General features: G+C 39.9%; 10 protein-coding genes and 2 long non-coding RNA genes across 15 annotated transcripts; 5 read left to right on the top strand and 7 right to left on the bottom strand.

Moving 5' to 3' along the window:
• Positions 1 to 214: 214 nt before the first annotated feature.
• ezrb (ezrin b) lies at positions 215 to 36293 on the bottom strand. Its single transcript, XM_031322508.2, is given in 15 exon segments — positions 215 to 1729; positions 3745 to 3996; positions 4420 to 4512; positions 6532 to 6692; positions 7885 to 8015; positions 9165 to 9328; positions 9910 to 10006; positions 13352 to 13498; positions 13591 to 13674; positions 14647 to 14921; positions 17687 to 17782; positions 25731 to 25814; positions 34195 to 34257; positions 34260 to 34294; positions 36101 to 36293. Coding segments are annotated over 15 exon segments (2025 nt in total). The 5' UTR covers positions 36279 to 36293; the 3' UTR covers positions 215 to 1564.
• LOC116066473 lies at positions 18020 to 21725 on the top strand. Its single transcript, XR_004108955.2, has 3 exons — positions 18020 to 18218; positions 21546 to 21549; positions 21715 to 21725. It is a non-coding gene; the product is annotated as an uncharacterized LOC116066473 (long non-coding RNA).
• On the bottom strand, positions 27069 to 27550 carry LOC116066475. The gene is made up of 2 exons (XR_004108957.2): positions 27451 to 27550; positions 27069 to 27099 (listed from the first exon to the last, which is right to left on the bottom strand). It is a non-coding gene; the product is annotated as an uncharacterized LOC116066475 (long non-coding RNA).
• Positions 36294 to 38411: 2118 nt separating the features above from the next.
• Positions 38412 to 42304, bottom strand: rsph3 (radial spoke head 3). Its single transcript, XM_031322560.2, has 8 exons — positions 42017 to 42304; positions 41704 to 41785; positions 41459 to 41600; positions 41194 to 41339; positions 40585 to 40788; positions 39873 to 40035; positions 39555 to 39641; positions 38412 to 38964 (listed from the first exon to the last, which is right to left on the bottom strand). Exons 1-8 carry the CDS (start codon positions 42124 to 42126, stop codon positions 38903 to 38905), a joined length of 996 nt encoding a protein of 331 aa, XP_031178420.1. The 5' UTR covers positions 42127 to 42304; the 3' UTR covers positions 38412 to 38902.
• Positions 40490 to 76006, bottom strand: tagapb (T cell activation RhoGTPase activating protein b). Of its 3 annotated transcripts, XR_004108950.2 has the most exons (16): positions 75728 to 76004; positions 69932 to 70011; positions 58724 to 58894; positions 56470 to 56634; positions 54895 to 54936; positions 54330 to 54414; positions 54164 to 54217; positions 53659 to 53722; positions 53225 to 53367; positions 52645 to 52806; positions 51906 to 52015; positions 51480 to 51666; positions 51117 to 51198; positions 48532 to 50490; positions 48334 to 48335; positions 40490 to 40502 (listed from the first exon to the last, which is right to left on the bottom strand). XR_004108950.2 is itself a non-coding variant. In XM_035995512.1 (15 exons), the coding sequence occupies exons 1-15, from the start codon at positions 75878 to 75880 to the stop codon at positions 49334 to 49336; spliced, it is 2622 nt and encodes an 873-aa protein (XP_035851405.1). In that variant the 5' UTR covers positions 75881 to 76006; the 3' UTR covers positions 48483 to 49333. The 3 variants fall into 3 exon arrangements, 2 of the variants coding, with proteins under 2 accessions (XP_035851405.1, XP_031178345.1); XM_035995512.1 differs by lacking the exons at positions 40490 to 40502; positions 48334 to 48335 and having other exon boundaries at positions 48483 to 49473; positions 49507 to 50490; positions 75728 to 76006; XM_031322485.2 differs by lacking the exons at positions 40490 to 40502; positions 48334 to 48335 and having other exon boundaries at positions 48483 to 50490.
• An 8543-nt stretch (positions 76007 to 84549) lies between these two features.
• On the bottom strand, positions 84550 to 90404 carry opn8c (opsin 8, group member c). Its single transcript, XM_035995544.1, is given in 5 exon segments — positions 84550 to 84958; positions 84960 to 85331; positions 86866 to 87197; positions 88388 to 88681; positions 89843 to 90404. Coding segments are annotated over 5 exon segments (1218 nt in total). The 5' UTR covers positions 89946 to 90404; the 3' UTR covers positions 84550 to 84841.
• Positions 90405 to 91069: 665 nt separating this feature from the next.
• ppp2r5a (protein phosphatase 2, regulatory subunit B', alpha isoform) lies at positions 91070 to 134365 on the bottom strand. 2 transcript variants are annotated; one of them, XM_031322526.2, is made up of 13 exons: positions 133259 to 134365; positions 118952 to 119148; positions 107609 to 107710; positions 107400 to 107492; positions 104884 to 105014; positions 104018 to 104077; positions 101691 to 101799; positions 101206 to 101256; positions 100972 to 101022; positions 100752 to 100871; positions 95951 to 96078; positions 94674 to 94775; positions 91070 to 93840 (listed from the first exon to the last, which is right to left on the bottom strand). In XM_031322526.2, the coding sequence occupies exons 1-13, from the start codon at positions 133404 to 133406 to the stop codon at positions 93570 to 93572; spliced, it is 1563 nt and encodes a 520-aa protein (XP_031178386.1). In that variant the 5' UTR covers positions 133407 to 134365; the 3' UTR covers positions 91070 to 93569. The 2 variants fall into 2 exon arrangements, with proteins under 2 accessions (XP_031178386.1, XP_031178384.1); XM_031322524.2 differs by having other exon boundaries at positions 101206 to 101259.
• Positions 134366 to 135326: 961 nt separating this feature from the next.
• On the bottom strand, positions 135327 to 142798 carry dtl (denticleless E3 ubiquitin protein ligase homolog (Drosophila)). The gene is made up of 15 exons (XM_031322509.2): positions 142528 to 142798; positions 141566 to 141703; positions 141380 to 141472; positions 141193 to 141254; positions 140786 to 140906; positions 140366 to 140431; positions 140079 to 140194; positions 139923 to 139996; positions 139160 to 139266; positions 138967 to 139071; positions 138402 to 138514; positions 138196 to 138285; positions 137925 to 138048; positions 137065 to 137717; positions 135327 to 135940 (listed from the first exon to the last, which is right to left on the bottom strand). Exons 1-15 carry the CDS (start codon positions 142577 to 142579, stop codon positions 135872 to 135874), a joined length of 1983 nt encoding a protein of 660 aa, XP_031178369.1. The 5' UTR covers positions 142580 to 142798; the 3' UTR covers positions 135327 to 135871.
• Positions 142799 to 144029: 1231 nt separating this feature from the next.
• On the top strand, positions 144030 to 158408 carry ints7 (integrator complex subunit 7). Its single transcript, XM_031322482.2, has 20 exons — positions 144030 to 144248; positions 144392 to 144521; positions 146195 to 146341; positions 146534 to 146671; positions 146762 to 146808; positions 148905 to 149104; positions 150833 to 150955; positions 151045 to 151162; positions 151795 to 151929; positions 152043 to 152140; positions 153422 to 153661; positions 153950 to 154087; positions 154292 to 154498; positions 154753 to 154947; positions 155210 to 155313; positions 155411 to 155479; positions 156024 to 156156; positions 156891 to 156989; positions 157505 to 157690; positions 158003 to 158408. Exons 1-20 carry the CDS (start codon positions 144155 to 144157, stop codon positions 158282 to 158284), a joined length of 2883 nt encoding a protein of 960 aa, XP_031178342.1. The 5' UTR covers positions 144030 to 144154; the 3' UTR covers positions 158285 to 158408.
• A 1590-nt stretch (positions 158409 to 159998) lies between these two features.
• Positions 159999 to 204980, top strand: lpgat1 (lysophosphatidylglycerol acyltransferase 1). Its single transcript, XM_031322555.2, has 8 exons — positions 159999 to 160623; positions 161287 to 161539; positions 178994 to 179112; positions 182022 to 182117; positions 186260 to 186539; positions 192837 to 192963; positions 202296 to 202402; positions 203468 to 204980. Exons 2-8 carry the CDS (start codon positions 161302 to 161304, stop codon positions 203617 to 203619), a joined length of 1119 nt encoding a protein of 372 aa, XP_031178415.1. The 5' UTR covers positions 159999 to 160623; positions 161287 to 161301; the 3' UTR covers positions 203620 to 204980.
• Positions 204981 to 216010: 11030 nt separating this feature from the next.
• Positions 216011 to 222001, top strand: nek2 (NIMA-related kinase 2). The gene is made up of 9 exons (XM_031322539.2): positions 216011 to 216377; positions 217330 to 217547; positions 217660 to 217900; positions 219368 to 219450; positions 219545 to 219671; positions 219772 to 220006; positions 220480 to 220534; positions 220648 to 220724; positions 221007 to 222001. The coding sequence occupies exons 1-9, from the start codon at positions 216282 to 216284 to the stop codon at positions 221216 to 221218; spliced, it is 1344 nt and encodes a 447-aa protein (XP_031178399.1). The 5' UTR covers positions 216011 to 216281; the 3' UTR covers positions 221219 to 222001.
• Positions 222002 to 222477: 476 nt separating this feature from the next.
• Positions 222478 to 227805, top strand: slc30a1a (solute carrier family 30 member 1a). The gene is made up of 2 exons (XM_031322537.2): positions 222478 to 223444; positions 225102 to 227805. Exons 1-2 carry the CDS (start codon positions 222871 to 222873, stop codon positions 226007 to 226009), a joined length of 1482 nt encoding a protein of 493 aa, XP_031178397.1. The 5' UTR covers positions 222478 to 222870; the 3' UTR covers positions 226010 to 227805.
• The last annotated feature ends 26607 nt before the right edge of the window (positions 227806 to 254412 follow it).

A 254412-nucleotide genomic window follows, 5' to 3' on the forward strand; every position in this document is an offset into this window, starting at 1 on the left:
GCTTGCACAATCAACCTATATGCTCGTTTTCTGGGTGATGTAGGCCTATGTAAAAAAATCAAGGCAATCCATCCAATAGTTGTTGAGATATTTCAGTGGTGGACCGACCTATAAAGACCTACATATTGCCATCCCTAAAGCCACATCACATCTACCCCAGCCCTCATGCACTTTCAGTCATACAGTGAGTGTACAAAGTAAAAACACGCTGATGTGTGATCATAGATTTTTCTTTATTGCCAATATGTCGAACACCTCATTATAAAATCCTGTTCATATACAAAGGCCAACAGAGCTGAGTGTATCGATGCTACTCTAGTCCATGTCCAGAGAGAAGAGAGTGTTGTTGTACTGTCTGGGTGAGTCCATTGTGACCAAGCTGCAAAATAAAAACTATTTGTAACGTTCATTAGGTGTAACATTAAAACAACTAAAGGCTTCCATATTTTTTCGTGACTATGCACCTTGGCTATGATGTAAAGACCAACTGTCTGGCACTGATCCCTGCAGAGGGACAGCCAGAGAGAAAGGCCACTTAGGAAGGTAAAAGCACACAACACATGCTCATCTCTCACTCAACAGCGGCATGACACAGAACAGAGATGAAATAAAATAAAATATATTAAACCGAAGTGTCCCAGTCAACACAGTGCTCTGAGATTGAAGACCTTCCTCAGCATGCTGTGAACTGCACAGCAAAAAAACAACTAATCAAAAGTAGCTAGATAGATAGCAATCTCCTTAACTGATTTAATGGCATGCAGCTGGATGTTTCCTACAATATAAAATAATAATAATTTACAGTTAAATCTCTTTAATTTAGTGATCTAAAGGAAAATGTATGGAACGTAAGACTGCTATTATTTTGGTCGATATTATATAAAACCTTTGAAACATTACTTTTTTCATTATCATTAGTAGATAGCAAAAATATACAAACCAAGATGAAATACCCTTTTTAATGTCCCATATACAGTATAAATACCAAACTAGGGATGATTTTAAACTACCGTATATCAATATTAAACATTTGGAAATGTTCAAATATAATGGAAAACAAAAACAACCGTACATTTTCCTGCTTATACTGTTTTGCCCCTTTCTGAGTGGTCGCTATTAACGACAAACTGTACTTTTTCTTTCCACACGTCAAACGGCAGACATAAAAAACAAGCGAGGCTTTGATTACATATTATATGTGCACATCATGAAATAATGATAGAATTTAGCCCGTCCCACTACTTCACCACACCGCTGGATAAAACAATAATGATTTGGTCTGAATTCGATCAAACTACAGACAATCATATACACGAAAAGGATCTGAAACACTAAGAAGAGAAAGGTTTTGGCACTAAGTTTTCTCCGAAGGATTGCAAAGCTCTGCACACCCACAACAGAAGTGTGTCTCTCTGTAAGTGCTGCTTATACTGCTCCAGTTAAGACTGCAACTGATGCAACTGGGTATACATGAGTTTGAGCGTGTTTGTGTGTGTCCATCTGTGTTGGCCGAGATGTAGTGACCATTCAGAAAGGGTGAGTGGCCGAGGGGCCGAAGGCTTTTTTATAAGGCCTCGAACTCGTCGATCCTCTGCTTGGTGTTGCCTGATCTGATCTGTCGCAGGGTCTTGTATTTGTCGCGGCCGGCCCGAACATTCTCACTGTGAAGAAGGTCGTTCTGGGTGTTCTTGGAGTCATCACGTGCCTGAGCCAGCTCTGAGGTCAGGGCCTGAGGGGGCAGGAGAAGGAGAGGAGCCATGAGATGAAACCTCGAAAACAAACACCGCAACTAATAAAATTCTAGCATAAAATCCTACCATAGTACTACCACTCTGACTTCCCTCCATTGTGTCCAAAATCCCTGCCTCGTTCACTCATTCACTACTCCCTATGTAACAGACACTCATTACTCTATAGTGAGCAGTTAATTTTGAAACCATTATCATTTTGCGTCATCGATTAGTTGGCAGAAAGTAGTGCACATTGCCACGCAAATACAATACACATTCGCAGAGCGCTGGATGCATTCATAATCGTAACCATAATATTTTCAACTGTATAAAATTGAAGTTGTGTCAAAGTCAGAAATTGTGGTCTGTGGCAGCTAATTTGCCAATATGTCGAAGCACCAGGTGAGAAAACATCATCAAACTCAGGAACACAAAGAACCTGGTCCCAGTATGGATACAGGTGAGAGCAATTTCAAACTGGGTGTGCAGCAGTAACACAGGGACAAATCCAGGTGCATTCTCACCTTACCTGTTCTAATTGGTTTGAACAAACTGCCACGTTTGCCCATTTAAATTTGGTTTGTTTGGGCTGGTCTGGGTCTCCAGACTCCACATTTGTGGTGTGAAAGCGAAGCAGACAGACAATGGGATTTTGTGACCATAAGATATTTGATTTCAGCATGGATTCAAAAGCTAAGCTACTGTTCAATCCATTTGCTGTTTGTGAACTGCTATAAAAGCAATCTCTGATCTCATGCAAAATTATTTGGTAAGCGTGTCAGCACTAGTACAGGGCATTATCCCTGATACATCAGTAAGTGAAAGGAAGTTAAAAGGAGGTGGGTTGAACTTGTGTCCTATTCCATCTTTTTTAGAATATCACCTATAAAAAGGAAACAATACGTAGGGATTACACAACTTTCCTCGAGTAGTATTACAAAATTCTCTGTTTCTTTTCTTGTTTGTACTTATTGGTCACTATTAGGGCATTTTCACACCTGTAGTTTGTTTGCTTTGGTCCGAATCAGTTGGTGAGTTTGTAAACTTGGTTCGGTTCGGTTTGGCTTGGTTTGGTTTCACACCTGGAAAAATCCAAGCGTACCAAAATGTGCCATTACAAATCACGCAAGAACGTCCACTCCTCTTATTGGTCGGATGTGTCTGGGGGCGGCAGCAAGAAAGTAAATACAGGAAGAAGGTCCTATGTTCTGGACTAGTGCATATTTCTTGCATCTCCATGGTCAAACCAGCTCATTTCGTTAAAATGACCAGACATTGTTTCGTGAGAGACGTTACTACGTCTGCTCTGGTTACAGAGACTTCGATCTGCTGTGCGGTGTCTCCAGCTGCCGCTAAACGCAGCTGGTTTGACCACGGAGATGCGAGTGACGGACGGCAAGCTTGACTGCAGTCTATTTCTGTGATAGAAACACTGCAATCTGCTGCATCGCAGATTGCTAAACACCTGACTACAGGAGACATTAGCTCAGACTTGCGGAGTATTTATAGTTGGTGCAGTTTGAGGTCCGATCACATTCTCACCACAAACGAACCTCTCCAGAGTTCGATTGAAAGCGTACCGAGACCACCTCTTCAAGCAGGTCTTCGGTACGCTTGCTTGGTCTGCTTTTGGTGCACACCCGAGTTCGAATGCCGCGTTCTCCCCTGCCCTGACGAACCGCAACAGCGGGACAAACGAACTCTAGTGCGTTTTAACCGAACTAAATGAGGCAGGTGTGAAAGCGCACTTAATACACAACAAGGCCAATTGCAGGCTTGAGTAAAGTTCCTCATAATCAGTTATTTCTTTGTGGCTGCTTTGTGACACCAGAGAAGATAAACACATACAGTAAAGCTCAGTAATATGTGAAAAGGACTTGAATTACTCTACAGTATATAGTGAGAGATATCTGTCATATCACACAAAATAAATTAAATAATGTATCTGCATCTTAAGGGATGATTGAATGTGTGAGGTGTTAATTTAATTTGGTGGTTCAGATCGTCTCCTCACCTTCAGCTGTTTCTGGACGCGCTCGTTCTTCTCAGCCTCAGTCAGGCGATCCTCCTCGTGGCGGTGGTCGTTGATGCCTTCACTCTGCAGGTCGGCGCTGTGTGTGCTGTTGTTCTCTTCGCTGGCGTTCTCCTCGCTGTCGCTGTTTTCATCCATGGGCTCGTACATGGGAGGAGGTGGAGGCGGCGGGGGCGCCGTCATCACGCGCAGCTCCTCCTTGGTCTTTATCAGATCCTCCTGGGCCTCCTGAGCCTGGAGAGAACAATCAGTTACACACAGGGACAGTCAGTTTACTCTCCTTCGTCTCTGAACTCTGGTAGAAAATCTGATTTGTTTTTTTTTAATTTTCAAGTTGTAAATTTAACAAAAATATATATTTTAAGTATTATTTTAAGTAAAAACACATATTCCCACCCTGTCCCACATTTGTTTTCTTTTCGGTATTTGATTTGTATGAGGTTTATGACAAGCACTATGGACTCACAACTACCTTATTTATTGGACAGTTTTGGCAGGTTAGAGAATGTGTAATAGCAGTGAAAGAGTCTAAACAAATCTAATTTAGTCCTTGCAGCCACTGTATAACATGTACTTGTATGCTGTAAATTGACAGAAATACCTGAATGAGCCTCAGTATACTGTACACTGTAGGTTACCCTCAGTTAAAGCTCTTACCCTGAGCTGCCATGTGTCGGCCTCCTCCTCCTTGCGTTTCTTAGCCTCCTCCAGCAGGCTGATCTTGGCTGTGTGCTCTGCCAGCTCTGCAGCCTGATACAAAACAACAGGAGAAACACTTATTTAAGGGTCCAGATTTAATAATATCATTTATACTCTTTATTGTATTTATTTAATACATGTAGATAAAGACATATAACCTTTATTTAATCAGGTAGTCTCATTGAGATCAAGATCTCTTTTGCAAGAGAGACCTGAATTCAGCGAAAAGAAAGAAAACCAAACATAGCCAGATAAAACAAAATCACATAGAGCATCATTTTTGTAAATGGTCAAACTGCACAAAGAGCGAGTCCTGATGTTCATGTATTATGTAATGCTACAAATGTAAATGAATGTGCATTTCCATGCATTTACGTGCATTTCCATCCACTACTGTGGATATAGATATATAGATATATATATATATATATATATATATATATATATATATATATATATATATATATATATATTAGGAGTTGGTCAATCGAGAATTAGTTGGGCACTAATTCTTCAGTCAGCTGCCATTAACCATTGCAGAAGACTAGGGCGCTACGAGACGATGTAATTACAGTAAAAGAGTGCCAGTCAGAGCTCAAACGAATGAAAACGGAAGTAAATGTAGCATTTATGTTTGTTTCATGTATTAATTTGAGGTTACAGTCCAATCAGATTTGATTGAAAACTTGAATAAAACATGGGACTAAAGGTTTGAATAGATGTATATTTGATTTTTGAGCAATCATCTTAGCTTTAAAAGCATTTAGAGATCTCAGTACTATCAGAAAAATGGAAATCAATAGTATAAAAAAGGGCCAACATTTTGAGTAGAGCCTTCTGATGAAACACAACCAGAATCTGCAGGTGCTGTGGTACATTCCTTCTGACCCCCACAATAATGGGAACAGCTTGTCTTTCTACTAACCGGAACTAACCGGAGGCTCAGTATTAAACGGTACACCTTTCAGCGTCAAGACACTGAACAGACTCCTTATTGTTATTTTACAGGTGTTTAGCTGGAAAACTTGTCCCTCAGTGAAAACACAGAAACACGGTGTACTTTTATGAATAAGTTACATGCTTTTAAACATTTAAAACATCTTGATAACACAACTCCCACACACTGTTCTCAGTCACTGTCAGTGGAAATTGCAGGGTGACTTAATCCATTGCACAAGCGCCTTAATAGGGTTTGAGTATAAAGGGTGTTGAGCAAGTGACTGTGCGATAAAACTGTGAATGTGGAGAGGGAACCACAGCTTTCCTATCCAGGCTGTTAAAGGGGAACAGGGAGCAGCACACAGTCCTGTGGGTGGTCCACAGACGAGTGGCTCAGGGTGAGGGGGCGGTTGGTCTGATGTAACGGGGTGTGGTTCAGCTGGACGCTACAAAGTGGATTTGTCTGGAGCTACAGTAGCCAGGCACTGTTGAATACACCACCCTGAAATGCTCCTGGTACAGACCTGGACAAAGTGCTAGCTGAATGTAGTGAGAAAAGGTTTTCATTTATTTTTTCTTGCATACAAAGTAACTTTTTCAGTCCCGATACCAATGCCAGGGCTTTGTATATCTGTCGATACCGATCCGATACTGTTGTTGAATTAATAATACACTGTATACCTTCCACCTTATACCTTCCTTCCATCATGTGGAAGAGACTAAAGGCACCAATGTTTAGTTTCCTAACTAAACATTACTTTCCTAACTAAGACAAAATAACATAGATGTAATGTATTGAATTGTTATTTATTTGTACACTCAACTCTTCCATCATGGACACACGTGCGACAGAGGGAAAAAAACTAACAAAACTGGATCAGCCCGTGGATCTGTTAATTTTCCCGATCCCCGATCCAGCTATTTTGTTCATATCGGGACCGATATCCGATCTTAATATCGGATCGGTGCACCCCTAATACAAAGTGCCAACTTTTGAGATTTTTGAGATGAGCTTTTCTTACAATATCAAAAAGAAGCAAACAGACAGCCTTTTTCTATATCAGTTGTGCTACAAGCTATACGCACAGCCATAAACCTGGTTTAAAGTCCCTAAACAATTAAAATACTGACCAGCTGCTCCTGACTCTTCTTCTGGTCCTCAGCATGGCGGGCAAGCTCCTCTTTAGCCAGTAAGGCAGCCTGGCGCTCAGCCTCAAGACGAGCTGCCTCCTCCTCGGCTCTCCTCCGCTCCTGCTCCAGCACCATGGCTCTCTTCTGCTGGTCCTGCAGATCTGCAATAAAGAAATATAAGAGATATGAGAAAGGAAAGAGACTGATGTCCCAGCCATAGCTCTGGGATTTTGCTCTTTCCATTTTACAGGATAAAACTGGTATTATTCTATATTTTTCTTTTGTTAACAAAGACCAAGAACAATGCATCTCCCAACAACCTGTCAACACCTTTCAACAAAAAGTTCCTAGCACATTGGTTCCTACTGTAGACGTAAATCTTAACAGAACACACATTGCTTAGTTTTTTAAAAATAGGCGTGATAAGTGATTTCCTAAAACATCTAAGCATTGTGGATTTTTTAGATATTTCCTAACCAGGAGTAAATAGTGTACTTGTTGGGGACTATTTTCAGTCATTGATTAATACATATTTGGTGATTCAATTCACTATAATCATTATAATCTTTGAGCATGATGGCATATCATTGTTCTTAGTATATCAAGAATGGCATAACAGTAATTGGCAGAAGACCAAACACAGATTAAAAAAAATTACAATGTGCAAAAAGTAAATGCGTCCCATTTCCTGTGCCTACTGAGGGGTATTGCCAGTGTATATATAGAGATACTGTAGTGAGACAGAAGATAGAGACAATGGTCTAATTTGATGAAAGTATCAAAAAAGTACTGGGAAAGCAACCTCTTTCCCAATAAGGTGGAATTTAAAGCACTTAAAAACAAACAATGCAAATCATCTGGAACAAAACTGTGAGCTGAAAACTTCATCATTACTAAAGAGGAAGCCCCAGAGTCACTTAATGATCTTATTACTTTATGTAATTTTGTCAACAATAAAATGCTTCCTAAGGTCACATTTTTAAAGAAACACAGCTGGTTTCTGCTTAACTGTTGATGAGACTGCCACAAGTAGAAACAGGTAAAAATAAAGAGTCAAAAAAATCACAAATACTCTTTCTGGTTTGGACACTGAACAAAATATAATCAAAATACAAAATTAAGATTACTAACCATCAGGCTTTGTACACACACAGATTACATCACTGCTATAGTAAATAACAGATGCTCACTGTTTCGGCAACAAACAAGTAACCTGCTTTCATAACCTGTTAGCCTCACGTTCACCTATCCGCATGTACACACGTTCTAACTATTTTCACACACACACACACACACACACACACACACACACTTTGTATTTTCAGAGTTAAGTGATGAATGAGACCCTCTCACCTCTCTCTGCCTTCTTGGTCTTCTCCTCAAACTGGTAGAGCCTCATCATCAGATCCTGCTTCTCTTGCTCCATCTGCTCCTTCTCTTTCTCGATGGCCTCTCTCTTCTTCTTCTCGTTCTCCAGCTGGGCCCTGCAGATAAGACAGAGCCGTCGTGAGCTGACATAGTCGATGCATAGTTAGAGCTGACAAACGACAGTCGGTGAGCGCACACGCACACGCACACACACACACACACACACAAAATTGCACAAGCTGCTCTATTACTGCTGTTCAAAAAAATTAAAAACACCTCATGCATCTGTCATGTACACTAAACTGGTGTAAAAAAAAAAAAAAACTTGGTGGAAGGGTGTAGCATGGGCCAAGGAAGAACCCATTACATTTTGGAGCGGATCCAAATCACGGGGATGGATACACATTATTTTTCACTTTCAATAACATTGTAACATAGGGCATTTGTGCTGCATTCATGTGGTGTCGGAATAATCAGAAAAATTTGTTCCGGACTTGAAAAATTCATGTGAACGCCCTCTCATGTCAGAGCATTAATTAGCCTTGTATTTACATTGGTATCTACAGTAGATTTATAAAATGTAAATGTTTTAATTTAACTACTAAAAAGGAAAAACCTTTGTCATCATGGGCCAAATATTTCTGTTGGAGGACCAGATTTGCCACACTGTGCTATTTGTACTCCAGATTCATTATTAATTATTCTATAACTTTTGCTGCAGCAACAACCTAATGTCTCCCTCAGGGTTTAATTATGTTTAATTTAGCCATCTTAAGGGACTTGTCACAAACCATCTAGTAACTGTGTTTGGACACCAGCCCAGAGCCTCTGTCACAGACCACTGTGACTACTGTGTGTGTGAACCCTAACTCTGTCTGCTGGTTCTCCTACTGGTATTTACTGTGTTGTCTGCTCAGCGATACATCACCGTGTTTGAACAGCTGTAAGGACAGACAGTGGTCCGACAGCTGTAGCTAAGACGGGTCAACATCTATTCACTTTCAGTTCAGCCAATTCAGGAAGCACATTTCCCACACTTAAACAGGAATGCGGTGTTATTGCCCAATGAATGGAGGTTTCACTTTACATGTTGAACTGCATGAATTAAAAGTGGCTGCAAATAGTATCTGCCATTGGTAAAGCTGGTTCAGACAGCAGAGAACGAGGTCATACTACTCATAAGTGCTCTGCTGGTCTTAATCTATTTTATGGAGCACTGTCTCATGGTAACAACAACATATACACGTTTCCAGGAATTTGCGTACTTCTCCATCTGTTTCTGTTGCTTCTCCTCTCGTGCCTGGGCCTTCATCTGCTGCACCTCGATCGTGTCTGGCTTGCGGCGACGCATGTACAGCTCGTGGTTGCCCATGCACAGCTGCAGGATGCGCTTGTTTATGCGCAGCCTCGGTGCATAAAACACAAAGTCCTTAAATTTAGAAAAGAAGAAACAGACATGAGGAATAAGAAAGAGGAAAAGTGCACAATCACCAGTCTGAATACAAGGTTTAACTGCCTGTTCATTGTGCTTTGCTGATAAAAGGACAAAGACTTCAGCAGTGGCTCTGAGCGGGTGCAGGGACATTTTTAATACAGATTACTGTGACAACCCGAACTAAAGCGACTGCTCCACTTATTGAGAAAGGTAAAATAGCCTGAGCTACACAGATAAGTATAGAGCACTTTTAAGAGTTTGGGGCCATCACTAATAGCATTGCCTGGAAAGTGGCCCTGGCTATTCTGTATGCTAGATCAGACTGAGGACATGTCTAATGCTTTTTCTCTTCACTACAGAGAAACATGATGCCACAGGAAAAACGGAAGCAGAGAGCCCAGGTATAGATGCACACTGAAACTTAATAATAGGCTTTGAAAGCTTGATTTTATCTAAAGAGAAACAAGAACTCTTAAACTGGAAAAGAGAGACTTTTAAGAGAAGTATTTGAGGGTTTAGAAATGTCAGTGTGAGTAAACCTAAACGCTGGCTGATGCTGCTGAAGTATTACTCACCGGAGATTTTTTGTCAATGGGCTTGATGATGAATTTCTTATCGTTGAAGGAAATGTTTCTGATCTCACTCCAGGGAAAGCCAATCTTTGGGGTCAATCTGAGGAAGTGACCATATGAACACAAACGTTATACTGCGATACTAAACTGCTGTATGTGGACCACAATGTTAACTGGCACAACTTAACTATTTGACCAAAAAAATATAATTTAAGAATACACATTATAAACAGCCATTTTCCACTGTGCTGCGTTCCGGTTTCGTTCCGTCCTCTGACCGCCAAACGCTATACCACACAGGGAGCGCCTCGGAAGCGGAGTGTCTTGCAGATTTGATTGTTTCTACAAGTACTTTACAGAACAATCACGTGTTTAATAAACTAGTATCTACCTTTCACTCCAAGCACTCCTACAGTTAATCTCCATGCCTTCTCTTTTCTGGTGTTGTCCTGATAAAAAGAATCTGTGATGTGGTATTATGTTTTTCCACCTCCAAGATGAATCTCTCGTCGTCCATGGTGTTGTAGAGGAGACGTATACGATATTGGGGGATGTGTTTTGCTAAACTGACTGGATTCTCTCTCTCTCGCCAAAAATGCTTAATATGTGGTTTCAGTCATATATTTTGGCAAATTAAGTATATAGTTTATAGTGTTTAATAGTTTGTGTTATGTAGACATATTCAAACACAAAACGATTTCAGACAAGTCATTCATTTCGATCAATCCACTGCTACATACCGTTGTGTTGGAATAAAGGCAGGATTTCTGTATCCACTGTTAGAGTATGAGGTATGAATCTGGGGTGTGGCTTGCAATTGTGCCAGACAAACGGAACGGATGCCAATCTCATTCAGCACAATACAAAGTAGTACTGTAAACATTGACAAGCTGATAGTGTTGTAATCTAGAAAGGCAGCCATCCACCTTGCAGCGAAACTCTGCTGTGAAACTGTACTGCCTAAACTGGAATTTCACTCAATTACTGACCCTGACACATGCCTGTGGAATTGAGAAAACAATGTAGAAGTTATCTCAGTGATTGAATATTTCTGTCAGAGTCTCGCGGTTCATGAAGCCGTGCTTTATCAATGGATTCATGTTTGTAGAAAAAATTGTTGTGGTGATGCGGTTTATAAAATCTTGCTGCCTGCTTGCAGTGATTTAGAAAAGGAAAGACACTGTGGTTGGTGAAAATGTAGCTGGATTTCATTGGTAAGTCTCTGACCTTCTGTGGCATGTATAATGTGTAGTGTCTGAGAATAAACCTGTTGGGAATATTAGTATTTGACAGCAATGGCTTGTGGAACAAGTACGTCAAAAAACACGAGTAATAAAATGTATTTTTCTGGTTCAGGTACTGTTTAAGTCTGGGTAGATTGAACTTTTTGAATTATAAATTACAAAAAGTAAAACTAACAATTATTTCCAATATCGATTAATACACTGATTATTTTCTCAATTAATCCATTAATTGGTTGGACTATGAAATGTCAAAAATAGTGGAAAATGTCTGAAAAAATGTCCTAAAACCCAAAGTGTGTCAAAAATCCAAATCTATTCAGCTAACTATCACACAAGACAAATAAAAGCTGCCAAACCTCACATTGGAGAAGCTGAAACCTATGTATGTTTGCCATTTTTGCTAGAAAGAAATGACGATTAATTGATAATCAAAATAGTTGCAGATGCCGATAGTAGCCAGTGTGTCAAAGAAACACGAATAAAACATGTTTGAGAATAAGCAAATCTGATTTCTGACTGGTTTTACTGGGTGTTTGAGTAGATCGTTGCTAAGACGAAACCTTGGATCAAGAGAACTTCTAAAACTCAGTCCTATTAAATGAGCAGTGCTCTGGTTAGCAGAACAGGAGAGCCTAAGGAGTTAAACCAGCCCCAGACTGTGGCTCAGCGAAGCCTTAGCTGCACTGCTGCATTGTGGGCCAAATGCCCTCATTGGAGAGACAGTGTTGTAGGTTAGCCTCACATTCTTAAGTGCGGCACAGCTTGAAAAACCAGTCTGCGTAGCCATGGTAACAGCAGAGGGCACCGTGGAGGAGAGGCATTTCTTTGCTGATCCCAGGGATCACATAAAGAGACAGACTCACAAGGACACAAGGACCCAGCATGTTCTTAAACAATATGCTTCTCGCTCTTGTTGGAGGTTTTGTACCACAGTTAAGAAACAATAAGGCTAAATGAGCAACTGAATGAACTTTAACACAATTGGAGTTACAGTAATTGAATCATTTAGACTCCTTGAGCTGACATAAGACAACGACTTAACCGGTAAAGTAATGGCCTGATGTGCTAAACTCTGTCATTACCCCATCCCCAACTTTCTCTATTCAGACAAAGAAGACCACAGTGATTTCAATAGACGCTGGCATTAAGGCTCTCACATAGTGCAACCAGTTCAATATGGGAAGAGCAACAATTTGGAAGTGAAGAACAAAACATAGTCAGAGCAGAGTGTGACTGGAAAGATTTCCAGCACAGGGTCAGTGGCTGAAAGGCACCATGGATGAAGTGCTCCTTTAACACACTTCACTCCAGTAACCCCACAGACAAGGAACCAGCCACAGGAGATCTCACAAGTCATTTCACCAAATAGAGGGTGATTACCTCCCAAACTGCCCTATAAACAAAGTGACAATCACAACCAAAACCAGGCTGGATTCTGTTAACACCCTTCCACATGTCCCAAAAAAGTAAGTTTCTTTTGATGCACAATGCCAAACGAAGAATAACTGAAACAAACAAATACAAAAGAGCAATTTACTTTTTCCTATCATACTGTCTGTGGGTAAAAAGGAGAACTGTGTAGTGAATAACTACAGACATGGACCTGGAAGTCTGAGGTTAGAGCCAGCACTAAGTGAGGGGAAAATAAAACTGCTCCCAAGGCAAAAATGAACAAATAAGGTCTGCAAATGTATAGCAGGGATTTTATGTGAATCATCTTTAGTATAAATGCCAAACAAACATGTACGGTGTGCTTCAGTCAGTTGTTTTTGTAATTCAGCAGGCCGTAGAGTAGTAATTGTACCTCTACATAAGTAGAGACCAAAGACGTCATATTTATCTTATAGGGACTATGATGCATGCACAATTATATGCCGCAAAGCCATAAGATCTAAAAAATAGATCATTTCAGCACAAATCTGCAAATGTGACTCCCAAAAAAAGCTGATTTAATATAATAAAGAGACATAAAACCAAACTGCTGAGTTTGAGATACTCATCCCAAAGTCTGTATTCACTTTTCCTTCATTATTATTCCTGCCATACTGTCTGCAGAGAAACAGGAACAGTGATTAAGTACAGACATGGACCTGGCCCAGCCAGTTTAGCTCTGTTTCACAGGGCTGCAGCTAGTGTAGCAGCATGCAGAAACAGACAGAACAGACACTAACAGCAGGCTGGTTGAAAAATACAGTGCTTACTTGTCATCCTTCTCATAAATGTTGAGTCCCAGGGCGTCCACTCCCAGCCACAGCTCTGTTCCCTTCTTGTTCTTGATGTCAAAGTAGTTGACTCCGTACATTTCCAGGTCCTGGGCGATCTTCAGGTACTCCAGCATAGCATCCTCCCTGCAAGAATGGACAGAGGACAACATTAAGTTATTATTTAAATGTATTCTTAATAACTCAATGAGTGAGATTATATGAAAACACACACTCACTTTAACATTCCACGGTGCTCCTCATGCCACACCTGAATCCTCTCCTCCCACTGCTCTCTGGATAACTTGTGCTGCTCCATAACTCTAGAAAGAGAAAAGAAAGCAACAAAGATCAGCTACATAAAAAAAAAGAAAAAAAAAAAAAAAAGAATCAGCTACATCTCCTCACAGAGACCACTAACAGGCAAGACAATCTGATATCTTTGGTTTGATAAATAACATTGTGGGCTCTTTTGTCATGCAAGCTTTGCACTGTGCAAAGTCTGACTTAGTGTGTGTGTTTTTACTTGTCTGCATTAGGTTGGTACTGCTAACTTTGCTCTCACTGTGACTTGCTGTGCGCCAGATTGAGAGGAAAGGCATAATAGGGTGTGTGCTGCTGGCATTCCAGTAGCGCACTGCTACTTCCAAGTCAAAATGGGTGCATTCTGTGCACCATCAGACACCCATATAAGCCTAAATGAAGACAATCCTTTGAAAAAGAATCCACTTTTATCTGCCTTGGACTCAAACTTGCAGCAAAACATTGTAGTTGTTTCATCGATATCTTCTACTGCCACCCAGCAGGTATCCAGGCTGGTCAACAGCAATGCCACTGTGACAACCTCAGGATACATAGGAAAGACACAAATGGCTAAACACAAGGACCTCCAGGCTTTCAATATGTCCAGACAGGAATTAAAAAGAGACATCATTATGTACTTGACAGCATATTTGAGCTCCTGTTTTTCACACATCAAAATCATTGCATGTTCCTAACTTCTACAGACGATGACAGGAGCCCATACGATTTAACATGTTTGTCACCAGTCACCCACCAAAATCATTACCTGCTTCAACCATGAAAATACCACAAGAATGCAGCCACTGTCTTGGCCCACTGTTCATGGTGCACTTGACTCTGCTTTGTGGTCTGTGTCATGACTAATGATGTATTAAAGCTTTGATCTTCCTCTTGTGGCAGGTATTACTTCGTAACATCTTGCCTTTTGATCTAGGTATTAATACAAGAGAGCTTGATTCGCTGCTCTTTTTGAATCTACTGGCACATCTCACCTGTTTGGCAGTAGGCGTTCAGACAGCAGGTATCCAGGCTGGTGGACTTCTTTGTTGTAGTCTCCAAACTTGGCCTGAACAGAGTAGGAGGCAAGCAGCACGGCTGTCTCGGGTGGACAGTAAACCTCGTCGCTCAGGATGCCCTCCTTCACCTGCAGAAAGAAAAGCTTCTGGGTGATGTCCTGGATCAGCTCCTCAGAGACATCCTCCGGGAAGAACTTGGCCCGAAACCTGAACTGCAGCGGGTTTTCCTTCTTCACATCCTGGGACGACACCTGTAGAGGAATTACACGCCATACTGTTGTTAAGGAACATACAGTATAAAAGAAATACAAAAAACTAGTGGTGTCAACAATAATCGATTCGGCAATGCATCGCAATGCGGGGCATGCACGATTCAGCATCGATGCGGCAAAGTGCCATAATCGATTATGTCACTAAAACCTGCCACACTAAAATCAAGCACGTTGGCAATACAACTAACTTCACGAACCATGTTGATCGTTGGCATCCTGAGTTGGCTTCAACAACAACAACAAATCATCACTCATTCAAAGCACTGAAAGCAGTGATTTATGTTTTCTTTTTCAGGTTTGAAAATGCCATATCCAATACCCTGTACCATTCAATTTTATTTTATTTAATGGCATTTATGTCAAAGATACAGGAGAGTGAAAATACACACATAGCAGCCAATAAAATCTGTTGTTCAATATCTGACTGCTTGTATTGCCTCATGACTGATGAAAAATTTGCCTTGTTGTGTGCAGTAGAATTTTGATGCATCGCAATGCATCGTAGAATCGAATTGAATCGAATCGTTACCTGGTGAATCGTAATCGAATCGAATTGTGAGGGCAGTGCCAATGCACACCCCTACAAAAACGGACTATTTGTTTGTCTTTAGCAGTGACTTTCCTGGTGGTTCTGCTGGTTGCTTGGCCCTGTTGGACAGAGCCAGGCTAGCTGTTTCCCCCTGTATTGACTCTCTTTATGCTAAGCTAACCAGCTGCTGTGCCCAGCATTATATTTACCAAACAGACTTGATAGAGTCATCTTCTCATCTCGCCCTTGGCAAGAAAACAAAAGTGTATTTTCGCACTTTTTGTAGAATTTCAACCATCTGGAAAAGCTGGATTGTACTAAATTCAGTATTATCGGTTGTACGGTATCTATCAAGATATTGTTTTTCTTAAATTTGAGAGCCAGGATATGATCATCTGGGAATCATGATGGTTTATGATGGTTTTTCATTTTACTCTTATAAAACAAGTATAAATCATGACTCTTTCCAACCTGTAAACTGTTATTTGCTACAAAAGAATCAAATTCAGCAACATAAATAAATACTCTGTGTCAATGTTTAATACATTAGGAAATGGCTTACAGTTCCGCAGTTATATGGGAGCACTGCCCTCACTAACATGGGATCTACCATCCTTATTTAGTGGAAATACACTTTAATAACTCTCAACTACAGTACGTGTTTACACAATGTGCCTCTTCCTCTAATTTCAAAACAGGAACCAAACAGTTTTGATGGAGAGAATGGGGCTGTGAATATTCCAGTTTGAGCGAAGCATTGTGCTGATGAGCTGCAGCGCAGCGTCAGCACACAGTGTACAGTTTACTGCTGCTGACTGAGGTTAGCATATCCCTTTCTCTCTCAGTGACCCTTGCAAATAAGTGAAAATTTGCTTTTGCAGTTTCTCTAGACAGATTAACATGGTTTCCTACATTTGTTTCTCAATCTATTCACTATATATTTTACAGTATGTAGTTAATGCTGCACTACAAAGCACAAGAGCCAGTAGAGTCTAATGTATATTTGAGAGGGTACTCCACTGATTTAGCATGGCACTCCTTTCACATTGTCAAACTCACGATGGAAAGTTTAAAAAATTTTTTTAAAAAAGGATCAAAATTGATGTAGCAAAACCCAGAGATCCCATCTTTTTTTAATCATTGTGTCTTCTTTTTCAAAACCTGGTGCCTACATTATCCACAATGCAACTTGACTGCAGACAGTTTTGTCAGAGACTCAGGTGTGATAGCTACAAATGTAGCCTCAAGCTGCTAGCATCTAGCAAAGATGAGGACCGGGCTGGTCTGTTGAGCTCACTTCTTTTTCCACTAACTCTAAACGTCTTCTTCAAACTTATAGTCTTCAGACCCAACAGACGTTGACTTGAGTGACATTACTTTAGTAATTATTTTAGTTTATCTGATTCCATGCAGCTCTCTCTGGAGCCACAAAAGGTTTTATAAAAAATGTTTCACATATGAAGTAGTACTTTCTAAGACCTGTAAACAGACGTTGAATGATTAATTCAGAACTTGTCTAAAAGGCTGCTGGGGTTGGTAGATCATTCAGAAACTGTAATACCAAAACCATCTTAAACATCTGAAATTCTATTTATTTGTAAACATGACTTCATTCCTCTGGTTGATTTGCTTTTTGCATAACAGATTACACTAGTTTGATTATGAGCAGCTTTAGGAGTAACAGTTAGTAAAGGTACAGTAACTTGTGTTTACTCAGGGACAACAGAGAAGAACCAAAGCAGTTCTGGTTCACAAAGAGTTCATTCTCTTGTCAAATAATCCACCTCCAGCTGATTACATGTGGTGCTCCGACCACCCGGCAGACAGAAACCGGCAAAAATTAGCTGCCATGTCTTAAGTAGAACCACAAAACAGCATGTGAATATATACATACTGTATTACGGTGGCTACTGATTGACTAAAAAGCAAACACTGGAGCTCAGAGAAAGAATGCATCCTTTCTCTATTGTTTATATATTTGACTCCACAGGAAAAGGAAGAGACACTGGGTGAAATGACCATGTACAGTAGGTAGCTTATAACTTACAGTATTTACAATTATGATTCATGACTAAATGATGAACTATTGACACACACTGGAAACATTTTTCCCCCAATCCAAAAGATCTATTAATCTTAATAATTTGAGCATTTAAAATATAGGAGGATTATTATGAGACAACATCAAACAACATTTTTTCAAGATGGATCTTACCTTTTTGTCCAGTTTTAGCCAAGTGTAGTAACCTTTGCCATCCATATACTGAAGTCCGAAGTACCAGACCTCACGTAAGCCAATGGTTTTCACCACCTGCACAGAGAAAAGCAATAAGCAATCGTTTGGTCTATGACATGTAAAAAAGCTTTAAATGTCTTGTTTTATCTCAACAAAAGTCCAAAACCCTAAAGGTGATCAGTTTGATATATGACAGAGAGTATCAGTAAATCCTCATATTTGAGAAGCTGCAACCTGAGAAACTGAAGCATTTTTTTCACAATGCCTGCTTGATAAATGACAAGATTACACAATTATAGAGACGATCCGATACCATTTTTTTCTTCCCGATACCGATTCCAATACCTGAACTTCAGTATCAACCGATACTGAGTGCAGATCCCATACCAGTGCGTTACTATTATTTTTTAACATATGTATACTACTAACCCTGTATGGATGTGATATGATTGCTATCATTGTTGTATGGTCTGGCTCCAGTTAAACCTTTTGTGAAACATAAACTAATACAGTCATACATCTAGAGTTTCATAAGTGAAAAGGTATCTGAGACTTTTTGGTATCGGAACAACTCCGCTCGATTATCAAAATAGTTGCTAATTTTTTTTCTGTCAATCGACTTAGTGTCAGTTTTCCACATCACCTATACAAAAATCAATCAACATACACCAGATAATATTATTTTCCAGGAACATCTTCATAGATTAACAGGCAGGAACCTTGTAATGGGAAAATAGTTCTAATTTGTCATGGCAGACACATGTTAACGTGATACAATATCAACTAAGAAAGGAGATGCAGGTATTTCACCTAATTTGACCAGACTTAACACAGTCTTACTCTACTCTAAGAATTCACAACCGGCTCGTCCAGGAAAATGGACTATGAGATCATGATGTAACCGTAGTCGCCAACACAAAGAGATCACACCTCAATAATAAATGAAGTCCTTTTGCCAATAAACGTGAATGAATCACTGATGGTTTTCTTCCAGCAGAACAAGGAATTGTGAAAAGGACTTTGAAGGCTTTACAGACACTGGCAAGGCCTCAAGAATCTAACCTTAAGGTGACATACTTAGGTAGGTTAATCTGGTGAACCACCCTCATAGTATTACACATTCCCAGGCCTGAGTATGGTCTTGGCTACGGTAGTGATACAAACAGTCAACTACTGTCAGGGCAAGTAAAAGTACACTCAAAAACACTGAATGTTTATTGTCTGAAGCAAAGTGGCAAACCCTGTAGTAGTGATCTTTTTTTTTTTTTTTAGAGTAGTCTTCAAATTGGCACTAAGCCTGCAACTAACAAATTATTTCATTATCAATCAATCGGTCGATTATTTTCTTGATTCATCTATTAAATGTTTGGTCTGTCAGAAAAAAGGGTGAGAAATGTTTTTCTAAATCCCAAAGTGTCATTGCCAAATTGCTTGTTTAGCCCAGAATTCAATACTTTTCGGTTTTCTATCATGTAATATGAAGAAAAAAAAGTAAATCCTCACAACTGACAAGCTGGAACTTACATAGACAATCATCAAAAACAGTTGCAGATTAATTTTTTGTCAATCGGCATTTCGATTACACAATTCAGCTCTAACTGGCACCTTACCAATAATGAGTCTTGCAGTTATGTGAGACTGGAGGCTTTGATTGAAGATCAAAAGCTGCATTCGGCTAATCTAGTGAGCCAAGTGAAGTCAGCAAACATAATTACATATTAAAGCAATATCAGCGCGTTTCATTTGGGTAATACCTAGTAATGGTAAGTTTTTACACTTTGCTAAATTAAGAGTGTTTTCTCTACTTGAAGTAAAACTTAGCTCACATCTCTGTCTGTTGCAATATGCCACGGCACACAAGAGCACGACGAGGCCTGGTCTCTAACAAAGTGGTGCCATTGTGTGACCAGTGAGGAGAAGTGATACTGTATAACTGCATTACCAGCATCCTGTCTCTGACTCAAGGAACAGACTGAGAAGGCTGGAGTGAGACGGGGGGAGTCTGCTGTTACTTATTGGCAAAACTGCAACAGCTAAAACTCCTCATTATTAACATCTAAAAAGGCAGATTATGAGCCAGTTTTAATTTCAATCGCACTGGAAATGCTTAAAAGATCAGTAATTTGAAGATTTTTTTTCCACCCATTTCTGACTGTGCAGCTGAGGCATAAAGTGAAAATCCAGTTATAGATCTGGAATAATCACTTGTGCTGCAGGAGGAGTTACCATTTTCCACTGTGCTTCGAGGAAAAACCTCAACGACCAGAAGCTCTTCATGGCCTTCAGAGAAGCAGAGACATTTTCCAGCAGCACTGTGTAGGTATTCATGTTTTTGTGTGTATGCTGTTAAGTGGGGCAATGTCTGTGCCGGGCCCTTTTTGAATGCATCACTGCCAAATTCCCCACCCAGTCACCAGGTGAGGTGTTAAGTTGCCTGTGTGAAGTTTGAATCAACACGTTGGCACTCCGGCCAAGCTCCCCCCTTTTAATGGACAACACAAAATACAGGGCAGGCTGACCTGTGGGAGTAAAAATGGATGGCTTTGATTCAGGGAGCTTTTTCAGATTGTATTTAATGCAGCAACAACAACAACAAGCACTACAAGGGGGCCTGAAATGAGCGAGGATGCATCTCACCTGAAATGAAACTCATAAGGCCTCAGAAAACAATCAGCCCTTTCATGCTGGTTTTGCTTCGGGGTCTACGGAGTGAGAGGAAGAGAAACAGAGTGGGCTACCGTTCGGATACCTAAATGAACCTAAATGATTTTCTCAGGGGATGAGCTACTGTAGAGAGGCTTGGTACAACCTTGGCATTAACAAGGAGGTAATCATTTTAATCTTTAAAAACGTTGTACTTTACTTGATAAATAGATAAACTATATTATTGTAAAACTTATTATATATTATTATTATTATTATTATTATTATTATTATTATTATTATTATTATTATTATTATATAACTTTAATAACATGTTGTACCTGTTATGAGCACCTGCTGGCAACGGATACTGAAAATAATACAGTTCATTAGAGGAGGATTAAATCTGAATCTGGGGATTCAGTTTCAGTAAACTGACATCGCAGCAGGTTGCTTTGGCTGGCTGCCTCAACTTTATTGGGTTGTTAGGTCGCTCCAATGTACACCGAGAGCTCCTAACACCTCAGATATTCGTTCGAAGTCAGAGTAATGAAAACAGAACACTCCACTTCAACCGGACAAACAGCAGGAATGGATGAATGCATTAACCAATTGAAAATGATTAATTAATTTAAGTTAATTAAAGTTTTTGTTATAATCGACACTCGCCCATTCTGAGTCGATGAGCTTCCTAGCGACTGTAGCTAGCAGTAGAGACAGTGTTTAATGGTGGTGACTGAAACTCCACAAAAGAGGATTAAACAGCCTCCTGCACGCACAATTCAACAATCCTACTTTTAGTTCATTGGTCTATAACGTCTCCTGACAGCCACTAACCACATACAAACATTTTTTTATGACTAACATTACTGTCTCCAGCAAGCGAAAGGAAAAAATATTTAAGACTTTTGTCAATCAAATGCAAGACTTTTTAATACCTTCTAATGTCTTTTTTGATGAGGAAACTGAATGAAATGCTTTTTTACCCTGCAAAACTATAAATTGCCTTTGCAATTGTATCCAGCCTTGGAAAAAAATCTAGATCTATAATCTAGAGAATATAGATATATAAAATCTCATTTTGCAAGCTCTTAAGCAGAAGCACAAGTAAACTGGCAATGATTAAAAAACCAGGAACTCAGTGAAACATTTGCAGTCAGGTCAAAGTAGTTAAACCTTTTAACAAACTCTTAAGAACAGTGTCACCACCCACTTCAGACTCATTTTAGTTTGAATGAACAAAAGTTGCAGTGCCACATAGAAATGGTTAGCATGACTTGAGTCTGCAGCCTCGTCTCACAGCGATCTGAGAGTGAAACTTTCTCCGCCTGGTTTATGGGAGCTTGGGCCCTGTGGTGAGAGAGAGGAATGCCACTGGGCTGCAACAGCTTTGCTCACTACATCCTCTGGGCTGAATACCGTGGAGTTCTCCAGCAACTGAGAATGAGAAGGGAGGGGTTCACCCAGTCGGGCCCCAAACAGGGACCAGCACAAAGATGAAGAAGTGTGTTTCGTGGTTGTGACGGGGCAGTGGGTACTGGCCCTAAAGGAAATGGGTCTATTGTTGTCCAGACCACACATTAATTGTGACTGAACAGTAAAGGGAATGTTACAAAGAGTTGAATATCTAAGAATAGTTCTGCTGCAATACTACAGCACAGAATAATAGCCATCATGCAATATGTTCCCTCTTTGACTTGGAACAGCTTTTCAGCAATTTTTGAATGTGGCTTTGACATGTGGGTTGGGTGCATAAGTGAACTAGTTTCATATTTTGCTCCTGGCAGTGGCACTCGTCAGCCAGATTATTCAGACTTGGATTCAGTTTAAGACATCGTTGAACTTTTTAAAATGCTGTGTTTTCATCTGTCTAACATCAACCCTGTGTTCCGAAACTGAAATTGAAAGCCTTTTGACACTGCATTATCACAGAAGAAAGCATTTTAAGATTGGGTCTGATCACAGCAGACAGACTAACTAGTACATCTACTGTAAACCGTGACCCTGTGATTTTTCTAATTGAGGCTCAAGTCAAAATGAAACAAGCAGCAGTGAACAGTCGCATGGAAGTGGAACTGTGCGAGGGTGTGGAGGGGAGTGGCAGAAGTTTCTCTTTAAGAGCAGCATGACAGGGACTAAGGTTATGATCAGCGCAGACCACACGGGCCACACCAGGCCTTACACTCGTTCTGAAAATGAGCTCACTGCTGTCACTCAGCATTTCCACAGAACCTGTTAAACACTGTGTTGAGTGTCCTTGTGCCTTTGCAGCTTATTAGTACCAAAGCACCCATTTGAAACTAAAAATCAGGCTTCTGACAGTCTTTAGGGAAACGGCCACTAAATGTCAGCCAAATTAAACGGTAGACACTGGGAACGGCTGCTCAGACTTAAGACAAGGTGTGAAGCCTCATGGACGGTTTCCCATGCTCATATAGTAAATTGTATCTTTGCACTAAAATAGAGCACTGAACTCTGACACTATCACAGGGAGTGAGTGATTATCTGTGACACACCCCACTGAGAGCCATTCTAACAAGTGGGCGGGGGAATTCCCCAACACCTATAAATAGGGAGACGTCAAAGGCGAATATCTGGGTCCTCAGCTATTCCTTCCTATAACAAAACCACACTGAGAGCTTTAGAGCAGAAGCCCCACTGTGTCATAAGTGCTGACTTGGTCAAACGACATCTAAACATAAGCAATGACATCAATATCACACAAAACATCTGAATATTATAGGGTAACACTTTACTTGAAAGTATCTACATAAGAGTGACATGACACTGTCATGAACACAGTCATGACACATTAACCCTAACCCTTACTAAAGCGTTAGGTCATAAACGTTTATGACTTGTTTATGTTTATGACACATTCATGACAGTGTCATGTCACTCTTATGTAAATACCTTCAAGTAAAGTGTAACCTATTATAGTTGATGTGTATGGATATTATGCGTAACATGGTTGTATTCATTTGTTTTTTTCAATAAAATGTTCTCGACATGAAGGTTGAATCCCCTGACATGCAGCCAGAAATACACACAGTCGCTACACTTGCTATTGAAAAACGAGTTGTACAGGAAGTGGCTAAAACAATGCCTTTCCTCCCCCGGTGCTGTCATACAGCCTCGGAGGAGCTCGCGCTAATGACATATCATCTACATTTGGATTTTAGGTACTGAGATTTACAATAAAAGTTTACAACATAAGGAAATGCAAGTGACTAGTAACAAGAGGGTAACACAAGGGTCATGAACAAAACACCATGCCACACACTACCACTTGTACTGGACAAACATTTATACCCTAACTAACCTTTACATTTATTACACACCTGATGAAAAAAAAATAGATTTCCTAAAAAGGTGCCAGACACATAGGGATTCATTTTTATGTTCCCATTAATGCCATTAATCATTAGTTTAATAAATGTCTCAAGCTATCTTTGTTCACTGATGTTAAGCTGCATTTTTTCATCACAGGAAACCATTCATAAGAATCCCTGAACCTCAGGGGGAAGACAGAGACTGATAAGGACACTTGAAGCCAAAAGCTCCTGTAATCTCATCTGTAGGAGATAGGCTACCTTTTCTGACCTGGATGTAATGAATGGAAAGAGCTTTGGAGGGATGATAATGAGGGCAGACACTTTCTCCTTTCCTAACACCTAACGTCCTAACGTCAATCCAGTTAGTAAGATTATGAAGGTTGTAGCAGTTTGGAAAAGAATTATAGAAGCAGCGGTAGTAGAAATATGCAACAGCAGAGTATAGCTGGACTTGAAAACACAGATGTCAACAAAATCAGTTTAATTTCATTTGTAAAACACTTTTAAGAGATAAAAATACGTCCAACATTTGGGAAATTTCATTCCTTGCTGAAAAGATAGATACCACTCTGGTGTCTTTGCATTAAAGCAGCCATATTATGCTCATTTTCAGGTTCATACTTGTATTTTAAGGTTGTACCAGAATAGGTTTACATGGTTTAATTTTCAAAAAAACACCATATTTTTGTTGTACTGCACCGCTCTCTCTCACTGCTGCAGATCCTCTTTTCAGCTGGTCTCGGTTTTAGCTACAGAGTGAGACCTCTTTTCTTCTTCTTCTTCTTCTTCTTCTGTACTATCTTTGATTGCACTGCACATGCCCAGTAGCTCAGATGTAGATCATGTCAGCTAGCTAGCTCCATAGACAGTAAAAGAAAGGCTGTTTCTACAACTTCGGTCAGTTACAAGGCAGGATTAGCTGGGAGACTTCTAAATGAGGGCGCACATGTAAGTAGTTCTTTTCTAGATTATGGTGAACTTGTGTGTGTTGTAGCAGTGCTTTGCTACTGAGAACGAGGTAGCATGCTAGCGTTAGCATTAGCGTTAGCATGCTAACGCTACGAGCTAATGGTTGCGGTTAGCCTGCTCGTTTCGTGCCGATTTTGAACAGCTCACCTAGAGACTGAAGGCAGGACACATTCAGAAACTGTATCTCACTCTAAACAGCATGGATGGATTTTTTTCAAAGTTTGTATGTGTGTGGAAGCACCAGAGACACAACATAACACCCCAAATCCCAGAAAAAGTGATTTTTTCATAATATGGGCACTTTAAGTATTAAGCTGGAGCCAGCAATTTGTTATCCTAGCCTAGCATAAAGACTGGAAAGGGGTAAAACAGCTAGCCTGTCTCTGTCCAAAGGTAAATCCACTGACCAGCACATGTAAAGCTCACTGATTAACACGATACATCTCATTTATTTGTACAAAAAAACACTGTCAAAATGACAATTAGCTGTTTTATAGAGAGTTACTGTATGTGCCGAACTATTTGTTGGCTGAGAAAAGAAACTTCCTGGAGTTCTGCACGTAACTCCCGTACAACCACATTTTAAAGAAATTGATTACAGATCACAGAAACAAGACCTGTTCGTTAGTGAGCATGTGAGATGCTGGTAGGCAGATATATTTAACTCAGGACAGATGTTTCTCCCTATTTCCAGTCTTTGTGCTAAGCTAAACTAACAAGCTTCTGGCTCCAGCTTCATATTTAGCGTACAGACATGAGAGTGGTATAAACTTTTTTGTGTAATTATTAGCAAGTAAGCTAATATGCACATTTCCCAAAATATACAAGTATTTCATTAACTCTACAAATGACTTACTCTGTATGTATTGTATATGTATATCTGCTTTTATAAATACCACTAGACCGTGATTGGCTGATTCTATAAAACATATTTTATTCTATAAAAATGACTATTCAAAACTTGTTAATCATTTCCACATTGTTTTGTTTCCAAAACATTTTTAAAGTGATATAAATAAATATTTACAGGTCAACACTGATGCTAGAGGTCAATGCAGAACTGATATGCACAGTACCTGGTCAAACAGCTGCTTGCCAGTGGTGCTGGGCTGGATGGCAAACTCCAGCTCAGCGTCCATGGTGGTGACGCGAACATTGACCTGTGGAAAAACATGGGAAAACGTGAGTTCAAAAGCTGACCCAGAGCAACAGAGAGGTTCTTATAAGGGCCTACACATGGTAAAGCATGCCAGACTGCAGAACACTGCTTTGGTGTGTGTGTGTGTGTGTGTGTGTGTGTGTGTGTGTGTGTGTGTGTGTGTGTGTGTGTGTGTGTGTGTGCGTGCGTGCGTGTGTGTGTGCGTGTGTGTGTGTGTGTGTGTGTTTGGTAAGGGGGTGTATTTGCAAAGTAAACACATGGGGCTCTGTGTTTACTGTATCTCTGCTTTCTAAGAGCCAGAAGGGCTGATTGAAGGGAAATCTGCTGCAAAATCGGAGGTGTTTTTGGTACAAATATTCAGTGATAGTTTTAACTTTTGATTTAAATATACGAATGTTGAGAAGTGCCACATCTAACGCTTACTCCAATTATAAGTCACGAAGCTAAAAAGAGGCACCATGGATGTTAGGCTGGATGGCTAGACTGAAGAGAGGAGGGCTAAAATAAAGCAGCTACTTCAGTCATTCACTCCCATTCATAGAAAAAAAGGCATGTCTTTAGGTTCAGGTCTATAGGTTAATGATTGATCGGAGTGGCCTGTGCATACAAAAAGAGGTGGTCCATCTAACTGAAACCTGCTTTATGAGCAGAGAATGTCATGTCCACTTACGGGGATCCACCCCAGTGATTAATGTGGGATTTCAAAACCATTACAAATAGCATGACTCGTGCGCGGCACAGAATAATGTAAACAGACGTCAGCTGTGTCCATAATGGAGGGAAACAATATTCGATATTGTAAGTTTGATTAGTAATCAGAAAAGGGCACATAAAGGCCATGCAACAACGCACAAATATTTACAATAGCTGCTTTGAGGTAATGCACATACTGACTCTATTCTTTGTGTGTATAATATCAAATGTCTGGTATTTGCGGGGGTTATGAAAAGACCCTCAAAGTATTGACTGAACTTATTAATGCTCAGTGAAAACAGCACAAAGAGGCTAGTGGACACACAGTGTAGAGAGAGAAAGACCGCTAACAGAGTCCTCCAGTGACATCTTTCATCTCCAGGCCATTGTGAGCAGCACTGAACAAAATTCAATGACGCCTACTGGAAAAGGGATGTCTGGGCTGGTGATTCAGTGCTCCACTGATTCCTATGAAGCTATTCAGGCTGAGCAACTAATGGCCTTTTTCCACTACATGGTACCTGCTCGACTCGCCTCACCTCGACTCTACTTGCCTTTTTTGGTTTTCCATTATGAAAAAAAGTCCCTGGTACCTGCCAACTAGGGCTGCCACCTCTTAGTCGATTAGTCGACTAATCGGTCGTTTTGGTCTTAGTCGACTAAGATTTCTTTAGTTGATGAGTCATTTTTTTATGCTTATTCATGCTTAATTACTCATTTCCAAGAAACTTATGAGCACATTTCTGGTAAGCACAAGATTTAAAGTGGTGCTTTTGCAGGATTAATTGTGGAGAAACTCAGTTTTACAGATGGTTTGTGCTTTTCTAGTCTTAATCACCTCTCAAAGAGCACAGCTCTGTCGATTACATCAACTAATCGATTAATCGACAAAATCATATAAGTGTTAGTCGACTAAGAATTTCTTTAGTCGAGGACAGCCCTACTGCCAACAGGTACTTTTTTTAGTACCACCTCCGTCCAGGTTCCAAGCAAGCTAAGCCGATAACAAAAGGTGACGTGAAAACCTGCAGACTACTGATTGGTTGGAGAGAATCGTCACCTCTTCACTGCGTCATCATTGCTAGTGACAGACAGGGGTGTCCTGAACAAACCCGCCATTTTAAAATAGTTTAGCCAGCGGTGGGTTTTTTTCTGCCTCCAGCTTCTTTTGAAACTAAATTTGTCTTCTGGCTGTGGCAACAGCCACATGCCCAGAGTCAAAAACACACCTTCGACGTTCTGTGTGTGTGTCGTGTTAGGTCACGGCAGTTTCCTGCGGCGTCGCTATGATGACCAGCCACGCTCGCCTCACGCATGAAGCGGCACTAAATCTGCAATGGAAAAAGGAGGACGGGCACCGCGGCCGAGTTGAGCCGAGTAGAGCTGGTACTAGCAGTGGGTAAGCGCCATTACTGACTTAAATGGCTTAAATCCTTCAGAGAGGGCAAATCCAATAGCATTGGATGGTAAGCGCCTCAACACAGTGCTGTCCAGGATATTGTAAGAACACAGTAGTCTAGACAGTGGATTTTCAAGGATGCCCCATTTTTTTCATTAATGTGTCTCTGTGACTCACTTGGGATCAAAACCCAGGATCTGTGGCAAGGCAAACTTTGCCTTACTAACAAAAACTCAGAGCCACATAGAGTGTTCAGCTCTGTCCCGCAGTGCCACATGTGCATACAATTTGAGTCAAACAGGGATGTGTATACCAGCTTCAAGTCACAGCAAAAAAGCAGGGGAAGCACTGCATTTACTTCACACAGCAAAACAAAGATCTCCTTTCAGCTGCAGTGCCCCAGCAGTCGCTCATTAGGATCATCTACATCTCTAGTGGCCAGGTTACCAAAAACTAACACAAAATTGCAGCAGAAGTGATCAGAAACTGCCATAATAAGTGAATAAGTGCTATTTTGAGACCCCCCCCCCCCCTTTTTTTTTTTTTTATTATATGATTTGATAGCAGCAGCTCTGACAGATTTGGGATGCTGCTCTCAACATCAAGCCTATATATACAGCAGTTACAGATGTAGCACCTAGACAAACACCCTAAGCAGCAGAGAATGGAATATGTGAATGTGTGGAGCAGACAAGCCAACACAAACCACTGAGTGAGTGATATCTGATCTTAAAGTAGGTCTTCCAACGGTAACTCACAATAAACTGAGGCCATTCAGAGCGGTAAAGAAAACATGACACATATGCTAAAAATATACCGGGCAAGGGTCCAGAGTTCCACAATGAGCAACTTTAGTCAGAGGAAAGTACAGGCGTTCATATTAACCGTATAAACCCCTGCTTCACAAGTCACAACAGTCATAACTGACTCAATCATTTTCACTACAGGAGCAGTGGTTCCCAAATCTAACAAAGCATATATTTTCCCACTGTTGGTGGAAGGTGCAATGTTTTGGTAATAACAACAAGTAACGAAAGCTAACGCAGACGTAGAAACAGTAGATTATTATTATTATTATATATATATATATATATATATATATATATATATATATATATATATATATATATATATATATATATATATACACACACACACGTTAATTAGTGAGCATTAGAGGTGCTAGATACCTTTGAACTGCTGTTTCCAGTATTCATGCTAAAGCTAAGCTAACAGTCTTCGAGCTCTAGCTACATATTCACCGTACAGGAGTGAGAGTGGTATCGATCTTCTCAACTCTAGAAAAACTAGACCACAGTATTCCAAGCTAAAGATAGAAACGTTATCATATTAACCCTTTCGTCGAAAAGTTCCCAATCTAAATTGACAAATGTGAAAAAGTAAAAAGGGACACAAGAAAATAAAACTACTAAGACAGTGACCTCTCATAATCGCTCTGTAACATATCCCAGATCTATCCCCACTCCCCCGAGATAATCCACAGAAAAACTATAGGAGGTAACATTTACAGCTAGAGCTGAGACGATTAATCAATTCAACAGTAAGTCAATTGACAGAAAAGGATACTATTCTGTAAATTAATTAATCAAGCCATTTCTTCAAGAATGCCAAATATTTCCTAGTTCCAACCCACCCTTCTCTATCACATATAATCATGACCTGTATATCCTCCCTTCAGACTTTTCAATGGGGGGTGGGTTAAGGAGCTGCCCAGGGTCATGTTAAAGAAATGAGGTGGTCATCACCTCGTTAGTTAAACTGTGAGTAGGTTGCACTGCATTCTTCAGTTTAGACCATTCAATATTTAACCCTCTGCATAGTTTACATAACTTTACAAGATTCTTTTGTAATGGGAGTCGCCATGGAAATCACTTAAATGGTCTGACAGTAATATAACCATAAACGACTGTCTACTGTTGAGAGAGAACAGGCCTATTGTGTCTTTTTTTAAATTGTTTTAGGAAGTGACATATCTTGTAAGTATACTTCCAAAGGCTCTGTCAACATTACGTACATACACGTGATTAAAGAATGAGAGTTGTAACCATTTTTCCATTTGGTTCAATTTTTGGATTTGTGAATCAGGTATTGAGAGTGTTCCAGGCATGATTAGTTATTAATTATTTAAAAGAACAAATACTAACAATAGGATATGAACATGAAAAGACTGTGGCCACACCTTGTATGGTTTGTGTCACTGAGCTGTGACCGCAAGGAAACAGGATTCTGGGAGAGCCAAGGAGCGCTATCCTTTACTTCTGACAATGTGTCATTCAGATAAGTAAAGCGTGAGTCACACAAGCACCAATAGAGGAGTCTCGACTAGTCCTCAAATCTGGTCCAACGTCCTGCCGCTGGGCGTCTTGGTCCTCTGTCATAAAAGTTTGTCTTTTCCAAACAATGTTGGAATGTTTGATTTCATGCCAAGTATCGGAGCTGAAATAAGAAAGATTGCCTGTAGGTTTCTGTGCCAGTTAGAATCAAATTTAAGGCAAGTTGCCACTTTCATCCGCTTTCATCTTTGCTTTTCAGGGACTACACTTACTTCACGAATACGTTCCCAAACTTGTCCATAACCTTGTTTTAGGTTTTCATGACTGCTCAACTTCATCTGATGCAAGGCAACCTTTAAATGTGTTATTGCATTTTGATTCAAAGATTTCCAGGGGGGCATTGAATTTTATTAGATAATAATTAGAAGTGAAGAAAGACAGAGAAAGTCAGGAGAAAGAGACAAGGGGTGAGGATGCTGGATTCAAATCTAGGACGTACTGTAGAGTTTATGGCAGGTATCTAACACCAAAAAATGTATATATCAAATCACTTGCCCTAAAGATACAGGTGCAATTTTTCTCCCCAATTACTCTTGCTTGTTGTACGGGTAAATAAAACTTGTTGTTGTGTGTTGTTATTCAAGACTTTCCTACAGGTTTAATGACAATTTAGTTTCCCCAAATCTTTACATGTTACGATATCATTATAATGTATTGGTCAATAAACAAAAGCGGCCTGATGTCAGGTGCCATTGAAAAGTAACATTACCATGATATATAAGCAATCTGATACGCCTGATGGGGTTCTGGGTATTTTCAGCACAAAAACAAGATGAATACAGCTAGTTTTAGAAGGTAAGACATAAACTGTTGTATTTATTATCTTTATTCCAGTAATCTGGATCCACAGAAGTACATTTCCTGAATTTGCCCTTCACCTTCCGCTCTCTGTGTGTTGCGGTTCTCAAAATCCCTTCGATACGGGAAACAATAATAACCTTCGAGCTAGCAAGCTACACACTGAAAAAGATTTTCTTTTCAAGTTTTAAAAAAAAAAAAAAGAATTGGAACATGCAACAAGGCAGGCCTGCTTGGTTCTCTCGGGGAATGATTGTAAAGATTTACAAAGAATATTTTACGCCATTTCCTATCTAACTGGGGCATTTTGAGACCGATTGGCGGGATTGCTGTGGAGGAAGTACACACGGTGATACACTGGTAAGATCAAATTATGTTTAACCATGTATCCAGCTAAATTATATAGCTCGCCTCACGTTACTGTAAACAGCAAATTTAATATTGTATGTGGCGTTTCCTTTTGCGGGGTGCAAATGTTCCACCAAAACAAGTTCCTTTCAGACACCATTTTGCAGAGCCACCATTGCCGCGTGCGGAGCTTAGCGCCGCCCAAGACGATTGTGATTGGTTTAGAGAAATGCAAACAACCCAGAGTGTTTTTTCTCCTATCCAAGAATGTATGTGTGGTGTAGCCAGACCTTACTCCACACCGCTGTGGAGATAGATCTGGCAATGTGAGACTACTATATTATGTTTAACATGATACTATACAAATGGGTGGGGAATTCAACTTGAGCAGTAACAATTATTGGAACAACTATTTTGATAATGGATTATTTGTTTGTTATTTTTCAAGCCAAAATGCTGAATAATGTATCTCTCAAATTCAAGGCGTGCTGTGGGCTATTTTTTATTTTTTTTTAAACAATGTATAGACTAAAAGAATAATCAATGAAATACTCAGCTGAGCTGAATTATTAATAATGAAAATAATCGTTAGTTGCAGCCCTAAAGTAACATAAGGCTTATCTGATTGTAGCTTTTGATGTCGTTTCCTGTCATCTCACCATCTCCTGCCTCCCACGCTTGTAATATGTTTCCGGCTATAGACTTAAGCCACTGACACTCGTCAAACTAGTAATCCTAATTACACATTTTTTTACAGAATTCAAAATATAAACCCTTATATGCATATCACCAAGGCTAAAAGCGAAACTCAGCATTTGCAGGATTAGTTTTAAAAGGACGAGGCTTTCTGGTATAAACAGCACGAAGGAGCAACTTCATAACATAGATTAGTGTCCTATTGATATTTATGCTATGTTGCAAAGACTGTGTCAGTCATGAGTGGATGAAACAAAAAAAAAGCAAGGCATGGATTCTTTTCTTGATATCATGGAAAATAAGAAGTCTAACATTAATGTCCAAGAAGGCTGCTTTGTGGCAGCTGGACTCAGCCGCTATCAGACAGTAATGATGTCATTTCCACAGCGACGCTCTTGACAACCATTAGGCCATTCTAAACAAAACGACAACACACTTTGACACTGACCGGGGCTTTCGTCTTTGTCATCACAATACGCTGCTCTGTTCAGCAGCAACCGGTCTCTGTCATGATCCGAGCAGCGTATTAGCAGCAATTTATACTTCTGGATTTTGTCTCTTTTTAACTAAAAGCTTTCCAAATTTAAACCTGTTTTATATGTTTTACTTATCAAACTTTAGTAACTGTATGTTTAGGTATTTATGGACTTTCTATTCTACTTTTTAAATAAAGAACAGAGTATAGAGAAAGGTACTCGTATCCATGTCTAACACATTTCCATTACATTTTCCTTAATACCGTAGGACACACATAAGCCGTTATGCTAGAAAATTTTCAAACAGTATGCTGAGGGAGGGACGCCCTCCATGTGCAACTGTACAGTATGTAATAGCTGGGGTGGGGCAAAACGAGTCAAGAATAATTGGAGACAAAAACCTGTTCAAATATATAGGACAACTTCATCAAATAATGTCTTTTTTGTCTTTCGTTTAGCTTTTTTAATGATGAAAAGTCATTGATAGCGTAAATACTAGTCAACATTTCACATTTTTACAAAGACTCCAAGATGACTATGGGAACCCAACATTTAGACTAAGTGGGGAGCAACCTAAAATTTCAGCCTGGAAAATAACTTCAAGAGAATAAGAGAGAACCCTGTATTCATCACAAACTCCTGAGGATATAAACAAGACATTTCCCACCCCCCCTTGTTTATGATGTTGCACAAGTGTACAACATTATACATAATGATGTCAAAGACACAGATCCTGTGACTATGACTGCCACTGTAAGCACAATAAAATAGTGCTTAACTGTCCATGTCTAGGATAGAAGTCTCATTATATTTGTTCCTAGCTTTGGAGCAAAGTGGATGACATTTACTGAAACATATGGGACACCCCCAGGATATGACAAGAGCATGTGATTTGAGCGGCATTCCCCTTTAACACAGACACTACTGATTCTGTAAGTTTCTATGACAAAACTACATATTAAGTTATTGTTCTAGTTGTGATTCAGTCTCTAAATGTTATTCCTGTTTAGTTTGAAAGCCTGTGTTTCGTTTCTTGCTCATTGACTGAGAGTTCAAAAGAAGTGACAAGTTAAATATATGTACTTAAATTGACATGACAAATGGTTTACACATCACTCTACTTGAAAGTTGAGGAAACTACTCTGATGGCAACACCTGTCACTCACAGGAAGTGATTCAAGAGTTCTTTTTTTAAACTTAGCAACAATAAAGTCACAAAATGTATAGCCAAACATAAAATATCACCTCCCAGACCTCAACAGATTACGTGTGGTTCAAAGACTGACTCAGATATGACATGTTCATACTAAATACAACATTATTATAAAGTAGCCTACTAGCATCAGTGCGCTACCATTCACTGCACCACATATTTCACAGTTGACCAACAAACTAGTACTGTACAGTACTGATACTACAATTTAAATTAGCTAGCTAGTTAGCTAGATTAATGTAAGAAAAGATGAAAAAATCCTTCAGCAAACAGAAGATTATAGTAAATGTAGGACGTTTAATCTTCCATTAACATTACCGGTCATGTTTTAGTTAATTTTGACCAGAAGTGATACAACAAGCAGTGACTGAATAAATCAAAGGCGTTACGTTAACATTACTTACCGCTTTGGGCATTGTCCTGTCCTTTTCCTTGCTCTGTGCGAGGAGCTGTTCAATAAAAAAAAGTCTTTCCAAAGAGGAGACCAATGCTCTGTGTGCCTTCCTGAAAAGAGAGAAAGAGGAGAAACGAGTTTCAGCCACTTCAGCGTTACTTAAACCCGGGTGAGAGCAGTTCGGCACTCCTGCGGGCGACAGTCATCAGGATGAATCACCGCGAGAACCAACAAGTTAACAGCGGCTAGCTAGCACAACACAGGAAGCTACCCCGTCTGAACTTCAGAATAAGAGCACGAGTCTGGTCACTTCTGATCATCATTTTCAATTTTATATGAAAACATAATTTCTATTAAATAATGGCCAGATATCTAAAACCAAAAAAAATATTATATATAAATATTATTATATTAAATTGTATTATCTCAATTATCTTTTCAATTAATCATTTTTATTATGAACTGTTCAACAATGGTGAAAAACATCCATCACAAATTATCAGAGCACAAAAAGACATCTTCAAATTGCTTGTTGTGTCCGATCACCAGTCCAAAACCCAATTTACAGTGATATAACACCGAGAAAAGCAGCAAATATAACATTTAAGAGTAGGAACAAAGAAGGTTTGACTTTTAGCTTTAAATATGAATATAACTGTTGGTATTTTAATCTTTATTTTATTTGTTAAATATCTATTTGTCTGAATTTGAAAAATATCCTCCACAAATTCTCAGAGCCCATGATGGCATTGAATGTCTTGTCCAACAGTCCAAAACCCAAAGATACTCAATTTACATTAATATTTAACAAAGAAAAGCATCAAATGCTCACATTTGAGAAGCTAAAATATATAAAATATTTGGCATTGTTGCTCAATATATGACTTACATGATTAATTTAAAAATAATTGTCAATTCATTTTCATTCGATTGACTAATCAATTAAGCTACAAATCAACATAACAGTAGGCCTACTTCTATAACCCTGATGAAATTCATAATTCTGCAATAATCAAATACCTAATCTGTATCTCTCAAATAAAACAAGTATCATTTATTTATAATTAGCTCTTTTAATCTTGAATATTCCAATCCAACCATTTAGTGATTTAATCTAAATTATTTAATTCTGAAATGTAAGACCGGAAGTCCCGCAGTTCTATTCTACCTTGATATATTGACTCATCCAGGCACCAGGCAGGTTAAATATGGTCCTCAACGTGCCTCACCCACTAGCTGTGATAAAGTTACAGTCCCCACCCTGCCCTGTTTTAGTCTTTTATTTTGATGCCTTCCGTTGCTAACAAACCCACACCCCAAGACAATTCAGATGAACGTTAATGGGAGCCATTTACACCAGCCCTGGTCTGTATCGCTTTATAAAGTCGCTTTAAGAGGCGAAGAAACAATGTTGCATTACATTACAGATAACCATCAATAATCAGGACCACTGCCCCAGTCGCATAACCTTTTAAGGTTGTAATAATGTTACAACATGTAACAAAGTGATGATTTTCAGGGTATATTTCCACTGTAGAGATTACGTCTATGTTATTGGGGAGGCTACACACCCACAGAGACAGTGAAACCTTTCAAGCCCAGCAAACGAGAAATGTAACCTCCTTGATCGGCACCGGTAAAGGGGCATAGGCTATTTCAACATAAAACAAATCGTAAACATGTTAAAAGATCCAAACTTAGGGTATTTGAACTCAGGCTGCAATAATAATGTTGCCCTTTGTGCAGAGCTGTGCCGCAGTCATCCTCACTAGTTTATAATCCTACAGACACCTGTTGTGAGATTTGTCTCCTTTGTGCAGAGAGTGCGCCGAAAAAAAGTGTGAAAAGTAGGCCTATGCTTCGACCTCGCTTTACTGCAGGCTGCAGTCAGTACGACAGACAGGCTGTCTACTTACTGGAAGATTTCCTGGAGCTGATGAGGTTTGGATATGAGATAATTGCTCCGAAGCTCACAATCGCAGATTTCCCCTTCCTCTGTTTAGCCAGGCGCAATATGGCGCTCATCCATCCCACTGTTGTAATTCTGTTCCTGCTGTCACCGGTAGGCTGGGGGAGCACAGGTTCACAACCCATGGGTCCGGGAACCTGCAGGGGGCTTTCCCGCAAAACAAAATACAGTGTTAATATTGTCAAAGCACATTTTAACTGAAGGTGGTATTTCCCCACTTACAGCAGGGCATGTAGTAGTTTTGAATATATAACCACATCAGTCAGAAAATTATGCTTGGGGGTCGTTGGCATGGAAACTGAAGGGCATCATTGGGTTTAGGTGGCCCATAAAACCCCAAACTCAAATAGCCTAGGTCAAGATTGAAAAATTGAAAAAGTATGCTATTCTGAAAACATACTGTATAATGGCTATTACTTAGGCTTACAATACATTACAAAAAAGGCTATGGCTAATCTCTGGTAATACATTTGGACTTTCTGTGCTATTGTCTGTTTAATTCACATTAATGATTATTTGACTGAACATTATCATTTCCTCATTTTTAAGATCTACACCAACAGTAGCTGTCCCAATTATTATCTCCCATACCGATAATCACTGACATTTAGCGTATGTTTACTTAAGCTCAAAAACTTACCGAATTACCAACAAAAACATTTCAGCTGTTGTATTGTTTTATTTTAATATTCGAACAATAAGTGACAAACTATGGCATAAACATTAAATAAAAACACACAGTAGGCCTACATACATATAGCCTATCCTACACAATGTAGCCCATTAATGCCCATAGCATTCTTCCTAAATCAATCATAGACTGTATTCTATGTGTATGAATCACACTTTCAAACTGAATTGACAGATTCTGCTCATTAGTTTCTATTACTTCGCTAAAAATGATTTGTTTGAAGAAACATATTTGTGTAAGTCAGTTTAGCTGAGATATCTAATAAGAATACAATTATTTGAGTAGGCTAATAACTGTTAATACAATCTAACAATCTGACTCTTGGTTAATTGTAGTTCACTGGGGAAGTGCGCGTCATCCGCCCTGCAGTGAAGGAAGCGCTGCCAAGTGAGAGGGGCGGCGTCATGGGTGAGCTGACCAATGACGGGACGGGATTAAAATAGAGCCGTATATATCGGAGGTTAGACTACTTCTCAACATAATACGAAACCAGAGTGATGTGACGGTCCTGCTACTGTGTACTGTGTACTCAAACGGCCATTGTCAACCATTATCATCATGAGCCCCTCCTTTAGTATATTTCAACCTATTGAAAATAAAACAGATTTAAAAATGTCTCTGACACCGAGCTATTGTTTTAGTGGGCTAATTTACTCGTCAAAGTACACACCTTTCTTTCTATAGCACACAAACTTAAAAAAAAAAGCCCTACTACTATGAAGATGATAAAACCCCAATAATTTTGTTGTCTTTTTTGTTTTGTTTTGGGTGGAACATGGTGTCTATCTGGGCAATGCAAAACATTGTTGAATTTGCCTGTTACAGCATCTGAATGAACTGTTTGCAGAGCAATGCCAGATGCAAATGGATTAAATTCACAGGAAGGCACTTTGCATGGTCCCATGGAGTTCATGTTGTTCACCTCCTCTGTGACTGATATCTCCATCTTGGATTCATTCTTTTTAAGATACAAACTTTTTTTGTCTGATTTGCTGTTTTAAAAACCGGGACAGGCAGGAACTTTCTTCTGATAAGTGGTAAAATAGACAAACACACTGCATGCCTGAAAGAAAAAGGTTGTTTTGACTAACTATCACAGACATGAGGTCAATGACAAAATACTAGGATCATTTCATTTTTTTAAAGCTGCAGCAGAAAACATTAAGGAACAGAAACATTTTTGTGTTTAGGAACTTCAATTCTTCCATTGGCAGCATCGATTGTAGATTCACAGCAAATCCCTGCATGCTCACAAAATCTTTCCATACAAGTTTTATTGGTTTTGTAATGACTGAAACTTCACTGTTTTAAGAACTAGATATTTAGTAGAAAAACATAAAAGGTGACTGTGTTTTTTGTAAGAATGGCTCAGGGCCTCCAACATGGGGGCCTCTGATATTATGACTGGACTGTTGTGGGTTTTACAGTAATCTGTTTGACTAAAGTAGCCATGAAACTAATGAAAAAAATCTCCACCTGCTGATGAAGGCCACAGCATGTGGATGAAAGCTTCAGAAACAATAATGAGCCCTCAAGCTCAATGACATATCTACTTCATAGCACCAGGTTTTTGAATTTCCAATCTTTATACATTAACTGCAGCAAAACTCTGATATAACAACCTTCGGCTCACAACATGATAAAAATGCTAATGTCAGGGTTGCTAATTTTGTAGGCCTACCAATCTTTAAAAATTTTGCAAAAAAAAAAAAAAAAAAGACCTTCAAACACTGAAAAGTTTCTTCAGTATTTGAAGGTCAACTTTCACAATCTCTTCATACTGTACTAACAGAAATCCCTGATTTATGATATACAAGAACGAGTGCAAACGTTTGCAAAAGAAGGATAATACAAAACTGCATTGGAATTTTCCACTATATTCCCTATTAATCATTACTCATTATATTAATTTTAAGGTTGAAACAAATTACTTACACTGGAACAACATACACTAGTATTGTGTTCTCAAAGGAAGAACTTATGTTAATTAAGTCAGTGCAATGTATTTTTATTTTTGAGAATGCATCCATGCCCTTGACCTTTCTCAGTGAATCATTATCACTGTGTCTCCAGCTCTTTGAACATCTTCAGTCTCTTCTGGGTGACATCATGGATGATAGCTGAGAGAGAGAGAGAGAGAGAGAGAGAGAGAGAGAGAGAGAGAGAGAGAGAGAGAGAGAGAGAGAGAGAGAGAGAGAGAGAGAGGGAGAGAGAGGTTGAAGATGTTTCTGTGTACAATATGTTTGACATTAATGGCCTCTGTAATGTTTAAAAAAGAACCACTAGATGGCACATCAACAACGTCCATGACATGAACTCTGTGACATGTCTTTTTAGCTGTCAGGAATAATAACATCAGCCTGTAGAATATGTTGATGTCTTCCAACAACTTAGAAGAAGGGGTTTCTGACAATTCTCAGTTTGTATCTACAACTATTATGGGGGCAGCTAAGATTTTTCTTCTCCCTGCTTTTTTTTTTATCAAAAAATGTTATGTTGTGGCAGACTGCGGCTTATACAGTTTGTGTACAATTTTGTGCTAGTAGTAACACTGAGGTGAAAAAAAATACTACAGAAAACCTGGAGAGAAAAGAAAAGCTAAACAAGCATGAAGCATTTAAGAAAGCAGGTTTTCAAATTAATACATTGCTCAGTTTAAACGGAGGGATGTCTTCTAAACAACAGAAGAAATTATACTGTATTTCCTTACTGTCCAGCAGCTCTCTTGCTGTGTATCTCTTCTCCAAACTGTTGTTAACCTCAGCCATCAGCCATGGGAAGAAATTATTCTCAATATCTGGAAACCGCAAATATGATAAAGGGTTAAACACTCATATCATTATCTTCATGTACAGTGCAGAGTATCAATGAGCTCATTTGTTAGTCACAGATGACACTACAGATTTGATTCAATGCCACTTTGTCCAGTGCAGTGGAGTGCAGTGATGCCCTCATGTGTCAGAAAGGTAGAAAGTTGAGTTTGAATGGAAGTTGATGCTGGTGAGCAATGCAGCAAACAAAGGCTGACCTTTCTCCACGGGGTCATAAAAGTAGCCATGGCTTCTCAGTGAGGTAAAGACTGCAGGTAGGAGGTCAGACAAGTATTGCTGGGTGTACGCCCGGGCAGCAATCTTCTCTGCAGTCTCTTTTTCTTTTTTCAGCACCTCCTTTTGCTGGGCAATTCTACGCCCCTGAGGTCAGAAAAAAACTTTTTTTAAACAAGCACAAACAGTGTTTTAAAGTATACAATGTTTATCAAAGCTGCTATAACTGCTATCCTAAACACTTGGCGTGTGGTCACTCTTTCTAGCACACAGCACCACATACTTTGTAGGACTATGGCAACCAGATGTTTGCTTGAAATAATTACAAGAAGTAGTTATATAGCCATGCAACTTTGAACAGAGACCACATCCTACAGTGACTCAAATTAAAAAACACACTCAGAAAAAAGAAGGAAAAAAGATAATCATAGTATCGACAGACTGTTTCTAAGAAAGGCTGTGCTAAAACACCACAGCGATGAGCATGTAGCAATACAGATACTGTAGGGACAAGACTTTAAAAACTGATCATTTCATATATTGCTTGTAGTGAGAATCTAAGGAAATAGCCCAATCCCAGCTGTATGTTCAGGAGTGGTGTCTTCATTGCATCACTGCTTTCTCCTAATTTTCCAACTTTGGGATAGACTTGTTCCTATATAGTGATTTAAAAGGGATTTTCTATAAATTACATACTTTCTCCTCACTGTGGCGTCTCTCCTGCTCCTGAAGCCGCAGCACCTCTGCTAGCTCATTATTTCGGAGCTCTTCGAAGGCCCTCTGCTGGGCCCTCAGACAGGCCAGCTCTTCCTCCTCCATCACCTCCTCCAGGGACTGTTCTATTGTCTTACCCACCAGGACCTCCAACACTGGCTGCACCTCCCTGTCAAAGTCAAACAGCTGCAGAGGATACTAGTAATAAGTGGTTGTGCATTTTGAAACATTGGGTTTAATTTGATGAAAACCTTGAAACATTTGGCATTAGCATCCTACATGACAGTAATAGTTATAAAACAGGTATCCACAAATGTATTACTGCTTTTCCAAAAGTTGGAGGACTCACAAGAGACAGAATAACAGCAGAGGCCGCCAACACATCGTGACTTTTAATCCCATATATGGGATATATATACACTCCCTCAGAGCAAAAGAAGACATTACAACTATAAACTGGACTTTATGTGTACAATTCAGAGGAGTTTCCCCTTTAAATAATGTCTACAACAGGTCATATATTTTACTAGAACAATGTTAAGGCAAAGTGGTGTGGAAAGTGTTGCCAGACCTCCCACTTGGATTACCTACCTCTCCCTCCTCTATCTGTGTTTCAACATCTTTGCCAGATTTAGCAGGTATGAAGAGCGGGGTTGCAGGTTTATCCAGGAAAGCATCAGTCTGGCACTCAACATCTGTAGCCACTATAACATCACTCAATTCTTCGAGATAAAGCTCTGAAGGTCAAGGGCATTACAACACAGCTTTGGTTTCCAACAGCACGTTTGACAAACCCATAATGAATTGAATGTAGTACAGATGTAAAAGTTCTCAAGCTGTAGTAGAAATGCCTCACCTGTTTGTACATCAATGTGTTTTCTGCCCTGCAGGGCCTCCGGAGTACTTGATATGAACTGCTCCCTGGCTCGTTTTCGAGCAATGGCTCTCCTCCTACTCTCCTGTTGTCTTTGTGCTTCAACAGGGTCTGGCTGAGCCGTCTGTCAAAGGTGGATGACAATACACATTTTTAAGATAAAATGGCAGAAAGAAAGGCAAAGCTTCCAGGGATCGAGCATAATTAAATGGATGTTTCATACTTACAGTTGGTATGATAAGTTGGGCGTAAGTGTTTCCTCTGACAACACGACGGTCATACATAATGTTTCCATAATTACTGTGTGTCCTACATTGGCAAGGAAAAACACAGTGCAGTCATGCAGTCAGCTGATTTGTATTGTATAAGCTTTGTGTGTAAAATCTATCAGTATATAGCTGGTAAATAAACATGAGTAAAAAGTACAATATTGTGAGTAGTATAAGTATTGTAAGTACTACTGTGATGTAGGTTATAGCTATGGTAGCTAGGTTTATCTCCCTTCATTTAATGCTCGTTGTACTGCACCAACATACTTACTGTTCAGACGGAGGCTCTCTGTATTTGGAGCGGTTCTCAACAGGTCTGGGGCGACTTGCGAAGGTGTAACTTTCGTTTGGAGCTCTCTGGCTTTGTGAAACAAAAGCCATTGTTCTATCAGAAACTATCAGAAACCATCAAGTATCGCAGTTGTAGAGTAATATTTAGCTAACGTGAATGTTTGGTAGCGGACAGGCTACTTTCAAAGATACTGTATAGCGGCTATCAACCAAGAGGAGAGGACGCAATGAACTGTTGTAGCAACCGTCTCCAGGAAGTGTAGCTAATGTAACGGCCGTTACGTCACTTCCATAAAACCACCTACTATGTATATGCATAAAACCAAGGGGGTAAGCCTCTCCTCGGACCGCGAACCTCCTATCGCGCCATTTTAATGCTACAAAGCCATCACCTCCCGTTAGCATCCCATTGACTGCCATTCATTTTGACGTCACTTTGACAGTGAATAACTTTACATCTGAAGCGTTTAAAGACTTTATTTGTCCATTGTTTATTTCTAAAGAAACACGACAATGTATAAAATGCTCCATTACCTTGTAGCTCACGTTATGGCATCGTAGCAGACGTTTTTATAAAAATAGGCTAACGATTGTGTCATCACCACGCGACTTACTGTCGCATAGTAGAGGAATTACCGTATAGTACAGGAGAAGCTCGCAGGCAGTTTCGTCTCACATTAGCTGTTTAAGGGTAATTACTAATGTTAACTAGCATTTTAGTTAGCAATAATTAGCCTGTGCCTATGTTATCTCCTTACATATACCTACGCTCTCCGTCTCTGCAAGATTGGGAATAATTGAGATTTCTCTTGGCACAGCTACCAGAAGACTTACAACTTTCAGACACGTTGCTCACGGCACATTTACGTCGTCTCTCTCAGTTGGAGGCTGCGCAGTAACCCTAGCCATCACCAGAAAAGTGCTTCTATTCGCCCAGAGCAACGGGATCTGTTGGTCCACTCTTATATACTGTCTATGCATAAAACAGACGATACGATTATGGGCGATGAAGCTTTGGGGCTTCAAACCCAAACACAGCAAACACAGTGACATCTGGTGGCTTGCAAAACGAAGAGCAGCCCACCCAGACGGACGAAAGCACTGTCTTGCAACACCTCTGATTTGAAAAGTTTTAGTCTCATATGTGCAATAATACGGAGCCCTGGAAAAATGACGCCTATTATTAAATCTTTCGATCAGAAGTGCTGCATTAAATAGACGGTATTGTGCAATATGTCTAAGTAAATTCGTTCATTTAATTAATGCATCATCCAAAAAGCCTACACATTTTTACTGACACAACACCTTAATGTACCTTATTGGTGTACTTGTAGGCCCATCTCTAATAATTACTACTATACAACTAGGCTACATATTTAACTGCTATTGTACTGCTATTGTACTATACCGACTACTAGGCTACAGTAAATAGAGTAGGCCTACCTACCACTGCTAACACTACTATACTACTAATAATTCTGCTGCTGCTTTTACTACTACTCCTACTTGTCTATTACTCCTCCTACTACTACCACTACTTCTTATAATATATTTATATATTTTAAACAAAAAGGGCCATTTAGTAGCTGTTATGGAGCTTTGTATCATTACAATCTTCCATAGCAGATGGAGTTTGCCCTGTTGTGGAAGTGTAGATGTTTCTCATAGGCCTATTGTTTATACTTATCCTGAGCATTTTTAGGACTCTCATTCTCATTCATGTTAGCTTAGAGTTTTTTGTACAATCAAAAGCTAAATGTCAACTGCGGTTTAAAAGGTCAAGAATGAACTGTCAATCTAAAAGAAAATTATATGATATAAGCAAAACTGTTACACAATTAGAAATGTCAACAGACATCCAGTAGCCTATAGTACAAAAGTTACAATGCTAATGCAAATGAGACTGTTTAAAAACTGTCCCCACTAGTGGCTTTTCTTGTTCTGTTCCAACACATTTCAGTTCTGAGTATAACATGTTGATGAAAGAACCACTTCCTGTAGCCTACAGATAAGGTGAAAGGTGACACACATTACTTCACTCATTAATGAGTTGAATAAGAAAAACTTAAGAGTTAGAGAGTTGAAAACTGGTATTCTATTTGTAAATTTTTTGCTGATAATACAATGGTGATTATTACATAAGTAAGAAGTTGTTATATCTGTACCGCCACATGTTTTGTACACTTTAAACATTGTACAAGCAAAACAAAACTGTGCACGTGAAAACAGCTTTGTTTTGCTAATTAGCAACACTGAAATGTAGGCAGCACGAGGCCTTTAGGAAAGGCAAGCAGAAACTCAACTTAAGATGATGTTAACCACAAGGCATTTTCAGCTCACAGACGAAAATTCTGAAACTGTCAGAGGAAAAATAGGGCATTGCAACACTAACACACACACCTACAAAGGTGAAAGCTCTGTGGTCAGAGTGACGACTGAACTAGCACTTTTGTTTTCCATATCAGAGATTTTATGTCAAAGGTGATTGTGCCGTAGTTTTTGTATGTTTGATTTGTGACATAACAGATCACACTGGATCACACAGGATCATTACAACTTTATTCACAACACAAACAGTCAAATATGCTATATAGTAGTACTAGCACTAGTTACTATTATGACTGCTGTTATATTTGCTACTACTCTTACTACTACTACATTACTACTAGTGCTACTATGATGTTTTGTCAAAGTTTGTGTGTAAGGTGGGGGTGGGGGGGCGTAGAGAGAGCGGGCCGTCCAACAATGTGTTGGGCAGAGAGCAGGCTCTTGGGAGGGATTCAGATTGCCACCTCAGAAACACACCTGCGTTAAACCCATCTCTGCCATAGTTTCAAATTTTTTAGTACAATTTCCTTAGTAACTCATTCAACTGTTGAATCCAACACATTGTTGGTAAAATATAAATAAGCCTAATGGGGTGTGTGTGTGTGTGTGTGTGTGTGTGTGTGTGTGTGTGTGTGTGTGTGTGTGTGTGTGTGTGTGTGTGTGTGTGTGTGTGTGTGTGTGTCATTTAGGGCCCGTCATAACAGTGTGCACTGTGGCTCATAGTAACTACCTAACACCACTGGGCAGGAATCCTGGAGCACAGGGAACCAGGGGCGATACCAGGATTTTTTAAGTGGGGGTGCACAGGGAGGACCAAAAAGCAGTCAGTGGGGGGCTAGGGTTTTTTTTATCATAATACAGCATAGAGAATCTGCTTAGAAATATAGGAAATACTGTATTTAACTTGTTTTTATTTTCAACAAATTGTGTATCCAAATACGATACACATTTTCTATGGACTCTTAAGGCGAAAATTTGGATAGTCATCATGGAAACATTAATTGGTCATGTGACAAGGGCTGGGAAGTTTTTTTTCACAGAACCGTATAAAAATAAAGTGCAATACACTTATACAATAAACTTGCCTCAAACTTCAACAAAGAAAACCTTGCTGTGTTTTCAGATAACACAACACAATTTATTTCTTACAGCAACAAGTGCTCTACAGTGAGTTCAATATGTTTCTACTTCTAAACTGGCCTCAAAATTTCAACAAATTAAGCAGTTGCCATACAATGTGTGTTTAAAGTACATATCCATTTACCAAATAGAAAGGCAGCAATTGGCAGAACAGGCAGCAAAGTGACAGTACCAATGGAAATCAAATTTGTCACTCTTGTCAGCACTCTAGCCCAATGGATTGGGGAGGCACCGGGGGGGGGGGGCAATCATATTTCAGCAGGGACGGGTGCAACCCCGGGCCCCACCTACAGGGAACAAACTCAGAAAAACAAGAACACGAGGAATGCTCTTCTCAAAAGATACTAGAGCTAAAGGCATTGGTGTAGCTACCACTAAGACTGAATCAATGATCTGATTTGGCACAGAGTGGGACAAGAACCTGGCAGCAGAGCCTATACAAAATAGAACCTGGGTTGATATGCTGGAGAGGTGACGAGCAGATTAATGGCAGGCGTGTAGGCTCAGGCTGAGCAGGGAGCCAGGAACCAGGACAGTGAGAGCGAGAGTGCGCGTGCACACACACACACACACACACACACAGACAAAAAGGCGCTGTGACAAGAAAGTGCCATTACATAAAAACCTTACTTAATTCACAACACAAACAGCCAAATATAGCCTAGTAGCTACTACTATTACTACGACTACTGCTTCTACTACTTGTACCACTACTACTAATATATTACATTAGCTAATATATACTACTACCAATACTAAGATGATATGCCATAGTTTTGCATATTTTATATGTTTTATAATGGACGACTATTTAATGTAAATAACCAAATAAATGACATTATTACATTTCCAAGAATGATTACTTATTCACAACACAAACAGCCAAATATAGCCGAAGACCATGTTGGAGCTATGTCATCTTTTTTTTTTTTAAATGAAAAATGAATGTCTGTTCGAGTGCTATGGTTTCTGTGTTCTATAGGCCTGGGATTCGCTCTCTTCGCTGCATGTGATGTGTTTATGCTTTAGCTGTCAAAAATAATTAAGCATTATTAAAGGGTTAAGTGTTCAGCTTGCCACTATGTTAGCCTCTTCTCATTAGTGTTGACTGTAAGCCATGAGATTACGCAACCAGCAGGGCACACATTCATCTCTTTTTAGTGCAGTATTTTCATTACATCGTCCTCATCTCTTTTCATTTTTTAGGTTTATTCTAGACTTGTAGCCTTGATTCACTTTTACAAATTCACAAATTGAATTCAACGTTCTGGCATTTTTAATTAAACAGTGTACACAAGAAACAAGCACCTGTAGTGAAAAGCCTTCCTCAACATGTTGTCTTGCTCGCTCAGCCTTTTTAAACAGTAGGCATAACTTAAGCAATCACGAAACCAGGTGGAAATAAAAATAAATAGGCATCCAAGTGGTAAAAATGATCTATTAGTGAAACAGTCATGTTCAGTAAGTAGCAGGAGGCAAACAAGTGGTAATGGAAGCAGTTAATAGCAGTGAGGTTTAAACAGGCAATTCAGCAATTTAAGGACCAATTAAATGCAATTTAGTGAACTAGGCCTACATAAGTGATAAGTTATTTTATGACGATTATAATGCTTTTGTTGAGCATGTTAATTCCCGTGTATAAGATGTTTAAAGAGTACTGAGTGGTGCAGTATGCAGCGTATGGACTACTCTTGGTTTCGCCTCTCAGATGCTGCCCTTTTGGTGAAGGCTGTTGGATTAAAAAATGGAGTTACAGTTAACATTCTCCTTAAATATTACTAACATAAATTATAGATAAGATAATAAAGAACAGAGCTTTGTGCTGTAAGATGCACAACATTATCTATCATCTCTATCATGGAAAAATATACATGACTTTAAGTCGGGTTATTGCATCAATACAACAAATACATAAACTACATATATAGAATTTATTTTTTATGTATTTTTATTTTTGTTATACTACTATTACATATGGAAAATACAATGACTGATTTCATAATCATTTATATGTTAATGATTATATGCTATGTACAGCGCTGCCTTTCATATTCAATAAGCGGTCACAGTGAGATGAGCACACTGATGAGCGCTGTACAATATGTTCATTGTGACAGCTCAACATTAAACATCTAAAGGGCAGCTCTTCATTAGTTTACTGAATGTTTGTTTATGAACACATACTCTGCTGAAAGCCGTATCTGTACTTAAAGCAATGCCGTGCATACCGTAAATACCTGGATTTAAATTCACAATTGTTCTCTAAATACTTAAATGATGCACATAAGAAAAGCTTCTTCATAACACAAAAGCTTGTTTTTGCTGACGCTGCGTCAGATATGTGCTTCCTGTTTTTTTGTTCCCCCTGCACATAAATATAGTGTGCATAGAGTTTAACAAATGCCTCTTTGATTCAGGTTTAATAAACATTATATGCCTCACAAATGTAATCACTCCTGCAGGTCTACTGTAATGGATATAATGGATTATATGTTGCTTTGGCCTGTGTAACTGATTATCTATGAGCATTATCAGAAATTATCATTCTTCATCTTACATTTCAACCATTAAATGTTGCTAAATGCTCAGTTTCAGTTTTATTGCAACTTTGGATGAATGGAATTGACTTGTAGAGGAAGGAAGCAATGTATTAAGACACTCTAGCAAGGAAGGAAGAGAGGTGGCATCAGCTCATCAGAGACAAGAACAGCAATTCAGAGAAAAACCAAATCCGCCCATGTGACCACGTCTCGTTTCCTTCTGTTTTAGCATATGCCCCAGAACATGCTGTTCCCTCAATGAGGCCTGTAAGCTTCTGTTATGCAACACATCTAGCAAAGAGAAGTTGAGCCAAACGAGACACTCATTGACGAGACAGACATTTTCTGATTCTGAGTCGCTAATGATTTGACTGGGGTGATTCAGGACCACAACACTAAAAGTTCTCATAGAAACAGAGAAAGAAGACACTTTTTTACTTTGTTATTTTCTTTAATTGCGTTATTTACCTTTCATTTTACCTAAAACCATTCATGGTGGAATGATTCTGTAAGGCTTCTTGACAAAGACTACACATCTATATCTATCTCATGTTATTTACATTTTAGCGTACAAATTAACAAAGCATAGTCTATCACAAGAAAAGTGCTTTTATGTAGTGGAAGGAAAAGACCATGCAAGGTGAAGAGGATTTACAAAAAGCAAAGAAAACTTTGTGCTTAATGTGCCATACTGTACATACTGTATCTCAAACAAAAAACAAACTCATAGCATATTTTATCCACAGTGAACTGTGTTTTTCTAGCTTCATTGTGATAGACTATCTATCATAATAAGTACATATCTTTTAAATGTTGTACTCTAAATAGTACTACTGAGAAAGTGCAACCACAGAGGCGGCACATAGCTGACATTCATTCAAAGTGAAACAGTGAAAATTGAACAGATTGGACTTGTACATATACAAGCATTTCTCTAGCACAGAGTTGCTCAGTGGACAGAGCCTCAAAAACACAGTTTCTCTGTCTAAACATCTAGAGAACAGTGAAAAGGGAAGGAGTAGGGGAGGGAGTAGCTGCTATTATGAAGCCAAGATCTCTTGCTATCAAAAGAAAACATATATTCCAGCCATATTCAGTTATCTAAGTAACAAAGTCAGCCTGGTCAGGATCATGAATGCCGTGTCTCTGAATAAATGAAGATAAAAGAAGCTTGCTGGGTTTTAAGTTGCCGTTTGGAAACAGAGTCTTTGGCTTTTGGCCACTGATATTTAACTCCAATGAATGTTTGTATATCTAAAATCCAATCTGTGAAACTGTTTCAAAGTCAATCAAACATAAGACTCCTTGGCGTAAGAAAATTCCTCAAACACAGGCTGGCTACATCTGCGTGACACAACCTCATGACGACCTGCAGACACAGACTCGGACATAGCTCTCTGGCGGAAAGGCTGCCGCTGCTGGACATCGTTGGCTTTGTCCTGTGCTGCTTGAGCAAAACAGTCTCTGTACTGATTGACAGAACAGGTAGGTGGGAAGTCATAGTTTACAGAGGATGGACGGGACCTTCTCTCCAGCACTATGGCATCATATACAGTCATTGATCCATACTGTGGAGGAAGGCCCGTGTTCTGCACTGCCTGCTCGTATGATGGAGGCCTGCAGGGAAGCTTGCTGTCCACCTGCTTAAACACTTCAATGGCCGACAAAGGCCGGGGTTTGTGCAGAAGCTCAGCTGGTGGGTCTGCTTCACTCTGAGAGTCCTCCTGGAGAGTTCCACAAGGGAAGGAGTTTTCCTTCTGAGAGTCTTTCTTCACGCTGCTTCTGCTGAAGGCTCCTAAGCTCCTGGTCCGCATTAGGACTTTATTGGCAACTCTCATGGATTGTGAACGCCTCTTCTCATCTGAAATCAGTCTTGGAATGTCCTGCTGAGCCTTTGCAGCCATTGAAGGCTGAGTGCCGGTGTTTGCTCTCCTGAGGCAGGGTGGCGACCCCACAGGGGAGCTGGTGAAGACCGAGCTTTCAGACTGATTAGAGGCAGCGCTCTCAAGGGAAGAGCATGAGCAGTTACCTGCTATGTAGGGCAGTGGATCCATGTTGGAGCTGCTGCTAAGTTTCGGAAAAGACACTGGTCTTGCTCCACCTCGTACTCTGAGCAAGAAGGAGTCGTCCGAGATCTGCTTTTTCAGAGGCTGCTCCTCAAAGTCCTTCCTCTCCATGGAGCAGTCGTCGTGGCTCCTGGAATGGCTGCACAGGCTCTCAAGATCAGCTGACAGGAGGATGATGGGCTCAGAGCAGCGGCGGGTGACTGCTGGCTTCGTGTTGAACAGCGCATCAGCTGACCAAGAGGAGGTGGTGAAGCTGGGACTGAGAGAGGAAGATGAGCCACTCTCTAAATGTGTAGAGCTGGTACTCTCTCCTGCCTCTCCATCTCCATCTGGGTCGGTGCTGTCATATGCAGAGTCATGATGCTGAGAGGACAGTGAGTCTGCAGAGTGGGAAAAAGGAAGACATGATAAGAATCTTTAATTTTTACAATATCTATTTTCATTTTTTCAATTTGTGCAGATACCAAATGAATTTAACTTGAGTTTAGAACTGAATGAAAATGATTAGGGGAAAGGCATGGTCAGAAAATAAGAAGGATTATGTTATTATTATGTAATTATTTGCCAAAGGGAGGATGGTCTGACATTTTTGGGAGAGCCAGGAAGGGTATTTCGTTTTCAACAATTCTCTAAAGAATCTTTAAATTTTACAATAGTTATTTTCATTTTCTCAATTTGTGCAGATACCAATCGAATTTAACTTGAATTTAGGACTGTGTGAAAATGATTAGGCAGAAAGCGGGGTCAGAAAATAAGGAGGATGACGTATAATTATTTGCTTAAGGGAGCATGGTCTCCAGCCAGGACGGGTATTTCATTTTCCAAGATTTATATTTTAATTCATCCGTTTCTTGCACTATTTATTGTACTTAAAGATTTTTGTGGGTGTGGGGGATCGTACAGGACAACAATCATATCTCTGTAAAAGGGCTTTATCATCTAGTTGCTAGTAGAAGCAATATCTAAGCTTTGATAAAACAGGGATTGTTTTGATGTGTCAATGTACCTGCATCAGTATCCAGCAGATTGGGGATATTCTCTCCAAGTATCTCACAATGTTCGATCAGGAACTGAGTAAGCTCTGTGACCTGCAACAAATCAGAAAAAGAAACACAATAAGTAAAATTAACAACAATATCTGAAAATTAAGTAAAGAATTCAGAAAATCAAAGCTGAAGTTCAGAATAGATACAATCCAGACCCAGTGCTTAATTCAGTCAAGATAGTGTTTTTTATTAGAACTAAACAAACAGCCATCAAAAGTATGTGCAAGTGTTATCTTACTTATGAAACCTTTTGAGGTTTTCTGCACTGAGAAACCACAAAGCTTCAAAGCACCAAAAGTGAGAAAGTATATTCATCTCTCTACCTTCTTCATCTGTTCCTTCTGCTCATCCAGCGGGGTGCCGTCCAGCTGCAGCAGCGTGGGGGCGATACACACCGCAAGGTTGGAGGCATCCATCTTGTTGGTGTCAGCGCTCTCGAGGATGTGATGGAGGACGCAGACTAGATGCTGCAGGAGGAGTTTGTTGGGTCCCGGGAGATCATCTACCACCCTGTCGGCGGGTAGCAAAAGGAGGAAGGAAGAAAAAAAAAGAGAACAGGAAGAAGACATTAGCTTGGCGCTCTTTTTTTTTATTTAAAGTTTCTTCCTTCTTTTAAACTGACAACAGACTAAAAAAGAGAAGTGGTTTGTATTCAGCCTACAGATGGAGGACATTGGGAATGTTCTGCAAAACTACACTCAAAATACCCATCAGTTTACTTTTTGTATTAGCAGGTATTGATTGCTTACTTTTTGATTTCCAGAGCTCTCTGCTGGGTGTCGTCATTGTTCAGAGCTACCATCCACTTGTCATAAAGTTCAGACACCAGCAGGCTGCCAGGAAGTTCCTTCAGAAAACTCTGCAACAAACAAGACAGGGACAGTAATAAGAAACAGTATTTCCAAAAAGAAATGATCTGGTGTGAGACTCAACTAAACTGGTGCTTGTATTTAGGATTGGGTGTGGCTGAGAACAAAAATACCTTAAAGGTATACTGACTTGATTAAATTTAGTGTATTATGTTATCGCGGATTAAATATCATCTGGGAGTTGTTGTGGAACAGTGGTGGAGAGTAACTAAGTGCTGTACTTAAGTACTCTACTGAGGTACTTTTCGTGAGTATTTTATTACACAAATATTATATATAGGTGTATACTTTTGATGCTCATACGTATGTACCTTACTTGATTTGAATGCAGGACTTTTACTTGTATCAGGATATTTCTACACTGCGTTACTTTTTACTCAAGTAAAAGAGTATGTCTCCCACCACTGTGATAGTAGTAGAAGTAGTGGTAGTATAGTAGTTGTAGCAGCAGCAACTACAGTAGTTGTGGTTGTGGTGGTAAAGGTCACATAGTCATAAGTATCAGGTTAAATAGTAGTTAAATTACTGCTACTGGTGTAGCAAGTACTGTGGGAGTAGATATACATAAGTATATATTTATAGTGGTATGATATAAAACGGGAACAGGATGGGAACGTACTTTGAGCAGCCCGACGAGCAGGACAACCGGCTGGCCCTCCATGTCCACCTCCAGGCCGCTGTTGAGTTGCTCTCTGATGTCCCGCATGTTCTTGTTGTTGCACGGTTTCCGAAACACTCCCTCGGTGGACGGGCCTCTCTTCCTCAGCAACAGCAGCACCTCCTGGTGAAAGGACGGGGATGGAGGAGAGAGGTGAGATTATCATAGTGAAAAACAAGCTTTGTGCATGTGTGTGTGTGTGTGTGTGTGTGTGTGTGTGTGTGTGTGTGTGTGTGTGTGTGTGTGTGTCTGTGTATGTTGAGAACTAATCAACGTGCAGGTCATGCACTGGCATGCTTTCCTGTCCTTAAAGGTCAGCTAAGTAGGTGCTTGTTCATTTTTCACAAGCTGATTTGTATTCAGCCTTCAGTAGTTATATTCCTTAAAACAATTCTGTGGTGACATACAGTAATTTTCAGGAACACAGGAATAAATCACAATTTTTTCTGGATATAAGCAGTTTAGCTCTTCGTCTTAAGAGAAACTTGACTGGCAAGAGGAAGTGATAAGATCTGACATTTAAGGTAGAAAGTCAACTTACTGAGACTGGTTTGGGAAGTGAGCATTCGTCTGGGCATATATTGCTGAGGGGCTGTCCAAACAGCCGAGGCTTGGGGTCGGTATCTGATCGGCATGCTTTGTTTGAGCCCTTTCTGAGCCTCCTCACCAGGTTCCACTTGGTTTCTGACGGGAGCAGAAACATTTTATTCAACATTTTATATTATACTTACAGATTTAAACATTTTTTCTAATCACAACAATTTCAAATCTGCAACAAAACAAGATGTGCAAGATTTGAAGCAACATTGGAGCCAATGTGTCAAAAACAAACTTCAGTTTTCTTCACTTGCTCACTCTTATCAGTTGTTAGATTTCCCTTTTCTGTCTCAGTGGTTGTTCTCTGTGGTGTCATCTCTACACATGGCACAATTAATGAGCCCCTCCCTAAAACAAAACTGCCAATTTCAAACTCACCAATGAGATGCTTGTCCTCCTTGTTATTCAACTGCTTTGACACAGCAAAGGTCTTTGCGTCGCCCTGGCAACAAAATAAAGAAAAATTGATGTGATGATGAGTATGCAAGCGGAACATATGCATGCAGGCGGACGTAGGGGGGGTTGTGTTTTCTGCACTGCCCAGCAGCACACACCACACTCGCCATTCATGCCTACTAACACGTGAATGAGTTAGAGTGAAATAATCATACGACAAAAGACAAGTCAGCCAGGTGTGTCATTATTTTTTATTATTATTGTCTTCAAGTGTAAAATCTTTTACATTTGCTTGTAAATTGTGATTCGGCTGTAGTTTTTGCAGCTACAGTAAATGCATTTCATAAGCTATGCAAATCCATTAAATATGTCTAATGTAGCCTCCTTTCAGCATGAGTGGAAAGGCGCAAGTGTCTTTCACAAACAATTGATTGGCTTGAATATCTTTAACCCCAAGAAGCTAGTGAAAATGATTTTTTTTACTTACATCAAGTGAAAACTCAATGAATTGTTCCATGCCACCTCCTGTTAGAGTTTTAGTCTAAAAGGTATTGGGGGGGGGGGACAGAGAGAGAGAGATAATTTAGTAAAAGCTATTTTTAAAACATTTTGGTTTCTATTGAACATGGCAGAGTGGGCAATGAGAGACTTACCGTGATGCTGCTACTCAAAACCTTCATGAGGGCGTCTGGAGGGGAAGAAGCACAACCACCTCTCGCTTTTGCGTCTTTAATTTTTCTGTGAGGAAGAAAAAGATACTCGTAAATGTACTATTTGTCTTCAAACTCTTTGCACCCTATGCCTGAATATTAACACTTTTTAGTTTGGATTTTGATTTTATGCAACCACACACGTTTATTATATGACATTTTTATGAATCAAGCTAACAGTGGATTGATATAATGCTATTACGTACTTCCATGTCTATTTACTTATAAATGACAAAATGAACACTGTTCTTCATTATTTAAAGATGTTATCTTGCCGTAATCATTGTCTAAATTATTGATTATTATAGCATTATGTTTCTAAATTCAATTGAAACTGACTCATAATTGTGTACTGCCTGCAGCAATACTACGTTGTCAACATTGATCAAAATGGATTTATAATGTAGCTTGAGTACTGTCCAACTCTTATAATGAGAATTGAAAGGATATTTTCTTGCTAACAAATAGATTGTTATTTGCCTAATCAGAGAATAATGTTGTTTCTTACCTGTGAAGAGTATCTAACCAGTGTTCTTTCACCTCAGGCGAGCTGTGGGCAAAATAACAGCATGGTATGAGTTACTAATCCACAGAGAGAATCAAACAGGCCAGCAGATACAGTGGGAGGTATGAGACAAAGTGCGCACCCACGGTCTCTTTTAACAACTCCGGTGGAAACTGTAACTCAGTCAGTCATGGGAACAGGAAGCAGCGTCACGGCGACTCCCACCAGACATCTTCCACTTCCTCCTAGACTAGGTTTGATGCGGCTGTTGTCCACCAGTGGAAACATGATGATGAAACAGATACGTGTGCCTACATGTGCACCTGAAGGGCTTCACCTTTTGACAACTTGTTATTCACTGCAGCCTCATTAATGCCAGGCAGTATCATATGGCCTTGTGAACATTGTGAACAAGTGTCAACAAGTGAGCACAGCACATGGTTTCTCGCCCATGATCACCTCCATGTGAGCGAGAAGGAAACTTTCGCACACTGAATCATTACCAGAGACAAACCATCATTTCAGAACGTAATTGGCATCTTGTTTTCACACAAAACAACTCAAATCTTACCAGGGGATTCATCAACTTCTTGGAATACATAGCGAGTCAAAATCAAAGAGCTTCATGGTTTTATTAATTACTTTGCGAGAAATGTGGGAGTCAATGAACAACCCAAGTGACTGCCACATTTCTCCACTGGTGCTATTTAGTGCCTTTGCTGAGACAGACGACTTGACTTTTACTGTAAAGAAACATTTCATTCCTTTTAGTCGATTACACTGTCTAGAGAAAAAGAATGAGACAGAGTTACTCCTGCACTTCATCTTTATTGTAAAGGCCAGCATTTCTAATGAAGTCAGCTGATGTTAATCCCCTTACATGAAGATTGGTTTGGTAGCCAGCTTCGCACTTCCTATTTTGCAACCTCTTGTCTTGTGATGCTGCAGGGAGGACTTTCTCTTTGCCACTTCCCTGTTTTCATGAAGGCCACTGATCATCTGACCATTTACTACAATGTGTGAATATTCCATGAACAGCCTCAGATTTTATACATCTAATTACTGACGAAAAAAGACAAATAAGTCCAATAAGAAACAGGAAGCCTGTGTTTGTGTGCTGCTGTTCTATCGCTTGTAAAAACCAGTTTGACTTCAAGACCTTTAAAGGAACAGTTCAAAAAAAAAAAATATGACGTTCATGATGTATTTTGCAGGTAAAAAAAAGATTTAAACCATGAATCGTCACCAATCTAAAAAGAAAATCAAGATTGCTTTTTTTTTTTGCCCTACCCACCCAGCTCTACTTATACATGCATTTCCCAAAATGTCACATTATACCTTTAAAGAGAAATCACATTATACCTTTAAAGAGAAATCTCCTGATCAGAGGGTAATTTAGATCTGGGAGTGAAGTATTCCAGTTAAGAGCAGGATTAGGGTGTAGGAGGAAGGATAACAATAAACTGAATAAGCGTGATCATGCTTGTGCATGTGTATTCAGACACATAAGCATATGTGAATTAAAACACTCAACGCGCTGCTGTTTGTATGTGAGTCATCTGCTACGTGTCCACTCACCGAAAACACACCAAACAAAAAGTGAGATCCCAGGCCAAGATGAGGGTCACCCTGAGGTCAATATCCCCCGTCGTTCCTTCCTCTTCCTCCGGTTCGTCTTCAAAACCGTAAAGCCAGATGTCCTCGAGCCTCACCCTGTGCTTTAGACGATAGCTGGCAGTCGACCTGTTTAAACAGAAGCAGAAGATTTTTTCAAGATTGAAATGCATGTTTCAGTTCCTGAATTTTTCCCTTTTTTCCCTTCTACAGATTTGGGATAGAAGGTCTTTCTTCTCACGAGCAACAGCTCTTCTCTTTTTAAGAAAACATTGGAGCTGAGAAATAAACAAAGACATAAATGTGGTATTTATCATGGAGGAGCTCCTTTTGAAAAGTGCACCTTCGAACAATCAAATGTATAGTAGTCATCTCTACAGACTCAATAACTCCCTCTTCCACTTGAATTATAAAATTGATTGTTGTACATAAAAACATGGCGAGGAACGATAGTCTTTTGATGCAATTATTAACTGTCAAGGATAAAGAAACTGTGGAAATTTTGTCAAGGCAGGAAAATCATTACAAGGCCTGCTAGTTACATTTTTTAGAAGGGTTTAAAAAGTCCTTGAACAGGTGATCAAATGTAACAAAAAATGGTGTGCTCTTTGTGTATTAAAAGCTTTTGTAAGTGGTTCAAAACCAGCTTTTGACAAAAGGTGACTAGCAAATGATTAGAGGGGAATCGGATATTAAGAGTAACTCATCGCGACCCTGCTGGCCTCTGCGTGTTTGCAGCAGAGGCATGCTGACTGGATCCTGCAGGGCTGATAGATTTCAAGGGAAAATAGATGAGTCAGATAAGGATGACCTTCGGGATTCAGAAGGTGTTATGGTATAGAAATAGAGAGAGAGAGAGAGAGAGAGAGAGAGAGAGAATTGACGTGCAACTGACCAGAGGTATAGAAAGGCTGTAAGAAATAAACACGGTCACAGGGCCCCACAGCCCCACTGTGTACTTTTTATGTACACTGTTGCCTTTGAAAGCATCATTTTCACAGCACATAGCACAAATAGCTTTGCTATATTCTATTTTAACAATACTACCCTGCCCTAATAATATACTGCCCCTAGTTTTCCAAATCAATTGCTATATGATTAGCATTAGCATAACAGCAGATGTAGCCTAACAAATAAATAAATAAACTTCTCAACAAAACAAAATGAACACTGAATGGTACTGTATACAATCATCTCTAGAAGTAATGAATGGTCATATATATATATAGACTCAAAAGGCTCCAAAGTCTGTTTACTCTATCGTACTGTAGTCCCAGCTGTGCGTACTGGAACAGTGGGCAGGTTGTGGTACACAGATGAGTGTGATTATCCTCCCAATCAAGAGCTATAAAACTTCCACCGGCTTTGACAAACAGCTCTGATCTGACTAAGATGAGCACAACTTAATGCTTGTTTATTAATATGTTCTCTAAATTATGATGGGTAGAAATCTGCAAGATAATGTTTTCATCCTACAGGAACAAAGGAAAGGGAAGTTTTCATTGTACCCACTGATAATGACAAAAATGTCATTATAATTGTCTCTAGGTATGTGTCATGACTTGTCTAATTTCAAGATAGATTTTAAATGATTTTAGATTTTGTCATTTGCAAGACAAATGAACCAGCATTTAGAAGTGAAAGTAGCCTATACCTCACACACTTTGTTTGTTTTAAAGGCAACAGAACTTCAGTTGAAGATGTGTTGAAATTACTTTTTGACTAGTACGCGATACAGAGTGCACTGTAAAAAAAAAAAAAATCAAATTATTATTATTATTATTATTTGGGGGGGCTTAGGAACAGTTTAGGGTAGCTTCAGCCCCCCTAAAATATGCCTAACGACGTCCATGAGATGAACGTTTTCCCCTCACATGACTCCACTCAGAGGGAACCACCATGCTTTCTTCTTCTGTTTATCTAAAGTCAGAGTGACTGAACACAAACAGTTTTGTGTGCTGGGAGATTCCCTAACAGTCCGAGTGCAGTCCAAAAATACACGTTTTGTTTTTACTTCCTCTTTCACTCTCCCATTCCAACTGTACAAATATGTGACATTTTCACCAGAAAGTTATTTAAATACCAAATTAGCTGCATTTTTCTTTTGTAGTGAGTTGAGTCAGTAGTTTCTTAGTGGTACGTTTTGTTCCGTTGACACAATTCTTTAATTTTCTTCAAAACCTTTCTGGGATATACTATATAAATCTACACTTCTTACTTGAGTTTAGCGAAGACAATGACATCGCTGAAGAGGAACAGGTGTCTCTCCTTGGTCTTCGAGCCCTCGGTGACCTGAACAGTTTCGTCCAGCTGCAGCTCTCCGTTCTCACTGGTGAGGCCAAGGACGAATGGACTCTGCTCCATAGAGACCCAACAGGAAGCCTCCTCCCTGAGAGAAATAACTAGGTTCACAACATTTTTCAATTGCTTAATGCCATAAAACTGTCGGGGGGCCACTGGAGTATATGAAATAGTTATTGTCACTGACCTTTAACTGTGGTTTTGTCTATAATTCTAAAAGAAATTGACATTTTGGGGTTACAGTAAATGGCTTTTAATGGAAAGTAATACCACAAAACATCCTTGAAGTTTGCACATGATGGGAAAACTACTAACTTAACAAGAATCTGTGCTTGGTTGACAGAAGTAGGATTCAAAGAACCAAACTTTTCAAACACAGTGTAAATGTAAAGATTTTAAGTTTAACATTTTGTGAAGAAAATGTGTATTTCCTTTCTTGCCAAGAGAATGAGAGATGAAAAGATTGATACCGCTCTCATGTCTTTACTGTAAATATGAAGCTGTAGCCAAGAGACTATTAGCTTAGGTTAGCATGAAGACTGAAAACAGTGGAAAAATCAGATTGCCATAACTTCACTGTCATTTTTACACTTTTTTTTTTTGTACGGAATAAACACATAGATTTTAAGTGTTAACTAGTGAGCTTTACATGCACTTTTTGTTACCTTCGGACAGAGCCAAGCTAGCTTTTCTCTGTTTGTCAGTCGTTATGCTAAAGAAGCTAACAATCAACAAAAGTAAAAACAGTTGTAGTTTTACGGGGGTTTATGGGCGACACCCATAAACCCAAACCCTTGTCATTTTTATAACTCAGTTTTAAAAGCAAAGCAATGCTAGCTGGTAAATTAAGCTAACGTTAACATTCTCTTGGCTGTAGCTTGATCTTTATCCTAGGCATGAGAGTGGTATGGAGCGTAACAACTCTCGGCAAGTAAGAGAAATTAATTCTCAACTTCATTTAACTTCATAATTAGGTCAACTTCATTTATGTGTAAGGATTAGAAGCACAAGGAGGTGACTGAAGACTGTCACAGCTTACATATGATATGATTTCATAACATAGTTTCACAGTTAACCACACCAGCTGTTTTCTCACATGAATATAGGCTATTTCCTGAGATTTTCTTTGAAATGTTTAATATGTAACACATTGTATAAATTTCGCCTGAGCACCTCATGAAAGCAGATGTTAAAGAACTGAATTGGTATTCATGAAACGGCCTTGAACAGTAGCTGCCATAAGAATGTGTTAATATGTTCCCAGATTCACAACACATCCATCACATTAGTCCAAGACATTTGTTATTAATTTCAATGTTATAACTCATAACTAGAGCCAACTGAGCTGTCTTGATTAGTGATTCTCTTTGTAACCCCTATAAACTAAAGCAGCGTCCTCTGTCCACGCCTTATTTCATGTCAGAATTCTATAATGTAAAAGTTTTCAGCTCTAAATCTCAGATTGTCTCATTTGAATGTTAAATGTTTGCTATTCAAACAGGTAAAATGATCAAGTATTTTACAAAGATTAGAGATTAAAAAAAATCATATTTGTGTAGCAGAACACTGTTGTTTTTCTTTTGTTCTTTCCCATTAATCATCTCATGAACCCATCAGTTTTGTTTTAGGACCTAGAAGGGTCTCGACCACCACTGGTCTAGATCAATGGTTTCCAACCTAAGGGTCGGGACAACAAATATCGGATTATTTTCACCTCCTGACCCATTTTAATGGGACAGGATAGAATCAGTAAATATATTCTGCTTCACAAAATGTTAGGCTTTTTGTAATCAGTTTTATCTGGCCTCTAAGCTCCTCAAAAGGTTAGAAACCACTTGACCTGGACCATAATCATCACATCCAGATGGTGAAAACATTTTAGGCTACTGGATCAAATTAATACAAAGCCTTCAGATTTTCTGCAATTGACACCTCCTGTTTGTTACATCCTCCTGCAGCTGTCATATAGGAAATCACCAAACATCAGCAATACTGTGCAACAACTCAAAAGGCAGACGTGACCTAAAGAGACCCACCAATTGTTTTGCAAATAAATACATTGACCGCCTCAAATCAATAGCCTCCAACATGTGATCCTTTCCCAAATACCACAGAGAGTGTGGAATAATGTTTTAATTTAAAGCCAAATGTCAGATCTGTGTGTGAAGTCATCGGCTACCCTAAGAAATCAATATCATGTCAATAACCTGATATGATTTAATTATAGGAGTCTTAGAAGAACACACAAAACTCATTTACTTAAGCTTGGTTATTTGTTTACAAGGCCGGTAGTAGCTAGGGGGCAGTCGTGGGTCAGCCCACCCAAATGTGTGTCTGACCCACCCAATCAAAAGAAATACCACAGAAATACCGGTAACATGCTGCATCCATGCTCCATGTATTTCTGCTGGTTTTCTCAAAATATTACGACAATTTATTTTCCAAATGTCAGAAAACACAGATGAGATAAGTTATATTTTGAATGTGCAGAAAGTTTTGAACATAAGCAGAAATCTTGCTGAAACACGTATGAGCTATTACAGTCCAGAGGTTTATAAATTAATTAAAATTAATTAATGTATCTTTGAGGTGAATAAGTGCTACATGCACATTTAAAGAGGTTACTTCCACAAACAAAAAACAAGAGTAAGTCATGACTACATGCATGTTGCATTTGGCTAGATTCTTGTGCCATCTTACCAGGGATTGGATCCAACAGCCTCTGGGATAGTAGTCCACTTCTCTAACCTCTGGGGTACCTACCACCCAAGTTTCCCACTTATTTCTACCAGCCCAACCTTATGAAGCAGGCTAAAACTGGCCCTGTTTGTTTAGCTGAAATGAGAAGAGACTCAATCTTCAGGGATGCAAGTTTTCATTTTTAATACCCATTCATATAAATGTATATAACTTTCCACATAACCGGACAACAGCAAAACAGATATATTCCTAAATAGAAAACAAGAAAACATACAATGACATTAGCTGCAGGTCTCGATTTTATTAGGGGAAATACCTTTTATCTCACTTGATATTTCATGCCACTGTTTACGGCCTGACAAAATGATTTGATATCTAACAATAAAATAATCTGTAATAAAAATAAAGTCAATCCAGATATGTCCAGTCGTGTCTACTGTGTAGACTGTGTCAAGGTATACACAAGAAGTAAGAATTGTTTTGTCTGATGTTTATGAAACCACTTTTGGTCATGGCTCTTCCCACTGAATCTGGGTTCAGGGCAGAAATTCAAATTGTTGCAGCAGAGGTACTTTCCCTGTTAACCTTCTGGCCTACTGAAGATAACACATAAAATACCATCAACTAAAACAGTGGGAGAACTACGAACTCCAACTGATGGCTGCATGCGAGTGCAACAACAACAAAACAAAATATAAAATATATATAATATATATAAAATCTTATAAAAGCACTTAAACATGAACTACTTACTCAACATGTATTACCCATTTAAGTAATAGTTCAACATTTTGGGATAAATACTTTAATAACACGCTTATATCTGTCCATTAAATATGACGTTACAGCAGGACATGGTTACTGTTAGCTTAACTTACCGGCTAGCTTTGTTTTGTCCAAAGGTAACAAAAAGTGTAAAAACAATAAAGGTTAGGGGTTTATGAGTCTGGCACATAACTTCATGCAAAACTACAACTTTAAAAAACAAAAAGAAACATTTAAAAAAAAATTGTTACAGACAGAGCAAGGCTAGCTGCTTTAGGCTAACGTTGACCATCTCCTAGCTGTAGCTTAATATTTAACAGACAGATATGAGAGTAGTATCTTCTCATCATAATCAGTCTTAAATAGGTGTTGTTTGGTTTTCTCTGCACTAAATTCATGATATAAATCATCGTAATGTAGTAGTTATTGTTAAATGTTTGTAATATTTATATTATATTATTTCAGAGTTTGGGTTCTAAGTTGGCCTCAGTGTTCCTACATAGACTAAGCATTGACTGTAAATGGCAGTAATTAAATTAATTGCACTGCATCAACTCATTCGTAAACATCTGATGAAATTTTGTAGTATTCGTGTTGTTGTTTGGTTAAATGTTGTGTTTTGTTTTTATGTGAAAGAGTGCACGTCTTGGGATGTAAGACGTTAAGAAAATTATAACAAAAGAGAAAGATGTTAGACCTGTACTCAGCTTTGTGATCAATAAATGCCAACCAAAAAATAGCAAGACACACTGCTTTGCAAAAATGAAAAGGCCTTTAATGGACGGGCTTAGCGCCTATGCTTTTCAACTTACACTCAACTTCTTCTGCCTGCTTTATCTTACAGACTTTATTAGGAAAGAGGTAGAGAAGGGGAATTATTGTGGCATGGTGTTAATAGACCTTCAAAAGGCCTTTGATACGGTTCAGTATGATATCCTTTTGAACAAACTAAAAGCCCTAGGATTTACCCCAGCATCTCTTCAGTGGGTGAGGTCATACCTGATGGGTAGAGAACAGGTGGTAGATGTGGAAGGGACCTTGTCATCACCACTTAAATTAACTTGTGGAGTTCCCCAGGGGAGTATTTTGGGTCCTCTCTTTTTTTTATTATATGTTAATGATATGTCGTCAGCTATAGACGGTAATTTGTTTTTATTTGCAGATGACTCAGCTATTCTAGTCTCTCATAAAGACAAATCAGAGGTGGAAAGGCTGCTTAGTTCAGAACTCCTTAACCTTAGTGTTTGGCTAACAGACAACAAGCTGTCTCTCCACCTTGGTAAAACAGAGTCAATTCTTTTTGGGTCCAGAGATAAACTTAAAAAGGCTATGGGGTTTAGGGTAGTCATGGGTAATGTTGAAATTACAGCCAAGGAATCAGTTACTTACTTGGGCTGTATATTAGATAACAAATTATCAGGGGAGCTTATGGCTCGAAAATTATCTCAAAGGTAAGCCAAAGGACTAAATTCCTAGCAAGAATATCCAGCCTTTTAGATAGTAAAACCTTAAAAATCCTGGCAGATGCGCTTGTTCAATGTCATCTTGACTATGCCTGTACATCTTGGTACACAGGCATTACTAAAGGTCTTAAAGACAAGCTACAGATCTGTCAAAATAAACTAACCAGAGTGATTCTTAAATTACATCCTAGAACTCATCTTCTTGCGTACCATTTCTCCAGTCTTGGGTGGCTCAGAGTGGAGGAGAGGGTTTCTCAACTTAAACTGTGTTTAGTTTATAAAATAAGAAATAATCTGGCACCCAAGTATTTATGTGATTACTTTTCAAAAATTAGTGATACACACAATTACTGTACCCGGGGGAGTTCCACAGATTATAGGCCCTGCCGCTTTAGGAGCTGTATGGGAAAGTATTCTTTCCTATACTCTGCAGCTGTCTTGTGGAATAGTTTGCCTTTAAACATTAAACTGTTGAGCTCTTCATATTATCATTTTAAATCTTCAATAAAAAACTGGTTATTAAACTTATAAAGGAAAAAAGAAGAAAGGAAATAGAAATAGAAATCCTTGAAGTAGTAGGAATACTGTATTATTTGCTTGTGTGTCTGTTTGTCTATCTGGGAATTTAGTCCTGGATATATCTGTTTTATTGTGATTTTTTATTTTTATTTTATTTGATTTATTGGTATGCTTTCCTTTCTCTTTGTTTTCAATGTTGTTAGTCTATGTACTGTTACTTGTCTTCCATCATAAGGACCACAATGGAAACAAGCCTTTGGGCTTTTTTGTGTTTTTTTCTATCCTTTTGAACACGTTTGTGTTGATTGTTGTTATTGTTCAATAAATTTTCCATCCATCCATCCATCTTCAGGGCATCTAAAACAAGTGACAGCTCATAGACATACCAAAGCTGGTGTCAGCTGCCAGGCAATTAAAGCAGCCATATTATGCTCATTTTCAGGTTCATAATTGTATTTTAAGGTTGTACCAGAATAGGTTTACATGGTTTAATTTTCAAAAAACACCATATTTTTGTTGTACTGCACCGCTCTCTCTCACTGCTGCAGATCCTCTTTTCAGCTGGTCTCTGTTTTAGCTACAGAGTGAGACCTCTTTTCTTCTTCTTCTTCTGTACTATCTTTACTACGAGCTAATAGTTGCGGTTAGCCTGCTTGTTTCGGCTTGTGACGTCACAAGCCGTGCCGATTTTGAACAGCTCACCCAGAGACTGAAGGCAGGAAACATTCAAAAACTGTATCTCACTCTAAACAGCATGGATGGATTTTTTTCAGAGTTTGTATGTGTGTGGAAGCACCAGAGACACAACATAACACCCCAAATCCCAGAAAAAGTGATTTTTTCATAATATGGGCACTTTAAAGTAGCACTGGATAATTGACACAGGTGCAGTAAAGAAAGTTGGTGTGTACATAATTAGGTCGAATCTAACAAGCCATCAATATCTTTAAGGCTAGCAAGTCGCTCATAAGTAATCAATAACATTGGAAATTCACAAACATATAGAAAAATAATTACATATAAAAATACCTATATTAAAATAGAAAATATAGGTTGTATACGTTTCTTTTTGTAGCAGTCTATCTATCTATCTATATATGTATCTATCTATCTATCTATCTATCTATCTATCTATCTATCTATCTGTCTACCTCTTAGACATTTCAATGGCCTCTCTACCGCTTTGAGTGAGTCCGGATTACATCCATTGTGCTGTTTATAATGCTTATGGGGTCCATACAATATCTTACTCATGTTGTATACTACTAGTACCTACAATGCCCATGTGGCTATTTCTACATATGGGAGGACAAAAAGACAGATCAATAGATTTTTTATTGTCCTTTACCAAGGAAATCTGTTGCGACCGTCTGTACAAAGCCTCACAAATACAAAGATACTAAATACATTGCACACCACAATACAACTTTGAAAAAGAAAACTGAAAGATAGAATTGCTCAACATTAATAGCCTATGCCATCCACACAAAAACACAAATGACTACCTGGCCAAGCATTAAAAACAGCACAATGGATGTAATCTAAACTCACACATGAAGTAGGTATAGAGGCCAAAAAATATCTCAGAGAGGATGATATAAACACATTTCTTTTTACGACTGGATTTTGGCCAAGAAGATGATTATAAAAAAAAAAAAAAAAAGATGTAATTGCACTTACATGTTGCACTTACATGTGGCACTTTGTTATGGCTTATTTGAAGCTAATGTTCTTCTTTTTTGTGATTCTTGCTGTTCTGAGCTTGTATCATAATGGTTGAATGCACTTATTGGAAGTTAATACTTTTTAATCTTTAATGTATTACATTGTAATGTAATACATTAAAGAAACTGCTTCAAAGAAAAACATATACTACCTATAGTTTCTATTTTAATATAGGTATTTTTATATGTAATTAGTAAAATAGTTTTTGAATATCCATTGTTTTTGATTACTTTTGAGGGACTTGCTAGCCTCAAAGATATTGATGGCTTGATAGAATTGACCTAATTATGTACACACCCACTTTATTGACAGCACCTGTGTCAGTGCTACCTTGATTGCCTGGCAGCTGACACCAGCCTTGGTATATTTGTGAGCAGTCACTTGTTTTTACACTCCATGAAGAAGGCTGTGAGTTAAAATGCGTAAGTGCATTTAATAAAGTCTTTTATTTTTATTTTTGCAGAGTTGTGTGCATTGGTATTTTTTGGTTAAGACTTATTGAACACAAAGCAGAGTCCAAACAATCTCTTTTTTGGTCTCATGATATGTCCTTGGAACCTTAACTCAGCCAATCTACTGGCATTTTCTCTCTATAGAGTTAAATATTCTGATAATAAAATAAAATCCATTTAAATATTTAACTAAATATATATGCCTACTTATCTGCAGCATGTGTTTTTTTATTTTTATGGAGAGGCACTATCTACGTCAGTGGCAGTCCCACTACAGTGAAACTACCACCCACAAAGTCCCCCCGCCTCAAGGAAATGCACAATGTTTGCACAATGTCTGTTTGAGCGCTGAATGGGCGGAGGTGTTGAGAGTGGGATGTGTCTGACATTTCTCTTATTTGCTTTCATAGACTCGCCCCCTGGATGCTCTGGTGGTCTTTGTGTGAATTGGGAGAGCAGCTAAAAGGTTAAAGAGTTAAACGTCAGATATAGAAGAGGAGGGGATGAAGAGCCAGCACGATAAGAATCTGACTTCACCAGACACATAACTGTAGGTGTGTTATGACATCACAAAGCCAAAGGATCAAACCAAACAAAGTGTGTCTGTTGGTAAAGAGCTTATAAGCGAGGTCTTTAAATCATACGGGGGTTTCTTGATCAGACCACTTACAGTAATCAGTGCTCAATCCTTAAAAATATGCAATCAGGGCTTGGCGCCTGTATTTTAGAAATACTGAGGTCATGAGTTAAAGACCCCTCCATCTCCATACTACCTAACAACATGAAGTACAGAGAGATCATAGTTTTCTTTTTGGACTTTCCTGCAGTTATAACATCTGAGATGGAGATCTGAATGCAGTTTCAAACCTTTCTCAACACTGCTAGGAATTCAATTCTGATGCTGAATCTTTTACCTTTTTGTCTATTTGTTGCCCTATACTCAAATTTTATTATAATGAGTGTAAACAATGGAATCAGCCATTCAAATGCAGATCAGGTGGTTTAATTTTATGTCTCCCGGGGTGCAAAAGTCCCAGATTCCCAGAGGACTTGACCTCAATGTTCTCAAAAGTTAGCCCTAAATTAAAATTTCAGATTTAACTTCAGGGTTTTCAATAACAGTTCAGATATGATACTAAACATTTTAGTGAGAGTTTTCTTTCTACAACAAACCAAAAACAGCTGCCCCTCCAAATTTAAACTAGCTCTACAGTAGTAGCCAACACAAGGCGTGACACCTAGTTGTTTCATTTCACATCAAAATATTTGGCATACTTTCTGTCATAAAGTGAGGGCAAACCCTCAGTTACTCTGTTTGAAAAATGTGTTTTTCATTTTTCACTCCCTAGGAATATTGTTATATTTTACTTTCTGTAAAATACCAAAATTGCAGCACAGTTTGGGACTTCCCACGGGGGTCACGTGATGATTTAAAAAAAAGAACAAAATTTTTTTTTTTTATATATATATATATATATATATATATATATATATATATATATATATATATACTCCATTATTGTTTTTTACTGCTTTTTCTTGTGTAATGCTTTCACTTTCATGTCTCCAGGCTTCTAAAATTATCCTTCAAATGACTCAATCTAACAGCCAATTTCAGTCTGTCTGAGTGTGAAAACATTAACACTGAACATGATAATCTGTTGATTAGGTTTTCTGGATATAATGATTTGAAATAGAAGGCAGATCAGTATCAGCCAACCAGCCTGGTCATCAGAGTAGTTGTAAGTGAGGTAAGTTTGAGCTATGTGAAGGTCGCTGTTTCAAAACCCCGCTCTGTAAATCCCCCACAGGGACATCTGTGTTTGTGGCATGAACAGAGTGGGCTGTGTGGCCTGCAGGGTGATATCAAGGTGACTTCATGACATCTCTTCAACATGTGGTGGGAGCATGATGGGGGGGGGGGGCAGACATAAGGGTAACACTTTATAATACCAATCAGTCATAAGTCATTTATAATCCTTGAATTAAATGAACTAATCATTAACAAAACATTTATACATGTTGGTTAAGGATTAAGAGATATGTTAACATATACATGTGTGTACTGTAAGTCATCTACAAATCTCAACTAAATCATGAAATAATCAAACAAATCATTAGTCAATAATTAATAAGTAATTTAAGTTGATATACATCTTTATATGGTATGACAAGTGCTCCTCTGTGATAAAAAAAAAACAGGTGATTTTAGCTTGTATATCTATGTGCTGCCATCTGTAGGCCGTAAGGCTTGACACTAAATATGAGCCAGAAGGTGTTTCCATAAACATTTTAAACTTGTATTTTCTCCACTATAGCTGCATGTAAACAGAAAGTTGCTGCAATATTTTATATTATCTCATTTCTTAGTAAACTGTCACAGTTCGTGCAGGGTTGGATCCAATAGCAGACAGGACAGCAACAGGCAGCATACAGGAACTGACTAGCAAATATTTATTCTCCAACAAATTAGAAAACTAAGTCAGAAAACAAGCAAAACAGGGAATCACGACAAACAAACCAAGCCTAAAATAACAGACAGGTAGAAATGCACATGGAGCTCCTCACAAGACAAGACACAGTTGGACCAGGAATAACGAGGAAAACACTGATTGGGTAACAAGACAATGAGGACTGGCAACACAAGGCAGACTGACGAGGCTAGATACAAAACAGGTGTAAAAGGAAAAGACATGCAGGGCTTCAGAAACACATAAGGAATACAATGGTAAGCACAACCAACTCAAAATAACAATAAATGAAACAAGGAACATAAACAGAAAACCCAAAACCATCAAGAAATAAGCCACTGGAATAAAGGCAACAAAAGACATACTGTCACACTGGGATAAAGTCTAAAGACCAATCGCCACAGAGCAGTACCGTGACAATAAACAGTCAAATTAGTGACTCTATTCTTGATGGGTAGCATTCTCCAGCCACTCTGAAATGTGGGTAAAACACATGGTGTGGTTTCTTTGAATAGAGGCGGCAACTAACGATTCTTTTTTATTATCAATCATTCTGCAAATGATCTTCTAGATTAATGGATTTATTGTACGGAAGAGGATTAGGGCCACATGTGAGAAACGTATTTCAATTCTGAGTTTAAAGTCAGAATTCACATATGGTCCTAATCCTCAATTGTTGGTCAATAAAATTTCAGGAAATAGTGACACGTGCCCGTTAGAATCTGAGGTGATGTCTTCAACTGACTAAAACCCAAAGATATTCAATTTACTATCACATGACACAAAGAAAAGCCACAATTCATCACAATTTACAAGCTGCAACCAGGTTGGTATTTTTGCTTGGAAATGTATATAACTTTAAGTTGCTCATTTGTGTAAGATTTTAAAAAGAAATGCCCCAACAACACATATCACGCCAGGAAATTCTAGGATTTTTAATATTACATTTTTCATTGCGCCAGGTTTGAGCAACTTACTGTCAAATACCTCAAAAACTAAGGAAAAAAGTTTAAAACAATGATGTACACACCTGATAGGAGACCATGTCAGAGCCTTACCAAAGACCAGTGACGGGGCCGAGCGTCGTCTCTGAGCCAAGTGTCTGAGGTGCTGTAAGAAAACGGAGGACTTGTAAGTGAAACAACATATATCTACATGTACTGTATCAATGTATATTTATTTGTGGGCCTTTCTTTTATTCATTTTATTAATGGGATGTTCAAACATTGTACACTACTTATGTACACCACTAAATGACCACACAAACATTTGCCGTTCGTCCATGCCCTCTGGATTCTAGATATGTTCTTGAGTATACAACTAAACTCATATGCGTTTTCTGATCTGACGCCACCATCGACAGTACAACACCTTGTGCAAATCACTGTAGAAAAAACTATGTTTAAGGTTTGGTTAGGTTTAGGCACAAGAACGACTTGGTTAGGTTTAGAGAAAGATCAAGGTGTGGGTTGACACTGCTACCTCCTTAAGACTCAGGATCTTTGTCGTCATGGTTACAGTTAGGCCTGGCAAACTCGATTCCTTTTAAAGATTTGGTTATTCTGATTCACTCACTAAACTGATCCAGGTTGTGCGAGTCACTTGAGTCAGTATTGATCTATAGTCGAGCTTGCAATGTTTTGGACTGTCTGCTCGACCTCATTGCATTTTAACATACTACATTTATACATTAAACCTACAGTAGGCCTAGCTAGGCTACGTGCAGAACATTGTATGTTATTTCAGAAGTGAAAGAATGGCTTTTGTTGTTGATTTGCTTTACCCTGAGCTCGAGGAGAGACTTCACTCGCTCGTCTGAATCAGATCCACTCATGACAACGTAGCCAGCTGATTCGCGGGAGTCAGTCCCGCGCGAACTCACGAGTCATCGACAACTAATGAGTTGTTGGCAAGCCGAGGCAAGCTTGCAATGTTTCCTGCTCTGAGTCTGCGGGTCGGGAAGTTCCTATAACCTGTCTCGGACTATCTCTGCTCACTCAGTCGCTTGAGTTGACTTGTGGAGTTGTTGTTGCCTACGAAATTATAAGTTATAAAGCTTTTGGCAGCTAAGATGGCTAGGACTAGTAGTAGCTAATGTTGCAAGAGGTTTGTGTGTGGCACTGTTATCATTTTAGATGAATTGTAGTAGGACTCAACTGATCCGAGTTAATGATACTAGAGACTCGCGACTCATGAGTCAATTTAAAGAGTCGGGTTAAAGATCCGAGTGAATCACGACTCAAACAGGTTTAGTTACAGTAATAAACCCTTGGTTATGGTTAGGAATCGACCGCTGTCATTGTTAAGAGAAACCAATGTTGATTGTCTGAGGAACTCAACAGTTATCTCCCGTAGACCAGAGTTCCTTGACCTCTCAGTTAATAAAGGGGCTTCTTCAGCAGCACAGTGGTGTGTTCATGTTTTTCATCTTTTGTGCTTAATGTTGTTTGTATGACCAACAGTGTGTTGCAAAACAAAAAGGATTTCTGTCAGGGAGGAAATCAACAACAGAATAGATGGCTTGCTGTGATGGGAGATTCTACCAAGGACATACTTTATGTGGACATACAGTTGTGTTCAGAATAATAGCAGTGTGTTTAAAAAAGTGAATAATGCTCAAAATCCTTAGAATAGCTTTTAATTCCATAATATCAATGCATTGGGAACACTGCACATTCAATTCCAAATCAAAACATGACCAGAATTGATCAAGTTTGTGTTATACCTTTACAGAAAGTGAAGAAAAAGGAATATTAGGCTGTTCAAATAAATAGCAGTATTTGCCTTTTTTCTTTACAAACTCAAACATTTACTGTATAAACTGAAAAATGTCTCAAGGGTTTGCTTTACTTTGAATCACTGCACTAATATTTAGTTGCATAACCATTATTTCTGAGAACTGCTTCACATCTGTGTTGCATGGAGTCGACCAACTTCTGGCACCTGTGAACAGGTATTCAGCCCAGGACGATTGAACTACATTCCACAATTCCTCTGCATTACTGGGTTTTGCCTCAGAAACAGCATTTTTGATGTCACCCCACAAGTTTTCTATGGGATTGAGGTCTGGGGATTGGGCTGGCCACTTCATAACATCAATCTTGTTCATCTGGAACCAAGACTTTGCTCGCTTACTGGTGTGTTTTGGGTCATTGTCTTGTTGAAAGACCCATTTCAAAGGCATTTCCTCTTCAGCATAAGGCAAAATGACCTCTTCAAGTATTTTGATGTATTGAAACTGATCCATGATCCCTGGTATGCGATAAATAGGCCCAACACCACAGTATGAGAAACATCCCCCTAACATGATTTTTGCACCACCATGCTTTACTGTCTTCACAATGTACTGTGGCTTGAATTCAGTGCATGGGGGTCGTCGGACAAACTGTCTGCGGCCCCTAGACCCAAAAAGAACAATTTTGCTCTCATCAGTCCACTGAATGTTGCGCCATTTCTCCTGTGGCCAGTCAATGTGTCCTTTGGCAAATTTCAACCTATTCAGTACATGTCTTTTTTTCAGCAATGGGACTTTGCGGGGGCTTCTAGCTGATAGCTTTGCTTCACATAGCCTTCTTCTGATGGTAACAGTACTAACAGGTAACTTTAAGTCTTCTTTGATTTTCCTGGAGCTGATCATTGGTTGAGCCTTTGCCATTTTGGCTATTCTTCGATCCATTCGAATGGTAGTTGACCGTTTTTGCCCATGTTTTTCAGGCTTTGGATGCCATTTCAAGGCATTTGAAATCATTTTGGCTGAGCAGCCTATAATTTTCTGCACTTCTTTATATGTTTTCCCCTCTCCAATCAACTTTTTAATCAAAGTCCGCTGTTCCTCAGAGCAATGTCTGGAACGACCCATTTTGCTGAGTATTTCAGTGTGAAATGCACTATAACCAGCAAGTACAACATTTGCTTCCTTCCTTCTTTAAATATGGGCCATAATTGACACCTGTTTCTTCACAGAATCAATCACCTCACTAATTGAACACAACACTGCTATTATTTTGAACATGCCCCTTTCAATTACAAATTCAATTACACAGAATGAGCAGCATGCATGTCATGACTGTTGGGTCTGTTGGTTTTCTATGACTCTACAACACTTACTAGTAAATTATTTGCCATGTAGAAATATCACTTCTACCGAAAAATTTGATTTATGAGGTTAGTGATGTTGGACTGTTGTTATTTTATGTGGTCAGCAAGGCCCTTGCGAAGTTAGCGGTGTGGCCATTACATAAACTCTGCACTGCCTCATTGTGCACAGCGAAGGTTAAACAGTAGAGTAACGATAAGCAAAACACCTTTTTGAGTCGAGGAGGGCTTTAAGGATCGAAGAAGTATTCAGATGCAGTTGCGGTACAATTTGTATTTTTGTTGCCTAAGCTTAACTAGTTTCTTTTCTGTATGAATGAAGAATGTCTGTAAAAAAAAAAAAAGAAAATCATGACAATCCGTTCCAACAGTTGTTGAGATATTTCAGTCTGGACCACTGGACCAACTCTGTTTTTTATCAACCCTAAATTAGGGATGAGATAAAGGTTAGGGGTTAGGGTTCCTAACCTCTAATTCATCTTTTCATTTTCCTAGCAGGAACAGTCTTCCATACACACACCAACTTTGATGTGTTGTGTGAAAGAAAAACAGATTTTCCATCTTGTTGCTCTTGTGCTCTAATTGTTGGACAGACTGAAAAATTGGGTTAAGCAGAATTGAAGACAAAGAGAAAAACCCTTGGTTATGGTTAGGAAGCGACCGCTCTCATTGTTAAGAGAAACCAATGTTGATTGTCTGAGGAAATCAACAGTTATCTCCTGTAGACCAGAGTTCCTTGACCTCTCAGTTAATAACGGGGCTTCTTCAGCAGCACAGCGGTGTCTTCATGTTTTTCATCTTTTGTGCTTAATGAAAGACCCTTCCTCATGTTGTTTGTATGACCAACGGGGGGTTGCAGAACACAAAGGATTTCAGTCTGGGAGGAAATCAACAACAGAATAGATGGCTTGCTGTAATGGGAGATTCTATTAAGGACATACTTTATGTGGACAACAGTCAGCAAGGCCCTTGCAAAGTTAGCGGTGCGGCCATTACATAAACTCTGCACTGCATCATTGTTTTCACAATGTTAATTATTGTGTTAAAAACTGCTCCAGTTCTGTTAAATAGAACTGACACATGATTAAAATTTCCACCACGATCATGTAGTATGGTCACGTTTAAAACGGTCATCATATGGCAGTAAATAGAACGGTCATATAGGTCGTTTTGGGAGTCATTGACAATCAACCTATTCTGTCCTTTGGGTATGAGGATCTGTTGAATTTATTGTGAGGGGGACATGAATGTTTCTGCCATCCAATAGTTGTCAAGACATTTTACTCAAAACCACAAATGAAGCTTGATGCGGCACTACATGAACAGGGGATCATCATATTTAGTAGGATTCGTCTGGGGAACATGAATGTCTGTAAAAAAAAAAAAAAATCATGACAATCCGTTCCAACAGTTGTTGAGATATTTCAGTCTGGACCACTGGACCAACTCTGTTTTTTATCAACCCTAAATTAGGGATGAGATAAAGGTTAGGGTTCCTAACCTCTAATTCATCTTTTCATTTTCCCAGCAGGAACAGTCTTCCGTACACACACCAACTTTGTTCTGTTGTGTGAAAGAAAACAAACAGATTTTCCATCTTGTTGTGACTGCTCTTGTGCGCCAATTGTTGGACCGACTAAAAAATTGGGTTAAGCAGAACTGAAGACAAAGAGAAAAACAGCAAAACAAAACAAACAAAAGCAGGAATACTTGACAAAGCATTTCTTTCTGGCCTCTGTCTCTGCAGCCGGTTCCATGCTGGCACACAAAGTCCACTGACTCATGATAAACCAGGACTAGTACACAAAAGACCGGGGTGACCTACCAGTCTAGGGTGCACACATACTTCACTGGGAGGTATGGATCCTCCTATACAGCACCGTTACTGTTGATGTACACCAGGAAAATCACGTGGCTATTTTTGGGGCTGACAGTTGGCAATTTCAATAGGCAGAAGGCTAGCGTGACCATACCTTAAGAGGATTTGCGGCAGTATAACAACTTCACGCTACTTCAGCCTTTCAATTTTTGAGAGAGGAAGTCATTATGTGCACAGCCAGAAGACTTTTCTTGTCAGAAAAACACACACATGTGGGCCACTTTAGGTGTTTGAGCTATTAACCACTTGTGTCATTCTCTGATGAGGACAGACTCCAATTACAAACCAGGAAATTAAACTCTGACACATGTACTTTTTTCCCAAATAAATTAAGGATTAACTTTCTGGTCTTAGTTTACAGAGGCTGCATGTGTATGTTGATGACAATGGTTTGAATCTGCACTCAGAGACCCTCCATAATTACCAAAAAGTTGTTGACTTTTTAACTCCATTCAAAAGTTTCATTGCCATCTGCCAATTCTTTATCTTCAACACCAGATACTTTCAATGTCATCTGCCTTAACTGAACAGAAATCAATCTGTTTCCTTTTACCAAATACAGTGAGTCAAGGAACATGAAAACATTGTTCATCAGTATTCTTTCATACTGTATGGGCTGGTGAATTGTTCCTCTCCTGGTCCTTGACCATTACTGACCTTTTTTCTTACCCATCTTATGTAACACAGCCTTCAACTCTCTCCCTCATACACACAGCAACTGATAAACAACATGTATGTTGATGTGTCAGATTCATGAGTCTGGAACAATTAACAGAGCAGCGTCTCGCACTAAATCACACTCAGCGGTCGTCTTTTTCACCTTTGCGTATTGGATGGCGGATCAATACTCACAGGATGTAGAGAAGCTGCAGCATCATCATAGCTTCCTCTCCTCATTGTTGCAACTCCATAATCTGGAGAGTCCATGCTGGTGTCCCCGAGCAGAACCTCAACCCCCTGCTGCCGTGTACTGTTAGTAGTCAGTTGGTAGTTTTCGCTTTGCATGTAGAGAAGAAGTAGTTTGAGGGTTCTGCTGTGAACGAGCCGGGGAGCGGCTGCAGAGTGGCGCCTCCGGTCCTGGAGAACAGCTTCTTCTAACCGGTGCTAATGAGGGTTACAACAATGGAGGCCCGGCTGGCACACAGAATAGGAGAGGGGGTTTTTCTGCCTGACCTGCACCCACAGTGCCACCAACACCCCCCACCCTACCTCGCTCCATCTCCATCCCAGCCTGTCCTGTTCCGCTCCAGTGGGGCAGCTTCCTCCCATAATGAGATCGCCGTGCCTCCCATCAGGGCCTGCTGCCCCGTCCCCATTTCCAGGCTTAACGAGGGTGAGATGCCGTGACTGACAGTGCCTCTGAAAAACAGGGTCTCCCAGATTACACACACACACACACACACACACACACACACACACACACACACACACACACACACACACACAGATGTACGATGATGAGTTTTCAAAGCTACTTTCAGGTTTAGCAGGCAAAAAAAAATCCAAGGACAAGCGGAAAAGAGTTGCATTAAAACAAGCACAAAAAAAGATATTTTTCAAGGTAGTAAAGTTTGGAAATAATGTCTTAGCTAAACAGTTGAACAGCAGTGAGAGGAATCCATCTTTCTATTTACATGTAGTTAGCTTATTTTGTTTCAGTGTGTGTCACTAGACAGTCTCTCTGTGTCTCTCGAATATTGATTAGCGGAGACATTAAGAATTTTTAAACATGTTTTTAAAGCAGAAATAAAAAAGTAAAAAAATAAATAAATTGGACGGAACCGGCAACCACAGTTTGTCTAAAAGAGTAAAGTGGCTCACTGCAAAAACAGCGCTCTGAATCTTTGACCCAGCGTGGCCATTCACAGCCGGCATGCCCCTGATATGTCTCTTGGTGAAGCTTTCTCTTGGCCAGACGCAGCTCTTTTCTTCCAAATTGGAATATTTGAACACACTAACCAAAGCACAAGCACCTTTGACAGCATGTTGATGTTCTTTCCTTGCTTTTTACAGCATTTTTAAACATTGTTGAGCATGCGTCACCACAGTAAAATTCCTGATATAACCCTGTTCATAGAGGGAAATGCAATTAAGTCGTGTTGCTGATTTGAACAATGGAGAAACACTCATCAATGCAGCCTATTGTCAAGTGGTTACATAATCTGTAGCACATACACAACGCTGGGCTAAACATCTCACTGCTCATCTATAATGACCTTTCACAGGAACAGTCTGACATATTATCTATAACCAGTACTTTAATCTTGTGCTTTGGTGTCCTGATATTTAAAGAAGTCACTCTTTTTGTCATGTTTCTTGATTGTGTGTGTGTGTGTGTGTGTGTGTGTGTGTGTGTGTGTGTAGAATTCTTTGGATTGTGTTCTAGGAGTTGAGCATCGCCATGGTACATCGGTAAGAATGTATGAAGGACAACAGGTGTTTCAGTTTGACATTTATTTACTCTGCACACATTCAGGGCGAAAGCAGATGATGAGGCTTGACGGTTATGTGTTTTTTTTCTATAAATGATAAACAGAAAGACACAAATTACAATACAGTTAAACATATAACATCAAGTAACTTAACGATTAAATACCTAAACAAACAATACATATAAGTACTCTTACCCGAGGGGGTGAGGGGTAGGCCTACCTTAAATTATAGAGTACTATATAACAGACAAACATTAATTGGACAATTACGAGGACATTGAACTAAATCAGGTTAAGGATACTTGTATTTCCTAAAGGCTACAATTAACAAATCATGTGCACTGCGCACTTACACACAATATTACTCCTGTAGTCTCAAGGCAAACAGGCAAGATGACAATTCAGCATTTACCAATATACACTGGTCAAGCATTAAATCACATTCACTTCCAAATAACCATTAAAGTAACACAACATCTGAGGAAGGCAGTAGACTCTCTTTTTTTAACGCACAACCATAGGATTTGCATCTGAGTTGTGAGGACAGAGAGCCCTCACATGCTGCCTCATGTTGCTGACAGCCAGGACAAAGGAAATGGGTGGTACTTATAGAGTAGACCATGATTAGTAGTGAGTGAAGTCAGGTGAGTTTGGACCATGATTGGGAATGAATGAAATCAGGTGAGAATGATTGAGTCCATGCCATGAAAGTGGGCCAATGAATAGTATAGCTCTATTCTACAGCCGCCCCCAAATCCTATAGGGATTTGCACTCCCAAGAGTCATACTATGAGGAATGATCTGGGGGTTCATCAGGTATTGCAGGAAGCTTAACCACCCGGGAAACTGGACGGACATAGGACTTGTTTCCTACCGTTACTTCAGCCGTCCTGACATGACCATCCTTACTTGGCAGCACCATCGTAATGCGACCAGCAGGCCATAGAGCCCTTGGAAGTTGGGGATCCATGATCATAACAACTGTATCAACATGCATCTCCTCCTTGTGGGTTTGCCACTTCTGTCTGCCTTGGAGGTGGGGCAGATAGCGTTTGATAAAATGAGACCAGAAGTGATTGGCCAACACTTGGCTATGACGCCACTGCCGGCGACTGAGGAGTTCAGAGCTTGGATAAGAGACCAGAGGCAGAGACGAGTCCTGCCGCCCCATCAAAAGAAGATTTGGGGTCACAGGGTCGGGGTCTGCAATATCCGAGGAAACGTGGCCAAGAGGTTTGGAGTTGAGGATATTTTCAACCTCTATCAACAGAGTGAGCAGTTGAGCACCAAGGGAGCATTGCAGGGCTTGTTTGACAGAACGAATTTCCCGTTCCCAGGTTCCGCCGAAATGTGGGGCATACAGGGGGGTTAAAACGAAATCGAATCCTTTGTTTCTCCAGTTGAACTTGGAAGGATGGACTAAGTTCCATTGCGGCCTCTCTAAGTTCCCTCTCTCCTCCCTTGAAATTGGTGCCCTGGTCAGACCAGAGTTCAAAGGGAGTGTCCCTGCGGGCAGTGAAACGACGGAGGGCCATGAGGAAAGAATCTGTGTCAAGACTACAAAGGAGGTCTAGGTGCACACAGCGAGTTGTCAAACACTTAAATATAATGCCCCATCGCTTCTCAGTCCGACGTCCAAGCTTTACATTATACGGTCCAAAACAATCCATTCCTGTTGAATAGAAGGCAGGCTTGTGAAGCTGGAGACGCGCTACTGGGAGATCTGCCATCCTGGGAACCACTGGCTTTGCCCGCCACCGTTAGCACTGAACACAACCACGTTGGTACTTCCATATTGCCTCTCTCCCTCTCAAAATCCAGAACCGCCTTTGGAGCTCCGTGAAAACTCTTTCAGGACCAGGATGTTTCAACCTTTCATCATACTCCTGAATGAGCAGCTTAGACACTGGGTGTTTAGGATCAAGGACGATGGGGTGAGTAGCATCCGGTTCCTGTTCACTCCATCGAAGTCTGCCTCCAACACGAATGAGGCCTGTGTCGGGGCAGACTTCTGGTGCAAGAGTGAGTAGGTGACTGGTTGACAGTAGGGGTCTCTTAACCTTAAGATGAGCAAGATCTTCTTCGAAGCTATCCATCTGCGCCTGACTCACAATTTTCATTTCCACCTGAAGGTAATCAACTGATGTAGGGGTTACATTGGTATCTGGAGAATGTGTTAACAGGACTGAGGCATCGAGGAGGGCTTGGTAAGTTTTGTAAGAGCTGAAATCTGGGACAGATCGGGTAGTGGCAACTTCGCCACAAAAGGAAGGCTTAATTTCAAGCTGGTGGTGATCTACATCCTTCTTGGAGCTCTCAGGGGTTTGGGGCCAGGTGTCAGAAGGATGATAAAGGAATTGAGGGCCTTGGCTCCACCGGTTTAGCTGCTGAATCTCTACCAGTGTTTTGCCCCTGGTGAGGTCATCAGCTGGGTTGTTGACTGAATTGACATACCTCCAGTCTTGGCAGTTGGTAAGTTCTTGTATTTCGGACACTCTGGTACCAATAAAAACTTTAAAGCAGCATGAGTCTGCTTGCAGCCAAGCAAGGACTGTGGTAGAGTCTGACCACAGGATGGTAAGTCGAATAGGAATAGTCAGTTCTGTTCTGAGGAGGTCACAAAGGCGAGCACCTACTAGAGCTGCACAAAGCTTTAGTCTAGGAATCGACTGCTGTCTCTTTGGTGCCACGCGAGATCGGGCAAGCAAGAAGGAAACTTGGACTTGTTCCGCTTCATCCTCTGAGCGAAGATACGCAACTGCTCAATAGGCTGATTCCGATGCATCACAGAATATATGGAGGTCTTGTTTAGAGGGGGAGGGGAGGCCGTTAGACGTATTGCATCGAGGCATAGTCACTGTCGGTAAAAATGACAATTCGGCCTTCCAGACATTCCATGCGGAGAGTAGATCAGAGGGCAGCAGGGGGTCATCCCATTCCCGTCGCTTGTCCCACAGCCGCTGAATCAGGACCTTTGCTCTGGTAGTGTAAGGGATAAGGTACCCCACAGGGTCATAAAGGCTAGCAAGGACATGGTAAATGTACTGCATTGTTGTGGTGGATGATTCTGTTGCCTGACCTCTGTAGCCTAGACAATCTGTTTGGCAGTTCCACTGAAGCCCAAGAGTGCATTCTGTTGGGGGTGTAGTGTCTTTGGACAGCCAAAACTCGCTGTTCTCGGATCTTACATCTGAGGTTAAGTGACTAATGACCATTGGGTCATTACTAGCCCACTGTCGAATGTTAAAACCTCCAGATGACAGGATAGACCTCAGCTGATCAAGAGTCTGTTGAGCCATGGCAACTGTGGGGAAGCTTTGAAGGCAGTTGTCAACGTAGAATCCCCTTTCCACTGAATGTCGCACTAAATCATTTGGCTGAGTATGACTTTCATACTCAATACTGTGCCTGAATGCATCCTGTGTAGACTGAGATGGAGCACTGAAGCTGCTGCTCTGGTAACGTGCTGCTCACACTATACCTATGTAGACACATTGTATGTCCAATATTCACTTTCCTTTTAGCTCTGTTTTTGGTATCCATCTCCTGGGGGAAATATCTGGCTTTTTAGCTTCTAAATGATCCACTGTGTTCACTAGCTAGTCGCTAACTTGGTTTGTCCTCCGTTTGGTGCTGGACAATGCATACTGTTGCTCTGAAAAATGCAAGCTCTACGACTAACAACTTACCATTACACATAGTCTTTTAATCCATTGTTATGATAAAAAAATATGAATATAGCAGCTTTAAATATATTAAATCATCAAGAGTACAAGGATGTTATCACCATTTAGATAACTGTTAAAACTAATACAGTCCTGATTGTGTTTTTTCTACACATAAAGACAGTTAATGTCTAATTTACATGGAGCTCATGAGTTAGTCAGAGTGGCAGTAAATGAATGGTCTCTCATGAGCATGTATTAAGATGTTAAATCACTCAGACTGAGCATTAAAAAATGAGATGAAAGTGATTCTGGTCTGTGAGGGAATTTTAATTTCTTTCCATTTATGCAGCTGTTGAATCACCAGAGAATGAGACCACGGACTGATTAGAAATGTGAGAATATTTGAATGTTGAACAGTTTATTAATCTCAGTTAAAATACATTTGATATCACAGTTTTTTGCAATTTTCTCTATACATCTTTTAGGGTGGAGGATTTTATGATGGAGGACTTTCAATTGCTGTGCATTCAAGGTGCAGATAAACACTAACACTCATTTACGATGGCGCAGCATCAGGACTGATTCTGGGTTCAATGTCTTGCCCAAGGACACTTCAACATGAAACTGCAGGGCCAGGGATCAAACTACCAACCTTCCGATCTGTGGGCAACCGCTCTTACCACCTGAGCCACAGCCGCCCCTAGTGTACCTTAATGGAATTCAGCCATTACCAACATTATTATCACCTTCTGGGTTTGACGAATAAAAACAGAGACACATGATTGACTTTTTGTGGCACCTCTGATTTAAAGTGCGAAGAACTACCAAGTTGACATGTACTTTAAAGTCATAATCCAAAAACATGTAACATGAGTTCTGCTACTACTCATGGAGAGTATACATGATCTAAGAATTTAACAAGATGCAGGCTGTTAAACAAATAGAAACTCTTATTTATAGGGATGTTTATTTACAAAAACCAGCAACAAGGACCTTCAATGAAACAGCACGGACTTTTGGATAGATGGCTGTCCACAGTTTAACCACACTGCCGACCTACAGATGCCCTGTCTACGGTGGCCCTGAAGGTCAAAACACGAAAGCATTTCAGAAAACACAAAAGCATTTCAGAAAACAACATTTTAGAAAACAAAACAACATTTCACAAAATTGTGCAAATACATCTACTAATGCTGCTGGACACATCTTCAGTGATGTTCCTGGAATCACTGGGTGTTTCGGGTCTTTCAACATCATACACTCTCATCCAGGCGACCCAGCTGAGGCTGATCAGACCCCAGCTTGTGTCCAGTTGGCGAATCTAGCTACTTTGCCCCCATGGATCTCCTCTCTTGAGCCATAGCCACCTTGAGGCTTTCTCTGCTGCTTTGGTGGTATTGTGGATGGCTCTTCTTCTCCTCACTCCATCGATGCCTAACAGACTGAAGGCTCTGAACAGGGAGACACCTTGCTCTCCATCCGGCTTCTCAACACTCACTGACCAGTCCCTTGTACTTGGCGAGCTTCCTTTCAAAGGCCTTTTCCAGGCGGTCTTCCTAAGGGACTGTTAGCTCCAAACACCTCAACATTTCAGAAAACAAAAGAACATTTCAGAAAACAAAAGAACATTTCACAAAACGACATTTGGTGAGACCCAAACCGGAAAAGGTAGGTACGTATTGGACAATGATTTCTTTCTGCTGATTGGATGCACTGGCTGTCAGTCTGTGACAAACGGTAGTTCTTCTTCTTTTGGATTTAAGACAGACTGGGTGCCTTGGAGCGCATTGCAAACGGGCTGGGTGAAGGCCAATATACTGTAGATCTGCTGGTGTGGTGATTATTAAATACTAATAATAATGTATTTCAGCTCGTACATGTACATGGTCACATAGTACCGGTAATTAATGTTACACAACAGCGTTTTCACTACAATGTGTTTCAAGGATAAAACGTGAGACGTTACTTTTGGTAAAGAGAAAGTTGGAAAAGAGGCGATGATGAGCCAGGGTAACTGGACATCTCCTTCATAAACAAGCACAATATGGAGTTATAACTGACCGGTATGATGTGTGTAAGGGTCTGAATGTGCATAACGGCACTGCGCTCTGATGCGGCACTTTAGAGGCTTCAGATTTATCACCATATCAGTCCAGCTGGGTTTAGATGCTGCTGGGATTTAATGAACTGAAGCAGAAACTTTTTATCCACTATAAAGCAGCTGTGGACAGCAAATACTGAATTGCCTTCAATGTAGACTGATTTACTTTTGTTATGTGACGTTATATTCTGTGCTGATTTTGGAAGAGTGTTTATTGAAATAAATTATTCATATTTTAAAGGTCCCATGGCATGAAAAGTTCACTTTATGAGGTTTTTTAACATTACTATGAGTTTCCCCAGCATGCCTATGGTCCCCCAGTGGCTAGAAATGGCGATAGGTGTAAACCGAGCCCTGGGTATCCTGCTCTGCCTTTGAGAAAATGAAAGCTCAGATGGGCCGATCTGGAAAATCCTCCTTATGAGGTCATAAGGAGCAAGGTTACCTCCCCTTTCTCTGCTTTGCCCGCCCAGAGAATTTGGCCCGCCCATGAGAAAGAGAGAGACATCTAGCCTATGACGCTTACAAAACAAAGGGATTTTATGGGTTGTTGTAGGCTACACTCCGAACCACAATATAGTAGGCTATAACAGCCGGCAGGACGCCATGCGCCCTAAATTGACTGTTTTGCGCTTAAGCAGTGCAAAGGCTCATGGGACTGTGTTCTGAATTGTTCCTGTCCTAGTTGACGTTTTTTAATAAGGTTTTGTTAATGATTTGGGTGTGCATTTATGTTATCTGGGTTTTAGTTTTGTGTGGTTAATTTAGTGTTCTTTTTATCTACATTTATTGGTGTTACCATGACTGAGACCCTGGTCTCTAGTATCATTAACTTGGATCAGTTGAGTCCTACTACAATTCATCTAAAATTATAACAGTGCCACACACAAACCTCTTGCAACATTAGCTACTACTAGTCCTAGCCATCTTAGCTGCCAAAAGCTTTATAACTTATAATTTCGTAGGCAACAACAACTCCACAAGTCAACTCAAGCGACTGAGTGAGCAGAGATAGTCCGAGACAGGTTATAGGAACTTCCCGACCCGCAGACTCAGAGCAGGAAACATTGCAAGCTAGTAGACCGTGGGACTAACTCGAGAACTCATGAGTCCTCGATGACTCATGAGTTGTCGTGAGTGTGAGTCAGTCAATCTCGAGAATCAGCCGGCTATGAGTCAATCTGTAGCAGACGAGCGAGGTCTCTCCTCGAGCTCAAGGTAAAGCAAATCCACAACAAAAGCCATTCTTTCACTTCTGAAATAACATACAATGTTCTGCACGTAGCCTAGCTAGGCCTACTGTAGGTCTGTAGTGTATAAATGTAGTATGTATAAATGCAATTAGGTCGAGCAGACAGTCCGAAACATTGCAAGCTAGCAATACTGACTCAAGTGACTCAAGTGACTCAAGTGACTCGCACAACCCGGATCAGTTTAGTGAGTGAATCAGAATAACCTGAATCCTTAAAAGGAATCGAGTTTGCCAGGACTACTTCAGGGCACCAGTCTGCCTTAAATCCAAAAGAAGAAGAAGAATTTCCGTTTGTCACAGACTGACAGCCAGGGCATCCAATCAGCAACAAGGAATCATTGTCCAATACATACCTACCTTTTCCGGTTTGGGTCTCACCAAATGTCGTTTTGTTCTTTGCTGTTGTGTTTTGTGAACTGTTGTTTTGTTTTCTAAAATGTTTTGTGAAATGTTTTTGTGTTTTGACCTTCGGGCCACCATACCTGTCTCTGTATCAACACTGACAGTCAGAGTTCATAGAGAGACAAACAGGGAGCCTTTGGCAGGTTTATTGTCCAAGATGGTGGGGGCATTCTTCGCTGTCACCGGCCTGCTCAGGACATGATTGCTGTTGGCGTGCGTCTTTTTCTTTGCCTTTGCCCTTGCTCTTGCTGTGAGTTATGACCCGAGATAAATCAACATTCTTCTTTTGGACGCAGCCTCTTTCCTGGAGCTGAATGTGGATGGGATATTGGTGGACTTCAGCAATGTCAACGCCCACTTGGTTTCCTCCCAACTTGGGCCAGAAAGAGAGGAGCAGGCAGCGAAGCTCCTTTTGGAAAGGCTTGTTAAAGTAAAAGTAGATGAACGGGTTGTAGATGTGGGAGCTTTTGGCGAAGAGGGCGGGGAACACAAAGCCCTCAGGAGCCATGTACTGGCTCCCCTTGTGGAAAATGAAGAGGAATGACACAATAGTGTACGGCGCCCAGGCAATTACAAAACCCAGGCTGATGCAGAAAAACATCTGGAAGAGGAAGTAACATATTACAGAAGATTACTACACTGATACTGTCATTGCGCTGTAAAAATGTGAAACTTAATGAATCATTTCTCATGAAGCACACTAGTAACAGAGGGCTGTAGTCCCATACAGCTTGTTTCCTAGGAGACTGTGCACAAGAGCAACAAGAGCATCTAATCTTTGCTCTTTCTAAGTGAAGTACTAGATAACGTTAACTTTTCATGCCTCTAAAATGTATTCAAATAAAAAAAAGAGAAAAACAATCAACAAATCCCTCCGTGGCTGACCTTTCTTAACCAGTAGACACATGCAACTTTGACAAAAAGTAGACATTGCTTTGTTTATCAGGTCACAAGCCAAAGAATTTGACTATCCAAATGGTTTGGTTGATTTGGTTAACTGTCTCCTAGGGCGTAATTTCCACTGGGGACAGGGGGGGACATGTCCACTCCACTTTTCAAACTCCTGTTTGTGTATTCGTTTGATATTATTTTATTTATAGGTCTCGGTGATCTGCCCCTATTTTAAACAATAAAGAAAGTAAGACATCTTTTTCTTTCTTATTTTCTGGAAGAATCTATAATTACGACCAACTTAATTATTTTCCGGATTTTGTATCATCATAGTCTCTAAACTTGTGTGGAAATGCAGGAAATATGATTCAAATAGAAAACCTTTTTTCGGCGGAGGACCCCCAGACCCCCTATTTTGTGTCCCCCCTACTTCTCACACCAAAGTTACACCCTTGACTGTCTCTATTATAAAATGTGTCCACCAGAGATCATTTCTAATTTTATCTAAATATAGTACAGTGTATATCTTGTTTACAATTCTTTGTATACTTCTAAGGAATTCTAAGAAGAAAAAATATGTCATGTAAAAAAGCTTTGTTTGCCAGACAAGAGGATCTATTTAGCAGGAAATTACCTTCAACCTCAGGGCTTTGTTAGTATATAGATCTAGACAAAAAACACTATTTGTATGGTTTTGCTTGTAGCCAATCACCGCAAGTGTTCTTCTATTTAATGCGACGTGTGATTGGCCCACTACCGCAGCAACTACAACCCATACAGTGTGTGGTGAAGTCGCGCCCACAGAATACATTTTACACAACTGTATGCTTCCATTCACATGATGGTTATCGAATGAAGTAGAATTAAAAAAAAGTACCCTATTGGTATTAGTATCCCTTTAAGGGTAACCCTATTGGTACTGGTACCCAGCCTTAATATGCACTGACACCAGAGCTGTTTTCAGATTATTTTGGGAAAAGTCAAGTCTCCAATCATGTCTCAAGTTGTTTAGAGAAAGTCCCATCATGTCTTTTCTTACCAGGTTAAAACCTGAGACTTAAATGTTTCTGTTTTCTACTTGAGTCTCAAACAAATTGATAGAGAGTCAAATCAAATCTCAAATAAGTTTTAGAGCAGTCAAGTCCAAGAGTATGTCTCAAGTCCTCATAGCTATATACCTAGATTTCAGGTAGTCACTGCTCCTGGCAAGGAAGTAGCCCCCCAAAAAACTTGCGTTTGCTCACCACGGAGAGTTGTTTTTCAGCGTATCGCCGGTTGTTGCAGATGTGTCTCGCAGACAGCAAGTGGGAGAAGCGAGACACCTTGTAGAGGATCTGACACTGGGACACCACGATGAGGAGGATAGGAACCATTGTGAAGCAGGCGAAGGAGCAGATGACGTAGAAGGCATCCTTGGCTGAGGTATGATAACCCCTCCAGGCGACAGTGCAGGACAGTCCGTACGGCTCAGGGACGTACTTGCCCCAGCCAAACAGAGGGAAGCTGGACCACACAGCAGCGATGAGCCAGGTGGAACAGCACACTATGTTGATGTTAGCTCCTTTCAGCCACACAGCTGTGAAAAAAAAACACTTAGTTATCCAATAGTATTACTGCTGAGTTACACATTGTATACATTCGATGTCTCAGCTGCCTTAGTGCCTAAAGGCACAGACATTTTGGCAAGTTTGCTTATTCACTTTCTTGTTAGATGAAAAAAATTGACTTTCATATTTGTGTGGAAATATGAAGCTACTGCCATCAGCCAGTTAGCTTAGCTGAGCATGAAGACTGAAAACGGGGGGAAATAGCTAGCCTGGCTCTGTCCAAAGGTTAAAAAAAAAAAAACGTCAAGATTTAACAAACAATATGTTTTAATTAGTGAGCTTTTGAGGTGATGGTAGGCAGATTTTGTTACATTTGGACAGAACCAGGCTAGCTATTTCCCTGTGTTTACAGTCCTTCTGCTAAGCTAACTAGCTGCTGGCTGTAGCATAACTTTTCCTTACAGACACGAGAGTGGTATCAATCTTCTCAACTAAATCTCAGCAAGAAAGAAAATACACTTCTACTATTTTTCACAAAATGTCAAACGATTTCTTTAAAAAAAACTTTATTTGACTGTTCTCTCTGCTTTCATCTTTGTCTCTCCTTTGTAACTAAAGTGAGTGAAATCAATGATGAATCCTTTGTTTTTGGTCATGTACAGTACACCGTTTTTTTAAAATATGGATGGTGTTATTTTTAACAAATTATTAGCTGATTTTTTATTAAGTGTAATTTTTTTAAGAAAAGTAAATCTCAAGCTATATGATTACAGAAAAACAAACCCAGCAGTTTTTAGTAAAAGGAGACACATCAGTTCTGTCAACATCTGGCTCTATCACGGTAACATCATTAATGTGGATATTTACGCATGCACAGACATGTTCTTTACACAGAAATTTTAGTTTAATATGACATTTGTGCCTTCTAAAAATAGTTGCTGAAGCATAAAAGATGAATTCTGATGTAACTTCTGACATCTTGACATAAGGAAGAAAGAGCAAGTTAAGTAAATAAAAAGGTTATGCAACGCCATGCCTTAATTCGCTTCACCTTCGCGTCTTATATGGAGCATGACGGGCTTTGTGGAAAGCTTTAGAGAAGGATTATTTGTTGTAAAACTACCAAACAATGTCTTAAGTAATTAAAATATCTGTATCTATGCTGCCCTTGAACCCTTTGTCAACATCCCTTCAAGCAACAACAACAAGCTGCCCTAACCGTAAACCGATCTGTGGCAGGTCTTCAGGTAGCGGATCATGCTGATGGCGGCGATGGTGAACATGCCACACAGGCCAAAGATGTAGCAGCCGAGGCCGTAATAAACACATGTGATGTTTTCTCCCAGCCAACCGTGGTGGAAAGAGGACAGGATGGAGAGCGGGTAGAAGCAGATGCAGCAGAGGAAGTCGACCACGGCCAGGTTGACGCACAGCAGCTCTGAGCCCACCATCTTCTTCCTCCTGCGGTAACAAATCACCAGAACCAGCCCATTTCCCAGAACAGAGAGCAGAACTAAAAAGAAGAGCAAAACATTATTTCTGCTCAAAATTCAAACTGCATTAACTGATTTTCGTTTGGCCACTAGGACAACAAGCACAATTAATCAAAGAACATCCTTGAAAATGAATACAGAATGCAAGTGCACACACACTTTAGTCTAATTACTCATACACAAGTGTAATTAGTCTAATGACTAAACATGCAAGTGCACATCCATGAATGGCAAACCTTGATCAAGGAGTTAGGTATAGAAGAGCTGAATTCAATTAAATTTGATTTTGAAAATTGAGCCATGAGCCAAAAATCAGTTTTTTTTACTTGTATTGAAAGAAAAAAAACCATTTGATGCATTATGATCCAAGTGCAGATTAAACATGTCAAACATTTTCTGTGATTAAACATGTATAGAGTTGTGGCCGGGGTAGCTCAGTTGGTAGAGCAGGCGCAGATGGAGTTGTATTCCTCTATGCAGAAGGGTTCGAGTCCAACCTGTGATGATCCTGCATGTCATCCCCCTCTCTCTCCCTTTTCATATCAAGCTGTTCTTTCCATTAAAGGCTGAATGTCCTGTAAAATCTTTAAACAAAAAAAAAAAAACGTGTGGTCTTTTTTCTTGTAAAGATGTGTTTAATTGAAAGACGCTTAGCCTACTTACAGTGCAATAACAATAAGTAAGATACATAAACGTTTCCATTTGTGTATATGAGAAAATAGATTTAAAAGAAAGGAAAACAAAAAATACAGCAACAGATACAGGCAATATGGTAGAAAAAGGTTATAAAAATAGTGATACATAAACTTACATACATATATAAATAAAAAAGTGATTATAACATAACATATAAACCTAACCATAAAAGAAAACATAAATAAAATAAGTAAACAAAATAGTCAAAGTCCTACTTTTCAAAAAGAAAAAGTGCTCTTTTACATTAAATACCAAATCAATTTGTTTCCTGTATTTCAGCAAACTAGCATCATTTCTATATTGTTTCGGCTATTTAGAATAATGATTTGGATTGTTTCGCTGTAAAATAAGTAGAATTTACATTTACATTTTTTTTTTTAACTTAACCTTGCCTATATATATTTCTGTTAGGCTTTATATGTCCTCTCTCTTGTCATAGTGTTTAATATGTTTTCAGGTGAGGCCTAAATGATAAATGTACGTACCGACGGAGAGGATGACCAGTCCAACACATATGTCAGCCGCTGGGGTCAGTTTGGAGGTGAAGGCAGAGATGGTCCGGTTGTCTTCAGAGGAGTTCAGAGCCATTGAGCTGTTTCTGACGATGTTGTCACGGCTAAAATCCGGACTCACAAAGTGAGATGTGTGCACCGAGGCTTTTATGCAGGCGGGTGTGTCACCATGGTAATTCACAGCGCGAGCTAACCTGCTCCGTGAAAAGCATGGAGGCGCCGCGCGTGCATGCTTTTAAACTCTCTGGAGGAAAAGGTGTTGCTCCTTCAGGAGGTACGGAGCCCCAGAGGCGACAAACGGACAGCATACCTATCTGATGGGCGAGGAAGGAACACCGAATGCTTGAATAGGCTAAAGATAGCGAGTTTAACCTCCAATTAGTTGGATTAGATCCTGTAAATGATATATTGTTTCCATTTATATATATACAAGCGTGTGTGTGTGTGTGTGCACAAAATGAGTATCATAAAAGATATAAATATTTTCAGTTTGCTGTACAAGAACGGTAAAAGCCCTAAATACTCCCAACCACCACCTACCTGAAAATCATTACTTAAAATTATACTTATTTGTGCACTCAAAATAAAGTAACCTATTTGTTTCTCCCTCAGTGAGCTGTAACATCATATTCATTATTTGAATTGGACCCTATACTTTTATAAACCTCAAATGATTCTGACACTGTCAGTGATCCAAAACAAAATCCAACATATTTCATAGCAGGAAAAGCACAAGAGGAACAAATAACATTTAACGATTGCCCTTTCCAGTTATTACTGCAATGCAGAGAATGAGCTGTAATTACAGGTTGTCATTAAATGAGCTGTAATGATTGCTATGGTAGAATCTTCTAGTTTCTGAAGAGCACCGATAACTATTACAGCTGCTGCTTGTTGTATTGGTATTGTAAAGGATCATAGTACTATTTCCACCACTGACTTTACACCTTATAAATATAAATAACTTCAAAGGACACATAAAAAGACAACCTGATAAAAATAAAGATTATGTACACATTAAGATTTTTTTTACTTTTCTTTTTTTTTTTAAATAAAGAAATGCATTTGTTATATACGCCGCCAACAATAACTTTTCATGGGGCACAATGCTGATGACAAACATTGCACCATATGCCCTCTTTGATGTGCTACAATTCAACACACTAAGTGAGAGGAGGGGGGAAAAAAAGACACTGATGGTTATGCTTTGAGTAGAAAGATAAAGTAGACTTTAATTGATGGTGAAACCTAAATAAGATCTGCGATTACAAAACAGGTTCCCCAAACAGTTTTATATAACGTCACAGAGGTTGGAATGCTGTACTGACAGAAAGGCATCAGAAAGACTGGACCTAAAAATATGAACTTATAAGAAGTTAGCTAGCAGACACTCAGGGTTCAGAGGGAACACCATTCAATTTAAAAAAAAAAAGTCGTTCCTATGATCTACGGCAGTCAGATAAAGTTTATGAATACTTTTATCAACTCAGCGTCAACGTCAGAATCTAAAAGCAAATGTGAGGTTATGAAGTCTGGAGATGCAGGGAGTGAACAGGCATTGATGGTAAAGATTACTTGGATTTTCTGGTGTTTAAGCGTTCATTTTTTTGATATAACTACTTCATATTGAGCCATGTTTGGATATTAAAACGCACAATACACAACATCAGCCTCAGTGCATTGCAAAATACCAGATAAGTGGTAAGACAAGTGTACGTCTTTGCTTTTCAGCTGTGACAGAAAACCATTTATGTTCCTAAGCACTGACTGCACTTTTCCTAGACCACGGAAACAATATACTGTACAGAAAATCTTAAATTGAGTGGCATATCCCTTTAAGTAGCCTCCAAACTAACATATACACATATATGCACTCAACAAATATACACTCGAGCGCATCCCATCATAATCTATCTTCAAAATGAAACATTCAAAAATATTTGCCATGTCAAAAATATAGTACTGTAGGTCTCATATGTTTTTATTTCTTAATCTACTACTTTTAAAAGGAATAGTTCAACATTTTGGGAAATACTCGTATTCAATTTCATGCCGAGAGTTAGACGAGAAGATCGACACCTCTCATGTCTGCGCGGAAAATATGAAGCTACAGCCAGCAGCCGGTTAGCTTAGCTTAGCATAAAGACTGGAAAAAGGGGGAAAAAAAATTGCTAGCCTGGCTCTGTCCAAAAGTATCAAAATCTGCCTCCCATCTCCTCTAAAGCTCAATAATGAGCATGTTTGTTTAATGAATATGAACAATCAAATGTAAAAACAATTCAGGAATAGTCCAGTGCGTAACGGCCCCTTAAAATGGTAAATTGAGAGTTTTACACGTCGTTGGGGCTGCATTGGTGGGGGCGTGTTGTTTAAGGTACCAGTGAGACAATGAAATATGCTCCAGGAAATCCAGGTGGAGCAACAGAATAATGTGTTTAAACGGTTTGTAATACCCACAGACAGGATTTTATACCTCTGGAAAGTAAAAATAAGTACTATTTTTTGTAAAATAACTATTTTATCTTTGGTCACAACAATTGTGAGGTAATCTACCAGGAATGTGTGCCTGCATGTATGTGATTGGCCAATGCAGTGCCTTGCTGGATGACTCGTTTTTTTTCCAGGGCTCAAGTTGGTCTGAACACAGCTTTAGAAAGAGCCAGGCTAGCGGTTTCCTTCTGTTTCCAGCCGTTATGCTATACTAAGCTAACCAGCTGCAGACTGTAGCTTCATATTTGCAGTACAAACATATAGAGCGGTATTAATCTTCTCATCTAATTCTCAGCAAGAAAGCCGATAAGTCTGATCCCCAAAATGTCGAAACATTCATTCATTTCCAGTCAGGCTGAAAAATGTTTCCATCCTTGAAAGCCCTGTCTCAATATTTTAGTGTAATCTTATAAATGCAGGTGTTGTGTTACACCTGTTAGCTTCACGTTTTGACCCAGATAAAAAAAATATTTATCAACACCCGAAACAAAACAAAATAATCTCACAAATATGACATTGACCCTAATTGTGAACAAGTTTTAACTTCATAGTCCTAACTAGAGACACTTACAGAGATATCAATCTGGGATTATTCTTCTTTAGGATTCATCTTTTTTTGGCCATGCACCTCCCATTCTCTAGCTGTCCTGTAGCTTTTGCTCCCGATAACACTCCTTTTCTATACATCAATGGACACTAATTATCTAATTATGGATCTGGTCCCATCTGCCCCCAAATACTCCCAAAGTCTGCAGTTCCCTTCTTCCTTAAGGTTTGCACCCAAGTGTTGGCAGCAACAAGGAAAAGCACATTAAAAAATAGACATCTTTAAATAGCTATTCAGCTTGTCTAAGTGCAGCACAATCGGAAACATTGAATTCAAGTCATTATTTTCTCCCCTCCTAAGTACAATGAATATAACAAAAAAAAAAAAAAAAATCATTTTCAGTTAAGAAACTAAATGTGAAAGGATAAATCTTTGATCAGACAAATAAACAATATACTGCAGCCACACTGTAACATCCAAAAATAGTCTTAAGTTGAAATATATAATTTTTTTTTTTTTCTGCCAAAGAAATTCTAAGTAACTCTAAGTAGATTTAATATACTGTTGAGGTGTAATTTGTGTTTTTCTGCCTCGGTTAATCCTCTCCTGACAGTCCTGAACACAATGTCAAACCGTTACGGAATAAAAAACTGACATCCGGTGTCATTTGGCACATGGGGTGCTCTCACTGGCTGCCACACTGACGTCAGGATCTTTGACCTCAGGATCTTTGTTGTCTGTGGCGACGGCTGCAGCCTCAGCGCTCTTGTCTTGGTTGTCATTATTACTATTGTTGTTGTTGTTGTTGTTGTTGTTGTTGTTCTGGACACAAGGGAGCCCGCGGCTGTTGTTCTGGAACAGATTGGTGTTGCTGAGCCTCAACTCGTCCAGCTTCTTCCACAGCTCGTCCCTCTCCTGCTCCTTCTTCTTCTCCCTGGGAAGACAACAAAATATTAAAAGCAAATGACACAAATTCTGGCCATCAATTGAATATTTTGTCACGTTTCCAATATGACAATTAAGCCCTACAAAAAAAAAAATCTTCTTAGGTGTCCCTGACTTTTGCGAACCCCTCAAAAGACTTCTTTGAACATCACAGAGACTGCCAAATGTAAAACTAAGCAGTCTGCACTCATCCCCGCAGTGCAAGACACCATAAACTAGAAGCAACTAGTAAACCTGGCAAGGGACGCCTCCTCCAAACTTCAATCCAGTGGTTCTAACCATTGGGGAAATGGCATGACCGAAAAAAAAACAGTTGATGCTCATTGACCAACACATCAGGCAAATTCACTGTCAGTGAGGCAGGTAAAACTAAAAGTAAGTAACTTTAATTTGCATTTCTAATTTGCAACTCTCATTTGCATAGGAATCGAGACCTTTTGCTATGGCACTCCTTGAGCTCCTCAGATCCTTGAGATATATCTAGAGTCCACCTGTGGCAGATTCAGTCGAATGGACATGATTTAGAAAGATCCCACAATTCACAGTGCTTGTCAAATCAAGTTAACATGTGGTTTTCAAGGTGAATATAACTGAAAGGGTTTAACTGGCAGGTAAAAAAACCAACAGTACTTTGGATCCTGAGGAGCAGGTCTAAAAGATGCTACACTGATTGTTTCTTTAAGAAAGAGAAGTTAACATTTCTTAGATAGAGTTCATGACAAACTGTTTTTGTGTCATCAGGGACAACTACAGAAATTGGCCCAGTTGGTGTTCAACATTATGAGATAATCTGTCTGATTCACAGTCCATGCTGTTACTTACTGTTGCCTGTCTGCTTTATAGGAGGAGGTCAACTCATCAAACAGCGTGCAGTTCATCTCCATCAGTGTCTTCAGCACGTTGTAGACCAGAGCTACGATTGTCCTGCAACACAGCAGAGATACTTAGCATTAAACATTACACTCATGAACAGTGGACATCAAGGTTTAACTCGGTGTCTTCCGTCAGTGTTCATTCAGTGGTTAGGTCACGTATGGGGAATATGGTGAATATTATGTCATCATCATCAACAACATCAGCACCACCACAAACAAAATTCCTTTCACCTCCGTTGTGTTAATGTGGCTGAATAAATCTCAAAACCTGCGTTTATTGAACCAAAACTATCTGCATGACTGGATACCACCAGGGTTGAGGGGGAACTGTAAAACAAGTGAACTGATCGTTAAAAGAATATAAACGTAACTACCCAGCCTAGTTATTTCACAAAAAAATAAGCTTCATAAATTTAGGAAAATCTGGCACTTTTTCTACAGTTCTCTGGATAACAATGATTAATCTGTACAGAGAACCTGACACTGTTGAAGGAACTGGATGATATCTTGATCACTTGTTATGGAATTGGATGAACTTTTGACTGTAATTCAGGCTGTGCGGCTTACATTTTCTTCCTCTTGTGTCTTAAGATCTTTTATCGTTATCATTTTTAGTATTATGGTTTTCATTCTCGTCTTCTTTGCTTTGTTCGTCTCATGGTACAAGGAGAAATTGTAACTTTATATGCGTTATTGCTGTGTTTGTGCCTAGATAACTTCAATAAAAACAGTTAAAAGCTGACAGAAGCATCTTCAAATAACACACTCATTACATGAATTCTAGATAAACAATAATTAGGAAGGAAGGACTGGTAAAAAGAAAAGAAAGAGATATACAGGAAAATATATGCAGAGGTTAATATTAACATTATGTCCGAGCACAATAGTAAGGCCGTGTGAGACATCGTGCCATGCCGTGTTAACACAGTTTAAAGAGCATCACATGACGGCAACTGTACAGCAGGTTTCTGTGCATCGATGTTCATTCTTGAACAATATTTCAAATCCAATAGTTCCAATAGCTAATTATTCCCACGTGCGGTTGCATCATTAAATGGACCTTTGAGCTCAGATTCTCTCTGTAATACGGTTTATTTTTTATAAAGCAGAGGATCGGAATCTTCTGGTGTTACCATGATAATCTATCTCAGCACGTGTTACTGTATGTAAATGATTAGTTAGACAGCTCTGCCAAAACAAATGTCTCCAGACTGGAGTACTTACGGATTCCAGTGCTCTTTGGAGATTCTGTACAGGCTACCAAACATGATTGGAAGGACTTTGTCAATGTTCTCCTCGATGAGGCTGAGAATGTACTCGTTATTCCAGAAGTACAGTGCTCGCTCGGCTACCTGCGAGGACAGAGACAGAAAATTACATTTCATTGCATGTAATGTAAATACTGTAGGTGACGCTTTTATCCAAAGCGACTTCCAATAAGTGCATTTAAGCATATAGGTACAAAGTCAAAACAGCAATTATCATAAAGAAGAAGTACATTAGCTTCAAATAAGCCACATAAACTACGAAGTGCCACATGTGCAATTTATTAAAAGTGGTGCAATCCCGGACATGTGAATGTGAAGGTTTCTGTAGCCCGGACATTGAACTGCAGGCTGTGGGGTTGCGTCCGTACTATCTGCAGAGGGAGTCAACATCCGCCATAGTGATCGCGGTTTACATTCCACCATCTGCTGATGCGGAGGCAGCTGCTGATGTCATTCACACCACTGTCTCACAACTTCAGACGCAGCAGCCCAATGCCTTCATGGTTATCACTGGGGGTTTTAATCACATTTCACTGGACAAATCACTCCCGGACTTTCAAAAATATATTAATTGCCCCACTAGAGACAATAAAACTCTGGACCTCTTGTATGCAAATGCCATGGATGCATTTAGTGCCACTGCCCTCCCCCCCCTTGGCAAATCGGATCACAACCTTGCCTTGCTGTCTCCTAAGTATGTTACTCTTGTCCAGCGGCAGCCTGTCCACACAAGGACTGTGAGGAGTTTTTAAATTCCAGCGGATGATATGCACACGACTTGTCTTCCTGACTGTATAGGCAAGGGGGTAAGTGAGCATCTGGAAAGCGTACCTCCTATGGGGAGATTGTAGGCTAACAAGCCATCACCCGCCGTTAGCATCCCATTGACTGCCATTCATTTTGGCGTCACTTTGACAGAGAATAACTTTACATCTGAAGCGAAGACTCTATTTGTCCATTGTTTATTTCTAAAGAAACACGACAATGTATAAAAGGCTCCATTACCTTGTATCTCACATTTATGGCTCCGTAGCAGACGTTTTTGTAAAAATAGACCAACAATTGTGTCATCACCACGCGACTTACTGTCGCATAGTAGAGGAATTACCGTATAGTACAGGAGAAGCTCGCAGGCAGTTTCGACTTACATTCGCTGTTTTAAGTTTAATTACTAATGTTAACTAGCATTTTAAGCAGTAAAATTAGCCTGCACTTTTTATTTTACTATATCTCTTTACATAAATATTTTTCCTACTTAAAAACTAATTTCAAAAAAATAAATTCGAATGGTATTATAGGTCGATACCGTGGGTGCTAGACTGCCAGTAGGCTACATTCATTTAAAATTAAACATTGCAGTTGTTGCTAAGTGGAGCGTGTGAGCGCAGTGGTTACGTGTCAGTTAAACTTCTCATCTCCAATCCTATCTGTATTTGTGAAAAGTGGCGCTGTCCGGAGTTGAAAGATAGCCTACCTTATGGCTTTATTATCGAGGTAATAGGCGTGTGTGTTCGTGTCGGCCGCTGTCCATTTCCTGGGTTGCTGCTCTCCCTGTCTGCTCCGTGGCCGGTGTGTGTGAGTGACAGCCCGGTCAGCGAGCTTGTTACATTACGCCCACAATCTCTCGTGGAGCATTATAACTTTGAAAAACCACAGGTTCCAGTTAATCTTATAATGGATATGTGTGTTGTGTTATTTAAACAAACGATCGGGGAACTAAACGCCTCTTGTCCGTGAGTGTCCTGATAGAGCTCCAGCCAGTTCACAGCGGGTCTGTGAAAGTGGACAGGCTGACCGGCATGCCAGCGACCCCGGCAGGCAATGGCCGGCGGTCACTTCAGACTGTGGAGCTTCTGAAATCCGACACAGTCGGACTAAATTTGCAATTAGCCATTCATTTTCGTAAAACGGCCCATATTTGAGCTCTACATAGTTGATTTCTCGCATAAAAAAGTCTCAGAGGTGAATTTAGTAATGAAATAGCAGACGAACAATGTATAAAGTTTCCAGCTCCGCGCCTGCCTGCAAAGACAGCCCTAGTATACTGCACATTTAAAGACCAGGCTGCAACAGAACAATATGAGGGAGGTGTGGACAGGGATGTAAGAGATCACCGGGTGTGGGGGTAGAAGAAGACAAACACCAGGCAGCCATGACAGAGCAAACAAGCTGACATGTTACTTTAACAGGTTTAGCTCATAGCCATCCCCTGCCTCCTCTACCACTCCACCAACACCCACACACTGCCTCCTCCCCTCCCTCTCTTGCTCCCACCTCACTCCCCTGTGGTTGCCCACTCCCCCCACCGCTACAGTACATTTCATCTCCCCCCACAGACACTTCAAGCACCCCCCATGATTTTCAATCATACATGGCCAGGTGAGGAGAGAGCTGGAGAGGCTTCACCAGCGCAAGGCTGCCGGCCCAGACGGCATCAGCCCCAGGGACCTGAAGACCTGCGCCAGTCAGCTGTCTGTTGTTCTCCAGTATCTTTTCAACCTGAGCCTGCAGAGGGTGCCGCTGCTGTGGAAGATGTCCTGCCTTGTGCCGGTCCCCAAGAAGTTGACTCCATCTGGCCTTAAGGACCCAGTGGCTCTCACATCCCATCTAATGAAGGTGTCTGGGAGTGGATGACGCTGTCATCCATCTTCTGCAGCGAGCTCATTTGCACCTGGATGGCGGTGGCAGCACTGTGAGAATCACATTTTTGATTTCTCCAGTGCATTCAACACCATCCAGTCACTGCTACTAGGTGAGAAGCTGCAGCTGATGGGTGTCGGTGCACCCACAGTCTCCTGGATCACTGACTACCTGACAGGCAGACCACCGTTTGTCCATCTGGACCGTGTTCTGTATGATGTGGTGATGAGTGGTACGGGGGCTCCACAGGGTACTGTGCCGTCTACTTTTCTGTTCACATTATACACCACAGACTTCCAGTACAACTCAGAGTCATGTCACCTACAGAAGTTTTCTGACTCTGCAGTTGTTGGGTGTATAAGGGATGGACAGGAGGGAGAGTACAGAGCGCTGGTGGACAACTTTGTGGAGTGGGCTGGTAAGAATCACCTGCTGCTGAACGTGGACAAGACCAGAGAGATGGTGATTGACTTTAGGAGGAAGGGAACGGCTCCACAGCCCCTTTGCATTCTGGGGGGAGATGTGGACATGGTTGAGGAGTACAGATACCTGGGTGTCAACATCGACAACAGGCTGAACTGGAAAATCAACAGCACTGCTGTTTACAAGAAGGGGATGAGCAGATTCTATTTCTTAAGGAAGCTGAGCTCCTTCAGCGTGTGCAGCAGAATGTTGGAGATGTTCTACCAGTCTGTTGTGGCCAGCGCTCTGTTCTCCTCCGCCATCTGCTGGGGAAGCAGCATCGGAGCCAGCGACACAAACGGACTGAACAAACGGATCAGGAAGGCTGGCTCCGTAATTGGCTGCAAACAGGAGGCATTTGAAGCTGTGGTGGAGAGGAGGTCCTGAACAAACTGTTATCTATCATGGATAACCCCGACCACCCTCTCCACCCCACACTGGTCCAACAGAGGAGCAGCTTCTCTAAGAGGCTCCGTTGCACGGACCGCTACAAGAAATCATTCCTACCACAGGCAATAAAACTTTTTAACACTTCATCACTGAGTGTTAGATAAGACCCATGTACAGTACATCGCAACTGCACTAAGTGCAACTTGCACAATAGGGTTACTTTATTATTTACTTTATTAATACTATTTAAGTAGTTGTACATTTGTTTCCAACTTGTATATATTTTAAATATTTGTTCTTGTATTCTATCCTATTTATTATTTCATGTATATTGTTTCCTATTATTTCATGTATATTCTGTACGTGTGCTGTGTGTCTGATATTTTGCTGCTGTAACACTTTAATTTCCCATTTTCCCATCTGTCTGTCTATCTATCTAAAAAACCCTTTCAGACAAGCAAGTCGTAAATGTCATGGCAATGTCACATGCTGTGTCTGAATAAGCGCCCGAGTCCCTTAAAGGTCATGACAATAACCTCTTTCTGATCATTTTAATGGATGTAGTTTGTGGTGATGTTGAACTGTACTATACAGAGAGGTATTTCTGTTAGCCAACCGTGATTGATATAAATGGAGTGGACAAAATATCAGAAACACCTGTCAAAGGTTGTAGAATGATTTGAACTGTCTAGGGCTCTACCGCATGCCATTTTGTTTTTACATTCAAAACTTCTATTAAGGCTTTCGAATGAAGGTTCGAATGACCCTAAAAAAAAAATTTGGTTTGGTTATATAAAAATTGATGGTGCTGCTAGACCGCCCCGTTAATACAGGTGTGTGCCTCCCTTTGTGTGCAGCAAGCGGTAAAAAAAAAAAATGTTTTTGAAAGGCTAAACGCCAACAAATATGGATTGAAGCAGCTACTTAATTTTTCAATATTTTGAATATTCAACAATTTTGACCTTTGGACTTTACAATGCTCTGGAGTTATTATAAATGTTTGGATCACACAAGTCGGAAACAATCTTACGCAGCCACCACTGGGATCTAATTCTACAAATAGTTTAATACTAATAATATTAGTGCCTCATCTTTATCTGCAACTGTGCAGAAATACTGGATTTAAACAGAATGAATAGAAAAGCAAATAAATGCATAAATAAAAACTGCGCAGCATTTGAATGATGATTCAGAATTCAAATGTCAATGCTTTAAACTTTTCGGTACAGCCCTGTAACTGTTTGTATGTTAGTGTCATAACGTACCTGAAAATGTGGATTGGCAACACATTTAGAGATCTGTTTGAACAACGGCTCCTGGATTTTCTTGAATTGTGTTGGCTCAATAACATCTAGAATCTCCTCAATTTCACCCAGGAACATCACCTAAATAGATCAGAGGTGCAGAACGCGAAGCAACACTAAGTATAATCTGGTTGACAATTGTGGTAAGTGTAAAGTGTAATTATACAGACATGCAGAATACCTCTTTTTGGCTGCAGGTTTTAGGCCAAAACTTCAGCAGCCCACGGATCACCTGCACAGAGAAGATAGAGAATTTCATGAGAATTTCTCCCCAATGTCTGAAAAAACAAGCCTCCAACAGTCTGTTTGAGTGGGTGGTTGCTGGCACCCACTACACATTTATCTGCAGTGTTGACTAATTTAGTGCTCGAGGTTTTGCGCTTTCTGTGGGAGGAATGATAAAAATAACCAGTACCGGTTCAGTGAGTGTAGGATCTTTCTCCAGGAACTGGACCACACAGTAGGCCAGCTGAAAAAAAGACACAATAGAAAAAGAGTAAAAGTACACATTGTTCCCAAAAACTGCATCTGATAAATACTGCTTAGAACATCATCTGAAAAAATATATCTTGTTTAATATGCATTTAGAAATAAAACCTATGATCGATAATAATTCTTATACATTCCCACCATGCACCCAACACTGAAACACAGTAATAATCATTGAACCCGTGCATTTCCACTTCCAAGCCACCAGGAGGTGCTATAGTACAGAGATTACAGCATGGCAGTGTCTAATCCTGCAGAGACAATCTTTAGTAACAGCTATATACATCTCCAATATTTCAAATATGCTCTGTGCAGCTCAATAATAAAAACAAGATTGTAACACGATATGCAGCCAAAAGTAATATGAGTTATAACTATAATATAATTAATATAAAAGACAGTTTCTCCTACCTGTGCATGGAAAAGGGCCAGTCCTTTAGCTGTATGTAACGGGATGAGCACCTTCATAAGGAACTGCTTGTGCTCTGCCTTCAGAGGCAACGCAAACCCATTGATGATACTATAAACAGAAAAACAGCAGGACGATGTTAGATGGATTACTGTGCAAAAAGGCAAACACACAACCTGGACTGTTACAGTAAAGCTGTGACAGAATAAAGACCAAGTTTGTAGTAGGGCTGTGCAATTATTTGAATTTGAATTTCGATTTTGGCTACAAACGATCACCAAAATAGTACAGAAAAAAAGATTATTTTGCCATGTTCTGTTTTGCAAGAACACTCTTATTTTGTCTTGTGTTCTGACACGGGAACACGCACATCCACACCACAGGGAGGCAAGTCGTGTGCATATCATCCGCTGGAATTTAAATATTAAGCGCAAGTAAAGATGGCAGAAGGAGGGCAGCCACAGCAGCGTTTGGTGAGCAAAAAAGGCAAAACCAACTCTGTTGTCTGGGAACAGATAACATTAGCTAACCCTGCGGTCCTTCTGCCTTTGCCTCCCCGCTGCAGTAGACGTTGTATTCCCCCCCGACACGCTGTATTCCCTTACTGTTTAATACTTTTTCCAGCTTAATGGGGGTGCATACCGCTCAAAACCAACATGAAAAAACATAGTAATGTTCCATCAGCATTTTGTTTTGTTGTAAAACTGTGTGTAAAATGAGCAGTGACGTTAAATCACCTGTTTCACGTAATGTTATTCTAAGGTACCATCTAGGTGCTGGATTTTTCCAAGCCCACTGACGGCGACATTATTGTTCATATTTTGGCACAATGTTTAGTAATGACAGTAGTAGTGGTCATAGTGAGTGAAAATGTGATGTGAGATGCACATTGTGTTATGTATCTGGAATTGTTCATTAGCTGCGTAACGTTGTGTGATATCTGTAAAGCTGAACCGACTCACAGTAGTAAAACAGATTTTATTCCAATCCAAAGACTCTTTCTGTGAGATAAAGGACTAACAGATTATACCCTGGACACTATCCATTATATCCAAAGGTTAATGAGTAATTGTATTAAATAATCATGATTTCAATATTGATCAAAATAATCGTGATTATTATTTTTTCCATAATCAAGCAGCCCTAGTCTCTAGGATACTGATTACAGTTTTTCAAATCCATCTTTCTCTGAGAGTGATTAAAACTTCCAAAAAAAAGTAAGTGTTACTAAATATACAGAAAGGACAGAAAGTACTAGGGGTGTCAAGATTCTCCAAATCCACGAGTCAATTTGACTTTCAATTTTAAAGCCTCTGAACACCCACACAAGGGTTTCAGTTATTCTGGCTGATTAGACCTCTGCTCAGGTTGAAGGTAGACCGGAGCTTAGATGGGAATTTATTAGGTCACAAATCATTCCTACCAATACGAATGATAACACTGTCATTTGTCCTGCCCTAAGAGGTGCAACAAAGCTAACAAGAGACTCAGAAAGATGTCATCAATCAGTCTTTACACACCCACACAGTCCTGGGAAGAGGTCCAATCAGCCAGATTAACTGAAAACAACCGTGTGGGTGTTCAGGGCCTTTGATGTCACAATTCTATTACATTTTCGATTTAAACAGGGTTTTTTTTCCAACAGAGACAGCAATGCCACAATAAGAGCCACTAGATGGCAGAAGGGTACTTTGCAACAACAGTTTGAGTTTCTCAGAGTTTACAAGGTGCAATAGAATGCACCATTCGTTTAACAAGGTGCACATGAATGCACTATGGAGTCCCGTAGGAGCCCACATGCTTTACCTTTGTTGTTTGTATACATAACTCACTCACAGGAAGGCAAAATGTTGCCACACCGGTGACATCAGGGAAGCAGGAGGATTTTCCAGTTCTGTTGTTTCTCTATTATCTCCGACAGCGGCCATTGTGTCTGGAAAAGTCAACCTGCAGGCTAAAGGTAAGCTAACGCTACCCTGTGTCTTTAGCTGCATGCTACCAGGTGGTAAGCTATGCTCTGTCAGTTTTTTTTCTTCAGAAGTACAGGGGGTAGAGAGAGAAAAAAATACTGGGGGAAATTGGTTTCGAAATCAAAAGCTCATTTCGATGTATTTTTTATTTAAAATTGAAAATTGTGATACCCCTAGAAAGTACCCAAAGCCAGTGGCTAAAAGTTTAACTTTTTCTAATGCAATCCAATATTTTACAACATAATGTGTTTACCATCTACTGAACGTGTTATGAAGAAGTCTAAGTTTTGTTTAGAGACTCAGCATTTAAACACAGAGGCTATTATTGGTGATAGTATTGACCAAGCATTAATACTCACCTCCCCAGGATTTCTAGCAGCTCAGCAACGCCGTTGAAGTGCTCAGTTTCATAGATGAACCTGCAACAGAAATTATTGATCACATGAACCCAACAGAGCACACTGATCAGAACAATTGACTCAGGCTGCTCCCAATACGGTTCCTTTCAAATATCGTCACTCGATTTGGGTTTTAGAAATAAAATGTCACTGCGGTCCCATGATAGGCAGACCAAACACTCTATTATAGCCTGTATATGAAGTTTTATGACTTGTACCCAAAACAGCGTTTAGGCTTCCACGAAAGTACAGCCTATACAGGAAATAGGGATCACTTGTTTATTCTTTATCAATAGACTGCAAGTTCTTTATTTGATAAGAATTCCCATTTAAATACCTGACTAAGAATGACTTGGAAAAAATAAACATATTTAGCTGGAGACCTTAAAGCGACTGCTCTTATGCAACTAAATGATCCAAACATCAATCGCCTCCTCTGTTTGGTAACCCATTTCCATTTTGCTGTGTAGCCATGGTATGTACAGACAGAGCCTGACAACTGTGACACTATTTTTATTCTCAGTGGCAGATGGTCAAAGTGGGTGCACCCGTTTGCCACATTGCCTGTTGGAAACGACATCAAGTACCCCGTTTCAATCACCTAAAGCCCATTGTCACGCATAACAGGAGCCGTAAAGAATCAACACACTGCTGTTGAGAATATTTATCCTCTCCATTTTAGAACGCTGGGATTAATCTTTATGTGCCTACATAATGTAATGACATGAAGAGAAAATTGTGAAACAAAAAAAAGACCCCCCTCAACATGATAGGACATCAAATATGTTTTCTTGTCACATTGGTTGCCTTTTGAACATTTCACTCACCGCAAGAAAATGTTGTTGATCTGCTTCCTGATGAAGGCACGCAACCCCAGGAACTTTCCATAAATCCGATGCAGGATGGTCTTCAGGAAGTCCCTCTCCCTCGGGTCCTCGCTGTCGAACAGCTCCAGAAGCTGAAAGGACAAACACACACTACTTCAGTTTTCATTTTTTCCTGATTCATTTGAAAAGGGTTTTTAGTGAATTGATAATATCTATCTTTTATCATGTCTCCACAGTAGGGCTTTTAATGAATATCCAAATTGTAAAAAAAAATCTGGGAGTTGAAAATGAATATTCAATTGTGAAAAAAAAAAGCATCAGTACTGCGGCTGTCTACCTCACGCCTTCTCACACTGCTAATTGTATTTTTATGCATTTATATACTGTGATTAATTTGTTACCACTTAAGCATTTGAATGAATTGGTTGAACATGAATACAATTTCTCTTTGTACCATTTAAAATACTTCAAAATACTTTAAATAAATATTAAAGGTTATGGTAATTACTTATTGTGAAATTAGTTATCTGCCACATCTAGGCGATCAGTGAAGAGGACTAGAAATAACCCTGAAAAGATAAATCAGCATTAGGGCTGAAACAATTAGTTGATTGACAGTAAATGAATTGCCAACTATTTGGATAATTCATTCATTGTTATTTATCAAGCAAAAATGCCACATTTCCTGGCTACAGCATCTCAAAGGGATCAGCTGCTAGTGTGTTTTTTTTACATTATTGAAGATTAAATAGCTATTATTTAGACAGAAAATGCAACTTAAAGACATCGCCTAGGGCTCTGGGCTCTTCGGTAAAACTTGCATCCTTACTGACCAGACAGAAGAAATGAAGTTGAAATGAAGTTGATCAATAAGGACGAAATGGGAAACTGACATTGAACTTGACGGCAGAGTATAATTCAGACATGCTGTGTATGCCTGAGGTAACGTCAATATTCAATCACAATAGGTCACACTGGGATTTGAGTTTTCTCAGGAGCCTGACCAGTACCTGCCCCAGAATAGCCCAGTGGGTCCATATAAACCAATCATTACTCTGCAACGTGTCGTGTATCTGTAGTTAGACACAAGGCACAATCATAAAGGCAGTTTGCTTAGAAATATTTAGGAAGAGAACACAAATGAACATGAAGTTCATTTTATAGTTAGGATAGAAAGATTATCTACTGTGAGAATAACCAAGTCATTACTGAAATTAAATGAGTAATTCCCTGACTAAAAGCCTCTCTGTCCACCAAATATGATTGAGATTAAGACTTTACAAACGGACAGAGACAACAAGTGCAACCATGTGACAAAAAGGGATGTGTATAAGTATTACCAATAATAATAATAATAATAATAATAATAATAATGACTATAATAACTTTTAAGCAACCAGCGGTTTTCTATTTATTTATAAAACCTCAGGCTCCATCTTACATTTGCTGGACAAGCTCATGTTTAAACCTCAGGTTCATCTGTACTACGTGAAGCCTGTTTAGCAGATTAAAAGCAAAATCATTTTGTGAGAAATGGACCTTAATGTTATTTTATATATTTGAATACCTTTTCCTACACTGTGTGTATTATGATAACTGAGTTAATCAAACCAAGGGCCGTCTTTCCATGGCTTTATAGCCACCTAAACCTCAACCACCTTGTTCCCTTTGCTCCAATCACAGTCCTCCTTTTCTTAACCTAGAGTGAGTAGGCAACAGGCCGCTATTTAAAGTTCCCCCACGACACACACTAACATCATGGAAAGTTGGTCCAGGCACCTCGGATGTGGCCCGGCCAACATTCCTGGCCCCGTGGTCCCCCGTTAGCTGCTGCTTGGCTCTGCAGCTTCACATGAGAAGTGAAGCATTCCTGCAGTAGGTGGGTACTGAGCAAGGGCAGATGTAGCTGAGCTACAGCTTATTAATGGTTAGACTCATCCAACTAATCATACTTTAAGTCCCAAAACACGTAACAAAGTGACCATCTGTAACAGCCAATGGCAGCTGCCAAAGGCTGCGGCGATTAATCAATCAATAGTTTAGGTAATTTCCCAAACAAAATGGCAAAAACTCAAAGTTAGCAGCTTCTTAAATGTGAGTATTTTCTGGTTTCCTTACCCTTTTATGATAGTAAACATATTATCTTTGGGTTTAGGACTCTTGGTTGGACGAAAAAAAGACATTTGAAGATGTTATGCTAAACTCTGACATTTTTCATTCCAAACAATTAATCAGTTCATTCAGGAAATAATCTGGAGATTAATAGATAATGGAAATAATCTGTAGTTGCAGCCCTAGAGCTGTCACAACACGGTTAGCTCAACAGCCAGCTAGTTTTCTCTTTGAACATATAATTATGACACTAATTATCTACAGACCTACAAGACATCTAGATCAATGCCTGTAACTGACAACTTTGAATTAGTTTAATAAAGTAGGTTAACTGTGAACCTATTGATACATTTACACAATCATCATGAAAAGTCATGCTAAATGTTTTCAAAATAGACTCCTACCTGCAGAACAAATTTCTGATCAATGTGGCGCTTTGCAATGCTGGGCTGGAAGTCTGGATTCTCTAGAAAGCGTAGGAGAAACTCATAGACCAGCTGGAAGGAAAAGGGAAAAAAATAATTAATAGAAATACCTTGCAATTTGTAACTACAACAACACACAATGTAATGTAAAGGATGTTAAGGACAGACAGGCTGTATCGGATCCTTACTTGAACGTGAGGCCAGGAAGCCTCTAGAGTGGGTTCATCCTCCTCTGGGTCAAAATCAGGGTTGTCGCTTGGTGGAAGAGTCCGGAATATATTGGTGCAGATCTGGATGGGAGGAGGAATAAAATCATTAATAAATTGAAATTTATAAAAAACAGAAAAAAGGTTTAACATCCCGGGACAGCATTGCTAATGAAATAACCATTTCTTTTTTCTGGGACAGATTATTATGACTACACTATGCCTATCAAGCCCAATAGTGACTGTTTTTAATGAAATATTGGTCAGTTTCACCAAATTGTATTTGGTTTCCAGTGCTTCACACCCACGTCTTGTAAAACAAGCTGCTTGTAGCATCAGTCAAAAACTGCTACTGTAATTGGTAAAAACCTTCTTACTTTTTTTTAAACCACATACAGTATGTGGTCTAGATCTTGAATCAAATTCAAATCTTGAATGAGAACTGCAATCTTTCTCAACTGCAGCTACACACTATGTGGACAGAAAATGTAGTTCTGAAGTCTCCAAAAAAAAAAGGCATCACTGGCAGGCTGGCTGGCTTTGCTAATTGGAGTGGAAAGCAACTTTATCCAGATTATTTCTAAGCATGTTTAATTTAACTCAGGATGTTTTATAACGGCACCAAAACACAGAGGGGCTGGATAAAACCCTTACAGATTCTGAATCAGCAGCAACTCCCCATTAAAATTCTGTACCGAAGACAATCATTGTAGACAGTTCACCACCACCTCTATCCCACCTTGTTATTTTTAGCAAGGGTAAATTTGAGAGTGACACACACAGCAGTGAGGAGCTGAAAAAGCTGGCACTATGTGACTGGGTGCACACTCTCATGCTCAAGTGATAAAGACAACATTAAAATACATATTGGCAGCTGGAAAATCCAAATGACACTAATGGGAGAGGAACCATAAAATAACTGTTAAACCTGACAGTAGCCCAAATTCTGACTGCTGAAAAACCCACAGAAAAACATTGCAAGGGAGTTTCATTTCTGAACTAGCGAGCAGAAATGGGTGAAAAACTCTTAAAACAAAGCATAAAAACTAATAAATCTGACAATGAATTGATGTCCTACTAAAACATACAGCTAATTAAAGCTTGACATCCAACGCTAACAAGAATCTGAAAATAGACATTTGCAATAGAAGAATAGTTTGCAAGAGGCAGCGCAAAATGAATCAAGTTGCAGTTAACTAGGTTTCTACAGGTTACATTTTAATGTAAAAAATCATCCAAAATCTCCATACATTGAAAATAATGGCCTTGCTGTGACATGTCAGACTTGTGCTATTGGTGTGTAAGATTTATTTAATTTAGACTCAGTGGCCACTTCGTGAGGCACACCTGCCAATTATCTCCTCATTCACTGCTTTGCTTCCTAAGCGGCCTGAATTATTAAAGGTCCCATGGCATGAAAATGTCACTTTGAGATTTTTTTAACATTAGATTTTTAGAAATGGCGATAGGTGTAAACCGAGCCCTGGGTATCCTGCTCTGCCTTTGAGAAAATGAAAGCTCAGATGGGCCGATCTGGAATCTGCTCCTTATGAGGTCATAAGGAGGAAGGTTACCTCCCCTTTCTCTGCTTTGCCTGCCCAGAGAATTTGGCCCGCCCATGAGAGAGAGACATCATGGCTTTCAAATGAGCAAAGTTGGTCAGGGCCACACCCCCACCCTCCACCTTGCCCCCCCCTCTCTCCTCCTCAATAGCTACAGACACAGAAATGGCACATACTAAGGAAAGCTCATTGTGGGACTGGCTCTAGTGGCTGTAATTCTGCACCAAGGCTGAATTTCGGGAAAGAGACTTCAGATACAGTATTAGGGGACGATTAAGGTCTATATAAAAGCATCCAAAGAGCACCATGTCATGGGACCTTTAAAGGAAGTGATTTAAAATTGCTGTATACGCTCTTTAATTTAGGAATTAATGCTGACTTGATAGTATCACACATTTACTGCAGATTTTTAACAAAAGTCACCATAATATTCCTGGAAGCATCCAGAGACATCACCCTGCTGGAAGTACGCATTTAAAAAGGGTAAACTTAGTCAGCAACAATGCTTTGGTGCTGTGAGATTCAGATGATTTGGTTTAGATTTTTCACATGACCACTTTAGTCTGATCTTGGCATTAGCTGAAAGGAATGGTACCCAGCATGGTCTCGTGTTGCTGTAGCCCGCCTCCTTTCAAGGCTGAATGAGCTGTGCATTCAGATGCCCTTCAGCTGGCCACTGTTGTACCATGCTGTTATTTGCCTGTTTGTGTCCTTCCTGTTATTTTAGAGAAGTCTGACAGTGTAAGTGCAGCTGTTTCTGAGCTGATTAAAACACCATCTGGAATCGAGAATTGTACAAACTTACTTACATCCAGCATCTCACCCATTCTTTAGCCAAACAGTAACGGAACCTGTTGACTGAATGCTTCATGCACTCTGTGGAGTTTGCTGTAAGAAGCACGTTTGACAACTCTGCAACAAGTTGCACATATAAGCACCCACAAATACATCTGGAAATCATTACATTCAACTGACTGGCAATACACCTCAGAACTTTGGTGCCAATAAAGCGGCCAATGTAGTTCTGTAGATCTGTATTCATCTACTCATCATTTAGCCTATAAAATGTCAGAAAATGATGAAAAATGCCCTTCATGTTTTTCTACAGCCCAAGGTGACGTATGTATGTATGTATGTATGTATGTATGTATGTATGTATGTATGTATATATGTATATATATATATATATATATATAGACAAGTAAATTAATCGTTTCAGTTTGACTGTGAACACAGGTTAAAGTGCTCATATTATGCTCATTTTCAGGTTCATAATTGTATTTAGAGGTTGTACCAGAATATGTTTATGTCAAGGTTTTAACCTGACACGGATACTGACCGTTTTGCAGGTTATGGAACACCATTATCTCTTTTATGATACAACGACCACGTAAGTTTTCTCATCTCTATATATACCATGGCAACAAGAGCAACAATTTTCACCTGATGCATGACTGACCACTCTTTTAGACCACAGTAATTGCTTTACATAACCATCTGTATGCAGATGTTGATAATGATGCAGATGAATAAATCAGTGTGCCACCTATATAGGTTCTCTGTGACATATCATGCTGCTTTCTCTGGTGTGAGGCGGAATTATTGGTTGAGCCGAAATCAGATGACTCACAGGGTGGGTTGCCAGGCGGGACATTGCCCCAGTGTGATGCCCATTTTTCCAGGAGTGCTTTGGTGCCAAATGCTCACAAAGTAAAGATAAATGGTGGGGTTGATGGCACACACAGGAGCAAAACCTGAACCACATATAGCCTGGTATTGCCAGTAAGGCTAATTGTTTAACAAGGATCATATTTACCATCACAGCAATGCTCTAGCAGCCTGTCTCCATTGAGAGTATTCTTAACCTGTCTATTCTTTGGCCTACAGCAGTAGGTGCAAAGCGAGAAACATGAGGTAAACATTGTGTGTGTAGTGGATGCTGGTGTTCTTAAACGATAGTTATTGTAGTTTGGCACGCTGATCAAGCAGCCGCCGTGGCTGTGACACACAACTCATGAAGGCAATTAAGGTACTTTAAAACTAGGGGTGTCACGATTCTCCAAATCCTCGATTCAATTACATTTCGATTCTAAAGTCACGGTTCAATTCTCGATTTTTACATTCATTTTTTTTTAAAGCACAGGTTGCCATGCCATTTTTAGACTAGACTTTTATGCAATAGAATACCTGACCTTTGTTTGCAATGTACCACACTACATTTGTCAAATTTAAAACATTTATTAACATAATGTAACAATAACTTATATCTATAACCTGCCATCTAGTTTCTCTTTTGTAACTGCAGTCTTCTTCACAGAAGATGACATTGAAGTTCACAACAAAACAAACAAAAAACAATAAAACAGCCATGTCCATTGTCTTCTCTGAACAATTAAGTGTCTTAACAAACTATTCCCAAACAGTTCAACATATACCACACATTAACTGCCATGTTAGTCGTGCTGCCAGTGGAAGAATATGGTACATGCACATAGCAGAGCTTGCAAACTGTCAATATAACTCACTGGAAATCCAAAATACTTCCACACTGGCGACTTCAGTGAAAGAGGAGGGGGTTCAAGTTCTGTCGATGGGTCTCCTGCATCTGCAGTTGCCATGCTATCCTTTGACTGGCTCTAGCTAAATTAGAGGTGGTTGACTGACTCGCAGCACTTCACCACGTGTGTTGACGAACTGACCGAAGAGCCGGTTAATTAACCCGAGTAGTGTCACTGAACCGGGACAATGAACCGACTCAGCGCTTCGCTCAAGCTGAGTGCGATCGATGTATCCTCCGTTGTGTGTAGCTGGTCCTCTTCTGCTACTGTGTGTGTAGTAATCTAGCTCATTAGCGCCTCCTCTGTAGTGGTGGTAGAATCAATCAGGAAACGGACTACCTCGAGCAGGCTACACGTGTTTTCTTCTATGTTTTTTTTCCGCTTGGCAAGCCGACTGGACGAGAAATGGGGGCGTGGCAGCATCGATAATTCCATTTTTTTATTGATTGCGGCACTTTGCATCAAGCATTGTACTCCTAAGTTCAAAACTCAATGAAATCTGAACACAGACACGATACACATATTTTGAGATTCAGTGTGGCATATACTTCCTGAGGATATCATTATCTGATGTCCATCACAAATACAAGTCGAAAGAAAAAAGACGTTCCTTATAACTATAGAACCTGAGAATCATCACATTTTTTAAGTTTTCTTCAGTATCAAAGTAATCCAGTGATAGTCTAGACATCCATGGGTACATTACATACAGAAACTGCTGATAGCTAATTTGGCGTGCTTTTAATAGTAAACATATAGAAAAACAGGGCTCAAGTTGTAGCTCACAGCTAACTCACTGACCCCATGGCAACATTACACTTTTTGTTTATATCCCCCAAATTATGAGAACTGTGGTTAAAAAGAATTAGAGCAATATTATCTAACACAAAGAATAATAACAGGAGTGACATTATAAGTTAATAATGTATTGGCCCGAATATAAGACGACCCTGATTATAAGACGACCCCCCCTTTTTCAAGACTCATTTTTGGAAAAATACTTTATTAAAGCCAAATACTGTTTTCATAAAGAAAATAATTTTATTTGAAAATAATTCTAATAAAAATACATTGAATAAAACAAGGTAGGCTGTTGTTTTTAACATCTTTTAAATAAAATAATATTTTCAATATCTTTTTAGATGAAAGTGTCACATTTAAATGAATGGTAAATATTCCCAAGGCCTTCAGTTAAATGACTGCTCTGGTAATGGGCATCCCATCATTACGTTTTTCTGTCACGTAATAACACACTCTCCTGTCAATCTCTTGGAAGTGGCCGCTTTGAGGACCACGGTAAAATATTCTCTGGCTGTTTTGCATTTTTAGATGGTGTAACATCTCCATGGCAACACCTCGTCGTACTTCCGTTCTACTTCCGACTTCCAGGCTTTTTGTAGCTGGATATATCATTTGTTTCGTCTATGTATGAATGTGGATAACGTTAGTGACATTGAAATGCTTGCTACAGTTACACTTCTAGTGATGAATCGGGGAAAACACGTTTTATTTCTCTGAGTCACGGCTTTGTTCTACCGCCGCTGGGCGCTCTCTCTCTCTTCAGTCTCTATCTCTCTCCACCATATAATGTTACCGTGCTTTCTGGCGCTCGTTAAGGCTCCGTCTAAAACGATGCTTTTTTGACCAGCTGTTTGTAACTGTAAAATAAAATGGATTATGGATAATTTTATTTCTATAGTGTATAGCTGACTTCTCTATTGGCTGTTGAAACAGGTGACGTCCCTTACGTTCTGCGACATGAACAACTGAAAGTCTAGACCCCGATTATAAGACGACCCCACTTTTTCAGACTTTTTTCTAGGAAAAAAAACCCTGTCTGATATTCGGACCAATACGGTATTAACTTCCAACAATTTAAGCTTGCAGGTGGTAAAGGGGGGTGGGTTCTCTCTGAGTAGTCAGAGATGCACACTGTACAATAATATAGGTTTCATAATTCACCACACAAGCATCCGGCACATTAATTAAGTCCCCCAGCCTCTTCAGTGTTGAAAAATAACTACAGTTGGACAAAACAAGAGAAAATATTGTTGGGAAACATGGGAAGTGTGAGAGATAAAAAAAAAAAAAAAAAAAAAGGAAACCGTGATATGTGTGTGAAAGTTATGTAGGAGGATCCTAAAAGTGCTGTTCGTAAGTGATAGTGCTGTAAGTGAAAGCAGTGTACACTTGCTGGTGACAAGGGAGGCTGTAGCTCTATGGGGGGTCAAATTGAGAGAGAGAGAAAGAAAGAAAGAAAGAAAGAAAGAGAAAGAAAGAAAGAAAGAAAGAAAGAAAGAAAGAAAGAAAGAAAGAAAGAAAGAAAGAGAGAGGTGGGTGAGATAAAGAAAAAAAGAAAAAATTACAAGCATTGAGTGCAGCATTAGCAAAAAGGATAAAAAAAAGGTGGGATTTAAACCAAATGTAAGGGAACTAACCGTGCTGGCTTTTCACTTATCTCTGGCACAGAAAAGAAAAAATACAAACAAAACAGAGATGTGTTCTATAATATACTCAAAACGCAATTAAACAATTAAAGATTTGGCAAATACATCCTTTTAAATAGATGAGAAACCTCGCTGCTTGGACTCCTAACAACCTCAGTGATCAAAGCAGTCCTTGCTGCAGCAGAATAATGGGCAGCACTTTAAACCCTCACCTCTTCATTATCATGTTGATGCCAGGCATGGAGTATCTGTGAGAGCTATCATCAATCAAGCTTTCTGAAAGTGCAGCTGCAATTTGTCTAACCTCATTCAGAAGCCTGTCTGTAGAAACAGGACTAGGGTGCTCTTGAGCTGGACACATGTCCCTCTATCCTGCCCCTGAATAAATAAATGGGATTACAAAGAAGGTCCACTGGCAACACCTGTGCATCGGCCCGAGTCATGTGTTATTTTAGCCTTACAAACCTGCTAGTGTGGTAGCCCAAGAGATCACTGATGTGAAATGTGCAGCTCATCTACTCAGGGTTTCCCGCAGAAAATTTGTTAGTTAAGGTGGTAGGGTTGGGGCTGCCATCTGACCGGGGGTGGGGTGGGGGGGGGGTGGTGGTGGTGTATGTATATAGATAGACTACAGACTATGTACTACATTTAACAATTAGCCTACTTATTAAACACTAAATATGAATTATTTTATTATTTAAAAAACATGTGCTGTAACAGTGTTACTCGCATGGCTCCCATTATCCTCCGTGACACGCTCTCTTCCACCTCGCCTGATAACTCTTCTCCAAAACTAACAGCTCTGAGATAACAGAGCTCAGCCCATTGCTTCACTCACTCAAAGCAGATAGTATGTGTGAAATAAAAACAGGAAACATAATTTCACTGTGTGTAGTGTTTAACTACGCTAACTAACCGTGTGTTGTGAACCGCGTGTAGTGATAAAAAAAACAAACAAAAAAACAGACAACAGCTGTGTCTCAAAGAGCGGGCAACAGCAGCCGGGACGTTGAGAATCCACGCGCAAGAGTTGATGGATAGTTCCAGTCACTTCGTCATGTATTCACTTCGTTGAAACAAGAGAAGAAAGCCTCACTGATGTGAAGAACAGGACAGAGATACATATATAAATGCTCTCTGCCTGCTATATGCCAACGCTCCGGTAAGTCCACTCACCCCGTCTCTGCCCAGGCATGCCCCAGCTGGCCGCACATTTGTTGACAAACTCAGACGAGCATGCGACGGTGAAAGGGCGATTTATCCCTTTAAATGTGAATCAACGAGTTACACTCACCGCGAGCAAATGCTCTTTCTGTTGTGATTGGTGGTATCTTGACAACTCGCTCAAACAGGACAGAGTAACATGGCGGAGATGACTTAACTTAGTTAAGGTGGCAGGCGCATGTTAAGGCGCCTGCCTTAACTGCAAAGTGCTGCAGGAAACCCTGTCTACTACATGTTAAGTAGCTAATTATCCAGTGGATGACCTGCTCACATTCATTTGTGTTTCAGATCAAAGCATATTTTATTCAAATGAAGACACACAAAATAATCTGAAGTTATAATTTTAAAATGAACTGCAAATTAACTACAGCAGATATGTCTTGTGATGTGATTCAGATGTGATTCATATCTGTGATTGCATTAGTGTGAGTATAACTGACCACTTTTATTTTTATTACTTTGGACTGCTGACAGAGGATTTGCTGCTAATTTTACTGTCTGTGAAAAGTTCCACATTCCATGTTGCAGACAGAGCACAAATCCCATACATCCATCATGTATTTACCAAAAGGTCTAATGTTTATATTAAAAAAAGCTTAACAACTACTGACAAAGTGAAGGTAGAGAGATATCACTATATATATACATACATATACACACACACACACACACACATATACATACATACATACATACATACATACACACACACACACACACGTATATACTAGTTAAAACATATTGCACAAGCTATTTGTTTTTTGATTACAACTCAAGCACTGTCACTGGTATAACTATTGACTTTTTTTACCCTTGATTTTCTTTGTGGGCTTTTATAGCCTTTATGATTGCTTAAGAATGACAAGAAAGCTCACCATTCAACTCCGCTCACATGCTCTGCATCCTACTCAACTACCCTCCTCTTCCTCTTAGAACCACGTCTATTTCTGGTGCAACATCAATTCTTTTCTTTTTATAAACAACAGCAAACTAACTAGTTTCCTTTGATGTAGATAGAAGGAAACAAAGTAGACAGATGGAAAAAAATAAAAAAAAATTGTAAATGTATGTGTGAGGTGATTTCTTTGAAGGTCGTGACACACTAACCCGATATTTCGACCGTCGGACAGTCTGGCGAGGTCAGTGACTCGAGTCTGTTCGGTGTGTTCCGTGCCGTCATCCGTCGGAGGGGCCGTCGGCCTTCATTTTGGCCGATTTGACATGTTGAATCGGAAGGCGGGCACTGCCGGCAGTCGGACTCAAATGACCAATCTGATTGGTAGAGCGCTAACCCGGAAACGAGGAGCGGGATGAGCGTGACTAGAGTCTCTCAAGATCTGAAGAAAATCTTTTAAACTGACCTTTGTTGATCTGAAATGGAGACAGATTCAGCAACTGCATGGCCTATTTCTCACTTAAAATGTTTTCAGAAACACGTTTCGGTGAACTATTTTAGTACAATATGAGATCGTATTCTGAACAAGCCGCCATGACAGTCTGGCTTTATATTTCCGGAGAAATCAGACCCACGTGACACGTTCGTCCAATCAGCTGCCGGTTTTCATTTTTGGGCGACAATACAGATTGGCGCCGCCTGCTGTTGTGGAGACGTATTACCAACTACCAATTATTACCAACTCGGGGAGACTGATCAGTCCAACTGCCTTTTCTGCCGAGGGTCGGCCGTCTGGTTGGTGTGTCAGGGGCTTTAGACTAAAAAAATAATGGTCAAATATGTACTATTGTGTTAACATTTTATTGACTAAAAATGCGTTACAACACGTTCATCTCGAAGACGAGTTCGTTCAGAATCAGCTACATATAGCAACTTTGGAGAACGGGCGATCTTACTAATTTAGAAGTCCAAGCCAGACTCATCTTCAAAGCCAGATGTAACCAGGCCAGACTCCGTCTACTGGCTGCTGCTCTGTAATTGTGACCGATGTCGCAAGACAACTTTTTACCTCGACGAGAAGTCTCGTGGGACGAGATCTCGTCACACCTCTATAAATCAATAGCTGCAGGTAAGACACGGATATATATATATATATATATATATACTGTGCCTACAGTCCATTAATAATCTGAAGACTCCTTGACTCAGCTGTGCTCATGTGTGTCCATCATGATAATCTGCAGTGTGGAGTGAATCAATGCAGCAGCGACTACAGTACTGACTGTTGTGTTCTAAATGTTGCACGAGTCATTACTGCACTGTAGGAAGAAACTAGGCTGTTCAGGGCACCTGCGCCATGAACACAAATCTATAGCATGGGTTGGGTTTCAAATAGACTATTGTGTAACAAGATTCATGCAACAGCCAATGTGTTAATCACTCAATCTTTGCCAAGCTGGCCCTGCATTCTGGCTTTTCTAGTGGCTGAACTCATGAAAGTACTGTATATATCCAGATAAAATGTTAATTAAATATAACTAAATATAATTTAAGTACTGTAAGTGTCATTTTCACATGCAACTGTTCACTGGATGACTTTCTGATTAGTAACTCTTCAGATTTCTAAGAATACATGTGAAACATGGTGATAGAACTCTGATAACAATCACACCAGACAGAGATGGAAAGTATAAATACCACAGGTGTGCGTCACATGCTAATTTATTGCAACTATGCTGCCATGTAAATAATAATGCCTGACAGGGACTGCATTTTTCAAAATTGCCCCACAGCAGGGCATGGCTTCTTGGGGTTTGTAAAAGGCATTGAGATAAGACAGCAAAAGAGAGGTGCATATGGGGTTTGTTATGCAATAGCTACAGGGAGTCTTGTGTGATAGACAATGACATTAGCTTAGTGTATGTTATTTAACTGAGGTTAGAAGTTGATCTAAAACCTAACGCAGTGGATTAATTTCACAGTGAATGACTGGTAGTGAGCTGAAGACGCTTACTAGAGTAAACCTTAAACCTTTGGTACACATAATTAAGGTTAGCACTATTTTTCCCTGTACTGTGGCTAAGTGGGTGTCATCATATAAGCTTTCAACAGCAGCTACTGCTAGAAGAAGACAGTGTTGAAAAACAGCACCTATTAACTAACAAAAGAAAAAAAAAAAAAAAAAAGAATAACCAAAACGGTGTCAGACAGACATTCGGTTTGTACAGTGCAATGTTGGAGACAATGTTAAATCAAAATAAAACTTTTTGAACTCTGATCCGCATGTACTGTATTTAGTGGGTGATGCAGTGGCTGTGAGACAGAGAGCAGGAAAGAAACAAACTTCAAATTACACCCAGAATATTGGTCTTAAATGGAACCAGTGTGGTAAGGGGTTTGGCATGAAGATGGTAAAATGTTTCTCCTGTGCTGCTGAAGTGACACACCCTATCTAGACACACAATGGGCCTCCATTTTTGCACAGTGACACAGAGAGGAGACCCCTTTGCTGTTTAATAATAAACACTGGTAATAGCACATAACTTTGCAATTAACTGCTGCCATTTTCTAAATCTAAAAAAGGCCACAGAAATTTAGAGAACAAAAGAACTTAAAGCCCCGTTTACATGTTTCCTCACCATATTAGTGATCTCTGGGTACGTAGATTCCACCAGCACTCCTCTATTGGTGGAAACGTAGTCCACAAGCTCGTTAAGTGTGGCCCTCTTGATCTCCTTGCTCTTCAGGTCCATCACCGAGTCCAGGAAGTCAAAGAGCATGCAGCACTGCTGGAGTTTCTTGGTGAACAGCTCCTGCTGCTCTGTGGAGGGGGCATCTGGAATCATACAAAAAAAAAGGAAATACACTGAGTCATTGCTTATATACCCACACACTAGAAAGCATATTTTGATGCTTAATGCAAACAGATAACAGATGAGACAAGAGGGGATGATAGCTGCAACTGTTTCCCTGGGTGGTGTGGCTTGCAGAACAGTAGGCAATGTAAGATTTTTAGAGCATGGGTTAAGATTCATTTTTGTTTTTAACAACCCTAACTAATTCAAATCATCAATGAGAAGGATTAAAGACACATCGACACAAAAAAAAAAGATATTCTATAAATGCCCTCAATTGCTAGTTTATTGCACAACGCCAGATATCTAACTAAACTGCTGGACAGACAGACACAATACATCATGTCTCCAGTCATTCTCGGCTTTGATTGTAAAGCCTTTTATGGATTAGACGGTGAGTGCGTTCAGGGTTATTAGAGCTGTCAAACCTGACCCCAGCTAAGCTATAAACAGCATTTGGCGGCTGTCCAGAAATGCAGTGACACACTGTACAGTGATGTTCTGTTCCAACACAGCAGTAGCTCATCGCTGCAGACACAGGACTCTTTCTGTAATGGTGGCAGGACACATTTAAGTAACCCAACACTGCAGGTCTGATTTACAACACCTCGAAGAACCAGAGACCCCAAAGGTTCTACTGTAACGCAAATATAGAGGCCATCCATGACACTTGTTGATATTAAGGTACTAATTAATGTCTTTAGAGGTGCAACGATGAATCGATTAATCGATTAGTTGTCAACTATTAAATTAATCGCCAACTATTTTGATAATCGATTAATCGTTTGAGTAATTTTTTTATTAAAAGAAAATAAGATTTCTCTGATTCCAGCTTGTTAAATGTGAATATCTTCTAGTTTCTTCTCTCCTCTGTGACAGTTAACTGAATATCTTTGAGTTTTGGACAAAACAAGACATTTGAGGACGTCATCTTGTGCTTTGGGAAACACTGATCCACATTTTTCACCATGTTTTGACATTTTTATAGATCAAACAACTAATCGATTAATCGAGAAAATAATCGACAGATTAATCGACTATGAAAATAATCGTTAGTTGCAGCCCTAAATGTCTTTATTAAAATGAATGACTTAATTGGACATTTAAAGTTAATACATTTAGATTTTTTATTAGTTCATTTTAGTTATTCATTCTCAACTCCTCGTTCTAAAACACAATAGAGCTACAACAATTAGTCGATGAAGAGAAAATGAATTGGCATATATTTTGATAATCGATTAATCGTTGAATCATTTTGTTCTGTTGGTTCCAGCTCAAATGTGTGGATTGTGTAGCTGCTTTTTGTTTTTGTATATGAGAATAAACCGAATATCTTCGAGCTTTAAAGTTGGTCGGAAAAAAACAAGCAATTTGAATTTGTCACTTTTGGCTCTTGTGATGGCTTTTCACAATTTTCTGGAATTGTACAAACAAAACAATTCATAGATTCATCAATCATGAAAATAATCATTAGTTACAGCCCTAAAACACACAAACACACTTGTGCATTAGCTCTTAATTTTAACAGCAAAAGGAAAAGGGCCGGGGGGAGATGTGTCATGGTGCAGAGTTTCTTATTGAGTGATATTATGCAACTGGAAAGGCATTACCCATAAAGTGGTGTGGCATGAGGACAATGCACAGTCAAGCACTGCCAAAAGATTCACACCGAGTCTCACACCTAGTGAAATGTTCCAGTGGTGTTGACAGCTGACCAAGTACTTACGCACCTGAACTCTACAGGTCAGACTACTGGCTGCTGCTCTGAGTGAACTCAATATCCGAGTGCAACTACACCAAGCCCACTTGTTAACACACTACTCTGTCTTAATGCCAAATTTCCAAAGTATCGAATCTCAAAGGATTCCACGTTCAAAGGGCAGACTGAACCAAACTGGAACCAGAAAGGAAAGAGGACCATGATGACCCTGTGGGCTGATTGTGCTGTTCTTAACATGACACATGGATGGCTCACATTTCTACCCACTTGTGTAACGCTGGGTGTCACTTTGGGCAGGCATGCTGGATTCAACCCTTCAGTGATTTGCATGGCAGTGCCAGTGAAAAGCACACATTTAACCCTTGGGTTGTCTTCCCTTCAACCTTTCCGACGTTTTTGACGCCTTTTTTCACAATTTGTTTTTGCTTTTTCCAACGTTTTAAATTCTTTAATTTTTCCTTCTACACATTTTCAGTGCTTATTTCTATGTACCATATTTTTTGATATAAAACAAAAATTTAAAACGGGTCAATGTGACCCAAAGTCAACACAAGGGTTAAGCCTAGGGCTGGGCAATATTTCAATATTATATCGATATCGTGATATGAGACTAGATATCGTCTTAGATTTTGAAGAATTGTAATATCGTTACATGGTAAGTTTAGTCTTTTCCTGGTTTCAAAGGCTGCATTACAGTAAAGTGGTGTCATTTTCTGAATTTACCAGACTGTTCTAGCTGTTCTATTATTTGCCTTTAACCACTTAGTCATTATATCCACATTATGATGGTTATTTATCTAAAATCTAAATGTGGAAGATATTTTGTGAAAGCACCAATTGTCAACCTTACAATATCATTGCAATATCGACATCGAGGTGTTTGGTCAAAAATATTGTGATATTTGATTTTCTCCATATCGCCCAGCCCTAGTTAAGCCTCTAAGACAGATACAGCACTCTGACAGCACCTTCAAGGAATAGTTTGACAATTTGGGAAATGCGCTTATTTGCTTTTTTGCTGAGTGCTAGTCTAGATAATAAGATCAATACCAGTCTCATGTCTGTACAGTAAAATTGAAGCTACAGACAGGAGATGGTTAGCTTAGCTTAGCACAAACACTGGAAACAGCTAGCTAACAACACCTCTAAAGCTCACTAAATTAATATGTTGTATCTCGTTTGTTTTATCTGTAAAAAACAAAACAAAAAACCTTGGTGTAAAGACAAAATATGTGTGCATGGTTAAAATTCTGAAGTGCAAAATAGTTCAGGCTACAGCACAAATATTTCCATCCATAGATAAGAATAATCAAGTCTAACCTCTGAATTTCTTTTCAAAGTGCACCAGATTGATGCATTTAAACGTTACAATAGACAACATTTTCTTACAGGGGGGCATGCCCATGGACCCCCCTAGGGGGGCTTGTACCCCAGTGCAGCTCTAGGTCTACTGTTTTGGAGGTAGTTACGCTTCTGAGCTGAAAATGTCCCTGGATTTTGTCTTAGAAATCTGGTCACCTTATATTACAATGTGGCCAACTTTTAACAAAGGTAATCTTCCTGTACTGCATATTCTGACTGCTGTATCTTACACAAAGCTTCAGGATTCACTTAAACAATTAATGGGATGCAATAATGCAATTCCATAACCACACATGGACAAGAGTAAGAAAGTAGCAGGGTTAAAAAAGGAGAGACAGTTACAGCACACGTTGTGTATAATTATTCCTTAGAATGAGTTAGAGTAAATACCACAAAGGGCTTTGGCTCTGTTGATCTCTGCATCTCATAGTTACACTAACAGACACAAGAAGCATCATTTCGCTCCAAACAGCAAATAAGAACAGAAGCCATTTGATAACGTTATAAGTCAAATGTATAAAAAATAGTGCTTACAGGGAACTTGAATGGTTTCTGCACAATTTCGTAAGTAGTCACCACCAACAGGCATCAACCATGCTATTGTTGGTGGAATAAAATCCGAGAAGAATCACACATCTACCGAGTCCTAAAACAGACTTCAGCTTTGATACAAAAAAAAAAAAAAAAACTTGATACAAAAAGAAACCTGGCAACTCATCTGCTCTGTATTTAGCAACACCAAACTCTACATGTAGAAACCAAATGTTGCACTAGCTATTTAGTCATATTATTACCTGGGTCTTATTTAATGGTCATATTTGTCAGCCTACAGTAAATGGGTGAATTACCACATTGGTGCGTCACTATGAGACAAATACTATGTCGGGGTTTGTTTAGTAGCATACTTGCAGAACAAAGCATTTTTGGCAGACTGCACAATGCTGTTGTTATTTACAAATCCTATAATTGCATAACCAGAAGAATTGCTGAAATGAAGTCTTGGTGTTCATGTGCTGAAATTAAACTCCCCCTGTACATGAATGAATGAATGAATGAATCTTTGTTGCATAAGAGATTACACATTAAACTAATTTGCAGTAACGTTTGCGCTTAGAACTTCAATCCATTGCGCTGTAATATTTCACAAAATTTCAAGTTTAATTCAGTCAACGTTGTACGTTTCCAATTATCGTAACATTGACTTTTAGAAGTACAATATTGGAGACACTAGAATTAAACAATAGAGTTTTGCCTGAAAGAGTGGCTTGTCAGAAACATACACTGTATAACACACGACAAAGACCAGATTTGGTGACAAAAACAGGAAGTAGGATCTCAGCTCTACAACCACAGCACTGCAGACAGTTTGAAGAAAACGTGCCTTTAATTGTTAAATTAACCACATACAGACAAGTGACAAGTTAAAGGGAAAACCTGAATAAATGGAGAAAGATTACAAATGCACATGCTACCATACAAGGCACAAGGGGGGTCATTGAATAATTTGATAGGTACAAAATGGCCTTCACAGTCAACAAACATCAACAGAACATTACAGAAGATTTTGAGCCAACATGTTAGACGGCGCTCGCTACCATTATCATCAAAACACCAAATGAGGGAATATCTTTTTAAAAAGAAATGTGTTCATCCCTCTAGTAGAGCCCTGAATCCTGAGGGATCTATGAAGAGAAGCATTGAGGCTGTAGCCAGCTTTCACAGTATAATGTTAAAACAACCATTTTACGCAACCATATTCCATGTTTCATTGCCCCATTAACTGATGTGTGTTGTGCCCTGGATAAATAATGTTGTGCTGCTTTATACTGCAGCAGCAGGCACCAGTGATCGAAAACCGAAATGCTCACAGGGTGCATTTATGGCAATCTTGCAGATTTTTTTCAACACCAAAACAGGAATTTGTGTGAAGATTTGCAAGTATACAATTTTTAAAATGCATTCACAATAAACTTTAATAACATGCTGTTCTATAAGGAATATTAAATGTACAAAGATATATTTTGCAGAGATTTGATAGTTTGATACTGTGCAGCTAGAATAAAATTGTCTGACCTGTATTTGCATTTTGATTACCACTGTTAAGTAGCAACAGCACTTCACTTTTCAAAACCAAAATGTGGTCAAACAGAAGGAAACTACTGTCTCAATGTATAATCCTCTTTCAAACTGTAAAAACATGTTATCAAATCTCAGTATTAAGGTTTCATTTTTTACAAAGGCTCTTCTGACTGTTTTTAAGCAGTGTCTTTGCCTCTAATGTGTGGGCAGTAGTACTACAGGGACAGATTTGTAGTGTGACCATGATGGTAGAAACACTGGATGTCTTAATCTATACACAGTTACATATACAACAAACGTTGTTTATATTACACCTCAGAAATCCTAAGCTCACACGTCAAAACTGCTTAACACTAAAAACCTGCCCTTTTGGTGCCCATCAACATTTCACAGAACTACAGCTGAGCAGAAAGAGACCAAAACAAAGTTAAGGAAAGTACGCAGGGCGTGTGACCTCTGTTCAGTGGCAGATTAGTACACAGCCTTTGTCACTTAGGACTGTACAATCAAGTGTTTAGTTGGATTTGCCACTGTTTTGCTCTATTGAATAAGTACACTGAGTTGACCTCTACAGACCTACCTAGATATAAATTCATGATTAATAAACGCTAGTATTGAGAAGGTTGTACTCACCTTGGGTCGTCTGAAAAATGGTTTCTTTAACTATGGCCTGTTTTAGAGGTGCACTTAGGAATTTTTCCATGGCCACAAAAAGCTCAACCAATTAATTGTTTCAGGTTATTGATGGTTATTTTCAAGATAAAGACCGTTGTTTAGATAACAGTCTGCCAATCTTGCAAGAAACATTTTTACTGTATGCAGAGCAATGTGTGCCTGGGAGGCTAAATCCAGAGTACCCTGACTCTGCCTTTTCAGCAAGTGTAGTTCTAATAAACATTTCTACATTGCATATTCTACTTAATTTAGGGTGTTTTGCTGTGACTTGAAAGTGATTTAAAACCCTCATTCTTTGACAATATTTGTTTGCATACTGAAACATGAAAATCTAAGAGAAGTAAAAAGGCTTTTGCCAAAAAAACAGATTGTATGTTAAAAATTGGTAAGGTTTCATATTTGGCTGTAACTTCCAGAGCACCAGCTAACAACTCACAGTCGGAGATGACAGTAAAAAGTCCTTGAGTGCTACATCTGCAGGTGCTATTGTTAAGGCTCCAGTATTGTCTGCAATGGCTGGAATTACATGCCTGCCTATTAGACAAACATATAATCTTTACATAGGTAGAAACATAAGAAAATGAATTTGTCTTCCCAGGATTACAAACCGGAAAGCATCTTATTAAACATATTGAAGTAGATATAAGTGCAACATGTGCAGAATATGCCTGGTGAGTTGTAAATAAAAAACAGGAGTGACAGTCTACTGTGTGCCAAATGTGACCATTAATGCATAGAGAGAGAGCGCATTTAAGTCCCGCCCCCACCGGAGGGGAAAAGAACTCGCTGCTCTCCATTGACTTGTATTGCGTGAAGGTGCCTCCTCGTCAATTTCGTCTGCTAGCAAACAACAGAAAAATGCCTAGAGGCTGCTGTGTGGTGATATTCACTACCAGCAGGGTAGCATCAAAGAACACAGTATAACACATTAGAAAAGCACCAATCAGGGAAGAAAAACTGAATTATGTTGTCAGCCAATCAGCTACCAGCAAAATGCTAATAAATAATAGCTGTGGCAATAGGTTTGTTTACCCAACTGGGAGCTTCAGTTGTTAACCAGACATTATTCAGAGGGTGTTTCAAAATCACGTATAACCAGACAGAGTGACAATTAAATGTCAAGATTTTGGAATCAAACTAGACTGGTCAGAGGGCATAACATGTTATTATTCCTAATTCCAGTTATTTGTTAATGATGCATGTTTTATTAGGTGTTTACATAAAGTCCAAAGCAAGGAAAACAAGTGGGCCACTTAATAAGTTCTACTTAAGCCAGTTTCTAATTTGAAGCCCATGAAAAACACCAAAAACAGTTTCCAGTGCTTATTTAGAAATTATCTTAACACAAAAAACACAAGTTTTTTCTGTCCAAGGATGATTAAAACATGACAGGGAAATTAATTATTTGAAATAAATCAAACTCTTTAGAGGTTTAGTTCTATGTTGGACTTTAAACTGTTGTACTTTGAACAGAAATCCTGTCGCAGAGAAACTACAAGTGTTTTACTCACATTACCTCTTTAGGTTACCCTGACAGTTGAGCATGTGTTACAGTTGCTGAGAAAGGTGAATGTCAGATGATATGGCCAAGGGAGGCCAGGGCTGTGCATGGAAAAAGGGTGAACAAAACTGGTAGGCCGGATGCCCAGCACATTCTTATTTCTACCACGGATAGTAGATTTCAACACGTCAAGGTCTGCTTTAACGTCATTGGTTCGCCAATCCTGAATGATCCCATACGAGCTGCCGGCACTTACTTTTATATTTAAGTCAATGGAGAACAGCCACAAGGGGGATGGAAGGCAGGTGCTGGAGAGGGTGAAGTTCAAGACTTTTTGGATAAGATATTGTATGAAGAAAAAGATCAACTGAAAATGGGGAAGGTCACAGAAGTCGGTATTAGTTGTCTGTTTCTAAAGAGTCAGTGTGGAGCGCTCTGGTTGTGTTGCAAGACTTTATGCCAAACGATCAAAATGTCAGTTGCAGCCCTAGGTATAACCTGTGTAAATGGCTAAAGGGTTATGCACTATTATATGGACCATTTATTCTGGCATAGAACAGATTTCAATTGCCATGTCACATAAAGTGCAGCATCAGTTTAACTTACTGCATGTTAAAGAAAGAGCATACACTTAGTTAAAGCTCAAACACATATTTGCACGCTAACAAAAGATTGGTGAAGAGACGAAGACAGACAGGAAACATTTCTGCAAGTATAATTAATGTTTGAGAATGTGCTTTGCTGAAGCATAGCTGTGGAAATTAAAACCACAACTAAGACATTCGTGCCTGAGTAACTAATTAATCACTGATGAAAAGCCACCGGTGGAAGGTTGATGACACATGCCATAACTTTGTATCAATGTCGAGACACAGTTTCCATCAAAACTGAGGGCTTTAAGGGGGAGAAGCTGCATTTGCTCAAGCTGCAATCATTCTGCCATAAATAAAATCCAGAAGTTGTACAGCAGCAAACAGTAGAGCACACACACAGTCAGCTGTGCACTATAATGAGCTCCTAACTTTCATGATGTATGAAAGCACCACTGTGAAGTACATGAGTTACTTGAGAATACTGTAACTTTCACTCCAGAGAATAAATAAGTACTATCTCATTTTTTTCCGTATTCCATCTAAAATATGTTGTGGTATACAGCTTTAGCACCCCTTTCCATGATAAAAATGTATTATGTAATACTGTCCAGCCCTAGTTGCAGCTGGTCATTATGAGAGCACAGCTTAACACAACCCACATCTTCAGCCAGCAGACTACCAGCACAAAATAACGTTGAGGCAGCAATTTTTACAAAAAGGTGGAAGCAGATCCTAACCTGCCAGAGGCCACAATTATGACACAGCAACAGACACAAGAACACAAATGCCACCGCAGAGCATCACAAAAGCTTCGTCCCATTTTTTCCTGGAAAATTATTTATCGATTTGCCTTCCTTGCTGGCAGACATGATGGAAACAGACTGTGTGGCTTGTCAATCAATAGCCAATAGAGTGAACATGTTTTCCATGAACAGACATTGGTGAGCAATTGCTTGAGGGTGATGTAATGGCTCTTTTTCAATGAATATGTTCATCATCATTTTGACTATAAAATGTCAGAAAATGGTGAAAATGTCCATCACAATTTCAAGAGTCCAAGGTGACGTCTTCAAATCACTTACTTGGTCCCATCAACAGTCTGTTTTTGCTTTAAAAAATGACATGAATGTCACAGGGGGACCAGTCCCCCAGTAGAGTGTGAGCCACATGTAGGCTGAGTCCTTGGCAGTGGCCAGGGTTTGAATCCCCCCCCCCGCCTTTCCTGTCTGATTCCCTATCACTATCTTTTACTAAAAAATGACATATCTACTACTATCTACTTGTTGATTTACTTTTTGTCCATTGACTAATCAATTCATTAACAAATTGTTTCAGCACTATCAAGGGCAAAATGAATGCCGAGTCAATGCAAGGATTAAGTGAGGCCAAAGCAACATATAGCTATAGTTCAATCAGGAGAGAATATTTCATGCTATATGAAATGCTAAAACAGCTACTAACTTTGCTAATGACTTCATCTGGTGGTCAGTGCCTAATGAGCTCTAAATCTGCATGGAGCCTTGGTTGTAATGGTGGAAAAGATTGGGTCAAATCTTGGCATCAATGTCAGGAGCCAGACACAGCACACTACATGTGCAGCCAATCTGGCTATAGCGAGAATGGTAATATGTGATTAGCTCCCATATGGGTAAGTAAGCGTATTGGTACATTTATTGTAGAGCAGTTTTTTTTATATCTGAAGGGTTAATACACATTTGAATAAGGGCCAACAAGGTGGCTTAAAGAGGAAGTGCGACAATTTTACACATTGAACTCTGTTTACAGGTGTTAGGGTGTACTACTCAATATGTGAAAAAGTTGTATAAAGCATTTTGTGGCTCCTGAGGCAAAGTCTGATAAACTGACACAAGTGATGTCACTGTGGGTTGAGGCTGAAGACTACAAGTTTGAAAATAAAAATGATAATCTGGGAGTTAGAAAGAAGTGAGTTTACCAGACCTGCGCTCTTCATCTCTGCATGAGGCTAGCAGCTCAAATCTACATTAGCCGCCCGCTACTAGCATAACACATCTGACTCTCCAACTGAACTGCCGGCAGTCAAGTTGCATTCTAGGAAATGAAGGCGCCAGGTTTCAAAAAGAAGAATGCATGAAATACAAAAGACAAATCTCTAGTTTTGCTGTATTGATTTTGATTTGAAAAACTGTCATCTTCAGTGCGACAATGTTATATTACCAATGCTAAATCTGTGGAGTACTCCTTTAAAAGATGTAAAAAATGAAGGAGCAAGAGAGGATGAATAAAGTATTTGTCAGACCTTTTAGACAGCGGGGGCAAAAGATGCCCCCAAAATATGTTCTACACAGTGTGTATCACATTTCTTTCCTGTGCCAGTCATTTCCAGTGTTTTCCATAGGTTTGTGGAAGACTTGGGTGCACGTATTTGGCGGGGGTTTAGAGGTCCGTCCTCACAAAAAAACTATGCAATTTCACATAATTTTGGACCATCACTATTACCATATATGTCTACGTTGAAAAAGCTAGAGCAGATAATAGATATACAACACTCAACAAACTTAAAGACAAAACTTGATAAAAAAGTTCCATTGGGAACCAACTACAACCATTAGATCTGAAAAAAGTATTTTAGTTACATTTGGTTTTGGTGCTGCCCAAAATGGCTTAGGTGCTGCGCCTAAGCCTTATAATGGTAGGGAAAACAGCGATATCTACTAATTTTAGTATAATGACTCCCCTTTTGACTGATTTCAGTACAACACATTTTACATTTAGTGCTCCAAGCTCTAGTGCTCACATTTACAGTCAAGGCTATGCAACATCAGTTATTCCTGAGGCATTTTTAAACCTGCACACCCTAATAAAAAAATAGATTCTTAAATAACTGAAATACAGATTTCCATAATTATTTACCAGCAGTATTCACCATGACAAGGAATAAATCACCCTCAAGCTTTAAATGTAAGAAAGTCGGATAATTTAGCTGTCACTTTCACGCTTGTCAACAAGGCAGTTGCTGCCATGCTGGTTCAAGTCAATTTTGGGTGTTGTTGTGTTGCAATGCTTTTTTTTATTTATTTATTTATTTTTTTTAACTATCTGCTCTCCGTATGTAACATAAAAGATTCTAAATGAAATAATAGACACTACATTTTCTACAGCAGTCATTGTTGTTACCAACTCATAAGATATTTTGTTTTCATCTTCTTAAGAAGTTGCATAATGTTAAAAAGTTCCAACTACTTGACCAGGCAAGTCTTTCTTACTTTAACTGTACTTGGTCCTCCAGTTAACATAAACACTGGTGATACGCTGTTGAGGCTTGTCTATACATGTGAGCATATTACTCTTTAAATTTCATGACATTTTGAATACATTTTTTTTTTTTTTTTTTTAAATACAAGCTGTTATGAGCAAAGGCGGAGAGTGTCAATACCTCAAATTCAGTTTTTAGTGTGGCTCACAATAGGATTTAAAGTGCCCATATTATGAAAAAAAAAAAAAAAAAAAACTTTCTGGCATTTGGGGTGTTATTAAAATCTGCAGGGTTTTCCACGTCACTAGCCGAAACGAGGGGGCTAAACCATGCTAGCGGTTAGCCCCCTCGTTCTCAATGGCAAAACACTGCTACAACACACACAAGTTCACCATAATCTACAAAAGAACTACTTACATGTCCCTGTTCTGCACGCAAAATTGGAAGTGCGCCCTCGTTTAGAAGAAGTCTCCCAGCTAATCCTGCCTTGTACTGACTGCAGTTAGAGAAACAGCTAGCTAGCAATTGTGAGCCTTACCTAGCTACTGCGCATGTGCGAATCCCAACAAAGATGGTACAGAAGTAGGATGTCTCACTCTGTAGCTAAAATAGAGACCTGAACACAGGGTGAAAAGAGGAGCTGCAGCAATGTGCAGCACAACAAAAATATGGTGTTTTTGGATAATTAAACCATGTAAACCTATTCTGGTACAACCTCAAAATACAATTATGAACCTGAAAATGAGATAATATGGCCACTTTAATATTGCTTAGTGCCATACATGTATATATTGTTATAGGTTATGTTATATCTCTGTCTATCTCTATTATACTGTAGAGTAGTAAACAAAGATTAACCAATTCCCCAATCTAATATTTTCATCCATCTGTATGATGCTAGCTTGATGTAAACAATGCAAGATGCATGCTACACTACAGTGAAATAACTTGTGTAACATGTTTAAGTACACAGTGGAAATACACACAATGTTGTAAATGGAACTTAAATACACACGGTGGTAAGCAGGCGTAGCTCTGTCGGATTTAACCACAGGCATGTTAAACTATAATGACCATGGATCATTGTGTCTGTGCTTAAAAAACACATGGGAGAGTTTGAAATAGGGCTGGGCAATATATCGATATTATATCAATATCGATATACGATAGGCTGGATAATTCTGGATAATTCTGATATCGTAATATGACACGTGTCTTTTCCTGGTTTTAAAGGCTACGTTACAGTAAAGTGATGTAATTTTCTGAACGTACCAGACTGTTCTAGCTGTTCTATCGTTTGCCTTTACCCACTTCGTTATGGTACTGATGATTATTTGTCAAAAATCTCATTGTGTAAGTATTTTGTGAAAGCACCAATGTAACCGCTACAATATCGCCGCAATATCAACATTGAGGTATTTGGTCAAAAATATTGTGATATTGTATTTTTCTTCATATCGTCCGGCTCTAGTTTGAAACAGCCTGGAGTTCAACATCCAAGTATAAAATATTTAACTCAAAATGTCAACTGCAATAAACACTGCATAGGCTAACTGTTGAATTTACATAAATATCAAAATGTGTGTATGTGTCACTTGCGGTTAGGAAGAATCGGGAAAGCAACACAATTCAACAAATAAATATTAAGTTAGGAACTTTTCCTTTCCAGAAGAGCAGTACTACACTTGACAGGTAGGGAACACACTCCTTGATCAAGCCATATGCCGAACCCTACCAGACCTCCAGCCCACATGCCCTTCTCCACCTTTAACAGACTACTGCATCAACTGCCAACAGACTCTCCAAAGTTTGATAGTGGCTACCCATATTATCCCACACAGTGTCACATTTTACTTGATGCGTTTTGCCTGTCCTGTATACTGCACTATTCTAAGGCTTAGTGCTTGCTAGTTGCTACTGACAAACATTCATTGAACACACGTCGCTTCAGGGTACAGATGAGCCCAGTGAAAAACAAGCTGTAAAAACTAACAAATCCCAAACAAACTACCTGATATTCAACAGGTTGTTCTAATTTCCTCCAGTGCAGCAGTTGTGATACCTCTTACCAGGTACCTTTCAGTCTTGTAAAGTGCTGGAATACAACTGTAGTACTGTGAGTAAGCTTTAGTATCAGGCTTGGATCAACTAGCTTGTGACCTGCAGGCTACAAGCGCAAATTCTTAGCCTTGCTAGGATGATTTGGATTGTGTCTGAGAATGAATGGGAATGAGTTAAGCCTTCTTCTTCGTTGAGTCATTCCAGCAATCCTGCCTCTGGTACAGCACTTGAGTTATGATTTAGCATGTTTGCACTGGAAATGGCTTTGTAACATCACATTATAAACTTGTCAAGCCATAGAAAAAAAACATTACTGCACCTTTTTTCAACTGTTCACTATCAATAGTCTCTACCAGTATCAACATACAGGAGGAAAACACAAGAAACTCATTTTGACCAATCACTTGTGTTTTTATACATTGTTTCTCCCTGTTGTTACCTTTTGCGGCCTCCACAACACATTGATGCATAAGCATAAATCCCTCTTAACCCCTTCAACATTACTCTCTGGATGTACCTCTGCATGTCAATTCATAAGGGAAGTAAACAAAAAATGTTGAGAAAATGCAGTATGTTACACTAAGAGCACAAAACTGATGTAATGCACTTGGTCAGACAGTAAACTTTGACCACTGCGTTTCCTCGTCCACCAGATTCAAACAACGTGTGGCCTTATGCGTAGCACTGTATGTAAAACTGTAAAATATTTGCACATATTGCTTTCCCCTTATTCATGTTGCTGCGATTCACATTATGGGCTGCATGCTGAATATTGTTGTTGCAGATCTAGCAGTACACATAACACGCTGCTCATGAGAGAGCCCATTTATTTTAATCGGCAGACCCCTTCATCCTCTTACCGTACCTTTGAGCTGCGGCAGGGGTGAAAGCTCCACCGGAGCGCTCTGTGTGCGGTACTGAGAAGAGCCTTGGGATTTTCTCTGTTTCTGGGCCTTCCTCATGGACTTTCTCGTAAACCCGTCCACTTTCTCGGATGCGGAGATGGCCGACATTTTGATGCACAAACTGACGAAGACTTCAGATAAGCTAATGTATCCCTAGGCCAATTCAAATGTGTCCTCTTCTGCTCGCATTAGCACAAAAATATGGAGCCAAATGCACGCCTTGAAGCTCGTCTCCTTTCCAAGTCTGATGTTAGTCTGTATGATCCAACATGGTCGCTCGGTATTGGGGTTAGACTGTGTTCAAAGACTGCATCATTCGGGTAACGTTAACTTGTTTTCTGGAACAATCTTCAAAACACGAACCAAAAAGCCAAACTACAACTCATGATACTGCCCACAGTATAACCTGAAGATACAAACATAGGACAATTATCACATAAATTTGAAAGTGTCTGATGTTTTTTTTTTTACTGCTTCGTCGTGTTTGCTAAAGGTCTACCTGTTGCAAAACGTATGAAAGACATTGTCATAAAAAGTTGCCTGAATGAATTGTAGTCTTGACAGTAGCAAACTACTGTACCGATATGCTGCTGGCTACCTAACGTTAGCTAACGTTAGCTTGCTAAAATTAGCCGACGTTTATGTACGCCACCACGACAACAGTTTGCACCGCTGTTGAGGAAGAAAAGTTACAAAAGATAGTTGACCCGTTAACTTCATGTAGGTCTTCGTAAAACATCAAGTCCAAGTCTTCAAGCACTGCTTTTAATCCTAGTGAGACTTCCGTTGTGTATTTTCAGAAGATCTGCGATCGATGAAGTTGAATTTCGCTCGACGACTGAGTCATTTAACGTTAGCACTTAAAAGTTAGCCGTGTTCACATTCAGTCGACTTTGTCTTGACTACATTCTTCGTTTAATAAAGATCGATAGTTTCGTTTTCACGGCTTCTAAAAACATCGAGTATTCTTAAATACAAAAAATTACTGGACGTCGTGCTGAGCAGGCAGCCATAAAACACTCCCAGTACAGCCGTTGTCTGTCTGACTTCACAGATCTGTGGACTGCAGAGCCTGACAGGTGTACGTCATTGAGTGATGCCTCTAAGGGCCAATCACAAGCAGAGAATTAAAAAAATTGTAAACTTTTTAACCAATCAAGTGTCGCTGAACGGGAGCCCTGAACATGTGACATGTGAAAACAAATACGTGACGTTGTACAGTTGAATGAGGAGTGGCAGCTGTAGTATATATATTAATTATTTAAGGTTATTTATTCTGTATATTTGTGTGTTTTATTAGGGAAAGTAATCATTCATGTTTCATCTAACCTAGATTCAAGGGAGAGATCGAAACATTTAAAGTAAAATCAAATCGTGGGTCAGGGGATAATTATAAAATACTATATATTATAACTTTAATCAGCTGAGAATTTAAGCATATGGCTTGGCTTACAGTATATTAGTGGGTCGTGTCCCTAGCTTTACGAAACCCTCGCTAGAAGTTGGTTAGGCATTGACCTCGAACGGTTGAGGTTAGGATAGGTCATCGGGCAGTGAGTCTCGAGTTTTCGCAAAACTAGGGTTACCATCTAGACACCCACATTAGTGGTTAGCAGGAAAGATGCATTTCATTTGCAGACGTTCTAATTTTTTCCTTTGGTCTCTAATAAAATGTGTAAAAATGTTTTTACCTATCCTTACCCCTAACAGTATAACAATAAAACAGTCAGAGAAGCAACCTGTAATGAGGGGTCACAAGAAGATCAACTTTGTAACCACTGCAGTAAATGATTAAAGTCATGGCATCACTGTCACTTGTGTCTGACCTCCAAACACTCTTAATCACACTGAGAATATGCAACCAATAGCATGCCACACACTTTGAACACTCTTTTCAATTTAATAAAATTGGACCACAGCAAATTTGTGTCAATTAAATACAAATTAACCAAGCAACTTTGTACATATAAACATAAGCATTTGCTCAAGAAAAAACACATTTTGCAGAAATGTATATATGTAACAAATAAAAAGGGCAAACCCATACATGAAAAAACCCACAAGGAGATAAAGCAATACAGCTTAGTGAAGTTCATAAAACTGCTCAAAGATGTGGATCACATAAATGGTATTTTTTTAGTAGAATTTAAAATCCACACCTGCAGACAAACATTTATTCTCTGCACTTGAGGATTAATACCTGGTGGACCTCCTAAACAAATTTATTAAATCTGGGTTCTTGCATCTCTTGAAGTTGCCAGGTTTGAGTAAAATAAAAGATTTACTTAGCAACATGCAACTTGATTTTTTCAACCAGAGATTCTTCACAGCACCAGGAAATTGTGTAGGAGGCAACTGCAAAACCCATGGCTCAATTAAAATAAATAAATCAGCCTCTCGAGATGTGAAAACTGCAGCGTCAAATATTCAGAATGACTGTTTTGTCAATCTCTATGCAGCCCAGGTTCATGTATTCATGTATTATTGTCTGTGGGTTCTGGTTAAAAAAATACTCAAAATAAAAATCTAGTATTTTAAAACAGAAGCACAGAGCATCTGACTGGCACAAGCTCTCACTCCAGATTAGGCCTTCTTGTGAAATACATGGAGATTTTCTTCATGGTTTGTGGTGAGCAGACTGTCTGAAAAACAAGAAACAAAAAAGGTCAACTGCAATATTCATCTTAATAGCTATACAACATTCCCATGCATGTAAACATTAGCATAAATAAGGAGGGACAGACCTCAATTACCAAACAATCATTCCTCAAGCCTATGTTTCTATCGTACAAATAATGCAAGGCAGTTAATCTTTTCCAGTGACCTTCACTGAAGATACAAGAGAGTAAGCTTGGACTAATAGACTGGCAATATTCCAAGTAAGTGAATGTGAAAAGGAGGTGTTAATAACCAACACAGCCAAAAGAAATGTCAAATATTTTTCTGTCCCTACGGTGTTTCTACATTAATTACAACAGTGTTCAATAAGTGCAGTGGTTCACTCTGCCTTAATGAAATAGTTCCACATTATGGAAAATACACATTCATTTTCTTGCCGAGAGTCCGATGAGAAGAAAGATACCACTCTAATGTCTGTACGATAAATACTAGGCTACCATCAGCAGCCGGTTAGCTTAGCTTAGCACAAAGATTATAAAACAGGGGGAAACAGCTCGTCTGGGTCTGTTGAAAGGTGATATAATGACAAAGTATAACATGTTAGTAGTGAGCTTTAGAGGTGCTAGTTGAGAGAAATAGTTGGACAGAGCTAGGCTAGCCATTTACCCACCGTTTCCAGTCTTTGTGCTAAGCTAAGCTAACAGCCCTTTTTTTTGGGCGGTATTTTTGCCTTTATTAGATAGTGGACAGTATAGATGCAGACAGTAAACGTGGGGATAGCAAGGAAGGGTTATGACATGCAACAAAAATCCCCAGCTGCAATTTAACCAGGGATGTTGCAGTTATGTGGTTTGCATCTTAACCAGTCTGCTTATCTTGTCCTTACAGATATGACAGCAATATTAATCTTGTATTCAACTCTCTGCAAGAAAGCAAATGAGACTATTTCCCAAAATGTCAAACTGTTGCTTTCAGAAAGTGCTACTCCTAAAAGGACCTCATTATTTCCATCTTCCATAATCTAACAGCAGTGTCAAAGACATTTATAGGCTGACAAGGAAACAACGCTCTAATAGAGAAACACTAATACTACTGAGAATATGTAAAACTGATTAACTTCTGAAGCAGGGATTTTTTTTGTGCGTACCGGTGAAGCTGGTGTCTTGCCATATTGTTTTTTAGAGGCACTGGGGCTTCTGGGAGTACTAGGGCTTCCTTGACCTTTCCTCATCTTTTGGCCCATCGCTGACAGCCAGTCCTTTGCCCTGGGAGAGCAATTCTCTTTGCCAGTCTGTCTTGATGAGACTTGCTTGTTGTCCTCTGTGTGACAGTCTGTTTGTAGCTGGCTCTCTTGAGCGGGGCAGCAGATTCCAGACAGGGCCTGGCTTCTCTTGGCCGCAGGGTAGAGTTCAGTAACACAGTCACATTGTTCTGCACCCCCACAGCCTGCAGATGGACTGTCACCAGTCTCCAGCCTGCGTTTGGCCCGTCGCTCTGTGGGAGAGGCACTGCTCACCGGGCTCTGGGGACACGGGCTCAGTACCCTACGGAGCAAAGGGCTGACCTGACCAGGAGATCCACGGCTCGGTGATAACCACTGTTTGATAGAAGATGGTGTTCCCTGGCGAGCAGCAGCAGCAGCCTTAGCACCCTGAGAAGGGATGGGTGAGGTGGTGCTGGAGGGCAGAGGCAGGGCGGCTCCACTGGGAGCACAGGCAGCAAGCTGGGGTGACGCCAGGCCTCCAAGACTCTCTGTCCTCTGGTTCTTGGCAGGGGTTGTCTCAGCTCTGATTGAAGGCCCTTTACAAAAGCAGAAGTCTTTGTTAGTTCACTATGAATACTTTGAATGACACATTTTGCATTCAATGGCAGGACAGCAGTGATTTATGACAAAGCATGTCTGCATTTCTCATGCTAAGGTAAGGAAACAATATGAAGAATAAAACAGACATGGAAAGACATTGTATATGTTGTTCCAAGGCTGTTCATGGTAGTTTTAATGCTTACTTGAGGGAGATTTAGGGCGTGCCCAGCCCACAAGGTTGGCTTCTCCCACCGAAGATTGTGCTCCATCCATTTCCCGGTGAAGCCTCCAGATCCGCACAGTGTGGTCATCAGAACAGGAAGCAATCTGCAAACAGAGCAGTGGGGATCATACAAAGCCTAAATCTATCTTCCTAGCCTATTCAAACGGCGCAGCTTCACAGTAGGGAAACACAAAAACCTCTGAATCATACTCAGTCTTTGAAAAACTCAAACTAGAAGTTTGTTGCCTCACCTTAGTAAAATCTGTTGGGCACCATGCAACAGATGTCACTTCCTCGCTATGACCTTGGAGCATCATGGGAGGATGTTTAGGATCAGAGATCTGAAATGTAAAATGAATGAATGAAAAATGCTCAAATGCAATCTTAATCACACTAAAACATTACATCACAACACAATTTTCCATTTTAATATGGAAAAATAAAATAGAGATAGTACCTTCCAGATGTATGCGTTATTGTCACTTGAGCCACTGGCCAAGAACTGGTCATCTGGGCTAATAGTGGACTTTACATAAAATGAGGAGTTCTGGTGGCCACTGAAAACTGCCACTGTGGAGGAAAACAAACAGCAATATTAGAATCATGAAAGAAAGATTCAATTCAGAAAGCAATTGAGCCTGAAAAACACAAAAATAAATAGAGTAATAAAAAAAAAAAAATGACATGAGCTTTAATGAGATGCAAAGTGTTAAGGACTAGCTGATTTGTTGCTGATTAGCAGTCCGATAAGGGTTCCACATTCCTCAGGACAAGCTCTGACTTAAAGATATTAGAATATGCTTGTACAAGCATACAAAGTATCTGCATCTCTACATTTCCTCTGTCAAACAGTGCCCTCTTGCTTTACTCTCTGCTCCCATGACAGTTAAAACAAAGGACATTAGTTTGCAGCCACATCTAGTGATATGCAATGGCAATGAATTTAATTAGGGATAAACCGAAAAATGTCTATTCAGGCATAGATACACAATATGTATAGTCGGAGTGGAGTCCTTGTTCACCTGGAGTCGTTTTCATTCCACTGACATTAAACATGTAGATACTATCATCAGTGCAGTTACATATGACGTTGGATCTTGTGGAGTCCAGAACAAGTCCAGAATAACCTGCAACACATGCAAAACCACATTCAGTTTATTCTGGTCATTTGCATATTTCGGGTAAAAATGGCGGCCAGCATTGTACAAAACTAACCCAGTCGCATGCGCATGCAAGAACCCGGGTACAGGTACGTCTGCAGTGGGACAGGATCCTGACGGTGTGCAGTGTAGTTCTTCCTCAGATCCCACATCTTGATCACTCTGATTCAGATGAATGAAATAGAGAAATGAATGTGATCATGCAATTTTATTTGCTTTGAAAGTCATTTTATACTGGCTTGCTGCATGTTAGAAACAAGTAAAGCCCCTGACACACCAACCAGACGGCCGACCCTCGGCAGAAAAGGCAGTTGGACTGATCAGTCTCCCCGAGTTGGTCAAAAAAGTGCCTCAGAACACACCAAAGCGACGAGACGTAATACGTCTCCATAACAGCAGGCGGCGCTAATCTGTATTGTCACCCAAAAATGAAAACCAGCAGCTGATTGGACGAACGTGTCACGTGGGTCTGATTTCTCCGGAAATTCAAAGACACACTGTCATGGCGGCTTGTTCAGAATACGATCACATATTTTACGAAGACAGTTCACTGAAATGTGTTTCTGAAAACATTTTAAGTGAGAAATAGGCCGTGCAGTTGCTGAATCTGTCTTCATTTCTCCTCGTTTCCGGGTTAGCACTCCACCAATCAGATGGGTCATTTGAGTCCAACTGCCGGCAGTGCCCGCCTTCCAAAATGAAGGCCGACGGACGACGGCACGGAACACACCGAACAGACTTGAGTCACTGACCTCGCCAGACTGTCCGACGGCCGATTATCGCATTAGTGTGTCACGACCTTAACAGTGGTTTCTTACCCATCAACGGCCCCAGAGGAGATGAGGGTGTGCTGATCCCGAAACAAAACTACTGTGACACTCTGCTGGGTGTCCTGCAAGAGAGATGAGGTGCTTAAAGATCAGTCTTCCTTCTGCACTGCTCTTTCCTTCATTTAAATCGTTGGAGAAACTCACCACACTGGGAGCCATGCCACGTGTGCTACTCCGCCTCTTCTTTGTTCTGGCGGGGGTGTTTGTCTCTGCTTTGTTGTGAGCACCACTGATCTGTTTCACCTGTCTGTAGAAACCATCTGAGAGGAAGACACAAACACATATAAAATAGCCCGACTAATCTTTATGCATTTGCCCCATAAGGCCTAATACATTATAACTTTATAGAAATAAAGATTGGGACTGACAAAACACTACATTTTACACAATACAAAAACAAAACCTTTGTAATTGAAATTTCCAATTGATACCTTTTTTGCTGCACCTGGTGTCCCAGACCATAATATTTCCATCTCTGGCCCCAGTACAGAACACAGCTGTTTAATAGAAGACAAAGCATCAATAATGTGATACATCAAAGCATCATTAACGCAAAGATATCAAATGCAATGTCATGCATCCACCTACTTAAAATTAACTACTACAAAAAATAGTTTACAGTTAGTTAATGGTTTCTTTTCTTAGATTTTTAAATGAAGATTCCAATTGTTTTTTTCTTCCTGGCATATATATGAATGGTTTTTAATGCTATGCCAATAGGTGAGGGTGCATATAAACATTTCAATAAATAGCCCCAAAATCCAATATCACACCACCAACACAGTAATTTTGAGAAACCAGGGAACAAAAGTGCCCCCTGCAATATAGTATGTGATCAGTATAAAATATACCTTTCTCCTGTGGTGTGAATGAAACAGACTTAAGGCTGCAGAGGTGACCCTTGAAGCTGCCTAACAGCTCCCCTGACTTCACATCCCACAGCCTGGCCATCTGATCACCAGCAGCAGTCACCTAAGAATGACACACGACCAATAAAAATGGTTTCAAGAAGGCTTTACTTGTCAGTAAAGAGAGTTCACAAGCTGCTTTCAATGCTGGAATATGAACAACAGTAGATAATGAGGAACTACAAGGAGTCATAAACAAAATAAAACCATGCAACATCAATATATGAGTTAAACGCATCTATGTAAGGACCAAATATTAGATGTATTAATGTCTAAAGCATTTAAAAGATGTTACTGACATCATGATTCAAAGTGGACTGATGATATGGCATGCATTTATTTGTACTTACTAAGTGAGGCTCCCCTGGTACCCAGGCTATGTCAAAGACAGCATTGTCATGAGCCAACCATTCTGAAAACACACACACACACACACACACACCATAAGCCACTGATATTTCTTTATAATAATAAAAAATATATATAATGGACAGAACTACTGTATGTGGAGGGGGAGAGGGGGGGTTCTACACATACCTTTAAGGAGTGACTTTTCACGGCTCTCTGTGTTGTAGATCCTAACAATGCCTTCTTCATTAGCTACTGCAAGGATGTTCTGCATGTGCCCCGCTGAAGAGAGACACGTCGGTTAGATGGATAAATGGCAACAGCTCTGTTGTGTATCATCGGAGGGTAATATGGCAATATGTACAAGTGGGTTACCAGAGGAGAAAGCCAATCCAAATGGTGGCACAGAGTCACCCAGGTTGCCATAGGAGATGTGTTCATCTTGTCGGACACACTGGTAGCCTCCCAGCACAGAGCTCAGAGGGTACCTGGGCCAGGGGTCTGCAGGGAGGGCTGGGGAGATCCAAGAAGAAAGTACATTTAGTCAGACACTCTACTTAAACTATAACTGATACTTCAATTTTGTGATTTTACTCCACGGCATTCAGAGTTTAAATTGCATTTACATTTATTCCACCACATCTATCTGGTGGCTGTAGTTACTGGGTTTTTTTTTTTCAGGCTTTATTTGACTTCTTACTTATGACATTTAAAATGAATAAAAGGCTGGCCAGTAACTCAATAGAATTATTAATCGACTTTCAGTGGTGTCCTATCGGAATGTTAAAATAATGTTCTCTTAGCACAATCTGCTATCCAAATGATTGATTACAAACTGATAATTCGAATTTAAAACTAACAAATTAGTTACTAGTTAGTGTTTCTCATTTTAAGAGTTATAATGCAAAACGGTAGAGCACAGGTCATTGCACTCAACATCAATTTTTCAAATATTATTTGGCCTACATTTTGTAAAAATATACTTATTAATATGGTGATATTGATTTCAGACACGTTAAAGAAGCGGGTTTTTCACGCGTATTAATGTAACACCACGTTACATTATTAACGTAAACTAACGTAAATGTGAGCTAGTTTGGATCGTTAGCTAAATTTTTCTGCCATGGCAACAGAAATAGAACGTGACCAAAGATCCATCTGTAAACTACAGTGGGATGAGAAATCTAAACTTCACATGGCAAAAAGGTGAGCTTTAAACATTACCCTTGATGTTAACCTAGCTTAAGTTGAGATAGCACAATAAACCACAAGGCACACCCAGAGTAACGTTAACCGAAAAGCCCCCCAAATATTCCCAAACACATTGATTATCTTACCATTCTGCCTTCGTCTGCCCACTCCTCTGTCAACTATTGAGCGGAAAAGCATCCCTAAACTCCTGTAGAGGACAATCTGAAATTATTTTAAATAATACAGAAGTTTGTCAGATCGTTAGCTGGTGGTCTTTTCCGTGTTCGTGTTCGTGTTGCTGTTGCTGCTGCTCTCTTTCCCGCGAACAGCTCGTCGCACCACAGGGACTGAATCCCCCGCTAATATTGCGTTACGCGCTACCATTGGTTGAAACAACCACTTCCTCCTTAGCGTCACTTCCACATCCGCATCCTTTGTGATGATCTGTACAGAGAGCGTTCTGTAAAGTTTGCCATAATAACTACCGAGTAATCCATTCTTTCAAAATAAATAACGTTAAGAGAATGGCCCAGCCCAGTACACTCATCAGTCATACTTAGAACTGGATCAATATAACCTCTGTTTTGGATGGATCATGAGCAATAGTTGAGGAAGTATTCACATCCTTTACCTAACTAAAAGTACTAATAACACACTGTAAAAATCTATATACATATTCCTACATTGATAATATTACTTAAGTAAAAGTATGTACGTAAATGTGTATTGCACTCAATGCAGAAAAATGTCCCCTGTGACTGTCAATCAACTAGCCTAAATGATTAATCGACTAATCATTACAGCTGTACTTGAATCGTTTTGGTTAGTTTTAATTTATAACAAAACATATTTTACAAGCCCCCCATATGTTTTGTATGCAAAAATCTTAATTTGTAAAGCAACTAGTAACTAAAGCAGAAAAATAATTGTAGTGAAGTAAAAAGTATAATATTTTCCTGGCATTAAAAGATGACTCAAGTAAAGTACAAGTACTTCAAAACTGTGAAAGGGGGTCATTTTCTATGCAGTAATACCTACATTTATGTTTAATGGTTTATGTACGAGCATGACTTTGTGATATCAAAACTAGTTCATAAGACAATAATGGTCCGATACACAACTTATATCCAACACAGTGTGTGATGTGAGAACTTTCGACGAGATGGACTTTTCTGTGAAGTGGGAGAAATCTTGTGTCCAGCAGTTTTGAAATAATTTGCATATTCATAGATTCTGGAGTTTTCAATGAGAGACAAGGACTACATGTGCTTTTAAAAATGTTTTTAATAATTAATTGAACATTTTTGTGGAAAAACCTTATCAGAAAGAAATTGTTATTCTAAGCATGAGAAAAAAATGTACCGAAGTAAAAGTACAAAAGTACTGCAACAAAACAGGTAAAATATGAAAAATATAAGTACTCATATAAGTAGCTTACAGCATTGTTGTTATAATTCTGCATCATTATTACTGATGCATTGTTTATCAAGGTGGATATAATTGTAACTGCTTTATATACTGTTGGGTAATATTCATATAAAACAATGCATCACACTTTAAAAACAGACTTATTTTAAACAAAATTAAATCTTAAAAGTAGAAGAAGAAAGCTTCAAAATGTCGAGCGCTTTATTTTGAAAACCAAAGTTGTAGACCGGAAATATTATTGCTGTAACGCTCGGTTTGAGTGAGTACTCTCCGTCTGTACAATGAAATGCTAACAGCTCATGGGTGCTGTCAAAGTTTTTTTTCAAGTAAAATAACTAAACAATAATGTCGCTTTCAACTGCACGTTCATTCTTGTCAGAGGCTTGTTATGGCGAACAAGAACTCGACGCCAATTCCGCTCTCATGGAGCTGGACAAAGGTGCGTAAACTAGCTTGCTTGCAAATTAGCATTGGTTGTCGTCTGACCCCGTGTGTTGTGTCTTGCGTCGGTTTAGCTAAATGTTACTGAATATATGAAATTAACCTGTTTTGTTGTGATCGGTGAAATTGCTTGAATTCCAGGGTTGCGGTCGGGAAAGCTGGGAGAGCAGTGTGAGGCTGTGGTGCTCTTCCCCAAACTCTTCCAGAAGTACCCTTTTCCCATCCTCATCAACTCTGCATTTCTGAAGCTAGCAGACATCTTTAGACTTGGGTATGGATGCTTTATAACTTGGTACTAAGACGACTCATTGACTAAATACAATTTTGAAGATAGCTTATCTCAGTTTTTGATGATTGCTAGTAAACTGACAACTTTCTGTCAGTTTGCTCGGTATACTTAATCATAACTAATAGTCTTTTACACGATTACAACAGTAATACATCATAATATTACACACACCTCTCAATAATACACAATACAATTCAACAGGACAACTAACTACATCCTGAAAAATGTACATAAAGTTGAATCAGCGCCTACCTAAAACAGTTTCAACAAAAAACTGAACATTATAGCTTTCATAAAGGAAGGAGTTAATGCACAGCTGGTGTATTTCTTTCACTAACATTATCTTATAAACTGACAACTGAGTGCATGTCAGGTAAAACTACTCAAAGTTTGCTGGTTACAGCTGCTTTTATCCATTTCATGTATTAAAGGTACACTGTGTTGTGTTTTAAGTATTTTATTAGCTAAAATCAATGTCTTCATTCATAAATATGTCCTCATTGGTGTAAAATTACCTCTGCCAATGATCTGACTTATCCTCGTAAGCGAAGAATTTCTTATCTGTATTTACATTGGACGGGCAAGTCCAAGGAAGCTTCCATGTCGTTCCGCCATTTTGAAAAACTATAATCGCTGAGAGGGACATAAAGCACTAGCCTACCTGTCTAGCTAATCCACAACGCGTTTTCGTTCAGAGCCAGCGTCACGTGACTGAAACCAGCTGAAACGGAGGAGATCAGTGAGAGGCGCTTGTCGCTGTCCCGGCAAATTTGAAAGCCTGCACTGCACTTTAGTTCATAATGGAGGATCATACTTATGCCGAGCCACAGGAGAAGGAATCCTCGTCGCCAAAAAAGCGAAAATTGGAAGACATGTTGTCATAGCTTCTTGGTACATAACGGCTACCGTAGTTGCAACACGCATTTGAAAAAGCGAGGCGCTAGAGAGCACTATTCGTTTGAATGCAAAATACAATTTCACCGCTACATGGGAGAAATTCCTACACAGTGTACCTTTTTTAAGGGATTTCGTTTTTGTTTTTTTTGCGGTTGGTAGTACTTAGAAAGCAATTTGAAGACATTTGGTGCTTGTGATAAGCAATATTTTAAACATTGAATAACCATACCAGGGTTTCCCCTAGAAAAGTTGTTTACCCTGGTGGCAAGTGTCTTTTTTTTGACGAGGGCACGACTCCGGACAGTCATATTCTGATGGCAGCATTAATGTAGAGTCCAATAGTTTCTATGATAACAGAATCATGGACAGAATCGCGCAATTGAGAATTTAATAAAGCTACAAGACAGATTCCATAGAAACCCTACATTAGGTCACTGCTAAAAGCTAACTGAAGATTTCAAAATATGACTACGTCTAAGTTTCCAACCAAGCCACCCCAATGTACCTGTAGTTAAAAAAAATATATTTAAAAATACATTAACAAATAATTCCCAGTGGTTTAGGCCCGATGGGGGGGAAACTTAGGCCCGGTGGGCCACCAGGCTTGCAATACACTGGGAGAAACCCTACATACTATATATTAAATGAAAGATGATATAATTAAAAGTAAGTAATCATTAGTAACATGTCTATGGTGGGTGATTGGTGAAATTGCGGTACCGATCTCTGTTTCTAAAAGCTTGTCTCTCTGATTTCAGGAACAATTTTCTGCGCCTTTGTGTGCTGAAAGTAACTCAACAGAGTGAGAAACATCTCGAAAAGATCCTCAATGTGGACGAATTTGTTAAAAGGGTGTTTTCGGTCATCCATAGCAACGACCCTGTGGCCAGAGCCATCACTCTGAGGTAATAATGCTTAATGTACTAAATAAAAAGGATGTTTAATCTTTTGCTGGTTGGCACAGGATTTCTAATTTAGAACGGAGAGACCAACATCTGCTAATGTTGTACTTCTCTTCAGTCCCACAAGAATTAATGTTGCTTGCTTGCCAGCTTATCTGAGGCTTAAAACAGCTATTTCCCTGTTGGTTTATTCAGGATGCTTGGTAGTTTGGCCTCCATCATCCCAGACAGGAAGAATGCCCACCACAGTATTCGCCAAAGTTTGGACTCTCATGACAATGTAGAAGTGGAGGCTGCCATATTTGCTGCTGCAAGTTTCTCTGCACAGTCAAAGTAAGGAAAATTCTTGCTCCACCTGAGCTGTGGTACATACACTATATATGGGATGCTGGTTTGTATAACATAACTTTGGTCTGTTTTCAGAGACTTTGCAGCAGGGATTTGCAACAAAGTCAGTGAGATGATTCAAGGTAAAAATCTTTATCCAGTACTAAAAAGGTCAGAGATCACTTTTAGAAAAACAGCTGTCCAGATTACCTTTTTTTTCCAAGTTTTGAATATTTGGTAAATCTTCCAAACAACTATCCAAAATTTAAATAAAAACAAATCAAGGCCTAAAACAGGTGATTAATAGTAAATGCATCAACGGATGTCATAGTTAAGACAACCTTTTAAACCTTTTATTAAACAAATGAGCAATAACGTGGTTAGTGTGAACATTGTAGCTCACACTAAAATAAATACAGTCCATTTAATAATCAAAATAAACATACAGCTCTGAAAGTATTGTAGAGAAGTATCTGAATGTCTGGATATTTGGAGCCAGGGCTAAGATATATATACATTGGAGGAAAATAAGTATTTGAACACCCTGCTATTTTGCAAGTTCTCCCACTTAGAAATCATGGAGGGGTCTGAAATTGTCATCGTAGGTGCATGTCCACTGTGAGAGACATAATCTAAAAACAAAAATCCAGAAATCACAATGTATGATTTTTTAACTATTTATTTGTATGATACAGCTGCAAATAAGTATTTGAACACCTGAGAAAATCAATGTTAATATTTGGTACAGTAGCCTTTGTTTGCAATTACAGACGTCAAACATTTCCTGTAGTTTTTCACCAGGTTTGCACACACTGCAGGAGGGATTTTGGCCCACTCCTCCACACAGATCTTCTCTAGATCAGTCAGGTTTCTGGGCTGTCGCTGAGAAACACGGAGTTTGAGCTCCCTCCAAAGATTCTCTATTGGGTTTAGGTCTGGAGACTGGCTAGGCCACGCCAGAACCTTGATATGCTTCTTACAGAGCCACTCCTTGGTTATCCTGGCTGTGTGCTTCAGGTCATTGTCATGTTGGAAGACCCAGCCTCGACCCATCTTCAATGCTCTAACTGAGGGAAGGAGGTTGTTCCCCAAAATCTAACAATACATGGCCCCGGTCATCCTCTCCTTAATACAGTGCAGTCGCCCTGTCCCATGTGCAGAAAAACACCCCCAAAGCATGATGCTACCACCCCCATGCTTCACAGTAGGGATGGTGTTCTTGGGATGGTACTCATCATTCTTCTTCCTCCAAACACGGTTAGTGGAATTATGACCAAAAAGTTCTATTTTGGTCTCATCTGACCACATGACTTTCTCCCATGACTCCTCTGGATCATCCAAATGGTCATTGGCAAACTTAAGACGGGCCTTGACATGTGCTGGTTTAAGCAGGGGAACCTTCCGTGCCATGCATGATTTCAAACCATGACGTCTTAGTGTATTACCAACAGTAACCTTGGAAACGGTGGTCCCAGCTCTTTTCAGGTCATTGACCAGCTCCTCCCGTGTAGTTCTGGGCTGATTTCTCACCTTTCTTAGGATCATTGAGACCCCACGAGGTGAGATCTTGCATGGAGCCCCAGTCCGAGGGAGATTGACAGTCATGTTTAGCTTCTTCCATTTTCTAATGATTGCTCCAACAGTGGACCTTTTTTCACCAAGCTGCTTGGCAATTTCCCCGTAGCCCTTTCCAGCCTTGTGGAGATGTACAATTTTGTCTCTAGTGTCTTTGGACAGCTCTTTGGTCTTGGCCATGTTAGTAGTTGGATTCTTACTGATTGTATGGGGTGGACAGGTGTCTTTATGCAGCTAATGACCTCAAACAGGTGCATCTAATTTAGGATAATAAATGGAGTGGAGGTGGACATTTTAAAGGTAGACTAACAGGTCTTTGAGGGTCAGAATTCTAGCTGATAGACAGGTGTTCAAATACTTATTTGCAGCTGTATCATACAAATAAATAGTGAAAAAAATCATATATTGTGATTTCTGGATTTTTTTTTTTTAGATTATGTCTCTCACAGTGGACATGCACCTACGATGACAATTTCAGACCCCTCCATGATTTCTAAGTGGGAGAACTTGCAAAATAGCAGGGTGTTCAAATACTTATTTTCCTCACTATATATATATATATATATATATATATATATCACTGTTCAGCAGATAGCTGTTGGTATGCTGTATTGTGTTTACTATATAGAGTAGAGTTATCATTCCTCCTATGTCTTAACCTCAGGTTTAGACACTCCAGTGGAACTGAAGCTGAAGTTGATCCCCATGCTGCAGCACATGCATCATGACGCCAGCTTGGCCTCAAGCAGCAGAGAGCTTCTACAGCACCTAGTCAACTCTTACCCCTCCACCCCCATGGTCATCGTCACCCTGCACACCTTCACCCAGCTGGCTGCCTCCTCCCTCATCGATATCCCAAAGCAGGTAGTACCATGACGTTACTTCTTAGATACTGTAATGGTAGGTTCACACATAGAAATATATATCTATTTTTTTTTTTTTTTTTAGATCAATTTTTTATTACTTTTTTATATTTTTAAACATACAGAACAGACAAACACAATTGAACAAGAACAACAACCCTCTCCCACCCCTCACCCTCTGTGGTCTCAAGGAAAGAAAACAAACAAATAACAAAAAACAATACAGGAATCAGGAATCACACCTTGCCTAGTCACTCTCCTCTAATTCTTGTGATGCTGAGGTCATTAGGACTGATACCTGTGCTGCTGCACCTTTCCATAGGTCTATAGTTGGTGACTTGGCTTTGTTAATCCTTGCTGTAGAGAGCTCAAGCATAACTATGTCCAGAAAATACGCCAACCACTGTTTTATACAAAGTGAGTGGTGGGGGGGGGGGTGTGTGCCAGCGCTGAGCTATCATTTTCTTGGTCGCGGTTAATCCAGCTAGCCAAATTTTCTTCTGTCTCCCAAGTAGGTGTAATTTAGAGTCGTCATTAAGTAACAAAACAATGGAGTCAGTAGGAATTCAACATCATATCACATTAGATATTACTGATGTTGTTTTATTCCAAAACTCATGCACCTGTTCACACTCCCAGACCATATGCAAGAAAGTTCCAGTTTGTTCAGGTTGGCAGAACGTGCAATAGGGAGTAGGAATGACTTTAGAGACGTAGCTCTTCTGAGGAGTCCAGTATGTCCTATGACATATGTTGAAGTGGATCTGCTGGTGATTTGGGTTCTTGGAACAGTGGGAAATGTTGTCCCAAACTGTCTCCCAATTAATTACGTTCCCCTCAGGGCTCAGCTCTCGCTCCCATTTCTTTAGTATTAGGAGTTCTCCTACAGATACTTGCATCAGTTTAGCATAAATCCTGGACACTAACCCTCTCACTGGAGAATCAACAAGCCATTTAATGATTGGGTGCATCTCAAGACTGTTCCCCCATGGCACTCCTTAACATTTTAGGGCTGATCTTAAGCGAAGATAAAGGAAGAAGGATGTCCTAGGGACCTCAAAGCTAGCTCTCAGGTTTTCAAAACTTAACATACCTTCATCATTGAATAGCTGGTCTAGAGTATAAATAACTCTGTCACTCCACTGGTTATAAACAAAAGGTTTGTTACCAGACATTAAGTGTATGTTGTGCCAAATTGGGGTGTTCAAATGCCACTTATTGGTGTAGCGTAGTTGCTCCTCAACTTGTTTTAAAGTTGGTCAATGTGTTGGTGATAATAGGGCCATAGGTTAGCATACACTTTTTTGGACACACACCTGCAAAGGCGAGGTCTTGCAGTCTTAGACTTCCAGTGAGGTTTTGCTCTATTTCTCTCCATGGGACTGTAGATGAGGGGTCAATCCACACTCTGAGGGCCCGCAGCTGAAAAGGTTAGGGAGGGCCAGGCCTCAAGTCTTTGTGGTACGTTGCAGGGTAGAGTATTTTAGCCTAGGTTGTTTATTATTCCAAATATACTGCCGAATTACGGTATCAAGTTTCTTCCAGAAATTTATTGGTAAGGGGGGTAAGGGGATCATTGTACTTAAGAAATTCACATGAGGAACTATGTTCATTTTAGAAATGTATATCTTTGACGTTTGGCTGTTAATGACGTAGCTCTTTTGCTATTATTGTCCAATCTAAACTAACTAACTGAAATTACTTTTTAATTGATTCCTTATCTGCACAGTTGCAGCTCCTCCTTCAATACCTGAAGGATGACCCAAGAAAAGCTGTGAAGAGACTTGCAACTAATGACCTGAAGCTTCTGGCTAAAAAGGCGCCTCACCTTTGGATCAGAGAAAACACTCAGGTAGAGTTTCAGAGGCTGACAGTTGCACTGTCGGTGTTGTCTTCATGGTTTAAAATCTGTAGGTAATCGATTGTGTTTCATCTCTGCAGACCCTGTGTGAATGTGCCCTGACCAGCCCTTACAACAGTTTGAAACTGGGGATGTTGGCTGTCCTCGCCACCCTCTCGGGGACAATTGCAATCAAGCAGTACTTCAATAATATGACAGGTTTAGTTCACTTTTAAAAACAACAAAAATGTTCTTGTTACACTGAAAAGCTGGAGTGCGAAACTTATGTCTCCCCCCTCTGGCAGTGAGAGTAATTACACAAACACTGATGCATATTAATGCTGCGTCACTGTAGTCTCTCCCCCCTTCCTGTCAAGGTATTTGGTAATACAGGACGACTGACATACTTTGTAACCAATCAGAATAAGCAGTGCTATGCTGTGAGGAACTGTAAGTGAGTGAGCAAGGTTGGTTAACAGAACTGTGTACTGCTCATGGAATGATGTTGTTGGGGAGTTAATAAACTACTCGTTCTGAGGACAAAAAGCTGTTCAGGCGTCCTTCCGGTGCCACACGACAGAAACCAGACTACAACTCTGGTATACTGAGAAATACAGAGTTTATTTCTGGCAGTGATAGGCTTAATCAGCATTGTGTGAACTTGTTTGTCAAGTGCTTGAATGTAACCGACATTTATTTATATGTTAAAGTTCTGCACTCTAGCTTTAAGTATGTAAGAATTTTATTTTAACCAGGCTTTAAATGCAGGTTTCCATTGCCATTATTTTTCATTCATTGAAGAAGGGAATGACTCTGAACTGATGTGTTTTCCTCTCAAACATTCTTCTCAGGTGGCTCTTCGGTTCCCCCCCTGCTCACTGACCTGGTTAAACTGGCACAAGAATGTTGTTACCATAGCAACCTGGCAGTGGCTGCTCATGGGGTGATAGTGCTCTCAAACATTGCCATTTCTTGTCCAGAAAAAGGTTAGGGATCCTTCTAATGTCAATTGCTCATTAATGGCTTCATCTCTCATTCACCCCACTGATGTTTGTGCTTGTGTGCCAAGGTTAAGTGTTGCTGTATCTCTCCTCCTCAGATATAGTACAGTTGGAGCAGGACACAGTTTTGGGAGTGGAGTCCCTTTTGATGCTTTGCAGTCAGGACAGCAGCCCCAGCACTCAGGCCACGCTCAAAGTAAGACAACGTTATAACCACAAGGCAGATGGCATTGATTGGATGAATATTTCAGGAATAGGGCTGGGAATCGAACCTCATTTGGTACCAACCCAAATGTGTTCATATCACATAATGTAGAAAACTTTCCTGTTACCTAAGCTGGCAAAGTTGTTGTATGACTGCTTGTGTTTATAAAACATTAGTCTCGCATTGCCAGACCTTCCTCCACAGCGCTGTGGAGGAGGGTCTGGCGAGTCCAGACAGCATTCCGGGATGGGAGAAAAACGTGCTCTGGTTTTTTGGCATTTCTTTAAACCAATCACAATCGTCTTGGGTGGCACCAAGTAGCCTCGGGAAGGAACTTGTTTTAGTGGAACGTGTACATTCAAAAGTTGTTTTAGTCGTGCGAGAGAAAACTCAGATTTGACCGATAGTCTAGCTAGCTGTCTCAATTTACCCTGCAGAGATCTGAGGAGCAGTCAACCATAGTCCTCATAAATCCACCGGAGTTTAAAATTCCAACACAAAGAAAGCAGAAAAAACATGCATCCGGTGGAATTTCCTGCTGCACCGGAGCAATCCCGGAAGTGGATTGTCGTGGATATAGACTAGTAAAACATTAACATTTGAGAAATTGCTCTCTTTTTGTTAAATGTAAAAGGTCTTTATAGAACAACATGAAGGAAAACTCATGTATCCTATTGAAAATAGTATCACATTTCAAATTATACCCAGCCCATGTAAGTAAAAGTGCCATGCCGAATGTTCTTGATAATTTAATATTTACACGGAAATGTAAAACTAGTTGCTAGTGCCTAGTTGAGTGCCTAGTAATTAGTTAGGATGGGTTAAATGCAGGGAACAAATTTCACTGCACGTTGTGCTGTGTATGATTATGTGTGTGACAAATAAAGATTTCTTCTTCTATTGTGAGGCATTTAGGATACAGTATTTTGACCGAAAAAATTATCCAAACTCTGTTTACATTTGTGTTATTTGATACCAAAGCAATAATAAATGCGGCGTCCATCTTTAATATCTGTTGGAAAAATGATTGCAACTAACGAGGGTAAAATTATTTTGGGAGCATTGCTCAGTAAAGCTTAATTGTTATGACTTTATCTAACACTGACAGCCATAATACCAGCACACCTCACCTAAATCATCTAACTCACTGCCATCCACCTCCTGGAAATGTATGTAATTATGATTGATTACAAGGAGGGTGTTTTCCATCTCCCCCCCCATCATGACCTAATAATACCCATCCCTAAACGTCCATTTTTGTTTCAACCCTAGACAGCCCTCACCTCATTGGTCAAACTGCTGAAAAATCGACCCCATCTCAGCCAATCGGTGGTGGAATTCCTGCTTGGCCAGCTCCACTTATCCTGTGACTCCTCTCGCGTTCTCATGTGCCACGCTCTGGCAGCCATCGCCAGCCACCTGCCGGTGTTGGGCGACGGCATGCTGGGAGATCTGGTGGACCTCTACAGAGTGGCCAGTCACTCCTCCACTGACAAGCAGCAAGAGCTTCTGGTGAGAGATTGTGCATGAGTCAGCTGCTGTTTAGACAGTAAATTAATGCTCACAACACTTAAGTGTAGCTTTTATGTTGTAAGCACAGGCACAGGAGACTCACAACAGCATTTGCATGACAATTAAGTAGTAAATGTGTTGTATCTATGTTCTGCAAACCTGTTTTCAATTAGAAATAGAACTTGTTTAGTTTTTTTTTAGCCTGTGCATTACTGCTAACCCACAACTATGTTCAATGACATTGCATTCAGCTCATAACACTCATCTCTCCCGATGTGATTGCTGCAGGTTTCCTTGGCAACAGTGATTTTTGTCGCTAGCCAGTCGTCTCTGTCAGCCGAAGTGAAGACTGTCATCCAACAGCAGCTGGAGAATGTTGCTAATGGCTGGACGGTGTACCGCATCGCACGACAAGCCTCACGCATGGTAATCTCTTCTGCTTGAACATAACCAGAACTGTACTATGAAATGGCTTAAACCTTAAGTCTTTTGTAGAACTGGTAAAGGTCTTCCTAGGCAGAAGCATTTATTTGTTTAAATTAAAATGTGTCAAGAGCTGAAGAAGCCACAGACATAGTACTGCCAAATCCTGCACCTGAAACATAATGAAAAATGATCATTAATCTGCAGGGATGCCACGAGTTCTCCAGCGAGCTGTACCAGAGTCTGCGGACCCGCGTAGCATCAGAGCACTTCTACTTCTGGCTGAACAGCCTGAAGGAGTTTTCCCAGGCAGAGCAGTGCCTGAGTCACGTGGAAGACGGAGACTACAGTGGAGCCATGAGCGCCATCGCCGAGGCCCTGCGCTCCTACCAAAAGGGCATTGCTTCCCTCACAGTCAGTTATCTTTCAGGCATCTGCTTGTCAAAAAACATGAGTACAATTCCTCCTACTTCACCAAGACGCTTAGCTGCTCATGCTCCGTCTGGAGAGTCTTGCTATGGAAGCTGATTTCACGGCATCCTAAATTGTTAATGGATTAAGTCACCTAATACCTGATCCTAACTTGTTAGGTGTCAACTCAATGAGACCTGTGTCAGTCTTCAGCTCTAGTGTTCATGTGCTGTTATCTGATTAATCCCTCCCTCCAGGCTGCCAGCACTCCTCTGAGTCCGCTTACATTCCAGTGTGAGTTCATCAAGCTGCGGATCGACACCCTGCAAGCCCTGTCACAGCTCATTTGTACCTGCAACAGCTTGAAAACCAGCCCTCCTCCTGCCATTGCCACCACCATCGCCCTCACCTCAGGCAATGACCTGCAGCGGTGCGGCCGTATCGCCATGCAGGTAAAACACTTATAGTGTGGTAGATACAGTCGGTCTCCACCTGCAGGAAAGGGGTCCTTTTTCCAGGAAACAGGTAGTCATGTTGTAACATGCCGTAGCATACCATATACTCACCAAATTGCTAGATGGCATCAATTTGTGAACGTGTAGGGGAAGTTTTGACACATATTGTTAATCAGGACCTATACTTAATGTGAGGAAATGAGATGGTTAATGGCCCAGGCGTCCAAATGTAGCTCATCAGCATTTTTCTTTTTCCCAGATGAAGGTATGCATGGATGAGTTCAGAAGTCTTGCAGCTCGCTACGCTGATTTACACCAGTCGTCGTTTGACGCTGATTATGCCACTCTTCGCAATGTGGAGCTGTATCCTCAAACATGCCTCAGTCACATCGCACTTTCTCTGCTGTTATGTCTTCTTTCTTCAATGTCGGCCATTTTTCTTTAACTGTTGACTGCTCAGACAACAACAGAGCTGTTTGCTTGTCTCCCATGTTATAGAAGCGCTGATACTGGACCCACAGGCAGCCAGGTGAGAGCTGTTGTAGTCCACAAAGGTAGAACAATGTGAATGAATTTGTTTGGTGTTTAGGAGACATTTTAAAATTGAATTTAGTCTAGATTTCTTCAAGTATCATTTCCAATATAATGAGAAAATTGCTGTATAATAAATGTACTTCTGCCTTTATTAATTAACTTGGGTTAGAGGATTTTCACTGGCTTGACATATGAGAAAAGGTATATTCTCTGTGGTAGACTGCCAGTAAAATGTGAGGAAAATGTCAACGTAGTTTAAATACATCATATTGAATTTGTCAAAAAATGCAATCATGCATTAACCAACTACAGTATGATGTATGGATGTATATTTTTGTAAGCTGCACATTTGACGTAGATGACACCGTAATATATATAAATGCATTTTATTCAATTTAGATTAAAAGGTTTTTTATTGTACCATGTTCTTGAGTTTTTTTCTATTGAAAGTGCTTCGCCATAACACACATTGCCCGAAGGCATTCTCCTGGCAGACGTTTGTCTGTAACAGATTGTCTCTCTCTCTTTCTGTAATCTAGTTTTCAGGAGTATGGCACTCTGGGGTCGGTCCAGACAGAGAGTGAATATGAGCGACTGATGATGTCAGTCTTCAGTCGCGTGTTGGAGGAAGTGGAGGGCCTCACCAAGAAACACCCTCCTGTTTCACACCTGGTAAGATTAATATAGAATACCTTGTAAGTTACTTACTCTTACTTAGCTCTGCTTTTATCTAGTATAATATATGTAGTGTATTTGATCTAAACTTTTTCTGCTGCCGCTTATTCTTGTTTTCTTTGGGGTTTGTTTTTAATTTATTTTGTACTTCATTTTAAATAGTTTTGGACTCACTTATACCTGTATATTAGAGGATGGATACCCGAACCGAGCCCGTCAGGACCCGATATTTAGAAATGATGTTCGGGTTCGGTCACATCAGCACGATAAGGAATTGAACATTTTAAATTTAAAATGGCTCATTATGTAGGTGCGTGCCTGTATTAACGTGCGCTTGTTGCCCCGTGTGTGCTGATGCGCTCATCTGTTGACATTTCAATGCCTTCCTACAGTTGCTTAATAAAAGCGGGCTTTCCACATAAACACACGTACATGTGTCATTAGTATGAGAAAAAAAAGTAGATTTTAACTGTGTCGGGCTCGGACAGAAATATCGGAATGTCGGGTCGGGTTCGGTTACTGCTCTGTCGGACGAAAAATGCGGCCTGATCCGCACTCTACTGTATATGTGTCTTAACTGGATATTGTCCACACAGACATCTTGGCCTGTTAATGTTATGTATTTTAATCTCAACAAGACTTTAACCTGAATATTATTTTTTTTTTTTAAATGACAAATTACTCATAATGTCAATAATGTAAACGTATTGTTTTCTGTTATTGATTTGCAGCATACAGGTTGTCTCTGTGATGCTGTCATAGCTTTGCTCAAGGTCCCGCTGTCTTTCCAGAGGTATTTCTTCCAAAAGCTCCAGTCAACAAGCATTAAGGTACAGTAATTTCTTTTTTTTAAATTACTTTAATTAGAAAAGTACAAAACAATGTTTGTCCCAATTCCCAAGTGTAGATGTCAAACAGAATGTAAGACATTAAGAATGATCGAGAGCTCACTGTACTACTTTCTATGTACTACTAAGTAAATGTGTGTATTACTAATGTATGAGGGAGATGATTTATCTCCTCATTAGATAAATAAATGCGGTACACTTTACAACTTCCTCTTTGTAGTTTTTAGATTTACATATGCTCAGGACAACATAAGTGTACAGAATGCCTCTAATTGTTAATAATCACTTCATCAACAAAACAAAGAATGGGAAAGCCACACCCTCATAACTCTGATGCATTTATATGACCATATAAAGATCAACCTTTTGGCAAACTCCCGTAAACCTGTTTCAACATGCAGTGCAAAGGAACATGCAGTACAGTTGCAGCTATATACGGCAGTCTTTCTTTAGCTCTGTTAAGGCTGACCCATGTACATCTTTTTTTATTTTTCCAGCTCGCCCTCTCTCCTTCCCCACGAACGCCGAGTGAACCGATCCCAGTGCAGAGCAGCCAGCAGCTCACTCTAAAGGTGGAGGGGGTGGTGCAGCATGGTACGACGCCAGGACTCTTCAGGAAAATCCAGTCTGTCTGTCTCAATGTCACTTCAGTCCTTCAGAGCAAGACAGGACCTGACTACAAGGTATTGAGTGTTTGCCTTCATCTTTGGTTACTGCTCAGACAGTTAGGGAAATACAAATATTTGAAAATCATAGATATCTGAACTCCATTCTCCTGTGCTATTATTATACCGTATATTCTCCTGAGTATATTGCTCTTTGATCCATGTATTGAAGCTCATACCTGGTATTCTTAACCTGTATAAGCAGTGCAAACACAGCTACATACTGTGTTTATCCACAGATAACGCTAGTTCTGACATTTGTACTCCCATTTGTTGTTGTGTTGCTGCTCTGATGATGATCCCTAATTTGTCTTGTTTTTTCCCTTCTAGATTCCACTCGACACTAAAACTAATGAGATCGAGCAGCGAGTAGAACCCCACAACGACTACTTCAGCACCCAGTTCTTGCTAAATTTCTCCATCTTGGGCACTCACACTGTCACTGTGGAGGCCTCTGTGGTGGATGAGAGTGGCATCGAGTGGAAGACCGGGCCCAAGACGACGGTGTCAGTCAAATCCCTGGAGGATCCTTACTCCCAGCAGCTCCGTCATCAGCTGCAGCAGAGTGGAGCTCAGCCTGCTCCACAGAGGAGTGCATACGCTCGCTTCTAGCGGATGTCCTCTCAGTGCTTTAGCGTCAAAACCGTTTTAGCTTGTGTACGTGACCTGTTTTGTCTTGTGGAAAATTAATATGTACATATTTTTTCAATGATTAAAAAAACAGATTTAATTTTAATGCTGCACGTTAATTGTAACCCCAAAATAAAGTTGACCAGCTATAAAGAACACACAATAATGCAGTTTCAACATACACACAAAGCCCACACATTTTTGGCTGATGGTAAAGATTTTCAGCATAAAAATTGGCCACTAGTAAGAGGAAAAATTGCTTTTAGTTTCTTGTCCATATTATTTATCAAATAGTATTTTATTAAGGACAATTTAGTATTGGAAGAGACTGGATCTATTCTACATAAAGTGTAATAACATAAAGAGCCATCAGGGGGCAGACCAAAGTCATTAAATGGACATTGTCTGAAGAGCACTCAAACCTTTCATGTATATTCCAGACTTATCAGAATTACAATGTTAAAATGTCAGCATTTAGACTTTTAGAATATATAATTTTGTGTTCAATCCTATAGACCTAGTGTAACATTTAATCACCGAAATATAATCTTTCCCCCCCAACATTTACAACACTCTAAACTCTCACATTCTAAAATACAATAACATCATAATAACGATGCAAACTCCATTAGCCCACGCTGTTTCCAGATAAAATTTAACTAAATGCATCGATTTTAACGAACTCACGCACACACACTGGAGATGTAATCTGAAAAGAACTCGCTGCCGGGAATGAGTCGAGTCCAGATGATTTAAAATGAAGTCATACGATTTTGTCTAAATTAGAAAAGCGTTCTTGTTCATATATTCTAAAACCATCAGTACTTGACATCAGAGAGTCTGCGCACTTAACGGCTAGAAGCTGGCGTCAGGTGAACACACAAGCGTGAAGTGAGAAAGAATAAAAATAAAAGTTCCGCACCTGGTTTTCAAAATTAAACGTTTTTACTGAACATACAATGTGATATTTTTGTATACATTCAAACCAAAGAAATCCATTTTAAAATTTTCCCAATGTTGAACGTAAGTAGAAGCAAATTCAGAGGATGACTTTCTTTAGATTGATCATTTGGCAACAATAAAAAGTCAAGCCTCATTCTTGTAAATACACTGAAATGATTGCTTTTCCTGATTGTAGACTTACAGCTCTCACAGATTTGTTTTCCTTCTCCGATTTGTGTAATTATTTTAGATTTTTATGCATTCAATGTCACTATTCTGACAACATGCATATATTTCATTTACAATGCAGGATTTTGGCTTTTTTTTTTTTTTTAAATTGCAATTGCACTACTAATATACAATATCAACTGTACTCAAAAGTACATCTTGCATTATCACCTAGCGTTGTGTCCCAATTGTGTAGATATTTCTTAACTAAATTTGTGCGACAGGTGGTCGGCAGGGGCCCAACAGCAGATGTCTACTCCTAGGGCACCTTAAAATATTGTCATATTTCATTATATATATATATATATATATAAACTCCAAATACTGAGCAGAATCTAACAACCAAACTATAAAAATTCAATCAAACGTATAAATAGCAAAACTATGAACACAGCATATTCTCTATAATACGGTGTTATGTGTTTAGTATAGATATGAAAGTTAATTATTTCTATAATTATAATTATATTATATATAAGTTATTTAAAAAAAATTTGTCAACACCTACCTAAATTTGACCCTTTTATTTTGAAGGTAAAGGAGACTCACTTCCGCACTTACCCTTTTGATCTTTTGTGTACATTGACGCCGTGTAAATCGTCTGGAGAAAGATAACGGGTCCTGCCAGCATAGAAACGAAAAATCGCTGTTCTTCGTATTTGATGTGCATATGTCGTTTAGAGTTTGTGTTTGCGTTTTTGTAAACAGCAACGTTGATCCCAGGCCCGGCCCAAACCGCCTCTCGTCGTTATTCGCTAATGGGAGCTCAGTAGCTAGCTAACTTGACGATGATGATGATGCATCAGTGGAATTATCCCGGTGTCTCTGACTGAGATGGAGCCAGCGACGCTCAAGTGGAGTTGCTTGCTTGCTAGCTAGCTAGCAAGCTAACGGTGCCCGCCGGGGTTCACTGTGCCCGAGCAGCCCTGGATAACGTTAGCTAAATGGGTGCTACTGCAGCTTATCACACAGGGTTTGTTGTAACGTTATCAGACATTTCCACTCCCAGATTTGAGAGAGACTGATCATGCCAACTAGCAAAAGATGCTAACTTGACCGTTTAGGTTAGCCACACGTGACACAGTTTATCTCGCTCAAACAATTAGCTACATTCTCTGGCCGTCCTTGGATGCTCCAGTGACATTAATTGGGTGAGTAACATGAGCAACCAGACCTTTACTAAATTACAGGGTCGGGCTGTATTTTGGATGAGGCAAACGGATGTTGCGCTTTGCACCAGCCTGCAGACATCCGAGTTTGGTAATTTCTCATAAAATACCTGAATATTTCAGCTTCTTAGCTACCTCTGTTATGTGTGTCAGTGTTTTTAGGAGTAATGTTACATCCAAGGGTTGCCATACCTTACATATTTCTTAACATCTGTCCCGTTATGCTAACTCAGCCTACTGCTAGCTAGCATGTCGTGAAGTGCTCGACCATGTCCCGTGCGACTGGTCCTTTTATGGTCCTTTCTTTGCATGCATTAACGTTACTGTTAAGGCTAGGCAGCTAGTTAGCAGGCAGTCACGAAAAACAAATAGGCACAGTTCAGAATAAATCCCTTAAATAATAATCAAAAGACCGCGTCCACTACGCGCGTGTTACATTCAAATGCCGTTAAATAGCCTCACCCTGGCCTCAACCGGTTAACGGCAGACACTATGCTATAACATTGGGTTATTTGCGGATTTTGGTCCTGTTTCGAGCTCGGTTTGTTTACAGTAAGGATAATGTTGCGTCCACCCTTGGCTTGACTTGTTTTTTGTCAAACAAACCAAACTGAGATGCTAACAGCTGCTGTCTCTCTGTTACAGACGGTGTGTATCAGGATGGCACAGCTCTTGGACGGGGCCGGCAAGCTGGGCTGGGTTCTGCTCAAGTCTGTGATCCGTTTTGTGTTCATGTTTTTTAACAACTGTGTAGCCATCCCATCCTACTGCTTATACCTGGTGCTTCTCCAGCCGCTGAGAATATGGGACAGCTCCACTTTCTGGTACATCGAAGGAGTCATGTTCAAATGGTTGCTGGCCATGGTGTCTTCATGGGGCTGGATCGCAGGTTATACAGGTACGATAGTTAATCATTCAAATACATAGCCATTGTTCCATGTGCTGCCTTGCATGTAAAGCGATGTTTGCATGCTGGACTCAGTGATAACAGCTTACTGATGGGTAAGCATGGACAAGATTGCTACAAAACCAGTAAAGTTGCTCTCCAGTTTGTGCTTCATGTATTTACTTTCAAGACAAAGAGATAAACATCTGTTTCACTGAAAAATAGACCTGACAATGTCTGAGAAGCCCAGAAGTTTGCTGCTCTTCTCAAAGACTCTTCCAGCCATCTGAATGAAAACATGTTCAGTTTGCTACATGATAAAAAAGGCTGTTTGCTAATCCAAACAAAGATGGTAGCCATAAAATGACATATTTATTTGCTTAATTCATACGTGAACCAAAATGTAACCATTTTAATATTGGTTATGTTTGATAAATATATGTTACTTGATACTATTTTATATTTTCATATAAAATTACATGCTAATATTTTTCTTCTGCAAGTATATGCCATTTATTTTTTACCGTGCAGCAAAAATTCTTTTTTTTCATCCAGACGGTTTGAAGAGTCTTTAAGGATTTTGGAAATGTATCTTCAGATCAACAGTAAATGTTAAACAATCATCAGGGCTTTTCAAAACATCGCCAGGTTTTTCAGAGAAACGGACGCTTGCCTCATTAGGGGTGTGCAAAAAAAAATCGGTTCACATTTGAATCGCGATTCAAAATCGATTCCGATTTTTTTTTTTTTTTTTTTTTTTTTTTAATTGTATGTCTACTGCAATCACATGGGAAAATTTACTACATTTACATACTGTGAATATTTTTTTTTTTTAATCGAGAATCATTTTTGAATCGAAAATCGATTTTTGAATTGAATCTTGAGCCTGAAAATCGCTATCGAATCGTGACATTTTCTGAATGGTGCACCCCTATTGCCTCAGTAGCCCCTTTCACACAGCCTGTTCAAGGCGGGAATGTTGTGCCATTATTGCACATTGTCATTATTCCACCAAACGGTACAAACACGGAATGGCGGGGCAGAGTTGTTCCACCGATAACCCAACAGCAGAGGTAGTCACAGAGCTGAATTGATGCCTGTGTAAAAGGAAAAGTGGCAGGGCGGGACTATGCACACGCACACACTAGACGTAGACGTGTTACATATCACGACTCTTTTGCATCAAGAATGCCAGCATGCTATCTAAAATCACACACTGGAGCAGCATTATGCCAGCATTGTTTAGTTCAAAGTGGGCATACAGTAAAGTTGGATCTTCTTTACGGCAGTATTGCAGAAACTCTGTAAAAGAGGCTAGTGACTCAAACGTAAATAAGGGCTGGGCGATATAAAAATGTCTATCATATATATTTGTCTATATTGTTTGTAGCACAATGTCGAAAAACCAGTGGCCTAACTGCATTACGGCAAAATATGAATGGATTTGGTAAGAATTATACAGAGACAGTTCAACAAACACACGTATCTGACACTAGTAGAAGAACAGCAGGATATCATGAGTTGTTTGTTGGTTCCTCTCAGCTGGCTCATTGAATATCTTGAAGTGATTCAGGCAGTCAGTGGTGTATGGTTGCACAGAGCTGCGAGCAAAATGCTTACAAATTGCTAAGTGGTGAACATGGGGAGCAACAAGGCGCACTGATTAATAATGCAAAGCGTTCAGCCTATAGAACACCTGGTCTTGCGTCGAGTAATATGTGTTACAGACCTTGATTGACAGTGTTTGAAAGTTGGATGCCATACGTCTATATCATGAAAATGGAGACTAAAGTTTAGTTTAGACTATCGGATATAACGATCACTGAAATTTGGAATCTAGTACTTCTTCCGGTATATTTATTGTACGCACTTGTGGTTTAGCTGTGTGTATTAGTCTTTGGTCCATCCCATATGTGCTCCTTATCCTGACATAAACCAGATTTAAGTGGATGTGACCTTAGTCTGAACATATCAGAAATTGTGCATTTTTGCAGCTCCAGTGCATCATCAGTCAGTTATTAGGGAACCGTATCAGGCCACAAAATTATTTTGAATGTCACTTTTAACAGCAAAACTTGTGACCAATATAAAAAAAAAGCTGTCTGGTGCAGACAGAATAATGTGATTTTAATGTTAATACAAAGTTAAGTTGAATTTAACTTTAAACAAACCACACACTCAAAAAAGGCGCAATGGATAATGTATCATTTTATGATGGGTGACACTGTATTATATATGATAAGCCCAGCTATGATGCAGTGTAGTGGCATTATGACACGCCATGCACAGCCACTTTAATTAAAGTGTCCTCCATTTTATTTGTATACTTCTGCACAAGCATGCCAAGTGTTAAGTCTTTGGTATTGTTGTTTGGCACATGTGGGTCAGCTCAGAAGGATGAATTGTGTTAGACTGCTGCCAGATATTGGCCATATTACAAAAAACTGTGCGAACGAGATCAGGGCATTAAATCCGTACGGAATAATAAATACTGGCAATATAAACATAGCATCAGATAAACAGCATTCAAGGGCAGTAGTCCTAGAGCATTTGAGTATCAGTGTTGTGATCCACATACAAGGACACTTCGACAAGGCTGGTTCGATCAACCCTGTTACCTTTCACTCACTAGGCAGTCCTGTGTAACTAACCTGCACTGTGAATGACCTTTGAATCTGGACAACACATAACATTTAGATGCTTTTTCAAAGGTTGCAGTTTTACTCTCACTCTTACAGTGCATATTTTTCCTCATTCTTTCCAAGTAACAGCTGCAAATGATGTATATATTGGTACGTTTATCACTTGTTTTCCATGCAAACAATTTCAATACAACACATTCCTGCTTGTATGTTGTGTTTACGACATGCATAACGACAAATTTCACACTTTTTGTTTGCGTAGTTACAGATGGAACATAGATTTTCTTTTGCTGTGTTGTTCAGCCTGCACGTGCACTCAAAGACATGCTAAATGTATGTCAGGGGAAACCGTGATACTCACTCACAGCTTGACACACTGCAGTCTGGAAGCTGAGCCTTGGTTAACATCAGAGATAAAGGAGGTTGCATCACCTCCCCAGGAGAAGCAGAACAATGGTGGTTTGTAGATACGATACAGTCACCAAATAGAGGCATATACTGTGTATTCTTTATCATTCGGACAATTTGGACAAAAAGACACAAGGTGATATGTAGAAAAACTTTCTAGACTGACCCCCCTGACTTAGAAGTTAAATCTAAAGCTTCTCTAAGAGGCTTAGTTTGAATCATTAAGTGAAGCGTGAAGGCAGGGTTCAACAATAAGGGTTGTCCGATGGCCCGGGGCAAGGAAAACACCACCTCGCACAAGTAAATATAACAACTCACTTGCCCGTTTGGGCAAGTACAAGCTAAAGCAAAAAAGTGTTTCAAGCATCCTGGATGAAGGAGTTTTCTAGGGTGGCAGTAGAGGATGTCGATCAAACCACTACAATGTTTTGCGAAGTTTGCCGCAAGTTCGAGTCCAAGGCAGATACAAGTGGATCATATTTTAAAGGAATGTCTTCATTCAGAAAACAAATAATGGACTACCATGAAATCAAGCCGCATCTCGCTTGCATGGCAGCTAAGAGGACTTTTTCGTTATTTGATAACCACTAATTAAAAAAAACAACCGTTTGTATAGACACAGACAGATATCCTCCCCGTGGTTCTTGTAGAAATTTAATTATGACAACTGCTAGAGTTCAGCTCAACTCTACCCAGTGAGATGTGTCATTTATCCATAACTAAAGCAACTGAGCTTCATCCCTTTGAAAGATACTAATTTTATTAAAGGTGCAATATGTAATACTGACAGCTAGTGTTTAAAATAGTTACTGCAGTACAAATTCAAAATACTGGAGAGTGTCGTCTCCCCCGCCCCCTCCTCCCCAGACTCAAAGTTCACGGAGGTTGCCAGGCTGAGACCGCAACATCCATAGTTTCGCTTTGCCAGACCCTCCTCCAAAGCACGCTGAAGGAGCATCCACAACAATGTTGCTAGACGCTTGTCTCACATAGCCAGATATTACTTCACAGCACAGCGGAATAGCTAACGTTAGATGCTGCTATATTGATAGTCAGGATGGGAGATTAACTTTTTTGCCCACCAGCCACTGTGGCTGTTGGATGCCCAATTTTACCAGCCACTTATATTTTTTACCAGCCACTTTTTCCGGAATTCAAATTTATAAAAAGTGCACGAGCATATTTTGAATTGCTTCAATACATTATTTTTTATTATTAATACATATTTTATTAATATAGGCAAATAAAAAGTGATGTGAAAAATAAGCCTGCAAGACCATGGTAAAATTGTGTTTGGTCATATTCTACAGTAATTGTAGGCCTACATGTTTAATGAACAAAAATAATATTGACTCATCTCAGTAACATTAACATTAACACAAGCATTAAACAGTCCCTCCAGGATTTCACAGCCTTTTTTTGAAATTATTGCGGACCAAAATGCCTGATTTTGCGGGAGCTTTTGTAAAAAATTGCGATAAAAGTTGCCATGTCTTTTGTATTTTTGTTGCAATGAAGTTGCGAGAGACATTGAAAGTTGCTTTTTTGTATAGTTCTTTAGAAATAAAAAGGAAACTTATTTTGGGCGAGAATACAATTACTCTGGGCTGAGTTTTCATAGTAACCTTTCCAAAAAAGCTCAGGATGCTGCAAATGTTGGTATAATATGAAAAATGGCTGGTGGATTTAAGACAAATTATAATTTATTGAATGAATCAAATTTGAACATTTCTGTCAATGGCTTGTTGATCTTTACATTGTTAGTTAATTTCCTAACCTGGCCTGGGACACACATTCATACGGTTTGATAAAGCACTTGTTGGACTTTAACTTATCATTGCGCTTATAATAACGAGCGTAGCTGTCCTCAATTTAGGTCATCATGTACGTCTCATCTCCGTTTTTTCCTGCATCCACCGTGTGGGTGTGTGTGTGTGGGGGGGGTATGTGGGTGTGGGTGTGGGTGTGTGTGGAACTGAGCAGCAGAGGGCCGACAGGATTAAAACAGCAGCAGCTTTCAGCTACTGAAAAATTGTTACAGCGTACATTGATGTTTAATACAGGTTGGCAGGACGGTCTGAAATGTTTTGCATGGTCTTTCGCTGTACGTATGGCTGGTATACAAGGCAAAGTCACCCGCCACTTTGAAAAAGTACCCGCCATTGGCTGGTGGCGGGTGCTAATTTCCCACCCTGTTGACAGTCATAGAAGCCCATGCTCATGCAGAGCTCTGTACCCAACTGACAGACACACTTTTTCGGCTTAGAATTACGGTAGGAACCGCCGTCCTCTCCACTGGACTGAACACACTTTATTGGCTTAGAATTACGGCAACAATCGCTAAACACACTGCAAACTCATCGTCCACGCTTCCCGATTTATAGCCCCCCTCTCTTGGCTTAAAATAACTCACCGTTACAGCCTACACATTGTAAACAGCCGTGACCCACTTGCTTGGTTAACGTTAGCAGGATTAGCATGGTGGCGTTAGCCAGGACCAGTGGGGATCACTTTACTGGCTGTGTCTCAATTTGTTGTGTGAGTGCACGAATGTAGAAATGACATAAAATGCCTGTTCCTTGTAGCCGTGATAAATTGGCCTGAAGCTAATGCTTACCTGTTCAGGAGGAACTCAGCCAACTCGTAACTAACGTTACAGCTATAGCACGCTGGGTTTACGTTTTTACAGGTGTATGTATATCTGGCAACCCGGCCTGGCTGTCAAACTGGGCAGTTGATAACAACACACAGGCCAAAACACATTCCGTTCCGTCACGGAACGGAAATTGTTATCAGAAAAGATAGTATTTAAACTTAGCATGTTTCCTTAATATCTGAAGACGCATTGGGGTCATTTTTGGATTTATTACAGTAAATATATTACATGTTGGACTTTTAAAAAAACGGGCTCACCCTGGCCAAGCTACTATTGCCATCATTAGCTTGACCGCTTTGCTTAGCAGAGCATCATTAACCCTTTCCCAGCAGTCTGTTATAATTTCTTATATAAGCTACTTGCATGTGATTATTGAGGCTACGTTTCAAGAGCAGAAAGCTATGTTGCTGTAACATCAAGACCCACGACTATGGACATACTCCATACAAACTGTTTTTGTGTTCTGCTGATGCTGGCTCTTTCAGTCAACGGCACATTTTGAATACAACACAGATGCAGATGCAACACATTATGGTAATCACAGTCAGTTAGCCATTAGCCAATAGTCATTTTAGAGAACTGCCAGCTTCATGCGTCAAGACTGAATCATCCTGAAAAAAAAGCTGTAGTAAGTTATTACAGTTATAAGCACTTCTGTCTTACATGAGGCAGTGTCCCTATTCTCTCTGTGGACAATGTTGTTACGCTGTTTGTATGCACAAAGACAGCGTAATGCGTTGTTATAAACTGGTATTGCTAACAATGGCTAACATGGCTAGAGCTAATGAAAACAATGAAAATCCGATTTGTAAATGCAACGCATTAAACTCGGGTGTGACGTCATTCCCAGCTTCGGCTTTTGAGTTCCAAGGTAAATGGAATGCACTATTAGGGTGACACATGCGCGCGCACACACACACACACACACACACACACACACACACACACACACACACACGCACACACGCACACGCACGCAGAGAGTGGACACAAACAGGTGCACTTAAGCCAGCAGGATTAAGTTTTCATTGCATGTTCCATGAGTGGGTCGTCTGTTTGGTCGATGAAGAGATCAAAGATTACATTTGCACACTTGTTTCCCAGTTTTGACTTGTATTTCCGAGTCTTATTTGAATGTAAAGTTTACATGAAACACAGAGCTGGTTATTCATGTCCCTGTAAACATGCATCTAACATTATCCAGACTTCTGATCCCTGCCTGCTGTCCACACAGTTTTTGACTCTTTAACTTTGACTTAGTTTTCACCGACTCCGTAATCTCAACTAGAGCTGTCGATTAATAGATTAGTTGGATCGATATAAAATTCATCTGCAACTGTTTTGATAATCAGTTAATCATTTACACTGCAAAACTGTGCAAATTGCGCTGCTTTTCCAGGTTTTATATTATAGTAAATACAATATTTTGGGATTTTGAAATATAGGCTGGATAAAAAAACTAGGATATTCTGATGGATATTTTCTATATATTTATTTTTTATTTTATATTTTACTTAAACATATGAATAGTTTACCTACACACACCCACACGCAACTAAAATATATAAAAAAAAAAAACTTTCAATGCCTCAACCTTTTGAACATGTAAATCATGATATTGTTTAGAGCTGAAATGACTAGACTAGAGTTAATTGGCAACAATTCTGAGTCATTAAGCAAAAATTCACTGGTTCAAGCTTCTTATAAGTGAATATTTGCTGGCCTTTTTAGTCTTCTATGATAGTAAACAGAATATCTTTGGGTCTGTTGGTCAGACAGAACAAAAAATTTGAATATGTCAACTTGGGCTATAGGAAACTATGATGGACATTTTAAACCATTTTCTAACATACATATATATATATATATATATATATATATATATATATATATATATATATATATATATATATATATATATATATATATCTCTAACATAATTGACAGATCAATTGATAGTAAAAAATAATCTATCATGTTGTTTGTCTGAATAACTACTACATTATTTAAAGACACTTGACTTCCATGTTGACAGCAGAGAATTTCCAGAAACCTGTTTAGGTGCCACAGTGTTCTTTTTCTGTTTTAAAATAAAAATCATCAAATCCTCATATTTGAGTAACAGGGACCCAAGAATTGGTTTAACATCGTTGCCTAAAAATGACCAATTGACTAACCGTTGCATCAGATTTCTCAAAACCAGGAGAAAAGCTTGTTATATTTCGTGTACATATGCATAAATGTTTTGGTACAACATTGATTAAATTTCAGATGTGCTAAGCAGTATGTAGGGCTGTAGTAAATCCAGAGCGTATCACCTCATTTTTAAGCTATAACAGAAACGGCTCTTGGTTTGTTTGAAGCCTTTGTATAGCCATCATACACCCACACAAGTGTTATTAGTTACTTGGCTCATTAGACTTACACTCTGGACTGTGTGGGTGTATACAGATCATACTTGATTGACATCTCTCTAACTGTCCTGAATTATCTTAGTTGCACCTGTTAGACTGAGACAGTTTACAGCTTTATGATTTTTTTTTTTTGTCAGTATATAGACCTTAGCTGAGCTCTATAGTTTGTCAGATCTTTGTCAAATGATGTCTCCTGTCCTGTTTGACATGAACAATATTTGGTATTTCTAATGTTTTTCTTTGTGCTGGCAGTGTCTTTGTGATCGATGCAAATAGCTGCTCTAAATGCATTAGCGGGGGGCACTTTTGAAAGCTTTTTATTTAGGGAGAGAGATACCTTTTGGTGTCTTGCTTACAGACTTTGGTAAATGTATAATGTATGTACTGCATGAAAACCTACTGTAGGTCAGGATACATGTGCAGTCATGTTGTAAAGGAGGCGACCCAGCATGGAATTATTATACTGCAGCTTGGGGTCAGTTGAGAGGGCGATAGCATGAATGGGCGTTAACATCACTTTTGTTCATGTCTGTAGGGCTGCAACTAACGATTATTTTAATAATTGATTAATCTGTCGATTTATTTTTTCGATTAATCGATGAATTGGATAAAAAAACAAAAGCATTAATTTACATCAATTCAATACATACATACTTGTTGTTTTAGTTAATAGCTGTGTAAAGGTAAGTAACTCAAAGAGCAGATACAGACAAAACACACACACACACACACACACACACACACACACACACACACACACACACACACACACACGTTCACTTGAAGCTTATTCATTAAATTATTACCATCATTGTAGTAAGTGCAAGTTAAGTTCATTTGTACACCACATTTAAACACAGCTTAAGATGACCAAGTGCTATAAAAGAACTTTAAAATGAAATTAAAAAGTACAACACACACAAATATATATGTCAACAATAACTGATATGGGACAAAGCACAGAATATATATATGACAATAGATTGAAAAATGAATAGGCCAAAAAAGGCGAGTCTTTAGTCCTGCTTTACTACTGTTATTAACGAGCTAACGCTAGCTTGTCATGCTAGTCAGCTGGATAACGAGTAAACACCACACCAGCACCAGAAGAGAGACGTTACGTTCCTCACTTCAAAACGGAACAAAAGTAGGATTCTGTAGTGACTTTACCCTGCTGTTGAACTCCCTTCCTCCTCATCAAGGACTCCAACATGTTTACGTTTTAGGTGCTGAATCATCACCGTGGTGCGCCTGTGCCATGTCGCGTTTACTTATCTTGCAATTAACACGTTTTTGATTTATTTAGTGTGAATTCTCCCACACCTTGGATGACTTGGGTGATACTGATTTCTCTGCCTCCGCCATGTGTTTCAGAACAACGTTAAGGGTCCGGTCTCTCTCCGTATTTCCTCTACCCCCGCTCTGCTCTTTTTTCTTCTCTTTCGCTCCACGCCGCACCGCTCCGCACTCAACTCAATTGCAGTCTCCGCGACTGAGTGGCGTGTCGCGCGACACAACGAATCGATAATGAAATTCGTTGCCAACTTTTTTAATAATCAAATTTTATCAATTTGTTGTTGCAGCCCTACATGTTTGCATAAGTGAAGGCTGATGTTTCATTCCCCGATGTACAGAGAGACTGAGGTATTGATGTGGATGAACAACACATCATGTGGTAAATCCATATTTTAATGTTGACATGTTGTGATGTACTTGATGCAACAAACTTTCAGAAGCAACGGGTGGGGTCAAATGAGCTTTTAGCTTTTAATGAGGGAAAGGAATTACAGGCAATTCATGAGACCTGTTTACTCCATTAAACCTACTGGGCTACTACTGTAACCTGTTCATGTCCTCTCTGACCATGGCTGTGAACATTGTTTTACATATGTGGTAAATGTCTTGTCCTGTTGAGCCAATTTACTATACATGTCCCATATGGAGATTAGGGATGTACCAATCCGATATTGATATCTGATATCAGGCGATATTGAACTAAATTGCTGGATTGGGTATTATGACTATGGGGCACATCTATTCAACTGTTTATATTATGTTTTTTTTTCTCTCCACCTTCACCTACTTGCACACATCTAAAGAAAAATCAACAAGCTTTTCTGTACTGCAAGTTCTTGTTACTTATTGACCAAAACAATAAAATATCTGTAGTAAGCTAATACCAGCCCAGCTCTCATCATGATTACTACTACTTTTTCTAGACTCATGTCTCCCTCATAACTGAAGATCAGGGTTATTGTAAAAGCAAGAGCTTCAAATTTTTACTCTGAGTGGTTGCTCTGTTGACCCAGTAACCAGAAAGCTTTAATCATCAATGAAAATGTCCCCTTTCTGCTCTGGTTTTCCACACAAGTCTTATTTTTGTGTGTGCACTCTTTCCTCTTTGGCCACACACTGGTGCGGACACCATGGACACCACCATGTGATGCCTTGCTACATCCCTCTCCTCTAGAGAGGGAGAAAGAAGTGTAGCAATGGGACGGCAAGGTCCGCAGCCGTACACCGTTTAGCTGACCACCAATGCCGGATTAGACGGTGTGCCTGCAGCATGACTGTCATCCTGCTGCGCTAACTGTGTCATCTCTCAAAGACAATTTCCCTAATGTATTCTATCTGACAGATGACCCATCTCTCTGATATCATTTACGCTCGTCTCCCGCAACAATGGGGACTCCAGCGAGGCTGAAGGCATGCTCCTTATGAAATGACATTGCCTTAAGGGTACGTACACCCCACACACAGTCATTCTTCTAGAGGTATGCTCTCGATTCCTGTTCTTGTGAGAGTTGAGCTAATTCTCCGGAGGACAGGAGGTGAAACAAAGGCCTAAATTGAACATGCCAACAGCTCGTCCCCCTCCATCCCATTTTCTTTTTTTCTTTTCTTTTTTTTATCGCGTTCTTTAACCTTAAGGAGATCTCCTTGTGTGACTGTTGGAAGATTCAAAAACCCCATGTGTTGCCAGGCTACAGCACAGCCAATGTGTCAAAGTGCATTAGAGAGGTAGAACGAACAATGATCAACATGTTGTCACTTGTCCTATAGTCAATGCATCCACCAAGCAAGTAATAACCTCAAATGTCTAAGTGCAGCCATGTAGTGTGTTCTCTAATATCTGCTACCGAACTGTTGAATGACTAAGTTGTGCATTCATTACATGACTACATCTCATATGAACATGCTGTATAGCTAGCAGGAGGTACAGTGGGTTGAATTTTAAGTTGGAATGAGACCAGCTTGAACCTTTTTGTCATCAAAAACTATCCTGTCGGAAATGAGTTGGCCTTTTACTGTGAGTCATGCAGAAATGGTTAATCTGACGGGTTCTTTGAAAAGCTTTTCTCCTAGGGTCATGACAGCAGATCTTGCATCTCATTCAGTGGAGTCTACACTTACATATAATTGCAGTTTTTAACCTAAAAGGTTGGCTGTAGTTGGATGTCTGCCCACGATGTATATAGTTGACACGAAGAACAGATTTAAGCTGTTTTATTTCAGGAGTTCTTTTTTTGCTCAAGTAAATTGATCCTGGATTTGTGTGCCTCGGATAAGTTGGTAATTATTAAGAATATTTTCTAGCCTGACAAGCCAGACCCACATCAAGATGTTGGGTCTCACCATTGGCAGGGCTCAATCCGAGGGGCAGGATAAACGGTTGTCCAACCAGAACAACGCTAGTCGATAGATTCAACTTTTGCTGTATCCGGTCGGCAAAACTCGCAGCTTCCTTTTTTAAGAATGACTTCAGTGCTTAACTCAAAGTCTTCCAGAGTCGCAGCCAAAGCCGATTCGAAAGACCGCTGTTCGCCAGCAGCCATCTTCTTTGTTTTCAAGTAAGAGGGAATTCATGTGGAACCATCGCAACTCTGCCGTCCTTATGTTAAGCCCGCCCACCGACTCTATACACCAGGGGTGTCAAACTCAACTTCCCTGAGGGCCACACTAGAAAATGAGAGGGCCAGACATATAGTTTATTGATTTTATGTCATGGGAAAAGTCAGATATCTTTGACTGTATTATTGCATGTTCGACATAGTCTTCTCACTTACACTTTGGTCGACAAAAATGACGAAGAAAATGCCAAAAACTTTGGAAATAGTATCAAAAATGTCGACAAAAACTTTGTGAAAAGTGACAAAGTATTTGGGCCAAAATGTATTGTGAACCATAATGTGTATAGGGGCCGGATTAAAATTTGGTTTTTCCAGCTCGCAAGCTAACGGAGAGTTGCTAGACTGACCCTGGCTGCAAATTACATTTGCTGCCGCTAGGTGCATCTAGATTTCTAGGCTAAATGTTTTCAGTTCCTGTAGATAATAATGTTAGAGAGTGAAACGATCAATAAAAAGTCCCTTGAAGATGCACTTCAGATGTCACATTGCTTAGCAACAGCCTCAGTTATCTGGTGTTAGCTGGTATGGAAAAGTAGAGTTAAATGGCTGTCAGGCATATTCAGGAGGGGATATGTGAAGAAAAACTAACCACACAAATATTGTTATTGCAAAGAAATTCCATGCTACATCACAATAGTATTAATGCCATATAACCCACAGCAAGGTCTTCACAGCAATGCTATGCAGGCAAGCTATCAAATGCATTGTTCTTTGAGCAGACCAGTTGGGTTGTGTGCTGTACTGATGGATCTTTTGTCACTTTATTTTGTAGCTTGACCGCCTAAATTCAATTTGAAGATGATCCCATCACGTTCAGCCTTGCTAATGACTGTGACCATACTAGTACTCCTTATCCTTTTCATTAACGACACCAACTGTGCCAAGAAAAAAAACCCGCTGTCTTTGTGTACTCAGTTTGTATATTGACTTCCTCCAGAATGGCTTTTGACTGACCCCAGAGAGTGTAATGACCCTGGTTTATTTGTCCTTTTGTGTACAAAGACAGAGCAGTAGTAAGAGCTAGAGAGCTTACTCAAACATTAGCTGCGTTGAATTCTGGTCTTTTAAGGCTGCTGTCAGATGAAAAATTGTATCAACTTCTGCTATGTTTCATTTTTCTCTGTATGACTGCTTTTTGATTCAGAGGGACCAACACCAGAACCTGACATTTATCATCTTCAATCACAATGTGACATCATGTTGTGTACAGCAGGAAAGTCATCCATTAAAATAAGAAAACTACAACACTGAAAAACAAAATAGCCCCAGAAATGCAAGTTAGACTGCCAAGAGTTTTTTTTTTTTTTTTTAATAAATAATCCTATATCTTGTAGCTGTCTGGTTTTGTATTGGTGTCATGTTTTTGCTTAATTAAATGTTAAACTTGGTGTATAAAGAAACCTTTCTGATCTTTATCTGCTAGCAATCCTAACGTCAACTCCCACACAGAGGGGAAGCGCTCACTAACTCTGCACCCTAAGGCCTGACTGATGCAAAATTTGGATTACACAGAGCTGGAGCCGGTTAGACCTGCCCAGAACTGTGGTGATTTCCAGCAGACGATTGCAGTCCCTGCTGAATCTTTTCACTTGCGTGGTTCTCTGTTAATATGCAGAGCTGTTGAAGTGTGTTTAAATTGCAAAGGCAGCTTATGTTTTCTAAAGGAGGGCTATTGTTGTCATCCCTCATCTCACAGTCATGTTTCCTCTTTTGTTGCAGCTCCTTTGTGTATCCTATCAACAATAAGACACAGATGAATGTTTAGTAAAGTAGCCTGTATGCTCTGTCTGACAATGTAAATCGGGGAAGAGAGAGCAAGTGGCTGTTGGAGATCCACTCCTGTAGGTACGAATAGAGACGCTGGTCAATGTCAGGTTGAAAGCGTTTGTCAGGTAGAAGCACTGTATTGCTGAAAATTAGAAACCGTAGCAAGTTTTCACTGATTTAACACATTGCACTCTATTAAAGATCGCGGCATTAGTAATTATCATAAAACATTAACCATGTGTCTCTCCCTTTTTGAAATGATTTGATGTGTAGAAGCTGATAGAAAACCAGTAAGGATACATTTATATTAATCTGATACTCTGTAATCCAAAGCTTCTGTGATATGATTTAAACATTGATTCAGTTTAGAATGAATGGAATTTGATAGTTTTATTTGTTCATGTAGTCATGTTCAGTGTATTAGTTTTGAGCTAAATAAACTAAATAAAAGTGTTTTGTTTTTGAATTCAAGTTCTGAATCGGAAATTAACCACACCAATAATGGACATGGGCTGTGATAACTTGTATTTTTATTTTTTTTTTCGCTGATGTGTGTACATTTTACATAGCAGCTTTAGATATGGCCTTCAACTGGGAGGAGTTCAGGACGCGTTATTATGGATCCCACTGCAGATCTAGGCAAGACCCTACGAAGACCCAAGGCCCTATGAAGCAGCCCGGTTGGTTGAGGTTAGCCATTGACCTTGAGTAGTTAAGGTTAGGAGAGCCGAATGGTCAGGGGATAGGATCTGAACGGGCACATTGACGCCTGGCCAATCGTAGCGCGCGAATGCCATTGAAGGGCGGGTCTTGCCTAGAACTGCCGTGGGTTCCATTATAACGTGTTATGGACCAGTGCGCTTTGGAATTAGCGTTAGCTGCTAATGCTTCTCTTTGTTTGCTAACGCTAGTCACCTCTTTCTACTCCTGTCTGTTTACTTCTTGAGTTACAAGCGAGGTTTGTGGTGTCACCAGCAATTTTATAGATTGAAAACGGGCGTGTGATTAGAGAAGATGGCTAGCTAGCAGGAGAGAGGCAGACACTTAGATAGGTAGCTACAGGAGCAAGCATACAGAAGAGTTTCTTGGAAAGGTCACTTTCTGACAGCTGCTTGATTTTTGTACAGGTTATATCTGTAATTGCATATCAGTGTAGTTGTACTATATACCAGACTGCTGAAATGACATATACAAGGTTTGGTGTGATTTTTAATAGAAATAAAATAAACGTACCGTTTACGTGACCACAAAAACCTTTCATAGCCCATTTCTTGTGGTTTTCTTGTTGTGGCTGCTTCACCAGTTAATGCTGTCATTTCAATCATTACAAGCTTCCTGCTGCATGCCACGGACACACAATCATAAGCTTTTATTGATATGAATGAACAACAACTGACTAATCATTGATTTGGTGTCTACATCACTGATTCAGCATAAGATGAATCCAAATCATTTGGCTGTGATATTTTGAGTGAAGCATGTAGGCTGAGTCCTCTGCAGAGGCCCGGGTTCGAGTCCAACCTGCGGCCCTTTGCTGCGTGTCTTTCCCCATCTCTCGCCCACCTTTCCTGTCTATCCACTGTCACTTTCAAATAAACGGAAAAGCCCCAAAAAATTATCTTAATAAAAAAAAAAAAAAAAAGGTGTTGGTGGTAGATGAGACCTGGGTGTACCTGTGTGCAGTGTACCGTGCTTGATGTGCCTGTACTTGGCCCAAAGAACTGCAGCTTGCAGCTATATTTTGCTTTGTATTATTTTTATCACTTTGACAGTGAACAAAGCCGCAGTTCTGTTCTCAGCTCTACATGGATGCCTTGTGTGGTTTCACTGAAGAGGAAAGCATTATTTATGGATCGTAGACATGCAAATAAGCCTGATCTCCTGTTGTAGCAGGATTTAGACCTAATGTACTGCTTATCCAAATAAAAATGTTATTTCAGGCAGGGAGCTCCCATACCAACAAGTCCGCTCATGATGTTGACACATCTTTTGTCAAGTACCTGCTGTGATCTTTACTAAAAATCAAGTAGATGGTTCAGGATATGTAGTCAGTGTTGGGAAAATTTAATTATGTGACTCTAGAAACTGATAATGAAATGTTAGCTAATATAATTTGCCAGAATGCCATAAAATGCCCATAAGTAAGTTGGTTCTTCTGCTTTTTGAGCAATGTTTAGAAATACATACACCATGTAACTTTGAGATACTGATTTTGATAAGCAATATAACTCAACATCTTTTGTTATTCTTATAAGTTGTTAGATATTCAACCTGTAGTATCTGCATCTTCTTTTTAAAGTATGTTACACCTCATACATGTTGTGGCTGCACCAGAACCCACTTATGACAGTTCAGTTTGTGGATGATGGCTCAGATGATCAGACAAGGATTTGAAAGTCTGGTACTATTTAATGAAGTTTCCTCTGCTCTGCTCAGAGTGGTCAATAGTAAGAGTGATTGTGATACCATTTCCTGAAACTCACTTCTCCTTTCTCATTTCAAACCACATGGCCAACATTTTGTCATTCCCTTTCAACATCAATTAATACACATGATGACTAAATCTTATACAGCAAAATGCCTAAAATCTAGCTTTAAATGTTCCCTTGATGTGGCCGGGGTTGGCTCAGTGGGTAGAACAGGCGCACATAAACATAGAGGTTTATGCCTCGATGCAGAGGTCCAGGGTTCAAATCCAATATGTCCTATCCTTTTAAAGGCGGAAAAGCCCCAAAAAAATCTTTAAAAAAAAACCCTGATGTAATCGACTGAAACTCATTTCGCCACATTAACAGCAAAGTGTAAATGTTTTTTCCAACCCACTTGTAGAAGGTAGTAGCATGGAAATAAACCTTTGCTCTGTGATCCAGGCAGAGAGGATATGCAGAGCAGAGAGCAGGCAGGCAGTAGTGAGAGAATGACAGGACACTTGTGGATTTAAGAACAGAAAGTTAGTTTTTAAAGGAGTAACATTTACTGTTGGTATAGGCAAATTGGATTTCAGTGTGTATACCAAAGATGTCTTCCTTCACTCTATTTTAATTGTATTGACACAATTAAAAACATGAACCACAACTGTCTGGCATTCCAGACAGGTGTTTGAAGAGTTTTGTTGGTCCCACTGTATGTTTATTACTTTACTTTATTAGTGATTTCAAAATGTAATGTTTGGCCGTTTCTTATAAAGTGCTGAATGAAACACTGAGGTATGTTGCAATGGTCGATCAGTGTGTATTTGATCCACATCTACATGCCCATTAAATATTCATTTAAATTTAAAAAAAACTTAGTGGAGAGTGCATTTTTGGCAAAGGTGTGCACTCCAAGATCTCTGTTTAAAGGTACCTTTGGAGTTTTTGACTGACAGATTCCGTCCAATGGTTTTACACTTTTTCACTGATTGACAGTTGGTTGCCAAGAGTAGTAGCAATGTACAAATAAAGGCAGTGAAGAAGAAGACTGCTGTCTCACAAACATGAATGTAAACGAATTTTACAATATATATTTTTTTAAATTGGCTTTGCTTGTTTTATGAGGAAAATGCATTCAGCATGGTTGTTAGACCTAAAAGACACACACAATGAGTTTTAGTGACAGTTTGCAATAAAACTCCACGGGGCACTTCCTGTTTAACCATTATGTGTTTGTCTGTTTATTTCGCCATGCAGTAACGGAGTGGGGTGACGACGTACGGCCCATCTCTGAAGAAGAAGCCATGGTCATCGTCAACCACCAATCCACAGGAGATGTGTGTACGCTCATGATGTGCCTGCAAGACAAGGGCATGGTAAGAACAGAGAGAAACGTTACCTCATTCTGTCCCTTTTAGGAAATCCTGGAATATAACATTAAGGTTGAACAGGGTCACGTCGCCGTAAATAGAAGCAATGCAGTAGTTTGAACCTGCAGGGTACTCGGCACCCTCTGTATTTTGCTGAACAGGCTGCTGTCTGGGCATGTTTCTGTCTTAGTCACTGCAAATAAGGGGTTCCTGTAGAATTGCACACATTGCCCAAACCCTCTAATCCTAAGTTAATTCTGTTTGTTTTAAGGATGTTTGTTAAAGGTTAGCCAATGTATTTGTCAGTTTGTTTGGCCAAGTGATAGTTGTTTATGAGAACAAGGTATTAGACTGTCAGTTATCAAGTTATTATGTTTAGTGCATCCCAGAGTTATTTTGTAAAGTTTTTTTTTTGTACTCCGTGTCAATTTCACATATTGACTTTTTGACAGTCAATAAGGCAGGAGGAAGCCCTTTTTGTAGAACAGGAGAGAGCCATAGTGATGGGATGATACCTTTTTTCAAGTCAAAACAGTAGAGACGGATGGCCTCGCAAAGCAGTGCTGCGGTTTGCTGCATTCAAATGAGGCAGGGAGCCAACCACCGACGTGGAAAAATTTGAGCGGTGGCTGCTTTGCGTTCTTTCACACTGATCATTTTCAACAGGCAAGGAAGTTTAAACGTATCCAAACATCAGTGTGCACACACTCCTCTTCCTCTGTTTCAATAGGATACTTGTTGACTTGTAATTATAATAATTGCTCATTATTGCGTAATTTTCACAGAAGATGACTCGTCATGCACACGTACAAAGTTCACATAGTTGTCTCTGGTAACATAAAACATAAATACAGATCGAAAATGATATCTGTATTGCGTAATTTCATGTATTGACACAAAATGTGTTAATACAGAGAGAACTGGAGCTGAAAAGCATTTAAATAGTTTTTTGGGGGGGATGTGGTCGTGAGTGTATAACAAGTTGCACATTGAAATGTATCTGTATTCATTTAAAGTGCTCATATTAATGCTTTTTGTCTAACTGGGAAGTAAAAGGCCCAAAATTACAGCAGAGCATACTCTTCTTCAGGCAGGAATGTCAGCACAATACAAAATGTACAACTCCAGACTGTAGTGTCAGTCACTTTGTAGCTGTGTTCACTGATTAGTTTTCCCCTCAGTGTTAATCAGACATTGTTAGGGGCTCAGCTACTTGCTTAATTGCCAAGGTTGACATGTAGCCACTACACTTTATTAACCAAATGCACATTAAAACCATACAGATTATATTTCCTAAAACATATTGTCAGCTAGTGCTGTACAATGAATCAAATTTTAATCACGATCACGATTTTGGCTTCCAACGATCAAATTTGCGTGATTGAGCGATATTTGAAATGCGTCATTCTGTTTATAGAACGCTCCGTATCAGGTTTTTTTTTTCTGCAAAGCCAATCTACGCTCCGTAAACCACTGTCTGATCACGTGCCTCCATGAGCCAATCAGAGTTGTTCCCTGCACCGCGCAGCTTAGTTTCTAGATGTAGACAGTCACAGAGGACAGAGTAACGTGAGGAAAATTCCACAACAGATAAAGTCGGTCATAAGCCGGTCACAATGTTTACCAATAAACACAGCATTTTGTCCCGTCTGTGTTGTTTTTCAGACAACAGCAGTGACCAGTGAGTCTTGTAGCTCATATTTTTAGCAGCAGACTGTTGTACGTCCCGCTGTTGGAATCCTCTACAGTGAAATACATTCACACTACACCGTTTAGCTGTCAGCATTATAGCCGTGTTTAATCCAGGTACCACTGTAGCTAATGGTAGGCTAACGTTACCTGCTGTGTAACGTGTTCTTAGTGTTTACGAGCATGACATGCAGCGATGTTTATGTTGCTTCTAACATGGGTTTCAGAGCAACAGAGCGCAACGCAGACATGTAAGTGGCACCGTAATGAGGCACCGATATACGCGTTGCTATTTTGTCCGGTAGATACCGGGCAACATATGCGCCGTTAATGTGAACAGAAAATTGCATTGCCTGTATCTTTTCACAGCAAGCACGCATGTGTGGAAAGCGGTCGCACAACAGCTGAAATGGCATACTCCTTCATAGTATCCTTCAACAAAGGAGGAATGTAGCACAATATGGATGTGAAAGCAGTTATAATTAGCCTATGTGACAATAAAATTTGTTTTGGTTAAAATCAACAAATGATTGTGATAATTAATCGTGATCTCAATATTATATATTATATATCAAAATAATCGTGATTATCATTTTGGCCATAATCGTGCAGCCCTATTGTCAGCAACAGAAGTGAGTTTAAAAATAGAATATCAGGAGAGAAAAGTCACATTATATGTAGAGATGTTCTGATACAATGTTTTCCTTCCCGATACTGATTCCACATCCTATGCGATACCAGCATTTTAGGCAGTATCAGAGGCATTCCCGATACTGATATCGGAACCACTGTAATTATCTGTCAAGCCTGAAAGTCAAATCTGTCACTTTTCTCTCAAATAATTGATTATTTAACTCCAAACGTGCAGCTTGCTGTCCTGTCACCCAAATCATGCTGGAGATTGGCTGTGAATTCTGGGACGGTGGGGACAGATGTGATGTTGTATGTTTATTTTTTGGCTAAGGCTGGCACTGCACTGGAGCTGCCTAGCTGCGCTGCACAAACATGATGACATGATCCGCCTCAGCAACTGCATCCCTGGCCCAGTTTATCCTCTTAGCACTGAAAGGACAGTAAGCCAAAGCTGCATCGATGCAGGTCATGAAGGTGGAAGTGCTCAGAGGGGCAGTATCAGTTTTGGGCCCTGGCACCAAACTCATGTGCTTTTTGCTTACAGGTGAATTTGGGGATTGAGATTTCTATTGTATTTCTCCTCTCTTTTTCAGGTGGTACAAAAAATGATGTGGTTGATGGACCATGTGTTCAAATACACTAACTTTGGTCTAGTGTCCCTGATCCATGGGGACTTTTTCATCAGACAGGTAAGAGACCTACAATTGTCACTAAAGGTTGTTGTAGGCTTACTTTCAAAAGTGTGAAATGTTGCATTGTCTGTTTTTATTGTCACACCTGTTATTTGGCCATCAGAAGTTGAAAATTAACATACTCCGCTTTACATTTTAACATTACACATATTGACAAACAGGGAGCTGCCTGGCAGGTTTTTTTTATTTGTTAAATTAGCCTCAGTAGGCTACATCAACAGTTGTCGCTGGGAGATGAAAGACTATTTTCCCTCACTTGCCCACACCTTGTTTTTCCCAGAAGGGTTGCAACATAGACCTTCAGGCCATAACCCAACTCTCTCAACCTCCCGGCTACTGCTGGCCTGTTTTCACTGCGCTCTGCAAAGTGAAGTTGCTACCCATCTGTTGTCCCAGCTGGACAGCAGATATGTTGGTGGGATTCCTACAGCCATGTTGTCCTCTGAAAAGAATAACAGCAGTGGACAGTAGGGAGTGTGGGAGGGCTGCTTAGCCCCACTGGGTCAGATTGACCCTCTGTTGTAGGGTAGCTTACACATGAAGCTGACAGGGCTCCTATTGGTCAGGGAATTCCTGGAATATCATACAATTGTGTGGATCTATATATAAATATATATAATTTGAGCTTCACTTGTATTTTTTATTTTCTATTTGTATTTTTACCACCTATATTTGCACTTTAATGGGTAAGTTCAATACAATTCAAACAAATAAAAACAGTAACTTAGCTTTATTTTCCTCATGTTATAATCAAAGTGAATTATACATGTCTCAATAAAAAAACAAAACAAAGGGAAATATAAGTCCTTTATTTAGGATATAAAAGCACAGCAAAGCATATTACTGTATGGCATTGTACCACAGTTAGGCAATATATTTAAGAAAGAATGTACGTAGGCCTATTATTAATTTACACAAATTTATAGTAACACTTCAACTTGAAGACAAACAGCCAACTTAAACTAAAAACTGTAAACATCAGCGAGCAGGCTGGGGTTTTGAAGTCACTTCAGTCAGTTGTTGTCCTCTTGGCATTCGCAGTAGGTCAAGTAGTGTCGCCTATCTGCGATTTTCTCCAGAAACTTCCACATGCCTTCCATTTTGTGAAAGACAAACTTGAATGGCTTCAACTGATGCCTCTCGTCTGCATCCATGGCTGCACACAATAAAGCTGAAAACACGGTTATATATTAAACAGTTTACGTTGTCCACAGAAAAAAATCTATGCTGCCTTCACGTACTAGTTGGAAGATCCTACTTCCCACTTGTGAAATTGGAATTACAAGTATGTTATGTTCAAGTGCTTTGTTGCTTTATTCTCACCTGCTTCTTGGGGCTAGACTAGACTGTTTCCCACTCGAAATTATGAGTACACAGGTTGTTTATGTGCAACTTCCAATCGGCAACTCGTATTTACCATAATTCCGATAGCACCTGAAGGCAGCATAAAATGCAACTTCAAAAACTAGTCATCGTAGGCGAAAGTACATTTAACACGAAAAAGTAGCCCATATGTGTAACATTCAGTAATTTGCATTATTTATATTTATATATTAATAGCGGTAACAATTTTAACGACAAACAAATGCAAGAATCATGCATTTAAACATTTTGGAATAAAGCAAATCAGTCACCCACCTTTGCAAAGTGGCATCAGGTTGCGCTCGTCATGCTGCAAGTTAACATAACGACCTTTAAAGTTAAAGTCATTTCCTGTCCTGACCCGCTTGACAGTGGAGGTCTTCTGACAGTGGAGCCTGCAACCGAAGCAACTCCACAGTGAAGGTCTTTCTTTCAGTCTGTCCCTATTTTAAAAGCGACCGCTAAATTCACTACGAGATGGCCAGGGTGAACTAGACATCCGGACACCTGGAGTCACGACAGTAACATGTAATAAATAGTGTTACTATTCATGTCACAGTAGTGTCACAACGAAGACATTTAACCCAACGTGCAAAAATCAAAATTTGAATGTATCGAATAAATACAATGTATTGCTCAGCCCTACTACTGTATGTCAGAATACATCAGCTTATATACATTTGATGATTTAGATGTTAATGATGAGCCTGTCTTTTCTTTCTGTGGGGCTAAACAGGACGTGCTGGCACCAGCTCCAATAGGACAAAGATTTTAAAATATCATTATCATATTAAATAACAGCATTGTTGATTGGTTGGTTTGTGTTGGAAAATTAATGAAAAGCCCACACATTCCTCTCTCACTTTTTGAGCTATAAAAATACCATAGCCATGGCAAGAGGAAATTCAATTCTTTAGCTCATGGAAATGCTTTGCCGTCGAATTTCACATCAGGCACTGTGCTGAGGGTGAAGCACCCTGAGCCTGCTAACGGCCAGACGGGCTGTAGTGGAAGGTCTGAGCAGTCTGGGTCATTTCTGCCATCCTCTGTCTCTCTGTGATCCCCATTGGCATTCTTGCGTGGGCATTTTTGATATCCTTCCCCAGAATACTTCACACGTCCGCATAGCACAGCAAGCATCTGCCCCAGCCTAATAATAATAATATATAGTAATATTTTTTTATTTTAAGGATGTACAAAGCCATAAAATGTTTATATTCTGAACACACAAATAATTCACATCACAGTCACTAGCAGGTGTTGACATTTTCTGGTCACATTTCAGCCACCTATTTATACAAAATCTTGACTGGAGTCGAGTCAAACTGGCAAGTAAGGTTATACAAAGTGCGAGTGCATATTTTAATGTACAAGTTTACACATCTGATAACTAGAAGTTGTGGTGGTCGAGCACAGTTACAAACACGCATGTTGGAGCATAGAAACGGGAGTTTCTGGGAGAGGAAATTCTAGGGATGAAATTTAATTTTAGTTAGTATTAGCAGCTTGAAGAGACAAGGAAAGATGTGAAAGTGTGGTTTTGCTTGCTCCTGACCCCCCCGACCTCTAAAATAATAATAAAACCCTAAAATATGTAATAAGTTGTAGTAATGCAGTAAAGAAGTAAGGTTTTATTGGCCATCAACCTCACGTTAACGCTAGCCTGCACGGAGCCAGTGGAGCATAACAGTTTCAACAAAAGCTAAACATTCACACCTTTATGAAGGTAAGATTTATAGCAGGGCTGTTGTTTTAATGACTGCATTAGTTTTAAGTTGGTGTACCTAATAATAAAGTGGCAACTGAGTGCATATCTTTGGTTCTAATTGACGCAAGCATGTGGGAGCCTAGCTGAGGCGAAGCTAAGCAGGTTGCTCACTTTAGAGACAAGTGGCCAATTATTAAAGACCTTCAGCTATAGATAAGCCATCTAATGATTCAGTCAAATCCAACTCCAAATGCAAAACATTATTCATTTGTACAAAAAAAGAAAAAGATGTTATTCTGACATTGGGAAAGCAGGAGAGGTACTCTCCTCTTCCTCACTATATAGACAGTCAAACAGCAACATTGTGGAGTACATATCCACAATTCATGTGGCTTCTGTAGCCGCAGTAAACCACAGAAACAGTCTCACGGTCATGTATAGGTTTGTGAATTCCTATTCCTCTCTGTGAATCAGAGACATTGTAGCTGCAGCTAAAAAATCCTTCACTTTTGTTTTGGCAAAATAATTATATTTATTTAGCCTTTTTAATTGTGTTGTAAGCACTTTTACTACACACAGCTGCATGTGTACTTACGTGACACATACAAAGACCAGCCCAGCTATGCTAATGCATTTAAAATGGCTTTTGACCGGGCCTAACTCAAAATCAATTCCGCTCCGCTTCGTCCCGTTACTGCTAATGCTCTTAATGTTGTCAAGGCCATCATGTTTTGCATCCATTTCAGTAGTGCTATTAATGTTGCTCTTGGTGCTTTAGTGTGTCTGCATCTAACCTGGGATTTGTTTGGTTTGTTTGTATGCTCACAAAAACCATCTACCTTTTTAGGTTAATGGATTTTAGCATTAAGCTTCAATCATTTTGTTTCTTTAGGGGAAATAAAGAAAGCTAACTATTTGAGTTAAATGCACTTGTTTTGAATGTAGTCCTCTAGTTTTAGCAGCCCATTTTGGGAAACTCTACATTTTTCACCTGTTCAAGACTTGAACAGATGAAACCTATGATGCTCGCATTGTTTATTTTCTTAACATATTTCCTTTGTTCCCACAGGGTAAAGCTCACAGAGACAAGCAGCTGATCTACCTGAAAGATCATCTAGAGAAATACTACCACAGCCGTGACAGGAAGTGGATAGTGCTGTTCCCAGAGGGTGGCTTCCTGCGCAAGCGGCGGGAAACCAGCCAGTTGTTTGCCAAGAAGCGTTCTCTCCCCCATCTGACCCACGTCACATTGCCTCGTATCGGGGCCACCCACGTTATCCTGAAAACCCTGTCAGCCCAGCAGGAGAATGGCAGCGTGGGCAGCGACACTGGGACCCCTAACCAGACAGGTAACTAACACATGCAACTTTTCTCTGTGGCATTTGTATGTTTCCCAGATCCTTTTACTGGAATATTTGTGGGATCTCTTTGGATCTATGAAGTTTGTTCTAATAAGTCCTAGGTTTTATGACCTTGATTTCTTTCCTTTTTTCTGGCCGGAGGCATTCTGTTTTCGGAGTTGTCTGTCCATCCCATTCTTGTGAACACGATATCTCAGGAACCCCCGGAGGGAATTTCAGTTCACTGTCACTTAATGGGAATGACATGCAACAAATGTCCTCAGCTGTTCTTTATTCCAATTGCATTGTCCGCACCTTAAATACCAAGGCCACCAGGCTGCCTCTCTTCCCGCAAAATGAGCCTTCAGTCACGTTTTTTTAAGGCTTTGAAAAGCTATAAATAAATTTCTACATGCAAACACACTTCAGAAGGAGAGCTGCTGCTCTCTTTGCTGTAAGGTGACATATTTTGAAATGTGAGAAAATAAGTGGATATTTTGCTATATTTAGCAATTGATTTGAAATGTTAAATGGGTTTTGAGTATATTGTATTAGGCCTTTTGTGATGACACTTGTTACACTAAATTCAAGTAAAGTTGGAATTGAATTTGGTGTTCTTTGGAGTTGCAAGTCTTTTTTCATATTGATTGAATGCTTTACTTTAGTCTCTGTGAACTCTGTGTACTGTAGGTCTTGATCAAGTGTGATCTTATGTTGGCTAGAAGGCCAGGGATGGAGCATGCTTCAAACATGAAGCATTTATTAATCACCTATGTGTCCTAATGTTCTCTGGGAGTCCTGTTTTAAATGAAATGGGACTGGTGGTAAAGATTACCAGGAGAGGAAAGGGGTGACATGCACAGAGGTGCCAGGAATTGTATCAAGGTCCCTGAAACCACAGTGGTTATTTGCAGCAGAGTCATTTTTCTGTCTAGAGACCAGCCCTAAATACAGCCAGTGAGCAGGAAGATAACTCTGCAATTAACAACCTTTTGAGGGGGAAATTTTGTTTTTTTGACTCTTGGTTTTATTTGCAACAATTTAAAGATATTTTACGAATGAAAAGGAGAAAACAAACATCAACAAAGCATGGGAACCAACTGGGGTGTACATTTCTTACGCTACGGTCTCTATGTCCATATTGTCTTTAGATAGATTCAGATCCAGATATTATACCGTAGTCTTTGTTGGCAGTGAAGGTGATCCACTTTCTTCTCCTTATTCGAGCACCAGTTTTTCTACCACAGATGCTCATGGTTTACTAAGCTTAATGAGCCAGATAACACCGTAAACTGGCTTCTTGGAACCGTCCCCAGCAAAAAGCACAGCGTTAAAACGGCTATAAACATACAGATGCAATGAGTCCCCCATGCCCGAGCACACTACACACTCACTTTACCCAGCGGACTCTCCTGGCTTTGGTTCAAAATCCATTTTAAGGGTGCGCTGTCTTAATAGTAATTTGGAGAGACTTTGGTGCAGCATTATTGAGAATGTTGCTCAGGGACTTTAGCCTTTCACAAGTTTGCTAACACAGCTCTGTGTCCGACAGCCTCAGCACTAACTGCTAGAGGCTGTCTGTTTATCCCTCTGCAGGACAGTCTGTCAAACCGAAGGAGGAGGATCTCTTAATCAGCCGTCGTAAAAGTTTGATAAAGACAAGCACTGCTTTATTTATGTGCTAAATGAAATGCTGTATGTGTGAGTTTTTGTTTTCTGCAAATTTAGCACAAAGTCTTTAAACGTCTCATCAGTGTCGACAAACACTGACAACAGCAAGCGTTTTGTTTATAACCTCTGGCAGGAAGGGGAGTTTTAAACATGTTAGGGTTTTAGACATGTTTTTTATTTCGCGTCATATTTTTCCCTGCTTTCGTCTAGTGTAGTTCCAGTTCATATCCCAGTTCTTTCTTTATCTCCCTGTGCCCTTTCCTCTGTTCCAGCAGCTCAGGAGGAGGGGAAGCTGGTTGTTGCAGTAGGGCTCTTCCTTCTAAAACCTAGGGCAAGAAACTGTGTGTGTGTGTGTGTGTGTGTGTGTGTGTGTGTGTGTGTGTGTGTGTGTGTGTGTGTGTGTGTGTGTGTGTGTGTGTGTGTGTGTGTGTGTGTGTGTGTGTGTGTGTGTGTGTGTGTGTGTGTGTGTGTGTGTGTGTTCAAAGACACAGTTCTGACCCTCCTTGATGCTGTGTGGAGGTGCCCAGAGTTTGCTGACTCACTCAGAGACAAATGGGCCACTTGGAGAAAACAGGGTTTGATGTAAATGTGTGTGCCGTTGTGTATCAGCCATGCAATGTCACCCGGGCTACTGTACACTGCTCAGCGCAGATACAAGGCACATGGGTCACTGGTCACCAGTGTAGTTTAAAGCCTGCAGAACCTAATAAGGTTTATGTGTTTAAGGTTGGCAGGTATGCAAAGTTCTCAGCTGTGAGTCATTTAGGTTGGGAATGAAACTCCAAACGTAAATGTGTTTGATAACACCGACCAATCAGAGACAGTTTCCCCCCCCCCACAATTTAGTCAGTGGGAGGGGACGTGTGGGTTTCAAGTGTTGTAATTGGCCTGCAGAGTGGCCTGATAGAGAGCCAGATATCTGCCAGTGTGTTTCCTTCCTCTAACTCTTTACCGAAGGACAGGGCCTCTCTGATGTCATTTTAAATTACCGTGGCTGCTGTTATTACAGTATTGTTTGTCACAGCGCACCAGCGATACCTTGGCTCAGGGCCCCGTCCTATGGCCGGCCACTCACAGGAGACGATGGCTGCCTTTCAGCACATTTGGACAGACATCTAGCTCCAATTACCCACACAGGGATAGCTGTGGTGTTCATCTCCTTCATCTCCCCTTTCTTTTCTTTTTGCTTTTTTTGCTTTATCTGGTGTTAGCATTTTATTGGTTCCACAATTTTAAGTACACAGAGGTGTGCCATTATTAAAGGACTTTCATGGTGTTCTACATTGCATGTAGGTGCTCAGCTATGCAGCAAGCTAAACACACTTCCAGAAAAGGTTGAAGAAAAGTAGGCCTTTTAATTCTTTACTAGAAGCAATTGAGAAACCATGAAAACAGTAAATCAATTGTAGTGATTACATATCAGAAAAAGACAAGATATTGTAAACCAGAGCTAGACCAAAGGCATTGTAGCAATTAATTTGTATAGTGACGAGGAAACTGGATCCACACAAGTATAAACAAAATTTCAGTGTAGTTATATTGTGCTTCATGCCAGGAAGAAAATTATCAGCAGAGAAAGATCAACATTAAGTCCCCATAAGATGTATAACACAGTATTTAATCTAGTAGGCATAACATGGAGTCCTCAAGAGTAAAAGGAAAAAGAGTAAAATACACAACGGTTAGTAAACAGTAATTTTATAAGTCTAAGTTACTTAGAATGTTGTATTAACGACACATTAGCCTCAGACAGCTAGCTTGGTTAGCATTATATTGTGATATAATTTTTGGGTGGATTGATTAGTAAACTATAAATGGGGAAAAAAAAACTGGAATATCAAATTTAAATGCCAAAGCAAAAGATCCAATAATAATCCAATATTGTCATAAAGCAGCCATACTGATTTATTTGCAACAAAGGCTTAATACACCCAGAGTTATCAAAGGCATGAAGTATAAACTGCATGGCAAAATTTATTGCGGTTGACAAAGTTATATTGTCATATGCTTTATAGCACTATATTGCCCAACTCCATATTCAAAGTATTCCATATAGCTAGCGTTCAAAAGACTGAAAATTGCATTTCGTTGGTTACTATGGGTACCGTTGTCTGTTGAGAGGAAGGAACTTTGACACACTCTTCAACCTGCTCACCCCACCTTTTTATGTGGTATGCATGTAAAAAGGTTGAACTTAATACTTGTTGGCAACATTTCTTGTTTTACTGACTCTGACAAGGGTGTATTGTTAACATGACTGATCAGTCGTAAAAATGTTGCTTCGCTTTGTCACACAGGCGCAGTATGTGTGACCTCGCATAAAGAAGCCAGTGTGCTCAGAGAGGGAAGTGCCCGCTGCTCAGTAACAGCAGCCTGTAACATTAGTCAAGCAGTCAAATATGCACAGTTTCACAACAACCTCATTTTAGATCTGTCCGTGCCGACTGAGGCTGCTGGTGTTTTCTCCTTTACATTAGACAAGCTTGTTCATCCTAAAGGAACACTCCAGCGTTTAGTTAATGCACTTTATTGCTGTCAAAACCCACAGTCAGGTGTTAAGGTTGTTTCACATCTGCACATCCAGTACAAAGACAGGTCTGAATATTCGGTTTAGAATAGCTTAGCTTTAATGCTAGACGCAGGGGGAAATAGGTCAACAGTGTTGTGGTTGTGGATCAGCTCTTTTTGTTTCTCAACACTTCTGGTAGTGACACACATTGACTATACTATAAGACTATAGGTCATGTTTGAGTCAACTTCAGTCCTGCAAAAAACAGATGAGAGGTTTAATGTAGAGAAAATACATTCTTTCATTCATTGTATTTTTTCTTCTTTGCAGTTACATGCAGGTGAGCACAGAGCTGACCCTGCATAATGTACATAAATACTCACACACATGCCTCATGCCTCACAGCTGACAAATATTTATCACGCGTTTAGCATTCCCTCTCCTCTCAACCTTCGCTGTCTAGTCACATTTCATTCTTCACTTCTTCCACCTGACGTCTTCTCTGTCTTACCCTGCCGTGAATGGGGGGTTCACTAGGCTTTCATTCAAAGTTTTTTGAGGACTTTTTGTGGTCATTTATTGGTAAAATAACATGATTATTAATGATTAGCTTTTGAGGTGAACATGTTTATTTTACTGTGACTAATAATTGTAGCTGCCAGCCAAATTCTGTCAAGTTGGAACTTTAGCTGGTCAGACTGTGTTTTCCACCAGTCTGGCAGGTCGCCAGCCTTCATTTGGCTGCATAATATAAAAATCTCCAGAGACACCTGGTAGTTGGACATAATGTTCTTAATCTGGATGACCAGGGTTCATTGAAGTGTCATTAGCCGTGTTTCCATTCAATTGTCAAGCGAATTCTAAGCAAACTTTTGAAATGTCGCAAAAAAAGACAAATTAGGAGCCTTTCCATCAGGAATTTGGATCAGAAGGTTTTAGTTGTTCTTTCATGTCCGCGAGTATTGGCCATGTTTCATGCTGTCCGGAGACGAAGACACGCTATGGAAATAGCCAAGAAGGTGTTTATAGTGTAAATATGTTTGTATTATTACTATTGTTATTATAACTAATTCTATTTTTTTTCTATTTCTTATAATACTTTCTATATATTTTTTCTCCTATGTCTATTTAATGTGTATTTGTGTTATTCTGATGTGTGTAGTTTTTTTTTCTTTTGAGCTGCTGTAGCACAGGAATTTCCCCAGTGGGGGATTAATAAAGTCTGTCTTATCTTATCTTAGAAGAAGTAGACAGCGGGCACAGCTGTCCTTTGAGTTAAATGTTCGCTACATCAGAAGAACTTATTTGACAAAGGCGTTTCCATATCCCATTTAGCCCATGAACTCTTTAGCCCATGAACTCTTTTTCAACAGAGGTAAAAAACCACCTCAAGCTAGCGCAACAACATTTTTGCACAATTGAAGCTTTATCGAATTTTGACGTTTTCATTCCGCTTTTCAAATGCGCATAAAAATATGTTGAACGGAAACACTGCTGTTGAATCTCTACCAGCTGTGGGGCTGCTGTGCTGTGCGTTCTTGACCTAAGGTCCTTGTTGATTGTGGGGAAATAAGAAGGATTTCACTGCCATACCTAAAATACTGGGTGAAGTTTGAGCATTTTCTAGTGTAGCCCTAGACTGGGTAAACCCAGCCCGATCTGCCGGCGATTTGATTTCGCCCTGCAGCTCAGGCTGGAAACCTGTACGTTTATCTATCCTGCTTCCGTTACAATTTGCGGGAACCAATCACAAACTGGCTTATCCACCTGGCGCGCTATTGGCGGGTTAAACGCGATGACGATAGAGAAGCGACCAAGCAGCTTTTTGTTTACATTCAACAAGCCGCCAACCGAAGCGCAGCACTCCATGGTAGCAACCCGCTGATGCCGCTGTCGCTGCTACGTCACCTGGATCGTTGGTCTGATTGGTTGAAGGACTATCCAATTGCGTATAGAGTCATTTGCCCGTTGATCACGCCTCTTGTGCAGAGAAAATACAGAGCAGACTCCCCAGACTAATGTTCAATCTTAAAAGATTGAGCTTGGTCTGGTGATAGCCAGACTAGTGTAGCCCCTAGCTTTTCAAATGTGTCCTAACTTCCTTATTTGTGTTTCTTACTTGACAGGTAATAAACGTAAAGGCCTGCAATGGGTAATAGATGTGACCATAGCGTACCCCAAAGCAAGACCGATGGACATCCAGACCTGGATCTTTGGCTACAGACCTCCTACAGTCACACATGTACACTACAGGTAAGAAAAAACGTTGGTCATAACATTCACCTGGTTTGTGCTCACCTAGTTTTCACATGAGTGAAACACCAGAACCATTTTTACTATGCAAATGTATTATGCAGCCAACATGCAAAGGAACTGCATCACATGAGATGTACCACATTACATCATGAAATAAGTGCAACATAATTTTAGTATTATTGTATTGTTTAAGCGTTTTAAACTTTAGATTAGTATTGGTACTTTCAGGTCATTATTGCTTGTATACTGTATTGTTTTAGTGACAAAACAGGTGCTCTTTGCTTTTGTCTTCCTTTTTGTATTTCCCATCAAAGGAATCTATATCACCAGATAAAGTCACATCACAGGTCACTTGTAGCTACTATTGATTTAGGTTTGGTACACAGAGACTTTGAGACTCCATACTGTTCATGTGAAACCGCGTCATTCATTTATATATCGAGGGGGAACTTGAGGTTCATCCACCCAATGATAACACACGTTCACTGCATAAAATCCTACCTTGCATACCTAGTGAGTCAGCAGAACACACCTGATCCCTGTGGAGTTTTAGACCTAGCGCTATGGAGCTGTTTTTATTATGATTGGGTCATACATTGGGTTTTTCTACTGCCAGTGCTTGAATGTGATAGATTTTCTGTGTGCAAGACGTGCAAAGAAGTTTCTGTTAACATAAAACCATCCTGTATTCCATAGTTAAGAATATAAATGCTCTAATGCAAAGCAAATGCATTTCCCCCATTCTTATTGTCCTGGTGTCAGTGCCCTCCAGGTTCCCCTCTGTTGCTATTCCACCCACTCGAGGATATGATGAAGGTTGGCCAGGATTAGATTTTCTGTAGGCTCTGTTCAAGATGTGGCCCTGTGCATTGTTTTGACAGGGTAGATCATAAAGGGATGTATCCAGACTCAAGCAGCAATCATCAGGTAGAACTCATCTTGACCCTTAATGTTGTCTTTCGCCCCTAAACAACCTCCTGACACAGCTCACGTGTGTGTGTTCACCTCTCGGTGGAGGGTATGATCGGGCAAAGTAAAAAATGATAATGAACCCTGGCTTGCTTCCTCCTCTCTCGAGGCTTCTCTGCCCACTTGGGCTAAAGCTAAGGACTCATTAAGTCTAATTAGACTAGCAGAGGATGCACCAGTTAATTTGTGGTCAAAACGTTGTACCTTTTGCCCTAATGTGATAGAAATTTTAGAGGGAGATTTTAATAGTGTTGAGATTCCTTGGAAGGCACAAATCAAACTAAAAACCTACATTGTTGAACCAATTGTGAATAATACATATTTGTAATAAAAGTCGTGCCGTTTTGCATCAGAGATGTCATGGAAACCATGGTTCTTGTTGAGATGGTCGTGACAGCAGCCAGAGATTAAGTAGTAGTTGTGGTGTCCATGCTCACCTGGCAATGAAGACCATAATGTGTCTTCTTCTGAAACAAATTGAGGATTCCCTGTTTTAGTGTGTGTTTCAAAGTGTGTCTCGCCCCTGGATCCCCTTAAATTGTTGTTATACTATTATGATAGAATTGATGGTGTTATCAGAAAATATGCCGAAAAGAGAATCCTCAGACCTCACATGCAGTGTAAGGGCCGTGACAGCAAGCAGAGTGTCAGCTCTTATCGGTGATTCAGCATGTTGAATCTGCAGCAGACAGACTGGAGGCTCTCCGTATGAGAGCTCCCTGACTGGCTGTTCAGCTTTGCAAATCCGTGACTTCTCCCATTTAGCGAGGTGTCTTCTTATTTTTTGCATCCGCCTCTTCTTTTGTTGTTCTACAAGCAGAAGAAGACCGTTTTCGCCCAATTCACGCTGGCATGAAAATGGTTGGATGGTTTTTGTATTTTGTTTTGCATCTTTCTGAGATGCTTGGTCTTTTGGTTTTATTTTTTGGGTTATTATACATACAGACTACTGACAAGTTATTTCCTCCCGCGCAGGCACTGAATGTAGATGTACATCAGATGTTAGTTAGACGTCAACTGTAGTCTTTGGTGTGTTCAAGTCCAACAGTTTGATAGAAGACATGAAGCGTTTGATCGGTCGTGTTGGTGTGTCTGGGCCCTAAATCCGACTGCCTCAGCCTGACGGTTTCTATGTGAACTGACCTTGAAAATAGTCTGCCGTCTACTTCCTGTGTTATTGTTTTACGGGGCTATATGGATTACTACTGCGCCTGAGCCTCAGCTTTAAAACAGGCAGCGGAGAATTGGGTAATATTCTAGATGAAGCCACATTGAGCACTTTTTTTTTTTTTTTTTAAATCCTTCCACCTCCCTCTTTCTCTCGCTGCCTCCAGTCTTCACCCTTCAGCCCCACCCTCCCTCGCTGTGTCTCCGACCCTCTCTTCATATAATCTCAGTCTTTCAGATTGCAGCATCATAAGCCCTCTGTGAATGGCAGATGGGAGAGCTAGGTGGGTGAACAAAGGCCAAGCGAGGGCTGTAGTGGGTGTTAAATACGTTGAAATCCTTTTCTTTTACATGCACCGCCCCCTCTCTTTTTTTGTGCTGCTGTGTGCATTTCTAAAAGCTGCTGTTTGAAAATATCTGAAAGGTGACATGATTTATGGCGTCTGAGTCTGCCTGGTCATCACATGGATGCTTTGTAGCTGCACACCTGGCTTTCCTTTAGAGACACTTGCCCAGAATTGTTGAGCTTGCAGCCGTTACCGCTTTCTTAAGATATCTGAGGCAGATTTAGTTTTTCTCCAGGCACTTTGTAAAAAGGTTGCAGGTTAGTAGTTACTAGATGTAAGTCAGACACTACATGTCCTGCTATTTTTCTTTTATTTATTACGCCCGTGTTTTACCTGTGAGTGTAGTGAGTGCCTTGGTGGTTAGAGAGGGTGTCTTGGGATAATTAATGAGTAGAGTTTTTTTGTTTATCAAAGCTTAGGGTCTTCAGAGGACATTTGTCGCCATAGAAACCCATCATAGGAGTCATCTTTCACCTATATTCACTTCAGTCGGCACCATTAGACCTGTAGCAAACACGGTCTCTGCTTGCCAGGAAGCTCATCGTCTCACAATATGCTCCCTCATGAACCGCATGGTGTACTGACATCTGAGTGCATATAAAGACAGTTCAGGTCATGCAGTCCATATCAACGGGTCACAGTGGTTTTATAGCCCCTTTTGTCTGACCTGTGCACTGATAAGATGTCAATGCTCCCATGCTCAGCTGTCATTAACCTCCACGCTGCTCCTCCTACGCCCTCCATTCCCTCTCCAGTGCCCTTAGATGATGCGAACAGCAACAATCTGTCAGGGGAATTTGGTCACGGTGACAAGGTGAAGGTGTGCTCCTGCCACGTAGACACAGAGATCAAAGTGAGGATAAGGAAAATAAGAAAAACATGGTAGTGTCTGCTGGTCACTCTAGTTTTAATCCAAAACAGATTGTGATCGGTTCAGTTGGTCCAGACCAAGACAAAAAAAGGTCCTTGAGTTCTGTTTCCTGTTCACACTGACTTTTTACAAACTAATCAAGAACCATGAAGTAACATGAACACAGAGTTCTTTTGACAGTCATCTTTCATCATCAGCAGGTCATGCAACTAGGGATGTTAATAATTAACCATTTAACCGTTAACCAACAATAAGAATTTTGACATCAGTTAAACAGTAAAAAAAAAAAAAAAAAAAAAGTAATTAGAAAAAGTTTGTTGCATGGTAAAAGAAAAATAGGCTATACAATCTGTTTCTTAACTGTTGACTAGTTAACTTGCTTGTGCTAACTTTGCACTAGCAAGTTTTGTTTTAAGCTCTTTTTTTTGTTTGTGGCTCACTATATTGATGAGGATTGGTGAGTGCAAGCGGTTCCAGAAAAGTGGACACGTGACCAGATAAGTGGAAACGTGACCGGTAAAAGTCTGCAGCTGCCTGCCGAAAGTATGTCTGAGCCTCCCGAACTGGTGAACTGGGACTCAGTTGCCTGCTTATCGGTAAACAGTTAATGATTGGTTAACGAGGGTTGGCTATTGGTCAGGAAAAAAAATCTAAATTGGCATCCTCACATCCAACACTTCACCGACTCTTATTATGCATTTTGTATACTCTGGTGTCACAAAGAGCTTGCAAAGAAATAACTGATTATGAGCACTATTGTTCGAGACTGCAACTTGACCTTGTATATCATGAATGGCGAGGCATTTTGTACCGTAATATTACATGAGGGAGTAGTGGTACCTATCTTTCACTAATTTCACTCACTTTTTCTTGTGGAACTGCTAAAATATGGGAACAGTACTCAAGCTCAACTCATCTCTGTTGAAGATCCCCATGCACATGGTGCATGTGATGTGTTACCATGTTTACAAAATGATCTTGTATAAACATAGGCTATATGCCGTTTCTACAGATCAGGAGATCACTTTCTTAGCAGTTCACAAGTTAAGTTCAGTTAAGCTTTCACACCACAAACAGCCGAGACTCCCAGTTGTTTAATCGCACCAGAGTCCAGTTGACGGCTTTCACACCAGCCTAAACCGACTAAAACAAGCAGGCAAACCTTCTTGCAATACTGACAGCTTTTGAATATTGGTGTAAACATAAGGAAATAATATACTTGTAATCCTACCAGGCATAAAGAGAGACTGATAACACACAAGCTTATGTATGGTCCATGTGCAGTATGTGATGTCCGCTCTGCATGATGGAAACAAATTCTTCAGGACCACTTCCTTTTTAAAGGAGACCAGTATTGAGTAGATAATATGAAGATATTATCAACTGCAAACAAACCAGGACAGAGATGGGCTTTCCCCTGCAAACAGTTTCAAACACAATGATTAGCTGTGTGTCTACATCTGCTGGTCTTACTCTCTTAAAGTAAACACTGGGTTTGAGAAATTGTTGTTGTTTCTGGAACCAGGAAATATTTACATACTCCAAAACACCAGATCATAACCAGGACACTACTGCACATGTTACATCCCTCTTGTGAGCTGAGGCTGCGATCAGTTGTTTCTATTTGTAGAATATAATGAAATTCCGGTTTCCCTTCAACAAGGGAAACCAGATACCTTTGCTATGATACCCACAACAAACAGCGTTTGCTCTAGCAGCAGCAGAACCTACGGTCCCTCTGCTTCACTCCCCGCCGGAAAGACAGCGTTACCGGGAGATAGCTAACCAGGTTGTGCCTCTCCCGGTCTGTCATCCGTTCTCTCGGCAAAGAAGCCTCCCTACGGTGGGAGCGGAGCGAACAAATGGCCGGCTGCTGGCTCGTTAGCTAACGTTAGCTTGCTAATTTCTGGTGATAGCAATGTGCTATTCTATGATGTGACAAGAGCATGTGAATTAAACATTAAGTTGTTACATTTTACTAATTTAGAGGCTGGCTGGTGAGCTAGCTTGCTTGCTAGCTAGGGGGGTAAATGTTTAGCGGTGCAGAGGACGTAGAGAGAGGTCTTTCTATTAATGTAAATATCACGGTATAGGATATTATATTATTAACGTTTAGTTTATTTTGTAATGTGTAGGTATTAGAGATCTTTTAAAAGACATGTTGGAATAAATATACCTAAAGTAGTTATGTATATCTCGTTGTAGGCTACGTTTGCCATCTTATGGACATAATGTGCACAAATAGTTATTCCGATAGTTTGAACCTGCTTGTTTTTAAAAGGAACATTTGAACGTAATTTTTGACCAGTTTGATTGATCAGATGAGATGAAAAATGAAAGGAGCCTTGGGTGTGCCTGTCACAATCGTTTGTTTGTTTCCCTCACTCTTGTTTCCAAGCTGAACGGCCGACAACAATAACAGGCCGAAGAAGGCCGACTTGGACCGACAAGTTGACCGTCGGCTTGGTGTGTCTTGACCCTTAAATGTAGCAATTAACCATCTTACTGTCTCAACTTTTCTCTGATTGCAGATAAAGGGTTAGCATTCTACAAGCAAGAGCCCTTAAGAGTGTGGTTTACTTCAAAATAATTAAAATTATACAAGGAAATCAGCATCATTATTGATCCAGTGTAGCACAAATTAAGCAAAACCTTAGGCATGCTTTGTCATACTTTAGTTATTCTTTGTTTAATCCTTGCTTTATCTGGTAAAACTGACGCTTACACCACAGGAGGATTGAGAGAAAGAACTCAAAGGCAGCAGTTTGGGATTTGGAGCTTCATTTCTCTCTCTCTCTCTCTCTCTCTCTCTCTCTCTCTCTCTCTCTCTCTCTCTCTCTCTCTCTCTCTCTCTGAGAGAGAGATAGATAGATAGATAGATAGATCTATCTATCTATATCTCTATCTATCTATATCTCTATATATCTATCTATATCTCTATCTATCTATATCTCTATCTATATCTCTATATCTCTATATATATCTATCTATCTCTCTCTATCTATCTCTCTCTATCTATCTCTATCTATCTATCTCTATCTATATATATATATCTATATATCTATATATATATATACACACATACACACACGTGTGTGTACTACAAAGAGACAGGGAGCAGGACAGGAGACTTTGTTTTGCTCCCCAAGCCACACTTGCCGCTAATCTCAATATTCACCTTTTGCAACATTGTGCCCGAGAGCGTGGCCTCCCAGGGCACCTCTTTCTTTCTCAAGATTTCAGAGCAAGAGAGATTTAGGGCCTTATAGAGTCCCCAAACAATGCTGGCTACCTTCCAAAGAGGCTTGTGGAGTGGACAGACTTTTCCTGCAATAGTCCAAATTTAATTAGCTTCCCAGCCCAGTTAGGGAAACAATATCTCAAGAATAAGAGCTTTACGGGAGCTAAATGGTTCAAACAAGGCAGTAAATATGGAGGATCAAAAGCTTCTGATTTGCACTGCTTATAACCTGAATTTGTCTTCTAATGATTAAACACCAGTGTTATCATCTCTACAGGAAACTATATTTAATGGTTGTCATCTGTCCAGCTTTATGTATATTTTCCAGAAAATAACAACCACAAATGCAAGGAAGGATGTACATCATCTATTGGCTGTAGTGCAGGTACACTCATGGTAAAAGTCTGACGTTAACGCTTATTGACAAAAGTAACTGCAGCTGTCTGTCTGTGTGCCAGGGTGTCAGGTTAACAAGCAGGCCGCTGCCAAGTGGGTTAGGCTGGAAATGAGTGTTGCCTTGGCCCCACGCCAACCAGTTCCTCACCATCACAACTGTACGCTGTTACATGTGCCACTGCGTCTCTCGGCACAACAAATACCACAGACTTTTTCAAAATTGTTTTAAAATCGTTTGACCTCAGATCTTCTGCAGATTGTAAACACGTCTTTTCTCTGATAAATTGTTCCACAGGCCCTGAAAACTGCAGCCATGAAGCCACTCCTAAAAAAGAACTTAACTTAACTTAATTGCTCTTTAATGTTTTATGTAAAGCACTTTGTCTTGTCGCTGAAATGTGCTGTATAAATAAAGTTGTCATGCCTAATAACTTTCCAAATCCTTTTGATCACCTAACTCGTGCCTGACATTGGGTAGAAAACAAATGTAACAACTTGCAAAGAATGACAAATATGCAGCATCACATTTATACCATGAGCTGACATTTAAGCAACCGTGTGCCTTCTTCAGCACTTAAAGGGAAAGCATGACAACCTCGTATTTATCGATACCAGGGCAAAAAGTGAAAAATTAATTGATTAAAAACAATTTATAGTATTTTTTTTTTTTTTTTTTTTTTTGGTATTTATTGCCTTAATTGATAGGTCAGATTAAGTCATGAAAGTGGGACCAAACCTGCAGCCACTGTGACAAGGACTGAGCCTCTATACATGGACGCATGCTCAACCAGGTGAGCTCACCAGGTGCCCCGAAAAATAGAATTTTCTACTTCTCCCTCTACTTAAAGTTGGATATGCCAAAAAGGCCACATGATAATGGAAATAAATGGCATGTGTTTTACTTTGTTTCAACTATTTTGATAATCAATTAATTGTTTCAGTTATTGTTCAAGCAAAAATGTCAAATCTTTGCCCGTTCCAGCTTCTCAAATATGAGGATTTGATTACAGTTGTACAGTTTTAGCCCTGAGTTTTAGTCCTATGGTTCTGAAATAAACCATAGGACTGGAGCAAGACAGTGTGATTGGTAGCCACCTAAATGTAGAGTCAGGTGGTTTCAGGGCAGGAAATGAATCCTGGGAACTTCAGCATGCCATTTGATATTGGCTGAGAGTGGCTACAGACACTGTTCTCCAAACAAACCTGTCTGATAAACCAATGAGCTGATACGGGAAAAATACTGTATGCTATCTAAGCATGTTTATTCGCTCTTGATCAGAATTATCAGTGCCTCCTTGAACCTCAGCTAGACCCTAAAAGATCCTGATTTCTGCATGAATATTCTGAATATTTCTGTTGTCGCCACCTACACCCAAGGCCCAAGTGATGACGGCTCATGTAGTCATATGTTCGTACCTGCAAGAGAGTGCGGAAACATGTCTGTGTTCCTAAACTGGATTTAAACCACAAGATATCATCCTGACAGTGATATAGCTATTGCATAGATTGCTTTTTAAAATGTAATCAATACTTATTACTTCCCTCTGAAAAAAGCTCTCCTCTTAGGCACAGATGTACTTTTGCAGTGGACATTATCCAGTTGGGAATATTGAGCAAATGTTGAGTGCAGAGCAAATGCTCGTCTGAGGGAGGAGACTGTAACCTCTATTTGAAGGTGACCAGGAGCTGGTCTATGTGGGAGTGCAGCCTACTAGGGACCTCTTCTGGCTAGAGACTAGACTTCATCAGCACTCTCATCATGGCTTGTAAAAGTGACCCTTCACTGTTTTCACAATGTGAACCAGTGCATCAGTCATTGTGTTTTCTTTAAAAAAAAAAAAAAAAGTGTTTGTCATGTGGGTTGCAAAAAATCTTGGTATTAGCCAGCTGGAGACGGTTAATATAAGAAATAAAGAGCTAGTTGAGGTTGACTCTCTGGTTACCTGAATTTAATGGTGCTGCTTCTTTATGTCTTAGTGGCAAAACTGATTTCAACTTTTCAGTTATTATTTTTTTCTTTTCCCAAACACTTCTAACCATTTTGTGGAGCTACATGACTTGTCTGTCTCCTGTCAGGCTCCCCTCAGTACTTCTGTCTCACTGTGAGGAGCCTGCCAGCTAATGAATCCCTAAAACAAGCTGAAGCTACAGCAAACACACAGACTGCTCTAATAGAAATGAAATGGACTGCTCTGCTCAGAGACCACAGCTGACACACGAGTTTGGACTGCAGCTTCCATGACAGATCAATTCAGACAGTTTCTGCTGAGTGAGACTTGTCTTCCTTTTTTGTGTTTCATCTCTCTCCCTGTCTGCCTGTCTCTCCCTTCTCCTTCAGGATGTACCCAATAAAAGAGGTTCCTGTGGAGGCAGAGGCCCTGACTGACTGGCTGTATCAGAGGTTTGTGGAGAAAGAAGAGTTGCTGACCCACTTCTACAGCACAGGTTTGTCTCACCATTTCAGTTTGTTAAAGTCAAACTGAAATCTGAATTCTCCTTAATTTTGTGTAAAGAAAGTGTTTTAGTTATTCTGGCTGATTGGAAGTCTTCCCAGGACTGTTTGGGTGTAAAGACTAGGGGTGTCACGATTCTCCAAATCCTCGATTTGATTACATTTTCGATTCTAAGGTCACGGTTCGATTCAGTTCTCGATTTTTACTTTATTTTTTTTAATTTATTTTTTTTAAGCACAGGTTGCTATGCCATTTTTAGACTAGACTTGTATGTAATATAATATCTGACCTTTGTTCGCAATGTACCACACTACATTGTCAAATTTAAAACATGTATTAACAACATAATGTAACAATAACATATCTTAAGTCAATTGGAAACATGACAATTTGTCAATAAAGTAAAAAGAAAAAAGTTTACCGCCAATCCTCGCAGCACACGGAGTTTGGTGTTTGAAGCCCCCAACGTCGTCTTCCAGGCAGCGCTACCTGGAAGGCACTAGGATTAGGCAATGGTTATGGTTGAAGACAACGGTCGCAGCACTGCCTTGAAGGCTTAGTTGGGGGCTTAAAGCACCATCGAGCCAGCACAGCAGCTGAGCAGACCGATAGCAAAGAGGGCGAGGAGAGGTGCATTAACTCCAGTACTTCCCGATACCGATACCAGCGTTTTAGGCAGTATCAGAGCCGATACGATACTGGTATCAGTATACGATACTGGTATCAGTATCGGCTCATCTCTAATAATAACCCTGGTCGCACACCATACAAAAGAGAGGTTCTAGCTAGCGTTAGCCGTCTCTCTTTCATGGGTCCAGATGTGGTGACGGCAAATGACAAGACTGTCAAAACTCACGGCAACAAGTAGTCCTGTAATCTCAGTACTCCATAGTTACTTAAGTTCAAGTCAAAACAAACACAAAGGCCATATATACTATTTTTTTTTTTCAGAAAAGATTTTTTCAGTTGGACTATAAATCACATCATCTTGGTTTAACATCTTATTATGCATAAGAGCAGTATTCTGACTCATCTATATTTATGTCTTCCTCAACAGGATCATTCCCCTCTGAAGACGGACACAAGGAGGCAGCTTCCCGGCAGATGACCCTCGACCCCGTGTGGCTGTGCATTATCCAGTCGTTTGCTTTCGCCTCCGGCTACATGTGGTACAGCGTCCTCTGGTACCTCTACTGCTGTTTATTTTGAGCGCGCTGATGAGGCGAGAGTCTTTAATCGGACCACTGGAAAAGCCTCAGGATCAGTTGGTGTGTGGGGCCCAGCGTCATACTAGCCCCCTTCGATTGATGAATGTACATTTACAACAGTGGAGAGACTTAATAGGAATCAAAAAACATAGGAAGAACACAAACACACGGAATACAAATACCAATACAAAATGAAACTGGTCACAGGCATAGTTAACTTGCACACAACCCTAACACCACACACTCGCTCCAACGGCCTAGCAGAATAATCTCTCGCACTCATCACGACTCACATTTTGATGTTTACACGTCCTCATACACGTAGACGCTCACACGTACATAACTTTTTATTCGAAGTGAACGAAATGAGGCTCAGGACTCCTCCAGGGGACACTCTGGACCGAACTCTCTCTCTTCCCCCGGCTCCTAGGCTTTAGCCGTAGTAGTTTTACAGAGTATAAAGTATGTATGGACGCGTGTGTGAGTGAACATATGTGACTAGAAGCATAATGTCTGCCCTTATTCTTCTTCCTGGCGAGGGTTGATGAAGCCCGCTGGACCTCTCTTTCAGCCCGCCGACTAGCCGGCTGGCCACACCTTCCAGAGCGAGTGGCTGTATGAACGTTGAGGCTGCGCAGCCCGCTGCTCCTCTGGCCTTCATTGCACTAAGGATCCATACTGCCCTACCTGCTCCCTGTCCCAGGAAATATTCCTGTGTGGTAGCTGTCAATGTTTTCATTTCTTTTGTTTTCTTCCCTTAACCTGCATATCTCCAGAACAACGGCCATTGTATTTGTTGTTGATGTCTTTTTGTTGACTTTTTTTTTTTCCTCCTGTTTTCACCTGTCTGTTGAGGCAGTGTTCTGAGCTCACTGAGAAAAGGGGGATCATGTTTACACTGGCAGCCCTGCTGAAAGCCTAAGGGAATGGTGGCTATGATGCGGCGCTTGAATTAAGGATCGTTTTCTGTGTCAGACATTGAAGGGAAGAAGAGGAGACTGTGCCGTAGTGCTAATTTAAAAAAAGAAAAGAAAAAAAAAACAGTGGTGGCACGTAGGGCAAGAATTGCAGTCGGATTGCCCTAAAAGTAACCCCCTCTTTGTGGATTCCCCTTTTCACCATCTGCTGTCCAAACACACACACACACACACACACACACACACACACACACACACACACACACACACACACACACACACACACACAGAGCCATGTGCAGCTACACACAGCAGAGTAGACATTGTCTTGGTGGATCATCTCTAGAAGGCAAGAGACTCTCCCCCCCCCCCCCCCATTGGACTACATCGTTTTACAAATATTTAAGCCATATGCTTAGTGTCGTCAGGTGGGAAAAAGACTTGGGGGGGGGGGGGGGGGATATGATTTTTATAGAAAGCTACCCTAATGTTCAGCATTCTAAAATAGAGATTTTGGCTTACAGAACTGTAGGTGTCATTACTGTAAATTTACAGCATAACCTGCCTAAGTGAGTGTGTGTGTGTGTGGTAGTCTTTTCTTTCTCTCTCTCTCTCTCTCTCTCTCTCTCTCTCTCTCTCTCTCTCCCCCCCTCCCTCTCCCTCTCCCCCATTTTTGATATATATGATTCATGTCGTGTTGCTCTGTGACAGAGTGTGGCGGCAATTTCACCATGAGTGGTCAATTTTTATTCATTTTAAATTACATGAAACTGTCGTCCTCATGTCATGATATGTTTAAATCTTGTATATAACGAAGCTGAGGAAGAGTTTTCATTGTTGGAAATGACAGCAGCGTTTCTCTTTTGGTCCATGATAATTTCAGAGATTTTTCATTTCAAATATGAATGATTTGTTTTGTTTATTTAAACAAGAAAGCGAGGATTTTACCTTCACTTCTCAGTGTTAACTCTGTTTTTTTTGTTGAGTTCCTGACCAGGAAGTTGTTTGCTTAAAGACATTACAGCTATTGTACGTCTGTGTGCTGGCTGACACAACGTTTGCACAGCGACACATGGGCCCACTTTCGAATTTGTACCATTGTACATTTTAAATCATCAGGATTTAGTGGAAAAACCTTGACTATCGAGCCTTACTGGATGTCCTGGTAGACCGCAATCCAAACATTTGTTATAAAGATGGTTTCATGGTGTCGAGCTAAAACCGGGCCAGTGAGGGAGGGATCACTCTTCACAGACGAGGGAAACTCTGGCAGGGCCCTGCAATGATGCAGCTGTTCTCTCTCAAATGTCCTTGTGTTGTGGTTTTGAGGTCAGTTATATGTAATTTGCTTAGCCTGCTTTAATTGGGAAAATTATGGAGGACCAGCAATTATCATTGTCAAACTAATGCATAAAAGGTGCATTTTAGTAGTTTACTGTCCTCCCTGTGTGCCACTGTTTGTAGAAACTGTGTAAAGTCAAAAAAGGGCTACCTGACTGGGTAGATAAAAACTTTTTTAATCAGGCTGTAAATGTGATTCATTCAGCGGCCCTCTTAGATTCCCCTCCATCGTGAGAGTGACTTGAAATGACGCTTCATCTTTCTTTCTTTTCATCTTTTCACTTTTTTTTTTCTTTTTTGATTTTCTGACCATGTTTCCAAAGAAGGCAGGGAAATAATGTTTTCCTAAGATGTGGTTTTAGGAAATAAACACAAATAGGGATTTAAACAAATTATACTAGAGCTGTCTGTAATTTTTCCATTTTGTACTTCTCCTTTAATTCCTAGCTACACAGCCATTTTACAACACAAACGACTTGTGCTGGAATAAAACATAAAGATCCTATCAGTGTAATGCTTTTCTTTTAACAGTTTTTATGCACCTAACAAAAATAATGTATCTCTGTAAATGTTGACATGCAATTGGTATTTATTGCCATTCAGTTCCTTTGTAATAATAGGTTTTCATTTATGAGCGCATTGGACATAAAGAAAATAAGCTTTAAGGATTAGTTCAACATTTTTGGGAATTATTCTTATATATTATATTCTTTCTTGCAGAGAGTTAGATTAGAAGATTGATGGTTTATGTGCCAGCCAAGAAAGAATTCAGTACATAATCCTGTCTAGAAATATCACAATTTAGCTTTTACACTTATCATGTGTGTTTGAGGTGTTTGTAGCTGGGTTATTTATTTATTTTTACTTATGGACAGAGCCAGGCTGGCTGTTTCTCCTTGCTTCCTGTCTGTATGCTAACTGTCATATTTAAGCTAGCTTCATATTTAACATACAAAGAGTCTTAACGATCATCTCATCATCTAACGTGAAGAAACCAATAAGCATGTTTCCCTGAATGTCGCACTAATTATTCTTCAACAGTATGCGGGAATCCTGAAGGTCCTGTAGAAATTATAATAAGGGAAAAGCATCCTATGTTTTTAAATCACTCTTGGTCAAGGTGTTCTCTTTGGTCTGTAAATGTTAACTTTCACATTTTCTCTTCACTGAGTTACTGGCTGAGAATGGTCTCCAGGTAACCAAAGCCTGTGTTTGATCTGTCCTGTGCCTGCTGTTTAACTGTGGTGTCAGTCACCAGCTGTTGTAAGTCACTGGTTTATATTACAGAGCTTTGATTTCAACGTAACGTCCAGTCTCTTGGCGGTGGGCAGGTGTCAGTGTTTACTCTCAACACAAGACTGCAGAGATCTCCTTACCCTGGCAGAAGGTTCACTGCTGAATCAACCACAGAGAGAGGAGTAGTGTTTCCTGTCTGGAACAAACCTACTGGCATCTGTATCAGACTGGAGTATAGGTAAATGTTGAGGTGTGTACCTTAGTACTTATAGTGATATATAGGCCTGCAGCATATTATATGATTTATTATCACCTCAGCATTATGTTTATGAGCAGCGTTTTTGTTGTCAATGTGGAGCTTCATTTTTTTTCACAGAATAATGCATTATGTTGTATAAGATCATCAAACGTTTTTGTGTGAAAAATAGTAACTACAGATGTCAGATTTCCCATCTAAATTATTGTGGATATGTGATACAAGGCAGTATAAAATGTAAAGTATGGTACAGCAAAACTGTACTAAAGGAATAGTTTGACATTTTGGGGAATATTGCATCTTCTTGCCAAGAGTTGAGAAGATTGATACCACTCTCATTTCTGTATGATAAATATGAAGCTACAGCCGTCGCCTAGCTTAGCTTATTTTAGCTTAGCTTAGCACAAAGATGGAAACAGGGAAACAGAATATTAGCCTACCAGCATCTCTCAAGCTCACTGTAACACATTATATGTTGTTTGTTTTATCCGAACAAAAACAAGTGTAAAAACGTCAGGTTGTGGTTTTACTTGGGTTATGTACTGAACTTTTTTTTTGTCTGGGACCAGTTGCCAGGCAACCATAAGAGGCGCCAGGAAGTTACTTGTAAGAAATGGACTCAGCGATGCCATAGACGTCGATGGAGACCAGTGAAGTCCATTAGAAGCACTTTTCCGGTAATGGCTGAGTGTACTGCGCAGCCTCAAACTGAGCTTGACGACGTAGATGTGACGTGAGCAACCTGTCTGAAATGTGTAAGTCTTCTGGTAGCTGTGCCAAAAGACTGTATGCCTCCACGTACCCCCGATTGCCTGCAAGCTTCTCCCATAGACTTCTCCTGACTATACGGTAATTTCTCTACTGTGCGACAAAGTCGCGTGGTGATGACACAATCGTTAGCCTATTTTTACAAAAACTGCTGCTACGGGGCCATAACGTGAGATACAAGGTAATGGAGCATTTTATACATTGTCGTGTTTCTTTAGAAATAAACAATGGACAAATAGAGTCTTTAAACACTTCAGATGTAAAGTTATTTGCTGTCAAAGTGTTTTCAAAATGAATGGCAGTCAATGGAAGTGAATGGCAGTCAATGGAATGCTAGCGGAAGGTGATGGCTTGTTAGGCTATGAATCTCCCCATAGGAGATACGCTTTCCGGATGCTCGCTTACCCCCTTGGTCCTAGCCAAGAAATCGTTTCATAACCACTATTGTTTTTGTTTGGATTTAACAAACTAGATACGTGTTCATTAGTGAGCTTTGGAAGTGCTGGTTGGCAGATTGTGTTACTTTTGAACAGAGCCAGGCTAACTGTCCCCGTTTCCAGTCTTTATGCTACACTACCTTCATTTTTATCCTACAGACATGACCGTGGTATCGAACTTCTCGTCTAACCCTCGGCAGGAATGCGAATGAGAGTATTTTCCACAGGGCGACCTCTGTCTCACCCAGTAGAGTGTGTGCCCCATGTATGTTGAGTCTTTGGCAGCGTCCCCGGTACGAATCAAACCTGCCACCCTTTGCTGCATGTCATGCTGGCTTATGAGTTTCTATCAGCACCTCTGCCCCCCCCTTGCAGGACTGATTATCACTGACTTGCAGTTTGAAAGAAAGATGGTCAAGTTACATTATACCGCTGACCATTGTGGCATGCCATTGACTAATTCTATAGCAGCTGGAGTGACATGCTTCAGGCAGCCAATGGCAACTGAGGGTGAAAACCGCAGGAAGTGAGCTGGAAAATGGCATTAAATATAACAGTCATGAGCCACGGTGGCTGTTGCTCAGCGCGGTGTACAGCTGGAGAAAGAGTAATATCACAATTCAATTTCAATTCAATTTTCAAATCATAACAAGAGTTATCTCAAGACACTTTACAGATAGAGTAGGTCTAGACCACACTCTATGATTTACAAAAACCCAACAATTCCAGTAATTCCCCCAAGAGCAATCATTAGCAATGGCTAATGTGTCATGTGACAGTGGCAAGGAAAAACTCTGTTTCAGGAAGAAACCTCGGACAGACCCAGGCTCTTGGTAGGCGGTGTCTGACGATGCCGGTTGGGGGTTGGGGGTGTGCTGAACAGTGGCAATAATAGTCACAAGGATAATGGAACAGTGACTACAAATGGTAGTCGTAGTAGTTCATGTCATAACAGGGCACTGAGGGCGTTACAGGATGTAGCATGGCACAGCACAGCGTCGTTGGGCGTAGCAAGATGCAGACGCTTGGCAGGACGCAGCCGGACACTGCAGGGCATTGCCAGACACTGCAGGGCATTGCAGAGCGTTGGACCACACTGACCGCTCCAACCAAGATCGTGGTGCCACCCTAATCCGAGGGAATATTCTGGGCAGGAAAAGAAACACAAGGACTCCGGGGAGTAAACTCCCCAGAGCTAGGTTAGTAACAAGCATTTCTGGTTGCAAGGATGCACACAAATGGAAACAAAAGGAAAGAGAGAGGAGAGAGCAGCTTGGTGTGTCACAGGGAGGAAGGAACTCCCCCCGTAGTCTAGAACTATAATAGCATAACTAAGAGAGACAGGTTAAAGAGAGGTGCCTGTTAGGGCTAGAACTCTCCCCAACCGGACCGGGCTGTATCGGCCTGCCTCCCTCTACTCTATTCACTCCCTAACTATAAGCTTTATCAAAGAGGAGTGTTTTCAGTTTATCCTTAAATATGGTGACGGTGTCTGCCCCCCGAACCCAGACTGGGAGCTGGTTCCACAGGAGAGGAGCTTGATAGCTGAAGGCTCTGGCTCCCGTCCTACTTTTAGAAACTCTTGGAACTACGAGAAACTCTGAATTCTGGGAGCGTAGTGCTCTAGTGGGACAATAAGGTACTAAGAGCTCTTCAAGATATGTAGGTGCTTGACCGTTTAGAGCTTTGTAGGTCAGGAGAAGGATTTTAAATTCAATCCTGGATTTAACAGGAAGCCAATGCAGAGAAGCTAATACAGGAGAAATATGATCTCTTTTCTTAGTTCTTGTCAGAACACACGCTGCAGCATTCTGGATCAGCTGGAGAGTCCTAAGGGACTTATTTGAGCATCCTGATAGTAAGGAATTACAGTAGTCCAGCCTGGAAGTAACGAATGCATGGACTAGTTTTTCAGCATCGTTTTGCGACAGGATATTTCTAATTTTGGCAATGTTACGAAGATGAAAAAAGGCTGTTCTTGAGGTTTGTTTTAGATGGGCGTTAAAGGATATATCCTGATCAAAAATAACTCCTAGATTTCTGACAGTAGTGCTGGAGGCCAGGGCAATGCCATCCAGAGTAGCTATGTCTTTAAATAATGAAGTTCGGAGGTGTTTGGAGCCCAACACAATCACTTCAGTTTTGTTTGAGTTTAACATCAGAAAATTGTAGGTCATCCAAGTTTTTATATCTTTAATGCACACATGAAGTTTAACTAACTGACTGGTTTCATCTGGCTTGATTGACAAGTTTGACAATACTTGGGTGTCATCTGCATAGCAGTGAAAGTTAATTGAATGTTTCCTAATAATATTGCCTAGAGGAAGCATATACAAGGAGAAAAGAATTGGTCCAAGCACTGAGCCTTGCGGAACGCCATGGCTAACTCTATCGTAACTGGAGGATTTACCGTTGATTTTAACAAATTGAGATCGATCAGAGAAATAGGACTTAAACCAGCTCAGTGCGATTCCTTTAATGCCGACTAAATGTTCCAGTCTCTGTAACAGGATGGTATGATTGATAGTGTCCAATGCAGCACTAAGATCTAATAAGACAAGTATGGAGACAAGTCCTTTGTCAGCAGCCATTAGAAGGTCGTTAGTAATTTTCACCAGTGCCGTCTCTGTGCTATGATGCTTTCTAAATCCTGACTGAAAGTCCTCATATAGACTATTCCTATGTAAAAAGTCACATAACTGATTAGCGACTACTTTCTCAAGGATCTTGGAGAGAAACGGAAGATTAGATATAGGTCTATAGTTGGCTCACCCTGCATGGAGACTCCTCAGTACAGCTCCTCCTAAGGTCACCCACATTACACAGACAGAGGAACTTTTGTGTCCTCTGCAGAAGCACCAGTGTTCCTCCTCGACACCTGCAATGAACTATTTCACGGGTACTGCTCCCCAAGGTCCTCAATGTCACGCTTTGACGCCTGCTTCCTCATGAATTCCGCGGTGGTGGCAGCATCCCTTGAGTCAGCAAGCACTAAAACATCCAGCTGTGGAGAGAAGGGCCGGGCAGAATGTCACTGCAGCAGCCGTCGGGGCATCACAGAGTCTCTCTGGCCCCTCCTGCTGTCACAAGAGAGCATGATGACGGCTGGTCGGACCCTCAGTGTTGTTAGGATCACGTTCCTCATGCAAATACTTGTGTCAACACATCCCATAACTCAACATGTGTCTCAGGAGTGCAACAGTGACGAAACACAAGAACTTTATTGTAAAGGGACAACGTGAAACTGTAACATAAATAGCAGGAAAGTGGATTAAAGAGTCAGTTTATCCAAATCACAAAAGCATACATTGTCTCTTTTTCCCCTTTGGTGTCTAACCTTGCAGATGGTTTCAGTTTCAGTCTCTGAAATTTCTGCCTTCAACCCAAAAGGCTACAATGGAGGTAAACAGAATTTAGAGGTCCCGTATTATGCTCATTATCAAGTTGTATTTTGGGTTTCTACTAGAACATGTTTACACTTAGCAGGCACTTTCTACCTGTATAGTTGTGACATCACAACTGTACAGAACTCCTGACGGCTTGTTTAAAGGCACAGTTTGTGCATACAGACTGTGTGCATTTCTCTGTGGATTAAGCCTTTTGATACTTATTTATTATTTAGTTAGTATTTATACAGTACCTTGACCGTCTTTATAATGAAAAATCTCACTTTTTACAATTTGGGATGTTTCATTGGTGGTGCTCAAAGCATTGCATTTGGAAAACGTTGTCTTACCAGAGTCAAAAAGACTATACATGTAAGAAGGAAACTACCTTTATTGTTATAGTCTAATTGTTGTCCTTACACTTTGTTCTTGTGTAAATTAAGCAATGATATTGTAAAAGTGTTAATTACCTTCACACAAAGCCAGGCTAGCTGTTTCCTCTTGTTTCCCGTCTTTATGCTAAGCTAAGCTAACCGGCTGCAGAGATGCAGCCTAGTGGTTAGCCTCCTGTCACTACAGCCACCTGTCACTCAAAGTGACCACGCCCTTAATTATGCTGAACTTTAAAGGTCCAGTGTGTAACGTGTTTACTCGTTCATTATCAAAATCTGTGTTGCCCGTTCACAAACTTGTCCTTTTTCATGAATATTTACCACCACCATCAATTCCAAGTATTCCTTTTGGCTTGAAATTTTACATTTGCATCTGCATGAACTGGGGTAGATGCTCCATATTCATGCGCCACCTTGAAATACGTTAGCCGGTAAGGGACATACAGGACATACTGCTCCACCTTTCGCGTTTTCGCTGTCACATGATGAACTCACAGGTGCTGCTAATGCTGCTAACGGGTATCGTCGCTTCCCGGCCCCGGCAAGTTTGAAGAAGGAAACATGGAGGACCACACGTATTCAAAATCCAAATTTCAGGAACAGGAGTTTTATTCTTCACCCAGAAAAAGAAAAAGTATATTGAAAAGAGCAAGAGACCGGCTTTTTGAAGAGTGAAGGCTACCGTAGCTGTAATACGTACTTTGAACTGCGTGGTGCGAGAGAGTTGATTGTGATATATGATCTCAAAGCTAGATGGGAGAAATTCCCACACATTGGACCTTTAAGCCTGAATATAATTTAATCGAGTGAGTCATAAACACCACCACAGTTGTCATGAAGGGGGAACTTAGCTTTAGAGACTGAAACGTGGTTTTTAACATGAAGGTCTATGGGGATTGACCCACTGTTGGAGCCAGCCTCAAGTGGCCACTCGATGAACTGCAATTTTGCAATTTTTATGTTCAGCAACGGAGGTTGCCACTTTCCACCTGCTGGCTCCAATCTTCTCATCTAAAGCTCAGCAAGAAAGCGAAAAAGAGTATTTCCCAAAATGTCCAAATATTCCTAATAGTAGCTTAATTATTAGCATATCATTCTGGGGTCTGAAAGGCCAAAGAAAAGGAAGCACCCAGGTGAGTGTGATTAAAAGATGTGTTCACCTTTTATGTGTGTTATCATGTCTTGGGAAAGCTTTTTGATTGAAACTGCACCCAAAAAAAGGAAGTCAGTGGTGACATGAGTATCACAGTCCACCTTTAACCCCATAACAGCATCACGGCCCCCCCAAGCAGAGAGGAAGAGGATATTGTGTAGTTTAGTTGTCTGTTGCTCCCTCTCAACTCCTGGCCTTTAACAGGGGCAGCTGACGTTAGAGCAGCCTCAGGCACCTGACTGTCTCTGTTGTTTCTGCTGTCAGTATTTCTGCTCTACCCCCTTCCTCCCTCCCTCTAGAGTTCCTGGCTGATGTCCAAACTCCTCTAGCTCTTTGTAGGAGTGACCTTTGCAGAGGCAGACTGACAGACCGGCTCGAGCGCTCACTCTCTTGTTGGTGGGAGTGGTGTCAGTGTGTGGTACTGGCAGCAGAGAGCAGCAAGAGGGCTGAAAGGATCATTTGAACACAACTGTTACTGAGGCTTCCCCACTGAGTCTTACTGACTGCAAGACTGTCTTGAAAAATAACCTCTTTAATGGTTTTTGAAGCCTTTTTAAACTAGAAACATAAAAAGTGCATGTTTTGGCAGATTATTCCAATGAGATATGGCAAAACTGTACAAAAACATACACACTTTTTTAAACCTTTATTTATACAGGTAATCTCATTGAGACACAGGGTCTCATTCTCAAGAGAGAGCACACTTTTTGTCATTGCAACCGTTGATGAAACAAGGGGTGTATTTACTTTTGCATTAGGCCTACATATTTTTCTTTCTAAACATCAAAATATGAATTCAGTAACAAAGCGTTGTGCTGATCTTACTCAGTCCCTAAATGCCAAATGTGCATTTAGAGTCAGCTGCTGACTCTGTTTAAGGTATTTAAGGGCAGTGGTCAGACAGGACTAAACCTCATTGGTTTTATTAAAGGGGTGGTTCAGAATTTTGGACATAGGACCTCATTTCCAAGTTAGCCAGTGTGTTATTTATCAGTGGAGACTGTTTTCAACACTTTTCATCCAGTCCTTCCAGTTGCAGAGTTCGCTGGTGCTAGGCGAGCGCAAGTCAACAGTATCTGCTAGCCTGTCATTAAAAGGAGTCTTACACAATAAATTATAACGCCAGACTATTGATGTAAATGTCTGTTGAAAGAATAATGTTAGAAATAAAACTACCCTTGCATTGCATTGCAATAGTTATACTTTGTTCCCTGTAGTTGGTAGCATAGGCTACAGCATCGGCGGAGTGATATTACCTAGGCTACTGAGAAAGCCGGTTTACATGACAATCACACAAGTTTATTTACCTGCCGCTGCAATTTGCATGTAAACTGTCCGAGGTTACATTACTTTTCTGTCAGTAATTACCTAAAGTTAGTGGTTAGCCCAGACAAGTATCTACCAAGAGTGTAGCTATACCGTTAGCTAACGTTGTCACTCTCCACAATGCATTGAACTGTAACGTTATCTCCACTAACGTTGTCAGTCTCAATCTATCAGTAGCAGCTAGGCTAACACAGAAAGGGGCTAGCTTTATTAGCTAGAGTAGCCTACCACAAGTTATTACCTGTTCATCAGTAGCTGTTGGTGCATCTGGAAAGACAGATGGAACCGCATTTGTGGATACTTTGTGGTGCCCTTCTGTTTGGTTTATTTTTACAATTTATAAATGCACACTGAATCACCATGTTGCCTAGTCCTTAGTTTCCAATCCAATGCTTCAATACCAATGTACTAGGCTACTACTAGGTGTCCCGACTATAGTGCGCTTCTCCGTTTACTTTTCGGTGCAGTACTACTAACTGGAGCAAAGTAAAATTCCGTCGCTGCTGAGAAACTAGTCCCTCAAAATGTAATGCGATCATTGAGATGCAAGGGTAGTTTTATTTCTAACATTATTCTATCAACACAGACGTTATAATTTATTTGCCTCGGGTGTACTGTGGAGTGGGTAAGACTGTTTTTAGTGGCAGGCTAGCAGATTCTGATGACTTGCGCTAGCCTAGCACCAGCGAAGTCTGCAACTGGAAGGACTGATAAGTCTCCACTGATAAATAACACACTGGCTAACTTGGAAATTACGTCCTATGTCCAAAATTCTGAACCACCCCTTTAACATTACAAATGTTTGATTAGCTGTCCAAATACAGCAAAATATTACATTCTACTGAGACCTTGAGAAATCTATTGAAGATTTAAAAAATAATTCCCCAATCCGTTTTTGTTATCTTTTTTCAAATTTCCTGTAGTCTTGCATTGCCAGACACAGCACTGCGGAGGCACATAACTTTGACCCTGCTTTGACCTGACCGTGAGTTTCTGGCGCCACCTGTGAGAGTTGAGGTCCTAACATCTACCCGCTCTACTCTCGCGGGTTTCAGGCATGGATGTATTGATGTATTAAGAGAACAGGTTTCAGGCGCTTAGCAACCTCGCAACTTGTGTCTTCGTCCTGACCAATCAGGAGTCACCGTGCGGAGAGAGCAGGCCAATCACGATTGAGGATTTGGGCACCAATTTAAACCGAGAGCAAACGCTTCCTGTTTTGTTAACTGCAATACACACGAGTAAACGACCAAAGAAAAGCCAAACATTTGGTCTGTTTAAGCATCTTTATTGGGAACAAAGACATCCCCAGCACAAGAGTAAAATTACAGACTAATCGATCGCTGGTTCAACTTTATGTTTAAGTACAGCCGAATCTATCCTAACTGTAACGCTAACAGAAGAGTCAGCTAACGTTTAACGTTAACGTCAGCTTCGCTTGAAAAAGTAAGATGCCGTCCCGTGTTGAGGATTACGAGGTGTTGTTCACAATAGGCTCAGGTTCCTATGGAAAGTGCCAGAAAATAAGACGGAAATCTGATGAGAAAGTAAGTAACGTTCAAACATGTTGTCTGCACAAAACCAATTAGCTACCTGTCGGTAACGTTAACCTGCCCGGGGGAGTCTTTGTTAAACTGACATTACCGGGTGTGTTCAGGCAGAAATGATTGCATCTGTGTTTTGAATTGCTTTCAGCACGAACCTCACACAAAAACCGTCGAGCAACAACTCCGTCCAGTAACTGACATATGAATGAAAATGGTCAAGTATTGGACACTATTTTTACCGGCCAAAGCCAGATTTTAGGGGTTAGCTAGAGATGCTGTTTATCACAAATGGATGGCAGCTCCGTTAGTAACTTATATTTACCAAAACGAAGAAATAAAACTCTTGAGAAAGGTCAAACCTTTTTGTCAGCAGCAGTACAGGTGTAACGTTAGTTAGTTAATTAAATACGTTATGGTTTTCAGCTGTAAACATTGCATTCAGGGGTTCAAGTAGCCTCTGGCTTTGACACACCTGAATGTAATGCTGCCATTTACAGCTGAAACGATTAGTCTTGAGTTCTAGGGAATTAAAATGAATTAATTCTGTGTATAACAAGTAAACATGTAGCTGCTGATGTGCTGCAGTGGAATATGTTTAAAGCAAGACTATGCAACCTTTGAAACAAGAAATCACACCATCTCATACTTACTAAATATAAACTTGTAAGCAATATAACGCCTGTGCTCAATTCAGTTACAGTCTCATTACTTTGTCTGATATGACCTGTAGCCTATGGTAGCTATTGTTGGTGAACTTCAGATAGATATTGTTATGTAACTGACTTTACTGAGTCAGTTAACATACTCAATGACTCTTCTTGTGCACCTTTTACACTACATTTAATCATTTAGTGTAATCCTATAATTTACATGCATTACAATACATCATAAATGGATGTACAGTATCAATTTAAGCTCTATCCCAGATAATTAAACTACTTTTGTTTTGTAGATCCTTGTGTGGAAGGAGCTGGACTATGGCACCATGGCGGAGAGTGAAAAGCAGATGCTGGTGTCAGAGGTGAACCTCCTGAGGGAGCTCAAGCACCCAAACATAGTGAGGTATTACGACCGCATCATAGACCGGACTAATGCCACACTGTACATTGTCATGGAGTACTGCGAGGGTGGGGATCTGTCCAGCCTCATCACCCGATGCATCAAGGAAAGGTAGGTTGCATATTTGTGTGCATTGTAAAATGTATGGGTTTTATGCTCCCCCACTCTACCTCTGTGATTCCTGACAGTATCTGTAGAATTAAGTGTGTTTTTACTATGGCAGGCGTTATTTGGAGGAGCAGTTCGTCCTGCGAGTCATGGCACAGCTCACATTAGCCCTGAAGGAGTGCCACAGACGCAGTGATGGCAGAGCAACGGTTCTTCATCGAGACCTGAAACCAGCCAACATCTTCCTCGACATCAGACAGAATGTGAAGCTTGGAGACTTTGGCCTTGCGAGGATCCTGAACCATGACACCAGTTTTGCAAAGACGTTTGTCGGGACACCTTACTACATGTCACCAGTGAGTTGTTTAATTCTGCTGTCTGTGAGGTTTTTCTTCCCAAACTAGCTTTTTATACGGAATATTTAACATTTAACCTGATTTCTTGGCACTCCTTATCATACACACAAAAAAATACTGGGGTCAATTTTAACCCAATTTGTGTCAATCTAGCACCGACCCAGGACTGGGAAAGTTTGCCTAGTACCCACAAACATAAAAACCACTGTTTTGACCCAGTTTTAGTGTTATTTATATTATTTCCAATAGGCTATTCCGTCATACTAATATGTGGTTATTTTGACCCAGTAACGATATCATATTTACATTAGTCCCGCATTGCCAGACCTATCTTCACAGAGCTGTGGAGTAAGGTCTGGCTACACCACAAATACATTCTGGGATGGGAGAAAAAAACGCTCTTCATTTCTTTAAACCAATCACAATCGTCTTGGGCGGCGCTAAGTTCCGGACGCAGCGATGGTGCCTATGCAAAATGGTCTCGGGAAGGAACTTGTTTTGGTGGAACAGTTCCACCCCAGAAAAAAAACCGGCATGTAACATATTAAATAAAGTTAACTCTTCACACAATACAGTAACGTGAACTATTTAAATTAGCTGGATACATAGTTAAATGTAATTTGCTTTTACCAGTGTATTGCCGTGTGTACTTCCTCCACAGCAATCCCGCCAATCGGTCCCAAAATGTCCTAAACAATTCATGCACATTTGGATTATTTCCAAAACAGTTAAAAAAAATAAATATGGCCTATAGAATAGTTAGAGTATTTTTTTAAGTAATTTATAATTGTATGGCTTATAGTTCTTGTAGAAGTTGATTATGTGCATTGTTTTGTGTGTATGTCATAAATACCCTAATCTATTATTTAAGCCGTTTCTTTTAAATATTTGACACATTTTAAAGAAAATATGAAGTAATTCATGGGGACAAATGTTGCTGCATCACTGGGTATACTGAATAATAACCTAGTGGTGGTTAAACCAAACCATGCCACGTATGTATGGGCTCAACTAAGTCAGCTATATTTATACTGTTTTTGAATGGTTTTTTTTATTACTGTACTTAATGTAAGGTGACCTTAATTATCATGAAAGGCGCCATTAAATAAAATGTATTATCATCATTATTATTATTATTATTATTATTATTATTATTATTATTATTATATGACCTAGTATTTGGGTCATTATTCCTTCTGTATTAGAAAACAACCCAATAAAAAAAGACCCAAAGCCCACATACCCTGAAGCTGGGTTAGTAACCTGACCCAGTATTTTTTTAGGGTGTAGCCTAATCAGAATTTAAAAATTAAACTCAGAATGTTAATGTTAATCTCTACACAGTCCACTAAATTCTGCAGATTTTCATTCTGCATCACCGCTGAAAACTGAAAAAACTTCCGCAGATTCTGTTTGGGTCTGCTAATCAGCCACATTTGCCACTAACTGTCACTATTTTTCCTTTAGGAACAAATAGACCGGATGTCATACAACGAGAAATCAGATATTTGGTCGCTGGGATGTTTGCTGTATGAACTCTGTGCATTGTCGTAAGTTTTCCAACTCCTCTGCTTGAGCTGATTTCCCCAGTAGGTGGTTTATTGACTGTGAATCTGACATTTTCCCTGGATTCCTCCTGTTTAGCCCCCCGTTTACTGCTTACAACCAAAAACAGCTCGCAGAGAAGATCAGAGAGGGGAAGTTCAGAAGAATCCCGTACCGATACTCTGAGGAACTAAACACCTTACTCAGCAAAATGCTCAACCTGAAGGTTAGAAATTAATAATTTTGTCAGAAACTTTACTTGTGCTACCAGTTAGTCAGTTTGTTGTCATGTAGGTAGGGTTCAGTAATCTGGTCTTTGTTGTCAGGACTATCTGAGACCCTCTGTGGAGTCTATTCTCCAGAGCAGCCTGTTGGCTGATGCTGTTGCTGAGGAGCAAAGGAGGGCACAGGTGCGTCTCCGAAGGAGGTCGGAGGACTCTGACTGTCCCCTTAACAAGCCGGCTGAACTGAAGCCCGCCTCTGTCGCAGAGCTCAGACTCAGGGAACAGGCGCTACGAGACCGAGAAAAGGCACTGAAGGAACGTGAGGAGAGGCTGGAGCGTAAGACTTTTATTTCTACTCCCCTTTGTGCCACACAGGCCTCCTTCTGTGAGACAGTATGACCCCTGCTGACCTGCAGCTGGGCTTTTCACAACCTCAAACCTGTGAAACGCATTTTCTTCAGGTGTAAATAGTATTGCATGATACCTTTTCTAAAGTGATTCGGGGATCTATAAGTGAAGTCATGTATGTTTGACATTTTTAAAACTATCCACCTGCACTTAAGGCCTAAACATACATTTTCTGCAGGTAAACTAAAACAAGTGTTTGTGTTGCCTGTGGCAGAAGTGTTGCAGCGAAATGTTAACCTACTTTCAATTTCTTCCACATCTACAGCACCTGGCTAACAGTGAATATAATATACTGTATATGCATGCCTCTCAAATTTGCAAATAAAGAATTTAGTGTCACATGGCAAGTAAGTGCTACCAATTCCAAAAATAAAGGTGTCTTATTTTGTCTTTTCACCGCAGAAAGAGAGCAGGAGCTTTGTGTTCGTGAGCGAATGTCAAATGAGAAGCTTTTGAGGTAAAATGCTAGAAATGAAACAATCAATACTTTGCCATTTCTCCTATTTTGCTCATTCTACAATGTCAGTCTTACCAACTGGTTGGTGTAAACTCTTTATCCTAATGTTACAGAGCAGAGAGTTTATTGAAGAATTACAACCATCTTCAGCAGCAGAGGGACCTGGCACCATTCTATGGCAAAGACATAGGTATGGGAATTGGACGAAGACCTCTGGACTTACTGAACCGAGACCAGAACTGAGCAAAGTTTTTTCATCCTGTTCATGCTGTTCGGAATGTGGATGACTAAAATCAAGTTTATTTATTACTTTTTAAATCATGTAAATTATATTTTTATACACCCAATAAAGAATTAGTACACACCACAATCAAATCTAGCTGTCCTGTTGGATTGCAAAGAGTGTTATAAGCTCTGTCTGATGATATAAAGTTTCTTTGTTAATCATTGACTCCTTACCGTTTGGTCCTAGATGGAGAAACCCTCTCCCCCGGCAAAAAGAAGGTCCACTTTGCTGGTGCTGGTGAGAGCAAAGAGAACCAGCGGCCTGATGGTCGTCCGAGTGTGACGTCCCAGGAGCTGATTTTGAAGAGGCTGCAGGCTGCCAAGCTGCGTGCTCAAACACTGAATGAAGTGGAGAAGACTTGTCAGTTCAAGAGCAGGCAGATACTCGGCATCCGCTGATCATACAGACATCACTGTCTGACTAATGACTGATATGTAAAGACTAGGAGTCATAATAACTGGATGTAAATTAAGCTTTATTTATATGATAATTCAGTAGCTGTGATAGTAGTGAAGCCAAATGATTGTTATTGCTTTGTAGATGTGTTTATTTTAGGACAGTTTGTGAATGTACTGTGTTTTCTTGCTAGATGTGTTTTTTTTCCAAGGACTGCTTAGGAATAGACATAAATGGGCAGATTGTTTGATGACTTGTATCTACAACAAAATGTAAAAAACTTGTTATAATAGTATTTGAAGAACATTTCATCTAAGCAGAATGAATGATTGTGAATTTAAGTTTTTACATTACATTTCCTGATTCAAAACTACTACCATTCATCCTGAAGGACCTTTTCTGTGCCAAAGATGGTCAGTATGCATATGTGTGTATATATACTATTTATACATGCATAATACAATTAAATATACATAATAACAAAATTTTGTTAAACCAATTACTTAAAACTACTTCCTTATCAGTATACTACAAATGCAATCTAGAGTGCTTTGAGACATAACCACAAGGGGTCACCAGTTTTCCATGAAAGGTCAGCCGCTGGATTGAGAGACTAATGCCATTAATTACAGGCAACAGCAATAAGCCTTCACACCTAAACTTTGTTTGTTCTTGATTTATAGCAGATTAGAGAATATAATTAAAAGGACATTTGTATTATATTATGGTTTTGTACAATAATGCTTCCAGGTTACAGTTGATAGATAAAAAGACAAATACTATTAGATGGGTTTTCTATGATGACAAATATGTATAATTATTATATAAGACAACTACATTTGGTTTAATTCCATTAAAAATAATTAACAATTTAAGTTTAAGACAGTTAAATTAGGATATACAGTACTGAGGCACATTTAACACCTCTGTTTTTTGATTACATCTTCAGTGATGAGAAACACTAAATTCATCAATAAAAAAGGTGAATACCACAAAGTGCCAGTGTTTTCTCTATTTACATACATTATGTTAATAGATGAGAACTAAAGTACCGATACTACATACCGGTAGATTTACAGATACATTAAGGTAGTCATCGCGAGATTATAGTTGTGGTCAGCGTGCGTAGCAACCGCTGTTGTCTGGCTTGTTTGCTCCGCCTTATTGCGAGAGTTGCAGAATTTGACCAATCAGATTCAATCTTGTGCCCTCTCCACCAATAGGAATCGTCCAAGGCGTGTCCATATGGTGCTGTGTTCCGTGTGGAAAGTTTACCGGCTCGGGTGCAAAGTTTCAGCCGTCTGCAAACCGGAGCTCGTCGGCAAACGTTTCTGGAATATACTGGTGTCGACCACGGTCTATTTGTACGGTAAATAACCGTTTTCCGAATTCATTTGACCTGTGGTTGTCTTCAGATCCAGCCGAGTGATGCTGCCATCGCTGGAAAACAGCAGTGTGTAAAGACGCTGTTAGCATCGATCGTATTGTCTCAGGGAGCCAGCTAGCGTAACGTAAGTCGTTATCTTCGAGCTGTGTTAAACCAGAGAGATAGCTAACGTTAGCTGATGTCCTAGTGAGCTCGTTAGACGGCTGTGAAACCTTATTTAACGTTAACTCGAAACTTGACTCGACGAAGGACTGTGAAGAAGGGAAAATGGCTTTTGAGCCTAATCGTGTCCGGCTGCTATGCATGCTCTCATTGACTTTCGGGTTTTTCATTGTGGAAGTGGTTGTAAGCCGGATCACCTCATCTCTATCAATGCTGTCGGACTCCTTTCATATGCTGTCGGACGTCATTGCGTTGGTCGTGGCTTTGGTCGCGGTGCGATTCGCTGAGAAAACCCATGCGACCAACAAAAACACCTTCGGGTGGATCCGGGCGGAGGTGATGGGGGCTCTGGTCAACGCCGTCTTCCTCACGGCGCTGTGCTTCACCATCGTCCTGGAGGCTGTCGAGCGTTTTACCGAGCCCGATGAGATCGATAGTCCGCTGGTGGTCGCCGGGGTTGGTGCCGCGGGACTCCTAATCAACCTGCTTGGGCTCTGCTTGTTCCGCGGGCACGCTGGCGGAGGCCACGGGCACTCCCACGGAGGACACTCTCATGGAAATAAGAACAAGAGGGGTAAAACCGGCAAGTCCCAGAAGGCTGGGAATGGGTCTTCAGGAGAGGAGACCAACAACTTGGTAGGAAACCACAACAGCCCGGGAGATGTCAGACCAAGAAATGGTAAGTATGGACAGTTGGAGCATTTTCACTGAACTGTAACGTTAGTCATTGGGGTTTTAGAATATTGAGTCATATTTGTCTTCCCTGTGTTAAATTATGTAATTTAATGTTAAAGTGTGCAGTGCATGCCAGTAAAGGTGCCCAAACCCTGTAAGTCCAGCCTCAGTGTGTCTCACGTTGAAGCTGACAGCAAGTGCCAGACTTTGTCTCCATTGTTAGCTGTCCAGATTGCGTAACAGGCTGTTACTAACAGTACATACGTATATCTTCAGTGTACCCTGAGGACACCCTGTCTGAGTGACTAATCCTTGTTTTTCTTCTGTGGTAGAGCATCCATTTAGACAAATGTGTTTGATATCAGATATTTTTTGGTGGGTCAAAACAAACGTGACATAGACGGCTAAAGTTTCAGGCTTTGTAAGATGACCACTATCAGATCAGAAGGCGTATAAATAATTAAATACATCTTTATTAATCCAGGAAGGGAATTTGATTTTGGGCACAAGTAATACCTGACAAGAAACACAGACAGACAATTACAAGCAAATCAGCTGTTGGGGGACTATGAAGGGTTGATAGTGCAGTTGCAAGTAGCCTGATAAGAACTATATCTAGAAGTTGCTGTGAGACTCAGTCAAGAAAAATCCTATCTTTGATCTAGTTCAAACTTGTACAAGTGTAATCAATCCAAATCAGTAGTGGATTCATACAATAGTGATAACCCGGAACCTACAAGCATAAACAGAAACGACTCATAATTGTGTCTGTTAGTTGTGGTCAGATATGAGTTTGATGTCTGCTTGTTGAAAATAAAGCAACAGATTACCCCCAAAAAGCTTGTCCTCGTCCACTGAAGGGTTAAACCCTACAGAAGACCATTTCTCCCCCCACACAGTTAGGCAGCTTCAATAAGTGGAGGCTATACCCCCCCACCCCCTCCGTGCACTGATGACTGTTACTGGGTCATGCATCCGTGTAACTGTGGAGTCGACAGCCTCAGCCACACCATTAGCCGTTGATGAATGACCCGGCGGCGTCCCAGGATGGAAGAGGGCAGCCATTGCTCAGGTGCCGTTCCCTCAGAGCTTTGAAGCTACCATGCTGCCTGCAATTACTAATTAAATATGAGTTTAGGATCCCAAATACTGTGAGATTTCTTTCATATAATCCAGCACGGCTGTCTGGTATGTTTCTCTTGTTTATGGCCCCGGGCAGTTATAGCACAGACTCAGTCATTCATCGTCTTCCACAGTGAAAGCTAGAGCACTGTTGGCAAGAAAATAAAAATCACTAATATGTCAACTTAATGTCTTAGTAAATTGCCCTTATCATCCTCCTCTTGACTAGCTCCAACACGTGTCACCTGATAATATCGCAGGCTGAGTTCTGGCTTCTTTGTTTCAAGTTTCAAATGGACTTGTGCTTTTACCCAAAATGATATAACTGAGCAATTAAGTAACTGGCTGCCACTGATGACATCTTCTTGGAATCTCCTACTGCTGGTTGATTTGTTGCATCTTTTTTTTGGCACCGTAATAATAATTGTCTGTTTTTCTCAAAACGATATTTTCAATTTTTGTCTTTATATCTATTTTGAATGCTGTATTAGTATCACCATGTTCCGGGAAACTAAACTATCCGTTGTTTTTATCTTCAGAAATCAGCTGTAAAGACAGCACAGAGGTGCAGATTAATGGCAACCCCCACTTTGAGGAGATGGACCATGACCACGACGCATCGTCGCAGCTCAACATGCGCGGGGTCTTCCTGCATGTTTTGGGTGACGCCCTTGGCTCTGTCATTGTGGTGGTCAATTCTTTAATATTTACCTTTGTGTGGCAGCCCTGCATCAGCGGTGAGACGTGTGTGAACCCGTGTATCAACAGCCACACCACAGACCACCAGCATGTCAATCACACACTGGTTGACCTGCTTGAAGGTCCCACTATGTCAGCCATGAAGTTTGCAGGCCCCTGCTGGGTTCTCTACCTGGATCCCACACTCTGCATCATCATGGTGACCATCCTGCTGTATACTACCTATCCACTGCTCAAAGAGTCGGCCCTCATCCTGCTGCAGACAGTGCCCAAGCAGATCAACATGAGCCGGCTCAACGAGCGGCTGCTAGGTCTAGAGGGTGTCCTGGCCATCCACGAGCTGCACATCTGGCAGCTGGCTGGCAGTCGCATCATTGCCACGGCACACATCAAGTGCCACGACCCCACTTCTTACATGGAGGTGGCCAAGCGCATCAAGGACTTCTTCCACGACGAGGGCATCCACGCCACCACCATCCAGCCAGAGTTTGTCACGTTCAACTCAGAGTCTCGAGACTCCCTCTGTGAGCTTTCCTGTCGGACTCAGTGTGCTCCCAAGCTGTGCTGCGGCTCTGCAGACAAACCGAACACAGGCTCTGAGAAGAAGGCCAGCAGTGACTGCAAGGCTGCTGCTGCTTCAGCCCTGGAGGTGATCAGTGAGACCCCAGAGCAGGATGCAGGCATTCAGGTGTGCCCTCAGTCAGAGGCCGGGATTACCATCACTAGAGAGGTGGAGTCATCTCTGTGAGATGGAGGGGATATAGAGAAACAGAGGAGAAGCTGGAAAACCAGCACACCAGGCTAAAGTCATTATTGTCATGGACGCTGTTATCTTTTTGACCCGTGGCTCTGTCGTGGTCATGACAAAAAAAAATAATTTTCCTTAGCTTTTACCCTCTGTTACTGCCCCTGTTATAGCTGAAAAATCCCCCCAAAAACCCCTCTGTATTCATGCATTTGAGCCATGTCGTTTCAACTTTCCTCTCTGTGTATACCTATTTCCATCCCCTCTCTCCCAGCCTCTCCTCTGTCACTCGGCCCCTCTCTTGTTGCCCTGGCAGTATGGTGGCGATGCATGTTGGGGTTCTCTGACCTTATCTCCTCCAGGACTGGAGCGAGGCCTGCATGAGTGTCCCTCATTAGCACTGTGTTGTGATGTGTCATCTCGTCCCATGGGGTTTCTGTGCCAAAGCTTCTCACTGCAGGACTGAAGGGATCTGAGAGACGTCCTCGCCTCTAAAAGGACACACACAACACAGCATGTCGGAGCACACATCACTAGGTTATGTTGTTTAGCCTTTGGACCTGTTGGCAAAGAGTCTACCTTTTTTTTTTTTTTTTTTTTTTGCGTAGGTTTTGAGCAGATCTATTTTCTTACCCTCTGGCCCCAAATGGAAGAGTATTGTATGGCATAATAATTTAAGTATTTTAAGTTATTAGAAATTATCTATTTCTTTCAATAGATGCTGTTTGTAATATTTAGTTTGGATGTTAGAAACATATTTGCAATTTTTCTGTCTTGAATTTTTTGACAGATCATCTATGCTGTAGTCTGTTTTTCAAATGTGACGTTTTATAATGATTTTGTTTCTCAAGACTTTTCTCTGGCCTTGACTCAGTTTTACTTGCAGTCATCAGTTGGATACAGAAGCTGTATCAACACCTCTCTCACCTTGCCTTTTAAATGCAAAAACCTGCGGTTGTTCTAGCACTAATTATAGTAGACACAGTGTAACTGAACCTCTTGCATTGGCACAATCACCTAATTAAATGTTCATTCATATAGTTGATGCCTTGCAAGCCAGAGGGTTGGATCTGTTGTGAAGAAATGAGCACTGGATGCCATTAATGAAACTATTCTCTGTATGAATCTGTACTGGAAAGCTTTCTGATGATGGCTGTTGACTTTCATTTAAAATCCTCATGAATGTGTTTGGCACCATGACACAATCTACGCTGAGGGAGTTTTTATATTTCCAAGATGTTCTGCTATGTTTGCATGACCAAACTGAGACCAGTTTGACTTTCAGGAGTTCCACTGAAGCTCCAGTTGCTGCTTACCAGTACCTGCTGGTATCTACTTACATAACTCAACTGTGTAGTGAATGACTCACCTTACAGCTTTTCTGTCCTCTGCTTTGGACAGCTGAGCAGGCTGTTTTTGCTGAATTGAAGTCCATATGGTGGCCTTTAAAATTGATGAATTTTCCCTCATCACCACAGATATCATTTAAAGGTGATCCATCGATGTGTTTCAGATTTCCACTCCTAAATAAATGTGTATGCAATATAGAAATATGTGCTGGGATAATATTTTGATGCGGTCCTTCATTTGTAATGTTGGGTCACTTTTATTCTGTATCTTTTAAGACTTGAGCTCTATGTGCAAATTTAAACCGAGTGTGTTTTTTTTTTTTTTAAATTTTAGATATGGCATGTTAAGTGATGTGTTTTTGATATACTATATATCTACAGTACCTGTCCAATGTGTCGTCGTGAAATAAAAACAAAATATGACTGTTTGGTACAGTTGAGGAATTGAAATGTGTCCTTTGCCTTATTTTTACTTTCTTTAACCTTTTCAGTCAAAGTAAATTAGTTTATTTTTTTATTTAATTAAAAGAAACGACTACAAAGAGACAAAAAACAACTTTGAAAAGATGTAAAATGACTACAAATGACACTGTCATGTTGTTAGTCATTTTGTGTCTCTTTCAGTCTGGGTGTCTTGCTGATTAATTCCCTGGCTGCAATGACGGTGCAGGGATTTAAAGAGTGCTGCTTCAGAAGACCTGGAAACAGACTGGACTTTTTCGGGAGGTTTTACGGTTATATGCAGACAAATTTGAAATGTTTTTTGAACATTCAAGCATGTAAACATGTTTTTGTAGAAATCCAAAATATAAGTATGAACCTGAAAATGATCATAATATGGGAGCTTTAACACATTTTCAGACACAACTCCTTTAAATACAGAGGTGCCTGACAATGTGAAGTCAAATTTTGAAATGAATCCCTACAAGTGACAAGGAGCCAACAGCAAGAAACTGAAACTTGTGTAACTTGTGATCTATGTTTAGTTTAAAGTCTTGAATGACTTTAAGCACCAGTTTCTCATCGTGTCAATCAATACTTTGATCTGTAGTTGACTTTTGCCTATTAAATCCACTTTAGCCAAAGAAGTGTGAAGGAGATTAAAGAGGAGATTTAGAGGTCTAAGCCAGTTTGTCAAATATTTAGCTTGCCTGGTCTCCTTGTGTAATAATGCTTGTATTACCTCAACCCTTTGATGCACAATACAGATATATATATATATATATATATATATATATATATATATATATATATATATATATATATATATAAAATGTATTTATCAGGATATGCATGCTGCAGCAGGGATGCCACATGAATGTATAAATTGTTATATGATTATAAAGACAAAAGAAAAGACTAAATGGAAATGAAATATCACAAAAATGTATTGACTAAGACTTTTGGCTTTTGAAATTGTTCTCCCAAGTCTTGAAAGTGAGGGGAATCAAAAATAAACTCTGTAACTAACAAAAATATAAAACTATTTAGGTTTTTATTCCAGAAAAGTCCATACACTTTAATCCAAAAATGTTAGTTGTGTCCTCTGTAATTCATTTTCTGTCTGCTATTAGACATCAGAAGGCCAAATCACACTCATTTCAGCCTCCAGGCCTCCAGGGCGCCTCCTGGCATGTCTGTATCTATTTCCCAATACACATTCAATAAATTGAAAATAATAAAGTCCCTCCTTCTAGGGGTTTCTATTGGCTAACTTACTAACTGTAAGATTTACAAATTATTTATATATTTGAGTTAATCTACAAAAATATATTTACAATGTTTATACAGTTTACTATTTATATATTTGTGTTTAAACAGTCAGTACTTGCATATTTACATGTTTAATTATTTACATCAGCAATTAAGAATCTACCTCTGTGGTTTTTCTCACATTATGCGGAGTCTAAGTTCTGCTAGTGTCTGATTGGTTAGTTCAGCTACATGTGATGGAGTCAAACAGGGAAGTGTTGTTGTTGTGGAGCTGGTAAAGTGGGAAGAACAGTAAAGTGTTGCTTAACAAAGTTATCCGTCTCCATCCAGCTGTTGGTTCTTATTTAGAGTGATACAACCACCACATGTGAACACTCACCTTACATATTCCCGGTCGGATTACTACATTTCTGGAAGGGCTACAAAGACACCAAACGTATTCCTGAAAACCTAGAGCTAACGGCTAAACAGAGAACGTGACGCTGGGTTGAAAGGACGGTTGAAATAGGAGATTTGTGAGTTGATTTTTGGATTGAAAATTATTTATTTATGTCACAAAGACACTGTAATTCCACAATGGATTAAAAAAGCTTCTGGATGGCCTACAATTGTCAGATGATCTCGTTAAAACGGCGAATCCCTTTGCATCTAAACACAACAAAATTAAATCTCTGTACTGTATTGATCTGGAGATATTAAATATTACATTATACCACATAGTTTTGTGTCGTATACGACACCGTTGACTTTAAGCAGGAGTTTTGCACAGGTCGGCATAATTTATTACACTCACTCAGCCTACATTCCAGTTTCCTGTAAAGTCCAACTGAAATTAAGATGCATGTTTATTTTGCTTGCATTGCTTGCTTTGTAAAACATATCTTGTGAGCACAAAACTTTGAGAACTCACAGATTACACAAACATCCCAAACATACTTTAAAAGTAGAAGAAGTTATAATAATATATCTATATTCATAGGTATATCTTGTAGGGATGACCCGAAAAGTTGACTATTCGAAGATTCAATTGAAGGAGCCTGATTTGACGGGCAATCTCACAGTCGAATGTCTGAAAATGTGGTGAGGGTCATTCCATTCAGGCTATATGGGGGTGCTGAATGTCTGATTTTACATAGAATTGCTTGTTTTTTTCCTAATAAATCATAATATATATATATATAGTCTATTTTGGTATAAATAGCAGAAACATCGACAAAAAAAAAAAAAATAAAAATAAAAATAATATATATATATATATATATATATATATATATATATATATATTATAGAATTATTATCACTGATGCATTAATGTGTGAGCAGTATTTGTGCTGTTGTTGTATACTAATGTATAAAGTGTTGGGCTGTTTAATCCACAAAAAACCTTGATCTTATAAAGACATTTCTGTTAATAAATGATGCCTGATTTTGCAGTGCATGGAGAATATTTCAACCTGCTTTTAATTTAAACCAACTTGTTTCAAATGAGTGCCTGTAAGGCACCTTTGCTGCACTAGAATTAAGAAAAAAGCTGATTTCGGAAAGTTCTTGAAACAGGGTGATTTGTGTTGCTATCTTTTTACAGTCATTGGTTGCTATGCACAATGGTCTACAAATAAATGTAGTGGATTAAAAAGTACAATATTTCCCTCTGAATTGTAGTGGAGTAGCATAAAATGGAAATACACAAGTAACGTACAATGACCTCAGAACCTGACATACTTACAGTACTTGAGTACATGAGTTACTTTCAGATGTTAATACAACACCAGGATTGAGGTTCAGATAAGTCATTAAGAGAATTAAGGTAACTAGTTGTCAAAATAGGAATAAGTCAAATGTTTACGGGAGACACCCCAGGCAAAACCATAATTTTTCAATTTGGAGTTTTTGGGCTATTTTACTTCCATAGCATGTCTTCTTTCAGACTATTGGTAGAAAAAACATCCAAAATACACATTTAGGTGTTTATTTTACTACACTTTGTGTATTTGCATCTGCAAATTTCTCCTAAATTCAGCAAAAGTTAGCATTAGACAATGCCTCTCATTTGCATATTTTAATACAAAAATATATGTCTTAATGTATGTAATTAACTGGGGAAGTTTCATGTTGATATCTGTTAGTTATTTTTTTACCCTATCACCTGTAATGTATTGCAAAATGTGTGGGATTTTATAATCTATATCTTTAAAGGCCGTTTTCTTGAAATGGGTTTTTCTCATAATCTGAGTCAGAAATCTCCACTTCAGTAGCACTTACATACTGTACAGCAAACTTTCCAGTTTCACTCCTATCTCTATTCTGAAGGTCTTTACATTTACATATCATTCATAGCCTAATTTATGTAACATTTTATACCTAAAAACGTGGCGAAAATTGATTCTTTTATGGCTGTTGACACCATATTCTGATTTATGCAGTGATAAAAGGAGGTATCCAAAATCCCCTCTGTAAAAACCTTTAAATCTAATGTCAACAAAATAAAAGAAGAATTTTTAACCTGGCTTTAGCCAATATTCAGATTTCTGCTCAGGAAATGTATGCAAATTAGCACATATTTAACAAGATAATGCTTCATTTCCATATTGAAACAGAAAATTCCAGAAAACTTGTAATAGAAAAGATATTTGTCTTAATGTAAGTAATTAACTGGGGAAGTTTCATCTATTAGTTAATTTTCTTTTCCTGTTCACCTGCAGTGTCTTCCCTTTAACCAGCCAGTGAAACTAAGAGGGATCATAACCCATAGAAAATAAAGGAAGTTTTAAGCCATGTTTTTACTTATTAATAACTAATATTCTCAACAGAGTCTACCTACCAAACTTGCAGTAGGAGTTTAATTGTTATTGAAAACCACATGAACAAACAAAATATATGTAAAGCTACACACATGACCTACAGGATGTTTATGGCTTATGTCTTCTGTCAAGCAACAAAACCTCAGACTATCTAAACAGTAATGGTTACAAGTAAATCTGAAGTGTGAGTGAGTTGGGGAGCGCCATGCTGCAATTACATTCAATTAAGTCCATAATCACAGCATTTCACTCTCTTGTCCGCGGTGTAAAGAAGTGGATACTGGGTTGAATATGTGAGTTTCAGTGGGAGTCTGATGTGGCTGCCGACTGTAAATGTGTGGCTGATGGAGCAGCCGCCACCGGCCTGATGGGACTTATGTAAGAGGCCCAGGGGCATTCCAAAGGCAACAAGCACGGGGCTCTACCCGGCATTCCTCAGTGCTACCGGGCTGCTCTCTCCTCCCTCTCTGTCCCTTTTCATGTGGACAGAAAGAGGTTCATGCATGGGGCAGCTTTAATTTTGTGCTCTTTGTTTAAGTCAGTTGTGCTTTGCACCTTTACTGCAGCCCGTTGTATGCAGACAGTAAAGTGGGCCTGTAAGCATCCACTGCTGACCCCAGTTTGTGTTCAAGGTTGGTAGGTTGATTACAGTTGCCTGGAAAGCAGATTCCATTAAGTTACTGGCCCCAGCTAAGAAATAGTCCGGCACGTTACCCACTGTCAAACAGCGAATCGTCGTTTTTACACTTTTCGTGTGGATTAAACAAACAACACATACCATTAATTAGTAAGCTTTAGAGGTGTTGGTAAGGAGATAACTATCATAACTATCTAGATGAACTTATCGAACTTAAAAAAAAAAAAGTGTAATGTCAGATGTGGTTTGACAGTTGGACAGGTGGCAACCCCCCTATATCAGTAAATAAGTGACAATGTTGGATATTTTAAGTCCTGTAGCAAGCCAGTGTAGTGGTATAACCCAACTGTGTGTGTGTGTGTGTGTGTGTGTGTGTGTGTGTGTGTGTGTGGTCACAGCACACCAGGCCATCTGTCTCCCTGGCTTTGTCCCTGGGATTTTCAAACAGGGAGAGCGGGGGGGGGGGACACTGGACGTGAGGGTGAGAGGTCACTCACTGCTGCTAAATAGATTCACCTTTGCCAGTACAGCGTTTGTACACACAATACCCCAAAAGACATACCTGCAAACTAGTCGGTGAAAATCGCCGTTTTGAATGGGAAAATGTCATCCACGTGAGTTTTTATTTGGGGGGGGGGTGGGGTCCGAGACCCGGTGCCTTAACGACCGTTATCTACCTGACCGAATAGTAACGCGGATTTTGGTGCCTTATTTAAGTGCCACTTAAATGCCTGCGCTTCTCTCTGATGCGAACGTTGGAGGGAACTGAAACATCGCCGCACGGGACGCTAGTTAACACTACACCTGACAGCAGCTAATGTTAGCCTACTGTTAGCTAGCAGCTGGAGTAAACACGGTTAAAATGCTGACAGCTAAACGGTGTAAAGTGTGACTGTATTTCACTGTAGAGGATTGTAACACCAGACTGTAGCTGCCGTTGTCTGAAAAACACAGACTCAGCCTCGCCCTGCCAGCCTCGTGGTGCATTTAAAGTTATTGTAAAATACCTTTTTCCCATCCAGTGGTTCTTTTTGTAGTTTAACAGGAATTTACTGGTGAAATAAGTTATTGTTATAAGTTATTGTTATTACATTTTTAATAAATCATTTAATTTTGACCCTGTGGCCTTAGCAAGCCGTTCTTTAATGTCGCCAATGACGTTTTTTTTTAGATCAACTTTTTATTGTTTTGTATTTTTGAACATACAGAACAGACAAATACAATTGAACAAGGTGCTCCTTTTTAAATATATACATATATATTTAGTATATTATTATATTTAGTATAGTATCATTTTAGCACCGGGAAAATGTTGTGTTTTCCCTTTATTTTCTTCTCGGGGGAGGGGGGGGGGCTTAGCAGGTATGAAAAGAGGTGTCCTGATGATACGTGAAGCTTATCCCCAGTATGTGACTCAAATGTGTTAGTAATTTATTGGCGTCACCAATCTAAACGTTGATTTTTCTGAAAAATAGTCATCAGGCGATCTTCGAAAAAGTTAGAGGGTCATAAGATATTACATGATAATTAGTAAGTGCTGGGAGGTAGATGTGGTTACCTTTGGACAGAGCCAGGCTACCTGTTTCCCCCTGTTTCCACTCTTTGTGCTAAGCTAAACTAATCAGCTGCTGACTGTAGCTTTATACTTACCATAAGAAGATGAGTAGTTTCAATCTTCTCATCTAACTCTCGAAAAGAAAGTGAATAAGCTTATTTCCAAAAATGTTAAACAGCTTTAAAGATACCATGTCTTCAAAATATCAGCTGATACTTCTGAAGGCCACACCATAACATTTATTATCATTGTGTACTGATATACATAACCCTTGATATGGTTTCTCCTTTCGTCACATGCTAAAACATTTCTTCCCTGTCCAGTTTTGGAAATTTTTTAGATAAACTGAAAGAAACGTGTTGCTTTATGGGTTGAGAAATTTTTCCATTAAAAATAAACCATTGGAAAATTGAAAAAATGCGTTAGGGCTGTTTTGCTTTTCTCAGTAAAAGTTGACGTTTTGTTTTTCACATCGCATTTTGTCACAACAATGGATATGTTTCAACAGAAATTAGCACCACAGTCTGTTTACATGAACCACTGACATCAACACTGGACATTCTTTGTTCCACTGGGGGACATTTTGAATGCTAAAATAAAATAATTGAAAAATAAATATAGTGCACTATACTAGGTATGAGTGATTTCAGACACAGTCCCAGTTTGTCTTCTGTCTTATTGAAATAAAAAAGGGAATGAAACTGACAGTGTAGCTGCAGTCAGCGGCCTCTGAGTTTTAAGAGAGAAAGTATGGTCTGGATCAACAGAAGTACATTTCCAGGATAAAGCCTGACATCCGGCGCGTGAGGTCAGGCTTCGTCTGTAACCTTCCGCTCTCTGTGTGTTGCTGTTTTCAAACTCTGTTCGCTTTGGGAAACAACAACAAACATCGAGTTGGCTAGCTACACGCTAAAAATGGCAAGTTTTGAAGAAAATTTGGATCGTGCAACAAGGCAGGCCTGCTTTGTTCTTGCAAGGAATGATTGTAAAGATTTACAAAGAATATGTTTACAGCATTAACTATCTAACTGTGACGTTTTGGGACCGATTAAGCAGGATTGCTATGGAAGAAATAGACAGCGATAAACTGGCAAGAGCAAATTACGTTTCACCATGGATCGAGCTAATTTAAATAGCTCACATAACTGTATTGTGTGAACAGTTAACTTGGTTTAATATTGTATGTGGTGTTTTCTCCAGACTATATTGCCGAGCAACCGTCTCTGCATCCAGAACGCAGCGCCGCCCAAGATGATTGTGATTGGTTTAAAGAAATGCAAACAACCCAGAGCGTTTTTTGTCCTGTCCCAGAATGTAAAGCCAGTCTTTACTCCACAGCGCTGTGGAGAGGAGTCTGGCAATGATGCCTAAACTTTAACCAAAACATTTCTTCTCCTAAGGGCCTGATATACTTTTTTTTTAACATTACTTACTTTCAGTAAATTTACCAGATTGATTGATTTCACTTGTTATATTTTGCCACACAGTCAGATTCACATGTGACAGTAAGCATTGTCGTCTGACCAAATGCTGGCAGCTCTATTTCAGCTTTTCTTTCAATAAAACAAATTCAGAATTACTGAACTGAAACAATGACATGTGGGCCAAAAAGCAGAACTTTGACCTTTTTAAACCAGTGAATATGGAATAAATGCTGTTGAACAGCCTGCTTTTGTGTGCGTCAGTCAGTGTGTAGGCTATAAAGATGAACTGATGACTCAGGTGACTTTCATGGATTTAAATGAAGACGGCTCTTACAGCTTGTTTCACTTCCTTTGTTCTGCACTTTCTAAACAGTAGTTGTATTTCCTTTATTGGCGAATTATTGGCGAATTTGGGGCATTTTATTACTCCACAGTAAATGCCCTGAAACCTTACCATACTGTTTGTCCCTTTTTATTTTTTTTTCTTACTTTTTCATTGTGTACTGACTTTGGGGATCCTCTGACTTTTTATCTAGCGCCATCTTCAGGTCAAAATTTGTCCAATACTTTGGTTGATGACCAAATACCTGCAAAACAACAATCATTACACTGTTTAACACTAATTGGCAAATATTGCCATGCTAACACAGTACACTCCCCACTCTGGTATTTCATCACCTGATCCCCACCCCCCCCCCACACACACACACACACACACACACACACACACACACACACACACACACACACACACACACACACACACACAGGACTACAGGACTTAAAATATCCAACATTGTCAGTTATTTACTATTATGGGGGTTTGCCACCTGTCCAACTGTCAGACCAAATCTGACATTACACTTTTTTTTGGTTAAGTTCGATAAGTTCATCTAAATAATTATGAGAGTTGTTGAAGGAATATTTTTTAGCATTTTGGGAAATATGCTTAGTCGCTTTCTGGCAGATATTTACATGAGAAGATAGATTCCACTCTCATGTCAGTATGTTAAATATATGGCTATAGCCATCAAAAAGTTAGCTTAGCTTAGCACAACGACTTGAAACAGCTGGCCTGGCTCTGTCGGAAGGAAACAAAATCTCCTTACCAACACCTCTATAGTTTACTAATTAATGGTATGTGTTGTTTGTCCACACACACACACACACACACACACACACACACACACACACACACACACACACACACACACACACAGGAAATCCAAGGCAGTATGAGTAGATGAGCACGCAGTTTAAAACAGGGAGACTCCAAACTCCCTGTTTAAAAAAAAAAAAAAAATCTCCTGGGACTGCTACAGGATCGTCCTCTCCCACACTCCTCTCAGAAACCCTTAATCTGACCACATGGTATGTCAGAGATTAGGAGGGCTGGAATGTTAACCAGCTCTCTGGTGGAGATGATGATGATCAGCAGTGGAAGAAATATGTTACTAAAATAGAAACACCTCAATGGCACATTAAAATTCCTTGCATTAAAAAATCAACAATTATTAAAACAATGTATCAGTTTCGAATGGTTTGATGCACCGACATGTAATTGTAGACTTTAAAGCACCAAACAAAAAAAACTTGGAGGATGGAAAAAAAAACTCTAAAACTTTTTTTTTTTTTTTTTTACAAAGATTTGACTATTTGACATTTTAGGAAACATACAGCTAGCCTGGCTCTGTCAAAAAAGTAAAAAAAAACCAAAAAAAACAATATGAGCACCTCTAAAGCTCATTGCATGTTAAATCTTATTTGTTATATCTGTACAAAAACCAAAGTGTAAAACATAACCCCCAGTTTTACAACATGGGGTTATGTGCTTCTAATTTATAGCGGGGATTACTTTCTTCCTGGAGTTGCCAGAAAACCAGCAGATACTCTATTAATTACTGAGCTTTAGAGGTGCTGGTGTGTATATTTTGTTACCTTGAGTTGAGAGGGGGACTTCATGAACTCATGACATAAGTACTCTTAATATTCTGACTACAACCCTTCGCCTGATAACATCAATACTTTATGATCCCGTGCCATGTTAAATGTCAAATATTAATCTGAAGAGGTTTAGGCTGTAATGAATTATAAAGGTAGTGTGGAGCATGGAAAATAATGATCTTTATGCAGTGGATTGAAAATAGAAAGTTACCCAAAATAGAAATTTTAGGCTCAAAACTACATGTAATTATAGTCAGCTTACTTTATTTATTATTATTTATTTATTTACCACCTTGATGGTGGTGGAGGATTCTTTATTTCCTCCACCAAAGCACACTTCAGTCATGATGTGGAGGGATGTGCGTTAAAGGACTACTGTTTGTGTTTCCTCTCTGTATGATTAATACCAGGACACAAATCAAACCTTGTGTTTTCTCAGGGCTTTGAATGAATGAAGGTGTTGGGGGAAAGACTTTGGGTTAATGTTTCACTGATTGGCCCTTTCTGTAATATCACTCACCAACCGCTCAGACTTTGATCATGGAGTATGAGTGGGTTCAACCAGCAATGCTCAATTCCCCACTGATAAAAGAGTGCTAACAACTCCAGTAAGAGGGAAGAGAAGATCAGCACCAAACACGCTCACTCTCTCTACCCTTCAATGATTATGCAATATGCATACAGTAAAGATAAATTGCATCTTTTAACAGCCGTTACCGGCTTTTTGAGCACTCTTGTGAGGAGGCCTGCAGCAGCTCATCACATTACATTACATATTGACAAATGGGAGTCCAGGTTCATTTAGTTACACTCCACTACTTCTCTAATGACTGAATTATGACCATGAAACTCAAGAACAGATTGTCAACCATTCTTTCTGATTCTTTATTTGAGATTAAGGGGTTCTCAACCTTGGGGTCGGGACCCCTCATTGGGTAATGCAAGATAAATCTGAGGGGTCACAAGATGATTACAGGGAAAAAAGAAAAGAAAAATAAATGTAGATATTCAGACTTTTTTCAATTTCTTCTTTTGCTTTTTTTAAGCCATGCTATCATTGTGGCTCTATGACACTAATTAATTATTTACTTTAATAAATAATAATACATTTATTTTTAAATTGGACTTTAAGAAGATGATATGGATAAATTAATTGGTTGTAATATAATAAGAGTAACTCTAAACCAGGCTGAAAAACAGTGTTATGCTGCTCTCTCTGGTTATCACTGCTGCTTTGTTGCACTTTTAACCACACCCACCAGTGATGTCACAATGTCCCGGAGTGCAGCTAAGGCCTATACTACAAAGCAAGAGTTGGGGTTACCTAGGTAACTTCAGGTTCAACCCAGGTTTTTGTGTATCACGACGGTGGGTTATTTGTTACCCGGTTAAATCGCCATGGTAACTTATGCTGAACACCTAACCTGCTCGGGAGCAGGTTATGTTGGAGATTAGAGATCAAATAAAAGCCTACTGACCAATCAATACTCGATTGATAATGGCGTCACCATTCTTAGAAGATCAGGTGGAGCTCGGTGCACGCATAGTGAAAAGTGGGCTCAGAAAAGCTAGAACATTTAGAGACTGACAAAACCCGTTGACATTCCCTGATGGGTATCTTTATGATAGATATAGATTTTCAGCGGAGGGAATTACGTATCTTTGTCAGCTTCTTGAGCCATATGTTGCCAGTGTGACACATCGGTTTGAATTATGTTTGTATATTTATTTTTTATTTGCTCCCACGATGGCTTACCACTGCCAGGGTTGCAACTGAAAGAATACAGCAACAAAAATGTATGGAATGAAAGTGTAATTATGGTCAGATGTTGTTGTGCCTGACTGATGGGGCAGTGATATTGATAAGCCTGGGAACTTACGCATTTACAGCGTCGGCAATTTTTTGCCAGCTTTACTTCCTGGATTTAGCAGAAGCGACTGTAGTGCTTTTTGCCTGTATTACGTGTAGGTTTTCTTCATATTTCTGTAGAATTATCATTTGCTCTTCTTGTGTAAGATATGTGGCTCTGGTAGACTTGTCCATTTTGCGAATGTCATATGGTCATATGGTGCAAACACTGCCCCTTTTATGTGAATGCACTCATTGCTAGATTGGGAAAATCTGGGTTGATTGAACAAGTTGATAAGCACCGTCGTGTCACACCTTGTGTGGGACTACGGTTGTTAGGTTTGGTGAAGCCGGGTAACGGAAATAAATCCAGGACTGTTGACCTTGCTTCGTATATAGGCCTCTGTTCATCACTGCAGCAAGGGGAGAAGTTGGCCAGCAAAACAAGTATAGTATTTATCATTTCTCATGGATTGTATGCACATATACTGTATATATATATACATATATTAATATATGGGTGTTTAACATTTACGTTTTAAGAACTCCCTGTATACTCTAAAAACACATTAAATTGCCAATTAAGGGATTTGTTATGTCTTGTCAAATTAATGTGTAAATTAAGGGGCCATGTAAGAAGCCATGTTCTTCAATAGTACTTAATTTGTTAAGTAAGGGTATTTTCAATTGGACGTTTTTAAATGGTGTGGTTTTCAGCTTTTTAAGGCTATGTTTAGACGGAAACGATCTGAAGAGAAAACGCAAAAGTGGCGTTGCGTTCTCACTTTTTATTCCACGTTTAGACGAGCGTTATGGGGGGGAAATCTGCGTGCATATGGTGACGCAAAAGTGTGTGAAATGCGATCCACCAAGTCCGCGCGCCTGCGTAGAACCTTCCTTCTACTTGTCTCCCTCTCCTCCTCCTCTCTCCCTCTCCTCTCCATAGTAGCGCAAAACGAACAACAAAAGCTGACAATTTTGTCTGGACAGACGAGGAGGTGGAGTTGCTCCAAACAATGCACACACAGACACATGCGGCACACACACACACACAACACACAAGGCACACACACGGCACACACACACACACACTCACACAGTGCGTTTTTATTCTTTAGGGACTGTTCGTTATTTAATTAAGGGGCCACCGGAGGAGTTTTGTGGCCTCTAACCTAAAAAGACGTGACCCTCCCCTCGTCATTTATAAAATATCTGGTCATGCCAGATGTAATTATTCCACTAATTTTTTAAACAATGCAATTACCCGTTTGAGCCACCAGGGGGGCAGTGCTCCTCCTGCCCCCCCCAGCAAACTCCGCATATGGGGTCAGACCATCTGCTAGGGGGCCGAGACTGAGAGCTACATGGATAAATATGCACCAAACAAGCCACTTTGAAATTTTGCTCTTTTCATGAATAAAAAAGTTGGGTGACCCCCCCACCCAGACTAAAAAATGTTGGATGACCCTCCCCTCAGCAAAATATAAAAAGACATGACCCTCCCCTATTTTCCTCCGGTGGTCCATTCCATAAATACCGAACGGTCCCTTAGACGGGAACGCGATGGTGGAGCGTTTTTAAGATATCCACTCTGGAGGGTGGTTTCACTTTTTTGCGTTTTTAAGCCCCAAAAATGCCGTTGCTGTCTAAACGAAAGGCACATCTGATAAAATATTTTGTTGTTTTCACCCGCGAGCGTATTCGTGTAAACAGGGCCTAAATTAATGGACAAATTAGGGGATCTCTGGCTACCATACCAAGCAACTTAATCATGGATTGTGTTTTTCTTGGGTAAATTAAAGAGTAATTCATAGTATTGCTCATAAAGCCAATTAATTCAGTAATTTGCAAAATGATTGAGAAGTGGATAAAACAACTGATTCGATTAGCAAATAAAAACAATGTATAAATAAACACTTAATAAACAAAAGACAAAGAAATTACGTGATAAATAAGATGATTTTATAATGTTACAATTTAGTTACAATTAGTTAAAATAATTAGTTGCTCTGGCCTGATCAGTGACTACTCTGCTGTGATGCAATCTGTCGTACATAATGCAGTTCATTCCGGCGGTTACACAATGTGTTTGCTGCTCTTCCTTTCTCCTGATGTACTCCTCCTCCAGCTCACATATTTGGAAACAAACAAATGCTGCTGTTGCACAAACTTCATCACTTCCCACACACACACACACGCACGCACGCACGCACACACACACCTGTGTATATAGATGTCTCTCACACTCATATCTCTCTGCCCTCTGTGTAGCCTATCTAGGTTGCCGCCATAATTAAACTGCATTTGATGATGTACATCTGTACTTTGTATTTAGCAAATGTTAAAATTAGGGCTGTCAGCATTAACGCGTTAATCGCGATGCGATTAAGGGCCGAGCATAACGCGTTAATTTTTAATTAATTTTAATTTTTTATTAATTTTTACATTTTTCGCATTAATTGCATGCCGCCATTTATTAATTTATTTTACACTTAACTCTGCTTCGCGTCATGCCTAACAATGCCCCTTAGCTGTTCTAAAATCACTAGAATCTAGCTAGGCTACTATTTTGACCATTTGCTGCACCTTTACTTATCATCAAGCTGCCATACTTCCTCGTAACACATCCTGCTGCTGCAGGCTGCAGGCATGATGGAGAAAGACAGCAGCAACACAATTCTGAATGCCGCTTTTTATTTTCCAAAACTCCCGGACGGCTCAGTAGACAAGTCAAAAGCCATATGCACATTGTGTAAAGCCAAATTAAAATATCACCGAAGCACGTCAAGCTTGAGCTACTACCTACGAGCTAAGCATAGTACAGTTAACGTGACTCAGGTTGATGCTAGCAGACTCAGGCAAAGCACTATTTTGGAGAGTGCTACTTGCCGACCTGTGGATGAAACCAAAAAAATTACTACAGCTCTTGCAAAATGGGTGGCAACTAACTGCAGACCTGTCAGCATCGTAGAAGACTCAGGTCTTAAAGACGTACTACGGTTGGCATGTTCTGACTTGTGCAATAATGACAGATTCACACATTTTTCTTTTGTTTACAGTAAATAAATAATAAACAAATACAAATCTTAAAGTCAAGTTCATAAAGCAACTTTCTTTGCATTCATTTGATTCCCAATCAAGATACACTGGTAAGAATTGCTTTCCATTGTTAATATGTACTTAAAAACAGTTCTGAAATGCAAAAATAGAAATTTAATCATGTGATAAAACATGCGATTAATCGCGATTAACTATAGAAATTCAGCAATTAATCGCGATTAAGAAAAAATTAATCGTTTGACAGCCCTAGTTAAAATGCTTACACACTAAAACTAAGATGGTAAACATGCTGAAAATTGTACATGCTAACATCACCATGTTAACATTGTCTTTGACAGCATGCTGACATTAGCATTTAGCACAGTGCGGGCCGCCTGCTACCTCCAATCCTTACAGGCTGCTGCTATCGACCTGCTGTAATCTCATCATGCAGATAAATAGAGCAGGTTAAAAAAGCGGACATGTTTAGCAATATTGTTCAAGTTTAAGTTTTATTAGTCATATGCAGGTTAAGACAAGGTCAATGGAAATGTATTTGATGAGAGAACGTCAGCTCAGCAATAAAAGCATTAGCCGCCACAATAAGAGCACTAGTAATATAAAAGATAAAACAAGATAAAATGACAATAACATGTAAGATAAGATAGGATGACATACATAAAATATAGCACCATATACATATATGAAAATGAGGATTGTGTGTAGAAGTAAGTGATGAGTTTATCTAATAGTATTGCGCAAATGTAATGAGACAATATGACGTGATTACATTTTTTTTTTTTATTGCTAAACGACAGTGGGCACAACTGAAGACACTTGCAAAACTAACTATAGTCTGCACTGCAGCAGTTCACGTGGATAAAACTCTAGTTCGTTTTTCATTTCTTGAACACAGTTTTCAAAACTCTACACACTTATCCCATGGCTTCAACCATAACCTAACCATAACCTTTGTTCAAATGCTAACACACTGCTGTCAAAACTGTTAACCACACATTCAAAACAGAATGTATTTCAGCCTGGTGCATTTCAAACACTACTCATTGCAATTCCAGCTGAAAACCTAAGCAGGTGTATTGTTTTAGACTTATTAGTGATCACATACTGTGTACAGTATATATATAGGGAAAGCTCTTTATTTCGCTGCACTGAGTCTGTTTTGATACATGTGTGAAATTAGTTTTGCAGGTGATGTAAACTGTTTAGCTCAGGTGACTGTTGGTAATGCAGACTGTAGTTTTGCACAGGTGGCTTCAGTTGCGACCAATGTCGTTTAGCAATCGAAAAAAACTGTAATACAGCAACCTTTGCTAACTTAAATGTATTATGAATGTTGTTTATTATCCCAGATGGATAGTCAAACTTTGAAGCTGATGTTGCTCCTAAACCATTTCTCTTCATTGACTTGTTCTCTACTGATGAAGAGGTGTATACAGTTTTTCTTGATTGCTTTGATGCCGCAGTCAACTCAAACTCCACATTTTCACAGTTAACACACAGGCCGAAACAGTGGCATTCATGGTCAAAATGACACATTTTGTTTGCAAAAGGCTCTAACTGTGCCAAAACATTTAAAATATGCAACAAAAGCAAATTTTGCCTTCAAACAACACAACTTGCAAACAAGTGTATGAGCTCTTCCAATCAACCATTACACAGTGGACAACAAAATACAAAATACAGCACTCAGTGTGAATCAGTGCACCATTGCTTGTCATTGTAGCCTATTACTCTACGTAGCTTTCATGCCAGTGCCATTTGTTGTCAAATTTGCCTTCTTGCAAAGAATTGGATCCAGAATCAGAAATGCTTTGATGCATATTTTATTGATTCCATTGATTCTTATTTCAAACTGTGGCTGAAAACTGAAATACTGTAAATATTACACAAAATACATGTAAACCAAAATAAATTAGAGTATAAGAAATTAAGAAAATAAAAATAAAATCTCTTACAGTAAAGTATAAACATCTATTACTGTAGAGTATAAGAAATAGCCACTATTGATACTCAGTCTCTTCTGTCTTGATGATGGGGCCACATGGCCATGATTGATAACGTGATCAATAACAGTTGACCGAATTTCATCAGAAACCTGAGCCCTTCCAATTATACCTCCACCTCTTCCTCGGACCCCTCTACCTCTTCCTCTCACTCTCATCTGCCTTTGACCTCTTCCATCCATGTTGGCAAAGAACAACACAGACACTGCACCTTTAAGGCCTGCAGACTGATTGCTAATTGAAGATTTGTGTAAAGGAGTGTCAAACAGGTGCTTCAGTGATTTCATACTGATGTAGGTAGTTTCTAATAGTTAGGAACAGATGCTTTCTGTTTGGTTACCATAGCTAAAACAATGGAGTTTGGACTGCTTGTTAACTGTTCTGCAAAAGGGTGGGGAAAATGTGTCAATCCAATGAGAAAGGGTTAACACATTTGCAAGAGGTGTCTTCTGCTCTGCTGAGACAGTGATGATGAAAACCGAGTGGATCCCAGTTTCTTTAAGCAGGTCAAAGCAATCAAGAAAAACTGTAATATAGCACAGGTTCCGCAAAAATTTATTGAAACAATTTTAGCTTGAGGCTGCAACATAACATTAAAGGGGGCTGAATGCACTGTAGATCTGAGAAAAAAAACACTGACTGGTGAACTTTTTGCTGTGTACCTGATACTTTCAAAAAGAAGAATGCACTGGGTGAAAGGTACTGAGTCCATTAGAGGAAAAATACACATACATCAACATATAGTTTACACCCTCCATGCCTCCTGACTTGCATGTGCTTGAAATGTGTGACGGAGGAGGTGAACACACAAATATTCAGAAAAGATGAAGTGAGGGAAACTTGTGAGCATTTTGCGGTCATGGGACCAATTCCACATTCAAACCTCCATAACTTGACATTTGTTACAATTTTGTATGTAGAGAAGAATTACTGCTGATCAAAACCAATTTGATAATCTCCCTTGGTTAATGTTTTATTTGTATAAATATATAGAAAGCTTCTTTTTGCAAGCATGCTTGGGTTTCACTTCGACCCTTCCTTACTCACTTTACCACTTAGTCGATGGATGGAGAATATTTGCTGTCTTCTATGATAGTAGACTGAACATTTTTTGGGTTAAGGCCTGTGTTAATAACAGTACAATCTTTGGATCTTCCTCTTGCGAAGTCACAAAAGTTAAAAAAAGTTGTTATCTAAAACACACAGAATTTTAAATACAGACCAAATCAATAAGCCAATAATTTGGCAATTCCAGACTTAAAAGATAACATACACAGAAAATGAACTTCAATTTGCTATTCATTCATTTTTTCACATTTTCTGCCATCTGGCCCTGCAATATGGCCATGAAACAGGCAGAGAATCAGGCCTTGGGGTGTCTGTGCCAAACTCACTATCTGACTGAAAGCTGTCAGGTGAGCAGGGGAAACTGGGATACATTGTGTATAACATTGTTTTTACAAAGTATGTCATCACTCTTGTTCATATGTTTTTTGAAGATGTTGTTGCCTCAAGCTGCTCTGATTAAGACTTGAAATAACTATGTATAATGTGAAAGGTGTCTCTCATAGTGACAAACAGAATTATCACCGGCTCTGCTGTTACCCTCAGCTCAGAGACCAAAACAGAACTAAAAGAAGAGTGAATTTGTCATTTGTCAGGTGGATATATATATATCAACATATATATATTTTTACGGTGATAATATGTCAATGTAGAATTTACCTCTTGTTTGACTGCACTCAATTATGTAGGTTTAAAGGTTCAACAAAATAACAAAATTCCCTTCCAGGAGCTGGATATTAGCTGGGGGCTTAGTTTAAAGGTGACTTATTAAGCTCATTTTCAGGTTCATACTTGTATTTAGTGTTTCTACTGAAACATGTTTATGTTCAATGTTTATTTTTCTTATACAGCCCATGTCTGCTGCACCTGTAATCACCCTCTGTCTGAGATGCGCTGCTGTAAAACCTGTCTATTTAAGCCCCCCACCCAAAAAAGACCAGTATGCTCTGATTGGTCAGCATTTTGGGGTCTTTGCATCTGTACTCTGCTCCAGTGTTGCCAACTTGTCGACTTTCTCGTTAGATTTAGGGACTTTTCAGGCCCTCTTAGCGACTTTATTTCTTAAAGCGACTAGCAACAAATTTAGCCTCTTCATACCATAAGGGGAAAAGTGAGATATATATTATATTGTAATTCATGCCCATGCATGCTGCTCAGAGTTATCACAGTCTACGGCTTTTCTGCCAACAGCATGGGGTCTCTCTCCCTCTCCTCTTAATGCTGTGAGCAGCAGGCAGTCAGCCGACACAGCCACTAAGCTTCATGCAAATTATTTGTGATGATGTCACCAATATGCAAATGAGCATATGAAGTACTAACTTGTCTTAGTAACTTCTTGTCTTCATCTGTCCTATAGAAATAAAGGCCTAAAATGCCCAAAAAAATATAAAAAAAAAAAAAGTGCCTCGGAAAACACACCAAAGCGACGAGACGTAATACGTCTCCATAACAGCAGGCGGCGCTAATCTGTATTGTTGCCCAAAAAATGAAAACCGGCAGCTGATTGGACGAACGCGTCACATGGATCTGGCTACTGCTTCTGGATTTTTCGAACGGCCATTACTGGCGACTCATTCAGATTACGATCTCATATTGTAGTAAAAAAGTTCACCGAAACGTGTTTCTGAAAACATTTTAAGCGAGAAATAGGCCATGCAGCTGCTGAATCTGTCTTCATTTCAGATCAACAAAGGTCAGTTTAAAAGATTTTCGTCAGATTTTGAGAGGCTTAGTCACGCTCATCCCGCTTGCCATTTCCGGGTGAGTCCCGACTGCCCTGTCTCAGACTGAGCATGTCAGGTCGGCCAAAATGAAGGCCGATAGCTCCTCCAAAGGACGACGGCACGGAACACACCGAACAGACTCGAGTCACTGACCTCGCCAGACTGTCCAATGGCTGATTATCGTCCCAGTGTGTAACTGCTTTTAAGCTCACTAATTAACTCACAACTAACATTTTATATCTCCATTGTTTAAATGTAAACAGTGTTGGAGAAGCTAATTTGAAAGCTTTGCATTTAAGCAATTACTACACACTGGAACTACAGCAAAGCTAGTGAGAAATCTAGTTTGGTTAACTAAAGCTACTTAGTGAAAAGGTGGCTGCCTGAGGAATGCATTGCCTGGGCATGTCTTCACAGCAGTCAGGATGAAAGAAAAGGGGGCGGAACTGGTCAAAGGGAGTTGAATTACAGTAGAGGTAGTTTTTCCTGTCTTCTGTAATGTTTAACTGATTGTGCTGATTGTCTGCTAAACATTGTTTTGTGTTAATCACCTGCTTTTTACATGTCCTACATGGCCTCACTCCTATTAGCTTTTTTTATTAAGGTAAATCCTGTTTAGCTGTTCATGCTGTTAGCTGTTCGTGTTTTGCCTTTTCACCATAGAAATAGATGATAGAAATGGATAGAAAGGACCATTCAAATCAACATAGCAGAATGGTCAGAGCGGTGACCATTTTTATGTGTATTCCAACAGACTAGTCCCGCTTTGCCAGACCCTCCTCCAAAGCGTGCTGAAGGAGGGTCTGTCTACTCCACATAGCATTTGGGGATGGGAGGAAAACGTGCTCTGGTTTAATGGCATTTCTTTAAACCAATCAGAATCGTCATGGGTGGTGCTAAACTCCGCACAGAGCCACTGCAAAATAGTCATGCGAGAGAAGACTCAGATTGGACAGATAGTCTAGCTAGCTGTCTCAATTTACCATGCAGAGATCTGATGAGCAGTCAACAATAGTCCTCATTAATCCACCGAATTTAAAATTCCAACACAAAGAAAGCGGAAGGAAACAAAATACATGCATCCGCCGGAATTTCCTGCAGCACCGGAGCAATCCCAGAAGTGGAACGCAAAGGATATAGACTACCAACAGACTAACGTACGTATAGACTTCCATTTAAACTGACCTTAAATGAGTAAAATTTGCTTCATCCACACACTATTGTCACAGCGCAGGAAAGAACATTGCTATCGCCAGATTACTTTTTTTGGCTCGTTTTTTATAACCAGCACGGTTTGGGGGCAAAACGGAGTTTGAAAGCTAGCTTACTAGCCGGCTGGCTGGTTGCTAGTTCCGCCGTGCTTTCATGGTGCATTGGTTATAGAAAAAACAGTGGGCTTGGTCAGGCCGCTGACCTGCTGCCCCCTGCCGCTGGGTCCTTCCTCCTCACTTCCCGCTGCTCCGGAGAATGGCTCCCGAGCTGCATCGGCCTCTATTCCTAGAAACCTGTGACACACTTTACGGCCACACTGACCTGACCTGTCAGTCAAAGTCCGTTGTTCAAGGTAATTACACCTAAATTTAAACGATATAGTGCTATTTTCAACCCTTACACAACTAACTCACAAGTCATAAACATAAAGCACTATTTCCGATGTTTATGACTCGGTTGTATAAGGGTTGAAAATAGCACTATATATGTTAAATTTAGGTGTAATTACCTTAAACAACGGACTTCCATGTTTGCTTGTTTTTCAGGCTCTTCCATATTAGTAAGTGTCAAGCTAGATAGGTCTATATTGTAACTTTCAAGTAAATCTGAGCTTCCCTCTTGTAATCACAACATATGGGATTGGTATAATATCCAATGTGTTGTACAAACGGCATAAGCGTATTACCCAAAATGTGAAACTATTCCTTTAAATCTTTTATCATATGCAGGGATCTTTGTTAGGAAAACAACTCTTGGGTCATAAATGAATAGAATTAAATGGGTTCAATTACTTTGAACCTATAAATGCTAAACCTTCAGGCTGTTGTTGAGCTTCATTTGTCTTTATGCTGGCTTATCCAACAGCTCAGACCATTGTGAGCTTGAGAGTATTCAGCTCCCAGTACAAATTCACTGACCTTAGTACGCAGTCTACAGAGGCTTTTCTAGTAAAATGGAACGCTGGACAAAGGCCAGTGAAAAAGGGGATGTCAGCAAATCTAAGGTTTTTTTCCACCACGCTCATGTGATCTGCCCCGATCTTCCTTCCCTTTAGTCACAGCAGAGTGCAGGGAGGCGATTTCAATTCCAGTCAGATGTAAAAGAACATGTCATTTTATGGCTTTGAGATTACATAATGAAGTTTGAGCAAGGGGAAATTCTTAGTGACTGTTTATCGAGAAAATTAAGGAAGAAGCTGGATACATAACATAAGAAGAAACCGTTGGGCTACTTAGACAACAGTTAAGTTACAGAACAGTGAGTGAAATGTCACAATAGCAACAGCTTTATACATTGTCCTATTATACTGTTATTACCCTCAGGTGTCTGTGTTACTTCTGTTTACTTTTCTTGTTTTCTTTTCTTCCTCAGTTTCCAGGAATCCTCTTCTTATCATTCTCCTCACACCTCTTCTAAAAGTGAATCAACATAAGTACATTTCCAGCATAATTGCCTGACATATGGCGCGTGAGCGTGTCCCTCACCTTCCCCTCTCTGTGTGTTGCTGTTCTCAAACTGTTGGCTTCGGGAAACAACAACAAAGTTCGAGCTAGCAAGCTACACGCTGAAAATGGCAAGTTTTAAAAAAAATGTGAATCGTGCAACAATGCAGGCCTGCTTGGTTCTTTCAGGGAATGATTGTAAAGATTTACAAAGAATATGTTTACAGCAATTAATATCTAACTGGGACGTTTTGGGACCAATTGGTGGGGATTGCTATGGACGAAATACACACAGCGATACACTGGTAAGAGCAAATTAAGTTTAACCATGTATCCAGCTAATTTAAATAGCTCAGATTACTGTATTGTGTGAACAGTTAACTTTGTTTAATATTGTATGTGGCGTTTTCTTTTGCCGGGTGCAAATGTTCCACTAAAACAAGTTCCTTTCAGAGTCTATTTTGCAGAGCCACCGTCACTGCGTCTGGAACTTAGCGCAGCCCAAGACCATTGTGATTGGTTTAAATAAATGCAAACAACCAAGAGCATTTTTTTCTCCCATCCCAGAATGTATCTGTGGAGTGGCCAGACCTTCCTACACAGCGCTGTGGAGATAGGTCCGGCCATGCGAGACTAATCGTGAATATACTCCATTATAAGACTGTGCCACGCCTTTTCTTTCTTTCTTTTTTTTTGAGCAACATCCTTGGTCCAAAAGTCAATAAATCAAATAACCTCTTGTGTTTGATATTTATAATATGAACATCTGGAAGACCAAGTGAAAGGCAACTCTATTGGAACACCAAATATAGCATGCAGTTCATCCACAATACCAGACAAATAGCTTTGCACACTAACTTTACATTTTATTGTTAAATTTATTAGTAGTTAGAGCAGTGAGATTGCTCATATTTAGCATTTAGCATCATGAAAGGGAATAACATATTAAAACTGTATCTTTCGTGATCTCTGAGAGTGCAAATTGAGTGGAATAAACCTTTAACGTCAGTATTTGTGTTGCTGTGCTCGGCTCATCATGTGAGTGTTGCTCAGTTCACTTCAGTGTGGAGTGCACAAATGACAGATGTGTATGGGGCTCTATGTTAACCAGCCTGACAATCAAACAAAGCTCACATTCAGCTGAGTCTGTGTCTGTCCACAACACTTCACTGCTTGTTCCTTCAATGAAGGAGCCAAAAGGCCAAAATGTCTTTTAATGTGCTGCACAACAGTTATTATTGTGTTGTGTTTTTTTCATTTTGTTTTTTAATATTTGTTTTCAATTCAGTTTACTTTCTGTTGTTTTCCAGAGTGAGTTTGCTCATTTCAGTTTAGGTTATATTGTTTAAAGTTTTTATTAGTTTCATTTTTTTTTTATTATAAGGTGGTTTTGTCAGGGGCGAGATTTAAGATCAGAATAGGTATTACAATAAAAACACTTTGTGAAGGCAACTGACTCACAGTCACTGTTCATTCTCAATAAACATATGCACCGATGCCTACATTTTGTAAGGTCACACCATTATTTCAGGGTTTTTTTTTTTGTTCTAAAGTCTAGTTCATATTTTTATTTCAGTTAACTTAAATGTACTTAGTTTTAGTGTTTTAATTTAGTTTTAGTTAATAACCTTGCTGCACAGCAAGCACTACAATTTTATGTGGGTTGAAATGTATTCACAATTCACTCCACACTTTTTATCCAACTAACCTTTTCCGCCAGGTATTCTTTTAAAGCTCCCTTCCCTGTGTTTCTTGTTGTTATGGCAGCTCAGTAGGGAATGTGTTCATGTACGTGGATTAATATTTGTTCAGGAGGTGTGGTAGCATGCTGTTTGTTTGATCAAACTTTGTAGGTTTTCATCTTAAGAATGTGAAGTATGAGTTCTCAAAACAGGAGCTCATTTTCTCCACCCAAAACTGTATATAACACCACCTGTGATGATTAGTATCCCAGCAAACTGAGATGTTACAGCAAAGACAGAGAACAGCTTGTATGAAGCCTCTCTGCAGCTAAAATGGTAAGAATATACCCTCTAGTGGTGTGTTTGAGTGCTGACACAAGCTATGTTCATCTTCAACAAATATGTCAAGAAGTCAAAAATTGAGGCCAGGGCATAAATAGATGTCTTGTTTTATCTATTATTTACCATTATATATGCATTTTCAGATACTGAGCATGTGAAGACAAGACGTTTTGTTTGTATAGTACCCTTCAAACACAGATGCAATTCAAAGTGCTGTACATGAAGTGAAGAAAAGCAGAAGAATAACATTTAAAGACATAATGAAATGACAATAAAAGCAATTAAAATCGAATAAAATTAGATAAATAAAATAAGCTAAAATATGATCAACTACAAATAGACATAAAGTACAGCACTACAGTAATACGTTGCAACAAATCTGAATCAATCAAATCTTTCAGGCAGTATGACTCACCTGAACGTGTCACCTGTTCAATTTGACCTGGAAGTGAAGGGTCATCCTGTTCTACTTTCAAACTAAAAGCGGCAACAGTGGCATTTTTTAAACCACCAGATTTCTGAACCTTTTTCTATTGTTATTATGAATACTAATAACTGTGAAAATCATTAGAGCCATTAAAAGAAAAAACATTTATGAATAAGGCTCATTGTCACTTCTGTCACAAAAAATAATAAAAAAAATAGCAAATCCACAATACAGGTATCATTAAACTAGGTGGAGGGGTATCAGTTGTGTCAGCTCACTCAACATACTTCCATATAAAACCATCTGCATTACAGGAGCATGATGTAGATTGTTGTTCACATCAGTATTAGTGGTGCTATTCAGGATCTTGTGACTAATCTGTGCCTTCACTTGAGTCATACTGACTCACTGTCTATATATGTCATGTTCTGATCACCTCTTAGAGATTATAAGGTTTATATATCAGGACCAGCTTCTGTGTATGTGTTTAAAAACAGAACGGGACCCATAGTGCAGTTCTCAGTCACATGAAATCACCTTTGATAACAGAAATAATGGATTCACTAACAAAGGAAATGTGACTTTAACCACTTTAGTCTCCCTATTTAGCAGTTTAACCCATTAGGAAGGAGGGACATATCCATTTAATCACAAATATCTGGCAAGAAAGGTGAAAAAAAGCAATAACATAGGAAGGTCTGATTCAAAATATTGCACTCATGCTTGATCTTAGTGTTGTTAATATCAATTTAACAACAAATATAATTCCCTTCATACTTTGAATTGAACTGTAAAGCTGCAGTGGGTAAAAGCAAATAAAAACACCTTAATTTGAAGTTGAGTGAATATCCTGTAATTTTCGTCAAGCTACATGCTCAGTTTTTGTGTCTCCTTACTTGAGTATGACCAGGCCGCAGCAGGTCGGCGGCACCTTGGAGCAGAGGTCCTCCAGGCCGAGCCTCTCCCCGGTGCTGATGTTGTAGGACGACCGAGTTCTTTCAGCTCTCTCTCTCCCCTCTCTGTCACATGGGCAATGCATGCATAGAACAGCCAATAGGAATGCTCTCTCTCTCTCTCTCTCTCTCTCTCTCGCTCTCGCTGAAATGACTTGTGATTGGCCAAAGTCTCCCATCACAGGCTAGATTTTCTAAAGCCTGAAAACAAAACCAAGAGGCGCAGAAGTCTATTCATAGACACGCATCCTCTTCAACACTTAAATCTCTGGACTCAGTCTATCACTTCACCTTGAGATTTATAACCGGTCATCATGTCTGTACACATCATTGTATTTTATATGACAGGGTTGGGTGGTCCTCTCTCCAAGAAAGACGTGACACTCACTGGTATCTCATATCTATAAGACCCTTGCTGGAAACACTACCATATTACCTTACAAAGTTGCCTTGTTACTCAGAGGGACCTTATCAGACATGCTCAGCTGACTGGCTTTTGCTTCATGTTCTACAAGCTCAGTCTGAACTTGGAAACACTGCTTTTAGTTTTAGTACGCCTGACTACTGGAACAAAATACAGCACCTCCTTAAAATCAACTCACTTGTACCTTTTGGACATTTTAGAAATCTGATTTTAAACCCCCAAACCTTTCCAAATCAGAATGTTTGAGTAGCTGTCAACTATTTTTATGATGGTATTGCTTCTTCTTTGTGTTTTTTCTTTCTTTCTTTTTTCTGTCTTTGTAATTGACTCAATGTCATTGTAAATGAGGGTCGCCCCTCAATGATCTCTCGATTATGACTAAAGGTTGAATGAATGACTGAATGAATGAATGATTGATAAGTATGAAACTACAGCCAGTCGCTTATAGCATAAGGACTGCAAAAGGAGGTAAACAGCTAGCCTGGCTCTGTCCAAAGGTAGCAAAATAGACTTGCAAGTACCTTGTTTCCACTCTTGATGCTAAGATAAGCTATACGGCTGCTGGCTCCAGCATCATATTATAAATATGCATATTTTCCAATATCAAACTATTCCTTTAAAATTCACTTTTTGATTGGCTTAAATGCACTCTGGCTTTCCACATGTCACTTTTTCTCTCATACCATAAAACAATGAATCCAACCATGTTCAGGCAGCCAGGCGACACATTTAAGATTCCGTTTATTTTTCTGTAAATAAACTGAACATACGCTGAATGAGCTCCAATGCAGCAAACTCCA

This window comes from Sander lucioperca, chromosome 19, assembly GCF_008315115.2.
Source record: "Sander lucioperca isolate FBNREF2018 chromosome 19, SLUC_FBN_1.2, whole genome shotgun sequence".
Taxonomy (NCBI): Eukaryota; Metazoa; Chordata; class Actinopteri; order Perciformes; family Percidae; genus Sander; species Sander lucioperca.

What these genes read in the sequence shown, in the direction of transcription:
- lpgat1 (XM_031322555.2), top strand. Translation starts at nt 161,302, where the DNA reads ATGGCACAGCTCTTGGACGGGGCCGGCAAGCTGGGCTGGGTTCTGCTC. An exon ending in TGGGACCCCTAACCAGACAG is followed by an intron (nt 186,540 to 192,836) that starts GTAACTAACACA and finishes CTTACTTGACAG; the next exon opens with GTAATAAACGTAAAGGCCTG. An exon ending in GTCACACATGTACACTACAG is followed by an intron (nt 192,964 to 202,295) that starts GTAAGAAAAAAC and finishes CTTCTCCTTCAG; the next exon opens with GATGTACCCAATAAAAGAGG.
- slc30a1a (XM_031322537.2), top strand. Translation starts at nt 222,871, where the DNA reads ATGGCTTTTGAGCCTAATCGTGTCCGGCTGCTATGCATGCTCTCATTG. An exon ending in AGATGTCAGACCAAGAAATG is followed by an intron (nt 223,445 to 225,101) that starts GTAAGTATGGAC and finishes TTTTATCTTCAG; the next exon opens with AAATCAGCTGTAAAGACAGC.
- ints7 (XM_031322482.2), top strand. Translation starts at nt 144,155, where the DNA reads ATGTCGCTTTCAACTGCACGTTCATTCTTGTCAGAGGCTTGTTATGGC. An exon ending in GCCAGAGCCATCACTCTGAG is followed by an intron (nt 146,342 to 146,533) that starts GTAATAATGCTT and finishes TGGTTTATTCAG; the next exon opens with GATGCTTGGTAGTTTGGCCT. An exon ending in ACAAGCAGCAAGAGCTTCTG is followed by an intron (nt 153,662 to 153,949) that starts GTGAGAGATTGT and finishes TGATTGCTGCAG; the next exon opens with GTTTCCTTGGCAACAGTGAT.
- dtl (XM_031322509.2), bottom strand. Translation starts at nt 142,579, where the DNA reads ATGCTTTTCCGCTCAATAGTTGACAGAGGAGTGGGCAGACGAAGGCAG. An exon ending in TCCTCTGGGGCCGTTGATGG is followed by an intron (nt 139,267 to 139,922) that starts GTAAGAAACCAC and finishes CATCTGAATCAG; the next exon opens with AGTGATCAAGATGTGGGATC. An exon ending in GCCCAACAGATTTTACTAAG is followed by an intron (nt 138,049 to 138,195) that starts GTGAGGCAACAA and finishes CTCTGTTTGCAG; the next exon opens with ATTGCTTCCTGTTCTGATGA.
- nek2 (XM_031322539.2), top strand. Translation starts at nt 216,282, where the DNA reads ATGCCGTCCCGTGTTGAGGATTACGAGGTGTTGTTCACAATAGGCTCA. An exon ending in CACCTTACTACATGTCACCA is followed by an intron (nt 217,901 to 219,367) that starts GTGAGTTGTTTA and finishes TTTTTCCTTTAG; the next exon opens with GAACAAATAGACCGGATGTC. An exon ending in GCAAAATGCTCAACCTGAAG is followed by an intron (nt 219,672 to 219,771) that starts GTTAGAAATTAA and finishes CTTTGTTGTCAG; the next exon opens with GACTATCTGAGACCCTCTGT.
- rsph3 (XM_031322560.2), bottom strand. Translation starts at nt 42,126, where the DNA reads ATGGCTTTTGTTTCACAAAGCCAGAGAGCTCCAAACGAAAGTTACACC. An exon ending in GACGCCACAGTGAGGAGAAA is followed by an intron (nt 40,036 to 40,584) that starts GTATGTAATTTA and finishes TTCTGACCTCAG; the next exon opens with GGGCGTAGAATTGCCCAGCA. An exon ending in TTATGACCCCGTGGAGAAAG is followed by an intron (nt 39,642 to 39,872) that starts GTCAGCCTTTGT and finishes TGCGGTTTCCAG; the next exon opens with ATATTGAGAATAATTTCTTC.
- tagapb (XM_031322485.2), bottom strand. Translation starts at nt 75,880, where the DNA reads ATGCAAAGCGAAAACTACCAACTGACTACTAACAGTACACGGCAGCAG. An exon ending in GGAGGACAAGCATCTCATTG is followed by an intron (nt 53,368 to 53,658) that starts GTGAGTTTGAAA and finishes TGCTCCCGTCAG; the next exon opens with AAACCAAGTGGAACCTGGTG. An exon ending in AGAGCTCTGGAAATCAAAAA is followed by an intron (nt 51,667 to 51,905) that starts GTAAGCAATCAA and finishes ACCCGCCGACAG; the next exon opens with GGTGGTAGATGATCTCCCGG.
- ppp2r5a (XM_031322524.2), bottom strand. Translation starts at nt 133,406, where the DNA reads ATGTCGGCCATCTCCGCATCCGAGAAAGTGGACGGGTTTACGAGAAAG. An exon ending in ATCCTACACTCACTGAACCG is followed by an intron (nt 101,023 to 101,205) that starts GTACTGGTTATT and finishes TTCTCTGTGCAG; the next exon opens with GTGATCCGTGGGCTGCTGAA. An exon ending in TATAAAGCAGACAGGCAACA is followed by an intron (nt 93,841 to 94,673) that starts GTAAGTAACAGC and finishes TTGTCTTCCCAG; the next exon opens with GGAGAAGAAGAAGGAGCAGG.